Source organism: Dendropsophus ebraccatus, chromosome 5 (genome assembly GCF_027789765.1).
Source record: "Dendropsophus ebraccatus isolate aDenEbr1 chromosome 5, aDenEbr1.pat, whole genome shotgun sequence".
Lineage (NCBI taxonomy): Eukaryota > Metazoa > Chordata > Amphibia > Anura > Hylidae > Dendropsophus > Dendropsophus ebraccatus.
The window spans coordinates 15456922-15742010 of record NC_091458.1 but is presented as its reverse complement, the minus strand read 5'-3'; the positions used below and the strand labels follow the sequence as shown (position 1 = coordinate 15742010).

Here is a 285089-nt window from a genome sequence, read left to right as displayed (position 1 = left end):
TCTGCTGCAGAAAATCAGCTGCAGATCCTGTAGGTGTGAACGCACCATTAAGATGGTGGTGGGAATCCTTTTTTCTATTTTTTATTTTTTTTTGTTTCTTCCTCATTTATTCATGGAGTGTGATGGTCTTCACCTCACCACAGGATGGTCAGCACTCGCACTTTGCGTCCTTAACCAATTTGTGGTGTGGGTTATACCATGTGGCCTTTATTTATAGGGTGGAATGACTCTTTAAGGCTGTATTGACCTATTGCAGGGATGGGGAACAGTCGGACCTCCAGCTGTTGCAAATCTACAATTCCCATCATGCCTGGACAGCCAAAGCCATAACTTTGGCTGTCCAGGCACAATGGGAATTGACGTTTTGCAGCAGTTGGAGGACTGAAAGGTTCTCCATCCCTGACCTGTTGCATTGGGATTTTCAGAAATTTTTGGGAACTGCAAATGCAATGTGTGAACACAGCCTAAAACCAAGACTTGGGCGGTGTCCTGCCAGTAACTATACCACTGCTGTGATCGGCCCCTACCATTGCACCTAATAGGAAGGCCAATAAGAGGTACCTCCCAGCTTACAGTGCAGAGGCTCCTAGTAAGTCCTCGTAAAATTCTCCTATCATATGTGTTAGTACAGTATATTACTGTGTTCATAGGAATGTGTGATAAAAAATATCTGGTTTCTTCAGTGATCTGTATATTGTTAAGAAGTAATCCGTTGATGCCAGCTTCCCACGCGCAAGATAGTGGTAGGCCCGTTGCGGCGCAATAGGCCGATTTGCTGTCTCAGCGTTGAGAAGCAGGTTATATAAAGGGAATTAAGGGGCTGGTTCCTCTCATTACTTAACCCCCACCCCTCCCCCAGAAGACATTACAGAAAAAAAATTAAAAAAAAAAATTAAATATTCAAAAAGTAAAAAAAAATAAAAAAATTCTATATAGAGATCTATATAACATGCTGTAAAACAATAAGTAATCATCGGCAGCGTTACTAACTGTTGTACTAATATTTACGCAGCGGCTCATGTAGTCATTTTAGTCAGGATCTGCGCCAGTGGCGTTGAGCGTATCGCCTTTTCCTGTACTGTATAAACCGTATAAGGGACAGCTGAAGACATGGGCTCAGATACGGAATGATTGTGCTCCAGTTTCAGGGAACACAGAAATTTAAAATTATCCCCCCCCCCCCCCTCTCATGTTTTCAAAAATTTTTATAAAATTCATCTCCCACAATGCACTGCTATCTAGTAACAGTTGGGGTACTGCAGCTCAGTTCCATTGAAGTTAATTGAGCAGAGTTGTAATACTACACACAACCTTGAAAACAGGTGTGGCGCTGTAGCCTGGATTACTCCTTTAAGTTCATGGACAGTAGGTGTCCACTAGAGATGAGCGTAACTCGTTTCATCCATCTCTAAGACCTTTACACCTTTATCAGATACATATCAGAAAATCTGGTTTTATATCAATCCCTTGTAACATCCCATCCCTAAAGGGATCCACATATTGCCAGTTTACTTTCCCTTGACTCTTTTAGAACCTGGACTCTTCCCGATTTTACTGACTCGAGTGTCATGTGACCCTCTTGACACTGCGCTTACATTGTGTTCCTCAGATAGCACTTGAAGGGCCATTGGGTGAATACATTTTACCCAATTTCCATTTGGGGCTCACAAACTCCACCCCCCTGACTCCTTCAGGACCTGGACTCTTCCCGTTCTAGTGTTATGTGACCCCTCTCTACTCTGCAAGTTTATTTTGTGTTCCTAAGGAACGCTGTGAACCTTAATTAAAATTTGAAGAGCCATTGGGTGAATACATGTTGTACCCCCTTGTCCAGTTTTGGTAGGGCATGTATAGATGTAGCAAATATCCAGTAATCTGGATACGCCTCCATGATGTCACTGATTCTGTAGTGAGTTCGGTAGGCTCTTTTGTCTCGGTGCCACGGTATTACCAATAATGGTTCAGGTTTACTAGAATGGCTGCTCCTCGTGGGCGGAGCCATCCAGTTATTCGATCCTAGTTGCTGTAGTCCTGACTATATTCACACTTGGAAAATTATCCCTTGGTAGCTTTTATTTAGAGTAAATGGTTCCTGTCGTGAGAGATTTTAATTTAATTTAATCCTGATTTATAATCGCTTCGTAATAAATTAAAAAAAAGCAAATAATTCAGAAATGATCATTATCAAACTTCTTTAATAACGCAATAATTAATCTGAGAATGTGCTTATTTTTTTCCCGTACTCTCCACGTCTATTTGTCTCGTCTATTCTGCAATTTTATTTTATAAGTAGGAAAAAGAGAGGAAACTTCCCCCCCCCCAATAGGAATTTGCGCCATTGTGGTATTATTTACCAAGTTTGCCATCTGCCGTTTTCTATGTGCAGGTATCTTTGTTGAACGCTGTTCAGGTGCTTGTTACTTGTATCTTCTTTGAAGATCCGTTTTTTATCTGTCCCCTTCGCCCGCCATCCCCATTTAGCTTTGAGAGATACGCCCCGAATGTTTAGAAATATTATAAGCGAATATTATTTAGCTTTTTATAAAAGAGAATATATGGTAGCCGTTTATTTGCTTCTTTCAAGCCCGCAAAGGAATAAAGCTAGCAAGAAAACCACACAGGTGGAGGCCGCCATTTTGAACAGTATCAGATTTCAAGAACTGGTTATGTAAAAATTCGTTTAAAAAAAATTGTCACGCTTTACAATTTTTAATTTCGGTGGGCAGGGGAAGCTGGGGTTATGGTTTTGCCATTTTTTTTTTCTTTTCAGTTTTTCACACCTTTTAAGACAAGTGTTATTTCAAAAATTCTAAGAAAGATAATTCCGTATGAGCTGCTAATTTTATTTAACAGAAAAAAACAAAACAAGAAAGACTCCTCTTTGTAACTTCATATTGGACATAATTCCATACATCATGTGTACAGTGTCAATGCAGAGTGAGTGGGGGAGGGGCATCTTCCTTCTTTGTATTGGCTGTAAAAAGTTTGTATTTATTATGTATAAATTGTTGAATAATTAAAAAAGAAAAAGTGGATTATAGATGAAACTTGTCGCGTGTTATGTCTGAGCTTCGTTCATCTCTTGTGTTTCTTTATGCGGCTAGACTTGTGTGTTGGTGTCAAGTGGTATAAGGAAACCACCATAACCGAGTCCACGGAGGCTATTACAGGCAGATTGGGAAGCCTCCTGGTATGGTGAAATTTGATCTTTCCGATTCTTCTACCAATGGAGAGTCAGGACAGGCCGAAGCCCATTAAACAGTTGGGTTCTCCCAGTTTTCATTAAATGTGTATGACCACCCTCAGACAACCTTGGTTGGATAACCCCAAGAGAGGGGATGGGGGCAGGTCTCTGGTCTCTACAATAGGTTCTGAGAGCTTAGGCCACCACAATTTTAGAGCTTTAAGAGGCTTCAGTGAACTTTTCTGATCTAGAAGTTACGGGGTATCTGGTGTAGTAGAGCACCATTGGTTTAAGAGGATCTTTGTTCAGGTTGCCCCTTATGTGACTCCAGGAAGGAGAATGTATGCTTAATGGCTATGAAACCCAAGGAAGGTCTAAGATCACTGAGTGATATGTCCCAACTTTTGGAGTAACATAAATATAGACAATAGAAGATGAACAGTAGCAGTAATGGCATCAGTGCCAACTTGGCAGTTGTGTTACTGTACTCAGAACCCTACATACACCTTAAGTTTGTCATCATTTGTAAAAGTTGGGACAGGTCCTAAACGGAACAGTTCATTGACTTTGGAACAACCAAGTTTGGAACAAACTTCTTCCCAAAATGGTGAGAGTCCCAAGACAGAACTCCGTAGACAACTTTGTGTATGAACTATGGCCAAAAAGAACCAAGAGACCACACTGTATAATGTAAAGTATTGCTGGTACTAAAGATTAGTGAACTTCAAATACGTTTTGAGTTCGTCCAAACCCGAACTCTCAGCATTTGATTACCAGTGGCTGATGACGTTGTATGCAGCCCTAGGGAGTCCTGGAAAACATGGCTACAGCTTATGGCTAGAGATGAGAGAACCGGGTTCGGGTTCGAATCGATCCGAACACAAACGTTCGGCATTTGATTAGCTGGGGCTGCTGAACTTGGATAAAGCTCTAAGGTTGTCTGGAAAACATGGATACAGCCAATGACTATATCTATGTTTTCCACATAGCCTTAGGGCTTTAGCCAAGTTCAGCAGCCACCGCTAATCAAATGCCGAAAGTTCGGGTTCGGATCGACTCGAGCATGCTCCAGGTTCGCTCATCTCTACTTATGGCCTATGGTTGTATCCATGTTTTCCAGGGATCCAAATCCTCCAGCCACCGATAATAAAATGCTGCATGCTTGGGTTTGGATGAACCCAAACATACTCAAAGTTTGCTCATCTCTATTAAGTACTATAGGCCAGAATGAGATACTACTACTGTTTTGAGAAGAAATCGACCACAACCTCCTCTCTTTCACAATTACAAACAATCACCCCCCTCCTGACACTCCTACCCCACACATATATAGAAATTTGTGTGGCATCAACACTCAACAACTCATTGACTCCCTACAATCCTCACAGTCCCCAATCTCATCCCTCACCTGCCCAAACACGGCCGCACAACACTACCACAACACCCTGAAAACTACCCTAGACTCTGTAGCCCCCCCTACTCTCCGCACACCCCGCCACAGATGCCAGCAGCCCTGGCAGCCCCGGAAACTCGCTTTCTTCGGCGGTGCTCTAGAACTGCTGAACGTCTGTGGAGGAAATCGAGAACCTCCACAGATTTCATTCATTACAAATTCACCGTCAAATCTTATTACTCTGCCCTTCACCTCGCCAAACAACATTATTTCACCTCCCTCATCTCTTCACTGACAAAAAATCCAAAACGCCTTTTCGACACCTTTTAATTCTCTTCTCAAGCCCAAAGCTCAGTCACCCATCACTGACCTCTGCACTGAAGATTTGGCCTCCTACTTCAAATCCAAAATTGACACCATCCGTTCTGACATCACTTCCCAGCCCCATAGATCCCATCCCCTCTCCCACCTTCTCTTCACTCTGCTTTTGATCCAGTGACAGAGGAAGAAGTCTCCAAGCTCCTCTCCTCCTCTCCTCCTACTACCTGTCCTAGTGACCCTGTTCCCTCACACCTCCTCCAGTCCCTCTCTCCTGCTGTCACTACTCACCTCACCAAAATATTCAACCTCTCCCTCTCCTCTGGTATCTTTCCCTCCTCATTCAAACACTCTGTAATCACCCCGCTACTGAAAAAACAGAGACCCATCCTGTGCAGCCAACTATCGGCCTGTCTCTAATCTCCCCTTCATCTCTAAGCTCCTGGAACATCTTGTCTACTCTCACCTTACTCGCTATCTCTCTGATAACTCTCTTCTTGACCCTCTACAGTCTGGCTTCCGACCCCTTCACTCCACTGAAACTGCTCTCACCAAGGTGTCAAACGATCTCCTGAAGGCCAAGTCACAAGGAAACTTCTCCTTGCTGATTCTCCTGGATGTCTCAGCAGCGTTTAAAACTGTGGACCACCAGCTTCTCCCCTCCATGCTCAGCTTTCTTGGTCTTTAGGACTCTGTTCTCTCTTGGTTCTCTTCCTACCTCTCCGACCGCTCCTTCACTGTATCCTTCTCGGGCTCTACTTCTTCTCCTTTACCTCTCTCTGTTGGGGATCAGTCCTGGGTCCCCTCCTCTTCTCCCTCTATACAGCCCCCATCGGACAGACCATCAGCAGGTTTGGCCTGCAATACCATCTCTATGCTGATGACACATCTCCCCTGCCTTCCTGCAAAATACCAGTGACTGTATCCTCTCTCTATGAGACCTCTCTGACCTCTCTGTTCCTCAAACTTAATCTCTCTAAAACTGAACTTCTGGTATTTCCTCCCTCTAACAAACCTAAAGCCGACATCTCCCTCTCAGTCTGTGGTACTAGCATAACTCCTGTGCATCAGCTCTATGTCTGGGGGTCATGCTAGACTCTGACCTATTCTTCACTCCCTATATCCAAGCTCTTACACGCTCCTGTCATCTTCATCTCAAAAACATCTCCAAAATCCGCCCATTTCTCACCACTGACATCGCTCAGACTCTGACTGTCGCCCTGATCCATTCCCGTCTTGACTACTGTAACTCCCTACTAATCGGTCTTCCTCTCTCTAAGCTCACCCCTCTCCAGTCTATCCTGAACGCAGCAGCCAGGCTAATCTTCCTCTCCAGCCGCTATACTGACGTCTCCCTTCTGTGCCAGTCACTGCACTGGTTACCCATTAAATATAGAACACAGTTCAAACTCCTCACCCTCACCCATAAAGCTCTCCACAACTCTGCCCCTCCATATATCACCTCCCTCATCTCCACCTACCATCCTTCCCGTGCTCTGCGTTCTGCTAATGACCTCACACTAACATCCTCTTTAATCAGAACTTCTCATTCCCGCCTCCAAGACTTCTCTCGTGCTGCACCAGTTCTCTGGAACTCCCTACCTAAAGACCTCAGACTTATTCTCAACATCCCCAGTTTCAAGCGTGCCCTGAAGACCCATCTCTTCAGGCGTGCTTATAACATTTCGTAATCTCGTCTCCCTTTGCTATCCCCTCTCCATCCTCTCTATAACTTCTTCGGTGCTAGTTACACTGTTCTTGTTATCTGAGCTTAGAAAATGGCTTGTGACTGGCTTGCCCAGCCGCCTATAGGCACTTAGAGATTCCATGTACAATCACTGGAACATTGACAAATAAAGCACTTGTTTCCTCTCGTGTTACTCCCAGTCATCCTAGCCTGTAAGCTCTTGAGAGCAGGTCACTAATGCAGTATTTTAATTTATTCATTGTATAACTTATATTTAAATAAGCGCTGCAGAATCTGTTGGCGCTATACAAAAAATATTATTATTATTTAACCCCTTAACGACATCGGGCGTAAATTTACGCCCTCACGCCCTGGTACTTAACGCATCAGGGCGTAAATTTACGCCCGATGTTTCCCCGATCGCTGTGTGTTCGCACACAGCGATCGGGGAAGATGGCCTGCTATAAATCATAGCAGGTCATCTTAGCTTCTCGGCACGGGGGGGTGGTTAACACCCCCCGTGCTTACGATCGCCGCTATTGGCTGATCAATTCAGATCAGCCAATAGCGGCGATCGGAACCTTTCCGGGTCATCGGTGACCTGATGACCCGGAAAAAATGGCGGTCGGTGCTGTCCGAGGACGGCACCGACCGCCATTACTGTAAAAAGTAATGGTGGTCACGGTGCCACCGGCCCGATCGCCGTGATTCACAGCGATCGGGCCGGGCCGGTGGCACGTCGATCAGAGTCCACAAAAATAGTAAATACCTGCTCTGAACCCCTCAGCTAGGTAGCTGAGGGGTCCAGAGCAGGTATTTGTACATTACTCACCTGTTCTGGGGTCCTGATCGGCGTCTTCCGGGTTCGCGGTGTCCTCCGTCTTTCTGTCGTGTCTTCGGCTATTTCCGGCGGTCCCCCTCGGCTTTTTTCGGCTCCAGCCTCGTCTTTTTCCGGATTTTGCGCTCTGCTGCCCTCTAGCGGCAGATATGTGTAATACACTTATCAGCAGCTACAGGGATGTTAAGAATGTAGAAAAAGTTTTTGGGTTTTTTTTCCAAATTTTTTTTTTTCTATTTTCCGCACCCTATCGCCGCTGAGTGTTGATCAGCATCGCACGAAAGTGCGCTGCTAATCAGCAACTCCTCCTTTTTGGCGTAGGGTGTTTTTTTTCTATATTCTACTGCCACGGTCTGCTGATAAGTGCCGCGCATAAGTGCGGCATTTATCAGCAACTCCTTTGTTGGCGTAGTTTTTTTTTTTATACTTACTGTAAAAAAACACGTAAAAAACACTACATTACACCACACTACATTGAATAAAGTTTGACACTACACCACTACATACCCCATATACCAATCCCCGTATAAAGATGGCCCCCAGGGTGTTTTTGGCGTCAGAGGGATACGTTATTATTGCCTCCGACACCGAAACAGCCAGTGAGGATGAATGGGGGGGATCCTTCTTTCCTCCATTCATCCTCATCATCCAGTGATGTGTCTGGGGGGTAGCGTAGCGTACGCTGCCCCCCAGAAACGTCTTTTCCGCCAGTACCGTCCCAATAAGAGATGACGGTATGAAATTCTCCAAACTCTGTGAGAGTACCTCAGGGTACACTTACAGATTTAGGGTACCTGCACACTGCGGAATGGGGAAGGATAACCCTTTGTGCATTCCGCAGCTGGCACCCGCCGGCGGACTAATGCGGGCGCGTGTCTCCACCCGTGTCATAGACTCCAATCTATGCACGGGCGGATTCCATCGTCCATCCAAAGAATGAACACGTTGGACGGAGAGCGGAATCCGCCCGTGCATAGAATGGAGTCTATGACACCGATGGAGACGTGCGCCTGCATCACTCCGCCGGTGGGTGCCAGCTGTGGAATGCACAAAGGGTTATCCTTCTCCATTCCGCAGTGTGCACTTACCCTTAGAGTGTATGTAGGAAGGGACACCCGAATCCAGCCCCAGATGCCCCCTCCCCCCCATCCTCGGAACAAGTGGGAAGATCGTCCGGGAACTGATCTTCCCACTGCTGGATAAAGGTCACCACCTGTACGGGGATAACTTTTATACCAGCACCCCCTCTTCTGGTCCCTCGCTGCCCGAGCTACTGTAGCTTGGGGCACGATCCGAACATATGAGAAGTAGTAATAGCGCCCTAATATTTAGCAGCCATAGAGTGGACCCAGCACTTCTGGCTATAAAAGGACCCCGTATCGCACCAGGACAACATTTTCCAGGTGACGTCCCCCACACTGGAGAACAGGAGACCCCAGAAGAAGTGCAGAGTGTGGTGTAACAGGGGGATCAGGAAGGACACCATTTACCAGTGTGACACCTGTCCTGATCACCCCGGCCTCTGCATACTGGATCGCTCCAAGGCGCACCACACGTCATTGGGGTTCTACATTATCTAAATTCTGTCCCTTATTCCTATTTCAGGGGTCACGTTGATCCAGGGATTAGTCTGATCGCCATTATGGAGTCGGGAAGGAATTTTTCCCCTGTGATGAGGCTACTGTCGTCTGCCTCACGAGGGTTTTTTGCCTTCCTCTGGATCAACACAGATTGAGTTTGATGGACACCTGTCATTTCCAACCTTATAAACTAATAATTGGCCTAATACCCCCAAATAAATTAGAATGGTCCCTTTTCCCCAGCTAAATAGGTATGGCCGCCATTCCCATTAGAGGATACCATGATGCAATTACAAAGCCTCTGCTGCCAGGACAGTAGAAACCCCCCACAAATGACCCCATTCTGGAAACTACACCCGATAAGGAATCTAACAAGGGGGGCAGCTGGGATATGGCCCCCTGGTGACGGCCACATTTGGGACGTGAAATTGAAAAAAATTGTATTTTTTATTTTCTCGGCACATGTTCTACGTAAGTGCCCGTCACCAGTGGGGTCCATATGCTCACTGCACCCCTTGTTAGATTCCTTATGGGGTGTAGTTTCCAGAATGGGGTCACTTGTGGGGGGGTTTCTACTGTCCTGGCAGCACAGGAGCTTTGTAATTGCGACATAGCCTCCATCCTCCATTCCAGCCTCTAAATGGCGCTCTGTCCCTTTGGTGGCTTGCCCTGTGCCCATATGGCACATTATATCCACATGTGGGGTATTTTCGTACTCAGGGGAAACTGCGCTACACATTTTGTGTCTTTTTCTGCCTCTTATCCCTTTAAGAAAATGAAAAATTGAAGGCTAGAACGTTTTAGTGTAAAAAAAATTTTTTTCTTTTTTCACGCCATATTGTTCGGAAAATCTGTGAAGCACCTGTGGGGTCCAGATGCTCACCGCACCCCTTGTTACATTCCTTGAGGGGTGTAGTTTTCTAAATGGTGTCCCTTTAGGGGTGTTTTTTAGGTTTTGGCACCCCAGAGCCTTTGCCAACCTGAAGTGGTACAGTCAGAAATAACCAAATATAACGGAGGCATTGAAATTCACTAGGCGCTCCTTTTTATTTGAGGCTTGTGGTTGCGTCAAATAGCGCAATAGGGCCACATATGGGGTATTTCTATAAACTGCAGAAACGGGGCAATATATATTGGGGTGCATTTCTCTGGTAATAGGTTTATAATTATGAAAAATATTGGATTACAATAAACTTTCTGCACAGAAAATTAAAATTTTCAAATTTCTTACACACTTAGCTTTTATTTCTGTGACTCCCCTAAAGGGTTAAAACACTTTCTGGATATGCTTTTGCAGAGTGTGGGGGGTGCAGTTTCTGAAATTGGGTGCTTTGTGGGGCTTTCTAACATACAGGCCCCTCAAATACACTTTAAACCTGAACAGGTCCCTAAAAATATTTGATTTTGAAATTTTACTGAAAATTTGGAAATTTGCTGCTAATGTTTTAAGCTTCCTATTGTCTAAAAAAATGAAAGATCGTTTAAGAAATGCCGCCAACATAAAGTAGACATGTTGCTAATGCTATTTAATATATAATTTATGTGGTATAACCACTTTCTGTATAAGCAAAAAAGTTTCAAAGTTGGAAAAATGCATTTTTTCACATTTTTTCACGTTATTTGGGGTTTTTTCATAAAGATTCCTTATGAGTATCGACTCCAATTTACCAGAAATCTAAAGTACAATATGTCACGAGAAAACAATCTCAGAATCAGCCGGAAAGGTAAAAGCATCCCGTAGTTATTAATGAATAAAGTGACACTGGTCATATTCATAAAATTTGTCTCTGTCATTAAGGGGTTAAAGGAGTTATCCAGCGAAGGAAAAGTTTTTATACTGTTTAAAAAAGTGAATGAAGAAATGGAGGGCACTCACTGTTCAGTGCACCTTTTTTGTTTTGTTTTTTTATTCCAGGTGCCACATTAAAAACCAGCTAGACATGCAGAGGCAGGCAAGGGCACCACACACTTCAATGGAATCACATTAGCTGTTTCGCTTGCATTCTTGGGTCTGATAAAGTGCATGAAACAGCTGCCACGATTCAAATGTGTTGGGTCCTCGTCTACCTCTGCATGTCTAGCTGGTTTTTAATGTGCCACCTAGAATAAAAGAAGTTGCACCGAATGGTGAGTGTCCTTCATTTCTTCTCTCACTTTTTGATGTGCCACGAACTCCAGACTCCCTGGCTGGAAGAAGTGCTGCATGGTGCAAAACAGCTGTCCCAGGAGAAAGCACCTGCTGATCCACCTGAACTCCCTGCCCCATTCGATGAAGGTAATATTCTTTGTCTACCAAAACCCAGATTCCTCCATCTGGCTACCAAAGAGATGAAGGTTATGACTCCAGTGATAAGAAGCTTTACACCACCGCAGCTGCCACTTGGCATTGAGCATAGCAATCTGGGGCTTGTGTTGAGTTGCTCCTCCATGGAAACCCATTTTATGAAGCTCCGAAAGTACATTGAGAGCTTTTTCGAGTCTACCATTTCATGGCTGTATTTCTGCTGATCCTTGATGCTTCCACTTCATAATAACACGTCCAGTTAGATCAGAAATTTCACAAATGGTTGTGGTAAAGGTGACCACATAATAATAATATGGAGTACAGCCCATACTACCAATGTGTTTGATTTATGGACCTGCTTGCCGTGAGAGTGGCTGAAACACATGGACACGCATACTTTTGGCCAATTACGCTTTACTATCCGATATATAAAGGAGGACACCGGAAGCTCTCCATTACGATTATACAATTAGAACAAGTCCTCTCTTGCAGCCCTCGGCCCCACAATCATCAATACATGAAAAATTCAGCAATCTCACGGCTCTATGTTCTCCTCGAAACAAAAGAATTCTTTCCAAGTTCTAAGCCCTGTTCTTGCCCGGGGGAAGTTGAAGTGTCAGATGATGATACGGAGCATGAGTAATGACCCAGTTCATGGGGGCGTCTGGTATAGCTGCCAGTCATCCCCTGCAACCACCTAAATTATAGAAAAGGCGGACAGATGCGAAATAGAGGTAGAGGCACTAAAGTTATCAGACGTCCATCAACCTATCCGGAATGGGGGAAGGAGTGCTGATATATGGTTATACATTACTATGAGAGCAGTGATGAGGATCATCGCTTGACCAGAGTGGTTACAAAGAGCGTCTCTGGCTCTGGAGGACCCGTCCTGTCCTGCATTACATGTACAACCCATTGATATAAATAAGGGACCTTCGAACAAGTAATGCTACGTTTACACAGAGCGATAATTCGCCCGATCAGTATTTAGATGGAACGATATATCATACCGAAAATTCGTTTTGCGATCGTTTAAGCCTATCTCGCACATAGGTAAAATCGTTGAACGACTGTTTACACAGAACGATCTGCAAATTTTTTTACGAACGACGACTTAAGAACATGTTCAAAGATGTGAAGGCAGTCATGTGACTGATGGACACGTTGAGCCAGGACTCTTTGTACTTGCCAGGACTTCATGTGTTTAGGTTAATTTTTCAACCAGAATAAGACTAAAAAGCTTCAGGAGACATTGTTATTGTTATAAAGCATGGGAAGTGAAAAAAAAAAAAAAAAAATTATAATGTAAATTGCAAACTTGTTTCATCTCACAGCTACTGCTAATTTAGATTTTAAACGTTATAACGACAGCGACACTTTAAAAAGATATTCCAGGGAATTAAATAATTATTTTTTAATTATACATTTATAAAACTTTTCTAAAGAAATTAAATATATTTTTTTATTGACTGGCAGCAGTAAGGGGTTGCACAGCTTCTCTGCTGCCACCAATGGCTGTATTAGGAACTGCAGGGCTGCTTAAACCCTGGTCGCAACACAGTAACATATTGCTATCAGTTGTCTATATAATACATGTTACTATTGGAATAGACATTACACTGGGTGAGCTGTCTGTGTCACTAGTGCTGCAGCCTCCCCTGATATCTTTATAATACATGTTACCATTAGAATAGACATTACACTGGGGGAGCTGTCTGTGTCACTAGTGCTGCAGCCTCCCCTGATGTCTATATATCACATGTTACCATTAGAATAGACATTACACTGGGTGAGCTGTCTGTGTCACTAGTGCTGCAGACTCCCCTAAAGTCTATATAATACATGTTACCATTAGAATAGACATTACACTGGGTGAGCTGTCTGTGTCACTAGTGCTGCAGACTCCCCTAAAGTCTATATAATACATGTTACCATTAGAATAGACATTACACTGGGTGAGCTGTCTGTGTCACTAGTGCTGCAACCTTCCCTGATGTCTATATATTATGTTACCATTAGAATGGACATTACACTGGGGGAGCTGTCTGTGTCACTAGTGCTGTAGACTCCCCTGATGTCTATATAATACATGTTACCATTAGAATAGACAATACACTGGGGGAGCTGTCTGTGTCACTAGTGCTGCCGCCTCCCCTGATGTCTTTATAATACAGGTTACCATTAGAATAGACATTACACTGGGGGGAGCTGTCTGTGTCACTAGTGCTGCAACCTCCCCTGATGTCTATATATTACATGTTACCATTAGAATAGACAATACACTGGTGGAGCTGTCTGTGTCACTAGTGCTGCCGCCTTCCCTGAGGTCTATCTAATACATGTTACCATTAGAATAGATATTACACTGGGGGAGCTGTCTGTGCTAGTAGCGCTGCAGCTGCGGTACAGTGCGAGTGGGGATAATTGTCAATAACTGCTTGCTCTGCTACACTGTGGCATGCCTGCTGCACTAGTGACACAGACAGTTCCCCCAGTGTAATGTCTATTCCAATGGTAACATGTATTATATGGACATCAGGGGAGGCTGCAGCACTAGTGACACAGACAGCTCCTCTAGTGTTATGTCTATTCTAGAAATAACATGTAATATCTAGACATCAGGGGAGGCTCAGCTGTATGCAGATATGTAACTGTGCCAGGACCAGAGCTTCAGCAGCCCTGCAATCCCCAACACTGCCATTGGTGGCAGCAGAAAGCCTGTGTCACCCCTTATTGTAACAATGTGGAGGATGTACATTATCATTAACAAAGCATTATTACAAAGTTATACAACTTTATAAAATAAATTATATGTACTAAAATAAATTTATTGATCATGCTGGATGAAAATTCTGCAAATGTGAATGTAGCCATTTTGAAAAAAAAAAAAAAAAGATTTATTTTCTAATCCAGGATTAAAAAACGCACAGCTATTTTCTTGTAAAAACAGCAGCCCCACGTGTCCTCAGGTTGGGTGTGGTATTACAATTCACCTCCATTCACTTCAATAGAACTGAACTGGAGAGTCACATCTAAACAGAGGACAAGAATGGTTCTGTTTCTGGAAGAAAGTGGCCATTTTTTTTATTTTATTTTTTTTTATAACCCTGCCATAGGCTGTCAGGGCATAGTGGGAGTTGTAGTTTTTCCACAGGCTGGCGGTCACTGGTCACGGCGGGGTAATTCTTATTGACCCTTCAACTACTTTTTACTATTCCGACCTAAAGAGCATAAACTGAACATTCAAAAACTCCATTAAAAAATTATTTCCACCCAATTTCCTGGACGTATTGCAGGGGGCGCCGCAGGGCCGTTCCTATGCTACAAACAGGCCGCACATTGATGGCAAATGCAAAAAGACAGGCATTCAGTGTGCGGCTGGAGCGAGGGCGGCGGCGTGTATGTGGAGAGACCCCCCTCCCGGCTGAGCACAGATATAGCGGATGCCTCTATTGTCCCGGCCGTGAGATTCTCCGTCCATACAGTATTCCATTGTGCCGAGACAAAGGAATATCTGGTCGCATTAAATTCAGACCTTTCTACACATGACAATGGCTCCCAGTCCCCTCCAGCCATAAAGAGGGATTAGCAGGAATTTTCCTCCTTTCGGGGGGCGAGGAGCCACCTGCTGCCATATATCACCCACCGCCGCCGCCCGCCCGCCACCCGCGCTTTGTTTTTTGCTTAATTAAAAGGATGGAACAAAGAAAAAAAAAATTCTGTCTGCGGGAAGTCAAAGCCCATTGTGCTCTATATTCATCCTCCTCGTAAGGGTGACAACCAATATGGCCACGAGTGGGGTGCCCACTCAGCTTTCCCAGTGCCCTGAATAACACAAGATTTATCAAACATGGTGTAAAGTGAAACTGGCTCAGTTGCCCCTAGCAACCAATCAGATTCCACCTTTCATTTTCCAAAGAGTCTGTGAGGAATGAAAGGTGGAATCTGATTGGTTGCTAGGGGCAACTGAGACAATTCTAATTTACACCAGTTGGATAAATCTCCACAAATGTGTGGTAGGAGAGATGGTTGTCCAGGCCAGGCAGGAGTAGTTGATGACAGATCTATGACCAGGCCGGGCAATAGTAGCTGACCTGGACCATGAGCCTTTCGGTTGTCTTGGAAAGCTGCCTGGAATACTAGCATTATAATCTATCTTCCTCTAGACCACCAGGGATACTGACATTATATCTAACTTCTTCTAGACCACCAGGAATACTGGTTTCTTTTTTTCTTCTAGACCACCAGGGATGCTGACATTGACCTTCTATACAACCCATTCAGACCACCAGGGATTCTGACATATCTATCCTCCTCTAGTACACAAAAGGAACTCACATTATATCTATCCTCTCCAGACCACCAGGAATACTGACATTGTATCTATCCTCTCCAGACCACCAGGAATACTGACATTATATCGATCCTCTCCAGACCACCAGGGATACTGACATTATATCTATCCTCTTCCAGACCACCAGGAATACTGACATAATATCTATCTTCTTCTAGAGCACCAGGGATACTGAAATTATATTTATTCTCTTCTAGACAACCATGGATGCTGACATTATATCTATTCTCTTCTAGACCACCAGGGATACTAATATTATTTCTTTCCTTTTCTAGACCACCATGGGTGCTGACATTGACCTCTTCAGTAGACTAGACCATCGATGATGCTGGTATCATTCCCTTCAGTACCTAGCCCACCAGAAATGCTGACATTATATCCTTCCTCCCTCTAGACCACCAGGGATTATGACATATCTATCCTCCTCTAGTCCACCAGAGGGACTCACATTGTATCTATATTCCCCAGACCCCCACAGATGCTGACATATCCTTCTGCCCTAGACCACCAGGGATACTGACCAATTCTTCCCCTACCCTGGACCACCAGGTACCAGGGTATTTCATTACCCTAAAACCGGCCACACTATCTAGTCTAGAGCCAAATCTGGCAGCCCCTCAGCAGGTCACCGACTGGTTTGTGATTCTTATTCTGAACAGGAGAAGAGGATGACTACTATCAAGCTGGATGGAGACCACCATAGAAGCCAATGATCATGAATGAGAAGGCTGAGGACCAAACACAAGGACAGTGTCCATAGGGTCCCAGCCGGGAGCCAGGACTCTCTCAGTCCACGGTCCATTACTAGTCGCCCTCTTCCTCGCTCCCTTGTGTTCTGTATCTTGATGCAAATAAGGAAGGAAACGTCGGGCGAGAATAACAATCAGCCATTAAGAGCCTGGAGATAGGAAGAAGTGGGGACGTCTTGATGTGGCGGAGCGGAATGACGAGGAATTTCCTGTTGGGAGACGAGAAACAAAAATCTGTATATAAGACCCTGTGAATGTGTAAGATAAGGGGGCAGACCATTGAGGAGGGTCCCGGGGGTCCTGGACATAGAGATCTGGGCTCAGGACACCATGGAGTATGATGAAGCCGTGGACCGGGCCATATTGTGTGGGGACTACGAACACATCCCTACAGCAAGAGAGCGAGGAACGGTGAAGGTCTTCCTATGTGCGGACCCCCTGGGTAAGTCCATGGTAGGGACTAAACCACTGACGTATAGAGGCAGCGGGCGAATAAATCAGGGTGCCAGTCCCATCTGGCATTTCCTGCCCTTGCCATGATGTTGGGGCACAAAGGGTTAGTCTTCCCATTCCATCCTTCACTTGTAGGTTTTCTAGGTTATTTTGCTGGGATGATTCTGAATACTGCAGCGAATAATTATACCGCGTGGTACAGAGCGCCGAGCGGCAGCGAACGCCACCACAAACAAGGCAAAAAATAGCGCGAGGCTAAAACCTTCCCAGAGACATTTCCTCTAGAGAGAAATAGAACTGCACATTATTCCCTTTAAATAACCCTCTATTCTGGGACGTATATCGGCCGCACTGCGTCATGTGACCCGAGGACGCGGACGCCATTCCTGTAATATAAGGGAATGAATGGACACATCCCTCCATCCTCCACCACATCCTCAGCTTTTAAAGGGGAACTCCGTCGAAAATCTTTCTCTTTCGGACCGGTTTCAGAAAGTTATACAGATTTGTAATTTACTTCTATTTAAAAATAATGTGTTCTTTCCAGTACTTATCAGCTACTGTATGTCCTGCATGAAATGGTGTATTCTCTCCAGTCTGACACAGTGCTCTCTGCTGCCACCTCTGTCCATGTCAGGAACTATCCAGAGCAGGAAAGGTTTTCTATGGGGATTTGCTGCTGCCCTGGACAGTTCCTGCCATGGACAGAGGTGGCAGCAGAGAGCACTGTGTCAGACTGGAGAGAATACACCACTTCCGGCAGGACATACAGAAGCTGATAAGTACTGGATGGCTAGGGATTTTTAAATATTAAATTACAAATCTATAGAACTTTCTGGCACCAGTTTATATGAAGTGGGAAAAAAAAGATTTTCGACGGAGTACCCCTTTAAAGGATTGGTCCATATAAAGGGGAAGCTCCTGGTAATAAGCTGATAAGCTGCAGACAGTATCACACATAATAGGCTTAGATACACGGCTCTGGAGACTATGCTTGAATATCATAGACAATACAATAAATACAATACAATTAAATATAGACAGGCATCACAGTTCATCGGCTTAGATACACCAGGTTAGCAGAAAATGTGACACAAGGAAGGCTTAGATACACCAGCTCACCACAGAGTATCATACATAATAGGCTTGAACGTGGGGGAGGGGGGCATGTTGTCCTGTGTAAAGTACATTATCATCATACAACCACTTTTAACCTTTACATAGTTCTGTGGGCTTACAACATTGAAGGATCTTGCTACCTATAGACCATTAATCTCTCCATTGAGCTCTATGTCCACTCCATACCAGGCACAGCGCCAGACCTTTACTAGTGGCCGTACCTGGTATTACAGGTGACTCCCATTTGCTCAGCTGTACAGTGCTGTAATAGCAGGCAGAGGGGCTCAGTCCCCCCTTCAGTACCTAGTTATATGGCATCACTTTATAAGATGAGAATACCCTGTAAGGGGTCAAATACACATTTCTGCTTCTTTTGCTTCTACTTTTTATCGGACGTCAGCCGGACTAATGACAGATCGGCCAATCACAGTCCGACACACTGTCCGTCCTTATGTAGTCACATGACTTTTCATTAACGGAAATCACCAGCAATTATGCGGACACAATACAAAAACTTCGGAAGAAAGTAACAAAAAGAATTTTCATCTGCTTGTGCCCCATGATATTACCCAGCATGCATCTGGACGCATTGTGAAATCCATCATACCTACGAGCTATGAGGGATATGTAGTGTCCAATGTCACATTGCTTACAATATGGCGGCCTCTATCTATATGTATAGCTAATATGTAAAAATGTATAAGGCTGGGCTCACAATGCGTTTTTGCAATCCATTTTTTTCATCGGTTTTATGCAAAAAAAACAACAACAAAAAACAGATGAAAAAACGGGTGCATCTATGTGCATCCCTTTTTCTTTTAACTTCCATTAAAAAAAAAAAAAAAGATAAAAACTGTTCAAAACTGTTCAAAATTTTCTTTTGTGGTTAGTGCACACAAAAACGTGGTCAACCACGTTTTTTGTGTATGCTAAAATAAAATAATAATAATAATAATAATAATAATAATAATAATAATAAAATGGACACAAATGCACACGTTTTTTCATCAGTTTTTTTTTTTGGGGGGGGGGGTTTGCATTAAATGACTATAAATAAAAAAAGAATCGCAGAGTGAACCCAGCCTGACCCGACTATAAATTTTGTTCAGATTCCTTAAAGGCGAGAGCCTCTCTGCGCACCGAGGTCTACCCAAAGCTGAGGGACTACTGTCGCCACGTCCACGGGATGGAGTTCCAGGTAAAACCGATAACTGATCAATGGTGGAAACACAGTATTCAGCAAAATTCCTTTAATCCAACCCCTGATAATCCAGCAATATTTTTTAAAACCCATTGTCCCATTGATGTTGATTCATTGAAAATCCTTATAGTGTCAAAAAATGTCGTCTATATATCGTCCCATCAGGTTATAGACGGTTATCATGGAATTCATCCTGGTGACTTTTACAGCGCAAAAGTCAGAGAGATACGTCTGAAACTGCTGGAGGAATGTCTGAGGAGCTCGGCGGGGCCCTGCTTTATGGTAAGAAGGAGGCATCGCTCTGGATAGAGGGGATTTTTGGAAAGGGACAGTCTCATTTGTCCATGGATATCAAGTATATGAGTCTTCTGAGAAGCAGAACTCTTAGGTTTTCTCCATAAATTGGGGGGATTTTTTGTATGCAATGTTTCCCAGGCTCTCATTGGGGAGGAATATGGACGGCCATGTCTACCTGCAGAAATACAGTGTGAGGAGTTCGAGAAGATTCTTCATGTTGCTGAGCAACAAAAAGTCTGCACAAGGGTCCTACAGGCCTGGTACCACCGAGACGAAAATGCCATCCCACCGGCTTATACCCTGCAGGAGATGGGAAAATCAATACAATGGAAGCCGGGGCAGGTACTACTATTACAGCAGCAAATGTAGTTATTATAAACTTAGACTTAAACCGACTAGTGTCCAATTTTCTCATGAGAAGTCAGTACTATTATACTGCCACCTATGTACAAGAATATAACTACTATAATACTGCTCCTATATACAGGAATATAACTACTATTATACTGCCACCTATTTACAAGAATATAACTACTATAATACTGCTCCTATATACAGGAATATAACTACTATTATACTGCCACCTATGTACAAGAATATAACTACTATAATACTGCTCCTATATACAAGAATATAACTACTATAATACTGCTCCTATATACAGGGATATAGTAGTTATATTCTTGTATATAGGAGCAGTATTATAGTAGTTATATTCCTGTATATAGGAGCAGTATTATAGTAGTTATATTCCTGTATACAGGAGCAGTATTATGGTAGTTATATTCTTGTATATAGGAGCAGTATTATAGTAGTTATATTCTTGTATATAGGAGCAGTAATATAGTAGTTATATTCTTGTATATAGGAGCAGTATTATAGTAGTTATATTCTTGTATATAGAAGCAGTATTATAGTAGTTATATTCCTGTATATAGGAAGCAGTATTATAGTAGTTATATTCTTGTATATAAGAGGCTGTATTATAGTAGTTATATTCTTGTATATATGAGCAGTATTATAGTAGTCATATTCTTGTATATAGGAGCAGTATTATAGTAGTTATATCCCTGTATATAGGAGCAGTATTATAGTAGTTATATTCTTGTACATAGGAGCAGTATTATAGTAGTTATATTCTTGTATATAGGAGCAGTATTATAGTAGTTATATTCCTGTATATAGGAGCAGTATTATAGTAGTTATATTCCTGTATATAGGGGGCAGTATTATAGTAGTTATATTCCTGTATATAGGAGCAGTATTATAGTAGTTATATCCCTGTATATAGGAGCAGTATTATAGTAGTTATATTCCTGTATACAGGAGCAGTATTATGGTAGTTATATTCTTGTATATAGGAGCAGTATTATAGTAGTTATATTCTTGTATATAGGAGCAGTAATATAGTAGTTATATTCTTGTATATAGGAGCAGTATTATAGTAGTTATATTCTTGTATATAGAAGCAGTATTATAGTAGTTATATTCCTGTATATAGGAAGCAGTATTATAGTAGTTATATTCTTGTATATAAGAGGCTGTATTATAGTAGTTATATTCTTGTATATATGAGCAGTATTATAGTAGTCATATTCTTGTATATAGGAGCAGTATTATAGTAGTTATATCCCTGTATATAGGAGCAGTATTATAGTAGTTATATTCTTGTACATAGGAGCAGTATTATAGTAGTTATATTCTTGTATATAGGAGCAGTATTATAGTAGTTATATTCCTGTATATAGGAGCAGTATTATAGTAGTTATATTCCTGTATATAGGGGGCAGTATTATAGTAGTTATATTCCTGTATATAGGAGCAGTATTATAGTAGTTATAATACTGCCCCTATATACAGGAATATAACTACTATAATACTGCTCCTATATACAAGAATATAACTACTATAATACTGCTCCTATATACAAGGATATAACTACTATAATACTGCTCCTATATACAGGAATATAACTACTATAATACTGCTCCTATATACAAGAATATAACTACTATAATACTGCTCATATATACAGCAATATAACTACTATAATACTGCTCCTATATACAGGAATATAACTACTATAATACTGCTCCTATATACAAGAATATAACTACTATAATACTGCTCCTATATACAAGAATATAACTACTATAATACTGCCCCCTATGTACAAGAATATAACTACTATAATACTGCTCCTATATAGAGGGATATAACTACTATAATACTGCTCCTATATACAAGAATATAACTACTATAATACTGCTCCTATATACAGGAATATAACTACTATAATACTGCTCCTATATAAAGGAATATAACTACTATAATACTGCTCCTATATACAGGAATATAACTACTATAATACTGCCTCCTATATACAAGAATATAACTACTATAATACTGCTCCTATATACAGGAATATAACTACTATAATACTGCTCCTATCAGGGCAGGCTCCAGGTTTTTGTGGGCCCTTGGTCGAGAGAGCCTCAGCGGGCCCCGTTGTATAGCACACCTCGGACCACACCTACCAAATAAAGTTTGACAAAATACCGAAAAAAATGTAATCCAGTAACTCACAGGTGACGTCTTCTTTGATCTGAGGCGATCGCTCTCAGTTTCCTCTCCATCTTGCCCAGACCTCCATGATGATTTCTTCCAGCTACAATTCATCTCTTCAGAACCTGTCAGACAAACATCTTAGGCTCCGCACATTTCCAGCCACTTCCTTCCCTTTTTCCCACCCATAGGCTCCTATACAGTAGTAACTCCACTGTTTGGTGTCATGTGCAGTAAAGTAAGGAGGTTTGAAGGTCCCGTGCTGTGCCCCCATATAGTAATAATGTCGCCATGCTGTGCCCTCCATATAGTTCTAATGCCCTCTGCCCCATAGTAATGCCCCCTGCTCTGCCCCATAGTAATGTCCCATGCCCCCATAGTAATGTCCCTGCTCTCCCTCAGCACAAGAAAATAAAAAAATAAAATCATACTCACTAATCCGGGGGACGGGTCCTCTTCTCCCTTGTGTGCGCCTTGTGGATCCACCAGCAGGCGTGATGACGTCATCGCTCTGCGCCTGTTGGTGAGATCGCATCCATGCTAAAATGGACTAGAATGGAGGTGCTAGAAGGAGGTCGTCCCCCTGGACTCTGTATTCTGGCTTCTTCACCATAGAGCAGGCTAGAATGGAGTTACAATAAGAGACATTACATGAGGTATACCGGGGGGGACTACAACTCCCAGCGTGTCCAGCCTGTTATGGGAGATCAGAGGAGATTACAGGAGGAGATATAATAGGACTACAACTCCCAGCATGTCCAGCCTCTTATTATGGGAGATCAGAGGACATCACAGGAGGAGATTTAAGAGGAGTACTACAACTCCCAGCATGTCCAGCCTGTTATTATGGGAGATCAGCGGACATCACAGGAGGAGATTTAAGAGGAGTACTACAACTCCCAGCATGGACAACCTGTTATGGGAGATCAGAGGACATCACAGGAGGAGATTTAAGAGGAGGACTACAACTCCCAGCATGGACAGCCTGTTATGGGAGATCAGAGGACATTACAAAAGTAGATATAAGAGGAGGAATAAAACTCACAGCATACAGAGGGAAGGTATAAGTGAGCCCCGCCCCCTCATGTCACATGATAATGATCACAGGTCCTTCATCCACCTGCATCCTCTCCCGTTCTCAGCCCCGCCCCCTTATGACATCACCACAGGTCCTTCCCCAGTGCAGCAAACACGGAAGGTCCTTCCCCAGCTCCTCCAGCCCTCCCCCGGACCGCTCCCCCGGGTGTCCGGGCGTCGGTGATGCGGCGGGCGTCTGGCTCACTGCTCGGGCAAGTGTCGGGGGCCCCTTGGGCGGCCGTGGGCCCCGGCACTTGCCAGAGTATGCCAGGTGCTGACGCCGGCCCTGGCTCCTATATACAGGAATATAACTACTATAATACTGCTCCCTATATACAGGAATATAACTACTATAATACTGCTCCCTATATACAAGAATATAACTACTATAATACTGCTCCTATATACAGGAATATAACTACTATAATACTGCTCCCTATATACAAGAATATAACTACTATAATACTGCTCCTATATACAGGAATATAACTACTATAATACTGCCCCCCTATATACAGGAATATAACTACTATAATACTGCCCCTATATACAAGAATATAACTACTATAATACTGCTCCCTATATACAGGAATATAACTACTATAATACTGCCCCTATATACAAGAATATAACTACTATAATACTGCTCCTGTGTACAAGAATATAACTACTATAATACTGCCCCTATATACAAGAATATAACTACTATAATACTGCCCCTATATACAAGAATATAACTACTATAATACTGCTCCTGTGTACAAGAATATAACTACTATAATACTGCTCCTATATACAGGAATATAACTACTATAATACTGCTCCTATATACAGGAATATAACTACTATAATACTGCTCCTATATACAGGAATATAACTACTATAATACTGCTCCTATATACAGGAATATAACTACTATAATACTGCCCCCCTATATACAGGAATATAACTACTATAATACTGCCCCTATATACAAGAATATAACTACTATAATACTGCTCCTGTGTACAAGAATATAACTACTATAATACTGCTCCTATATACAGGAATATAACTACTATAATACTGCCCCTATATACAGGAATATAACTTCTATAATACTGCTCCTATATACAGGAATATAACTACTATAATACTGCCCCTATATACAAGAATATAACTACTATAATACTGCTCCTGTGTACAAGAATATAACTACTATAATACTGCTCCTATATACAGGAATATAACTACTATAATACTGCTCCTATATACAGGAATATAACTACTATAATACTGCTCCCTATATACAGGAATATAACTACTATAATACTGCTCCTATATACAAGAATATAACTACTATAATACTGCTCCTATATACAAGGATATAACTACTATAATACTGCCTCCTATATACAAGAATATAACTACTATAATACTGCTCCTATATACAAGAATATAGCTACTATAATACTGCTCCTATATACAAGAATATAACTACTATAATACTGCTCCTATATACAGGAATATAACTACTATAATACTGCTCCTATATACAGGAATATAACTACTATAATACTGCTCCTATATACAAGAATATAACTACTATAATACTGCCTCTATATACAAGAATATAACTACTATAATACTGCTCCTATATACAAGAATATAACTACTATAATACTGCCCCCTATGTGCATAGATTACATGTAGGTAATTATTATTGTCGGTATTGCCTATTATCGTCACTGTATATATGTTACATTGTATAATACCGCTATGTGGTCGTATGTTTTGGGTTTGTCCACAGATCACAGATACCAGTGACTCGGTGCATGTGGCTTCTCAGGAAATCAGACTGATCTTGTGTGCGATTGTTCCGCTCTGTGTGCAGAGAGGGATTCTGGGAGAGGACCAGGCACAGAAGTATTTTACATCAGGTAACATTCAGATTCATTCCCTGAATTCATGTAACATGTAGGAAACTACTTGCAGAAAGTGCTCTATCGCCACCATGTGGCTGATTTATAAAATTGCAGTTCTTCAGAAAAATACTCAGGAATTTCTCCACCCAAATGTATTTAATTTTCATGGAAAATCTGATGGAGAACGGTGTTGCTGTCTTCTTATTTTTATTGCTGGTCTTCAGGTCCTTACAGGGAACGGCCTAGAATTCTTTCTCGGTTACAGGCCCTCCCCCTATGTAGGATACATGCTATGTCAGTGCAGGGCTACCAGGTGCACGTATCACATTACAGCTGAATTTCTTTGCATTTTTAGCTCTTGAGGATGAACTTTTATTCGCCCTACAAAAAGCTCTGATACGTGATGCACAGAGAAGCATCTGCTACATACAAAAGGTGCCCTATAAAGCCATCCAGAAGCAAAGAGGACTATCTGAGGGCTACTCCAGGCTGTGCCACCTTCGAGATGTCTTCCTTCCAGCCCTGTCCTACTCCGAGGGTCTGCACGTCTACAGCACCACTACAACCTGTGACATCAAGGTGGGCTACACAGAAGAGAAGGAGCAGGTCTATGTGGAGGGACTGTGCAGACAGGTCTATGGAGACATGGTGAAGATCATTGACAGTCATGCCAGAAGGTGCCCCAGACCCCTAAAGAATGGCTCAGAGGAAGTTCTCCATCACCTCTCCCTATGTACCATGTATTCAGGCCTGCAGGAATATGAGTTCAGAGAAGAAGAGAGTATAAGAAAATATATACTGTATGATAAGTCCCGTAAATCGTTGGTCGTGTCTGGAGAACCAGGCTGCGGGAAGACCATCCTTCTGGCATCCTGTGGGAAGAAGGTAACGTAAGGACTCGAGAATCCTGGTTCAGTCTTATCAATGTCAGGGAAAGGGATTTCTACTTAAAGGAATTCTCCAGGAAACACTAAAGGGGCGACTTCTAAACTCCACCCCCTAGACCATGACCTAGGCATAAAATAGGGCAATAGTTTTACAGTAGTGTTGTTTGATGTACATGTATGTCTGGTCGAATAGAGAAGGTTTAGGAACTGAGCCTAACTACAACAGACACTTTCTTCCAGCAGCCGGGATCAGAGATAACTTTAAAGGCAGTCAACAGCAAGTGCAGCGACACAAGGCATTGTGCCACGTCATGTGATGTGTCATGTGATCAGCTCCACCTCAACACCATCATGGGGTGTCGAGCATGTTCATCATGTATATAAATAAATTTTAAAAAAAATCACTTCTCACGTCCCTAAAAAATATATTAAAAAGTGATCAAAAAGCATATGGGGGGAAACAGGGCAAAACTAAGCCAATTTTTCCAAAGAGTTAAAAAAAATTTTAGAAGTAGCAAAAAAACAAACATTTTTTGTCAATTTGGTAACTCTGTAATCATATTGACCTAAAGTAATAAGTTATCAAGTCCCTTTTTCCCACCATGAACTCTAAATATAACAAAAAACAATTGCGTAATTGTGTTTTGTCATCCCACTATTTTTTTTGTTGTTGTTGTTTGTTGCTTTCTCATTACATTATATGCTAAATTAAATGGAATAATTTAAAAACGGTATGTCCCATAAAAAACAAGCCATCATATATAGCCGTGTAGGTACATGTGCATGATTGATATCTAAAGCGTTTTTTTCCTCTTTTAGGTGTGGTCGTGGCTTGGAGACTTGGACCCTGTAGTTGTCATTCGCTTCGTCCCCTCATTTGGTGAACCTTTGACTCTGCGCAGAATGATAATGGGACTATGTCAACAATTGTCCAACATTTACCAGATCCCCATTCCGGCCTATGTAGATGATGTAACCATGTTGGTAGATTGCTTTCACAGTCTTCTTCTAGAACCTTCTAAGCAAAGACCTCTGGTCTTGATACTGGACGGAGTTGAGAACTTGATACATTACAGTGCAGAACCTTTTTGGTGGTTGCCATCTTCCCTTCCACAATTCACTAAGGTCATTTTATCTATAACCGAGGGCAAGTGTGAAAACCAAGACCAAGGCGGTCATGGAGACCAGGTCTTGCTCCTTCATGTGAGGCCAACCAGGAAGGAATGCAATGACAACTTGAAGATGAAACTCTTGAATAATGGGAGGAAAATCACTTCGGGTCAGCAGGTTTACGTCAACAGATCCTTGGGAAGCCATACCACCCCCTTGCAGATGCTCCTGCTCTTTAAGGAAGTCAAGGAATGGAAATCTCACCAAGATGTTAATAGTCAACTCCTGGGGGAAAATGCTGATCAGTCAATTAAAAGATTTTTCCAAAAACTTGAGACAATATATGGTTTTGAGTTTATATCCAGAATACTGAGTTATATCACTCTCTCTAGATCTGGGATCGGAGAAGTTGAGCTTGTCGATTTGCTATCAGCCGATGACATGGCCATCACCCAACTTTATCATGTCCATGACACTGTGGGCGTCTTGAGAGTACCAGACTGGCTCATTAAAAATATCTTACGTGACTTGAAGGACTGTGTTACCTACAGAGTCGTGACGGGATATAGGTTGCTATGGTGGACAAATAAAATTTACCAGCAGGTGGTGGCTCAACGATATCTGAAAAGTCAAGAAGTCATTTTAAAGTTACATGCAAGTATGTGCGACTACTTTGGAGGCCGTTGGGCAAATGGAAGAGCTAAGTCAATATCTACAAACCAAAGAAACACCATGCAACCAAAAGAACAGAACTTCAAATCCATTTCTGCCATGGTCAATGGACTTGCTAAAATTTATGTCGACCGTCAACTTCCATCTCAACCATGGTCTTTCAGTGGTCAACATATGGTCATCCACAATATGAGAAAGGCCTTTGACCTTCCATATCACCTGAAAGAATCTGGCAAACTGGTCAATCTCTACAATGATGTACTGATGGTGGTGTCGTATTATAAAACCCTCTTAAATACCGGTCACATAAATTTGTTGATCCATACTGTAAAAGATGCAGCCATGATACTGAAGAGACAAGAGGTCTACCTCATCTATGACATGCTCAAAGAAACAAGGTGTCTCCTGAATGAGAATCCCAATGGTTTTGAGATGATCATGCAGTTAAACATAGTTCCCCTTGTATTTCTTCATCCTTGCCTTTCGAGGTTTGCCAAACAAATATTTAGTGAGGCCATGAAGAAGTCCTTCCTGATCATCTTGAATTCAGCCCAATTTATATTGCCTCCTACTAAAGTTGAGTTCCAAGAGACATCAAGGGTTGTCACCATGTTGGAGATGGCAACAAAATCTCAACTACTTGTAGTACTTCATAGTGGTAGGGTTTATACCTGGACCAGAAGAAAGAAACCATCTTTGGTATATGAACTACTAAAGGACATGGAGGTCACTAGTGCTACTTTAGAAAGCACAGATCTACATCTGGCAATGTTCACCAGTCAACGGTCAATTGTGCTTCTTGACTGCTCATCTTGGACTTTTCTTAAGGAAATTACCCAAGATGCCCAGACCATTCCTCAAAGTTATCACCTATCTCACTCCATGTTATTTGTATGTTTCGAGAATTCTCCATTGATACGCATCTACGCTGCTCCTTCTGGCGATCTTCTTAGAGAAGTCACTTTTGCCCAAAACATCACTTATGTTGCTTGCGTCGGTGATGGAGACAACATTGTTATAGGCCTAGCCGAGGGGATTATTATTTATGATGATAATATTTTATCAGGAAAAATTCATTTGCAGATGGACACTTCAAAAATTGGTATAAAGGATGTGTATATCCATGAATCAGATGTGTATGTCGTCAATGTAGCGGGTCATCTCTGGATTTGGAACATAGCAGATCCTTCTAAGCCAGAACTTTCAGATGATCATGATTCTGATGATGTCGACAATAATGTGATATCTACAGACTTTTCCACTAAGTACCTACTAGTATGTACGTTGACAACGCTTGATGTATGGGAAACGTTAACATTGGAGAAAATTAGTTTCCGACCTCCCCAGAAAGGCAAATTTCTTTCTTGTATTCTGTCCCGGAGTGAAAAACAGGTCATTGCTGTCTTAGAGACTGTCCCGTCACTCTTTGTTTGGAGCATACAGAGTGGACAATGCATTTCAGTGATTGATGTCCAGTTGGGGGCAGTCACACAACTTACCAAGAGCCTTCAGCTAAATTTATTGGGGGCAGTAACTCAGAGTAATTCGGTATTATTGTGGGATTTGGAGGCTATTGCCAGTCCATTGGCCTACTTTAAGACAGGTAGACCAATAAGATCAATACTCCTTTGCTCTGAGGAAGGCAATGCTTACACGTCAGATGGTTCCGATGTGGTTTGTCAATGGAACATCCCTAGTTCTAAAATGAAGGCCCTTTTTAAGCATAAGGATCCGGTAGATATCATCAGCATAACCTCTAACGGAGAGTTTCTCATAACATCGGTCACATCTGAAATTTACGTCTGGGAAACGGATACAGGAATCAATAGACATTGTGTCCAATGTATGTCTGTGTCTCAGTTGCTCATAGTTCCGAATAGTAATTTTGTGGTTACTATGTGTACAGATGGAGTTTCTAGAGTATGGAAGCCCATAACCGGGGCTACGGTTTGCAAAATACGCACCCGGCTTAGCCAGGCTGTCGTTACAGACGAAGGAACATTTGTTGTAGGCCTCAATGATAATAGACTCTTCGCCATCAGTTTATGGTCTGGTTATGTAAGTAAAGAGTTTAGCTCTACTAAGGATAAGGACTCCATTGTGGCTTTTCGGTGTTTACGTAACAATCCAGATTTCATTGTCTTGATGACCTCAAGTGCAGAAATTTACACATGGAACATGGTAGAAGAAACATTCTGCCACTTCTCCAAGGTGTCCATTCCATTACCAGTCCTCACATGTCTCTTCCAAGTCTCATCTGATGGAAATGTCATGGTCATCACAATAGCTGAAGAAGTCAACGTTGTCCGTACTGTTGACCGCAAACATTGCATCTTGCGTAATGTCACCTCTATTTTATACCAACACTTGACCAATGATGGTCTGTACTTCATTTATATCCTTCACAACAACCCTGTGAGTCGCTGTGACTGCGACTTCCATACACACCCAACCCTCAATGTGATGGAGACCATCAATGGAAGGCGGGTCGCCCACTGTCACCTTGGTAAAATGCCCTGTGCCATGACCGTGTCAGATGAGGATGGGACGGTCTGCATTGGGTTTGCAGATGGCAGCCTTGGCCTGTACTCTATTACCGGGAAGTGGAAAGAAAATAATAAGATTGAAACTTTCCTTACTTTTTGCAATAAGGAAGAATCCAATGAGGAAGCATCTCTAGTCAATATCTATAAGGGGAAAACATCTGCGGAGATATCATGGAGAGAATCCAATAGTCCTGACTCCTGCCTTGACTGCTCGGGAGAGGAAGAAACTCTATCGGATAAAGAATAGTGTTTTATAGGAAGATGTTCTGTGAGAATATTCACAAACCTATTCCAATCGGACTATATTACGGGGGAAAAAAAAAAAATTTGTCAGCACAAAATTGAGGAAGATTCTGCTGCCCCCTGGTGGTAATTTAAGGGAACTGTAAAAAGTCACAGAAAGAAACAAATACTTGAAATGATGTGTTATGTTGTGCTGGAACATTCAAGCCTATCTCTGCTGAACTGTGTATCTAAGCCTTTATTGTGCAATACTTTCTTACACGTGCGATACAGTCTACTGAGCTGGTGTATCTAAGCCTATGATGTATCATACTATGTGCTGTGATGCTATACTGAATCCTGCCATATGTGCTTGTGTCTGCTGAGCTGTGTATCTAAGCCAACCATGTGTGATACTGTCTACTAAGCTGCTGTATCTAAGCCTGTCATGTGCAATACAGTCTTTTGAGCCACTGTATCTAGGTGTAATATAACTAACCCAGTGTCAGAGCTTCACAAGTCTACACCCCCCCCTCATCATGGTACAGTCCTCCAGGGATGGTGTGCCGCTAAGATGATGTGGGATTATTCACTATGAGGAAACGGGTGTGGGGAGAGTAATGAAACCATTTAAGTATAACAGTCTCTGTTGCCCATAGCAACCAATCACAGCGCAGCTTTCATTTCATATCCTCTGCTTGAAAATGTAAAGCTGCGCTGTGGTTGGTTGCTATGGGCAACAGAGACTGTTATAGGAAGCCTTTCCATCATGTCCTCCCTTTCCCTTCTTCCTCCTGTAACATATATAAAGGTTTCCATCATGTCCTCCCTTTCCCTTCTTCCTCCTGTAACATATATAAAGGTTTCCATCATGTCCTCCCTTTCCCTTCTTCCTCCTGTATTATATATAAAGGTTTCCATCATGTCCTCCCTTTCCCTTCTTCCTCCTGTAACATATATAAAGGTTTCCATCATGTCCTCCCTTTCCCTTCTTCCTCCTGTATTATATATATAAAGGTTTCCATCATGTCCTCCCTTTCCCTCCTTCCTCATGTAACATATATAAAGGTTTCCATCATGTCCCTCCTTTCCCTTCTTCCTCCTGTAACATATATAAAGGTTTCCATCATGTCCTCCCTTTCCCTTCTTCCTCCTGTAACATATATAAAGGTTTCCATCATGTCCCTCCTTTCCCTTCTTCCCTCCTGTAACATATATAAAGGTTTCCATCATGTCCTCCCTTTCCCTTCTTCCTCCTGTAATATATATATATATAAAGGTTTCCATCATGTCCCTCCTTTCCCTTCTTCCTCCTGTAACATATAAAAAGGTTTCCATCATGTCCCTCCTTTCCCTTCTTCCCTCCTGTAACATAAAGGTTTCCATCATGTCCCTCCTTTCCCTTCTTCCTCCTGTAACATATATAAAGGTTTCCATCATGTCCTCCTTTCCCTTCTTCCCTCCTGTAACATATATAAAGGTTTCCATCATGTCCCTCCTTTCTCTTCTTCCTCCTGTAACATATATAAAGGTTTCCATCATGTCCTCCCTTTCCCTTCTTCCTCCTGTATTATATATATAAAGGTTTCCATCATGTCCTCCCTTTCCCTTCTTTCTCCTGTAACATATATAAAGGTTTCCATCATGTCCCTCCTTTCTCTTCTTCCTCCTGTAACATATATAAAGGTTTCCATCATGTCCTCCCTTTCCCTTCTTCCTCCTGTATTACATATATAAAGGTTTCCATCATGTCCTCCCTTTCCCTTCTTCCTCCTGTAATATATATATAAAGGTTTCCATCATGTCCTCCTTTCCCTTGTTCCTTCTGTAACATATATAAAGGTTTCCATCATGTCCTCCTTTCCCTTCTTCCTCCTGTAAAATGTATAAAGGTTTCCATCATGTCCTCCCTTTCCCTTCTTCCCTCCTGTAACATATATAAAGGTTTCCATCATGTCCCTCCTTTCTCTTCTTCCTCCTGTAACATATATAAAGGTTTCCATCATGTCCTCCCTTTCCCTTCTTCCTCCTGTATTACATATATAAAGGTTTCCATCATGTCCTCCCTTTCCCTTCTTCCTCCTGTAATATATATATAAAGGTTTCCATCATGTCCTCCTTTCCCTTGTTCCTTCTGTAACATATATAAAGGTTTCCATCATGTCCTCCTTTCCCTTCTTCCTCCTGTAAAATGTATAAAGGTTTCCATCATGTCCTCCCTTTCCCTTCTTCCCTCCTGTAACATATATAAAGGTTTCCATCATGTCCCTCCTTCCTCATGTAACATATATAAAGGTTTCCATCATGTCCTCTTTTCCCTTCTTCCTCCTGTAACATATATAAAGGTTTCCATCATGCCCCCCTTTCCCTTCTTCCTCCTGTAACATATATAAAGGTTTCCATCATGTGCCTCTTTTCCCTTCTTCCTCCTGTAACATATATAAAGGTTTCCATCATGTCCTCCTTTCCCTTCTTCCCTCCTGTAACACATATGAAGGTTTCCATCATGTCCCTCCTTTCCCTTCTTCCTCCTGTAACATATATAAAGGTTTCCATCATGTCCTCCCTTTCCCTTCTTCCTCCTGTAACATATATAAAGGTTTCCATCATGTCCTCCCTTTCCCTTCTTCCTCCTGTAACATATATAAAGGTTTCCATCATGTCCTCCCTTTCCCTTCTTCCTCCTGTATTATATATAAAGGTTTCCATCATGTCCTCCCTTTCCCTTCTTCCTCCTGTAACATATATAAAGGTTTCCTTCATGTCCTCCCTTTCCCTTCTTCCTCCTGTATTATATATTGTGGACATGTCACTGGAGATGTGTTCGAGGGGGTGTACATCTCACCTAGGCTGATGCGTAGTGTGAGGTGGTAAGTCCAGGAGGGATCTGTTGCTCAGCAGTGCTATGCTGCTGAGTTATTATTTATTTTTACCGGGCCTGGATTTACTGGAGTGGTGGATAGGTTGGTAGTGGGATCTGCCATTCCCTCCCCCTCGATCCAGTATGGGTTTTGGGATCAGGTGAGCTCTGATCCCAATCAGCCTGAGAAGGCAAAAGGTGAGCTCAGTGTGCAAAGGAGTCTCTCAGCCAGGAGTGAACAGCCTGCATGCTGTTTGGTGAGAGCTGGGAAGACAGCCGCTGCTGGGGCCTGTTCACACCCCGCAAAACTGACCACTGAAGTGCCAGAGAGGTAACCTGCGTTGTTAGTTAGCGCCCAGACGGGCAAGTCCTTTTTTTTTTGTTCTTAAAGCACAGTGTTGCTATATTTCTGTTACGGACTGTTTATGCTGAAAATAAACGCCAAGCTGTTGTTTTACAAGTCCAAGTCTGCTGTGAACTGTGTCCAAACACACCATCCCCCGGGAAGATCCCTACAATTGGTGCTGCGGAGCGGGCAAAACGGTTGCTAGGGGCAACGGTGTGCATCAACTTGGCTACAGCTGCTTATGTCCTGGGTGAAGGCTGCGGCTTCACTCCAAAAACAGTCAAGCAACATGGAGGAGATGATGAAGCAGTTAATGCAACTGAGTCTGCAACAGCAGCAGGCTAATATGCAGCAACAACAGGCTCTGACAGACGCTAACCTACGCCATGAGCAAGCATTGGCCGCACAACAACAGGCTCAGGCAGCCGCTAAACAGGATCAGGCAGCCGCTAATCTGCGCCACGAACAAGCGATGGCTCAACAACAGAGACTTATTGAGCACCTGATAGCAAAGCAGGAGGCGTCTGCAGGTGCTAATCCCCAGCTGGTGGCAGCAGCCGCGCCAGAGACTTTGTCTGTGAGAAGAGCCGTGCAGCGTGCGCTGCAAAAGATGACTGCTGATGACGATGTTGAGGCCTATTTAACTGTCTTTGAGCGTGTGGCTGAGCGAGAAAAGCTACCCTCCACTGAGTGGGCAGAAGTGATTGCGCCTTATTTAACAGGCGAACCTCAAAAGGCCTATTATGACCTCAGTGAGCAAGAGGTCAAGGACTATCCTCGGCTAAAAGCAGAGATACTCGCCCGACTAGGAGTTACTGCTGCTGTCCGTGCCCGGAGGGTCCGCAACTGGAGCTACAGTCTGGACAAGTCAGCGAGGTCCCAGATGTACGACCTGATTCATTTGGCAAGAAAGTGGTTGGAGCCAGACACCTCTACTCCTGCACAGATCCTAGAGAGGGTCATGATGGATCGCTACCTCCGCGCACTTCCTGCTGATCTGCAACGCTTGGTGGGACAAGGCGACCCTAGGAGTGCCGACGAACTCGTCAGCCTTGTGGAGAGGTTCCAGGCGACCGAGGACTACCTCCGTGATGTTCCTGCAGCACCGTCACCTCCCCGGAGTGCCAGACCTGTGCCTTCAGCTGGTAAGAGACTTCCATCTATTGGGGGAGTGTGGAGGGGTGCTGATAGAGGGAAGAGCGCTCAGGAGGTGTCTCAGGGGCAAAAGACTGGTGGTGGTCCCCGGTGGCTAAGTGGCCCTAAAAAGGACTCCCTGCCAAGGAGACCAGGCCCTATCCAGTGCTGGAGATGCCATGAGACGGGACATATGTCTGCCCATTGCCCTCTTACCACTGAGCCCATGGAGTGTGACGCTAGCCGGCGTCAGTCGCTATTTGCGGAGCCGTCTTTTGTTGCAGTCACTGGACTAGAGACTGAACCACAAGTCTGCAACATTACTGTAAATGACTTTCCTGTTAAGGCGTTGCTGGACTCAGGAAGCCTTGTCACCCTGGTGCATGCCAGCCTGGTGACTGGGGACTTTGTGCCAAAAAGACATATGAGTGTGGTGTGCATACATGGCGATACAAAGGTTTACCCTATAGTGCTGGCTAATGTCGGGACTGAACTAGGCGCTGTACAATATGAAGTGGGTGTGGTTAAAAACCTTATGCATAATGTGATATTGGGGCGTGATTTTCCTTTGTTCTGGGCTCTATGGGGAAAACAACAATCCCCTGAAAGGAGTGAGGAGACCCCTAAGTCTATTGCATTACCCACGGTAAATGATAAAAATGTACAGGATGAAAATGATGCTTTTCCTTTGCAGGTCCTGGCTGGTGAGGAAGAGGCTCCTCCCACTGCGCAGAATGTTCCAGACTTAGAGGTGTCTAGGGATAATTTTGGTACTGCACAATTACAGGACCCCACTCTCAAAAATGCTAGAGAGCAGGTCACTGTTATGAATGGGGTACCTCAGGAGCCAGAAGCTGAGAAAAAATTTCCACATTTTTCTATGACTAATGATCTCTACTATAGAGTCACTAGGATTAATGATGAGGTGGTGGAACAGCTTCTGGTGCCTCAGTCGTACCGGCGTCAGGTACTCGACATGGCCCATAATCATGTCCTTGGGGGCCACTTGGGGACAGATAAAACACAGGAGAGAGTCCTCCAGAGGTTTTATTGGCCTGCGATTTATGCTGACATAAAAAAATACTGTGAGTCGTGCCCCACATGTCAGCTTAGCGCTCCAGTGTCGCATTTTCGCAGTCCTTTGGTCCCACTCCCCATCATAGAGGTACCTTTTGACCGGATCGCAATGGACTTGGTGGGCCCCATTGTAAAGTCGGCTAGGGGACACCAGTACATTCTAGTTGTGTTGGACTACGCGACCCGCTATCCTGAGGCTGTACCCCTAAGAAACACTGCCTCTAAAACAATTGCACGGGAATTGTTTTATATGTTTTCCAGGGTGGGGATCCCCAAGGAAATCTTGACCGACCAAGGTACCCCATTTGTGTCAAAGGTGATGAAAGAGCTATGCAAACTGTTTAAAATCTCACACCTACGTACCTCTGTATATCATCCCCAGACAGATGGATTAGTGGAGAGGTTTAATAAAACCCTAAAACATATGTTAAAGAAAGTAGTGGAAAAAGATGGTCGGGATTGGGATCACTTACTACCTTACCTGATGTTTTCTATTAGGGAAGTACCCCAAGCGTCCACAGGGTTCTCTCCCTTCGAATTAGTCTATGGTCGTCACCCTAGGGGTTTGTTGGATATAGCGAAAGAGACATGGGAAAGTGAGTCCACCCCATACAAGAGTGTTATAGAGCATGTAGCACAAATGCAGGACCGTATAGCCACTGTAATGCCCCTAGTAAGGGAACACCTCCAGAGGGCGCAAGAGGGCCAAAGCAGAATTTACAATCGTTCTGCAAGAATCAGGACATTTAGCCCAGGTGACCGGGTACTCATACTTGTTCCCACGGTAGAAAGCAAATTCTTAGCAAAGTGGCAGGGTCCCTATGAAATTGTAGAGAAGATCAGTGAGGTCAACTACAAGGTACACCAACCAGGTAGAAGGAAGCCTTTTCAAGTTTATCACATAAACTTGATCAAGCCCTGGAAAGACAGGGAATCCTTGGTGGCGACAAATCCTGTTGGTCATCTGTCACCACCAATCCCTCCGGTCAGGATTGGTGACACCCTATCAGTGTCCCAGAAGCAGGAAGCTAAGGAGTTCCTGCAGAAAAATAAAAACAAGTTTTCTGACCTACCAGGGCGTACGCATCTCATTAGTCATCATATTGAAACTGAGCCTAGAAGCAGAGTAAACCTTAAGCCCTATAGGATACCAGAAGCACGGAGGGAGGCGGTATCATCCGAGGTAAAACGTATGCTTGACCTAGGAGTCATTGAGGTGTCTCAGAGCGAGTGGTCCAGCCCGATTGTGTTAATCCCAAAGCCCAATGGAACTTGGAGGTTCTGTAATGATTTTAGAAAGTTAAATGAGATCTCCAAGTTCGATGCCTACCCCATGCCCAGGGTAGATGAGTTGATAGAAAGGATGGGTAATGCCAGGTACATAACTACCCTCGATCTCACTAAGGGCTACTGGCAGATCCCACTCACTCCTAAGGCTAGAGAGAAGACTGCATTCTCCACCCCTGATGGGCTCTTCCAATACGTAGTGATGCCATTCGGGTTACATGGAGCCCCTGCCACTTTTCAGAGGTTGATGGACTTGATTCTGCGACCACATCGTGATTACTCCGCTGCCTACCTCGATGATGTGGTCATTTTTAGCCCGGATTGGGAAAGTCACCTCTGTAAGGTCCAGGCGGTGTTAGATGCCATAAGTGATGCGGGGTTAACCATCAATGCAGAGAAGTGTGCACTAGCCTTAGAGGAGGCCAAATACTTGGGCTACATTATTGGGAGGGGGTTAGTGAAACCACAACTAAATAAAATTGAGGCAATACAGAATTGGCCTCAACCCCTCACAAAGAAACAGGTCAGAGCTTTCCTGGGTATTACGGGCTATTACCGAAGGTTTGTGCCGAATTTTGCTTCAGTTGCAGGCCCACTAACTGACCTGACAAAGGGTGCGAAGTCCGCAATGGTGACATGGACTCCAGAGGCCGAGAAGGCTTTTCAAAGCCTTAAGTCTGCCCTGTGCCAACAACCTGTGCTAGTTACCCCTGACTTTAGGCGAGAGTTTCTAGTACAGACAGATGCCTCTAACACAGGGTTAGGTGCCGTCCTCTCACAGGTCGTGAATGGCGAGGAGCACCCGGTGATGTACTTAAGTAGGAAGCTATCCCCGGCCGAAAAAAACTATGCCATAGTTGAGCGAGAGTGTCTGGCAGTGAAGTGGGCCCTCGAATCCCTGAAGTACTACTTGCTAGGCAGGAGATTCAAGTTAGTGACAGACCATGCCCCCCTAACATGGATGAAGCTTAACAAAGAAAAAAACGCAAGGGTGACTAGATGGTTTCTGTCCCTACAAAACTTCAATTTCACTGTAGAACACCGGCCAGGGAAATTACAGGCGAATGCTGACGCCCTATCAAGGGTACACTGCCTGTGGGGACAAAACGCTCAGCCCTCCAGTCTGAAGAAGAGGGGGGGGATATGTGGACATGTCACTGGAGATGTGTTCGAGGGGGTGTACATCTCACCTAGGCTGATGCGTAGTGTGAGGTGGTAAGTCCAGGAGGGATCTGTTGCTCAGCAGTGCTATGCTGCTGAGTTATTATTTATTTTTACCGGGCCTGGATTTACTGGAGTGGTGGATAGGTTGGTAGTGGGATCTGCCATTCCCTCCCCCTCGATCCAGTATGGGTTTTGGGATCAGGTGAGCTCTGATCCCAATCAGCCTGAGAAGGCAAAAGGTGAGCTCAGTGTGCAAAGGAGTCTCTCAGCCAGGAGTGAACAGCCTGCATGCTGTTTGGTGAGAGCTGGGAAGACAGCCGCTGCTGGGGCCTGTTCACACCCCGCAAAACTGACCACTGAAGTGCCAGAGAGGTAACCTGCGTTGTTAGTTAGCGCCCAGACGGGCAAGTCCTTTTTTTTTTGTTCTTAAAGCACAGTGTTGCTATATTTCTGTTACGGACTGTTTATGCTGAAAATAAACGCCAAGCTGTTGTTTTACAAGTCCAAGTCTGCTGTGAACTGTGTCCAAACACACCATCCCCCGGGAAGATCCCTACAATATATAAAGGTTTCCATCATGTCCTCCCTTTCCCTCCTTCCTCATGTAACATATATAAAGGTTTCCATCATGTCCCTCCTTTCCCTTCTTCCTCCTGTAACATATATAAAGGTTTCCATCATGTCCTCCCTTTCCCTTCTTCCTCCTGTAACATATATAAAGGTTTCCATCATGTCCCTCCTTTCCCTTCTTCCCTCCTGTAACATATATAAAGGTTTCCATCATGTCCTCCCTTTCCCTTCTTCCTCCTGTAATATATATATATATATATAAAGGTTTCCATCATGTCCTCCCTTTCCCTCCTTCCTCATGTAACATATATAAAGGTTTCCATCATGTCCCTCCTTTCCCTTCTTCCTCCTGTAACATATAAAAAGGTTTCCATCATGTCCCTCCTTTCCCTTCTTCCCTCCTGTAACATAAAGGTTTCCATCATGTCCCTCCTTTCCCTTCTTCCTCCTGTAACATATATAAAGGTTTCCATCATGTCCTCCTTTCCCTTCTTCCCTCCTGTAACATATATAAAGGTTTCCATCATGTCCCTCCTTTCTCTTCTTCCTCCTGTAACATATATAAAGGTTTCCATCATGTCCTCCCTTTCCCTTCTTCCTCCTGTATTATATATATAAAGGTTTCCATCATGTCCTCCCTTTCCCTTCTTTCTCCTGTAACATATATAAAGGTTTCCATCATGTCCCTCCTTTCTCTTCTTCCTCCTGTAACATATATAAAGGTTTCCATCATGTCCTCCCTTTCCCTTCTTCCTCCTGTATTACATATATAAAGGTTTCCATCATGTCCTCCCTTTCCCTTCTTCCTCCTGTAATATATATATAAAGGTTTCCATCATGTCCTCCTTTCCCTTGTTCCTTCTGTAACATATATAAAGGTTTCCATCATGTCCTCCTTTCCCTTCTTCCTCCTGTAAAATGTATAAAGGTTTCCATCATGTCCTCCCTTTCCCTTCTTCCCTCCTGTAACATATATAAAGGTTTCCATCATGTCCCTCCTTCCTCATGTAACATATATAAAGGTTTCCATCATGTCCTCTTTTCCCTTCTTCCTCCTGTAACATATATAAAGGTTTCCATCATGCCCCCCTTTCCCTTCTTCCTCCTGTAACATATATAAAGGTTTCCATCATGTGCCTCTTTTCCCTTCTTCCTCCTGTAACATATATAAAGGTTTCCATCATGTCCTCCTTTCCCTTCTTCCCTCCTGTAACACATATGAAGGTTTCCATCATGTCCCTCCTTTCCCTTCTTCCTCCTGTAACATATATAAAGGTTTCCATCATGTCCTCCCTTTCCCTTCTTCCTCCTGTAACATATATAAAGGTTTCCATCATGTCCCCCTTTCACTTCTTCCTCCTGTAACATATATAAAGGTTTCCATCATGTCCTCCCTTTCCCTTCTTCCTCCTGTATTATATATAAAGGTTTCCATCATGTCCTCCCTTTCCCTTCTTCCTCCTGTAACATATATAAAGGTTTCCTTCATGTCCTCCCTTTCCCTTCTTCCTCCTGTATTATATATATAAAGGTTTCCATCATGTCCTCCCTTTCCCTCCTTCCTCATGTAACATATATAAAGGTTTCCATCATGTCCCTCCTTTCCCTTCTTCCTCCTGTAACATATATAAAGGTTTCCATCATGTCCTCCCTTTCCCTTCTTCCTCCTGTAACATATATAAAGGTTTCCATCATGTCCTCCCTTTCCCTTCTTCCTCCTGTAACATATATAAAGGTTTCCATCATGTCCTTCCTTTCCCTTCTTCCTCCTGTAACATATATAAAGGTTTCCATCATGTCCCTCCTTTCCCTTCTTCCTTCTGTAAAATATATAAAGATTTTCATCACGCCACCCCTTTCCCTTCTTCCTCCTGTAACATATATAAAAGTTTCCATCATGTCCTCTTTTCCCTTCTTCCTCCTGTAACATATATAAAGGTTTCCATCATGCCCCCCTTTCCCTTCTTCCTCCTGTAACATATATAAAGGTTTCCATCATGTGCCTCTTTTCCCTTCTTCCTCCTGTAACATATATAAAGGTTTCCATCATGTCCTCCTTTCCCTTCTTCCCTCCTGTAACACATATGAAGGTTTCCATCATGTCCCTCCTTTCCCTTCTTCCTCCTGTAACATATATAAAGGTTTCCATCATGTCCTCCCTTTCCCTTCTTCCTCCTGTAACATATATAAAGGTTTCCATCATGTCCTCCCTTTCCCTTCTTCCTCCTGTAACATTTATAAAGGTTTCCATCATGTCCCTCTTTTCCCTTCTTCCTCCTGTAACATATATAAAGGTTTCCATCATGTCAACCTATAAGTAAGGTGCACTGTTTGCCCAGTGGTTAAACTTACCTGTCTCTGCTCTGGCGGTGTGGGTACCCTTGTAGATGGTGCCCGATCCACTTTCCTTGTTAGGCTCCTGGGATACTGTACTTAGCTTAGTATACAGTTCGGTGCCTTCCGGTTTTGTTATAAATATGAGGCATATCTGAAGGTGCACTGACATGAGGATAGCTTTCTTTGTGATATGATTGCATATTTGATGCTTTAATACTTGGTAATATCCTCCTTGTTATGGTATCATCAGTACGTTAGGTTTATGTGCCCCTTATGTGACTTCTCTGATTTCTCATTCTTGTGCTCTTATAATTTGGGGGAAAAAAATCATTATAATATATAATATTCCATAATAAATACTTATAATTCACCTTTACACAGAGTAAAACTACACTTCCCATGAGGCTTCGCGCTGCCGCTACGGGTGTCCCACTACAGGTGTTGCTACTATTCATACCCTTCTTAAAAGTCTGTATGTTTTTGTGGTCTCATTGCAGCCACAGTATTATTAGAGATGACCACTAGATGTCGCTGTATTGTTTAACTGAAGTATGGAAGCTGCACAGCTGAAGTGTTTTTAAAGGGTTATTGTTTGTGTGTATACCAGATTCTGTTAACCAGTAGGATCTTTCCTTTCTTCTGTCCTATCACCTCCTTACTTTTTACTCTTCTGTTGCACTCTTTAAACCCAACCACAGCGCACCTTACACGCTGGTTAGGAAGTAGTCCCATTGGGTGAGGTAGGAGTTTGAGTTGAGCTTTGGTGGAGGGAGGACGCAGCTCAAATAGCTCTCCAGACTGGTTCTACCTGGGCCCTGGCCCTACTATGGGGACAGAGGGCATTTTTACTATATGGGGGCACAGCATGAGGACATTATTACTATATGGGGGGCACAGTATGGGGACATTTTTACTATATGGGGGGGCACATGACACCAAGCAGCAGAATTACTACTGTATGGGAGCCTATGGGTGGGAAAAAGGGAAGGAAGTTGCTGTAAATGTGCGGAGCATGAGATGTTTGTAGCTTGAAGAAATCATCATGGTGGTCCAGGCAAGATGGAGAGGAAACACAGAGAGATCACCTCAGATCAAGGAAGAACTCACCTGTGAATCAAATTACGTTTTTTTTCGTTATTTTGTCAAAAAAATTTTCATAGGTGTGCCCCAAGGTGAAAAAGGTGGTCAGCAGTGTAATACTTATTATCCTCCTGTATGAGTGTGTATATATCTCTTCATTCTGTGTAGGTATACAGCAGTGTATTATATACTTATTATCCTCCTGTATGAGTGTATATATATCTCTCCATTCTCTGTAGGTATACAGCAGTGTATTAAATACTTATTATCCTCCTGTATGAGTGTATATATATCTCTCCATTCTGTGTGGGTGATCAGCACTGTATTATATACTTATTATCCTCCTCCTGTATGAGTGTATATATCTCTCCGTTCTGTGTAGGTATACAGCAGTGTATTATATACTTATTATCCTCCTGTATGAGTGTATATATATCTCTCCATTCTCTGTAGGTATACAGCAGTGTATTAAATACTTATTATCCTCCTGTATGAGTGTATATATATCTCTCCATTCTGTGTGGGTGATCAGCACTGTATTATATACTTATTATCCTCCTCCTGTATGAGTGTATATATCTCTCCGTTCTGTGTAGGTATACAGCAGTGTATTATATACTTATTATCCTCCTGTATGAGTGTGTATATATCTCTCCATTCTGTGTAGGTATACAGCAGTGTATTATATACTTATTATCCTCCTCCTGTATGAGTGTAAATATCTCTCCATTCTGTGTGGGTATACAGCAGTGTATTATATACTTATTATCCTCCTGTATGAGTGTGTATATATCTCTCAATTCTGTGTAGGTATACAGCAGTGTATTATAGACTTATTATCCTCCTTCTGTATGAGTGTGTGTATATACGTGCCTGAGAGATATATACACATTCATATAGGAGGGAGGATATTACGTATATAACACAGCTGATCCCCTACACAGAATCAAGAGCTAGAGATCCTCTAACAATGATGCCATATAATTTGCTATTCAAAGGGGCCCGCTGAGGCTCTCTCGACCAAGGGCCCACAAAAACCTGGAGCCGGCGCTGGGTAGGATGGAGAACAGTCCCTGCTTACAAACTTCTTTCCTGAACGCTGTGTGATGCAGTTCTAAGCCCTTCAGGAGAGGACTAGCCAATGGAGCACCTCAACCCACGCCAAGGACTAGGAATAACAACAGTGCAGGACAGTATCCACAAAAGAGCCAAAGAGCAAGGAACTGATCCGGGTGGAGCAAAGTTACTGAAAGTCGATGAACTCCATCTCGCAGCGCGAGCGTTAGCCAGGAAACCCTCAGCACTCTGCTCATGCCAGGTAACAAGGTCTGGGGCCTGTGTCACCCGTTAGTACGGTTCAGCCAAAGCTAGTGGGCATAAGGTGGTGTGAAGACTATAGAAAGGTCAATACACGGGCACAGGTTGTCGTCTTCTTCTTCTACAAGTATTCCTCTATACACTCCAACCTCCCGGCAGAGCACATTACTACTTGGGTTGAGACTCTCTCTACTACGCTACCTCAGTACAAGGTTATCAACTCCACTATATCCTACGCAGCACTTATCACACAGATCTGGTGGTTCTATGTTCGTGTATTTATTGGAACTGTATCAAGTGTATCTCAAGATCCGTTGTATTACCTGCTGCACATTTACAAGTAGTAACCAAGTCAATGTTATCACCTGAACATGTGATCATTCCCTACCACCTGCACAGCATATACACCGCAACCTTGGGACATTTCCCCTTTCTGTGGGTGGCGGGTCCTACCACTATTCGGAAGGGTCATTACACCGCTCCGGCCATCTGTGACGACATCATCCGTGACTACACTATCCCAAGGGACCCTGCAGCAACCCGACAGGACACCGACCACAGGGGAGAAGGGTACAACCGGCCTTATACTCTAAAAGCAGGCGTGCCATCACACCTGTGTGCCCACCAGGCACTGGCGTCACATGACAAAACCCTTAAGGTCCGGCTGTATCTCGGCCATCCACCACAGTAGTGGCGTCACACTTCCATCTAGCAAGTGAGCGGCCGTCCCACCGCTACAACATCCTTCGGGGGTCACTACATATAGTCACTTCCGCCTGAAGTAATTTCTCTTTCCTTGTTAGGCTCCTGGGATACTGTACTTAGCTTAGTATACAGTTCGGTGCCTTCCGGTTTTGTTATAAATATGAGGCATATCTGAAGGTGCACTGACATGAGGATAGCTTTGTGATATGATTGCATATTTAATGCTTTAATACTGCATAATATCCTCCTTGTTATGGTATCATCATTACGTTAGTTTTATGAGCCCCTTATGGGACTTCTCTGCTTTCCCATTCTTGTGCTCTTTTAATTTTATTATTTGGCAAAAAAAATATATATATATTATATTTTTGAAAATTCAATTAAAAAAAACATAAACATTTTATTTGTTGCATTGTCACATAGTGTGTGTCCGCAATTATAATATATAATATTCCATAATAAATGCTTATAATTTACCTTTACACAGAGTAAAACTACACTTCCCATGAGGCTTCGCGCTGCCGCGTCCCCACTTCCCGTTCCGGTTGACCGTATTTAGCCACTTCCGCCGGAAGTAATTTCCCTTTCCTTTCAGCAGCGCTGAGCAAGATGGCGGTGCAGATCTCTAAGAAGAGGAAGGTAGGCGCCGGGGGAGGCCCGCTATCCGTTACCGTGTGGTGTTTTCCCGCTAATATCGGCGCGGTGTGATCCCTGAGGGCTGCCCGGTGTGGTTGGAGCCGGGATGGGCGGCGGTGAGCGGACGCTGGCCGCGGATTGAGCTGGATTGGCTGAGGCCTGCGGTGCCGGCTGACATGGCCGCCCGGGAGATGTCATGTGTCGGCTGCGGAGTGCGCTGCCCCGGGCTTGTGTGTGGACCCCCCTGGTGGTCGTCACTGATACAAAGCACGTGTTCTCTGTATGTGAAGTACTACAACTCCCAGCATGGGGGTCCTCTAGTGTCCTGTATAGCAGTGTATGGGGGTCCCCTAGTGTCCTGTATAGCAGTGTATGGGGGTCCTCTAGTGTCCTGTATAGCAGTGTATGGGGGTCCCCTAGTGTCCTGTATAGCAGTGTATGGGGGTCCCCTAGTGTCCTGTATAGCAGGGTATGGGGGTCCCCTAGTGTCCTGTATAGCGGTGTATGGGGGTCCCCTAGTGTCCTGTATAGCGGTGTATGGGGGTCCCCTAGTGTCCTGTATAGCAGTGTATGGGGGTCCCCTAGTCTCCCACCCCCTGTATAGCAGTGTATGGGGGTCCTCTAGTCTCCTGCCCCCCCTGTATAGCAGTGTATGGGGGTGCCCTAGTGTCCTGTATAGCAGTGTATGGGGGTCCCCTAGTGTCCTGTATAGCAGTGTATGGGGTTCCCCTAGTGTCCTGTATAGCAGTGTATGGGGGTCCCCTAGTGTCCTGTATAGCAGTGTATGGGGGTCCCCTAGTCTCCCACCCCCTGTATAGCAGTGTATGGGGGTCCCCTAGTCTCCCACCCCCTGTATAGCAGTGTATGGGGGTCCTCTAGTCTCCTGCCCCCCCCCTGTATAGCAGTGTATGGGGGTCCCCCAGTCTCCCACCCCCTGTATAGCAGTGTATGGGGGTCCTCTAGTCTCCTGCCCCCCCGGTATAGCAGTGTATGGGGGTGCCCTAGTGTCCTGTATAGCAGGGTATAGGGTTCCATTAGTGTCCTGGCCCCTGTATAGCAGTGTATGGGGGATCTCTAGTGTCCTGCCCCTCTGTATAGCCTATAGCAAGCAGTGTATGGGGGTCTTCTAGTCTCCTGCCCCCCTGTATAGCAGTGTATGGGGGTCCTCTAGTCTCCTGCCCCCCTGTATAGCAGTGTATGGGGGTCCTCTAGTCTCCTGCCCCCCTGTATAGCAGTGTATGGGGGACCTCTAGTGTCCTGCCCCCCTGTATAGCAGTGTATGGGGGTCCTCTAGTGTCCTGCTCTCCCCACACTGTATATAGCAGTGTATGGGGGTCCTCTAGTCTCCTGCCCCCCTGTATAGCAGTGTATTTGGGTCCTCTAGTCTCCTGCCCCCCTGTATAGCAGTGTATGGGGGTCCTCTAGTGTCCTGCACTCCCCACACTGTATATAGCAGTGTATGGGGGTCCTCTAGTCTCCTGCCCCCATGTATAGCAGTGTATGGGAGTTCTCTAGTCTCCTGCCCCCATGTATAACAGTGTATGGGGGTTCTCTAGTCTCCTTCCCCCCTGTATAGCAATGTATGGGGGTCCTCTAGTCTCCTGCCCCCATGTATAGCAGTGTATGGGGGTTCTCTAGTCTCCTTCCCCCCTGTATAGCAATGTATGGGGGTCCTCTAGTCTCCTTCCCCCCTGTATAGCAATGTATGGGGGTCCTCTAGTGTCCTGCTCTCCCCACACTGTATATAGCAGTGTACTGGACCCTCTGTAATCTGTGCTGTTATCTGGACTATGCTGGTACCTGGGCAGGACCTGTGGTGGGGGGAGGGTCTCTTGCTGGTACCTGGGCAGGACTCTGGGGGGGGGGGGGGTTGGGGGTGTCTCTCTTGCTGGTACCTGGGCAGGGTTGGGGGTCTCTTGCTGGTACCTGGGCAGGTCTCGGGGGTTACTTGCTATGGTGGAAGGTGTTTGTAGTTATTGGGGACTCTGTTATAGTCTTGTCTCTGCTGCAGATAGTGGACTGTAAGTGTCCCGTGTGGAGTCCTGAGACCCCCGTATACCCACCGCCCACTTTGCTTCCCCCTTTCATGCTCCTCTTCCTTCTCTCTAGTTTGTCGCTGACGGCATCTTCAAGGCTGAGCTGAATGAGTTCCTGACCCGGGAGCTGGCTGAGGATGGCTACTCCGGAGTGGAGGTCCGTGTCACCCCAACCAGGACAGAAATCATCATCCTGGCCACCAGGTGAGGTCAGCAGGAACACAACCTCTATGCCGATCAGTCCCTCGTCCCAGTCCTGCACACACATGGGGGTTTGTTACTATGGGTCAGTGCATGTAGTCTTCTATAAACATAAAGGGGATCTCCAGAGCAAATCTTTCAAATCAACTGGCTTTAGAAAGTTATATAGATTTGTAATTTACTTCTATTTAAAAATCTCTAGTCTTCCAGTACTTATCAGCTGCTGTATGCCCTGCAGGAAGTGGTGTATTCTGTAGTCTGACACATTGATCTCTGCTGCCATCTCTGTCCATGTCAGGAACTGTCCAGAGCAGCAGCAAATCCCCATAGAAAACCTCTCCTGCTCTGGACAGTTCCTGACATGGACAGAGGTGGCAGCAGAGAGCACTGTGCCAGACTGGGAAGAATACACCACTTCCTGCAGGACATACAGCAGCTAAGTACTGGAAGACTTTATTTAAATAGAAGTTACAAATTCAACGGTTTGAAAATTTCTTGCCGGACTACCCCTTTAACTGAAATGGGGTGCGAAGTTTTATTTAAAGGAGATAGACGACCCTGTAATGCACAGGTTACACTCACAGCAGCTGCAAAATTAAGGGAGATAGACGACCTTTTAATGCACAGGTGTCACACTCACAGCAGCTGCAAAATTACACTTCCTATCATGCCTGGACAGCCACAGCTTTAGCTATGCAGGCATGATGGGAGTTGTAGTTTTGCGACAGCTGGAGGTCTGAGTGTGACACCCCTGCCTGCATAGTGTAGCCCTCCATGCTTCCCATACAGGTCACTATTGTTGGTGCCAGTTATGCCTTCTGCTATCCACTATACTAACAGTGTTGGGTTTGTGTATCTCTGCAGGACCCAGAATGTCCTCGGTGAGAAGGGGCGCCGTATCCGTGAGCTGACTGCTGTGGTCCAGAAGAGGTTCGGCTTTCCTGAGGGCAGCGTAGAGGTGAGATCACTCTGATGCCTTATGGTATGCCTCAGAGTAATAGGAAGGATTCTGCTATACTCTATCATCATTCCCCTATATGTCGCTGGGCCGCATTATACTGGATGACCTGTGTACAGTCTCCACTACCTAAGGTTGCTGCCCCTTAGAGGGTTTTCAGAATTGCTTGGTGCATCCTGGGGATTCATATCTCCCGCCTGCCCTAACATTGGGCCTGGGGTATAGGAGCGTCAACCAATTGTTGCCCTAGACCGGGGATGGGGACCTTTGGCCCTCCAGCTGTTGCAAAACTACAATTCCCAACCAGCGTCAGCTGCCCAGGCATGATGGGAATTGTAGTTTTAGAACACCTGGTTCCCATTCCTCAGCCATGATAGGGATTCATATTCTATGATCCAGGGTCCAGTCACACCATAACTCTGTCATCAAGTACTCGCATACGTCAGTATCTAGTTCTAAAAGGGTGCTAATGTATCTCTGCATTGGATGGTAGAATCATGGTGTGAACACTGTCTTAGGGTATGTTCACACTTACCGGATCCGCAGCGTATTTTCTGCTGCGGATCCACAGCAGATTTCATTTTAAATAACTGAACACCGCATCAAATCTGCACCATCAAATCTGCTGCGGATCCTGTAGGTGTGAGCGCACTCTTAGACAATAAATGCAGTGCATGATGGTCCTGTAAAGCTGGGAGGGAAGCAGCAGAAGAGCCATATACAGGGTGAGCTGCCCAGTGTATGTTCTGTAGGTCCCTCCTGTGTGTGTATAGTGATTGTAGTGCTGCTAAGGGAAGTATTGTTCAGTGGAGAGGAGTGCAGCTGGAGCGTGCTAGATTCCATCACAACCTGGAAGTCTCGGTGGCTGAAAAAAATTGCATCTAGCCCTAGGGAGTCTTACAATACGTGGATACAGCTATCTGCATATCCGCAAGGTGGGTTGCTATGCTGAAAAAGTATTAAATGTGCTGTGATAAAGCCAGAGATGATGCTGGAAAACTACCGCTAGATTATAAGAGTGCCTGGGAATATAGGACTAGACCATCGGGCCCTGGGGGGGGGGGGGGGGAGAAGAGACGTTACTGTCCAGTGGAGTAGATTATATTACATACTGTGGCTATATCTATGTAGCTGGCACAGCCCACTGCATAATGGGGTACGTACTGAGCGCAGGCAAGGTCTCTGAGCCTTCAGTGATGATCCGATGACGAGTCTGATAGGGTGGATCCTTCTCCATCGGGCTCTGTCTGCATCACGTTCTGTGCTGTAGACGTCTGCCCATTGGGTCAAGGGTCGCCCGTCACTTGATGTCTTTGAGGCATTTGTCTGAGAAGGTTCTGATGTCAAACAGCTGAAATAAGTTTTAACTTGTGATTCTCCAAATCTTTGGGGGGGGGGTCTCCTATGTCAAATTTGTACAATTCAGACACTCATGACCTTCATTGCAGCTAGGGGATGTGGTGTTGGTGCAAAAGTCCCTTAAAGGGGTGCATTCTTTTCATCCAATTTATCAGAGAATGTTTCCTTTTCTACTCGCAGGTCACCTGACTTTCCTGTTAACCTCTGCTGTCTTAGGGTCCATTTACACAGAAAGATTATCTGACAGATTATCTGCCAAAGATTTGAAGCCAAAGCCTGAAACGGACTATAAACAGACATTAGGTCATAAAGGAAAGCCTGAGATTTCTCCTTTTCAAATCCCTTCCTGGCTTTGGCTTTAAATCTTTGACAGATCTGTCAGATAATCTTTCTGTGTAAATGGACCCTAAGTTGCAGATTAGTAGTGAGGGTATCTGGAGGCGGCACCTAGGATGGGGGTCTCTTCTGTGGGAAGGGACTTCCCTTTTGTATGTTTTGTGGTCAGTGTTACCCCTGATGCTGCTTTGTTTCCTCCGATGCCATATGTGCAGTTATAAGAGTTCATTGCTTTTTGTCTTCTAGCTGTACGCCGAGAAGGTCGCCACAAGGGGTCTGTGCGCCATCGCCCAGGCTGAGTCCCTCCGCTACAAGCTCCTGGGAGGTCTGGCAGTGAGGAGGTGAGGGCTTTATCCCTTCTTGTCACACATTATGGGGCTTTTTGCACATCTTTGCTTCGGTGATGATTTCGATGACGAGTCTAACATCATTCCCATGTGTCTGGGTAGAGGCGGGAGCTGCGTTCTGCATGCTGCCCCATCTGCTCCATCACAGCCAGGATGTTGTATGAAGACGAGTTACGAGGCATTTGTCTGAGAAGTGACCTTATACATTCTCCTGTGGTGAGATAGGCTCCAACCATAGGGCTCATTCCCATATACGCGGCGAGTCAGTGCACTTTTACTGACACACTGGTAGAAGAATCAGAAGGAAAACAGATTCCAGAATCTCTTCCATTTTATCAGTGGGGTCAATGCTGGCATTTGTGTGCCAATGGTTACACCAGGCTGAGGCGTTTTTTTTTTGTTTTTGTTTTTGTTTTTGTTTTTTTTGTTTTGTTTTTCCTGTTTTGTTTCTGAACATTTATTACAGACCGGATGTATTGGTTGCAGGAAGTTTTGGAATTCACCTACTAACATACAACCATGATGACTTATTGCCCCACACGGCCATAGGCGTTTTTACAGTCTCTAAACACTGATTAGGGGGTTTCAGGGAACCATTGGTGTTTCCTAACTGGGAAAAAGGAGTGAAAAATACTCACTTGCTGAATCAGTGCTCCCCTTTTTTTATTTCCCTATCTTCTGGCTCCGCAAGAGTGATGGCCCTTGTGCGCCGCAGCATGTGGTGGGGGTTAGAGAGTGGCCTGTTGTGGCAGGGAGATATTAATGCTGCAGCCAGAAAAGCAATTGACAGGGCTAGGAGCCAAAGGCTCACAGTCCTGTCAAACACAATATCACCTTTTAAGTGTATGTGCTCCTTAGGAGTGAGTACAGTTAAAGGGATGCTGTCAGCTGGACGGGGCTACTATGCAGTCCATCAGAACTGCGGATGCACATCTGGAGCTCTTCCGAATTTTGGATGCCCCAATAGGTTTCTATGCGGCATCCATGCTGGTATCCGGATGACTAAGACAGGTCCTATAATTTCTGGAGCTATATTCCAGCACAGACAAAGAAAAATTTTCAAGGGTGTCTGTGCCCAAGATAACCCTGTGGGTCAGGAAATCTATCCAGACTTCCTCATAAGAAATTCAGATTTTTCTAATGTGAGAAGGAGGTCTTAGACCGCATCTTGGTATTGAACAGCTGGAAAAACACATTGCTGTCAAGTTTCTTGGACTTTTCCTTCCAACCCAGTTTAACCCTTTGAGGACCAGGCCCTAAATGACCCAGTGGACCGCGCAAATTTTGGCCATGTATTGGCTTGTTACAGGAATAGTTGTACTGTGTAATGGCGTCTTTCATTTTACCATAACATTTATGACGGAATCCCAAATATATTATTTATGAAGATATAAATTGGTGAAATCGTAAAAAAAGAATGCAATATGGTAACGTTTGGGGGGTTCCTGTGTCTACGTAATGCACTATATGGTAACAGCGACATGATACTATTATTCTATAGGTCAGCCCGAACACAACCACATGCAGGTTTACAGATTCTCTAATGTTATATACTTTTTTCTTAATGAAATCCTTTTTTTTGGCAATTAATAAAATGGGCCTATTGTGACGCTTATAGCGCTTTTATTTTTTTTACCTACGGAGCTGTATGGGGTGTCATTTTTTCCGCCGTGATCTCTAGTTTTTATTACCATATTTGTGAAGATCGGACGTTTTGATCACTTTTTATTGATTTTTAAAAAAAAAAAAATATATATATATATATAATGTAACATAAAATCGGTAATCGGCGCACATTTTTCCCTCTTTTCGTGTACGCCGTTTGCAATGACGCTTGTTATATTAGATCGGACAATTACGCACGCTACGGTGTATTATGTTTGTTTTTATGTTTTATTTATATAATGGGAAAGGGGGGTGATTTAAGCTTTTATTGGGGGAGGGGTAGTGTTAGTGATTTTAACTTTTTTCTTTTTTTACACACATTTTAAGTCCCTTTGGGGGACTTGTACGTACATAACTTTGATTTTTACAATGATCACTGCTATGCCATAGGCATAGCATTGATCAGTGTTATCGGAGCTCTGCTCATTGAGCCTGCCTGTGCAGGCTCAGTGACCAGACCGCATGGAGGCAGGTGAGAGACCTCCGGCGGTCCGTTTTAACGATTGGGACCCCCGCAGTCACACTGCGGGGGTCCCGATCGGTAAGTGACAGGAGAATTCCCCTGTCACTTACACTTAAACACTGCGGCCGCTTTGAGTTTAACCCCTAGACGTCCTTGGTCTTCTAGGGGTTAAATCTTCTTAGTACTGTGCTTCCAGCCGTGCGTCTGTCAGTACAGTCCCGCGAAGATTTACAGTTTGAGCTCCCAGTATCATGCCAGGAACTCTGAACGCCATTCTGTTGCACACAAACCATGTATACAGACCGTGTACAGGAGGCCGAAGTGTTTCCAGTGATAAAACAAGATTGTTGTTGGGTCACGTAGTTCTGTTCTGTCTTGCTGTGATCCGATGTTACACATCTCTTTTGCAGCCTCTAACTTCAGTGTTTTTTGTTAATCCTGACTGTTTTCCCCATCAGAGCCTGCTATGGTGTCCTGCGTTTTATCATGGAGAGTGGAGCCAAGGGTTGTGAGGTCGTTGTGTCCGGCAAGCTGCGAGGTCAGAGAGCCAAGTCCATGAAGTTTGTGGATGGGCTGATGATTCACAGCGGAGACCCCGTCAATTACTATGTGGATACAGCAGTGCGCCACGTCCTACTCAGACAGGGTGAGATGTTGGGGATGTTCGAGGTTCTGTGTGGTCGTTCCACCTACAGTGATGATACGATGACGAGTCAGACTGGGACCAGCTCTGTGGAGAGTCCTGCGCGGAGCCACGTTCTGTGTCTCTGCACTTTGGCGCTCTCCACTTGAGCCGTGTCCCATCTCCTGATTGATTTAGAGGCATTTGTCTGAGAAGAGTGGAAAGGGCTGATGTTGCAGTCTGGGGCACCACCGTACTCGTACTGACCATTGGTTTATGCCATAGGTGTTCTGGGAATCAAGGTGAAGATCATGCTTCCATGGGACCCAAGCGGAAAGATTGGCCCCAAGAAGCCCCTGCCTGATCATGTCAGCATTGTGGAGCCCAAAGAGGAGATCTTGCCAACCACCCCCATCTCTGAGCAGAAAGGAGCCAAGCCAGAACAGCAGGCACAGCCCCCCGCCATGCCTCAGCCTGTGCCCACCGCATAATGGGGTATGTACTGAGCGAGGGCGAGGTCTCTGAACCTTCAGTGATGATCCGATGACGAGTCTGATAGGGTTGATTCTTCTCCACTGGGCTCTGTCTGCATCACGTTCTGTGCTGTAGACGTCTGCCCTTTGGGTCAAGGGTCGCCCGTCACTTGATGTCTTTGAGGCATTTGTCTGAGAAGGTTCTTTTATATAATTGTATTTTTATTGAAGATTTTTCATTATAATAGAGAGCTTGCATCATCAGTTGACATATCGTAGAAAATAGATATATAATTTGTCTCTCTCCCTTACTGCACGATTATCGACCTGTGTAATAGGCTAATAGGCTCAGTGTGGTGGTCACCTAATAACAGATAATGGGCGGGGGAGGGGAGGATCAGGTGCTAGGAGTCCCTCCAATCCCTTTGTTCTCGGGACGATAAGTCTCCATCTTCTTTAGATTTACCTGCAGGTTTGGCTGAGCTAGTTTGTGACCGGACAGACGGCAGTCAGCTATCTGTAATGTGTGTTAGCTTAGGTCTGATATGAATGGCTGTAATGGATGACCACTCCTGACCGTTTCCTTTCTCTCCCCCACAGGATGCTGAACATCAGGATGTGACGTTTTTTGCATACCAGCTCAAATCTGTAAAATAAAAATAAAAACACCAAAAGTACTTGTTTGTGATCGGTTAGAGCCGAGGGGATCGGCGTTGTGTGGGGGTCATCCAGGTGAGTGACTCTGATCATGTGTATGGCCCCTCACATAACTCTGACTTTATTGGCCGCACAAAATACAACCAGCCAAAGAACCAGCGTTTTCTTATTCCTGATCATGGGCCCTTTAAGGCTGTTATGTGCAGTGTTAGTGGCTGTGGTTATTGCGTGAGCTGTGCATGATACTGCCACTTTAAGCGGTGGTAAGCCCTAGTGAGACCTTGTCATAAATTGCCATTGTGAGGTGCAGCCTAGTAATTGCACTTGGCCACTGCCTAAAGGAGAACTCCAGTTAACAAAAGTTTTCAATTTAACTGGTATCAGAAAGTTATACATATTTGTAAATGACTACTATTTAAAAATATCCAGTAATCAGTACTTATCAGCTGCTGCATGTCCTGCAGGAAGTGGTGTATTCTCTCCAGTCTGACAGTGCTCTCTGCCGCCACCTCTGTCCAGATCAGGAGAGGTTTTCTATGGGGATATACTGCTTCTCTGGACAGTTCCTGACATGGACAGAGGTGGCAGCAGAGAGTACTGTGTCAGACTGGAGAGAATACACCACTTCCTGCAGGGCATACAGAAGCTGATAAGGACTAGAAGACATGATTTTTTTTTTTTTTTTTGTAGAGGTACATTACAATTATTATTTTTTTTATACTGGAGTACCTCTTTAAAGGAGCAAGTCCGTGTCTAGCCTTCAGTATTAATGCTGTCCTAAGTGTAAGAGCAGCTTTACACAGGCTAATACAGGAAGTGCCGACACTTATTCTCTTGATATTCAGCCATGTAGGGGGACCTGTCACTCTGAAAATACCATCTAATCCATCACCATCCTGTTAGAGTAAGAAGAGCAGATGAGTGTGTATGTGTGGGATGGACTATTTAGCCTCCTATATCTCCAGTCTGGAGCACCACCCCTACATCAGACCATTCACATGTGACTGATCAATGGCTGCAGAGTTTTCCTATATTGATTCCCATGTATGATAACTGAGGAAGGTTCTACTCCCGGTCCATGACCTCATAGTATATACTGGTAAGTGTCCTCCAAAGAGGTTAGTAGCGGCTGCAGGCTGCACTTTCTCCAGCAGGGGGCAGTGAGTGGTCAGTACAGTCCATACAGGTCTGGATGTCATTACCAGGTGCTGTGATGTGCTGCTAGAGGCTGAAGTCTGATGGCGGAGCCTACGGCACTGTAAGAATGGCTACAGATCAGCTGTGCGAGCAACTCGCAGGCACATAGGTGTCATGGTTGTAAGATACAGCATCTTAGATCCACCGTACAGAGCGTTCCACAAAAAATACTGCAAATTGCTGAATCTGATCGCTTCTCGGCCTTTTGGCTAAGATCAAGTGTAGTATCTGTTCTTATCAGTTTAATATCTGATACGTCCCCTATCTGGGGACCATATATTAAATGGATTTTTAGAACAGGGAGATGGAAAAAGAGCTTGCTCTGTCCTCTCCAGGCATTGACCTGGTATTGCAGTGCCTCCAGGTTCAGTGCAAAAAAAACAGCAAATTGCTGAATCTGGTTTGCTTACATGCATATGGCCACTAGGTGGCAGCATATAATGTCCACATCAAGCTGATATGCTGAAGACCTGGCCAAGAGCACAGTTTACGAGCTGTTTTCCCTTCTAGCCGTCACTAGTTAGATAACTAAACTGCTTTTCACCATACGGGGCACTTTTTATACAAGGGTTTTTTTTGTTTTTTTTTAACACACGGTCTAAAACACAGATTTTTCTAACAGTTTTGTTAACACCGACAATGACTGATGTTTTTATTGGGCGGCCGTCTTTTAATGCCAGACAGGGTGTTCAGAGGGAAAAAAAATCACTGAAATTACTTCTATAAAACAAGCCTCCCAGTACTAATTACCATCTGTATATCCTGGAGGAAGACATATATTATACATAGGGGCGGTATTATAGTAGTTATATAGCAGTGTATAGAGAGAACAGCATGGTGTAATCACTGTCAAACCGGCCCAAAGGGACAGTATCAATGCGGATACTGCTTGGGGTGCGAACTGCAGAGCAGTAGGTAACAATACAAGTAGGGAAGAGTCTCCCCTCACCAATGCTTGTGTTAGGTTTATCCAAGTCCGAAACACCGGGAGGAGATAAAGGTGCCAGCGAGTCTCCTGGAATGGCCGTTTCAGGCTTACACCCTCCTGGCCAGAGAGAGGGCTAAACCTGAAACTGATGTCCCAGGAGACTCGCTGACACCTTTATCTCCTCTCTGTGTTTCGGACTTGAATAAACCTAACACAAGCATTGGTGAGGGGAGACTCTTCCCTACTTGTATTATAGTAGTTATATTCTTGTATATAGGAGCAGTATTATAGTAGTTATATTCCTGTATATAGGAGCAGTATTATAGTAGTTATATTCTTGTATATAGGGGCGGTATTATAGTAGTTATATTCTTGTATATAGGGGCAGTATTATAGTAGTTACATTCTTGTATATAGGAGCAGTATTATAGTAGTTATATGCCTGTATATAGGAGCAGTATTATAGTAGTTATATTCTTGTATATAGGGGCAGTATTATAGTAGTTATATTCCTGTATATAGGAGCAGTATTATAGTAGTTATATTCTTGTATATAGGAGCAGTATTATAGTAGTTATATTCCTGTATATAGGAAGCAGTATTATAGTTATATTCCCGTATATAGGAAGCAGTATTATAGTAGTTATATTCTTGTATATAGGGGCAGTATTATAGTAGTTATATTCTTGTATATAGGAGCAGTATTATAGTAGTTATATCCTTGTATATAGGAGCAGTATTATAGTAGTTATATGCACAAGCCAAAAAGACAGAAATGGCTGCACATCGCACCCATGGCTGACACGAAAGCTTATTCAGCTACATTTAAAACCAACATCAGAAGTTAGTATATAATTTGGCCAAACCATATTGCCTCATGTACCACGTGCAGGTCTTCTGATACACATGAGTCCCTAACCAAAAAACTTCACTGTGCCGGTTAGCGACCACAATCCCTGCAAAACGTGCGCAAGCAGAGAAGGGGGGCCACGGAATGGCCCTGCAACCCCATTGTCACAGGACCAGACCCTAAAGGGCCCCCCCAAACCCCGCAGGCGCCACCGGCGGAAAAAATGGACGCCAAGCAACACAAGTGTGAACAAGCTCTTACCTCTCTCCATTCCTCTGCAGGTAGAATGGGAGAATACTAGGAGATCCTCCCCTTATGTACACAGGTGCTTCCTGCTAATTTGGATCACATGGGTCTTACAAAGCACGAGTGCTAGCCACAATGAGAAAAGGGACAGAATACATAAAATATGCACAAGCCAAAAAGACAGAAATGGCTGCACATCGTACCCATGGCTGACATTGTGGCTAGCACTCGTGCTTTGTAAGACCCATGTGATCCAAATTAGCAGGAAGCACCTGTGTACATAAGGGGAGGATCTCCTAGTATTCTCCCATTCTACCTGCAGAGGAATGGAGAGAGGTAAGAGCTTGTTCACACTTGTGTTGCTTGGCGTCCACTTTTAGGGTCTGGTCCTGTGACATTGGGGTTGCAGGGCCATTCTGTGGCCCCCCTTCTCTGCTTGCGCACGTTTTGCGGGGATTGTGGTAGCTGACCGGCACAGTGATGTTTTTTGGTTAGGGACTCATGTGTATCAGAAGACCTGCATGTGGTACATGAGGCAATATGGTTTGATCAAATTATATACTAACTTCTGATGTTGGTTTTAAATGTAGCTGAATAAGCTTTCGGGTCAGCCATGGGTGCGATGTGCAGCCATTTCTGTCTTTTTGGCTTATAGTAGTTATTTTCTTTTATATAGGAGCAGTATTATAGTAGTTATATTCCTGTACACAGGAGCAGTATTATAGTAGTTATATTCCTGTACACAGGAGCAGTATTATAGTAATATCCCTGTATATAGGAGCAGTATTATAGTAGTTATATTCCTGTACACAGGAGCAGTATTATAGTAGTTATATTCCTGTACACAGGAGCAGTATTATAGTAATATCCCTGTATATAGGAGCAGTATTATAGTAGTTATATTCTTGTATATAGGAGCAGTATTATAGTAGTTATATTCCTGTATATAGGAGCAGTATTATAGTAGTTATATTCTTGTATATAGGAGCAGTATTATAGTAGTTATATTCCTGTATATAGGAGCAGTATTATAGTAGTTATATTCCTGTATATATGGGGCAGTATTATAGTAGTTATATTCTTGTATATAGGAGCAGTATTATAGTAGTTATATTCTTGTATATAGGAAGCAGTATCAGTAGTTATAACTGCCTCATATATGCAAGAATATAATATAAGGTAATGCAGTAGTTTGTCATGTACATAGGGGCGGTAGTATTTTACAAAACTCCTTTATGATAAACTGTCTTGAGTTGCCCCTAAATGCAATGTTCTCCTGATGCATTTGGCTGTAGGTGTGTCGGCAAGCATTTCTACCCAGTGTAGCCGGGAGTTTCCAGGGAAGGGGGGGGGGGGGGGGGGAGTTGCCTTGTTGACTGCTCTCAGATCCCAGGCAGGCAGATTCCCGCAGCAGGAGTAATAGTAAATGCTTTGTGCTCGGTGCCTCAGACCTCAGTCACCACGCTTATTGTAATTCAGAACAATGTGTCACTGTCTGCAGGTTTATTGATGGGACCAATCTGAGCTGTCAGTCACCTTCCTTGTTATTTCATCCCCTCTGGAGCCAATGTTGAGGTTGTATTAATGGCAGAAGGGATGATGGACAGTTTCACTATTTTTGATGCTGCTAGAATGACAAAACTGATGCAGCGAAGGTTACTTGGGGGGGCGTTTACCTGAAACCATATGTAAAGCAACTGGTATAGTCCTGTATGGCCCAACAGCACTACAACTCCCAGCATGTTTCTCAGGTCTAGGTTTTGTGGCAACTTTTAATTTAGTAGCTTATGGTGCGTTAACACAGGCAGATTTATCTGACAGATTTTGAAAGCCAAAACCAGGAATGGATTTGAAAAGAGGAGAAATCTCAATCCTTCCTTTATGACCCGTTCCCTGTTTATGGTCTGTTCCTGGCTTTGGCTTCAAAAATCTGTCAGATAAATCTGCCTGTGTAAACGCACCATTAGTTGTAGTAATGAGGAAATTGTTTGTAGTAAGATTCCAGCAAATCCTATAGGGCAGTGATTCTCCACCTGTGTCTTTCCAGCTGTTGCAGAACTACGACTCCCAGTTGTACCGACAACCACCAAGTACATGCCCCCTATCTATATGTATGACAAATAAAGAGCAGAGCACATCTGAAGAGTTTGTAATAAAAAAAATAAATTTTGTATATATCAAATATATATTCCATAGAGCAGCTTGTAAACTTCTGGAAGTGTTAAACTTTTTGCGCACCAGTTGCACCGTGAACCCTTTGTGCTCCAGTGTCTGACGTGTTCACACAGCTGGAAGGGGTGGAATCCAGCAGAGGCAGCAGCGCCCTAATATTATAATGAGAAGGATGGGCAGGGGCCTGGGGAGGGGAAGAGAGTCATCTGGTGTTAGAGCAGGACTTGCAGTTTGAGTCTACCAGCAGGTGTCAGCACTTCAGTAATGAGCATTTAGAGCAGGACCTGCAGTTCACAGGTCTACCAGCAGGTGTCAGCACTTACATTTTTGAGCAATTTGAGAAGTACCTGCAGTTCCTGAGTCTACCAGCAGGTGTCAGCACTATATTGGGCTGAATAGTAATGACTGTAGGGGTAGTCTTACCTCAGAGCCAGGGCCATAACCAGAAGGAATGGGAAATATAAAGGAAGGACCTATACTCTACCTTATCATCTACTGCTTATAATATAGTAGGAGTATAATAATAAAAGTACCAGCTGATATCTTCTGACTAAGATACGTGACTTAAAGGGGCAGACAGGGTTCCGCACTTCTCATCCTTCATCCCATACAGCTGGCCTAACATGGTCAATAGCACAGACCAATAAACTACCTATCCACCTTGAAATGGCTGATAACAGATAGCACTAGACGTACTGTCCTTTATATAGACATAAATAATGGCACAGTGCTAGTGTTTTGTGTCTTTATTAATGTAGGGTTGGCACTTGGTATTGGCGAGACGTCATACCTCAAATCCTGAAGGGTAACTGGCGGCAAAATTGAGAAGAGGCATAGAGTCTAGGGAAAAGGACAAGATGGTGTCTTAGTATTGGAGTAGTCACTGTAATACACAATGGCATTCGGGAAGGCAGTGCCTGGGACACTGGGGGAGATGTTATAATTGAGGTCTTGGCTCCATATCCACATCTGGATGGAGTGTTATATGATATTACCAAGGGACTGATGATTTGGGCATAATAGACTCTGTATGCTGCTAAGTGCATGGATACTACAACTGCACCTATATATTATAAACTGGGGTCATGTGACCTGTGAGCATTATAGCCCATGGGTGGTAGACTGCTTAAAACTAGAGAACCTTGTCCACAGTAACTATATATATATATATATATATATATATATATATATATATATATATATATATATATAGATGTGTATATAACAGAGACTGGGGCGCCTTTTATTCTAGAGTCGGGAGCTGGTGTTGTCTGTGTTTTGTCTACAGGTGTTTCCTGCACATCTCGGCTTTCTTTTTAGGTTTCCAGGATATTTAAAGGGAACCTGTCACTTTCATGCTGCCTGAGATGCCCCACACCTGCCCGCAGCTTCTCCCTGTTCTAGCAGCCTTGGTTGGTGGATCTCACTATACGGAAACAGGCAGAGACCTCTGAATCAGGTCGGAGAGAACCCAACAGGGGTGTCCAGCTTACTCAATCTTGGGGTAAAATGATGGCAGATTCCTTTTAAGAGGTTGAGCAGTGAGCTGTAGGGGGCACCATAGAGCATACTTTGCAGACAAGAGTCCTTCATCAGTCACATGGTGTATAACTAGATAACACTGCTGTGGGTGGAGTTTTCTACTTTGCTCTCTGTCGCCCTCTGCTGGGTCTCGCGTGAGCTGCCAAAAAGTCGGGAGAGAAGTGACAGCCATATCAACATAGTTTTATGTAATTCGGTCTATAGGTGATTTACCAATATTTGTCTATAGTTTTTCATCATGTTCTGTGTAATAACTGTATGTGACCACTAGGGGGAAGACTTTATATTTATCTCTTCCTGAATGTAGCTGTGCCTTCCATTTGTATAATGCTTCTCATTGTGGGGGTCACTAGGGGGCGTAGGAGGATGGATTCTTATGTATTGGATTAAAGTTGTCCAAATTTGTAAATTTTGGCAAACTTGCATGGGGCCCATCTAGTCTGCAGATGACTTGGGAGACGGGGGTTGGGTATGTTAGAGCGATAGCTGCCGACCTCACAAACCAACAGCCATCTAAAATGTATGTCCATCTTTATGGTCCAGGCAATGCTCCATGGGACTATAGATATGCAAATTAGCTCTCTAGTGCCACCTATTGGAAGAAGCTTCAATTGTCAGTTGTCATCAATACATAAGACTGGGGTTTGGGGGAAGTGAGCTAATAGGAAATGGGGAAAAAAAAATTAACAAACGACAACAGAATTTTTTTTTTTTTTTGTTTATTGCAAAACAAAAACCACACACGACGCGCATCAGTCAAACTGTTTGTAATTTTTACAAAGTTAAGATTTTGTGAATCCACATGGTGAAAGTAATTCAAAATCCCCTTTACATTTTTTTTTTAAAAGTTTTTTTTGTTAAATAAAATCCCTCCCACCCCCCCATTCTTACCCACAAACACACATCCTCAAAATAAAATAAAAAAAGTCCACCGGCACCACACACGGTACCCGGAGGAATTGCATAGTCGTCGGTCGTGCGTTGCCCTCGTACATGACACATGCGTTTCGGACAACGTCAACAGACTTAAATCCCTGAAATAGGGGAAAGAATAGCCGGCTTCCTGCATCTGAAAGGACAAACATAGAGGCCCTGCTGTCAGTCCAGTAGTGGTACTCAGAGGTCCATGGCTACTGCTATCTTGGCTGAGGCCTTAACTCTTACTGAAGGCCGGGAGGTAGTCAATGGCTCTCCAAGGCTATGTAAACTTAGCACCATATCAGAGCCCTTAACTGCCTATTCAACCCGTAGGGCTCGGCCTTGGATCCAACCAAAGATACTACATCTAGAACTAACTATTTTGGTGGAATGTTATGTTTGGTGTAAACAGCTCAAGATCTTCAATGCCAATAATTTACATCAAAATGTTTCTTCATCCTTTCAATTAATAAGAATTTTTTTAGAACTACCCACCCCCTCCTTCCCGAACCCCCAAAACGTTCAGGACTATAATTCATCACGCATCTTATCTCCCTTTGGCCTGACCAATCTACCGATGAATAGGATAGAGTCCGTCTTGTTGTCTTTGATAAGGAAGACGTAGGGGTGATCGGCGTAGAAGAGCTTGGGGCTCCTCAGTTCCTCTCTGGCATAGATGTCGGAATCGAATGGGTTTCCATCAGTGTCCCACTCGAGGGCAGCGGCGTGGTAGAGGTTGGCCAGGTAGAGGTCTTTCTTTCCTGAGATCTTGGACAGGTCAGCCTTGGATTTGTCAATGGCTTCAGTAAGGCCAAGTTCTCCCAAGTGTTTCTGGAAGAGAATGAAAGAAGACGGTCAAGTATATGAAACGACTAGAGATGTTCTACCCAAACTACCCCATGATCCCTCTACCCAGTTGATCTCCAGGACCTGTGACTAAAATTTTTTGTATAACATGAGGTGTACTCGATGACGGTAACTCAAGTTTGGCAAATTGAACATGTGATCATATGGTGGAACCTACCTGAAGATCATGGCTGACTTCGAGGCTGACTTTGGGCAGAGATACGGCAACTGCTCTCTTTTGCATCTTTCCAATCCAGGTCTTGACCTGCTCTCTGGTCAGGAGCTTCTCCACCCTTTCCAGGGGTTCCACATGGTAGGGCATAATAAAGATCATGCTGGACATCTTGTGAGCCAGAGGCATCTCCAGGATTTGAAGGTTGTTGGTCTCATCCTCAACATAGTTGTACAACCCTGAAGGAAAATATGGTTGAATATATAGGAAAAGGAAACCTCGGCTAAAAACTATTACACTTTGTCTTGAAGTGAACATACCTGTGCGGTGCATCATGGGAACAGAGACGGTAAAGGAACGGGTCACCATGAAGCCACGGTTGTCAACCATCTTGTGGTGGAATTTTTCATCCCAGTGGGCTGTAGAATGGAAAGGAATACATATTAGTTGGGTTGAAATATCATAGCTTCAAAGACTGTCAACCAAGTTCACAGGATCAGGCTACTTACGTTTGAAGAACATGGCGTTGACGATGAGGGCTCCGTCAGTCTTCTCCACATCGCTGGTCACCTCGGGAAGTTTGCCGTCAGTGGTCTGCGCTGCCCACTCATTGATGGATTTCAGGGCGCTTCTCTTGTCTCGGAAGTTGATCTTGGAGTGCTCGCAGTTGTAATGTTTCTTGCTGTTCTTCACAAAGTCATCGGAGAAGCTGATAGAGCTCGGACCGTAGAGACGGTTTCCGATCTTCCAGGTGACGTTGCGAGCTGTGGAGTTGCTGACTTCATTGAGAAGCTCGGACAGCCCAGTATGGATGTGGTCGTCACTCAGCTTGTCGGCACTCAGAACGGCCTTTGCTTGGGCGGCGGTGCTGGATTTACCGGCCAGGTTGACCAGGCCAAGAGATGAAGCCACCACCACTGGTGAGACTAGGATGTTCTCCACCGACTTATCCTTGGCCATAGTTTGGTAGAGACTGAAGGCAAGGCCTGCGCTCTTGTCGGCCAGGGTGTTGGCCTGTTCACTGATCTTCTTCTCTACTGGAGCCTCCTTAGCTGCTTTCTCCACGGCTTTCTTATCGACTGCTGCATCCACAGCAAAAAGGAAGCCAAGAGCAAGGAATCTGATCATCCACATGGTGGCGACAAACTTGGAAAGAGATAATATAATCCTACGAGAGAGAAGAAGAGAACGCTCAGTAAGATCCTGTCCTTAAACTACCAGAAGTAACAAGTAGTCAGATACAAAATGTTTTTCAATGTTTTTGCGAAGCATGGAGGGATTCATCTAGTCTAAAGCTTCTCCTCCCGGTCTATGCTTGCTACAGTAACGGAGCGGGCGGCTCTTATGTGGATAATAATACATCACTGGTGCCCCACCCTGGCGTGTCTCTCCCTCCTGCAGACAAGCCTATTCCTATCATGGCCTGCGGGGAGGAATTTATATCACCGTTAATAATAGACTTGTTTTCCACATTCAGGCCAAAAATGAGCGGCGAGGCAGAACGGTATTCTGGCAGCGGTTAATGATCCGCCAAAGGGATACGGAAAAGTACAAGAATAGTACAGAACAAAAATAGTATGATGATTTATGGTGTGTTCACACCTACAGGATCTGCAGCTGATTTCATTTAAATAACTGAACACGGCATCAAATCTGCTGCAGATCCTGTAGGTGTGAACGCACCCTTAAAAAGTCAAAAGAAAAGGTATAAATAGTCATAATAAAATAAAATCACGGATACAATATATAAAAGTTGATGAAAAAAATGTAAAATATAAAGTATATAAATGTAAAATGATTAAATAAATATATAAAATAAAAAAAATATTAAAAGAAAATCAAAAGCAAGTTGTTAATACAAAATCAAATTTTTAAAAATTGAAAAGAAAATAAAAAAACAGAAAAGGAGAACATAATGGAATGAATAAAAAATTGTTTTCAAAATTTGAATTTTTTTTTTTTAAAGTCTGCAGCATAAAAAAAAAAAACAACCACCATGGCTGAAATCCAAAGCTGTGATTGTCAGAGAAGAAAAATCCTCACTGGGTTATTGGATTACATCCAAGAGCTCCACCCTGCAGAACAAAACCTGTGGCCTGGAGCTAGCGTTCCTGCAGTCAGTGTTATGTGACTAGCGGATCACCGCCTGTTGCAACACTACAACTTCCAGCATGCCCTGACGGCTGAGAGTGGGAGATGGGGAGATGCTGGGAGTTGTAGTACTGTGACAGCTTCAGTTGGGACCTTTACTCTGTGTATCCATAGATGGTTATTGTCGGGCACTAGGACCCAGTCACACTGAATAGTAAGACATCAGAAAGGTGAGATACCTTTAAGTTTCATAGTGAGTTCAAGGTTTGCAATTTTCATTCTGAAAGAGACAGATACATGAAGCCAACATCCGAGGAAACACATGAAATCTGATTCAGCCTATAGAGATACATGATGAAGTATCTGCCGCCCCCTGATGCTGAAGCTGGATGGGGGGGGGATGCTGATGTGGCAGCAGGGGGAGGGGGGGCTATACTTGGCCCTTATCCATCCACAGCAGCTGGCTCTACTTTCGTCACAATGTATCAGGATGGACCAATAAAACAGGCGACCTATATATAATACATTGTGTGAGGAGGAGGAGGAGGATTACATTCTGCTTCCCCTCCAGCTATGGTAGAGCTACAATTTCCTTATACAGGCTGATGGGCATGCTGGGACTTGTAGTGTTTTATCCAAAAACAAGGTCTAGATTATATAATGTGGGATAGATAGTCTGCGGATTATTCTAAGCTTCTTACCCATCCAGACTGTAACATTGTGCTAGTCACTAAAGCCTTCTCCTAGGACCAGATCCATTGTTACAGGAGGATATATTATATACTATGGAGACCTGCTATATCATGTATTCTCCATAGAAGCATTACAGATACATTGTTACAGTGCTGGGGACATAGTATACATTATATCATTAGAGATACTACAGCTACATAGTTACAGTGCTGGGGACCTTACATAGATGATTTCTCCATAGACACTTTGTTGCTTTACATATATGATGGAAACATTATAGCTACATTGTTACAGTACAGGAGACAGTACTTAGATGACACTTTGTAGCTACATTGTTGCAATGCATTACATGTTACCCAGTAGAGGAAACTTTGTAGTTGCCCTATATTGATATATTGTTGCAGTGCAAAATACATAACATATATATATGTCATCTATTAGAAGCATTACAGCTACATTGTTGCAGTACAGACTTGACATATATGATATACCCCCATACTACACTGTTGATATGCATTATAGCTGCAGAGTACATCACATATATGATACATGCCCATGGATACATTGTAGCAATACACTCTCCATAGACACATTACAGCTACATAGTTGCTGTGCAGAATGATTGTAGATGTATAGTGACAGGACTGTATCATATATGCAGAATACACAGATTTCCCATCCTTATACCAGAGCTCAGTGGAATCCCCCCTGATAGCCCCCAGTCTGTCCTGTATAATCCTATAGATGTAGCAGAGCTGAGCCTACCTGGTGAGGGATAGCTGCAGGGCAGTGCTGCTGGTGGCCTCTGTCTCTTTCTGTCCTCTTCCTCTCTGCCTGGGAGTCTGCTGTCCTGGTCCCCCTCTGCCCTGCCTATATACCCCGAGGAAGAAAGTTCTGGAAGTTTGGAAAAGTTTATTTAAATGAGGGAAGTTCTATTCCTCCCCCCACCTCCTCCTCCTCCTCTTCCCTCCCAGCTGCTTGAGACATCCCCCAGCATTCCTCAGCTCCTGCCCCCCCTCCCCTGACAATGTGGCATCAGAGGATTGTTCTGTGCCCACCCCCCCCCCATGTGATGACGTGGGCAGCTGCCATCCAAGCCCTGGGATCATACAGACCGGTGCCAACTACTGGGCACCGATCGCACGATCAACGATTTTGAATGAACGATGTTTTTTTTTATAACGATCAGCGTTTAGACGGAACGATACATCGTACGGAAAATTCGCTATGCGATCGTTTAAGCCTACCTCACACATAGGGGAAATCGTTGAAAGACTGTTTATACTGAACGATCTGCAGATTTTTTTGCGAACGGTCAACGATGATTTGTGAACATGTTGAAAGATCAAAATGAACGATTTTTTGCTCATCGTTTGATCGTTCGCTGCGTTTACACGTAGGATTATCGTTCGATTTTCGCATTTTAAGGTCCTTAAAAGAAAGTTTATATCTACTGAAAGGAAAGTAAAAACTTTAGTGTTATTTATATTAAATAGCACGGAGTCTCTTGTTTACAAAGCACATCTGCACTATAGGACAAAGTAAAAAAGACTGAGAGACTAAGGGCCCTATTCCACCGGACGATTATCGTTCAGATTATCGTTAAATCGTTCGAATCTAAACGATTATCGTTCGGTTGAAATGCAGTTAACGATTAACGAATGATTGAGAAATCAGTGATCGCTTTATAAGACCTGGACCTATTTTTATCGTTGCTCGTTCGCAAAACGTTCGCATTGAATAAGACGTCGGTCGGTCATTTGCAATAGATACGAACGCAATAGTGAAGAAAAACGATCGCAATTACGATCATAAGTAACGATTATCGTTCCATGGAAATGCGTGAACGATTTAGGTCTTTCTCAATAGCGGTCGTTTGACATTGTTAATCGTTAACGATTATGCAAACTATAATCGTCCGGTGGAATAGGGCCCTTAAAAACTGTTGCAATATATATAATACTGTTTACATGATGCGATAACTGTACATAAAGGCTAAGACGGATGGTGGCCGATGTAGATTAGGAAGAGGTGGGGAGCCACGTGTGTCAAAGGTTTTTTATTTTATTAAAAGTGTAATAAAGATTATAGTTTTAAAGGTTTCTACAATTCAGTGATTTACACAGTAATAGTTATATATACAATGTGCACAGGTAATAGGTGGCATCCATAGTGGTCTCCTCATGGTGTAATGTTATACAAGGACCTGGCTATAGGGGGCAGGGGTAGGAGCTGTATATGGGATACCAGTGTATACAGGGGGCCACAAGATAGGGGATGGATGGATGGATGGTAGGGAGATAGATAGATAGATAAGAGATGGATAGATAGATAGATAGATAGATAGATAGATAGATAGATAGGAGATAGATAGATAGATATATAGATAGGAGATAGATAGATAGATGGGAGATAGGTAGGTAGATAGATAGATGGATGGGAGATAGATAGGAGATAGATAGGAGATAGATAGATAGGAGATAGATAGATAGATAGATCGATAGATAGGAGATAGATAGATAGATAGATAGATAGGAGATAGATAGGAGATAGATAGATAGATAGATAGATAGGAGATAGATAGATAGATGGATGGGAGATAGATAGGAGATAGATAGATAGATAGATAGATAGATAGATAGATAGATAGATAGATAGATAGATAGATAGATAGATAGATAGATAGATAGATAGATATAGATAGATAGATAGATAGATGGATAGATAGATAGGAGATAGATCATAGATAGATAGATAGATATAGATGGATAGGAGATAGATAGATAGATAGATAGATAGGAGATAGATAGATAGATAGATAGATAGATAGATAGATAGGAGATAGATAGATAGATAGGAGATAGATAGATAGATAGATAGATAGGAGATAGATAGATAGATAGATAGATAGGAGATAGATAGATAGATAGGAGATAGATAGATAGATAGATAGATAGGAGATAGATAGATAGATAGATAGATAGGAGATAGATAGATAGATAGGAGATAGATAGATAGATAGATAGATGATAGATAGATAGATAGATAGATAATAGATAGATAGATAGATAGATGATAGATAGATAGATAGATAGATAGGAGATAGATAGATAGGAGATAGATAGGAGATAGATAGATAGATGATAGATAGATGATAGATAGATAGATAGATAGATAGATAGATAGATAGGAGATAGATAGATAGATAGATAGATAGACCCTTCCACCTCAGACAGCCCTGTGATGTCATCATGCAGAGGAGTGACATCACCACACTTGATCCTGAAGAGCTCTCATGACTTCCATGTGTTTTACAGGAACCTTACTGTCTAATCCAGGGATCGGCCTATGGTCGGACAGGTGAGGTCGGGCATGAACATAACGTTTTATTTAGAAAACACCCCATTAAAGGGGTTATCCAGGCGGCTTATAAATACATGGCCGCTTTATTCCAGAAACAGCCCCACTTTAAATCATTTGGGGGTCTCCTTCATTCTGGAGGACCCAACATGTCTATTCAATTCTTTTTAATAGGTATCATGTAATACTCTATTTCCCCTGTGGGGGCGCTGCAGGGAACACTTGCTGCTAAATTCCATCACTGATCATATCTGTATTTCCATCCCCAGCTATGTATAGTAGAGATCAAACAGCTCCCCATATCTCAGCCACTTGGATGTCTCCTCTAAGAGGGTGAGCTGGGGACACTAGAAGGAGCTGGAGGACCACTTCACGTCTCAGGTTGTTGCATCATTCAGCAGGACGGCCCAAATATGAGCTGTATACTAGATATATACCAGTGCCAGTCCTGTATACTGTATAGGGGGTGCAGAGGTCATCCATGGTCCCTACTGCCCTGCAATGGCTGATAACAGAGAACAATAGCTCCGTCACCCTAGGACCCCCCAGATGGAGGCCGCGTCCTCGCTGTGACCTGCCACCATACTATACATCCTATACGGTCAGCGCTCAGAGTGTTTGAACACCTGATTCCTCAGCACTGAGAGAAAGTTCTAGACGTCTGAGCATTAACCCCTGGGGTACAGGAGGGGAGGAGGGCTGCTAAGACGGCCAGGACGTCCCCCTGATGCTGAACCCTCCCTCAGTCCTGGAACCGCAGTAACTGGAATAAAGATTATATATATACACACACACACAGTGCCTTTAGCTGGATGGGGATGATGGGAGTTGTAGTTCTGCAACAGCTGTTGAGAATGAAAGGTTGGGAGCCCTGGTATATACTATATACACATAGGGAAAATAAGCTATATACACATCACAGTATACAGCTGTATACACATATACACATCATAGACCCCCTACACACCATCCTGGCCCAACTACTATGAGACATTTATAATACTGGGGTCTTCTTATGTGGCAGAGAGGCCTCAGGCCCCGGTGTGTTACCTCTGCACCCACCACAGTTATACCCCTACACACTATATATATATATATCTATATCTATCTATCTATCTATCTATCTATATATATATATATATATATATATCTCTCTCTCTCTCTCTCTCTCTCTCTCTCTCTCTCTCTCTCTCTCTCTCTCTCTATATATATATATATATATATCATACACATCATATATGTCTATATACACCATATAGGTATATCATATATAGCATACACATCATATATATCTATATACACCATATATCCATCTCATATATAGCATACACATCATATATATCTGTATACCCCATATATCCATCCCATATATAGCATACACATCATGTATATCTATATACACCATATATCCATCTCATATATAGCATACACATCATATATATCTGTATACCCCATATATTCATCTCATATATAGCATACACATCATATATATCTATATACACCATATATCCATCTCATATATAGCATACACATCATATATGTCTAGGTACACCATACAGGCATATTACATACCATACCTTTAGGGGTACTATTCTCATGCCACATGGGTAGATACATATTGGTATAAGCATATATATATATTTGCTGGTATTGGTGTAAGGATATATATGGATATACTTGGTAGTAAAGGTATATTTGTGTATGTTGGTATAGGTAGATATAAGTATAGGCTGGTCTAATGGTATATGTATATATATGCGTATATGGGTATAGGCAGGTATATGGATATATATGGGTATTGGAATATGTAGGTGTATGGATATATATGCATGTGTTGGTATATGGGAATATATGGGTATTGGTATATGTAGGTGTATGGATATATATGCATGTGTAGATATATGGGTATAGGCTGATATATGGGTATATGGGTATTGGTATGTGTAGATATATATAGATCTACAGCTGGTATACAGGGATTGTTTGCTGTATACTCCACATTAGACTGGAAGGATCCTGGGGGGGGGGGGGGGTCTTTATTTACTGCAGTGGAGACAGCAGCTGCACAAACACAGCCAGACCATCACTGGACACCAAGAAAGCTAGGTGGTCTGCCAATCTGACCAACTCAGCTCTGCTACATCATGCGACAAATATCCAACAAAATTAAGAACTGCTGAAGGAGGCAACAAACTTTTATCTCCAATGTCCAACATACTCAGATATATTATAGCACAGCCAAGAAACACACTCGGCTCTGCTACATCTGAGTAACATATCATTGCTGTATATGACAAACTCATTGCTGTCAGCCCTGGCGCACACAATGGGCTCTGCATTTCTGTATCTAACACTGCAATATTTTGCAGACTCAGCCATCCTGTATATGAAATTTCATGCCAACCAATATACAACTAGCTCAGCTCTGCTACATCTGTATACATCTCTTGCCTTGGGTTTCATCATTCATTCCCCCCCCCCCCCCACCTCACAGCTGTATGACCGGGGATGTCTGTGGATTCTAGAAGTTTTCTGCTCCCCCCCCATTGCCACGTTGTCTCTGCTGTGCAGGGTGTGGGGTGCAGCAGAGAGCAGCTCCTCCAGCTTCTCCTCCTCCTCCAGCTTCTCCTCCTCCTCTTCTTCTTCCAGATGCTAAAACTTTTCCCAGACTGAGAAGAAGTGCAGACACTATCATTTTTGTCAGATGTAGCAGAGCTGAATTTGACAGTTTTTTTAGCATGTAGATACAACAAAACTGAAGCTAAATGTAGCAGAGCTGGGTGTGACACATGTGGCAGATCTGTTCAGATAGGATGCAGAATAATAATGTAGCAGAACCAGGCCTGTTACATTCAGATGATGCAGAGCTGAGATTGTCACCTAACAGAGATATTCAGATGGATCTGAGACTGTATGATGTAGTAGAGCTGAGTGTGACACATGTGCTATAGGATAGTCGTCTCCTGTGACTCTCCAGCTGGTGTAAAGCAGGCTGTCAGGGCATGCTGGGAGATGTAGTTCTGCAAGATGGTGGGAGACCATTGGTGTAGGATCTGGTAGAGATGACACAGTCCAATGCAGCAGAGCTTAGCCTGTCAGATGTAGCAGAGCTGAGTCTAGAGCGTGTAGCAGAGTTGGGACTGTAAGATGTACAATGGCTAAGGCTATACTGGAAGCAGGGGATACACTTGTCAGAGATTGAAAAGCAGAGCAGAGGTATCCAGATGCAGCAGAGCTGAGACAGTATATGTAGCAGAGCTGAGTCTGACAGATGGAGAAGAGCTTAGGCAGTATGATGCCGCAAACCTGTATCTGTCAAATGTAGCAGAGCCAAGCCTGCCAGATGATACAACACTCAGATGTAGCCTAGAGAAGGATATAAAAATAGCTGAGTTTGTTACATGTTACTATATGATGTAGCGGAGCTGAGTCTGTCAGGTGAAAAGCTGAGCTTGTAACAAGCAAAAAAAAAAAAAAAAAAGAGCAGAGCAGAGCAGATATTGTACGATGTAGCAGAGCAGATATTGTACGATGTAGCAGAGCAGATATTGGGTGATGTAGCAGAGCAGATATTGGGTGATGTAGCAGAGCAGATATTGGATGATGTAGCAGAGCAGATATTGGGTGATGTAGCAGAGCAGATATTGGGTGATGTAGCAGAGCAGATATTGTACGATGTAGCAGAGCTGACTTGATCATGTAGCAGAGCAGATATTGGGTGATGTAGCAGAGCAGATATTGTACGATGTAGCAGAGCAGATATTGGGTGATGTAGTAGAGCAGATATTGGGTGATGTAGCAGAGCAGATATTGTACGATGTAGCAGAGCAGATATTGGATGATGTAGCAGAGCAGATATTGTACGATGTAGCAGAGCAGATATTGTACGATGTAGCAGAGCAGATATTGTACGATGTAGCAGAGCAGATATTGGATGATGTAGCAGAGCAGATATTGTACGATGTAGCAGAGCAGATATTGTACGATGTAGCAGAGCAGATATTGGGTGATGTAGCAGAGCAGATATTGGGTGATGTAGCAGAGCAGATATTGGATGATGTAGCAGAGCAGATATTGGGTGATGTAGCAGAGCAGATTTTGTACGATGTAGCAGAGCTGATATTGGGTGATGTAGCAGAGCAGATTTTGTACGACGTAGCAGAGCTGACTTGACCATGTAGCAGAGCAGATATTGGGTGATGTAGCAGAGCAGATATTGTACGATGTAGCAGAGCAGATATTGGGTGATGTAGTAGAGCAGATATTGGATGATGTAGCAGAGCAGATATTGTACGATGTAGCAGAGCAGATATTGTACGATGTAGCAGAGAAGATATTGTACGATGTAGCAGAGCTGACTTGATCATGTAGCAGAGCAGATATTGGGTGATGTAGCAGAGCAGATATTGTACGATGTAGCAGAGCAGATATTGGGTGATGTAGCAGAGCAGATATTGGGTGATGTAGCAGAGCAGATATTGGGTGATGTAGCAGAGCAGATATTGTACGATGTAGCAGAGCAGATATTGTACGATGTAGCAGAGCAGATATTGGGTGATGTAGCAGAGCAGATATTGTACGATGTAGCAGAGCAGATATTGGGTGATGTAGCAGAGGAGATATTGTACAATGTAGTAGAGCAGATATTGGATGATGTAGCAGAGCTGACTTGACCATGTAGCAGAGCAGATATTGGGTGATGTAGCAGAGCAGATATTGGGTGATGTAGCAGAGCAGATATTGGGTGATGTAGCAGAGCAGATATTGTACGATGTAGCAGAGCAGATATTGTACGATGTAGCAGAGCAGATATTGGGTGATGTAGCAGAACAGATATTGGATGATGTAGCAGAGCTGATATTGGGTGATGTAGCAGAGCAGATTTTGTACGACGTAGCAGAGCTGACTTGACCATGTAGCAGAGCAGATATTGGGTGATGTAGCAGAGCAGATATTGTACGATGTAGCAGAGCAGATATTGGGTGATGTAGTAGAGCAGATATTGGATGATGTAGCAGAGCAGATATTGTACGATGTAGCAGAGCAGATATTGTACGATGTAGCAGAGAAGATATTGTACGATGTAGCAGAGCTGACTTGATCATGTAGCAGAGCAGATATTGGGTGATGTAGCAGAGCAGATATTGTACGATGTAGCAGAGCAGATATTGGGTGATGTAGCAGAGCAGATATTGGGTGATGTAGCAGAGCAGATATTGGGTGATGTAGCAGAGCAGATATTGTACGATGTAGCAGAGCAGATATTGTACGATGTAGCAGAGCAGATATTGGATGATGTAGCAGAGCAGATATTGGGTGATGTAGTAGAGCAGATTTTGTACGATGTAGCAGAGCTGATATTGGATGATGTAGCAGAGCAGATATTGGATGATGTAGCAGAGCAGATATTGTACGATGTAGCAGAGCAGATATTGGGTGATGTAGCAGAGCAGATATTGGGTGATGTAGCAGAGGAGATATTGTACGATGTAGCAGAGCAGATATTGGGTGATGTAGCAGAGGAGATATTGTACAATGTAGCAGAGCAGATATTGTACGATGTAGCAGAGCAGATATTGTACGATGTAGCAGAGCAGATATTGTACGATGTAGCAGAGCAGATATTGTACGATGTAGCAGAGCAGATATTGGGTGATGTAGCAGAGCAGATTTTGTACAATGTAGCAGAGCAGATATTGGATGATGTAGCAGAGCAGATATTGGATGATGTAGCAGAGCAAATTTTGTACGATGTAGCAGAGCTGACTTGACCATGTAGCAGAGCAGATATTGGATGATGTAGCAGAGCAGATATTGGATGATGTAGCAGAGCAGATATTGGATGATGTAGCAGAGCAGATATTGTACGATGTAGCAGAGCAGATATTGTATGATGTAGCAGAGCAGATATTGGGTGATGTAGCAGAGCAGATTTTGTACGATGTAGCAGAGCTGACTTGACCATGTAGCAGAGCAGATATTGGGTGATGTAGCAGAGAAGATATTGGGTGATGTAGTAGAGCAGATATTGGGTGATGTAGTAGAGCAGATATTGGGTGATGTAGTAGAGCAGATATTGGATGATGTAGCAGAGCAGATTTTGTACGATGTAGCAGAGCTGACTTGACCATGTAGCAGAGCAGATATTGGGTGATGTAGCAGAGCAGGTATTGGATGATGTAGCAGAGCAGATATTGGATGATGTAGCAGAGCAGATATTGGATGATGTAGCAGAGCAGATATTGTACGATGTAGCAGAGCAGGTATTGGATGATGTAGCAGAGCAGATATTGGATGATGTAGCAGAGCAGATATTGGATGATGTAGCAGAGCTGACTTGACCATGTAGCACAATTTATGACCTTCCCATTCTGTTATCTGTGGTTCCCCATAGGATATGGCCATTGACTCTCCTGGAATCATCTTTGAGCCGTCTTTGTGGTGGTTTCTGTCGCTTGTTTTACGCCATTTTGTTGTGACTAAGGGCCCTATTACACCAACAGATTATCTGACAGATTTTTTTGAGCCAAAACCAGGAACAGACTATAAACAGAGAACAGGTAATAAAGGAAAGACTGAGATTTCTCCTCTTTTCAAATCCATTCCTGGCTTTGGCTTAATAAAATCAGTAAAATAATCTATTGGTGTAATAGGGCCCTTAGTCCCGGCTCCTCTCCGTCTGGAAAGTTCTCTGAGAAGTCTAGAAAGTCAAAGACCAAGTCTAGAACAAGAAGCCATTGAGTGCAGAGAACCGCAGGGAAGGGGATGAATATGAGGCATTCATGATGCAGCAGGGGGGGCCGGGGGTCTGAGGTATCACCAGGACGGAGCTCCTGCCCCAATAATAATAATAATAACAATAATAATAATAATAATAATAATAATATACTGTGTAATCAGGAAGAATGGCACTGTTATATAAGGGATCTGTATCTGGCACTGTTATATAAGGGATCTGTATCTGGCACTGTTATATAAGGGATCTGTATCTGGCACTGTTATAGGGAGGTCTATGTATCTGGCACTGTTATAGGGAGGTCTATGTATCTGGCACTGTTATAGGGAGGCCTATGTATCTGGCACTGTTATAGAGAGGTCTATGTATCTGGCACTGTTATAGGGAGGTCTATGTATCTGGCACTGTTATAGGGAGGTCTATGTATCTGGCACTGTTATAGGGAGCTCTATAGCTGGCACTGTTATATGGAGGTCTGTATCTGGCACTGTTATAGGAAGCTCTATAGCTGGCACTGTTATAGGGAGGTCTATGTATCTGGCACTGTTATAGGGAGCTCTATAGCTGGCACTGTTATAGGGGGATCTGTATCCGGCACTGTTATAGGGAGCTCTGTATCTGGCACGGTTATAGGGAAGTCTATGTATATGGCACTGTTATAGGGGGATCTGTATCTGTCACTGTTATGGGGAGGTCTATGTATCTGTCACTGTTATGGGAAGGTCTATGTATCTGTCACTGTTATGGGGAGGTCTATGTATCTGTCACTGTTATGGGGAGGTCTATGTATCTGGCACTGTTATGGGGAGGTCTGTGTATCTGGCACTGTTATAGGGAGCTTTATGTATCTGGCCCTGTTATGGGGAGCTCTATGTATATGGCACTGTTATAGGGAGGTCTATGTATCTGGCACTGTTATAAGGAGGTCTATGTATCTGGCACTGTTATAGGGAGCTTTATGTATATGGCCCTGTTATAGGGAGCTTTATGTATATGGCCCTGTTATGGGGAGGTCTGTGTATATGGCTCTGTTATAGGGAGGTCTATGTATCTGGCACTGTTTTGGGGGATCCCTGGCTCCTATACCTTTGCTCTGAGCCTTCCAGGAGCCTGGAAAGGCTGGGTGGCGCCCCCTGTCCTGGCTGTATACCTCTCTGTGAGGTCAGGGATGTATACACCAGACTTAGGGGATTTATCCTTTAGAATTATTGGGGATTTCCTGACAGGCACAATTGTCTCTCTGGCCCCTCTGGACTCCCAGACTCCTGGCTCTGCTACATGTGTGAGGCCGCACTGCTCTGCTACATGTGAGGCCGCACTGCTCTGCTACATGTGAGGCCGCACTGCTCTGCTACATGTGAGGCCGCACGGCTCTGCTACATGTGAGGCCGCACGGCTCTGCTACATGTGAGGCCGCACGGCTCTGCTACATGTGAGGCCGCACGGCTCTGCTACATGTGAGGCCGCACGGCTCTGCTACATGTGAGGCCGCACGGCTCTGCTACATGTGTGAGGCCGCACGGCTCTGCTATATGTGTGAGGCCTGGTGTAGCGGAGCAGTCAGACATCCAATAGGATCCCTGTGTGTACATGTGTTTATACTTATACACGTGCTGCTACCTTATGGCCCCAGGGGACGTCCAGCACTCACACAGGCCTGGCCCTTTAAGAAACATTAACCATTTGTATATCAGAAAATATTTTCCCTCTACATAAAGCTCAACCATTATACATGAATCGCAAGATCTCTGCCGGCTGTCAATGACTGGAAACAATTGTATCCGCTCTCCTGAACTGTGGACTGATGCATTGTAACAAACCATCAGCACAAAAGAAAGATTTAAGCTTCTCACAGAGCATTGTCTACACTGGATACAGCTGAGAGCAGGACTGGCTATGTACAATGTATCAGTCTGGAGCTCACAGAGCATTGTCTACACTGGATACAGCTGAGAGCAGGACTAGCTATGTACAATGTATCAGTCTGGGGTCCAGGCTGTAGAGCTCACAGAGCATTGTCTACACTGGATACAGCTGAGAGCAGGACTAGCTATGTACAATGTATCAGTCTGGGGTCCAGGCTGTAGAGCTCACAGAGCATTGTCTACACTGGATACAGCTGAGAACAGGACTGGATATGTACAATGTATCAGTCTGGCGTCCAGGCTGTAGAGCTCACAGAGCATTGTCTACACTGGATACAGCTGAGAGCAGGACTAGCTATGTACAATGTATCAGTCTGGAGTCCAGGCTGTAGAGCTCACAGAGCATTGTCTACACTGGATACAGCTGAGAGCAGGACTAGCTATGTACAATGTATCAGTCTGGAGCTCACAGAGCATTGTCTACACTGGATACAGCTGAGAGCAGGACTAGCTATGTACAATGTATCAGTCTGGAGCTCACAGAGCATTGTCTACACTGGATACAGCTGAGAGCAGGACTAGCTATGTACAATGTATCAGTCTGGAGTCCAGGCTGTAGAGCTCACAGAGCATTGTCTACACTGGATACAGCTGAGAGCAGGACTAGCTATGTACAATGTATCAGTCTGGAGCTCACAGAGCATTGTCTACACTGGATACAGCTGAGAGCAGGACTAGCTATGTACAATGTATCAGTCTGGAGCTCACAGAGCATTGTCTAGACTGGATACAATGGTATTACTGGCAGTAATTATGTACAGTACATACAGAACATCCTGGATATGTATAATGTACAATACATACATTATATAATGGAGCGGTTGTTTGTCACATAGTGGGGGTGTTGGGTGTATAGTGCCCCCTGGGGTGAGGACAGGATGAGGAAACTCCTACACAGTGTGACAACATGTCAAGGACAATTTGAGTTTATTGTTCAGTTACTTTCTTTTTAACACAGCGCCCCCTGCCCTCAGGTCGTCTGCAGTATTACAAGTCACCTCCATTCACTTCAATAGAACTGATGTGCAAACCCCACACCTAACCTGGGGACAATAGGGGAGCTGCTTCTAGAAAATAGGGACTATGTTTTCCTGAGCCTGGATATGGGATGCGGTGAGGACTGGAGCAGCACAAATACGTCTGCAGTCCCCATACACCATGTAGTCAGTCCTGGATTCTATAGTGACAGGCAGGGTATTGCTCCCTGTTATCAGCCACACTATGGAGAGAGGCTGACTATAGTAGACAAAGCTTCCAGCCTCTGAGCTCCGGTTACATCCCATATAACTGCTGCCCCCTTATTACGCTCCAGCACTATTATAAGCCGAGTTAGTGGCCCTTTAAATCCTGGTATTCCACATATGTGACACTGGGGATGGAGACTGTGAACTTTCCACATTCTGCGGGTGGAGGGTTAGTAAAAATTCCTGGGAAATTGTGGGACCTCCGTCTGACAATGGCCCCGTCACCCAGCTCTCCATGGATCCTGACAGGTCTTCTCTACAGTCAAGCTATTGTTCTCTGTTATCAGCCAGGGAATGAGCATGCTCAGGCAGACTCCTTGCTTCTGTACTGAGAATCTCCAGGCTGTCAGGGCATGCTGGGAGTTGTAGTTTTGTTACAGTCAGTGAGCCATAGGTTGCAGTACCATGCCCTCTAGCAGGGGTCAGTGTCGGGCTGGGGTATCTGGCGCCCACCAGAGGAAAGTTCTGAAACTTTTTAATATTTTTCCAGTTCTGCCCGATTCCGAATATCCTAATATCCCAAACGTGCAGAGCGATTTGCTCAGGGGAGAAGATGGGACAAGACAGGACCTGCGGCCTCTACCTGCCCCATTATACAGAGGAGGAGACACAGCTGTAACCCCCCCCAGGCCGCAGCTTCTAGAAGAATCCATGGGAAAGATGATGTAAGACTCTGGAGGAGACCAGCTGTGAAATCTATTCTCCCAGCAAACGCCGGACCCAGGGGAACTGGGGAGAGGGGTAAATATAGCGCCGGAGCTTCCGTCACTTCAAGAGAATAAAAATGGGGGAAGAATAGAAACCGCCATAAAGACAGATAATCACCGAACCGACACTGCTATGTGATCCGCAAACTGCCAATATGTCTCCTATATCAGGAGAGACTTAAAGGGGTAGTTCACAAAAAAATGTTTTCTTTGAAATCAACTGGCGCCAGAAAGTTATATAGATTTGTAATTTACTTCTATTAAAAAAATCTCAAGTCTTCCCATACTTATCAGCTGCTGTATGTCCTGCAGGAAGTGTATTCTCTCCCGTGCCACACAGTGCTCTCTGCTGCCACCTCTGTCCATGTCAGGAACTGTCCAGAGCAGCATCAAATCCCCATAGAAAACCTCTCCTGCTCTGGACAGTTCCTGACATGGACAGAGGTGGCAACAGAGAGCACTGTGCCAGACTGGGAAGAATACTCCACTTCCTGCAGGACATACAGCAGCTGATAGGTACTGGAAGACTGGAGATTTTTTTTAATAGAAGTAAATTACAAATTTCTGGCGCTTGATGGGGCCAGTTGATTTAAAATACAGTTTTTTTGGTGAACTACCCCTTTAAGGATTTGAATCTGTGTAGTCTGGAGAAAAGAAGGGAAAGGGAGGACATGATGGAAACCTTTATATATGTTACAGGACTAAATAAGGGTCAGGAGGGAAGTGTTTTTAAAAGACTGAACTCAAGAACAAGAGGACACAGTGAGAGGTTACTGGGGGAAAGGTCAGAAGCAACGTGAGAAAATATTACTTTACTGAAAGAGTAGTAGATGCTTGGAACAAACTTCCAGCAGAGGTGGTTTGTAAATCCACAATAATTTAACATAAAGCTGCCTGGTATATACATATATCTATCTATCCTAAGATAATAAGTAGGGAAATACTTATAGGGCAAACTAGATGGACTGGGGGGCATTTTGCTGACAATCTTCTATGTTCCTATTCTATGACAGCAAGCAGGAAATTAATATATCTAGAAGTTATCATACTTAGGATATGTGCTGTTTTCCAGGTTTATCTGTCTCTGGGAAAGCTGGGTGACAGCTGGTATGACTGCCATTATAGCAGCTGGAAATCATATGTGGAGAGGCACAGGATGAATAACACTGACCTGCATGCAATCCCTGCACAGGGCAGTAACTGCAGTACACAGCTCCCTCTAGTGGCCAGTCTGGGGTATGGCTTCAAATCCTCAAGGATAGAACTCAGAAGAAGATATAAGGTCCATGGTAGATAGGGACTGGTTATAGAGTTGGCAGTGGAGCCCAAGAACTTCTGAACTTCATTTCTAGAGTCACCTTCAGAGCTGCAGTTATAATTCCTCAATTCCTACAGTGCGGTTACCTTTAGAGCTGTATTCACAGTTCTTATACGGCAATTACCTTCAGAGCTGCAGAGCTGTATTCCCAATATGCGGTGCCCGGGCCCCTAGGGGCCACTCCGCTGAAAGGTGTTGTTGCGGGCAGGAACCGGGGCAGCTGTAGGGTATAGGGTTGTCACGGTGAAGGCACGAGGGTGATACAGCTGGAAACCGGGCTCCTGACCATGCGGGAATACTGGGCATGCGATTCTTCGTTGTCCTTAGTCAGGGCACCAATGAACACACCAATGCCAAGGTTCAGAAACAACGGTAGTTGTATATTTATTGTAACGGTGGTAACTAGTAGCAACAGTCTCTCCGGATGCAACCGGGAAAAAGGCAATCTTGAATAAGGCAGAGTAATGGGTGATGCTGCAATAGGCTGTGAGAGTAATGTGCCGGATGATGGGAGTAGTAGTAATACTGAAGATGAGATGCTGGGTGGAATACATCTGAAATGGATACTTGCAATAGATGAATTGAGATGATGAGAACTGGAAGCGAAACCCAGATGAGGATCTCGAATACGTTACCCTACTGGAAAAAGAAGGTGAAGACCTGTGTACTGCCTTGGGTGTCTGTGTGAAGTGACTTGGACACCTGGAAGAGAAAAGAATAAAATAACAAACGCAAGCATACATCTGGAAGCTTCCGTACACACCAAACAGTCATACAACTCAATTACTCAAGAGGCCTTGCACACGAAAAGGTATCCAAGGTGCAATATGTATGGACAAGGGTAAGTGTTGAGTGGGACTATGTGTAGCAAGTACTGTGTGTTGGGACAAAACAGGGATAGACAAACAATGGAAACATCTAAATGACTTTTCTGCTTACTCAGAGGAAGAAAATATACATGACTGATATGAAAATAACCTTTTTGACTACTGTAGTGCAATAATGAACTTGTGACAATCACAATATCATGAAAAGTGCTTTAGGAAGAACTGGGTAAGTGTCCCTGTTATGGTAGAGTCTCTTTCAGGCAATGTAGACCATCGTCCATATGAAGGGCTCTGGGACAGGCACAGAATGGTTTAGCAACTTGAGTGTCCTTCAGCACATAGCTGGATGAGGAACAAAGAAGCTTGGTCAGGAGAACCAGGTACAAACCTTAAATGTTGCAGAGGAACTTTTCAAACTTGAAACAGAACAGTCACAAAGGAAATAAACATAACAATGGAACTGGGGATAAACTCAGGCTGTTAAGTCTCTGTAGCGGACTTATTGTGAGGAGGCAGGAAGATACTGAGTAGGCTTCTTCGTCTTTTGCCACGGGTAATAGAAGCGTGAAGAGCCTGTAGCAGAAGCATCGCTGGATGCAGTGGTGACCACAATGCTAGGCGTCACCGTGGTGATAGGGGAAATGATGGGAGCCATGTGGTATGTCACTGAGGTGGTCGAGCAGGCGGCTTTAGTCGCAGGGGGTAAGGCTGAGAGGGCCTGACGAATTTCCTCTGCCAGCTTCACAATCCTTGGCACACCCACTGAGGAAGGGGTGGCGAGTCACACTCCGGAGGCCGCTATAGGTCTGTAAACTTGGAGGCCTTAGCTGGTTTCCCCTCTTTAGAGCCAGGAACAAAGGTTAGGGGAGCCTGTTCACTCACATACCGATCTGGCGAAATGGATTCCCCAGTGGAGAAGGCCAGGTCGGACTCACTGGTGCAGTCGGGTCCCGGAGAGAGGCTGGCATTCGATGAGAGCTCTTCGGCCTGGTCGATGCAGATTGGAGTAGAGACCCGGCCGGTATCGGCATCCTCTGAGGTAACGAAGCCCCAGCTGGAATCGCTGTCTGGAGGGAGCGGAGTTAGAAGACAGCCTGGATCTAGTTCCGACAAGCTTTCGGGCCACTGAGGCACCACTGGAACAGCAGCAGCAAAGGCACTCTCCTCGTGGGCCTCCATCTCGTCACGCACTGGCGTAGTCTTGAGGACCTGGACCAGCAAGTAGGGTGATGCCATTTACACATCCTTAATTAAGACGTCTCACAGCAGGAGGCTGTTATGAAATCAAATCTAGGAAGGAAAATCTGTTAATATCATCTAACCTACTTGCTGACGGTTTCCCAAATTTCTGTACTGTTGGGTATAAAACAGAAGAAAAACAGGAAGTAATGTTGTATCTTCCCTTACAATACCTCCTCCATACTTGCAGACAGTGACGTCCCCGGCAGTGGAAGGGTTACCTTATTACGATTCTGCGGCCGTGAATTGGGGGGGTGTGTATTTTATGAATAGTCATGGAGAGGAGGGAGTGGATGGATCGGCTGTGTCTATATATAGCTGTATATTTATCAGTGTTACTGGGCCGTGTGTTACAGGATCATCCATCAACCTGTCCAGAGAGGAAGAGCCGTCCGTAACATCTGTATCAGACACATCACCGCAGGTTGCTGCTTAAAGGGACAGGACTGATAGTTTTTTGAATGAATTTTTTTTTTATTATTCAAGTTCTGACGTCTCTTTTTTATGTCCCTTATTGGTAGATCCTTAGTCTGGGACCGCTGTGTGACAACCGATATGGCCGCTATTAGTCAGGTTGTCACCCCTGATCAGTGGAGTTGGGCACCCCTTACCTCCTGCTTACAGACCCTGACTGGGAGGACTGGTGGGAGTTGTTTTTGTGTTTTTTATGTCTATATAGCAGTTTTCTGGAAGACGCCCACCCTGCCCATAGCAAGGTGTAGAGAGACCCCCAGAGCTGCAGAGGAGCATTAAGACATTGGGGGGTCTGGTCTGGGTTAAATGTTAGGGTCTGGATTACTTATAGGATCTGACATGGGGTCTAAATTTACAATTAGGCTATATTCACACAACATCAAAAATAGAGAGAAGGCGGCCGCTTTTGCTATTTAAAAAAAGTCCATTATTACCGCGATATAACTGACTGCAATGCACTGAATTCAACGGAAAGACGGACGTCACATGCGCACAATGTATTGAATAATGGACGTTATCGCCACAGACGTCAAAATAATGATCATGACAGTTATTTTCGGACGTCTTTTGCAAACAGCGGATGTTTTTTATTAGTTGTTCACACACAGTTTTCGTTTTGACACCATTCTTTCTCTGTTTTTACTATTAAATTCAATGGACTTTTCAATTAAGCCGCATCCAAAGGGACAATTAGTAACCAAACTAGAATAATGTACAAAGGGGAGGCCAGGCTGCTAAATGACGTCCGTTATTTTAGACTCAAAATAACGGACATCATTGAGTGAGGACAACAGTGAGCTGAAAAAACGTTGATGCATGTCCCGCAGGACGTGGTGTATTCTCTCCAGTCTGACACAGTGCTCTCTGCTACCACCTCTGTCCATGTCAGGAACTGTCCAGAGCAGCAGCAAATCCCCATAGAAAACCTCTCCTGCTGTACAGACTGGAAAGAATACACCACTTACTGCAGGACATACAACAGCTGATAAGTACTGGAAGACTTGATTTTTAATAGAAGTAAATTACAATTCTATGGCATTTTCTGGCACCTGTTGATTGAAAGAATTTTTGGGGGGCTGAACTACCCCTTTAAGGTCTTGTCTAGGGTCTGGATTTCTTTTTAAATCTGGTTTGGAGTCTGGAATAATGTTGATGTCTGAACTGGGATCTAGATAAAAAGTTGGGCCTAGTCTGGGATTTGGATTACACATAAAGTCTGGTTTACAGCCTGGATTATCTTTGCTCTTGGTTCTAGTTTAGTTTTAAGATCTGACCTGATCTGGGGTCTAAAGTAAATTGGAGACCCCAAACTAATTCTAGGATTTGGATTTCTTTTAACATCTGATTTGAGTTCTGGATTAACTTTATTGTTTAAACTGGGTCTGGATTACAGTTAAAGTCTGAAATATTTGGGGTGGGAGGTCTGGATTACTTTTAGGATCTAATTTGACATCTAAATAAATCTTGGGATCCTGCCTGGATAAATTGTGGGGTGATGTCAGTGGGTCTGGGTAAATTTTGAGATTTCACATGAATGGTCTGGATTTTTTTTTTAGGTCTGGTTTAGGATCCAGATTAAATTAGGTCTGGTGTCAGATCTGGACTAATTTTTATGGTCTGTTCTGGGGATTTAAAGGAAAACTCCACCAAAAATATTTTTCTTTCAAAACAGCTGGTTTCAGAAAGTTATATAGATTTGTAAGTTACTTGTACTAAAAAATCTCAAGTTTTCCCATACTTATCAGCTGTTGTATGTCCTGCAGGAAGTGGTGTATTCTTTCTAGTCTGACACAGTGCTCTCTGCTGCCACCTCTGTCCATGTCAGTAACTGTCCAGAGCAGGAGAGGTTTTCTATGGGGATTTGCTCCTGCTCTGGACAGTTGCAGTGGCAGCAGAGAGCACTGTGTCAGACTGGCACACAGCAGGGCACACAACAGCTGATAAGTACTGGAAGACTGGAGATTTTTTAATAGAAATAAATTACAAATCAATGTAACTTTCTGAAACCAGTTGATTTGAAAGAAAAAGGTTATTGTTGGAGTACCCCTTTAATGCCTTCTCTGTTCCCATACTCATATCTGTCACCCTAGTAGAATTCCATCTAAACGATATATAGAACCTATAATATGTGAGCAGGAGGGGGGGCGAGGCTGGTTCTGGTGAGTTGTGAGAACACTCTCTCAGCTCTGCTACATCTATAGTCCCTGCAGTGTAGTGACTGTAAAGTGGTCATAACTCTATTAGGAGCTTCCTCCCCCCACAGGGATTAGTAAGCAGTGTGGCGGATTAACACTAGTGGCGGTAATGGGATGAGAGATGCCGCGTGACAGCTGCACAGCAGTGTTGCGGTGCAGTGTGTCAGCGCAATCCCTGTCTGGGGGTCCGCACCCTCCTCAAACCCTCATCAGAATCTCCATTTACCGCTACTACTGTGTTCTGGAAGGCCTGTAAATTAAGGTTGCCTAGCAACCACTTGTCTTCCTGCCAGGTGACCACTATGTGGGAATAGGGAGCTATATAAGTTGTATCACTGTACAGTACACTGCCCCTCCACACTGCACAGACTTGTCTCCATGGCCAGGGAATGATGGGAATTGAGTGTGATGTCATCGCAAGCTATGACGTATGACATCATCAGGTAGTGACCACATGTTTCAAAAGATCGGAATAGGCCACAGATGGTCTGTTAATGTTCTGCCCATCATCAGGGACCAAGCACTCCCCCCTACCCCAACGCTTCAATCCTCTTATCATTCCTGCAATATTACAATCCACCACTAGGGGGAAGTACCTGCTCATCTAGTGACAGACCAGTTGGTGATGGTTCAGCTGGCATCTCCTAGGAATGATTGATTCTATATATTAGGGGGAGGTCATATATGTGCGTAAACACACGTCTATATTTACAATCCCACCTGCATCTTATACATCACATGATACAGCGGGCGGCCTGAAGACAACGCACAGTCAGCAAAGCAGAACGGGAGAAAGTTATAAGAGTGGCCAAGGCCTCCGAAAGCAGTGCCAGCCAGAGGATGCCCTCATACACAGTGCCAGCCAGAGGATGCCCTCATACACAGTGCCAGCCAGAGGATGTCCTCATACACAGTGCCAGCCAGAGGATGCCCTCATACACAGTGCCAGCCAGAGGATGCCCTCATACACAGTGCCAGCCAGAGGATGTCCTCATACACAGTGCCAGCCAGAGGATGCCCTCATACACAGTGCCAGCCAGAGGATGCCCTCATACACAGTGCCAGCCAGAGGATGCCCTCATACACAGTGCCAGCCAGAGGATGCCCTCATACACAGTGCCAGCCAGAGGATGCCCTCATACACAGTGCCAGCCAGAGGATGTCCTCATACACAGTGCCAGCCAGAGGATGCCCTCATACACAGTGCCAGCCAGAGGATGTCCTCGTACACAGTGCCAGCCAGAGGATGCCCTCATACACAGTGCCAACCAGAGGATGTCCTCATACACAGTGCCAGCCAGAGGATGTCCTCATACACAGTGCCAGCCAGAGGATGCCATCATACACAGTGCCAGCAATAGGATGCCCTCATACACATTGCCAGCCAGAGGATGCCCTCATACACAGTGCCAGCCAGAGGATGTCCTCATACACAGTGCCAGACAGAGGATGTCCTCGTACACAGTGCCAGCCAGAGGATGCCCTCATACACAGTGCCAGCCAGAGGATGCCCTCATACACAGTGCCAGACAGAGGATGTCCTCGTACACAGTGCCAGCCAGAGGATGCCCTCATACACAGTGCCAGCCAGAGGATGCCCTCATACACAGTGCCAGCCAGAGGATGCCCTCATACACAGTGCCAGCCAGAGGATGCCCTCACACACAGTGCCAGCCAGAGGATGCCCTCGTACACAGTGCCAGCCAGAGGATGCCCTCATACAGAGTGCCAGTTAAAGGATGCCCTCATACACAGTGCCAGCCAGAGGATGTCCTTATAAACAGTGCCAGCCAGAGGATGCCCTCATACACAGTGCCAGCAAAAGGATGCCCTCATGCACAGTGCCAGCCAGAGAATGTCCTTATAAACAGTGCCAGCCAGAGGATGCCCTCATACACAGTGCCAGCAAAAGGATGCCCTTATACACAGTGCCAGCCAGAGGATGTCTTTTTAAACAGTGCCAGCCAGAGGATGCCCTCATACACAGTGCCAGCCAGAGGATGCCCTCATACACAGTGCCAGCCAGAGAATGCCCTCATAAACAGTGCCAGCCAGAGAATATACTCATACACAGTGCCAGCCAGGGAACCACCTCATACACAGTGCCAGCCAGAGGATGCCCTCATACACAGTGCCAGCCAGAGGATGCCCTCATACACAGTGCCAGCCAGAGGATGCCCTCATAGAGAGTGCCAGTTAAAGGATGCCCTCATACACAGTGCCAGCCAGAGGATGCCCTCATACACAGTGCCAGCCAGAGGATGCCCTCATACACATTGCCAGCCAGAGGATACCCTCATACACAGTGCCAGCCAGAGGATGCTCTCATACACAGTGCCAGCCAGAGGATGCCCTCATACACAGTGCCAGCCAGAGGATGCCCTCATACACAGTGCCAGCCAGAGGATACCCTCATACACAGTGGCAGCCAGAGGATGTCCTCATACACAGTGCCAGCCAGAGGATGTCCTCATACACAGTGCCAGCCAGAGGATGCCCTCATACACAGTGCCAGCCAGAGGATGTCCTCATACACAGTGCCAGCCAGAGGATGCCCTCATACACAGTGCCAGCCAGAGGATGCCCTTATACACAGTGCCAGCCAGAGGATGCCCTCATACACAGTGCCAGCCTAGAAGTACCCGCACAGTAACATTCAGAGTATATCCCTACAAACCGTACCAACCAGACAGTATCCCAGTTACTTGTTATTTCCATAACCTGGTGGGGCTTTGGGGTCTCATGTACTCACACTTGCTCTGTGCACTGGATACTAGAGGTAAGTAACAGGGTGCGACACCTGACAACTGACTACTGGGGAGGGGGAAAAGTGTCACAGAGAGAATAACTACAAGCTGCTACCATATGACTACAGGGAGACGCTCTGTGTCTGGGCTGGAGTTTCCCTTTAAGCTGGTGGGGTGAGGTCTGGGGATACGGCCGCACTCAGTACATTACTCAGCACTCTATAGATTGGAGTTTTTCATGTTTTCGGACGGGCGGCCATTGATCTCTGTGGGGATGGTGGAGTCGGTGTATTTAGCCGCCTCTGTGAAATGGAAGTTCAAGGAAAAGGAGATTTACTTTCTAATGAGTCCACAGGAGGCCCTGGCTGCCGAGTAAAGGGATTCCATCACCACGGGGGTCCCCGTCCCTGAATGGGAGACATAAAGACCCACACGTTATTTGTTCTCAAGATTAACCACTTCATCTAGAAGTCACTGACAAGTCTAAACAATCAAGAGACGTAAAAGTAAAAAATAAAAAAAAAAAATAAAAAAAAAAAATATATATATATATATATATATATATATATAAAAACAATAAAAAGAATTACAGATTCATTGGTCACCTCCAAATATCATTTAACAAATAGGGGGAGATGTATCAAACATGGTGTAAAGTGGAACTGGCTCAGTTGCCCCTAGCAACCAATCAGATTCCACCTTTCATTTTCCAAAGAGTCTGTGAGGAATGAAAGGTGGAATCTGATTGGTTGCTAGGGGCAACTGGGCCAGTTTCACTTTACACCATGTTTGATAAATCTCCCCCATAGTGATTAAAAAGTCCCATCTAACCCAAAATGGTCCCAATAAAAACCACAGCGCACCCGGCAAAAAACGAGCCCTCACACAGATGGTAAATGTATAAAATCTATAGGGGTCACAACATGATGATGAAAAGCAATGGGTTTTGTTTGATACACGGCACACGTTATTCGGTAACATGAACGATGGAAATAGGAAGTTACGGTAACCGACACCTCCAAATCTTCCTGTTTGGTTGTGTCATTGGTTTCTGACCATTTTCGTGTGTTTTCGCCTTTGATCTGACTGACATCCTGGTGACAACTTCAGGCCTGTTTCTGACTTCCATTTCCACTATGTAGTTTAGGACTACTCAAAAGACCAGGAATGAGGGATTCCCTGCAACATAGTCCACATCTACATATAGAGGTTAAAGGGGTAGTTCACCCCCCCCCCCCCCCCACACACACACACACACAAACACAAAATTTTTTTTTAATTTTTTCAAATCAACTGATGCCAGAAAGTGCCAGAGATTTGTAATTTACTTCTATTAAAAAATCTCAAGTCTTCCAGTACTTATCAGCTGCTGTATGTCCTACAGGAAGTGGTGTATTTTCTCCAGTCTGACACAGTACTCTCTGCTGCCAGCTCTGTCCATGTCAGGAACTGTCCAGAGCAGGAGAGGTTTTCCTTAGAGATTTTCTAATGCTCTGGACAGTTCCTGACATGGACAGAGGTGGCAGCAGAGAGCACTGTGTCAGACTGGAAAGAATACACCACTTCCTGCAGTACATACAGCAGCTGATAAGTACTGGAAGACTTGAGATTTTTTAATAGAAGTAAATTACAAATCTCTGGCACTTTCTGGCATCAGTTGATTTGAAAGAAAAATATTTTTGGTGAACTACCCCTTTAAAAGGTATAAATCAGGGAATCCCTTCACCCGTGCAGCTTAGAGGGTTTCTCCTGCCTGGAATAGATGGGGAATTCATCATGAAATCTTGGCCAGACCTCTATAGACCTCAGATGGAGTTCATGAAATAAAAGCATCTTCTAATTGTTTTTATGGGTACAAACACACACAGCAGATACGCAGCAGATTTGATACCGTGTTCAGTTATTTAGATCTAATCTGCTGCGTATCGCAGCAGTAAATACGCAGCGTATAAGCCGTGTGTGTTTGTACCCTAAGTAAGTAACTTGACATTCTGCAGTTTCTTACCCCTCCTCCCCCCGCAGCACATCTCACACCCACCCCTGTGCATTGCTGTTTAGAACACTTGATGGAGTGCGATTGCTTACACCAGGTGCTCCCGTCTTCCCTCCGGAGACGCCCAGCAGACTTCATGCATGTAAGGACAGCTGCTCCCCATACCTCCTCCGCATCCGTAATGGATTTTGCAGGAGACAAAGTGCTAATTAAGAAGCTAAGACAAATTATACACAGAAATAGACGCCTTCGCCTTAAAGGAGTACTCCTTTAAATGAGAGGCCGCAATAGTGAAGGAGGAGAATCTGCCTGGAGGACCCCAGGGGCGGCCATTGTTGATGAGAAATCCTATAGACATCCATTAATACAGTCACAATGAGGCCGTCTTATACTGTAGGGGAGTCTTGAGAAACCAATATACTATGGATACATGCCCCTAGACCACCAGGGATATTATAAGATTACCATCCTGGACCAAGGACTATCACCTTATACACCCTAGACCAGGGATAGGGAACCTTCGTCCCTCCAGCTGTTGTAAAACTACAATTCCCATCATGCCTGGACAGCCAAAGCGAAGTCCAGGCATGATGGGAATTGTAGTTCTGCAACAGCTGGCAGGCAAAAGGTTAACCATCCCTGCCGTAGATCAACAAGGATATCTCCATTTCCTACTTAGATAGTAAAGACCATTAAATATATGATCACTAAGCCTCTTCTGAACCCTAGACCACCAGGGATCTTAAAGGGAATAAATACCTGGCATATAACCAATTTATTAAATTAGTTAAAGGGATTATCCAGCGCTACAAAAACATGGCCACTTTCCCCCTCTCTTGTCTTCAGTTTGGGTGGGGTTTTGAAACTCAGTTCCATTGAAGTAAATGGAGCTTAATTGCAAACTGCACCTGAACTGGAGACAAGAGTAGGGGGAAAAGTGGCCATGTTTTTGTAGCGCTGGATAACCCCTTTAAGGACAAAAAAGGAAGACTGAGCCTAGATAGATGAGAAACCACTGGGCACTAGATATGTTACCACTAGACCACCAGGGATTTTACCATCCTAGAAACTACTTCATCACCACCTTAGACCATTAACCCCTTCTGTGTAAATCATTAGGGACTAGTGACTATTAAACGCCTTTCCCAAGCCTAGACCACCAGGAATCTAACGGGTTTTTATGAAAAACATACTTTATTCATTAACCTATTCACTGCCCTAGACCACCAGGAATATACCCATTAACCTATTTACTGCCCTAGACCACCAGGAACATAACCATTAACCCATTCACTGCCCTAGACCACCAGACATGTAACCATTAACCTATTCACTGCCCTAGACCACCAGGAACATAATTATTAACCCATTCACTGTCCTAGACCACCAGGAACATAACCCATTCACTGCCCTAGACCACCAGGCATATAACCATTAACCCGTTCACTGTCCTTGATCACCAGGAATATAACCATTAACTCATTCACTTCCCTAGACTACCAGGAAAATACCATTAACCTATTCACTGCCCTAGACCACCAGGCATTTACCCATTAACCTATTCCCTGCACATATTGGCAGTAGTATGTGAACACTGTTTGGGGGTATTATTTGGCATTGTATGGCAGTAACCAAGGAGAACAATTACATGTGTGTATTTTCTATGTAGATATACAGGTGTCCCATATATGATGTAACTGATGACATAGCTTCCTCAGTTTAGCCCATCTCCGTGTATTTCCATAATTCACCACAGACTGATCTGGAACAAGTCTTAATGGTCCTTCCTCGTGTTTACTGTACATATCAATTTAAGCTCAGCTCGCAGCATGTTGGTGATATAATTTATACCGACATCTACATCCCAGTGCGTGATATGGCTGTAAAAATAAGCAAGCGCTCTGTGATTCAGCATCAGATCAGCCAAAGGCTTCAGTCCTGTAATTCATAGACACAAATCCATGCAAATAGTCTGTATAGTTACACAGTACACTGATGTATATGTCCTATTTATCTGGACACTGCACAGTACACTACAATAATGTGCACTATTTTTCCGGACACTGCACAGTACGCTAGAATAATGTGCACTATATATCTGAGTACTGCACAGTACGCTACAATAATATGCACTATTTATCTGAGTACTGCACAGTACGCTACAATAATGTACACTATGTATCTGAGCACTGCACAGTACGCTACAATAATGTGCACTATATATCTGAGCACTGCACAGTACGCTACAATAATGTGAACTATATATTTGAGCACTGCACAGTACGCTACAGTAATGTGCACTATATATCTGAGCACTGCACAGTACGCTACAGTAATGTGCACTATATATCTGGACACTGCACAGTACGCTACAATAATATGCACTATATATCTGGACACTGCACAGTACGCTACAATATTGTGTACTATTTATCTGGACACTGCACAGTACGCTACAGTAATGTGCACTATTTATCTGGACACTGCACAGTACGCTACAGTAATGTGCACTATATATCTGGACACTGCACAGTACGCTACAATATTGTGTACTATTTACATGGTACTATGTGGTGAGCCCCCGGATTATAGCGGTGGGACGGCCGTTTACTTGCTAGATGGAAGTGTGACACCACTACTTGTGGTGGATGGCCGAGATACAGCCGGACCTTAGGGTTTTGTCACGTGACTCCAGTGCCTTATAATGTAAGGCCAGTTGTACCCTTCTCCCCTGTGGTCGGCGTCCTGCCGGGTTGCTGCAGGGTCCCTTGTGATTACTTCACAGGTGGTAAGAGTGGTGTAGTAACCCTCCCAAATAGTGGTAGGACCCGCCACCCACAGAAAGGGGAAATGTCTGAAGGTTGCGGTGTATATGCTGTGCAGGTGGTAGAGAATAATCACAGGCTCAGCTGATAACGTTGACTTGGTTACTACTTGTAAATGTGCAGCAGGTAATACGACGGATCTTGATATACACTGGATACAGTTCCAATAAATACACGAACATAGAACCACCAGATCTGTGTGATAACTGCTGCGTAGGATGTAGTAGAGTTGATAACCTTGTACTGAGGTAGCGTAGAAGAGAGGAGGCTGCCGTGAGAGTCTCAACCCAATTAGTAATGTGCTCTGCCGGGAGGTTGGAGTGCTTGTACTTGTAGAAGAAGAAACAACAACCTGTGCCTGTGTTTTGACCTTTCCTATAGTCTTCACACCACCTGATGCCCACTAGCTTTGGCTGAACTGTACTGATGGGTGACACAGGCCCCAGACTCTGTTACCTGGGATGAGTGGAATGGTTAGAGTTCCAAAGTACACCCGCACTGCAAGATGGAGTTCATTGACTTTCTAGTAACTTTGCTCCACCTGGATCAGTTCCTAGCTCTTTGGCTTTTCTGCAGAGACTGTCCTGTACTGTACTGACTCCTAGTCCTCGGCGTGGGTTGAGGTTATCTGTAGGCTAGTCCTCTCCTGAAGGTCTTAGCAGCACATCATACAGCGTGTTTGATGCTTCAAGAAAAAGAGTTGTGTAATGTTGTGGTTCGATGGAAAGAGTGCAATAAGAGAACAGGATAGAGAAGAGAGAATAGGGCAGAAGAAAGAAGAAATCCTACTAGACAACAGACTCTGGTACATACATAAACCCAAAACATAACCCTTTTGTGTACTTCAGCCATGCAGTTTCTAGACCTAAGTTTCACACTATAGCGACATCAAGTGGTCATCTTCAGTAACACAACAGCTATAGCAAAATCACAGACAAGTACAGACTTTTATGAGGGGTATAAAGAATAGCAACACCCACAGTGGGACACCACACCTATACAATAATGTGCACTATATATCTGAGTACTGCACAGTATGCTACAATAATGTGCACTATATATCTGGACACTGCACAGTACGCTACAATAATGTGCAGTATATATCTGGATACTGCATGGTACTACACAATAATGTGCACTATATATCTGGATACTGCATGGTACTCTACAATAATATGTACTATTTATCTGGGTACTGTGTGTTACTATGCAATATTGTGCACTATTTATCTGGATACTGCATGGTACTATACAATAATGTGCACTATTTATCTGGATACTGTGTGATACTATACAATAATGAGCACTGTTTATCTGGATACTGCATGGTACTATACAATAATGTGCACTATTTATCTGGCTTTTGCATGGTACTCTACATTAATGATCGCTATTCATCTGGTCACTAGACTACAGACTATATTGAAGTATATTTTTCCCTGCACAATGTTCCTCTTCCAGGTTCCCAGGGGGGCCATGCGGTGCTGTTGGGGAGATGGAGGCCCCTCTGTTGCCGGGGTCAGTGTCATATACATAATGGTTAACCAGCAGATAAGGATTTGCTCTCATTTCGGGCCGTTCTCAGGCTCCACAACCTCCACATACAAAGGACTGTCCCTCCAAGCCGAGACACTTGGCACCTCTTATCCTATTGTGCATTCAGTAAAGATGATGCCAATCTCCGATCCTATAAAACGGCCGTGTCTGGCTTCCTGGTAGAAGCTCCGGAATTATGCACAGATAATTCCTGAATACAAAGGTCATTGTTACGCTGCTCGCCCGGGGTCACAGTGATCACATGTGAGGTTATTACTTGTCATATAATCTCTTCTTATTGTTCATCTGCACATTCACCCAGGACTGAAGAACGGCCACTTTCTGCTGTGATTAAAGATTTCAGCTCTTGGAGCTGCTTCTTCTATTGATTCTGTAAAGTGATGCAGGTAGAAAGGTCGTGTGAGGCCAAGGAAGGTTGTACGGAACTCACTGAGAGCACGTGACTAAAATGGTGCAATGTGACTGGCTCTGTTATGGGGGCACTATGGTTGTCACTACAGGGGGGACACTGTGGTTGTCACTCTAATGGGTGCACTTGTCCTTTTAAGGGAATACTGTGGTTGTCACTATTATGGGGCACTATAGCTGGCACTGTTATGAGGGGCTCTCACTGACTCTGGTATGGGGAGCTGTGGCTGGTACTGTTGTGTGTGTGCGTGGGGGGGGGCTGGTATTGCCAATGTTATGGGGATGTATAACTGCCATTGTTATGGGGAGCTGTGGCTGACACTTTTATGGAGGGCTGTAGCTGGCACTGTTATGGGGTCTGTAGCTGGCACTGTTATGGGGTGCTGTAGCTGGCACTGTTATGGAATCTGTAGCTGGCACTGTTATGGGGACTGTAGCTGGCACTGTTATGGGGTGCTGTAGCTGGCACTGTTAATGGGGGCTTATCTGGCACTGTTATGGGGGGGCTGTAGCTGGCACTGTTTTGGGGTCTGTAGCTGGCACTGTTATGGGGGGCTGTAGCTGGCACTGTTATGGGGGCCGTAGCTGGCACTGTTATGGAGGGCTGTGGCTGGCACTGTTATGGGGGGCTGTAGCTGACACTGTTATGGGGTGCTGTAGCTGGCACTGTTATAGGGTGCTGTAGCTGGCACTGTTATATGGGGCTGTAGATGGCACTGTTATGGGGGGCTGTAGCTTCCACTGTTATGGGGTCTGTAGCTGGCACTGTTATGGGGGGCTGTAGCTGATACTGTTATGGGGGGCTGCAGCTGGCACTGTTATGGGGGGCTGTAGCTGGCACTGTTATGGGGTGCTGTAGCTGGCACTGTTATGGGGGGCCTGTGGCTGGCACTGTTATGGGGGGCCTGTGGCTGGCACTGTTATGGGGGGCTGTAGCTGGCACTGTTATGGGGGGCTGTAGCTGGCACTGTTATGGGGTGCTATCCCTGGCACTGTTATGGGGGGCTACGTCTGGCTACAGATGACACTTATGGTGTCCTAAGGCTGTCGCAGTTATATGGGCACTGTGTGATACTCTTGTGGGGGCAATGAAGTTGTAATAGTGGTCAATCTGTCTCCATATGGAAGGATATAAGAGGAGGCCTTACGCTTTGTTTAAGGTGGATGAGTCAGGGTCTTCCCGGCTGCACAGTATAATTTCCTCTGCTCAACCGCCTATGGCGAGATGCTCTGCAGGACCCTCGCTGTGCTGAGTCTATTTCCAGTCCTGCGCTGCATTGTTTGTTGTCTTCCTTCCCGGTTCCTCCCCTGTACTTATCCGGATAACTGATAGCACCATACTTTATTACAAGCTCACGCTGTTGTTTGTGGATATAACGGGAGGAACGCAGCCAAAATCTGAATGATTAAAACAGGTCATCCATATTTAAGACCTGCACAGAGCAGCCTGAGGCAGATCATCACTCCAGCCGCGCCTGTGCCGGCCTATTTATAGAGCTCGCTCCAGCAGCAAGATCTCATTGTGTGAGGCAATCTGTACTTGGCTTATTGCTTCCGGCCATGCATTAACAACCCAGGGACAAGTAGGTGACATGCTGGATATTATGGACCATACAGACCAAGCAGGAATTGTTGCTTCATATATATCATTTTAACTGCTATAATACTGCCTCCTGTGTATACGAATATAACTACTATAATACTGCTCCTATATACAGGAATATAACTACTATTATACTGCTCCTATATACAGAAATATAACTACTATAATACTGCTCCTATATACAAGAATATAACTACTATAATACTGCTCCTATATACAGGAATATAACTACTATAATACTGCTCCTATATACAGGAATATAACTACTATAATACTGCCCCCTATATACAGGAATATAAGTACTATAATACTGCTCCTATATACAGGAATATAACTACTATAATACTGCTCCTATATACAGGAATATAACTACTATAATACTGCCCCCTATATACAAGAATATAACTACTATAATACTGCCCCCTATATACAGGAATATAACTACTATAATACTGCTCCTATATACAGGAATATAACTACTATAATACTGCTCCTATATACAGGAATATAGCTACTATAATACTGCTCCTATATACAGGAATATAACTACTATAATACTGCTCCTATATACAGGAATATAACTACTATAATACTGCTCCTATATACAGGAATATAACTACTATAATACTGCTCCTATATAAAGGAATATAACTACTATAATACTGCTCCTATATACAGGAATATAGCTACTATAATACTGCTCCTATATACAGGAATATAACTACTATTATACTGCTCCTATATACAAGAATATAACTACTATAATACTGCTCCTATATACAAGAATATAACTACTATACTACTGCTCCTATATACAGGAATATAACTACTATAATACTGCTCCTATATACAGGAATATAACTACTATAATACTGCTCCTCTATACAAGAATATAACTACTATAATACTGGCCCCTATATACAAGAATATAACTACTATAATACTGCTCCTATATACAGGAATATAACTACTTTAATACGGTTCAGGGAAGAAAAAGAGCGCTGCACCTCACACCTATGGCTGATACTAGTACCTCTCGGCTGCATAAAAAACATCAGAATTCTGTATGTGAATTGATCAAGCCACACTGCCCCATGTACCGCGTGCAGGTATCTGATACACATGGGTCCCTACACTAAGTCCACACTGTGCCAGTCAGCGACCACCACCCCCGCAGGCGTGCACAGTCAGGGAAGGGGGGCCATGGAACGGCCCTGCAACCCCCATGCCACAGGACCAGACCCAAAAATGCCACACCAAAACCTAGCCAGCACCACCGGCGGAGGAAGCTGCCCCCAAACAGCACAAGTCTGGATAAGGTATTGGACTTAGTGTAGGGACCCATGTGTATCAGATACCTGCACGTGGTACATGGGGCAGTGTGGCTTGATCAATTCACATACAGAATTCTGATGTTTTTTATGCAGCTGAGAGGTACAGTACTAGTATAAGCCGTAGGTGTGAGGTGCAGCACTCTTTTTCTTCCCTGAACCGTATTTTGTTTCTCTCTTTTCTCCGTGTATTGCACTCCTCCTGGTGAGACCCACATGACCGCAATTAGCAGGAGACACCTGAGTGCTCATGGTTTTAATCCCTCCTGTCTGTCCCATTCTATCTTTAATAGCTATGGTGAGTGCAATACCTTATCCAGACTTGTGCTGTTTGGGGGCAGCTTCCTCCGCCGGTGGTGCTGGCTGGGCTTTGGTGTGGCATTTTTGGGTCTGGTCCTGTGGCATGGGGGTTGCAGGGCCGTTCCATGGCCTCCCTTCCCTGACTGTGCACGCCTGCGGGGGTGGTGGTCGCTGACCGACACAGTGTGGACTTAGTGTAGGGACCCATGTGTATCAGATACCTGCACGCGGTACATGGGGCAGTGTGGCTTGATCAATTCACATACAGAATTCTGATGTTTTTTTTGCAGCCGAGAGGTACTAGTATCAGCCATAGGTGTGAGGTGCAGCACTCTTTTTCTTCCCTGAACCATAACTACTAAAATACTTCCCCCTATATACAAGAATATAACTACTATAATACTGCTCCTATATACAGGGATATAACTACTATAATACTGCTCCCTATATACAGGAATATAACTACTATAATACTGCTCCTATATACAGGAATATAACTACTATAATACTGCTCCCTATATATAAGAATATAAGTACTATAATACTGCTCCTATATACCAGAATATAACTACTATAACACTTCTCCTATATACAAGAATATAACTACTATTATACTGCTCCTATATACAAGAATATAACTACTATAATACTGCCCCCTATATACAAGAATATAACTACTATAATACTGCCCCTATATACAAGAATATAACTACTATAACACTGCTCCTATATACAAGAATAACTAGTAGAATACTGCTCCTATATACAGGAATATAACTACTATAATACTGCTCCTATATACAAGAATATAACTACTATAATACTGCTCCTATATACAGAAATAAAACTTATATAATGTGGCTCAGGGAAGAAACAGAGTGCTGCACATCACACCTATGGCTGATACTAGTGCCGCTTGGCTAAATAAAAAACACATCAGAATTTTGTGTATGAATTGATCAAGCCATACTGCCCCATGTACCTCGTGCCGGTATCTGATACACATGGGTCCCTACACTAAGTCCACACCGTGCCAGTCAGTGGCCACCAACCCCGCAGGCGTGCACAGCCAGGGAACGGGGGCCATGGGACGGCCCTGCGACCCCCATGCCACAGGACCAGACCCAAAAACACCACACCAGAACCCGGCCAGCACCGCCGGCGGAGAAGGTCGCCCCCAAGCAGCACAAGTCTGGATAAGGTATTGCGCTCACCATAGCTGCAGCAAACAGAATGGGAAAAAAACAGGAGGGATTAGGAGAACAGGAGAGGCTCCCTCTCTGAACAGCTAGCACTCCTTTATAAGACCCACATGACCAAAATTAGCAGGATATGTCTGTGCTCACATGTCTGGACCCTATGTCTTCCCCATTCTGTGAGAGCAGCAATGGTAAGTGTAATACCATATCCATACTTGTGTCGTTTGGGGGCAGCCCTCCCCGCCGGTGGTGCTGGCTGGGTTTTGGTGGGGCTTTTTGGGTCTGGTCCTGTGACATTGGGGTTGCAGGGCCGTTCCATGGCCTCCCTTCCCTGCACGTGCACGCTTTGCGGGGTTGGCGGTCGCTGACCGACACGGTGTGGAGTTAGCGTAGGGACCCGTGTGGACCAGAGGACCTGCGCGGTGGTACACGGGGCAATATGGTTTGATCAATTCATATACAGACACTCTGGTGTTGATTTTTAATATAGGCCTGGCGGCATTAGTATCAGCCATAGATGGGATGTGCAGCCGTTCCATTCTCTCCAGTTCGTGTAAAACTTATATAATACTGCCCCCTATCTGCAGTACTTTGCACAGTCCTGATCTTCTTTTTCTCTGCTGTCTCCCTGTGCGGTAGATGTGGTGAGTGCCGCTATATAGGTCAGGGTGATCTGTTTCTCCCACCTCTTCCTATCACTATATTGCGTTATTCTGAGACTCTGGCAGTGCTCGGGGCTATACTCCAGGCTTCCTCTCCTCCTTGGGGCATTGGTGTATAGGATGAGATGTGTGTGGGAGGTGAGGTATACAGAGACTGGAGAGGACATTGTACAGTATAAAGAGCAGGAATTGAGACTACGGCGAAAATATAAATAAATAATGTGAGCTGCGGCTTATTCTGTGTTATTCTATGGCGGTATTATAGATGGTTTCCTATGTATAATACCATGGTCAGCAATATTTCCTACTGTATTGGGGCTATCCCAATTTTACACCTTATCACCTATCCACAGGATCGAATTCGACCCCTAGTGTGAATGGAGCGGTGGTCGAGCATGCTCAGTGCGGCCAGTGGGTTGGGCCTGTTAGAATCTTGAAGCTCCCTGCTGCCCCCTGTGGGTGATATAAGGACTGCCTGTCTGTGAGCATGCCCAGATGTTTACCAGCTTGATGGAGATGGAACAATGTGCTGTATAATATGCGGCTTTGCAGGGGTCAGGGATGATGTGCGCGGCGTCTGTACGGAGAGACAGAAGCCAGAACAATGGAGCGCGCTGCGGTAATGGGATTAGCGTGCGGCCAGATGTCCTGCTTAATGAAATGAGAGAGCACTTCATCTCAGTAATTCTGTCTGTGGCGGCGGGAGGAGATGCCGCCATTCCTGTGCAGTAAATAGCTCGCTGTGTATCAGGTGCAACGATTGCGTAAAAGCCTCACGGATGGCGGTGGTGGCAGCGATGGCGGCAGAGAAAGCTGTCAGCGCACTAATCACAGGGGCCTCTATAGATTGTCTATCCTCAGGATATAGTGTGTGATCGGTGGCAATCTGACTCCTGTGACCCCCTCATCAGCATCCACCATTACCTGTATATAGGGGATGGGACACATATAGGACGGTATAGAACAGTGATGCATTCACACAATGTAGGTATACACAGGATAGGTTATAAACAACCGTCCAGCAATACGCTATTATAGCTGCGTTTAGGTGTAACTGGACATGGCGTGTACTCTAATGTATTTCAGGGTGCACAACATAGTGCCGTATCATATCCAGAGAGCGATGTGTGTGGCAGTATTATATTCAGGGGAGCAGTGTGTGGCAGTATTATATTCAGGGGAGCAGTGTGTGGCAGTACTATATTCAGGGGAGCAGTGTGTGGCAGTATTATATTCAGGGGAGCAGTGTGTGGCAGTATTATATTCAGGGTTGCAGTGTGCAGCAGTATTACATCCATGGGTGCAGTGTGTGGCAGTATTATATTCATGGGTGCAGTGTGTGGCAGTATTATATTCATGGGTGCAGTGTGTGGCAGTATTATATTCATGGGTGCAGTGTGTGGCAGCATTATATTCATGGGTGCAGTGTGTGGCAGCATTATATTCAGGGTGTACAGTGTGTGGCAGTAGTATATTCAGGAGTGCAGTGTGTGGCAGTAGTATATTCAGGGGTCACAGTGTGTGGCAGTATTATATTCAGGGGAGCAGTGTGTGGCAGTATTATATTCAGGGGAGCAGTGTGTGGCAGTATTATATTCAGGGTGCAGTGTGTGGCAGTATTATATCCAGGGTTGCAGTGTGTGGCAGTATTATATCCATGGGTGCAGTGTGTGGCAGTATTATATTCAGGGTGTACAGTGTGTGGCAGTAGTATATTCAGGAGTGCAGTGTGTGGCAGTATTATATTAAGGGTTACAGTGTGTGGCAGTATTATAATCAGGGTGTACAGTGTGTGGCAGTATTTTATATTCAGGGGTGCAATGTATGGCAGTATTATATTCAGAGTTTACAGTGTGTGGCAGTATTATAATCAGGGTGTACATTGTGTGGCAGTATTATATTCCGGGGAGCAGTGTGTGGCAGTGTTAGAATCAGAGGGTGCAGTGTGTGGCAGTATTATATTCAGGGGTCACAGTGTGTGGCAGTATTATATTTAGGGGTGCAGCGTGTTGCATTATTATATTCAGGGGTCACAGTGTGACAGTATTATATACAGGGTTGCAGTGTGTGGCAGTATTATATTCAGGGGTCACAGTGTGTGGCAGTATTATATTCAGGGGTGCAGTGTTAGAATCAGAGGGTGCAGTGTGTGGCAGTATTAGAATCAGGGCGTACAGTGTGTGGCAGTATTATATTCAGGGGTGCATTGTGTTGGAAGTATATTCAGAGTTTACAGTGTGTGGCGGTATTATAATCAGGGTGTACAGTGTGTGGCAGAAGTATATTCAGGGATGCAGTATGTGGCAGTATTATATTCAGAGGTCACAGTGTGTGGCAGTATTATATTCAGAGGTCACAGTGTGTGGCAGTATTATATTCAGAGGTCACAGTGTGTGGCAATATTATATTCAGAGGTCACAGTGTGTGGCATTATTATATTTAGTGGTACAGTGTGGCAGTGTTATATTCAGCGGTACAGTGTGTGGCAGTAGTATATTCAGAGGTCACAGTATGTGGCAGTGCTATTGTCAGAGGATACAGTTTATGTCAGTATTATATTCAGGGGTCACAGTGTGTGGCAGTATTATATATAGGGTTGGAGTGTGTGGCAGTATTATATACAAAGGTCACGTATGTGGATAAAGGATAAAGTGTATGTCAATATTATATTTAAAGGGTAAAGTGTGTGGAAGTATTATATTCAGAGGTCACAGTGTGTGGCAATATTATATTCAGAGAGTACAGTGATGAAAGGTGAAACAACCACTCCCATCATACCCTTCCCCCTCGCTCTGTAGTCTCACACGGTAATAACTTCTATAATGCATTATTAACCTGACCTGGCAATTGGTAGATTCGATTATTACAGTAGAAATAATTTTCCGCAATGCATTAGACCGCGGGCGTCCATCACGCCAAGCGGGGATCCTGATATTAAAAAGCTGAATGGCACTCCTGATGATGTGAACGGTGACAATCTCTGTACAGCGCTGCAGAATGTGATAGCGATATATGAAGAAAATTCATTGTTTTTGTCTTTTTTTTCTTTTCAGGGTCTCTCATGTTTCTATGATAGGATACTGTACAGATGCTTCTCCTATTGGCAGATTACAGGACCTCGGGGGGAGGGGAGCACTCGCACCATCTCAGGCTTTCCCTTGCTCGCGGTTTACGTCACAGATGGACAGTTTTTATTCATCCGATTTTTGTAGCCAGGATGTGACTGGCGGTGGAGACGGAGCTGCCCCGGGGAAGCACAATGTCGCAGGCTGCCGCAGTAATGGTTTATAGTCTGATGATTGAAATGGGACAGACAGATTAGGAAACTGAGACTGGAATATGACCCAGAAAGATCCTGGAAAGTCTTCGCTTTGGCTGTCCAGGCATGATGGGAATTGTAGTTTTGCCAGAGCTGGAGGGTCGAAGGTTCCCCATCCCTACTGTAAACCCTCTTTTATTTTCACTGGAGACCCATGAACTATAAGTAACACTTTAAGTACTTTCAGTCCCCAACCCCCACCATCCAATCTCTGATCTGCTAATACCATTGGAGATGCCAGTCATGCCAATCTAGGGCTATAGACTGGATGCTTTGAAATTGTTTTGAAGGTGGCACATCTCCAAGACTAAATTCACAACCCCATGATGCACTTCCATCACATCAGGACCATAGACAGCTACAAGTTTAGGATGAACGTCACTTGATGTGACCGGCGGAAAAAGAATTAATGACCTCTTCTTTTATCAGTTCATAAGGAAAGGATTACATCGCCAAACTGGCTGCATCAACAACCTGTTTTCTGGGGGGCAGGATTAAAGATAGAGGAGGAGGATCTGCTGCAAAAGTGAATGATGGCCTAGATCAGAGGGAAGGAAAAAGAAAGAACTACAGAAAGAAACTGACTATATCAACAACACATCGCTAAACTGGATGTATCAACAACACATTGCTAAACTGGATGTATCAACAACACATTGCTAAACTGGGTGTATCGATAACACATTAATAAACTGGCTGTATCAATAATCCATGGCTAAACTTACTGTATTAAATCAAATAAAGGATGAATGTGTTAAACTGGCTGTATCAACAACACGTTGCTAAACTGGTTGCATTAATAAAATGTGCTAAACTGACTGTATTAATACCACAATAGTAAACTGGATGTATCAATACCACATTGCTAAGCTGGCTATATAGACAACACATTGCTAAACTGGTGGTATCAGTAACACAATGCTGAACTGTCTGTATCAATAACACAATGCTAAACTGGTTGTATCAGTAACACAGTGGTAAATTGTCTGTATCAATAAGATAAGATACGCTTTTAAAAGTCCCACCATGGGGAAATTCAGTGCGTTACAGCAGCATAGGTATTACAAATACAAAAATCTCCAAAGTAAAGGCATTACGGTTACAGTAGTCACAGAGAAATAACAAAAGGTAAAAAGTTACAAAGGAAGGAAGGATATCACAAGCCTAAAATATTTCCCCTCTCTGTATGGAATTATCTCTGCTTAGGTCAGTGTTGGTTGTATAGCCTTACCGCAGCAGGGAGGGAAGACTTCTCAATGCTAAACTTCTGTATCAATAACACAATGCTAAACTGGGTGTATCAAAAACACATTGCTGAACTGGTTGTATCTATAACACATTGCCAAACTGGCTGTATTAGTAACACAATGCTAAACTGGCTGTATCAGTAACACAATGCTAAAATGGCCATATCTACAACACAATGCTAAACTTCTGTATCAATAACACAATGCTAAACTGGCTGTATCAATACCACAATGCTAAACTGGTTGTATCAATAACACATTGCTACACTGGGTATATCAAAAACACATTGCTGAACTGGTTGTATCTATAACACATTGCCAAACTGGCTGTATTAGTAACACAATGCTAAACTGGCTGTATCAGTAACACAATGCTAAACTGGCTGTATCAGTAACATAATGCTAAACTGGCCATATCTACAACACAATGCTAAACTTTTGTATCAATAACACAATGCTAAACTGGCCGTATCTATAACACAATGCTAAACTGGCTGTATCAGTAACATAATGTGAAACTGGCTGTATAAATAATGTTAAATAATGTTAAATGTTGTATCAATAACACAATGTTAAACTGACTGTATCAATAACAATGCTAAACTGGCTGTATCAATAACAAAATACTGAACTGGCTGTATCAATATCAAATTGCTAAACTGGCTGTATTAACAACATGTTGCTAAACTGGTTGTATCAACCACAATGCTAAACCAGTTGTGTTAACAACACCAACTATATTTTAGGTACCACAGACAGGACAACAACTTTGGCAATATGAGAGACTAAATATTATCTAAAGACAAATTAGACCTCTCACAAAGCAAAGGATGGCAGCGCTAAACTGGCTGCATCAACAACATGTTGATAAACTGGCTGTATTAATAACATACACTTTATTTTAGAAACCAAAAACAGCAACTATGGCAATAATCAGAGACTAGACAGGGTTTATAGACAAGACTTGTCTTTAAAGCTTCTGCTATAACTCTATTGTAATTAGTATAACTCTGTCTTCCTGCCCTCACCACTAGGGGAGCCCTCTGCACATAGGTTATTACAGTACAGCTAGTGTGGAGCACAGTATATGGGTTGCCTCTGTGGTCGGGGGGGCGGTGGGTTGTATGACTGATCCATCCTCAGGTGGCCCCTGTATTGAGGACACTGGCTGAGTCACCCCTGGAGTGCTGAATGTGGGGTCCTCGCTCCTCAGGGACCTGCAGTCCTTCAGCCTCTTCCTCTCTATTGATTATATACCTCTGTAGTGATGCGCTCAGCAGCCGTATTACCTCTCCACTCGATGAATAGAGACAATTTGGATCCATTAGCGGAGCTGAGTCAGTCTATAACAATGGATGTCAGCGGTGAGATCAGCGTTACCAGTGCGGCGCTGCGAGGTGTCACCGGATGATTAACAGTGCGGGGACAGTGACACCCATAATCACTAGTGACTGGGTATGGGGGTTAAATGTGAAGCGTTCAATACACAGACCCACTCATGCCTCGCTTTATGTGCCCTACACATCGCTTAAAGGGGAAATCCAGCAGGAAAAAAAAATTCTTTTAAATTAACTGGTTTCAGAAAGTTATAGAGATTTGTATATTAAGTCTTTTAAAAAATCTTGAATCTTCCAGTACTTATCAGCTGCTGTATGTCCTGCAGGAAGTGGTGTATTCTTTCCAGTCTGACCCAGTGCCACCTCTGTCCATGTCAGGAACTGTCCAGATCAGCAGCAAATCCCCATAGAAAACCTCTCCTGCTCTGAATAGTTCTTGACATGGACAGAGGTGGCAGCAGAGAGCACTGTGTCAGACTGGAGCGAATACACTACTTCCTGCAGGACATACAGCAGCTGATAAGTATTGGAATACTTGAGAATTTAAAATGAAAGTAAATTACAAATCTCTAAAACTTTCTGAAACCAGTTGATTTAAAAGAGAAAAAAAAAATCGCTGGAGTACCCCTTTAATGTGCCGTACAGGGTATTTCTTATCCTATGAGATGCACCACAGAGTATTTCAGGAGAGGGGAGGAGCTCATATAATGTAAGTCAAGTACGAAATCACAGACTGAGAGCTGCGGCATGAAAGGAACCAGGTCCCAGCAGCACAGAGTATTTCAGGAGAGGGGCATGCTGATCTTGGAAGTGTGAGGGCAGTGACCTGCCATACATGTCCTTATGAGGTCTGTAGGGTCATGGTGTGAGATCCATGAGAGGGTACTCAGCAGCATTTTAGAGGGGGAGTGTGCAGTGTCCCGGTACCAAAATTCTCTATCAAAGTGTCTAAATCTGTGTTTGGGTATTTGTGGGTTAACTTGTATACACTGTCATTTTGCTTGGCACACTGCATACATTGAGATATTATTGTGTGCAAGGGTTAACAATGATCTGTTATGCCATTCTGTGTGGGTCACATGTCAAGGATGTATGGAACTAGGTCACATGACCTTCTCTCTCTGAAGGCGGACTCTACTATGGTCTCCAAGGATTGGATCTTTCTAGTTAGTCCTGGCTTGTCTTCTATGTTACCAGGAGCGAAGCTAGGATTCATGTGGCCCCATAGCAAAAAAAAATGTACGGGGAGCCCTTCCTCCCCTAAGTACAACACATAGCACTGCATATATATATATATATATATATATATATATATATATATATATATACTCGGTGATGTGGTCAAAAAATGAAATCTCTTGTGACCAGAGGCAGAATCCTGCCTGCAGCTACAAGAGTAACTGGCAGAGCAGAGAGCCAATGGCTACTGTCAGTCTACTGTATATAACTATAAGGGCCCAGATTACCTTCTACTTAACCCATTTACTGCAGTGTGTAAGTGACACAATGTACTCTTACATGCTGCTGCACAAAAAAAAAAAACTAGTTAAAAAGAAAGACAAGGAGATCTCTGCTTCATTGCTCGTGCACTGATAACCCCTGACCTCTGCACGGAGCTCACACATTTTCCTACTTGATTGCAGCAGCAAGAGAACAGAGGTCAGGGGTTATCAGAGCAGTGAAGTAGAGATCTCCTTGTCCTCTGCTTATTAACCTTTTTTAAAGTTGCAGCATGTAAGTAAACTTTGGGTCAATGACACAATGCAGTACATAAGGGGTAAAGCAGAAGGACACAGGACGGCTCTTATCTTCCTTGTGCATCCTTGGGCCCCCCTCCTGCACGGGCCCCATAGCCGCTGCATGCCCTGCCTCTATAGTAACTCACCATTGTATGTTTCCAAGGCTCAAATCCTGTTCCAGTTGCTGTCCTATTGTCTGCACAGATCCGAGTTGAGATTGCAGTTATTATGGCACCATGCGGACATCTGGGAGGTGTCATTGTCTCCAGAGAATAGATAAACTCTGTAGAGCCTCTTCCTTGTCCAAAGGGGAAAATTGGCAAGACAGGAGAGGAAATATAGCTGTGCAAGGACTCCTCTGCAACAGTTTGTGAGCTTCTTAGTGCCCAGAGGCTTTTACGCAGTGTTGCACTAGAGTACCTTGGCCCACCATACTTGACCATTTTCCATGTATGATAACACTGTATACTTAAATAGAATAGTCATACATTTATATGCCCCATATAGTATTAGGCCCCTCAATGCAGCCCTCATTTAGTATAAGGCCCCTCTGTGCAGCCCTCATATAGTATTGGGCCCCTCTCTGTAGCCCACTATAGCATTAGTCACCTCTGTGCAGCCCTTATATAGTATTAGGGCCCTCTGTGAAACCCTCATATTGTATTAGGCCCCTCTCTGCAGCTCCTATATAGCATTAGCCCCTTCTGTACAGCCCTCATATAGTATTAGGCCCCTCTGTGCAGCCCTCATATAGTATTGGGCCCCTCTCTGTAGCCCACTATAGCATTAGTCACCTCTGTGCAGCCCTTATATAGTATTAGGGCCCTCTGTGAAACCCTCATATTGTATTAGGCCCCTCTCTGCAGCTCCTATATAGCATTAGCCTCCTCTGTACAGCCCTCATATAGTATTAGGGCCCTATATGCAGCCCTCATATAGCATTAGGCCCCTCTGTGCAGCCCTCATATAATATTAGGCCCCTATGTGCAGCCCTCGTATAGTATTAGGGCCCTATATGCAGCCCTCATATAGCATTAGGCCCCTCTTTGCAGCCCTCATGTAACATTAGTCCCCTCTGTGCAGCTCCCATATTATATTATGCCTCCTGGTACATCTGCCTTATAATATTAAGACACTCGGTGCACCCTGCAACACGGCTTCTACTGTGCTTTGCAGGAGGTTACGTGTGTCTTGACTGTTCAATTGCAAGATAGTACTACTACTCCACCTATCCTCTGCCTGGGTACCACAAGTATACTGGTCCTGTGGGTGGGGGCTCATGTGATGATGCCAGTGAGGTAAAGGCTTCAGCATCATAGTGTGGGAAGAGGAATGGAGGAATGTGGGGCTGGTGAGGATGTTAGCGAGGACAAGGCTCCATGTGATGCACAGTGGAGGGGGGTTATAGGTGTCTGTATGGTGGGGCCCTTGGGTTGCGGGGCCCCTAGTGGTCACCTCCCTGTTGTGCTCTAACACTTAACCCCCCATTATTAGCTTCTTTGCCCTTCACATTGTGAGCGGTGCATTGTGGGACCCCTATAGTGCCTGGCCCTGCTCTCCGGAGACGCTATGTGTGTAATGAGTTTACCATACAATGCTCCGCTGCAGATTGTGCCGCCCCGAGCTATATACTCTACTAAATGGGCTCAGATATATTGAGCTCATCAATCAGCCTGCCGCCCCTCACACCGCTCTGTATGAGGAGACAATGGCTACAGCCGCAAGGGGGGGGGAGGACTACAAGCGTCAGCATATCCACATAACAAAACCGGCCTGTTATGTAATGTAGAAATAATACATACACATACTGACCATAGGGGGCGCCAGTATCACCTAGAGTCAATGTAAATGTGCACACAGTTAGTGGGGCACTATATGGGGGTACACCGTGCCACTGCACACGTCATCTCCATCACTGAGGGGGGCGCCACACAACAATGAACCTTCACTATATAGTGAGCACTATATGCTGGTATTATGTGAGCACTGTATGGTGGTATTATGTGAGCACTGTATTTTGCTATTGTTTCAGCACTATATGTTGGTATTATGTGGGCACTGGTATGATCTGAGATGACTCTGCACTGTATGTTCACTTATATCCCATTGTATTCTTCCTTAGTCATTCATCGCACTGCTGCAGTTTAGTTATTGCAGTTACTCGGCCCTGCATTGAGCCAAGCCATACAGCCCAGCCACACAGCCCCGCCATACAGCCCCGCCATACAGCCCAGCCATAGGCCCCTGCCATACTAGGCCCCTGCCATACAGCCCAGCCATACAGCCCAGCCATAGGCCCCTGCCATACAGCCCAGCCATAGGCCCCTGCCATACAGCCCAGCCACACAGCCCCGCCATACAGCCCAGCCATAGGCCCCTGCCATACAGCCCAGCCATAGGCCCCTGCCATACAGCCCAGCCACACAGCCCCGCCATACAGCCCAGCCATAGGCCCCTGCCACACAGCCCAGCCATAGGCCCAGCCACACAGCCCTGCCAAACAGCCCTGCCACACAGCCCTGCCACACAGCCCAGCCACACAGCCCAGCCACACAGCCCTGCCATACAGCCCAGCCATAGGCCCCTGCCACACAGCCCAGCCACACAGCCCTGCCAAACAGCCCTGCCACACAGCCCTGCCACACAGCCCAGCCACACAGCCCTGCCATACAGCCCAGCCATAGGCCCCTGCCACACAGCCCAGCCACACAGCCCTGCCATACAGCCCAGCCATAGGCCCCTGCCACACAGCCCAGCCATAGGCCCAGCCACACAGCCCTGCCAAACAGCCCTGCCACACAGCCCTGCCACACAGCCCAGCCACACAGCCCAGCCACACAGCCCTGCCATACAGCCCAGCCATAGGCCCCTGCCATACAGCCCAGCCACACAGTCCCGCCATACAGCCCAGCCATAGGCCCCTGCCACACAGCCCAGCCATAGGCCCAGCCACACAGCCCTGCCACACAGCCCAGCCATAGGCCCCTGCCATACAGCCCTGCCATACAGCCCAGCCATAGGCCCCTGCCATACAGCCCTGCCATACAGCCCAGCCATAGGCCCCTGCCATACAGCCCTGCCACACAGCCCAGCCATAGGCCCAGCCACACAGCCCAGCCACATAGCCCTGCCACACAGCCCAGCCATAGGCCCCTGCCATACAGCCCTGCCATACAGCCCTGCCATACAGCCCAGCCATAGGCCCCTGCCATACAGCCCTGCCATACAGCCCAGCCATAGGCCCCTGCCATACAGCCCAGCCACACAGCCCCGCCACACAGCCCAGCCATAGGCCCCTGCCATACAGCCCAGCCACACAGCCCTGCCACACAGCCCTGCCACACAGCCCAGCCACAGAGCCCAGCCATACAGCCCTGCCATACAGCCTAGCCACAAAGCCCTGCCACACAGCCCTGCCACACAGCCCAGCCATAGAACTCTGCCATACAGCCCAGCCACACAGTCCCGCCATACAGCCCAGCCATAGGCCCCTGCCACACAGCCCAGCCATAGGCCCAGCCACACAGCCCTGCCACACAGCCCAGCCATAGGCCCCTGCCATACAGCCCTGCCATACAGCCCAGCCATAGGCCCCTGCCATACAGCCCTGCCATACAGCCCAGCCATAGGCCCCTGCCATACAGCCCTGCCACACAGCCCAGCCATAGGCCCAGCCACACAGCCCAGCCACATAGCCCTGCCACACAGCCCAGCCATAGGCCCCTGCCATACAGCCCTGCCATACAGCCCTGCCATACAGCCCAGCCATAGGCCCCTGCCATACAGCCCTGCCATACAGCCCAGCCATAGGCCCCTGCCATACAGCCCAGCCACACAGCCCCGCCACACAGCCCAGCCATAGGCCCCTGCCATACAGCCCAGCCACACAGCCCTGCCACACAGCCCTGCCACACAGCCCAGCCACAGAGCCCAGCCATACAGCCTAGCCACAAAGCCCTGCCACACAGCCCTGCCACACAGCCCAGCCATAGAACTCTGCCATACAGCCCAGCCACACAGCTCTGCCATACAGCCCAGCCACACAGCCCTGCCATACAGCCCAGCCACACAGCCCAGCCATACAGCCCTGCCACATAGCCCAGCCATACAACCCCACCATACAGCCCAGCCACACAGCCCTGCCATACAGCCCAGCCACACAGCCCAGCCATACAGCCCAGCCACACAGCCCAGCCATACAGCCCAGCCACACAGCCCCGTCATAAAGCCCTGCCACACAGCCCAGCCACACAGCCCTGCCATATAGCCCTGCCACACAGCCCAGCCATACAACTCTGCCATACAGCCCAGCCATACAGTCCTGCCACAGAGCCCAGCCACACAGCCCTGACACAAAGCCCCGCCATACAGCCCAGCCACACAGCCCTGCCATACAGCCCAGCCACACAGCCCTGCCACACAGCCCCGCCATAAAGCCCTGCCACACAGCCCAGCCACACAGCCCTGCCATATAGCCCTGCCACACAGCCCAGCCATACAACTCTGCCATACAGCCCAGCCAAACAACCCAGCCAAACAGCCCAGCCATACAGTCTAGCCACACAGCCCAGCCACATAGCCCAGCCACACAGCCCAGCCATAGAACTTTGCCATACAGCCCAGCCATAGAACTCTGTCACACAGCCCTGCCACATAGCCCTGCCACATAGCCCAGCCATAGACCCCAGCCATACAGCCCAGCCACACAGCCCTGCCACATAGCCCAGCCATAGACCCCAGCCATACAGCCCAGTCATACAGCCCTGCCACACAGCCCTGCCATACAGCCCAGTCATACAGCCCTGCCACACAGCCCTGCCACACAGCCCTGCCACACAGCCCAGCCACACAGCCCTGCCACACAGCCCAGCCACACAGCCCAGCCACACAGCCCAGCCATAGACCCCAGCCATACAGCCCAGCCACACAGCCCTGCCACACAGCCCAGCCACACAGCCCAGCCACACAGCCCTGCCACACAGCCCAGCCACACAGCCCTGCCACACAGCCCAGCCATAGACCCCAGCCACACAGCCCTGCCACACAGCCCTGCCACACAGCCCAGCCATAGACCCCAGCCATACAGCCCAGCCATAGACCCCAGCCATACAGCCCAGCCACACAGCCCTGCCACACAGCCCTGCCATAGAACTCTGCCATAGAGTGCAGCCATACAGTCCTACAGCCAAACTCCACATAGTAATATGCGAGCAGCAGGTTTATACTCCTCTGCTGATAACTGTGCACTATATGGGCCACTTTCTAGTTGGTCCATGTAGAGCCATGGTTATTCAACAGTATTCGTCCAAAAGACCTCATCTTCAAATATATGGTGGTATTATTTGAGCACTATATTATAGGGTTATGTTAAAACTATATGGTGGTATTATGTTAGTACTATATGGTGGTATTATATTACCACTATATTATAGGGTTATGTTAGCATTATAGGGTGGTATTATTTGAGCACTATATGGCAGTATATATTAGCACTATATGGTGGTGTTATTTGAGCACTATATTATAGGGTGGTATACATATGGTGGTATTATTTTAGCACTATATGGCAGTATTATGTTAGCATATGGCCGTATTATTTTAGCACTATATGGCATTATTGTGTTAGCATATGGTGGTATTATTTTAGCACTATTTGGCAGTATTATGTTAGCATATGGTGGTATTATTTTAGCACTATATGTCAGTATAATGTTAGCATATGGTGGTATTATTTTAGCACTATATGGCAGTATTATGTTAGCATATGGCCGTATTATTTTAGCACTATATGGCAGTATTATGTTAGCATATGGTGGTATTATTTTAGCACTATTTGGCAGTATTATGTTAGCATATGGTGGTATTATTTTAGCACAATTTGGCAGTATTATGTTAGCATATGGCCGTATTATTTTAGCACTATATGACAGTATTATGTTAGCATATGGCCGTATTATTTTAGCACTATATGGCAGTATTATGTTAGCATATGGCCGTATTATTTTAGCACTATATGGCAGTATTATGTTAGCATATGGCCGTATTATTTTAGCACTATATGGCAGTATTATGTTAGCATATGGTGGTATTATTTTAGCACTATTTGGCAGTATTATGTTAGCATATGGTGGTATTATTTTAGCACAATTTGGCAGTATTATGTTAGCATATGGCCGTATTATTTTAGCACTATATGACAGTATTATGTTAGCATATGGCCGTATTATTTTAGCACTATATGGCAGTATTATGTTAGCATATGGCCGTATTATTTTAGCACTATATGGCAGTATAATGTTAGCATATGGCCGTATTATTTTAGCACTATATGGCAGTATTATGTTAGCATATGGCCGTATTATTTTAGCACTATATGGCAGTATTATGTTAGCATATGGTGGTATTATTTGAGCCCAGTATGAGATATAAGGCACAGCACAGGTATTATTTCAGCACTATGTATAATTTCAGCGACTCTCTGACTATATCTATTAGGTTACTTTTTTCATCTTTTTACAGTTTGGCCATTCAGGGGTAAAGGAAAGCTGGGTGTACTGTGATGCTTGCGGTATGGTTGACATAAGGATTGTGGGATCTGGGGCTGTGACTTATCTATTGGGTTATACCCCTCCCAGTATAATCTATGGCTGGCAGCGGCCGATACACGCAGAATGTCCGCCTCACCGTTCTTTCATAGGAAGGAAGAGTCTGATTTCCCAGAAGACAATGGAGATTATAGAGAACATTTTGGCAGCTTGTAGTGAAAACACATCCATTGTATCATCACTGCGCTGCAAGGTCACCGTACCCCACCGCAGGCTTAGATACGCCATGGGAAGCTAGATACAGACAAACATCTTTATATTAACCCCTGAGGGCCCATAGGGGCAATCAGGGGTCGGGACCCCCTACTGGCAGTGAATAATCCCCTGGGGGCCACACTGCAGACACAGTACAGGACACAGAGATCAGGGAGGTGATCCCCAGATCCCCAGATCCCAATCCCATCCATCATCTGTGCTGCACCAAGTAACAGAACCAAACTTATCAGGACATATATACTGTATACTGCTATATATACTGTATAGTGCTGAGCAAGGAAAAGAGCGGCCCTGCAACCATCCAGCCCCATATCATGGAGATATAAGAAAGGGATCAGATTATATATACTGTATACTGCTGTATATACTGTATACTGCTGTATACTGCTGAGCAAGGAGGAGACCGGCCCTGCAGCCATACAGCCTGATATATATATATATATATATATATACTGTATAGTATACTGCTGTATATACTATATACTCATGAAGATATAAGAACGCTATCAGTATCTGTAGATGAGGAGGATAGAAATGAAACCGTGATGGGAAGGGATTATCGGTGGTATCCATGATAGTGATGATGAAGATGATGGAGAAGACAATAATTAGGGAGATGATAGTGATGGTGAGGATGATGATAATAATAATAATGGTGATGATTACAATGAGGAGTACAGTGATGATGATAGTACAGGGGATGATATCAGTGATGGGGATGATGATAGTGATGGGGATGATGATAGTGATGGGGATGATATCAGTGATGGGGATGATGATAGTGATGGGGATGATGATAGTGATGGCGATGATGATAGTGATGAGGATGATGATAGTGATGCGGATGATGATAGTGATGGGGATGATATCTGTGATGGGGATGATGATAGTGATGGGGATGATATCAGTGATGGGGATGATGATAGTGATGGGGATGATGATAGTGATGGGGATGATATCAGTGATGGGGATGATGATAGTGATGGGGATGATATCAGTGATGGCGATGATAATAGTGATGGCGATGATGATAGTGATGGGGATGCTGATAGTGATGGGGATGATATCAGTGATGGGAATGATATCAGTGATGGGGATGATGATAGTGATGGCCATGATGATAGTGATGGGGATGCTGATAGTGATGGGGATAGTGATAGTGATGGGGAAGATATCAGTGATGGGGATGATAATAGTGATGGGGATGATGATAGTGATGGGGAAGATATCAGTGATGGGGATGATGATAGTGATGGGGAAGATATCAGTGATGGGGATGATGATAGTGATGGGGATGATGATAGTGATGGGAAAGATATCAGTGATGGGGATGATGATAGCGATGGGGATGATGATAGTGATGGGGAAGATATCAGTGATGGGGATGCTGATAGTGATGTGGATGATGATAGTGATGGGGATGATATCAGTGATGGGGATGATGATAGTGATGGGGATGATAATAGTGATGGGGATGATGATAGTGATGGCGATGATGATGATGATAGTGATGGGGATGATATCAGTGATGGGGATGATGATAGTGATGGCGATGATGATGATAGTGATGGGGATGATATCAGTGATGGGGATGATGATAGTGATGGGGATGATAATAGTGATGGGGATGATGATAGTGATGGCGATGATGATGATGATGATAGTGATGGGGATGCTGATAGTGATGGGGATGATATCAGTAATGGGGATGCTGATAGTGATGTGGATGATGATAGTGATGGGGATGATATCAGTGATGGGGATGATATCAGTGATGGGGATGATGATAGTGATGATGATGATAGTGATGTGGATGATGATAGTGATGGGGATGATATCAGTGATGGGGATGATATCAGTGATGGGGATGCTGATAGTGATGGGGATGATATCAGTGATGGGGATGATATCAGTGATGGGGATGATGATAGTGATGGGGAAGATATCAGTGATGGGGATGATGATAGTGATGGGGATGATGATAGTGATGGGAAAGATATCAGTGATGGGGATGATGATAGCGATGGGGATGATGATAGTGATGGGGAAGATATCAGTGATGGGGATGCTGATAGTGATGTGGATGATGATAGTGATGGGGATGATATCAGTGATGGGGATGATGATAGTGATGGGGATGATAATAGTGATGGGGATGATGATAGTGATGGCGATGATGATGATGATAGTGATGGGGATGATATCAGTGATGGGGATGATGATAGTGATGGCGATGATGATGATGATAGTGATGGGGATGATATCAGTGATGGGGATGATGATAGTGATGGGGATGATAATAGTGATGGGGATGATGATAGTGATGGCGATGATGATGATGATGATAGTGATGGGGATGCTGATAGTGATGGGGATGATATCAGTAATGGGGATGCTGATAGTGATGTGGATGATGATAGTGATGGGGATGATATCAGTGATGGGGATGATATCAGTGATGGGGATGATGATAGTGATGATGATGATAGTGATGTGGATGATGATAGTGATGGGGATGATATCAGTGATGGGGATGATATCAGTGATGGGGATGCTGATAGTGATGGGGATGATATCAGTGATGGGGATGATATCAGTGATGGGGATGATGATAGTGATGGGGATGATTATGATAAGGATTACAGAGATGGGGATGGCAGTGATGATGGTGAGTATGATAGTGATGGGGATTACAGTGATAATGCTTATAAAAATGATGAGTGATGGTGATGATGAGGATTTCAGTGATGATACTGATGGGGGGGTGGATGATAAAGTGATAAGGAGGATGATGATGATAACCATGAGGATCACAGTGATAAAGATAATAAGAATTATAGTTATTATACTGATTGTGATGAAGAGGGTAATGACAGTGATGATGAGGGTGATGACAGCGATGAGGATGATGGTGACAGTGATAATGAGGTTGATGGTGACAGTGATGATGATGATACTTATTGTAATTATGAGGGTGATGATAGTGATGATGAGGATAATGATAGTAATGATGAGGATGATGGTGATAGTGATAATGATAATAGTGATAGTGATGATGAGGATGATGATAGTGATGGTGATGATACTTATTGTAATGATGAGGGTGATGATAGTGATGGTGATGATAGTGATGGTGATGAGGGTGATGGCGATGATAGTGATGGTGATGATAGTGATGGTGATGAGGGTGATGGTGATGATAGTGATGGTGATGATAGTGATGGTGATGAGGGTGATGATAGTGATGATAGTGATGAGGGTGATGATAGTGATGGTGATGATAGTGATGGTGATGAGGGTGATGATAGTGATGGTGATGAGGGTGATGGTGATGATAGTGATGGTGATGAGGGTGATGGTGATGATAGTGATGGTGATGAGGGTGATGAGTGTTCCCCAATCTGTGGCTCTAGTTCATCTGTTTTCAAACTACAGCTCCCATCACACCCTTCATCCATCAGGTCACTATGACACTTGTCCCAGCAGCTGACAATCCTCGGCTGTAGCTGTATCAGGGGCAGCCACAGGTCGGGGAGCACTGAGGGTGCGTGTCCCTTTAAGGGCCGGGTGTGTCGCGGCCAGTCGCGTGTTCCTTTAAGGCCCGGGGCGGGGCGTGGCCTGCGCTGAGTGACGGGGGCGGGGCCTGAGCGCGGAGTAGAGCGGGTGTCGGTGCAGGGAGCGGATCACACGGGGCTGGAGCTCGGCTCTCCTCCGCACACGGCCGGGCAGCGGGCACCGCGGGCTGCCGGACACCTGCACACGGTAAGTGGCCGCCTGCTGGGGGACTACAAGTCCCAGCCCTGTCCCCGGATGCCCCCTCTCCACAATGACAGGCAGCGGACGGGAACTACAACTCCCAGCAGGAGTCTGCTACTTCCAGGCTTCCTGATACTTCTTATAGGAGACCCCGGAGTGTGACAACTACAACTCCCAGCACCCCCCTCAGTGTGACCCCCAGAGGGAACTACAACTCCCAGCATCCCCCTCAGTGTGACCCCGGAGTGTGACAACTACAGCTCCCAGCATCCCCCTCAGTGTGACCCCGGAGTGTGACAACTACAACTCCCAGCATCCCCTCAGTGTGACCCCCAGAGGGAACTACAGCTCCCAGCATGCCCCCTGTTACTTCCCTATGGGCAGAGGCACTACAGCTCCCAGCATGCCCCCTGTTACTTCCCTATGGGCAGAGGTACTACAGCTCCCAGCATGCCCCCTGTTACTTCTCTGGGCAGAGGTACTACAGCTCCCAGCATGCCCCCTGTTACTTCTCTATGGGCAGAGGTACTACAGCTCCCAGCATGCCCCCTGTTACTTCTCTATGGGCAGAGGTACTACAGCTCCCAGCATGCCCCCTGTTACTTCCCTATGGGCAGAGGCACTACAGCTCCCAGCTTGCCCTGTTACTTCCCTATGGGCAGAGGTACTACAGCTCCCAGCATGCCCCCTGTTACTTCCCTATGGGCAGAGGTACTACAGCTCCCAGCATGCCCCCTGTTACTTCCCTATGGGCAGAGGCACTACAGCTCCCAGCATGCCCCGTTACTTCTCTATGGGCAGAGGTACTACAGCTCCCAGCATGTCACTGTCAGCTGCTAGGCTTTCTGCTACTGGTGGTTCGCTGCAGTGCAGACTATTGAGGGGGATGTGAGTGGAAATTGTGCGGCAACTACATCTCCCAGCATTGCAGAAGAGCGGAATCACTATTATCAGTAATGATATGCTGATACCTGTAGTTCTCCCTCAGCTGGATCCTCCAACCAATCATCGTGTACTGTGGTAGGGACAGAACCATAAATGACAGCATGTCCTTGCTGGTACTTGTAGTTCCCTTGCAGGCAGATTCTGTTGTATACTTTTATGCACCTATAGACTTGCTAGTACTTGTAGTTCCCTTATAGATGGAATCTATTGTAGACCTATGTGCACTTATACTTATGGCCTCGCTGGTACTTGTAGTTCCCTTACAGATGGAATCTATTGTAGACCTATATGCACTTGCTGATACTTATAGTTCCACCACAACTTGAATCTATTACCTATATGCCTTAAAGCTTTATATACTTCCTGGTACTTGTAGTTCCTCAATGAGGCGGCAGACCCCTGACACACAGACCTGTGCATGTTTACATGTTTCTGGCTTCCTGGTACTTGTGGTTCTCCTGGTAATACTGCACAATAGCAGCTGCTCCCAGTCCTGATCCCTGTGTGTATGTGGTCAGGATCTCTGCTTGCTGTCAGTGACTAATAACCCTATGGTCTGGCCAGATACAGTTCTTAGGCGCAGAGTGTGCACAGGTCCTCTGGATGTAAACAAGCCTGGTTCTATTCATTGACAGCAAGCCTCAGGTATACAGGTGGCTGGGTGTTGGGAGTGTGTGCCGGGGCGGTTACCTGGCAGTGCCCTGGTGGCTCCGGGGACCTACGCCGGCGGCTGTGCCCTGTATTCTCATCCCCCCGGGGACCATTGTTTTGGGGATTGGCCGTCCACGTGCACGGCCGGGATTATCTGCTGCTAAAAATGGAAACTGGCAGAGAGAATTTAAGGTGACGCTGCAGAGCTGTGTGCCCGGCCGGCTGCAGGGAGAAGCCGGCCGCTGCTGCTGTGTGTGTGTGGATGTGCAGGGCATGACTGGCTGTGCAGGATCTCGGGAAAGCTGTGTGACTCCCTTATATCACTGCCTTCCCACAACCTCATTGTCTCCTCTGCAGAATGTTTGTGCCATACAATAGGTCATAGTGCATCCTGCAGTGCATGATGGGAGCTGTAGTCCTAATCTGTGGCTTGATAACTCTTGCAGAACTACACCTCCCATCATGCCCTGACAGCTGAAGCCACATAGATATGTAATGTAGGAGTTTGTATTTAGATTACCTTGCATGCTTTACATATGTAGACGGTTGGGGGGGGAGTTCTTGGATTTGTGCTGATATTTAAAGGGCTGGTCCATTTAAAGGGACTTATTATGATTTATATCTATAATGATTCATTGAGCTGACTAGTGTCAGACTTTGGCTGTCCAGGCAGGGGCCGGAGGGCCGGGAGTGTGACACTTGTGCACTGGTGTGTTCCTCCAGCCTGTGGCTAGCATTCTTCCCTCTTCCTCATCCTCCTCCGCTGTGCTGGAACATTGGAAGCAGGAGGAGGTGTGAATGGCAAAATGAGAACAGAATTTCACAGGGATTTGGAATGCGTTAACCCTGTGATTCCTGCTGTGAAAAAGAGGATGATCACACAGTAGGGGCTGTCCCTTTAAGGGCCCCTTCCTGGTGTAATGCAGGGGCCATGTTCCTCTCTTGGCACTAGACTGATGGTTACTGGTATTAGTTGAAGCTTGCTATGCCCAGTTCAAAGGGGTTATTAATCAAAAATTTCAACTGGAGAATTGTAATTTACGTCTATTAAAAAAAAAAAAAATCTCTTCTTCCAGTACTTATCAGCTGCTGTATGTCCTGCAGGAAGTGGTGTGTTCTTTCCAACCTGACATAGTGCTCTCTGCTGCCACCTCTGTCTATGTCAGTAGAGAGAGGTTTTCTATGGGGATTTGCTTTTGCTCTGGACAGAGGTGGCAGCCGAGAGCACTCTGTCACACTGGAAAGAATAAGCCACTTCCTGCAGGACATACAGCAGCTGATAAGTACTGGATGACTGGAGATTATTAAATAGAAGTTAATTACAAACCTGTATGACTTTCTGACACCGGATGAACTGAATTTTTTTCCCCACCAGAGTACCCCTTTAAATTGTGACTCCCCGGTGGTTGTGAAACTACAACCCCCAGCATGCCCTGACAGCCAAAGCGCTGTGGTTTCACAGCAGCTCGAGAGTCACAATTTGGAAATCTAATTCCTAGAGTCCTACCATGTGGAACCTGACATGGACAGAGGTGGCAGCAGAGAGCACTGTTGCAGACTGGAAAGAATACAACACTTCATGCAGGACATACAGCAGCTGATAAGTACTGGAAGAGTGGGGATTTTTTAATAAAAGTAAATTACTATTTAATGTCACTTCCTGGTATTAGTAGATTTGAAAAATTTTTGGGGGATGAACAACCCCTTTAAGGTCTATCTCTGGTCACCCAGCTTTTCCAGGCTCCTGTCTGTGTGTGGAGCACTGGAAGCATCTTAATGCCTACTGAGAATAAAGCACAAGGGTCATGTTAATTCCGGACTGTCCCTTTAAGAACTGCAAAGCTTTAGCTTTGGCTGTCCAGGCATGATGGGAGTTGTAGTTTTGTAACAGCTGGAGGGCCTGAGTTTGCCTCCTGTGAACTAGGAGAGAAGCCGTGTGATGGCGCGTGTTCAGGCGGCCATGTTAGCGGTGTCCCACCTTTCCCAGAAGCAGATAAACAACTTTTTTGTAATGGGGATGTTTTTTTTTTCTTTCTCTTTGAGTTCTTAAAGGCGAACGCCACCTAAAATGATACGTGCTGTGGTGGACACCCTTCCCTGTCCAGGGTTTATTTTAGGTGGTGCTCCCCTTTAAGCCTATATAAAATGAGCAATGAATAAAGCTGTGGCCCCCCAGGTGTCATGAAGGGACTAATTTCCCAGTCCTTGTGACTGCTGGGAGTGTTGGATTGCTGCTGGTGTATGACCCAGGAGCAGGGGAAGGAAAGTGTGATTCATGGGACTTCCTCTGAGGAAATGATGAGTGTGCTGCCGCCGCGGGGCGTGGGGTCATGGTGTAGGGCAAAACTACAACTCCCATCATGTCCTGTCAGTGTTTCAGTTGCTTTGGGGCATGAGATAGCAGTGTAGGCTGCGTGGGCATGATGGGAGTTGTAGTTTTGCACCAGCTGGTGAGACACAGACTGCAGTCCCATGTAAAAATTTGCTCTAAGTAAGTATTCCCCATCCTGCAGTGTAAAGAATAAGGTATAGACCCGTGTTGTAGTCATGGCAACTAGAATGAAACCCTCCTTTCTTTATACTGCAGGCTGTGTCCTCCATACTATGTCATGTGACCACTACAGTGTCACGTGACTGAACACCTGGGATGTAGGATCACATGATGGCTGCAGGTGGATGTCATGTGAGACCTGGTCCGCACTGTAGCTTAGTCACGTACCACACACATGCACAGGATTACAGCTGTCCTCATGCCCGCGGTCCGCCACCATGGCCTTGTTGACTATTAGGGGCACAAGCTAAAATTCCTCTATAATATGAGGGGCACCAGCCGCAGCCCCCAAACGAAAACTCTTAACATTTTCTGTTTCCATCGTGGTCATTTGTCACTGGATGTCTGCTGTAAATAAAGCTAGCTGTATTGAAAGTTTCTGCTTAAAAAAAAAAAAAAAAGCTTTGTTGCCAATAGCAACCAATGGTCGGGTAAAATCAAAGCTGAGCTGTGATTGGTTGTTATGGGCAACGCAGAGACTCTCAGTCTACATCAGATAACTGCAACCAATCGTGGCGCAGCTTTCATTTTGGTGTTCTGCTCTTGTAAAGGGAAAGCTGTGCTCTGGTTGCTATGGGCAACAGTCTAACGTTTGGTTTTAATAGATCAAGACCTCTGCTTGCTGTCAGTGAATGGCGAACATTTAACGTGTATCAACTTGCCAGCTTTTTCCTCATACAGTGATCAGAGGTGGGCTGCAGGCGAGGGTCTGGTGGCCATGTTTGCGTCTCCTCTGTGTCATCCTCATCAATTTGATTATCCCCAGCCTACGTGTCGCGTGCGCCCGCTGCTCGTGTGACACGTGTAGGATGCAGAACGCACACACTTATCATTACAGTGTGTGTAACAACTTAACCCCTTCCGTCTTCTTTCACGTACGGCACGGAAGGATTAGATGACCCCCAACTGGGGCCCTCCATTGCATGGAGCAAGTGACAGCCACGAAGTAGGAGGAAGCTAGCTGAAGGATATCCAGAGCCCCTTTAAAAGGAGCCATGACACTGTACGCCAGTCCCACCCTGACAGCCAGCTGAGATCTTGAAAACCCTGAGGAACTGAAAGAGAAAGTGTGACACGGCCGACGATGGAGCCGGTCACTTTCCTTCAGGGCGGATTCACACGTGGAGACACGTTACTCCACAGACTAATCCTCCGCACATCTGTCTTACGCGGCACCTTGCAGACCAAGCAATGCAAAGGAGGACGTATGCGAGAAATTTGCTTCGATTTGATCTGCGTTTTTCACGGTCATCTGTGACGTCCGTGAAATCACTGATCCCATAGACTTCTATTGGTTAATCTGTGGCGTGATCACATCAAAGTTCATGATCGCTCCAAGTCCGGATCGTTTGAGTAGACTTATAGCATTTAATGGTGCCTAAATTTGTCCGTTTATGTGGATCCGCGATCACGGACAATTTCACGGAACGCGTGAATGCAGCCTTACTTCCCAGATGGGAATACTCCTTTAGAGCCGGTTCACACTGAGCAAACACAGCGCAATCCCGCCACGCTCAGTGTGCTGCTTTGAGCGAATGGGAGAGCACGCACCTGTCCGCTCCCTCTCCTGTCCGCTCAAAGAATGAACATGTTCATTCTTCGAGCGGAGAGTGGCGGCAGCGGACAGGCACAAGCTCTCCCATTCGCTCAAAGCAGCACACTGAACGCGGCGGAGAGCTCCGCCATGGAATTGCGTCGCGTTTGCTCAGTGTGAACACGTACAGGAACTGCAGCAGATTTGATGGCGCAGATTTGAAGTTGCAGATTTAATGCAAAGTAACTCTGGGCCATTATATCTGCTGCGGATCCTGTATGTGTGAACGCACCCTTAGCGTAGCTTCACACGTACCGTATCGCAGCAGATTTGACTAAATTAATGAACACAGCATTAAATTCGTACTGTAAAATCCGCTGCAGATCTGCAGATGCTGTGTTTATTCATTTAGTCCGCTGCAGATCAGTTACAGAAAATCGACCGCAGATCTGACACATGTGAACATACCCCAAAAGCAGCAGAAATCTAACGTCCCCTCAGATCTCTGTTGTGATTTTAGACGCTAGTCGTGTATGTACGTCCAGGTTGATTCAAAAGTAGTGGCTCCAAACCCTGTTTCTGCCTTGGCGGAATAAATCAGCGGGCAGCGCCATGCTGCCCATCCAGACACCAGAATAGAACCTGATGATTCCTATTAGGGCAGCGGATCCGTCTGGCGCCATTTCTATAGGCATCACGGCTTCCATTTTTTCAGTGTTTCTCGATCTTTGCCTACCTGTGACTTCCTGCAGCTCTTATATACAGTATCGGTGTCTGTACCGCATTGCGTGCTGCCGGCGAGGAGTGTTTGCGCAGCGTCTCCTGTACACGATCCCTCGGAGGGGCGTTTAATGAAGCGGCGTCGGGTGTAATCTGCAGCTTAAGCTTTTCTAAAGAGCGCGTCAATAAAAACGTTTAGCAGGGATTGATCTGCATATCCCGAGGAGAGCCAAGATTACGCCACCGCCGTCCTGTGCTCGAGGCTGGAAAGTTCAGGGAAGCTGCAAACCCCCCCAACCACAACCCCCTCCCCCCAACTTAGTTAAAGGGCATTTCCACCCGCTATAGCTCTGTATGTAAATCTATTCTCCATATGTTCATACAGCAGAATTGGCTGGGACCTAAATGCAAACAATAGGGTCTTGAAATTGAGGACCATGATGCTTTGCACTGCTTTTTTCAGAGTTCACTAATAAGGTATAGCACAGGGGTAGGGAACCTTGGTTTTCCAGCTGTTGCAAAACTACAACTCCCAGCATGCCTGGACAGCCAAAGCTAAAGCTTTGGCTGTTTAGGCATGCTGGGAGTTGTAGTTTTGCAACAGCTGGAGAGCCAGGGTTGCCTACCCTGATCTAGGATATAAATGGGTTTCAAAATCGTGTAGCGTTGTGTAGACTGGATACAATTGTAACAAACCCTCAGCTGTGTCTGTGCGGGTCTCAGCCCCCTTCCCATACAATACAGGATAATTATGTGCAATCTCCATAAACTGCGCTCCTTCATATCCTGTTCACGGATCCGACCACTCGTGATCCCCAGGTTACCCGGAAACTGCCTCTTGTAAAAGGCGAGCCCTTTGGCGCCGTGCCCGATCCCAGCTGTTTCCTTGGGATATGGAGGAGACGAGGTGAACGCTGTGACAGCTCAGCAAATCCTGATAGTTTTAGCATTTTTGCTGGCGGCGGGGCACGGACGGAGGGGGAGGGGACGTTATATTGTACTAGCAAACATTTGAGTGCCGTGCAGGGTCTGCAGAAAGCTGGGTCACCACCTCTGTATAAAATTGTGGAGAATGGACCTTATACATATAGGGTGCATTTGTATTTTTTTTCTAGTACACGAAGCATTAGCCGAATCCACGATGAGCGTGAGATGGATACGGGAGGAGGCGATTTGCAAGGGAAATACAGAGGTATAGAGGACAGGGTAGCTAGCGTCTGCCTCTGGTTTTGCATATAGGATTTCCTATAGCTTATCAGCCCAGACGCACCGGCATCGTTACCGCCATAGGGATGAGATTTAAAGGGCGCACTTTAAATTTACCTGAATTGTGCAGTCAACCTCCCAGTGTTACATGATATAGATTGTTTACCTGTCTCTGTTGTTTTTTTTTTTTTTTTGTAGTACAGGCAATTTTAAGAAACTCTGTAATTGGGTTTATTAGGCAAATAGGCCATTATCTGCATTCAAAAAGCCTTTCCCCAGGTCCCCCCTCCCTCCCTCCTCTCTCTCATTCACTGCTCATTATCAGGAAATCTCGACTCTTTTACATGTCGGGCCCTGTGTAATCTATGGAGAGGGGAGGGGGGAGGAGGGAGATTAGTCAGCAGAAGAGAACAAAGGATTACACAGCAGGAGCTGTGTGAAAGCAGGTATTCAGAGGTCAGAAAGGTCAGTGCTGACTTCAGAGGAGATAGCCCAGTGATGTAGCTGTAAATTAAATCTTTGTTGTCCTGTTTTGGTTCCTCATCTCCCTCCACCCCTCCCTTCTCCATAGAAAACCATGAAGACGGGGGAGAGCTTCAAACTGCTTTCTCATGATAAAAAAGCATTTTTCGGCTAATAAACCCAATTACAAAGTTTCTTAAAATCGCCTGGACTATTGATTTCTGCAAAAAAAGAAAAGAAAAAGTAAACAACAGTGACACTTTAATCCTCGCGTCATGTCTCTGCTGTGGGAGGAGCTTTGGCTCTTGAGCTCTATGTCGACCCCTGCTGGTTTCTATTCATGGGACATGTCGGAATCGTTTTTTGGCAGGAAACCTGATAGCAAGGGCTCTATAGCAGCCGGGGTGCATGTCGTGGCAATCACTTAAAGGGAATTTCCACTTTTAAAGTTGACTTCTCTGTTCACCTGTAAAACTAATTTGATAATTCTGCTGGATAATTCTTCCTGTTTTCATTGTGATGTCAGGTGGTCACATGTCTGAAAGAGGGGTGGGGATAAATGGATGCCTTTCAACATTTTGAAAACAGCTTTGAGTGTGATTGGAGAAGACGACCTGGGATAAGTCAGTGAGTTAATGGTCACATGCCTGGCAGCGGGGTGGAGCTGATCTGTTTCCAAGGGCAACATGGGTCATTCCACGTCTGACAGGGGCGGAGCTAATGTCTGTTACTATGAGCAACCTGTAGAATTTTGAATGTGATTGGAGAAGGTGTTGTGAGATAATTAACTGACACAGTTTGTAGGGTCACATGTCTGACTGAGGAGCGGAGCTAATCTGTCATCTGCTTATTTTTTTTTATTTATTTTTTTACTTTCAATGCATATTTTTACAATTTTTATTTTTTTTGTAAACTTTGAAATTTAAATTTCATCGGCAATCCTATAAAACGTGATGTGTGATAAGGCTGGCAGTACAGCGGCTCTGTGAGTCACCTGACCCCCCCCCCCCCCCCCCCCCATGTAATTAGAGGCTTCAAACGCTTCCGGCCGGAACATTTCATCTCTAGGCGGCGGGTGGTTGCTCGGTCTCGCATTGTCCCGGGTTACGTTCGCGAACAAAGACTCGCCATAATTGACTTCAGCGGAAGATAGCGAGGTTCCTTTTCCATCGCTTCTTAAGAAAAAGCCGCTTGTCTACGTTAATTACATTTCCTATAGAGACAATGGGGGAGATTTATCAAACATGGTGTAAAGTGAAACTGGCTCAGTTGCCCCTAGCAACCAATCAGATTCCACCTTTCATTCCTCACAGACTCTTTGGAAAATGAAAGGTGGAATCTGATTGGTTGCTAGGGGCAACTGAGCCAGTTTCACTTTACACCATGTTGGATAAATCTCCCCCAATGGCCTCATCTATCAGTACCAGAGCAACCAATAACAGCGCAGTGTTAACTTCTCCAGACCTCTGGAGATTGGGAAAGCTGGGTGACAAGCGGTGAGTCAACTCCTACATGGCTAGTCACCCAGCTTTCCAAGGACGCTGGCTATCAAACCTGCCCAGGTATGCAGCCTTATCCCCCCAGCTACATAATTGCTGATCAGGAACCTAGAAAAGCTGGGTGATAGGAGTTGATGCAACTGTTGAGAAAGTGAGGGCACAGCCAACATGACTTTACAGCATATCACCTCGGTTAGTATGCGTCTTCCTTAAAAGGGTACTCTGGTGAAAATCTTTTTCTTTTAAGTCAACTGGTGTCAGAAAGTTATATAGATTTGTAATTTACTCCTATTTAAAAATATCAAGTCTTCCTGTACTTATCAGCTGCCGTATATCCTGCAGGAAGTGGTGTATTCTCTCCAGTCTGACCCAGTGCTCTCTGCTGCCACCTCTGTCCATGTCAGGAACTGTCCAGAGCAGTAGCAAATCCTCATAGAAAACCTTTCCTGCTCTGGACAGTTCCTGACATGGACAGAGGTGGTAGCAGAGAGCACTGTGTCAGACTGGAGAGAATACACCACTTCCTTCAAGACATACAGCAGCTGATAAGTACTGGAAGTAATTTACAACTTTATGACTCCAGTTGATTTAAAAAGATTTTTTTCTTCCTCCTTTAAGGGCCATTCCTCCAGATGTATTTAGGGCTATGAATGGGTTAATGATGAGCGGGCGCAGTGTTGTAATGGGCGGCGGTAATGCTACGGCATTATAAAGCCATTATTAGTGTTATTATGTGCAGGCCTGGTGATAAGCGCTCACCGGGGAACGGAAAATCCGATATAGTGCTGATAATTGTCTGATGGCGGTGTATAATATAATCTACCAGAGCGATATATAATGGGGGGTTAACCACTTCACTCCCTCACAGACTGGCTTTGTGCATTGTCTGTCGGAGTCTAGAATGTAGAATTCCCCCCCCCCTTATTTCTCTGCTGATGCAAAGACTACAACTCCCATCATGCCCCGAGATGAGTAGTGGTGCGAGCGGTGATGGCGTCAGATCCCGGCCTCATCCTGTGTACTCTCAGTTGGTTGCCGGCCGCAGGCAGGGCTGGTGTCTGTGGTGGTGCCGCTCTCCCTGGGTGGTCTGTTATGTTTTAGCACATTCTGCGGCTGACGTCTGCCATCACGAGGGCAGCAAATCCCTGATCACTGTCAGAGCACCCAGCTTTCCCAGACACCTGAGAGGATTATCTGCCCTTCAGGTATTCCACAACCCATGGATGTGGCCCAAGTGAGCTCGGCGAGGAGGACATATGGGTTGTCACCCAGCTTTCCCACTCTCCTGTATGTAATTCTGTCAAACAGGAATAGATGGTAGGAGAGCTCAATAGATTTACCATTCAGGAGGCTGGGAAAGTAGGGTTTTATCCCACCTCCTCAGTCCAGTGACCAACTATACAGATTTACCATATTCCAGTAGTCACCTCTATCGATCTATTGATGAACCCTCCTCCAGTAACCACACTTATTTACCCCCCCAGTCCAGTAGTCACCACTATTGATGCCCCCCTACTCCATGAGCCACTACTATTGATGCCCCCCTACTCCATGAGCCCCCATTATTGATGCCCCTCTACTCCAGTAGCCACTACTATTAATGTTCCCTCCTCCAGTAGCCACCACTATTAATGCCCCCCTCTCAATGAGACGGCATTATTGATGCCCCCCCTCCTCCAGTAGCCACCACTATTGATGCCCCCCCTCCTCCAGTAGCCACCACTATTGATGCCCCCCTCCTCCAGTAGCCACCACTATTGATGCCCCCCTCCTCCAGTAGCCACCACTATTGATGCCCCCCTCCTCCAGTAGCCACCACTATTGATGCCCCCCTCCTCCAGTAGGCACCACTATTGATGCTCTCTCCTCCAGTAGGCACCACTATTGATGCCCCCCCTCCTCCAGTAGCCACCACTATTGACGCCCCCCTCCTCCAGTAGGCACCACTATTGATGCCTCTGCTCCTCCAGTAGCCACCACTATTGATGCCTCTGCTCCTCCAGTAGCCACCACTATTGATGCCCCTGCTCCTCCAGTAGCCACCACTATTGATGCCCCTGCTTCTCTAGTAGCCACCACTATTGATGCCCCCCCTCCTCCAGTAGCCACCACTATTGATGCCCCCCTCCTCCAGTAGCCACCACTATTGATGCCCCCCCTCCTCCAGTAGCCACCACTATTGATGCCCCCCCTCCTCCAGTAGCCACCACTATTGATGCCCCCCTCCTCCAGTAGCCACCACTATTGATGCCCCCTCCACCAGTAGCCACCACTATTGATGCCCCCCTCCACCAGTAGCCACCACTATTGATGCCCCCCTCCTCCAGTAGCCACCACTATTGATGCCCCCCTCCTCCAGTAGCCACCACTATTGATGCCCCCCTCCTCCAGTAGCCACCACTATTGATGCCCCCCTCCTCCAGTAGCCACCACTATTGATGCCCCCCTCCTCCAGTTGCCACCACTATTGATGCCCCACACTCCATGAGCCGCCATTATTGATGCCCCACTTCACCAGAAGCCTCTGATGCCCCTCCAACATTTTCTCATTGTGTCCCCCTTTATTTCTGATGTCTGCTGGACCCTCCCCAATCTTTTTTCCGCTGTTGAACCCCCCTGTAGCCATTGCTGGACCCCCTCTCCTAATTCCATTTCCTCCTGACCTCTCCTTTTGGGACCTCTCCTTTTTGGTTATTCCTCATTATCAGCCGTGACTCTGGTGGTCTCGCTGGTGGGGGGATAGCGATATTATACATAGTCTGGGGTATTTATAAGAATCCTGGGGTCTGGCTGTGTGGCACATAATGTGATTACAGGTGAGGGGGGAGATAACAGGTCGGCCGCACCCCCCTCCTCCTCACACCTATCCCATCCATACATGTACTGTCTGGATATACAAAGCGTCAGCCGCAGGGTCCCGGGCGGGGGAGGGGCGATGGGGATTCAAGGTTAATTAGATCTGAAATTGGATTTGGAAATTGAATCTCCACATAGCGGATATAGCGAGACCTCCGACCGCAGCGCCAGATGGGGACGTCCAACAGACAGAGACAGTCATTTTTTGTAATTTTTGGCCTAGTTGGAGGAGCATTGTCATGTAAATGCGGGCGATGGGGCGGGGGTCGTCATCACAACGAGAGCGGCGAATACCGCAGCATAGGAACATTCAGAGAAATCCGCAGGGACACGTACACCGGGTGTTATCGCTGCCCACATACCCCTCACTTCTCACTTACTTCTCACACCGTGCTCTGTGAGGGAAAAAATATCCTGTTGCTAGGTGGAAACCATCAGCAAGTGGTTATATATACTGTGTGTCTGTATTCCATACCGGTGAGGGTATTCTCCTGGCAGGGGCTCTGTACAGTATATATAACTATATAGCTGTATAAATACAATGGTACATAGCTAGGCCTGACAATGCTCTGTGAGGTAAATGGCCTGGATTCCAGACTGATACATTGTAACAAACAAGAAGTGTATTAGTCATCCCTGCATTGGTTGGCTCCTCTATGTACTACTGCACCCTAGCAGCATGGGCCAGGAGGCAGCCATTGTAGTATGGGCCGGATGGCACCCCTAGCAGAATGGGCTGGGCGGCAGCCATAGTGGTATGGGCCGGATGGCACCCCTAGCAGCAAGGGCTGGGCGGCAGCCATAGTGGTATGGGCCGGATGGCACCCCTAGCAGCAAGGGCTGGGCGGCAGCCAGGGGCAGGGGCCGGATGGCCCCCCTAGCAGCAAGGGCTGGGCGGCAGCCATAGTGGTATGGGCCGGATGGCACCCCTAGCAGCAAGGGCTGGGCGGCAGCCAGGGGCAGGGGCCGGATGGCACCCCTAGCAGCAAGGGCCGGGCGGCAGCCATAGTAGTATGGCCGGATGGCACCCCTAGCAGCAAGGGCCGGGCGGCAGCCATAGTAGTATGGCCGGATGGCACCCCTAGCAGCACGGGCCGGGCGGCAGCCATAGTAGTATGGCCGGATGGTACTCCTAGCAGCACGGGCCGGGCGGCAGCCATAGTAGTATGGACGGATGGTACTCCTAACAGCAAGGGCTGGGCGGCAGCCATAGTGGTATGGGCCGGATGGCACCCCTAGCAGCAAGGGCTGGGCGGCAGCCAGGGGCAGGGGCCGGATGGCACCCCTAGCAGCATGGGCCGGGTGGCAGCCATAGTAGCATGGGCCGGATAGCCTCCCTACCAGCATGGGCCGGGTGGCACCATTTCTCGGCCTTGCGGAGCAAAAACAAACTGTGCAAATATGAATATTGTGAAGCTCTCGGCCGTCCTCCTATCTCTCTCTCCATGTGGCTTCTGGATAGAAGAGAAACCATGGAATCATTTTCCCAGTATAAAAGCTTCATATATAAAATCCATAAGGTCAGAGCGACCTCCGGAGCTTAATCCCCTTCTGATCCTGATCACATAGAGGAGCCCCCCGCCGCCTGATCACATAGAGGAGCCCCCCCCCCCGCCGCCTGATCACACAGAGGAGCAGTGATACAATTGTATCCAGTGTAGACAATGCTCTGTGAGCTCCAGACTGATACATTGTACATAGCTAGTCCTGCTCTCAGCTGTATCCAGTGTAGACAATGCTCTGTGAGCTCCTGACTGATACATTGTACATAGCTAGTCCTGCTCTCAGCTGTATCCAGTGTAGACAATGCTCTGTGAGCTCTACAGCCTGGACTCCAGACTGATACATTGTACATAGGTAGTCCTGCTCTCAGCTGTATCCAGTGTAGACAATGCTCTGTGAGCTCTACAGCCTGGACCCCAGACTGATACATTGTACATAGCTAGTCCTGCTCTCAGCTGTATCCAGTGTAGACAATGCTCTGTGAGCTCTACAGCCCGCTCCAGACTGATACATTGTACATAGCTAGTCCTGCTCTCAGCTGTATCCAGTGTAGACAATGCTCTGTGAGCTCTACAGCCTGGACTCCAGACTGATACATTGTACATAGGTAGTCCTGCTCTCAGCTGTATCAAGTGTAGACAATGCTCTGTGAGCTCTACAGCCTGGACCCCAGACTGATACATTGTACATAGCTAGTCCTGTTCTCAGCTGTATCCAGTGTAGACAATGCTCTGTGAGCTGGACACATTATACATAGCCAGTCATGTTGTGTAGACCCGGCAGGCAGGAGAGGGGCAGCGCCAGGTCTGTATTACATGCGGCTGTACATGAGGTAACGTCTCCTGGGACGCTCCTTGTAGATAGGATGACATACCGCCATTAGGTTGCGGATTGGTGACACATCCGTCCACCAGGGACAGGAGCTCAGGTGGAGCGTGTAAACGTGTTTTCCAGTTCACCTGTGTTGTGTGAGCGCAGTGTATGATCACCGGGAAGCTGGGGCAGGTCCGGCTGCTCTCATCCCTGGCTGTAATACACTGACAGGAGCTATAGATGGCGGTATAGTGTGTGGGGGCCCTTTAAGTGTCCCCTATGACCGGCCACTTACGGTAAATGTGAGATACACAACACACAGGGCAGGAAATATTTGTCTGGTTAGATATTCTGCAGAGCGAGCGGCACGCCTAGTGAGCAAGCGGGAATGTTGACAGGAGAGACCACGTGTGTGACTGCAGCTATAGTGCACTGGGGAGTATATAGGGCTGCGTCTCTGTGTATATACAACATGGCAACCCTGTATCCACAGGAAGTCCGTACACACCGCCAGGAGCGAGACTGAGTATACAGCCAATCTATGTATAGACACTACAGATCCCAGCACTCGTGTGTGGTGGGAGGGGACATGGCCTGCCTTTGGATTAGTGGGATTATCAGTAACATGGCTGCTTTCTTCCAGAAACAGTGACACCCCTATCCTTAGGTTGGTGTGGTATTAAAGGGGTACACCAGCAAAAATACTATTCTTTCAAATCAACTGGTTTCAGAAAGTTATGTAGATTTTTAACTCCCTTCTGTTTAAAAATCTCCAGTCTTCCAGTACTTATCAGCTGCTGTATGTCCTGCAGGATGTGTTATATTCTTTCCAGTCTGACACAGTGCTCTCTGCTGCCACCTCTGTCCATGTCAGGAACTGTCCAGAGCAGGAGAGGTTTTTTTATGGGGATTTGCTGCTGCTCTGGACAGTTCCTGACATGGACAGAGGTGGCAGCAGAGAGCACTGTGTCAGACTGGAGAGAATACACCACTTCCTGCAGGACATACAGCAGCTGATAAGTACTGGAAGACTGGAGATTTTAAAACAGAAGTTAAAAACCTGTATAACTTTCTATAACCAGTTGATTTGAAAGAAAAATATTTTTGCCGGATTACCCCTTTAATTCCATTCATTTTAATGACACTGAGCCAAATGGTGCTGTTTCTAGAAGAAAGTGGCCATGTTTTTCTTATCCTGGATTACCCCTTTAAGCTAACCTGACATGATTAGAACTTTCCCTGGTTCACAGGTATTGCTATGGCCGTATATTTAAGATGTCCGTTGGCCGATCCCTCCTTTAGTTGTGTACCATCTCGCCCTATCCCCACAATACGTGTGTGTGTGTGTGTGTGTGTATATATATATATATATATATATATCACCCAGCTTTCCCACAAGGGTGGATTCTTTGACCTCTCCATCCGTCTCTTGGTTCTCTGCCCCTGATGAACCCCTTTGCATCTGTCATTTCCCTCTGTGTTATAGAGCACGGTCATGTGCGTCTCAAGGACGTCTCGCAGAGCGCAGTATTGATTGAATGGTTCCTGCAGACGCCGAGTGCACATTCCCAGCTGCGGAGGCCGGAGGAGAGGAGACAGCGGCGGGGGGGCCCGGTGATCTCACTGCTCAGGTTTCTATGTGTATATTCATACGTGACATTTATTACACCTTATACCCTCCTTATAGAACTCCACCCAACACGGTATAGGAGAATATACTACTGTATATAAGGGAAGCGGTCCTATACAGTTGCAGTGGGGTGTATGTTACCATTCTTTATCCTGCCTGTGCTCATATCCTGTAGTTAAAGGGGTATTCCACTCAAACATACAGTAACTTTTGATATGTTGCTGCCCATGGGGAGACTAACAATTCCTTCTCTACTTGTTATCTATTCAGTCTCCTTCCCCCAGTTCTGAGCTAATGCTTTCTGACGAAGATACAGAAATCTGTGTGTGAGCTTTTCTCTCTGTCTCCCCCCTCCCTTCTGAGATGGCTGATGTAAACAAGTCCCTGGCAGGCTGTATCTGCAACATTATAGCTTTTTTGTAATGCTGGGAGGGTTAATCACAGTAAGTTCATTAGTAACTTGACCTCAGAATAACCCTCCCAGCATTACAAAGACACTACAAAGTTGCAGATAAAGCCTGCCAGGGACTTGTTTACATCAGCTGTTTTCGAAGGGAGGGGTAAGGCTCACACACAGATTTTTGTGTCTTCAGCAGAAAGCAGCAGCAGATGAGAGCTGTGGGAAGGAGACTGAATAGATAATAACAATTATGGAAGGAAGTGTAAAGGTCCATTTACACAGAAAGATTATCTGACAGATTATCTGCCAAAGATTTGAAGTCAAAGCTAGAAACAGACTATAAACAGAGAACAGGTCATAAAGGAAAGCCTGAGATTTCTCCTCTTTTCAAATCCATTCCTGGCTTTGGCTTCAAATCTTTGGCATATAATCTCTGTGTAAATGGACCCTTAGGGTACTATTACATGGGCCAATGGGGCCCTGATAATAACTGCAAAGGAGCGCCGAGCTAGATTGATAGGAGATAGGAGCTAGATTGGCGCTCGTTCATTGGGCCTATTACACAGCCCGATAATCGTTTAACAAGGGCTGCAGGGACATCGTTACCGATGTCCTTGCAGCCCTTGTTTAAACTATATACATTACCTATCCATGCTAGGATTTCTGTGGGCGGTCCTACTTAAGATACTCTACAAGAATGTTTGTCAATCACTTAGTAAGACCGCCCTCTGGACTCCTAAGCTTCAAGCAAGCTGGAATTTAAATGAACGTAGTTACACTAAATTTCTATAAGAATCATATCTTATTCTACTCGGCTCCTCCTACTCTGACCTGACGCCTTCAGACAAAACTGTGTGTTTATTGCGACGTCCCCTTTAAGACACCTAAATCCCTGAGAGTTAAATAGTCCCTACCCTTTCAGGCGTTGCTAATGCAATGTTTGTATCCTGGGGCGGCTGAGATCGGTATGGTAATACCGCTTATATATCACACATACAGGACATTGCCTGTGTCAGTCTTCACTGTAGTTCTGGTATTCTGCTCATCCTGTTCTTCCTGGTTCATGAATGCTGCATTGTGGGAGAACATAAAGCTAATAAGAGAAGCAGAAAAGCAAGCATGGAGCCACTGAGTTTATTATTCCTATTGTATGGATCTATATAAGACAGTTTTATCCAAAACTACAACTCCCATCATGCCTGACAGCCAAACCAACAGGTTGTGAATCACTGATATTAAGGGCTTCATCCAGATTACCCTACAGGCCCCTGTACAAAAATAGAAGTCCCTTGTCCATTGCTTTTAATTGTCGCCCCATATGGGAATTTTGCTGACATCTAATCGATACCTGAAACGCGTCGGGTTTATTTCCTGATTAGGTAATAGATACGTGTCTGTGTGATCTGGAGCTGCTGACATTTACTTAACGCTGCATGAAGGAGCCTTCCATATTGTCGCCTCAGGGCACATCCTGAACTTCTCATCTCCGTCTTATTCAATATTTATTAATCTTTCCTGTATGTAAACTGAACTCTGAGCCGCCCAATCTGAGGTTTATATAGAGGTGACAGGTCAGAAAGCGAAAATGTTATCCGATACCAGTGTCATAGTCTAAAGGGCAACTCCAATCTGTGCCGCAAAGATCTCTGAGGATGTAACCAGGTGTATGAGAGGAAGATTATTATACCCATAGTACGGGATGTCCCTCCCATCATGCCTCAGGGGGGAGAAGAGACTTTATTTCTCTTTAGGGTCTTATTACATGTAGCGATTTTTAACGATTAACGACAAACGATTGCAAACAAGATTGTTTATCGTTAACCTGAAATCCTTCACCATATTACACAGAACGATGGTCGTTAGTTACGGTCATTATTGCGATCGTTACTCTGATCGTTTATTCCTTCTGATCCCGGCAAAACTATGAACAATGTGCAAGTACACTGAGCGATTAGTGAACAAATGCGGAACTTGAGTGAACGGATGTGGAATTACAGCAAACGATTAACGATAATTTTAGGTTCAGATTTAAATCAACAACATACGAATGATTATTCGATTGTTGCCTGCAATTACACAGAATGATTATCGTTTAAATTCGAACGATATAACGATTTTTTGCACGATAATTGTCCCATGTAATAGGGCCCTTACTCAGGACTAAAAACAGTAATACTGCTCCTATGTACAAAAATATTACTACTATAATACTGCTCCTATATACAGGAATATAACTACTATAATACTGTCCCCTGTATACAGGAATATAACTACTATAATACTGCTCCTATATACAGGAATATAACTACTATAATACTCCTCCTTTATACAAGAATATAACTACTATAATACTGCCTCCTTTATACAGGAATATAACTACTATAATACTGCTCCTATATACAAGACTATAACTACTATAATACTGCTCCTATATACAAGAATATAACTACTATAATACTGCTCCTATATACAGGAATATAACTACTATAATACTGCTCCTATATACAGGAATATAACTACTATAATACTGCCCCTATATTCAAGAATATACCTACTATAATACTGCTCCTATATACAGGAATATAACTACTATAATACTGATCCTATATACAGGGATATAACTACTATAATACTACTCCTATATACAAGGATATAACTACTATAATACACGAACTGGAGAGAATGGAACGGCTGCACATCCCATCCATGGCTGATACTAATGCCGCTAGGCCTATATTAAAAATCAACACCAGAGTGTCTGTATATGAATTGATCAAGCCATATTGCCCCGTGTACCACCGCGCAGGTCCTCTGGTCCACACGGGTCCCTACGCTAACATGTCTGCCTGTGCTCACATGTCTGGACCCTATGTCTTCCCCATTCTGTGAGAGCAGCAATGGTAAGTGTAATACCATATCCATACTTGTGTCGTTTGGGGGCAGCCTTCCCCGCCGGTGGTGCTGGCTGGGTTTTGGTGGGGCTTTTTGGGTCTGGTCCTGTGACATTGGGGTTGCAGGGCCATTCCATGGCCTCCCTTCCCTGCATGTGCACGCTTTGCGGGGTTGGCGGTCGCTGACCGACACGGTGTGGAGTTAGCGTAGGGACCCATGTGGACCAGAGGACCTGCGCGGTGGTACACGGGGCAATATGGCTTGATCAATTCATATACAGACACTCTGGTGTTAATTTTTAATATAGGCCTAGCGGCATTAGTATCAGCCATAGATGGGATGTGCAGCCGTTCCATTCTCTCCAGTTCGTATAACTACTATAATACTGCTCCTATATACAAGAATATAACTACTATAATACTGCCCCCTATATACAGGAATATAACTACTATAATACTGCTCCCTATGTACAGGAATATAACTACTATAATACTGCTCTTATATACAGGAATATAACTGCTATAATACTGCCCCTATATACAGGAATATAACTACTATAATACTGCCCCCTATATACAGGAATATAACTACTATAATACTGCTCCTATATACAAGAATATAACTACTATAATACTGCCCCTATATACAGGAATATAACTACTATAATACTGCCCCTATATACAGGAATATAACTACTATAATACTGCCCCCTATATACAGGAATATAACTACTATAATACTGCTCCCTATGTGTACAGTGACACCTGTCTGTGTAACGCCGCAGTCTTTAGTCTTGTGCGGTTTGTGTAGACTTCCAGCCTCCTCAGTCTCAGAAGAATTGACCTTAGAATACCATGAGGAGATCGTGTTCTCTTCCTGCTTCATTGGATATTGTAAATAATTAAAGTAATTTTAGGCTCCTGTGTATTGGGCTCCTGTGTGCTGGTCGGGGTCCTTCCTAATGACTGTGCATCGATGTGGTGACCTTTCCTCCTTATATGCACTTATACCTTCTCCCAGATTTAATTGGCTTGATGGCCATGACTGTGACTACAGGGATAATCTTATTTTGTCTGGGAGGCTGGGGGTCAGCTCACATCAATGGGCCGCACTGTGACAGGAAGAGAAATGTCCTTTCACCTGTGATTTTCTCTCCGGTGATTCTCATACCTACACAAGGAGTGCAATAGTTATATAGGGGGCCGTATTATAGTAGTTATATTCTTGTATATAGGAGCAGTATTATAGTAGTTATATTCTTGTATATAGGAGCAGTATTATAGTAGTTATATTCCTGTATATAGGAGGAGTATTATAGTAGTTATATTCTTGTATATAGGAGGCAGTATTATAGTAGTTATATTCCTGTATATAGGAGCAGTATTATAGTAGTTATATTCTTGTATATAGGGGCAGTATTATAGTAGTTATATTCTTGTATATAGGAGCAGTATTATAGTAGTTATATTCTTGTATATAGGAGCAGTATTATGGTAGTTATATTCTAGTATATAGAGGCAGTATTATAGTAGTTATATTCCTGTATATAGTGGGCAGTATTATAGTAGTTATATTCTTGTATATAGGAGCAGTATTATAGTAGTTATATTCTTGTATATAGGAGCAGTATTATAGTAGTTATATTCCTGTATATAGGGGCAGTATTATAGTAGTTATATCCACAAGCCAAAAAGACAGAAATGGCTGCACATCGCACCCATGGCTGACCCGAAAGCTTATTCAGCTACATTTAAAACCAACATCAGAAGTTAGTATATAATTTGGCCAAACCATATTGCCTCATGTACCACGTGCAGGTCTTCTGATAAACACGAGTCCCTAACCAAAAAACATCACTGTGCCGGTCAGCGACCACAATCCCCGCAAAACGTGCGCAAGCAGAGAAGGGGGGCCACGGAATGGCCCTGAAACCCCATTGTCACAGGACCAGACCCTAAAGGGCCCCCCAAACCCCGCAGGCGCCATCGGAGGAAAAAGTGGACGCCAAGCAACACAAGTGTGAACAAGCTCTTACCTCTCTCCATTCCTCTGCAGGTAGAATGGGAGAATACTAGGAGATCCTCCCCTTATGTACACAGGTGCTTCCTGCTAATTTGGATCACATGGGTCTTACAAAGCACGAGTGCTAGCCACAATGAAAAAAGGGACAGAATACATAAAATATGCACAAGCCAAAGGCACAGTGATGTTTTTGGTTAGGGACTCGTGTTTATCAGAAGACCTGCACGTGGTACATGAGGCAATATGGTTTGGCCAAATTATATACTAACTTCTGATGTTGGTTTTAAATGTAGCTGAATAAGCTTTCGGGTCAGCCATGGGTGCGATGTGCAGCCATTTCTGTCTTTTTGGCTTGTGCATATTATAGTAGTTATATTCTTGTATATAGGGGGCAGTATTATAGTAGTTATATTCTTGTATATAGGAGCAGTATTATAGTAGTTATATTCTTGTATATAGGAGGCAGTATTATAGTAGTTATATTCTTGTATATAGGGGGCAGTATTATAGTAGTTATATTCTTGTATATAGGAGCAGTATTATAGTAGTTATATTCCTGTATATAGTGGGCAGTATTATAGTAGTTATATTTTTGTACATAGAGAGTAGTGTGGAGAATTTATATTTTATTCTTCATCACTACATTAGTTATGATCTCCTTTTATACACATTGAATTGGACCTGTTCCTCTTTCCTGTGCTGCTGATGTCACAGCATTGCGGTATAACCTTGGTGCTATAATATATAGATAATGGAGAGTAGCCTAGAAGAGTGTGTGCGGTATAGTGCTGGAGCAGGTTGTGGGGTGGTATATCTCTGCAGTGTATATGACGGGAATAACATGATGTTTTCTCTGTGAGCGGTTGGACAGATGAACAGATTGAACTTCATGATATAAAAAATGATTCAGCCAATTTGTTCGCAGATTAATTGGCTGGTAAATATGCGGCGTTCACAACTGTTGACAATCCTTTCTGGCTGAGCAGATTTTCCACAGCTTTGGTGCCCAAGTTTTTTTTCCTGTGCTTAAGGGCTTGTCCAATCTTAGAAAAATATGGCCGCTTTGTTCCAGAACCTGCGCCTCTCCTGTCCTCAGTTTGGGTGCAGTTTTTCTGCTCTATCACATTAAAGTTGAAGAAGCTGAATTGCCATAGAACACACAACCTGAGCACAGGGGTGGCGCTGTTTTTGACAGATAGTAGCTGGTTTTTTTTTTAAATCTTGAAGAATGCGCACCCACCCTGAAACATTCCCAGTACGGCGGTGTTCACACACTTCCATCAGTCTTTTTTTTTTTTTTTTTTAACCAAAACCAGGAGTGGAACTGAGAAAAAATTGGGCAAATCTTTCCATTATAATTTTGCTCTGCGTTTTCAACCCATTGCTGGTTTTGGTTGAAAATCTTCATCTTAAAGTCTTCTTCCTTTAAATGGAGGGAGTGCTGGGGTTGTCTCTCCCCCTTTAGGGTGCGTTCACACCTACAGGATCTGCAGCAGATTTGATGCTGTGTTCAGTTATTTAAATGAAATCAGCTGCAGATCCTGTAGGTGTGAACGCACCATTAAAGTGTCACTGTCGTTTTTTTTTGTTTTGTTTTTTTGCAGAAGTCAATAGTTCAGGCGATTTTAAGAAACTTTGTAATTTGGGTTTATTAGGTAAATCTGCCATTATCTGCATTCAAAAAGTCTTTCCCCAGGTCCCCCCCCCTCCTCCTCTCTCTCATTCACTGCTCATTATCAGGAAATCTTGACTCTTTTACATCAGTCAAGCCCTGTGTAATCTATGGAGAGGGGAGGGGGGAGGAGGGAGATTAGTCACCAGCAGAGAACAAAGGATTACACAGTGGGAGCTGTGTGAAAGCTGGTATTCAGAAGTCAGAGAGGTCAATGCTGACTTCAGAGCAGATAGCCCGGTGACGTAGCTGTAAATAAACTCTTTGTTGTCCTGTTTTGGTGCCTCATCTAGACAGCGGGGAGAGCTTCAAACTGCTTTTCCTTGATAAAAATTCATTTTTTGGCAAATAAACCCAATGACAAAGTTTCTTAAAACCGCCCGTACTATTGATTTCTGCAAAAAAACTGTAAACGACAGCGACACTTTAACAAAATAGGGGCCCATCATGGTTCATAGAATGCTTCACTTGTCAGCATTGGCCAAGGGCTTCTCAGTGGCCTTCATCATGTGACAGGTAACATCTATATTGCACACTTGCACAGTTTTGTTACTATAGAAATAGCTAAAGTTGTAAGCAGGTTGCAAGTTATATTAAACATACATTGAAGTTAAAGGGGTTGTTTACTAAAAATAATTTCTTTCAAATCAACTGGTTCCAGAAAGTGCCAGAGATTTGTAATTTACTTCTATTAAAAAATCTCTAGTTTTCCAGTACTTATCAGCTGCTGTATGTCCTACAGGAAGTTGTGTATTCCTTCCAGTCTGACACAGTGCTCTCTGCTGCCACTTCTGTCCATGTCAGGAACTGTCCAGAGCAGCAGCAAATCCTCATAGAAAAAGTTTCCTGCTCTGGACAGTCCCTGACATGGACAGAGGTGGCAGCAGAGAGCAGTGTGACAGGCAGGAGAGAATACATCACTTCCTGCAGGACATACAGCAGCTGATAAGTACTTGAAGACTGGAGATTTTTTTTTATAGAAATACAGTATATTACAAATCTGTATAATTTGAAAACATTATTTTTTCTCTGGAGTACCCCTTTAAGACGACTGCCTGGCATCCAGTTCACCTTCCCGCTTCTTCTCCTACCTGGCCGGATACAATGTTACATTGTTTCCCTGTGTATATTTGCTGGACGCTCCGTCTCATATATTGTGAAATAAGGTATCAGATTTCCCATGGTGGGGGGCATCACGTGGAGGCGATAAAGCTGCCAGGAATGTAATACTTATCTCTGCTACCAGGAATTCAGAAGAGGAGGATGATGAGATAGTAGTACCTCTGAGTCAGGCTTATATGTTATGTAATATCCCAGCAATGCAAAATGGCTGTAAATCCCACGCCCGTCTCCCCCCCTGTGCCCATACATCTGCCAAGATCCGCAGCGTACAGATGATATAGTTTAATGGATTATAAGAGCGGCGGCTTTTCTCCTCCTGCAGGGTTTTATCTCTTTGTTTAATGCCAGCGGTGTTTATCAGTAAAGGCCCCGGAGAATAGAGAGTGTGCGCCGGCCGCCATCCCAGGGTTCAGCGCATAGAGATCAGCCGGTGTTTGTTGTGCCAGCCCGGTGGTCAGCGTGGCATCATTATTATACCGTCATTACTGCAAGCCTTGTACGCCAAATCTGCACTGCATCCCGTAGGTCCTGAGATCACACGATATAAAGAGCAACTCCAGGCACCATTCACAGCATTAATGCCGCTATAATGATTGTTATGTGCTAAAGAGCTCTGAAATGTAGAGTCTAATAGTTTTTTTTTTTATTTCTTTCATTTTTTGTTCTGAATGTCTTTCATCATTTTTCAGGACTGAGAACATGTCTCGTTTTTAACTACAATAATGGTTTTTTATATATTTAAGAATATAACTAGTATAATACTGCCTTCTATATACAAGAATATAACTACTATAATACTGCTCCTATATACAGGAATATAACTACTATAATACTGCTCCCTATATACAAGAATATAACTACTATAATACTGCTCCCTATATACAAGAATATAACTACTATAATACTGCTCCTATATACAAGAATATAACTACTGTAATACTGCTCCTATATACAGAAATATAACTACTATAATACTGCTCCTATATACAAGAATATAACTACTATAATACTGCTCCTATATACAAGAATATAACTACTATAATACTGCTCCTATATACAGGAATATAACTACTATAATACTGCTCCTATATACAGGAATATAACTACTATAATACTGCCCTCTATATACAGGAATATAACTACTATAATACTGCTCCTATATACAGGAATATAACTACTATAATACGAACTGGAGAGAGTGGAACCGCTGCACATCCCATCTATGGCTGATACTAATGCCGCTAGGCCTATATTAAAAATCAACACCAGAGTGTCTGTATATGAATTGATCAAGCCATATTGCCCCGCGTACCACCGCGCAGGTCCTCTGGTCCACACGGGTCCCTACGCTAACTCCACACCGTGTCGGTCAGCGACCGCCAACCCCGCAAAGCGTGCACGTGCAGGGAAGGGAGGGGAGGCCATGGAACGGCCCTGCAACCCCAATGTCACAGGACCAGACCCAAAAAGCCCCACCAAAACCCAGCCAGCACCGCCGGCGGGGAAGGCTGCCCCCAAACGACACAAGTATGGATATGGTATTAAACTTACCATTGCTGCTCTCACAGAATGGGGAAGACATAGGGTCCAGCAGGCGTGCACAGTCAGGGAAGGGAGGCCATGGAACGGCCCTGCAACCCCCTAGCGGCATTAGTATCAGCCATAGATGGGATGTGCAGCCGTTCCATTCTCTCCAGTTTGTGTTTCACAGTTCTCCCTCTCTGAACAGCTAGCACTCCTTTATAAGACCCACATGACCAAAATTAGCCGGATATGTCTGTGCTCACATGTCTGGACCTTATGTCTTCCCCATTCTGTGAGAGCAGCAATGGTAAGTGTAATACCATATCCATGCTTGTGTCGTTTGGGGGCAGCTCATGCCGTACCTGACGTAGCGCGTAACTGCGTGAAAACGTTTGTTGGTTTGCACCCGCTCCACCATCTTCCCCCTTCCCTGCTGCGTGTCCACCCGGATTAATAAAGCTTTCTACAGTGATACAGTGGTGAGTGCCCGCTTCTATCTTTCTCACTGTTGCCTATAACTACTATAATACTGCTCCTTATATACAGGAATATAACTATTATAATACTGCTCCTATATACAGGGATATAACTACTATAATACTGCCCCTATATACAAGAATATAACTACTATAATACTGCTCCTATATACAGGAATATAACTACTATAATACTGCTCCTATATACAAGAATATAACTACTATAATACTGCTCCTATATACAAGAATATAACTACTATAATACTGCTCCCTATATACAAGAATATAACTACTATAATACTGGTCCCTTTATACAAGAATATAACTACTATAATACTGCCCCCTATATACAGGAATATAACTACTATAATACTGCTCCCTATATACAGGAATATAACTACTATAATACTGCTCCCTATATACAAGAATATAACTACTATAATACTGCTCCTATATACAGGAATATAACTACTATAATACTGCTCCCTATATACAAGAATATGACTCCTGTAATGCTGACTCTCTTATTGAGTCCTATAATTTGCTGGTATGTGATGGTTTTGTGCCGATCACTTCACACCAGACTCGGCTTTTTACATTGTTTACCATAAACCTGAAACAACAGCGCATCTGTAATTGGTAGTTGATGAAGTTGTCAATAAACCAATGACGCCCCCCCCTCCCCCACCCCTGGAGACCATTATACTGGGAGCGTCAGGCTTTTCCTGGTCATTAGGACTAATGTATTTGAGTAACCCTGATGAGATGGATTACCAATGACTTAGTCTTTCCAGTTAATTATATGATTGAACCAGTGGAGGGAAACCAGAGCTATGCCAATCTGCTGATGGCTATGGATATCTCTAGTGTTACCTTTACGATTGGTGGCCGTTCTGATCTTGTGTAAGGTCTTGGCTCTTAGTGGAGAGGTAACTCTTAAGGCCTTATTCCACGGAACAATTATCGGCCGTATTCGGGCCTTATGGCCAATAATCGTCCCATGGAATAGAAGGTAGTGAAGGGGCTTTATATGGTTCGGTGCTTCTAAAATGTTTTGGAAATGAAGAGTAACGACAAGTATGTTTCGATCCCTCCAATCAGAGTAGAAAATGGTCACCCTTTGTTTAGATCCCCAAATTCATATCAAACTCACAATAATTCTTCAATTGGGGACTTGTTGGGTGGACGCTTCTTCCTAATTGGGGTGGGAATTATCTACTAAATTAGAGCATCTGCCTATTGGGTGGGAATTTCCTATGTACCTGAGGAATAACCTACCTACTGAAGCATCTACCTAATGGGGGGGGGGGGCAAATTTCCTACCTACTGGGGCATTTTCCTAACGCTGGGTTTACATGGAGTGATAATTCGCCCGATCGTACGATTAAAGATTTCAAAGTAACAATTTTTTTTTTATAACTATCAGGGTTTAAACCAAACGATATATCGTATGGAAGAATCGTTTTGCGATAATTTTGCAATCGCTTAAGCCTATCTCGCACATAGGTTAAATCGGTGAACGACTGTTTACACGGAACGACCAACGACGATTTGGGAACATGTTCAAAGATCAAAATGAACGATTTCTCGCTTGTCTCTTGATTGCTTGCTGCGTTTACACGTACGATTATCGTTCGAATTTGATCGTTATCGTGCAAATTCGCGCGATAATCGTTCTGTGTAAACGCAGCATAATAGAGGGAGATTATCTACCTACTGAGGGCATGGACTATAGAATCATCGTCTGTAGTAGTAAATTTCCAGCCAATCAGTACAGTAGATGCATTAATATAGATCATTCCAAGTAGGTAGATGCCCTCAGTAGGTAGATAATCCCCCCCCCCCCCCATTAGATAGATGCCTCAGTAGGAAGGTAATTCCCATATTGGGTAGATGCCCCAGCTTGTACGTAATCCCCCCCCCCCCCTTTTCCCCCCCATAAGCTAGATGCCCCAGTTGGTAGGTAATCCCCCAATTAGGTAATGTAGATGCCCCAGTTGGTAGGTAATCCCCCAATTAGGTAATGTAGATGCCCCAGTTGGTTGGTTATTTTCCAAGTACATAGAGCATCTACCTATTAGTTGGAAATTTACTATGTACTTGGAGAATAAGCAACCAACTGGGGCATCTACATTACCTAATTGGGGGATTACCTACCAACTGGGACATCTACCTAATGGGGAGATTACCTACCAACTGGGGCATCTACATTACCTAATTGGGGGATTACCTACCAATTGGGACATCTACCTAATGGGGAGATTACCTACCAACTGGGGCATCTACATTACCTAATTGGGGGATTACCTACCAACTGGGGCATCTACATTACCTAATTGGGGGATTACCTACCAATTGGGACATCTACCTAATGGGGAGATTACCAACCTATTGGGGCATTTACATAGTTAGGGGATTACCGATCTACTGGGGGCATCTACCTAATGGGGGAAAATTACCTTACCCCATATATATGACCTACCTCACATGGATTTGGCCCCTTACCAAATTACATTGTATTGCCTGCTTGGGGTTGTAATCCATCACTTACAGGTTGCCTCATAAGTTAAAGCTTCCCATGAGTGATATTACAAATATCCAAATGGCACTTTTGGAAAAAAAAAGCTTCCCCACCCCTGTATTAGAGCCGTGATCTTGTTACTGGTGGAAGTGTAAACTATTGTTGCCCATTTTGGAATGGAATGGGAAGTATCTTCTTCTCCTACTCCATAGAAATGAATATAATTGGAAGCTTGGACATGGAGGATGTATGGCAGGGTTGGAGAACCTGCGACAATACTACAATTTCCATCATGGCTGGATAGCAAAGCTTTGGTTTCGGATGTCCAGCCATGATGGGAATTGTAGTTTTGTTGCAGGTTCCTCATCCCTGATGTAGCAGCTTGGCTGTCCACCATGGAACTTTTCAGGGTTTTTGCTGAAATCTCATAAGACAATATAATTCCTATAGAGATGAAAGCTTGTTAATGCTAAGGACAATGTATGGTTCCAGCAATAAAAATGTCACGGCTCATCCGTCTTTCAAGCTTTCAATGTTACCGATAGTTGATGTTTAGTAGCGAGTCATTGTGTCCCTTGCACTCTCCCTTTCCTGTGTAAGGGCCCTATTCCACCAGACGATTATCGTTCGGATTATCGTTAAATCGTTCGAATCTAAACGATAATCGTTTAGTTGAAATGCAGTTAACGATTAACGACCGAACGAGAAATTGTTGATCGCTTTATAAGACCTGGACCTATTTTTATCGTTGCTCGTTCGCAAAACGTTCGCATTGAATAAGACGTCGTTCGGTCGTTCGCAGTAGATACGAACGCAATAGCGAAGAAAAAACAATCGCAAATACTATCATAAGTAACGATTATCGTTCCATGGAAATGAGTGAACGTTTTAAGGTCTTTCGCAATAGCGGTCGTTTGAGATTGTAAATTGTTAACTATTATGCAAACGATAATCGTCCGGTGGAATAGGGCCCTTACTTTGCTACTTTGTAAATCTTTTATATTATATAGCCTGGAGTAAATGCTCAGGAATAGTTGTCATATGGTCCAGAAGTTGTCACCCTGATTGGCCTTAAAGGGAGATTCACCTTCATTTTTATCCAGTGCACAATGATGTGCAATAGGGTTGATGTTCCTGGAGTTGTCCAAAGACGGACTACAAACATGGTGGAGGATGTGAGGCATAAAACCTATCAGCCTGGAGGAAGAAAGGAAAGGGGGACATGATGGAAACCTTTATATATGTTACAGGAGGAAGAAGGGAAAAGAAGGACATGATGGAAACTGTTATAAATGTTACAGGAGGAAGAAGGGAAAGGGAGGGGGGCATGATGGAAACCTTTATATATGTTACAGGAGGGAAGAAGGGAAAGGAGGGACATGATGGAAACCTTTATATATGTTACAGGAGGAAGAAGGGAAAGGGAGGGGGGCATGATGGAAACCTTTATATATGTTACAGGAGGGAAGAAGGGAAAGGAGGACATGATGGAAACCTTTATATATGTTACAGGAGGAAGAAGGGAAAGAAGGACATGATGGAAACCTTTATATATGTTACAGGAGGAAGAAGGGAAAGGAGGACATGATGGAAACCTTTATATATGTTACAGGAGGAAGAAGGGAAAGGAGGACATGATGGAAACCTTTATATATGTTACAGGAGGGAACAAGGGAAAGGGTGGATATGATGGAAACCTTTATATATATATATATATATATATATATATATATATATATATATATATATATATATGTTACAGGAGGAAGAAGGGAAAGGAGGACATGATGGAAACCTTTATATATGTTACAGGAGGAAGAAGGGAAAGGAGGGACATGATGGAAACCTTTATATATGTTACAGGAGGAAGAAGGGAAAGGGGGGACATGATGGAAACCTTTATATATGTTACAGGGGGAAGAAGGGAAAGGGAGGACATGATGGAAACCTTTTATATATCTTACAGAAGGAAGAAGGGAAAGGGGGAACATGACAGAAACATCTATAGATGTTATTAGAACTACAGTTTTCTTTTTTTTCTTGCCCTCTTGTTATGTGTTAGTAGTCATGTGACTTTTTTCTTCTTCCCCCTTGTCAGGATCAGCGGGCCCCGATGGACATTTAATAGTCGTCGGCTGAACCGCTGGAGAGAGTATGGTAAAGCACCAGCCGCTCCAGTACTACGAGCCGCAGTTATGTTTGTCATGCCTGACGGGAATTTACGGCTGCCGATGGAAGCGGTATCAGCGGTCACATGACGACACCACCAAGGTAAGGCCCTGGTATACACACAACGTCCTGTATACACCCGGGAGCCGAGCACTCACCCCCTGACTTTTAACCAATGATAAAATTTACTACAACTTGACAGAAGACGACGACTAAAACTTCTATATTCTGGAGGTTTTATAGATTTTTTTGTTATTCTGGGGGTGGGGGGTGGGGGGGTCTGTAGCGACATATATCAGCGCAGCATATGGAAGCAGCCTGGTATTTGCTGCTCGTGCTGAGCCCGGCTGTTCTCTCCAGCTGCTCGCTCCAAGAATCTTGATTTTCGTTTTATTTCATTTTTTTTTTTTTTTTTTTATACTCTTCTGTTTCTTTGGATGAATTTATTGATTTTTCTTTGCTTGTGTCTTGAGCGTTGTGTTCTATGGGGAGCGCTCTGGCTTTTCTGTATTCTGCGCCATTGTCCGGCTATAAAGGCAGTGACCGTGAGGGAGCGTGTCAGGGGGGAAAGCTGGCCGTCCTTCTATAGGATCACCACAGCTGCCGTTTTTTGGTGACTCCATACCAGAGCTTAAGGAGTTGTTCACCCAAAAAAATGTTTTCTTTCAAATCAACTGGTTCCAGAGATTTGTAATTTACTTCTATTAAAAAATCTCCAGTCTTACAGTACTTATGAGCTGCTGTATGTCCTGCAGGAAGTGGTGTATTCTCTCCAGTCTGACACAGTGCTCTCTGCTGCCACCTCTGTCCATGTCAGGAACTGTCCAGAGCCGTAACAAATCCTCTCCTGTTCTGGACAGTTCCTGACATGGACAGAGGTGGCAGCAGAGAGCACTGTGTCAGACTGGAGAGAATACACCACCTCTTGCAGGACATGCAGCAGCTCATAAGTACTGGAGGATTGGAGATTTTTTTTAATAGAAGTAAATTACAAATTTCTGGCACTTTCTGGAACCAGTTGATTTGAAAGAAAAAATGGTGCTTTAATGCAGTGAGCTCTAAACTAAAACTCCCAGCATGCTATTAGGGGGTCCTGCTGCCATTGGGGGGGGGGAGACTTGGTGAGTGCAATGGTCAGGTAGGTAGTCAATATTACAGTAACATCCACATGATGCCAGCACACAAGGGGGAGATAAATCAAACATGGTGTAAAGTGACACTGGCTCAGTTGTCCCTAGCAACCAATCAGATTCCACCTTTTCATTTTCCAAAGAGTCTGTGAGGAATGAAAGGTGGAATCTGATTGGTTGTTAGGGGCAACTGAGCCAGTTTCACTTTACACCATGTTTGATAAATCTCCCACATGGTCTCCAGCAAAACATTACCCATCACACTGTCCCGACCATCTTGTCCCCTTCCCATAGTACATCCTGGTGCCATCTCTTGCCCATTTAAGTGACGCACAAGCACCCGGCCGTCTTCAGTGGACAGGGGGTCACATGACCTGTCTGCAGGGGCCATATACACATCCTGTATGATCTGACCCCTTGCTGTCATAGTCGGCAGGGAATTTTTCAGCAGTTTGCTTTACTGCAGCTCTTCTGTGGTCATTACCCCTGACGGCTGTTCCAGATGACTTATTCCTGTCAGTGAATGGCTCGGCCTCAGCTTCCATTTCTAATTAGACTCTTTCCTCCGGAGCGGGATGAGGTGACCTGTCAGCTGGTACCGTGTAACAGGGCAATGACTACAGAAGACGACAGATTGTGTCACCCTACAGATCAGCTCCTAAACGCCTCACAGTCACCTGAATCGGAGAAAAGATGTCACCGCGCTCTGATTCCTGTGTCCTTTATTAATGGCTCCACATATCATGGCCGCGCCGATTCAAGTGCTTCAGTGTGTAATTTATTATGTTAGGATATTATATACACATAGTATACACTCACCTTGGTGACTCTAACCTTATATTGTCTTATACTCCAGAGCTGCACTCACTATTCTGTTGGTGAAGTCACTGTGTACATACATTACATTACTTATCCTGTACTGATCTTAAGTTACATCCTGTATTATACTCCAGAGCTGCACTCACTATTCTGCTGGTGGGGTCACTGTGTACATACATTACATTACTTATCCTGTACTGATCTTGACTTACATCCTGTATTATACTCTAGAGCTGCACTCACTATTCTGCTGGTGGGGTCACTATGTACATTTATTACATTACTGATTCTGCGTTACATTGTTTGTTATACTCCAGAGCTGCACTCACTATTCTGCTGCTTCCATGCTGTATGTATTGTGTGCTGGGGATACAGTCTCCTTGGTGTAATGTTAGACCCTATACTGTAACTCTTGGTAACCTGAGCGCCTCCTGTGTGCTGGACTGGTTATGGCGAATGATTTCCCTCCGGGTAATGAATATTTGGCAGTCCTGCTGGTTCATCAGCTTTATGATACCTGATAGTGTTATACAGATGTGCCGTATTCGAGCTTCCTGGGAAACCCAGCAGCTATATATAGGCTCCGCATCCTCCGCAGTCACTGGGCGCCCTCGGCACGATGCACTGTACAATGCAATAAAGTGGTGATGAAGTATTGGAGATCTGGCTGTGGCTCCATTATACTCCCACTCCTTCACTGGCAGCGGAGTGCCCATTATCCTGGGCAGTCCCTGTATATAAACCAAGAGATAATCATTTGTGCCTAATAACAAACTCCGCTCTGCTACATCTTTAATGTTTATACAGTCTAGAATGCTCGCGTTAAGTCCAGGTAAAAAGTAGGATTACGCTACTGGCTGTAGGGCATGAGCACAGCTGCACATCACAGAGCATGCCCACTACACTCTCAGCATTTCTGCCAGTGCAGACACAACGCCCTCTGACCCCTGTTCCTTCTTTTTCCTGCAGTACAGTATTAGGCCTCACTCTCTCGTCTCATCATGTTAGGTTTTATATTAGCTGACAGCTTAAGGGCTTCTTGTCTGGGAAGCTGAGCAGTAAGCACTCCCACACTTGTTCTTCGTGGCAAGCACAAAACCTCCTTGAGTTTGGCTCTTGCGGCACACATAATCCCCCTCTATGTGCCGGCTCTGTGCTCACAATCCCTTTGGATGACAGTGAATGGAGGCACTCGCAGGCAATCTGCTTTCCTGATTCAGCATCTTAACCTTCCTGAGGAGCCTAATACCCGGCGTGTAGCGGCAGCCGCAGCTGTGATCCCGTACACGGCCACGCTCTTCATCAGGATTCTCTGCGGCTACAGGGAGAGTCCTGCAGAAAATGGGGATTAGTTTCTTCCCAATCGCTGCCATATTAGTGAAGTGTGGGGCATATTAAAAAAAAAACTATGGTGACCCCATAGCAGTACCGCGGTGACCTCATAGCAGTACCGCGGTGACCCCATAGCAGTACCATGATGACCCCATAGCAGTACTGCATGGACCCCAGTGACATCACTGTGATTATGTACAATCCCTTTCCAGTGACGACAGTGTGTTCATTACATGATGTCACAGAACAGGTATTATATGTACGATAACATTACAGAACAGGATATAGAAATAGTGATGTCACAGTACAGGGATAATACACACAGTGATGTCACAGTACAGGGATAATACACACAGTGATGTCACAGTCCAGGGATAATACACAGTGATGTCACAGTACAGGGATAATACACACAGTGATGTCACAGTACAGGGATAATACACACAGTGATGTCACAGTACAGGGATAATACACACAGTGATGTCACAGTACAGGGATAATACACAGTGATGTCACAGTACAGGGATAATACACAGTGATGTCACAGTACAGGGATAATACACACAGTGATGTCACAGTACAGGGATACTACACACAGTGATGTCACAGTACGTTGGGGATAATACACAGTGATGTCACAGTACAGGGGTAATACACACAGTGATGTCACAGTACAGGGATACTACACACAGTGATGTCACAGTACGTTGGGGATAATACACACAGTGATGTCACAGTACAGGGATAATACACAGTGATGTCACAGTACAGGGGTAATACACACAGTGATGTCACAGTACGGGGGTAATACACACAGTGATGTCACAGTACGGGGGGATAATACACACAGTGATGTCACAGTACAGGGGTAATACACACTATGGGGGGGGATTTACGAAGGGTACGCCACAGGCGTACACCAGGGAGAAGGTGTAGATTCGTCCCTTCTCCCTGGCGTATGCCTCCCGTACGCCCTGCTATCCTGATGGGCTGGCCTCCTCCCGCGCCTCATTTATCATGATTTACGCCTGCTCGCAGGCCCAAATCATGATGCAAATCTACACCTGCTGGAAGCAGGTGTCGATTTGGTACGCCGGGTGCAGATTCGGGCACCCGGCCGGCCGGATTCACTAAGAGGCGTAGGCAGGGTGGTGGCGGGGGTCTTGGATTAGGGGAATGCCTTATTTTCGGGGAAATAGAGTATTAGGTTGATCTAAAATGCACAAAACTTTGCCTCCTCTGTAGTCTGGGTCTCCTATAATACTTGGTGTGACTCTGCAGAGCGGGGTCTCCTATGATACTTGGTGTGACTCTGCACTCTGGGGTCTCCTATAATACTTGGTGTGACTCTGCACACCGGTGGTCTCCTATGATACTTGGTGTGACTCTGCACTCTGGGGTCTCCTATAATACTTGGTGTGACTCTGCAGAGAGGGGTCTCCTATGATACTTGGTATGACTCTGCACACAGGGGTCTCCTATGATACTTGGTATGACTCTGCACACAGGGGTCTCCTATGATACTTGGTGTGACTCTGCACACCGGTGGTCTCCTATGATACTTGGTATGACTCTGCACACAGGGGTCTCCTATGATACTTGGTGTGACTCTGCACACCGGTGGTCTCCTATAATACTTGGTGTGACTCTGCACACAGGGGTCTCCTATGATACTTGGTGTGACTCTGCACATCGGTGGTCTCCTATGATACTTGGTGTGACTCTGCACACAGGGGTCTCCTATGATACTTGGTATGACTCTGCACGCTGGTGGTCTCCTATGATACTTGGTATGACTCTGCACACCGGTGGTCTCCTATGATACTTGGTATGACTCTGCACACAGGGGTCTCCTATGATACTTGGTGTGACTCTGCACATCGGTGGTCTCCTATGATACTTGGTGTGACTCTGCACTCTGGGGTCTCCTATAATACTTGGTGTGACTCTGCACGCTGGTGGTCTCCTATAATACTTGGTAGGACTCTGCAGAGCGGGGTCTCCGATAATACTTGGTGTGACTCTGCACGCTGGTGGTCTCCTATAATACTTGGTGTGACTGCACGCTGGTGGTCTTCTATGATACTTGGTGTGACTCTGCACATCGGTGGTCTCCTATGATACTTGGTGTGACTCTGCACTCTGGGGTCTCCTATAATACTTGGTGTGACTCTGCACGCTGGTGGTCTCCTATGATACTTTGTATGACTCTGCACATCGGTGGTCTCCTATGATACTTGGTGTGACTCTGCACGCTGGTGGTCTCCTATGATACTTGGTGTGACTCTGCACGCTGGTGGTCTCCTATGATACTTGGTGTGACTCTGCAGAGTGGAGCTTGGTCTAAGTGTTTAGAGAGTCCACAGGGTGATGCGGCATCAGGTGATAAATCACAATGATTGGTGTCGGGGGTTAATTGACAGTCTATGAGGCATGTCACTGCACACAGGTTATTATATGGTTATTAGACGGCCTCGGAGGAGATATCCAGCGTTCTGCCCCGGTTACTATGGAGCACGTTCTGCAGTCTTATAAATCATACAGAAGTGAATAATAAGGATATGGTGCCAACCCACACATTGTGCCTGTGAGAGCTCCGCCGTGTGAGGAGAGCAGGTGCAGGGGGTCTCATAGTCACACTCTGTGTAATGTTTTAATAAAGGGGTTGTACGAGGTCTCCCAAGGCTTACATGCTCCCTGGTAGTCACAGTAGAGCTTTCTGAGTAGGTAACACTGTGCCACCTTTCCCCTACAGCATCCAGAGAATGGTGTCCCTTCTGTCCTCTGGAGCCCGGTCTTACATCTCCCTAATGGTTTTGACCCCCAGTAGTAACAGCAGAGCTTAGTTAAAACTGTGCCCCTTGTTCACTCTTGTATTGAAAAAATGAAGCCCCTCCCTTTAGTGGTAAGTCTCCCCAGTAGTCACATCATAGGACCCTTAGTAGTTAATACTGTGCCCACTTCCCCTATGGAACCAAAAAACGAAAAATTGTCTATTGGGCTGTCCTATGGAGCTAGGTCTAATGTGTGACTTTTTTTGCCGCCTAGTAGTTAGTTCTGCGCCCCCAAGTATTTAGTACTGTGCCCTCCTAGTGGTGTATACTGCATCCCCCTAGTAGTGTATATTGTCCCCCCCTAGTTGGTAATACTAAGTTAGTACTGTGCCCATCCTGGTAGTTAGTACTGTGCCCCCCCCTTCTAGTTAGTACTGTGCCCATCCTGGTAGTTAGTACTGTGCCCCCCCTTCTAGTTAGTACTGTGCCGCCCATCCTGGTAGTTAGTACTGTGCCCCCCCCTTCTAGTTAGTACTGTGCCCACCCTCCCTAGTAGTTAGTACTGTGCCCCACCCCCCTGGTAGTTAGTACTGTGCCCATCCTGGTAGTTAGTACTGTGCCCATCCTGGTAGTTAGTACTGTGCCCATCCTGGTAGTTAGTGCTGAGCCCCCCGGTGTTAGTTAGTACTGTGCCTCCCCGGTAGTTAGTACTGTAGTAGTCCGAGGATCCCCCCCCCCCACCTTCGAGTCATCAGTAGGTCCAATGTCCACCACCTTCTGACAATTGTATCCAGAAGTCACAGCAAGGCCTATCTGCCCCCTCGTACATGCCTATCTGCCCCCACATACCCGCCTATCTGCCCCCATGTACATGCCTGTGTTCTGCTCTGGTGATCCACCCTTGGCTTCCTTCTGATTGGTTGTACCCATACTGTGTAAGGGTCGGGGGAAGGGAATAATATGGTCAATGCCTAAGTTCAAGTTGATTTTCAGTGCCTAACTACATATAGGAGGCAGGACTTTATGTGCCCGAGTGATAGAACATGTAACGTGGCGTCATCTGTCAGAGGTTAAAGGGGTGTATGAGATTAGAGAAGCACAGCCGCTTCCCTCCATAACAGTGCCCCCCCTGTCTGTGGGCTACGGCTGGCATTACGGTTGCAGTACCTAACACGTCTTATGAGTGGTGCTGTTTCTGAAAGAAAGCAACCCTGTTTTTTTTTTGTTTCCTAATCTCCTAAACCTCTTTAAAGTGAATGGTAACATTCCTTGTCGTTTTGATAATGTTACTTTAGAAGCGCAAGTGTTCACCTTTATAGACCCGCCGTCCTTTAAATGTCAAGCCGCAGCGCTGATTACCCACTGATTGTGTGCGCCTGTTATTTACAGCGCCAGAGCTCATCACTTCACTGCAGATTAGATGGCTCAGCACAATTGGTTTCTCATATACTTGCCAAGTGATCCTTCACAGACCGTGTGCTACTTGCATCTGCAAAAGGCGGCCATGTACCAGTAATAAACATTGATTGGAGCAAAGGTCGGATCTGACGGCAAGTGTTTTTGTGGGACATGTGCCAGAGCCAGACAAGAAGCCGTCCGCAGAAAATCACACCGGATACTGTCTGCCTCACCTTTTAAAGATTCAGCCTGGAAAACATTGATTTCAGTGGCAAAGTAGTCACCCTGCTGGCATCTATAATGGAGGCACTATGGTTACTACAGTAGGGACTACTGTATATATTGATGTATGGCAACTGAGTGTTTATGCCCTACAGCGTTTACTCTGTACAAGAATATAACTACTATAATACTGCCCCTATATACAGGAATATAACTACTATAATACTGCCCCCTATATACAGGCATATAACTACTATAATACTGCTCCTATATACAGGAATATAACTACTATAATACTGCTCCTATATACAAGAATATAACTACTATAATACTGCTCCTATATACAGGAATATAACTACTATAATACTGCTCCTATATACAAGAATATAACTACTATAATACTGCCCTTATATACAAGAATATAACTACTATAATACTGCTCCTATATACAAGAATATAACTACTATAATTCTGCTCCTATATACAGGAATATAACTACTATAATAATGCTACTATATACAAGAATATAACTACTATAATTCTGCTCCTATATACAAGAATATAACTACTATAATACTGCCCCCTATATACAAGAATATAACTACTATAATACTGCCCCCTATATACAAGAATATAACTACTATAATACTGCCCCCTATATACAGGAATATAACTACTACAATACTGCCCCCTATATACAGGAATATAACTACTATAATACTGCTCCTATATACAGGAATATAACTACTATAATACTGTTCCTATATACAAGAATATAACTACTATAATACTGCTCCTATATACAGGAATATAACTACTGTAATACTGCTCCCTATATACAAGAATATAACTACTATAATATTGCCCCCTATATACAAGAATATAACTACTATAATACTGCTCCTATATACAGGAATATAACTGCTAATGGTAATCTCTTTATATGAGCCTCTGTTATCAGTATATAATTGTATCCTGGCAGTTGTGGTTCCTTGTTGGATTGCTTTGGTCTCAGACTTGGCGGTATTATAGATGAGTGTGTGGCGGCTTCCTGAGGTTTATACATCAGGGCTGAGATTTCATCAGGTTGTGGAGTCATTTATCAGAAGATAACGTCAAATCCTCTTAAGATTCCTTTCTGCGGTGAGGGGAAGTAATGGAGCTTCTATTGCCTCTGCCGCTCTCAAGGTAAATAGGGATTTCAAATCCGCCCGGCGCCATCTGTCAATATCCGTCTCATCCGGGCAGCGATAAATCTACAAATAATTGTGCGCTGTGAGCCGCTGGTCTGCAGATATGTGTGAGATATACAGAGATGTCCAGGAAACTGGACCTGGTGCTACTTTATAACTGATAAAGGGTTAAGCGTCGTCCATTTGAAGGGTTTTGATTGCAGGGTCTGACTACGCAAGGTTTGTTTGTAGTCTGTAACCATGGAGATGAAAATTATTTAAATTGGACATAAGTTATGAGCTCTACAATTCACTGAGCACAAGTAGAGACTGAGGAATGGTGAGGGTAGGTGATATCCCCCCATTGTGTGGTCATGGGCACCGTAGTGGACGCCTTTCTGGTGACAAATCCAAATTCGTGCTGAAGACTAATGATGAGATTTGTTATGGGCATATAATACAGTATTGGTCGTCCAGCCTGGTGTTATGGAGGTCAGCACGTTGTACCGCCACAGCCGCTGAACACGTGTAGTGGAAGTACATGGCGGGTGGTCGCATCTTCCTGGCGTTCCTTTGCTGCGTTGGCCTTTCTCAAACACTTTGATCACAGTGAGAAATATGAGGCCCCGAGCACAATAATAATCAGAGGATTTCCTGAGTCCAGTCCAAAGAACGAGGCAGAGGACACAGGAAGGAGGAGACGTCTGGGGTGTGTATACTAATGTGTATACCGAGGGTCCTCAGAGGGCATTATTTCATCATTACTTCATTTAGTGTGTTTAGGGCAGTATTATAGTAGTTATATTCCTGTATATAGGAGCAGTATTATAGTAGTTATATCCCTGTATATAGGGGGCAGTATTATAGTAGTTATATTCTTGTATATAGGAGCAGTATTATAGTAGTTATATTCCTGTATATAGGAGCAGTATTATAGTAGTTATATCCCTGTATATAGGGGCAGTGTTATAGTAGTTATATTCTTGTATATAGGAGCAGTATTATAGTAGTTATATCCCTGTATATAGGAGCAGTATTATAGTAGTTATATCCCTGTATATAGGAGCGGTATTATAGTAGTTATATTCTTGTATATAGGAGCAGTATTATAGTAGTTATATCCCTGTATATAGGAGCAGTATTATAGTAGTTATATCCCTGTATATAGGAGCAGTATTATAGTAGTTATATTCCTGTATATAGGGAGCAGTAATATAGTAGTTATATTCCTGTATATAGGAGCAGTATTATAATAGTTATATTCTTGTATATAGGAACAGTGTTATAGTAGTTATATTCCTGTATATAGGGGGCAGTATTATAGTAGTTCCTGTATATAGAAGCAGTATTATAGTAGTTATATTCCTGTATATAGGAGCAGTATTATAGTAGTTATGGTTCAGGGAAGAAAAAGAGTGCTGCACCTCACACCTGTGGCTGATACTTGTACCTCTCGGCTGCATAAAAAACATCAGAATTCTGTATGTGAATTGATCAAGCCATACTGCCCCATGTACCTCGTGCAGGTATCTGATACACATGGGTCCCTACACTAAGTCCACACTGTGCCGGTCAGTGACCACCACCCCCGCAGGCGTGCACAGTCAGGGAAGGGAGGCCATGGAACGGCCCTATAGGGGCAGTATTATAGTAGCTATATTCTTGTATATAGGAGCAGTATTATAGTAGTTATATTCTTGTGTATAGGAGCATTATTATAGTAGTTATCACATGCAGGGGGAAGGTACAGCTGACCCGCACCGCCAGTCAATAATCCAGTGTCTATGGACCCACGGGTATGAGAATGCAGGATACACCGCGGTATAATCAGCTGAACACCGGGGGTGCAAGACGATGTCGACCAGGTGGTCAACAAAGGGGGCATGTCCCCAAAACGGCCGTCCCAGTGCGCGTCCTTACCTCTCCCTCCCTGCTATCCGCGGCAAATGGAATAAAGTAAGCTGATAGAAGATACCGGGTGAGTGCTGTCTTTGTCTACCCATTACACATTATAGCAGTTATATTCTTGTATATAGGAGGCAGTATTATAGTAGTTATATTCCTGTATATAGGAGCAGTATTATAGTAGTTATATCCTTGTATATAGGAGCAGTATTATAGTAGTTATATTCTTGTATATAGGAGCAGTATTATAGTAGTTATATTCCTGTATATAGGAGCAGTATTATAGGAGTTATATTCTTGTATATAGGAGCAGTATTATAGTAGTTATATTCCTGTATATAGGAGCAGTATTATAGTAGTTATATTCTTGTATATAGGAGCAGTATTATAGTAGTTATATTCTTGTATATAGGAGCAGTATTATAGTAGTTATATTCTTGTATATAGGAGCAGTATTATAGTAGTTATATTCTTGTATATAGGAGCAGTATTATAGTAGTTATGGCAAGAATGGAGAAAAAAAGATACTGGGGCACTCGCCGATCTTCCAAGCTAAAAGTCCTTTAATGCATAAGACTCCAATCCATTAGGTGAGGGAGGGTAGTTGGACTTGCGGACACATACACCGCCGGAACGACGTTTCACGCCCACTCAGCGCTTCTTCCTGCCGGGAAGTCAGCCGGGAAGAACAGTGAGTGCCCCAGTATCTTTTTTTCCTCCATTTTTGCCATACATGTTTTTTTTCTGTTCTGGGATCACCCCTAGTACAAGATTCCTGGCAGGGGAACAGTGGCTACACACGTGTCAGAGGCAGCTTACTTACATTGTACTCTTTACACTCTCACTTTCCACGTCTGTTGAAAACAAACTGAAGTTTACTTACATTCGTACGATCGGTGGTGGTCCGAGCAGTTGCACCTATCATTATCTGCTTTTTACCCCCTATCTTGGGGATAGGTAAACTATTTTTATTCTTTGGTTAATTTTTATTAAAGTATTGTATTGCCCCTCAAAAGTTATACAAATTACCAATATACACTTATTACAGGGGAATGCACATAAACTGCTTTTTTCCCTGCACTTACTACTGCATCAAGGCTTCACTTCCTGGATAACATGGTGATGTCACTTCCTGGATAACATGGTGATGTCACTTACTAGATAATGTCACGACCCGAGCTGTGCAGCTGTGGCTGCTGGAGAGGATGATGGCAGGGGGATGCTCTGTGTCCCTCCAGTGCCCTGTGTCTCTTTGTCCCCCTGCCATCATCCTCTCCAGCAGCCACTGCCCGCAAAGCTCTGGGAGTCGGGTGTGACATCACCATGTAATGCAGGAAGTGACATCACCATGTAATGCAGGAATTGACATCACCATGTAATGCAGGAAGTGACATCACCATGTAATGCAGGAAGTGACATCACCATGTAATGCAGGAAGTGACATCACCATGTAATCCAGGAAGCGACATCACAATGTAATGCAGGAAGTGACATCACCATGTAATGCAGGAAGTGACATCACCATGTAATGCAGGAAGTGACATCACCATGTAATGCAGGAAGTGACATCACCATGTAATGCAGGAAGTGACATCACCATGTAATCCAGGAAGTGACATCACCATGTAATCCAGGAAGTGAAGCCTTGATGCAGTAGTAAGTGCAGGGAAAAAAGCTCTTTATAAGCATTTCCCATAATAAGTGTATATTGGTGGTTTGCATAACTTTTGGGGGGCAATACAATAATTTAATAAAAATTTTTGCTGGATTTCTCCTTTTAATAGAAGCTCATGTGTCCTATTATCTGTATCTGTCGTAGTTTACATTGAATGGTAAGTTCTGCTTCCATAGAACCCAACCTATTACAGACTGCTGTGATCTTGGCTGTATGTTCACACTGATGTAATCCTGTATTATACATGTACTGTGCGGTATTCTTTCTGCTCGCCACTTTATGACATGCCGCGGTCTGCTGCACTATTCCATTCTGTCAGCCTCAATGTCTTCCCCTGAACAATGGCTTCATTTCCATCCAGTGCCGTAGAGTGCTTCACAATATTAAATAAATTCTATTTTCACCCGTCCTGACAATAGAGTCAGCGTGACAGCGCGGGGAGCGGAGTAAATACCGCCGTGTGCAGGATATATATAGGCTCATGAATATGGATGGCTCCGCTCCTCCTGTCCCTCCGCACTGATTCTGTTTCCTCGGCCAACAAGAGATTTTCCATTAGGGAAATTCTGAGTCACGTAATTGGTCGGGATACAACAGATTAACACATAATGACACGGGGGGACATGACAGCTCTGAGCACCGGGGGAAGGGGCCATGTGCTGCTGTGGATTAGGAGAAGTACAGTCGCCCCACATGTCACCGGTTATAAGACTTCTCCACTCCTTCTCTTTCCTTCATACGTTTCCTCCTTTCTCCTCTTCTCTCCTTCCACCTCCCTCCTTTTTTTCTTCTCTCCTTCTCTATCTTCCCTTCTTTCTTCATTGTTTCTTCACTCACTTTTAACTTTCTTTTTTCCTCTTCCTTCATTTCTTCCAGCCATCAATCCATCTTTTTTACTATTCTCCTTTCCTGTTTTCCTCTCTTCTTACCTTCTTCTCCTTGCACCTTTCATTCCTTTCTTATTCAATCATATTCTTCTATTTCTTTGTTTCTTTTTTCTCTTTGCCTCCTTCCTTCCTTCCTTCCTTCCTTCCTTCCTTCCTTCCTTCCTTCTTTCTTTTCTTCCTCCGTCCTTCCTTCCTCCGTCCTTCCTTCCTTACATCCTTCCTTCCTTACATCCTTCCTTCCTTACGTCCTTCCTTCCTTACGTCCTTCCTTCCTTACGTCCTTCCTTCCTTCCTTCCTTCCTTCCTTCCTTCCTTCCTTCCTTCCTCCTTCCTTCCTTCCTTACGTCCTTCCTTCCTTACGTCCTTACGTCCTTCCTTCCTTCCTTCCATCCTTCCTCCTTCCTTCCGTCCTTCCTTCCTTCCCTCCCTCCCTCCCTTCCCCCCAGAAGCTTACAATCCTATCTGTACCAGGAGCCATGGATCACCTATTGTGCATTGTGTCCTGACTCTCCCCCACTGACAGCTATCAGAAGGATCAGGTGTATTAGATTTTATTATGCCCGATCCTTGGCTCTGTTTTATAGGTAGGGGCTTATTCCGCGGTGTGCATTGGTATCAGGGGGTCTGAAGGAATAGATGACTACCATTGTCTAATGCAGGGATGGGGACCCTTCGGCCCTCCAGCTGTTGCAAAACTACAATTCCCATCATGCCTGGACAGCCGATCTTTGATCTATAGGTGTATATCCCCTTCATTCCTTCAGTTGAAGGTTTAGTCACAGGGAAGGGAGCTGATAAAATATTGAGGATTTTGGAGCAGTTATGGGTGTCCGGTGAGTCTGCGTCCATCAGGTTTTGTATGGGGTCCTCCCCCTCCCCCCCCCTCCCTGTACTTGCTCTGTGTAAACACCAGCGGCACAGTCTGATCTCAGCCCAGTAATAATTTATTGGTTTTCCATGTAACTTTCGTCACCAGATACTCGCACAGCTAAAGATAAAGAGAAGCGATTAGCATTTCATTAGGGCGGCCATTTCTGTTGTGTTATCTTGTTGAGGAATTACATTTTGGATCCTTTAGGGACTTGAATAGTTTCATAGGAAGTAAGGCTATACAAAGCAGTTCTCTTACCACCTTAAAGTGTACCTGTCATGGCGGCCTGCTGCCGGATTGGTGGAGATTTCGGGTCTCCATGAAAATGAACCTGCAATGAGACCCCTGTAGATCAGAATGGGGGTCATGCGCTTTATGGTCTCATTCCTTGTTCATATCCATGGAGACACGGACTTCTGGAGTAAGAGGATAGTTCTCCACTAATCCGTCAACGGCGCATCATGATAGGTACACTTTAAAAGAGAAGTTCGGCGAAAACTTGTATTAAAGTATTGTATTGCCCCCCCAAAAGTTATACAACTCACCAATATACACTTATTATGGGAAATGCACATCCCGGATCACTTCCTGGATAACATGGTGATGTCACTTCCTGGATAACATGGTGATGTCACAAACCGACTCCCAGTGCTGTGCGGGCTGTGGCTGCTGGAGAGGATGATGGCCGGGGGATGCTTAGTGTCCCTCCAGTGCTCTTGTGTCCCTCAGTGTCCCCCTGCCATCATTCTCTCCAGCAGCCACAGCCCGCACAGCTCTGGGAGTCGGGTCGTGACATCACCACTTTATCCAGGAAGTGACATCACTATGTTTATCCAGGAAGTGACATCACTATGTTTATCCAGGAAGTGACATCACTATGTTTATCCAGGAAGTGACATCACCATGTTTATCCAGGAAGTGACATCACCATGTTTATCCAGGAAGTGACATCACCATGTTTATCCGGGAAGTGACATCACCATGTTTATCCGGGAAGTGACATCACCATGTTTATCCGGGAAGTGACATCACCATGTTATCCGGGAAGTGACATCACCATGTTATCCGGGAAGTGACATCACCATGTTATCCGGGAAGTGACATCACCATGTTATCCGGGAAGTGACATCACCATGTTATCCGGGAAGTGACATCACCATGTTATCCGGGAAGTGACATCACCATGTTATCCGGGAAGTGACATCACCATGTTATCCGGGAAGTGAAGCCTTGGTACAGTAGTAAGTGCAGGGAAAAAAAGCACTTTATAAGTGTATATTGGAGATTTGTATAACTTTTGGGGGCAATATAATACTTTAATAACAATTTTCGCTGGATTTCTTTAACAGAATGTGGAAATAGCCAGCTTCTCATCTACCTTTTTGAATTCCAAAAGAATGTGGAAGTAGTTAACTTCTCCTCTTGCTACAGTTCCAATATAATTTAGACACAAAGTAATAGTTAGCTAGTTCCACGTTCTGTTGATACTGGAGTTAAAGATGTTACTTACCTTACTAAAACTTGAGTTAGAAAAGAAGTTAGCTACTTTCTGATCTGTGGAAACTGGAGTTAAAGAAGTTTGCTTCTTCCACATTTCTTTGACACTGGGGTTAGAGAAGAAGTTAGCTACTTCCTATTCTATTAAAATTATAGTTAGAGGAGAATTTAGCTACTGCTAAAGTTAGAGAACAAGTTAGCTACTGTAACTTTATTAAATCCCAGAGTTAAAGATATTTTATAAAGATATAATAGGCTGAAGTCATTTGATCATTGACACCAAGCAGCTTTCTCTGTATGGATGTGGCTCCAGGATGAGCTGAGAAAAGCAACTGCTGGGAGGGCCCAAAAAGAAAAGCCTTATAGGAATTAAAGGGGTTATCCAGTACTACAAAAACATGGCCACTTTCTTCCAGAGACAGCCTCGCTCTTGTCTCCAGCTTGAGTGGGTTTTGCTGCTCAGTTCCATTGAAGTGAATGGAGCTTAATTGCAAACAGCACCTGAACTGGAGACAAGAGTTGTGTTGTCTCTGAAGGAAAAAGGCCATGTTTTTGTAGCACTGGATAACCCCTTTAATATGGTTGACTATGGTGGCAGCTACCTCCTGGAGTAATCTGGAGCGCCATCTGCTGGCCTGCACAGTGATGTATTAGATTATGGAGTACAGCTTCTTATGGAAGTATACCGTGGGTTAAGACTAGAGATGAGCGGACCTCGAGCATGCTGGAGTCCATCCGAACCCAATCGTTTGGCATTTGATTAACGGTGGCTGCTAAAGTTGGATAAAGCCCTAAGGCTATGTAGAAAACATGGGTATAGTCATTGGCTGTATACATGTTTTCCAGACAACCTTAGAGCTTTATCCAAGTTCAGCAGCCACCACTAATCAAATGCCGAACGATCGGGTTCGGATGGACTCAAGCATGCTCGAGGTTCGCTCATCTCTAGTTAAGACATAACAGGAGTTTATGGGATTGCCCCTGGTGCTGACAACAACCCAGAATGTTCATGGTTTCCAAAATGGAGGCTTTCTGATCTTACTCTTTTAATCCAGAACATCTCAGTATTGATCTTGGATCTGGATTATGGACAGTGGTTCCTCACCACTGATAAGGGTGTCTGTGTGTCTCCATCACTAGGCAGTCTCCTTTCTGATCAGGTGATGTCCCGGCAGTATGGGGGTCACTCAGACCAATACTTTTGGTTATGGAACTTATTTTTGAGTAATAAAGATCCATTTCCTGATTTCCTCAGTAATGCGCCGGAGTGAACTCTTTCTGACACTGTTGTGTTTGGCAGAAGTTGTGAGATCTTGTCAGTCGTCCAGGACTGGATGGTGACATCTCCTATGGGAGTGTATGGAGATATGACTGCCGCTTCATGACAGCTGGCAGCACTTTATCTGAGTTAAAAGTAATCAGGGAACATTGCAGACTCCATATTGTTGCATAACGTACACTCGTCATTTCTATTGATTGTAGATTGTTGTTTAATTTGAGTCGTATGACCAGCAGTATATCTGAGATCACTCTGCTCTAGTCATTGTGTAATAATGGCCTTGAAATGTGACTGTATGTTACATGGTCTTTCTCATTTCATTATTGTTCTTTTGTCGTCCTCTTCCTTTCTGTCGCCGTCCTCCTCTTCAGTCCTCTTTCATTGTTAAGTTTCTTCTCCTTCTCCTTCTTCTCCATCAGTCATCATTGTTTTCTCCCCGTCACTGTCTGTGTTTCCTTCCCTTCTAGTGGCATCTTCACTTCCGTCATTGTTTTCCCTTCCGTTTCGGCTTCTGCTTCTCCTTGGTCATTGGCCTCTTCTTTTTCCCATCCCACATTTTTTTCATTTTTCCCCTCTTTTTCTCTTCCATTTTAATCGTAATAATTTTTTTTATCTCCATTTCTTTTTCTCTGTCGTTGTCATCTTTTCTCGTCAGTGTAGTTTTCTCTGTTCTTCTCTTCAGTCATTGTTCTGCTTCATTATCAAGTTTCTTGTCTTCCATCGTCATTGTCATCTTTCTCTCCGTCATTCCGTCACTGGGATCATCTTCCTTTCGGGTGGCCTCTTCCTCCCCTCCCTTTCGGCTCCCTTCCTCCCTTCCTTCCTCTCTTCCCTCCTCTCTTTCCTTTCGCCCTCCTTCCTTCCTCTCTTCCCTTTCGCCCTCCTTCCTTCCTCTCTTCCCTTTCGCCCTCCTTCCTCTCTTCCCTTTCGCCCTCCTTCCTTCCTCTCTTCCCTTTCGCCCTCCTTCCTCTCTTCCCTTTCGCCCTCCTTCCTTCCTTCCTCTCTTCCCTTTCGCCCTCCTTCCTTCCTTCCTCTCTTCCCTTTCGCCCTCCTTCCTTCCTTCCTCTCTTCCCTTTCGCCCTCCTTCCTTCCTTCCTCTCTTCCCTTTCGCCCTCCTTCCTTCCCTCCTCTCTTCCCTTCTCTCTTCCCTTTCGCCCTCCTTCCTTCCCTCTTCTCTTCCCTTTCCCCCTCCTTCCTTCCTCTCTTCTGTCGTCTTCATCTTTTTTCCCTCTGGCTTTTTTTTAACATTTTTCTTTCTTCTCTTTCTTCCATCTTTATCTTATTTTCTCCTTCTCTTCTCTGTCGTTTTCTTCTGTTTTTCTCCTTGTCCATTTCTCTTCCGTTGTTCACCTCTTCTCTTCTTTCATCATTGTCTTATTTCTGATCCTCTTTCTTCTCCGTTGTCTTCCTTTCCTCACCATTTCCCAGTTCTTCCTCCCCTCCTTGCTTCTCATCTCCTCGTATCCTGTGTAATTGTTCTCTTTCTTCTTCTCTCTTCGTCTTTGTGGTCTGATCCATCTACAGCTGTAATTACGCGTGAGACATTTCAGCAGCTAATTGTGGAAAAAGTTCATCTCGTTTTGATTTTTCAATGTGTAAAAGTTTTTGCATGGAAGTGAGTAGAATTTGTGAAAAGCCTTGTGACTAATGTGTATATTTAGTCCCGATCTATTGAGGACATCTGTTCACCATTCTGTGGATGCATAACATTTGAACATTAGAGGGAAATACACATTTGTAATGACAATTAAGTATGATTTGCATTACATGTGAAACGCTTGGAGCAGCAGAACGCCATTATATCCCGTAGATGAATCTTTCTTCCAGGCTCCGTTCACTTCTTTATTTAAAGGAAGCTATTTGCATTTGCAATTTCCCGTATCTTGTCGGCTAAATGACAGTGTTCATCCCCTAGAGGTAATAGCGGCATGATATGCATACAGTCAACCCTCTGATGGGTTTTTATGTCTGTGTTAGTTACATTTCTCAATGACCATTCTTGGCTTGTGGAATAATTACTGCTAATGCCGTCAATGGGACACTGGTATACCAAGAAAAATATAGCAACTGCTAAGAGGTATGAGTACAGTATCTTCCTACCCAATGGGACCTACTATGGTTGATGTATAAGCAATATACAGAATGTATATGAACTATGGTGAGGTCGCTATGCTTATTATGAGAACTGCATCTGTAAGTCCATAGCCCTAAAGGGTATAGCCAGCAGCAAATACCCTGAGCCACTAGTGTTTGCAGGGATGAATGCCAAGGAGCCATTGATATGGGCTGACCTATGTCCTATCTATCTATCTATTTATAAAGATAGATTAGAAAGAGAGACAAATGAAACAACTGTGTCTCCTTTTCCCTATACTGCTCAGGACTCTCTCACTGTCCTGTTTCCCCGCCCCCCTTGGTGAGGTGCTCACTGATTGGTGTGATGTCAGTGATTGCCTTGAAACAGAATAAAAAGAGATCTTGTAACTTTTGTGTCAAAAGTGAGATGGAGGACAGAGGAGTGGAGACATAGTGAATCAGGCAGTGAGGATTTTCAGCAGCTTCAGGGTGTGGGTCAGGATGCACTGCAAACAAATGGCCCAATTCATGTAATAGAAAGCCTATTGGTTTGGTGGGAATTGAACAGGGTTAAATCTTCAGTGGTACCCCTTTAACTCCCTGTGTCTGGAGAAGGTGGAGGCAGCCTGGGAAATGCCTGGAAAACATGGATACAGCCTATGTCCTATGGCTGTATTCAAGTTTTCCAGAACTTTCTACGGCAGCATCCAACTTTTCCAGACGCATGGAGCGTTTGTGTTTGAAGAATTTCCAACACTCGAGTTGAGTGCAGAGACCGAATGGTTTGGGTTCAGCAATGTTCTCCGAACCCCAAAGCCCAAAATTTGACTTCCTGTGGCTGTAGAAGTTGGATGCAGCCCTAGGGACCTCTGCAACCGCAGGGAGTCAAATGACGAGCATTCAGAGTCCGAGAACGTATCCGAACCTGAACAGTTTGGCCTATCCACCCAACGCTATAAATGACCCTTTATGGTTCAGTAGGAAAAAACTTGGTATTTGTCTGTTCAGAGGAATGGGTGGGGGGACCCTGGTGGTCCAATGGGAAGAGGGTGAGTGCATCTTGGTGACTGGGTGATGGATCAGTGGAGACGAGAGATTGTTAGCCATGGTGGTTCACTTGGGGATGGTAGGAAGACTTCTTATGGAGCGGGTTGAGTTGGGTTAAGCCTGATGTTTCAGGGAAGCGAGACATCCCTATAACATTGTTGCCCCCTTTATTTTAGGAACGGTTCCATTGTACGCTGGAGACCACTGTAGTGATGAGATGCCCATGACTATATTATCGTACTGAGACTTTGTATCTAAATGCTTGTATCCGGCCTCAGTACAGGAACCCATTAAATCTTCTCTCAGTTACAGTATTCTGTTCATTTCCTTTATAAGGTGCCATTGATTGAGTCACTATATCTAGTCAGAGAAGACGACGGGTGTTGTGAGTGTCCGTCACTATACAGTTCCATCGTATCTCAGTATGGTGGATTTAGGATGATGGGTATATAAAGTTTCTTCATATTGTGTACTGTGTGTATATGCCGTGTAACATTACAATGCTGAGCCCTCGTGTTCCTCCGTCCACCACTACAAGGTCTTTGTAACCGTCCTTAACATCTTACGTCTCTTATTTCAGAGGCTTTGTCCTAGATTTCTCCTTTGGACAACATATCGCTTTCACTTGTTCTTTCATCATTTACCCCTTCCCAGAATGTTATATATAATGAGCGAGCTGAGAAAAACCATGAAGAAAGATAAATCTGATTATAACAAAAGCAGCTTCATCCTATACATAGTGTCCACGCTCCCACTACACCCATGTACAAGAATATAACTACTATAATACTGCCCCTATATACAGGAATATACTACTATAATACTGCTCCTATATACAGGAATATAACTACTATAATACTGCTCCTATATACAAGAATATAACTACTATAATACTGCCTCCTATATACAAGAATATAACTACTATAATACTGCTCCTATATACAGGAATATACTACTATAATACTGCTCCCTATATACAAGAATATAACTACTATAATACTGCTCCCATATACAAGAATATTACTACTATAATACTGCCACCTATATACAGGGATATAACTACTATAATACTGCTCTATACAAGAATATAACTATCATACTGCCCCCTATATACAAGAATATAACTACTATAAAACTACTCCTATATTCAAGAATATAACTACTATAATACTGCTCCTATATACAAGAATATAACTACTATAATACTGCTCCTATATACTGGGATATAACTACTATAATACTGCTCCTATATACATGAATATAACTACTATAATACTGCTCCTATATACAGGAATATAACTACTATAATGCGGTTCAGGGAAGAAAAAGAGTGCTGCACCTCACACCTATGGCTGATACTAGTGCCGCTTGGCTAAATAAAAAACACATCAGAATTTTGTGTATGAATTGATCAAGCCATACTGCCCCATGTACCCCGTGCCGGTATCTGATACACATGGGTCCCTACACTAAGTCCACACCGTGCCAGTCAGTGGCCACCAACCCCGCAGGCGCGCACAGCCAGGGAACGGGGGCCATGGGACGGCCCTGCGACCCCCATGCCACAGGACCAGACCCAAAAACACCACACCAGAACCCGGCCAGCACCGCCGGCGGAGAAGGTCGCCCCCAAACAGCATAAGTCTGATGAGGTATTGCACTCACCATAGCTGCTACAGACAGGTACACGGGGCAATATGGCTTGATCAATTCATATACAGACACTCTGGTGTTGATTTTTAATATAGGCCTAGCGGCATTAGTATCAGCCATAGATGGGATGTGCAGCGGTTCCATTCTCTCCAGTTCGTGTTTTACAGTTCTCCCTCTCTGAACAGCTAGCACTCCTTTATAAGACCCACGTGACCAAAATTAGCAGGATATGCCTGTGCTCACATGTCTGGACCCTAGGTCTTCCCCATTCTGTGAGAGCAGCAATGGTAAGTGTAATACCATATCCATACTTGTGTCGTTTGGGGGCAGCCTTCCCCGCCGGTGGTGCTGGCTGGGTTTTGTGGGGCTTTTTGGGTCTGGTCCTGTGACATTGGGGTTGCAGGGCCGTTCCATGGCCTCCCTCCCCTGCACGTGCACGCTTTGCGGGGTTGGCGGTCGCTGACCGACACGGTGTGGAATTAGCGTAGGGACCCATGTGGACCAGAGGACCTGCGCGGTGGTACACGGGGCAATATGGCTTGATCAATTTATATACAGACACACTGGTGTTGATTTTTAATATAGGCCTAGCGGCATTAGTATCAGCCATAGATGGGATGTGCAGCGGTTCCATTCTCTCCAGTTCGTGTTCATAACTACTATAATACTGCTCCTATATACAGGAATATAACTACTATAATACTGCTCCTATATACAGGAATATAACTACTATCATACTGCCCCCTATATGCAAGAATATAACTACTATAATGCTGCCCCTATATACAAGAATATAACTACTATAATACTGCCCCTATATACAGGAATATAACTACTATAATACTACTCCTATATACAAGAATATAACTACTATAATACTGCTCCTATATACAAGAATATAACTACTATAATACTGCTCCTATATATACAGGAATATAACTACTATAATACTGCCCCCTATATACAAGAATATAACTACTATAATACTGCTCCTATATACAAGAATATAACTACTATAATACTGCTCCTATATACAGGAATATAACTACTATAATACTGCTGCTATATACAGGAATATAACTACTACAATACTGCTCCTATATACAGGAATATAACTACTATAATACTGCCCCCTATATACAAGAATATAACTACTATAATACTGCTCCTATATATACAGGAATATAACTACTATAATACTGCCCCCTATATACAAGAATATAACTACTATAATACTGCTCCTATATACAAGAATATAACCACTATAATACTGCTCCTATATACAAGAATATAACTACTATAATACTGTAAACTAAAGTGTGTATATGAATGGTTATGTTCTGTCAGTGGTGATTTTTCCTCAGAGATTTGTCATTTTGGAATAATTCCTCCCTGAAGGATCCTGTTGGGGGCGCTCATGCCCTGACAATATCCTGTAGGTTAGTTCTCCCCCTCAGTGGTCTCTTCTGGCGGCCAGGACGCTCGGCACTATAATTAATGATCCGTTATTGGCTTTTCTTTATAAATAACCATTCTCTGCAGTAAGACAAGAATAGCAGCTCCGGAGTTGTATCAGGTTAAAGAGGCAGCACACAGGGTACGGCCGTGTTTATTACCACTGCAGGATAACCATTACATCCTTAGGACTGAATCCTCATTAGTCCAGAGGTCACTGAGAATTTCATATATATATATATATATATATATATATATATATATATATATATATATATATATATATATATATATATGTTTTTGTTTTTTTTACGTGTGATCCATATGTGGGCCTAGTGTGGCGGTATTATTTACTAACAATATGGTTGTTAAAGGTTCACTCACTCTGCAGTGGTGATATGCAGTCCTAGTGTGAAGTGTTAGTCACTAGGCGGTGGTAATATGTGGTCCTATATACAGGCGGTGGTAAGATGTGGTCCCATACACAGGCGATGGTAATATGTGGTCCTATACACAGGCGGTGGTAAGATGTGGTCCTATATACTGGCGGTGGTAATATGTGGTCCCATATACAGGCGGGGGTAAAATGTGGTCCCATATACTGTACAGGCGGTGGTAATATGTGGTCCTATATACTGTACAGGCGATGGTAATATGTGGTCCTATATACTGTACAGGCGGTGGTAATATGTGGTCCTATATACAGGCGGTGGTAATATGTGGTCCTATATACAGGCGGTGGTAATATGTGGTCCCATATACAGGCGGTGGTAATATGTGGTCCCATATACAGGCGGTGGTAATATGTGGTCCCATACACAGGCGGTGGTAATATGTGGTCCCATATACAGGCAGTGGTAATATGTGGTCCTATATACAGGCGGTGGTAAGATGTGGTCCTATATACAGGCGATGGTAAGATGTGGTCCCATACACAGGCGGTGGTAATATGTGATCCCATATACAGGCGGTGGTAATATGTGGTCCTATATACAGGCGGTGGTAATATGTGGTCCTATATATAGGCGATGGTAAGATGTGGTCCCATATACAGGCGGTGGTAATATGTGGTCCTATATACTGTACAGGCGATGGTAAGATGTGGTCCTATATACTATACAGGCGGTGGTAATATGTGGTCCCATATACAGGCGGTGGTAATATGTGGTCCCATATACAAGTGGTGGTAATATGTGGTCCTATATACAAGCGGTGGTAATATGTGGTCCTATATACAGGCGGTGGTAATATGTGGTCCCATATACAGGCGGTGGTAATATGTGGTCCCATATACAGGCGATGGTAATATGTGGTCCTATATACTGTACAGGCGGTGGTAATATGTGGTCCTATATACTATACAGGCGGTGGTAATATGTGGTCCCATATACAGGCGGTGGTAATATGTGGTCCCATATATACAGGCGGTAGTAATATGTGGTCCCATATACAAGCGGTGGTAATATGTGGTCCTATATACAGGCGGTGGTAATATGTGGTCCTATATACAAGCGGTGGTAATATGTGGTCCTATATACAGGCGGTGGTAATATGTGGTCCCATATACAGGCGGTGGTAATATGTGGTCCTATATGCAGGCAGGGGTAATATGTGGTCCTATATACTGTACTACAGGCGGTGGTAATATGTGGTCCTATATACTATACAGGCGGTGGTAATATGTGGTCCCATATACAGGCGGTGGTAATATGTGGTCCCATATACAGGCGGTGGTAATATGTGGTCCTATATACAGGCGGTGGTAATATGTGGTCCTATATACAGGCGGTGGTAATATGTGGTCCCATATACAGGCGGTGGTAATATGTGGTCCTATATACAGGCGGTGGTAATATGTGGTCCCATATACAGGCGGTGGTAATATGTGGTCCCATATACAGGCGATGGTAAGATGTGGTCCAATATACAGGCGGTGGTAATATTGGTTATGGAATAAGTAAAACAAAAAGAAAAAAACCAACACTATACATAGGACCATCTATTAGACCATTATCACCACTACACAGTGACTGAATGATAATACTGCTATACTGTTACTACATCATGAATCGTAAACGCTCTACAGTCACTATGTGGAGGTATTACTTAGTAACAGTATGGTGGTAATAATCATATACTAAGTTATGGTGATATGTGGTTGTGGTAGTACCTTATTATTAGGAAATAGTGTGGTGTTATTATTCAGTCACTATGCGGTGGTGATATGTGGTTCCCATATGGTGGTATTATTTGGTAACAATATGGTTGTATTATTCGCTCACTATGCTGTGGTGATATATGGTCCTAGTATGGCAGTACTATTTGGTAACGGTATGGTTGTATTATTCGCTCACTATGCTGTGGTGATATGTGGTCCTAGTATGGCGGTACTATTTGGTAACAGTATGGTTGTATTATTCGCTCACTATGCTGTGGTGATATGTGGTCCTAGTATGGCAGTACTACTTGGTAACAGTATGGTTGTATTATTCGCTCACTATGCTGTGGTGATATGTGGTCCTGGCTTGGCGGTACTATTTGGTAACAGTATGGTTGTATTATGCGCTCACTATGCTATAGTGATATGGGGTCCTGGTATGGCGGTACTATTTGGTAACAGTATGGTTGTATTATTTGCTCACTATGCTATAGTGATATGGGGTCCTGGTATGGCGGTACTATTTGGTAATAGTATGGTTGTATTATACACTCACTATGCTGTGGTGATATATAGTCCTAGTATGGCGGTACTACTTGGTAACAGTATGGTTGTATCGTCCAGTCACTATGCTGTGGTGGGATAATTCAGCCCTTGTATAATGGCATTACATGGTAACTCTCTAACTTATGACAGGCAGATTCTTATGGAAGACATTATACGGTAATATCCAGGAGCAGTGTACCGCACAGCCCGTGTATCTCAGCACTTCACTTTCCATAACATTTTTTTCCCCTGCAGTCTATAAATGCTGCTCTATGGTACCACAGTCCCTATAACCCCTACCCATCTAAGCGCCTTGCACTGCAGGGTTCTCCCATAGCCTTGGATCTGGAGCTGTCCAGTGTCCTGATATAGTTATATTATTTACTAATAATTATAGTCACATATTATATACACCCCCCTTATGCAGAATGTAGACCCCTTCCTTCCCCTCTCTTTCTTCTGAAGCCAATAACTGAATCTGGGATTGAGCACAAGTGACGGCCACATCTGTAAGCTCTCAATGGAGAGCGCTCAGCGCCCGGCCATATAATTACACGCCATTTTCGGCGCTGTCAGGAGGATGACTGTAATTCGCAGGGTTTTCGGCAGAGCGGCTGCTCTCCGGCTACATGCGCTGTGATTAGAAATTCATTGGACTGCGGGGACTCTGCATCTGTTACTGGATGGCGGTGACATTTATTCATCTGAGCGCGCTCGCTTGTCACGAGTCTTCAGGAGAACGCCGGAATGTTCCAAATATTTGACTGTAAATCCGTGGAGATTATCCTTCTAACCGGTGGGAGATCCCGCTGTGCCGGAACAGTCTGACATTTCGTCATCTTGGAAGCTGGGATACAGAAGGTCGAGGGACCCCGCTTTTTCATTCTTTTAATAAATGAGTCATCAGCTGATATTAGGAGCTAGAAACACACTAAATGTTAAAGGGGAACTCTGGTTATTATTATTAATTTTTTTTAAATCAACTACTGTCAGAAAGTTATACAGATTTGTAATTTACTTCTATTTAAAAATCTCCATCTTCCAGTACTTATCAGCAGCTGTATGTCCTGCAGGAAGTGGTGTTTTCCTAGTCTAACACAGTGCTCTCTGCTGCCACCTCTGTCCATGTCAGGAACTGTCCAGAGCAGGAGAGGTTTTCTATGGGGATTTGCTACTGCTCTGGACAGTTCCTGACATGGACAGAGGTGGCAGCAGAGAGCACTGTGTCAAAACTGGAAAGAATACACCACTTCCTGCAGGACATACAGCAGCTGATAAGTACTGGAAGACTGTAGATTTTTTTAAGTGGAACACCACTTTTTCTCCTGAGCACCCCTTTAATAAAACACATGAACAGTATAGACTTGGATGTACACAATCTAATAACAAGCAAATAGTTTGTGTCCATTCTTGTCTTTTTATTGAGCCTTTTGAGTAAACATCCACAGTGGAGGGGAAAAATGTAAGCAAGATTACACAGATTTTGGCATTCAAAGTAAAACCGGACCGGATTGTTACCTAGTTCACCAGTATAGAAAAACACTCTGGGGGAGATTTATCAAACATGGTGTAAAGTGAAACAGGCTCAGTTGCCCCTAGCAACCAATCAGATTTCATCTTTCATTTTCCAAAGAGTCTGTGAGGAATGAAAAGTGGAATCTGATTGGTTGCTAGGGGCAAGTGAGCCATCACTGTACACCATGTTTGATAAATCTCCCCCAATGTAACTTACTAGTAACACACGGACAGTTGTAGTATTTACGTCCTCCTGTGAGTGCAGTGAGTACACATCCACAGTGCAGGGAGAAAACTAACATTTGTTGGCATTGTAAATTGTGCCAAGGGCAAGGTAAAAGTTGCTGCCCATAATTTATAGGAACAGTAAATGTAGAGAATATATACAATTATTATTTTTAAACTCATATGTGTCAAGCTGTATATTAAAGGGAAAGAAAATAACAATAGTAGACAATCTAAAGGCATGCTGGGAATTGTAGTTCAGCCATAGCTGGAGGGCCTGGAGTTTGACACCTGTGCTGTAGATTGTCTTTCCCTGTAATATACTGTATACCTGTGGAGTCTCGGCCAGTGGGTTACCAGAGAAGTAAGACGCCTTGGAAGCCGTGCAGCACATACACGTGTAATCCAAGTGAGCAGTCTCAAAGCAGCTTTAGGCCCCGCAGCGTCTCTGCCAACCTCATTGAATCGGGCGGCCGCAGCCGGCAGGGAGCTGTGCGTTCTGGGCTTTATCCCAACTCAGGATCAGTGCTCAGTCTCTCCAAGGAAAGAAGCGGCTGATCATGTGACTATGCCGGGTAGGGCTTGTTCACACCTATACCTGATGTAGTAGTGAAGGATATTATAGATGCAACCTGCATCTCACCAGCTGCTGCAAAACTACAACTCCCAGCATGCACAGACACTAGTGCCCTACCTGTGACTGTCCAGCTGTTGCAACACTACAACTCCCAGCATATCCTAAGGCTCTCACTGAATGCTATGCCACACCTCCTGCCCAGCCAGACTATATTCCTATGGGATCCTCACTATTTTGGTCTGCACTAGGACTTTAACATTGCCCCATCCTTCTGTTCTTTGGGAGGTAAACCACCACCAGAGGAATTACATCAGCAGCTTTCTCCCCTATTAAGAAGACATGTATGCTTAGCTGAGCGTGAATGTATATGGGATCATCTGCAACATTGTAGCTTCTTTGTAATGCTGGGAGGGTAATTCTGAACTCAAGTTGCAGATGAACTCACTGTGAGTATCCCTCCCAGCATTACAAAGAAATTACAATGTTGCAGATAAAGCCTGCCAGGGACTTGTTTATATCAGCTGTCTCAGAAGGGAGGAGGGGGAGACAGAGAGAACGGTTCAAACACAGGTTTTTGTGTGTGCAGCAGAAAGCAGAAGCTCAGAACTGGGAAGGGGAAGGAGACTGAATAGGTAATAACAAGTATGGAAAGAAGTGTTATGGTGCATTTACACAGAGAGATTTATTTGACAGATTTTTTTTAAACCAAAGCCAGGAATTGATTTGAAAAGAGGAGAGATTTCAGTCTTTCCTTAATGACCTGCAGAAAGCAGCAGCTGAGAACTGGGGGAAGGAGACTGAATAGATAATAACAAGTGTGGAAGGATTTTTTTGTCTCACCATGGGCAGCAACATATCAAAAGTTATATTTGACTGATTGAAATCCCCCTTTAAGCTTAATACTATCAAACCCCTGAGCAGTCTTGAAAGACGTCAAGCTTGGAATGTTATGCATTGGAAATAAAGCGGTAGATGAAGACGCTCGGTGTGTCACGCAAGCTTGTGGGATTTCTCTAGGGATCTGGAATCACATTTCCTTCATCATCCATTAGCATGAGAGATCCTACAAGATGCCAGCACAGGGATGAGATAAAGCTGACACCCCGGCCCCTAACAAGAACTTAATGAGCCCCTCAAGAATTTCTGTCTGACTCCTAATTAGAGACTGAAGCAGGAGCAGCGCTGATCTCACCGACACCTCATCTGCTGCTGCTGTGCACACACTGGCGGAAGTATTCATTATACACTATGTAAACAGGGCAAGTGAGGGGAAAAGACGTCTACCACCATCCGGGGGGCATGATATAATGACTCAATCGTTTAACACCTAGAAGTTAGTCATTCTTCATAAATAGCATGTATCAGTTCGTTAATGTTATTAATACAGCGTGTTCTGTAGGTTTTATGAATACAAGATATTACTAGAATACTGCCCCTATCTGCAAAAATAACTACTGTAAGGCCTATATTTATTGTGCAACCATAATACTGCCCCATATGTGCATGAATATAACTACTATAATACTGCTCCTATACACAAGAATATAACTACTATAATACTGCTATATACTGGAATATAACTACTATAATACTGCTCCTATATACAGGAATATAACTACTATAATACGGTTCAGGGAAGAAAAAGAGTGCTGCACCTCACACCTATGGCTGATACTAGTACCTCTCGGCTGCATAAAAAACATCAGAATTCTGTACTTGAATTGATCAAGCCACACTGCCCCATGTACCGCGTGCAGGTATCTGATACACATGGGTCCCTACACTGTGCCAGTGTGCCTGTGGCACGGGGGTCGCAGGGCCGTCCCATGGCCCCCGTTCCCTGACTGTGCACGCCTGCGGGGTTGGTGGCCACTGACTGGCACGGTGTGGACTTAGTGTAGGGACCCATGTGTATCAGATACCGGCACGAGGTACATGGGGCAGTATGGCTTGATCAATTCATACACAAAATTCTGATGTCTTTTTTATTTAGCCTAGGGGCACTAGTATCAGCCATAGGTGTGATGTGCAGCACTCTGTTTCTTCCCTGAACCGCATAACTACTATAATACTGCTCCTATATACAGGAATATAACTACTATAATACTGCTCCTATATACAGGAATATAACTACTATAATACTGCTCCTATATACAGGAATATAACTACTATAATACTGCTCCTATATACAGGAATATAACTACTATAATACTGCTCCTATATACTGGAATATAACTACTATAATACTGCTCCTATATACAAGAATATAACTACTATAATACTGCCCCTATATACAGGAATATAACTACTATAATACTGCTCCTATATACAGGAATATAACTACTATAATACTGCTCCTATATACAGGAATATAACTACTATAATACTGCTCCTATATACTGGAATATAACTACTATAATACTGCTCCTATATACAAGAATATAACTACTATAATACTGCCCCTATATACAGGAATATAACTACTATAATACTGCTCCTATATACAGGAATATAACTACTATAATACTGCTCCTATATACAGGAATATAACTACTATAATACTGCCTCCTATATACAGGAATATAACTACTTATACTGCTCCCTATATACAAGAATATAACTACTATAATACTGCCCCTATATACAGGAATATAACTACTATAATACTGCTCCTATATACAAGAATATAACTACTATAATACTGCTCCTATATACAGGAATATAACTACTTATACTGCTCCCTATATACAAGAATATAACTACTATAATACTGCTCCCTATATACAAGAATATAACTACTATAATACACGAACTGGAGAGAATGGAACGGCTGCACATCCCATCTATGGCTGATACTAATGCCGCTAGGCCTATATTAAAAATCAACACCAGAGTGTCTGTATATGAATTGATCAAGCCATATTGCCCCGTGTACCACCACTATAAAGGTTCCTAGATAGGGGTTACCCGCCCAGCATAGTACATGAAGCAAGATGTCGCGCTGAGTCCAAATCCAGAGTTTCCCTATTAAAACCATCTCAGAAAAATAAAAATAGTGACAGAAGATTTAATTTCATTTTTCAAAACTCTCCGATGAACACCATCTTGAAAAATTCTATATTGCGCCATTGGCACCTTTTAGAAAGTGACCCTGACCTCTATGAAATAGCCTCCCGCAGACCTTGCATATCATACAGGAAGAACAAAAACTTGGGCGACTGTCTAAGTAACAATACACACACTGAAGCCACAACCACTAGCCAGAAACAATGGCTCACTTCCACCCTACCGCAGGGAAACAAAAAGTGCGGACAGTGTAGATATTGTGTGCATATGCTCAATGTAGCTTACATCCGCCTAGGCGGCATTGATTGCTTCATACATAATTTCATAACCTGCAAATCTTGTTTTGTGGTTTATGCCATAATATGTAGCTGCCAGATGTATTACATAGGCAAAACAAAAAGAGCACTATGGATCCGCTTTAAGGAACATGTTTATTCTGTTAAGACAGGAAAGGGGGTCCCCCGTTTGATTGAACATATCAGAACTGTCCATAACGGCAACACCTCCTCATTAAGATTTCTGGGCCTCGAACGGGTTGACCCCCCTAAGGACGGCTCGGACAGACACCAAACCCTATTGAGGAGGGAATCTACATGGATCTCACGCTTAAACGCAATTGGTCCGCTCGGTCTTAACGAGCGAAACGATTTAAGTGTATTTATCTGATACCTGAGAGTTGTTTTTATTGGTTGTTATACATCACGTGCACAATGTATTTTGTATATCACACCCTTCCTGGCATCCTGACGTCATCACCTGGTCGACAAAGGGGGCGTATCCCCGAAACGGCCGTCCCAGGACGCGAACACACCTGAGCCCTTTCCCTCCCCGCTACTTGTGAACTGTAATAAAGCCGCTAAGCTGAAAGAAAAAGGGTGAGTGCGACTACATATTTCTCTTCTTCAACTACAGTATCTCTTACCTCGGTAGTGTGCACCCCCTTCCAGCAGCCACGTTCACATCCATTGTCCGGTTTAAGAACCTATCCTTGGCCCCCATCTACACAGTGCGCATTCTGGAGCGGTGCAGGCTTCTGTATCTCACTACCCATAACTACTATAATACTGCTCCTATATACAGGGATATAACTACTATAATACTGCTCCTATATACAGGAATATAACTACTATAATACTGCTCCTATATACAAGAATATAACTACTATAATACTGCCCCTATATACAGGAATATAACTACTATAATACTGCCCCCTATATACAAGAACATAACTACTATAATACTGCTACTATATACAGGAATATAACTACTATAATCCAAACAAGGAGAAAAAGAAGCTTGCACTCACCACAAAAAACGCTGCGGTAATGATCCGTTTATTCAGTCTCGATAGACATAAGTGGGGAGGGGAAGTGAAGGCAGGGGCGTCTGAATCCTCACTACGCATATCCTAGCTCATGGGTATATAACACATATTGCTGGACTTTGGTGCAAACTCAGATTCACTCTACTAGTTGCATAACTACTATAATACTGCTCCCTATATACAAGAATATAACTACTATAATACTGCCCCTATATACAGGAATATAACTACTATAATACTGCTGGATACTGATTTGCATGCCTCGGCTGTATTATAGTTATGTATGCGCATGATATATAAATATTTTAGCAGAGTCCTCATTTTTGAAGTGTTCCAGTCCAGCAGTTTATTAAACACTCCGGCCTCCTGATATATTGTGTATACAGATAGCGCTATGCCGACAGCTGCGAGTCCTTCTAGAGGCATCAGTCTGGCAGGCAGACATCCGTGTGTCACATACTGTTCATCATAGTCTCTATATCCATCGGGCTAGCAGAGCTGGTGCTGTGATGTATGGGGGATATTTTCGGCCTGCAGCAGGATTACCTGGTGTCCATCACGTAACTTGATGCCGTTGTCATTGAATGCGTAACTTGTGGCGTTTGCTGCATTTGGGGCCGAAACTTTGGGAAATTTTAAACTTATGTGTTTGGATAGAAAGATACAGAGTTGCAGAAACCTCTCTTACCAATTTACAAATGGGGTTGATTTCAGGGGACGATCCCTTTTGATCATAAATTTCTCTGTCCCTAACTTAATGCCTATATACAGTGCACAAAATAATGCCTTCATATAGTATCTGAATATCAACGCCTTCTGGGAACTGAACAATTCCACTATTTTGTTTCGTAACAATATTGCCAAGCATTGAGTGAATAATACCGTCAGACAGTGATTATTACTGCACAGGGACTCATTTTTACTGAAAAGTAATACCGTTATATAGTGGCTCAATATTTTTGCTTTTCTGGCGGGTATAAATATCACTATATTGCTTGCCGTTAATATCACCGAGCAGTGATGAAATAACACTGTGTTGCTGTAGAATAGTGCCACACAACACTGAGTGTAATACCGCCAAACAGTAAGGGATTACTACTGCACAGGGAATATATAAACTTTACATAATGGTGAAATTATTTGGCGTTTCTGAGGCTAAGAAATGCCTCTATAGTGTTGTTATGAGTAATACTGCCTAACAATGACAGACTAATACCGTAATACTTTTATATTGTTGCTGAGTAATGCTCCGAAACATTGAGTAAAGAAATATTATTCATAATTACCACACATGGGGAAATTTTGACTGAAAAAAATGAAACCTTATATACATTTTGCTTTTCTGGGACTAAATAATACCGTAATGTTGCTGAATAGTACTGCCAAACAGCGGTGGAATAATAACACCATGTTGTTGCTGAGTAATGCCTCCAAATATTGAGTGATTAATGCTGCCAAGTAGTTGTTGATTATTACTGCATAGGGAAATTCTGACTGAAAAATTATACCTACATATAGTGACTCAATACTTTTGCTTTCCTGGTGCTGAGAAATACCGCTATATAGTTGCTGAGTTATTACTGCAACCGGGAAAACTTTAGGCTGGAAAATAATACCTCCAATATAGTGTGTTAATATTTTTGTAATGGATTAATACGGAAATACCTCTATATTGTTGCTGAATAATGCTTCCAAACATATAATACCGCCAAACAGTAATTGATTATTACTGCCCTAGGAATTTCTGGGTGAAAAACAATAACCTTTTATGTAGGATTGAGATATACCATTATATTGTTACTGTGATGGTTTAATACCATAATACGATTAGATTGGTGCTAATTAATACCGCCAGTAATTGACTATTACTGCACTGAGAACTTCTGACTGAAAAATAAGGTATGTAATGCTTCAATACTTTTTTGCTTTGATGAGACTGAGAAATAGACAGCGACTGAATAAATACCAAACTTTGAGTGAATAATACCGCCAAACAGTGATTAGTACTGTACAGAGAAGGGTACTGGGGGTGGAGTCGCACAGCATAACTTTTATATAGCGACTGGGGAGACTAAGAAATGCCACCATGATGATGTTGTTGAATAATACTGCCAACCAGTGATTTAAACAATACCACCATGTTGTGCTGAGGAAATAATACCGCCAAACTGATTTTAATACCGCACATTTTTCCTGGACTCTGATAGCGCTATGAAAAGGCTGAGTATTTATTGCTAGAGGCGACTCCATTGTCCTGGAAATATGTTGAGTATTTCTGCAGAAGCGTCCGCGTTGCGGTATTTTGCGTGCTCGCTTCCTTCCTCTCACCCCTGGTGGGGACATGATGGATTCTCTTGGCAGAACCTCTGTGTTTGTCTCCTTGGACAGCTCTGGATGAGGCGGGAGGAGGGCTGCTGTCTGCCGTGCTCCACTGCTTTGCTTGACAGTCTACCGCGCGCGGTGTCAAGGTGAATGACTTCCCTGCAGACCTTGAAGTGTTGTCAGTTTCCAAAGAATAAAGACTCTTCCCAGTACAGACAGTACAGTCACATTCGCTGAATTCAGAGCAGCTACCCAGAAGTTTTCACCCAATAAATCGTGTTATGAGACGTCTTTCTCTGACCGCAGCGTATACCGCCATTCTGTACACATCAATGAATAATTGAGCAGAAATGCGTTGGAGAAATTCTGTCGCGCTGCAAGTAGACTTCAGCGAGTGTTCACATTATCCTGAATTGGGACAAGGCGTGTGGGGTTAAATCGCAGCACCCTCCTATTTCTGGAAGGAACAGTTTTCTCAGAGATATCGCCTCATAGCGCTATACAATAGCAACGTCAGGACCGTACCGCTATATAGTGCTGAAAACCATGCTATACAGTGTCAGTACTCAAATACTCCATAATACTATCATGGAGTAACCACATAATACCACTATACCGTAACCAGATGATGATATTGTAAGTGACTAAATAATACCGCAGTAGACTGACTGTATGATACCGTTGTGTAGTTACTGAAGGGTAATAAACCATGGGGAGATTTATCAAACATGGTGTAAAGTGAGACTGGCTCAGTTGCCCCTAGCAACCAATCAGATTCCACCTTTCATTTTCCAAAGAGTCTGTGAGGAATGAAAGGTAGAATCTGATTGGTTGCTAGGGGCGACTGAGCCAGTTTCACTTTACACCATGTTTGATAAATCTGCCCCCATGTCTTTGATTTTATAATGGACTACCTTATGTCTGTAATAGCACTATATGGTGACTCGATAATAACACCATATAGTGATTAAAGAGATATTTCACTCAAACATTCCTTTTAATATGTTGCTGCCCATGGTGAGACTAACAATTCCTTCCATACTTGTTATTATGTACTCAGTCTCCTTCCCCCAGTTCTCAGCTGCTGCTTTCTGATGAAGCTTTTCTCCCTGTCTCCCCCTCCTCCCCCCTCCATTCTGAGACGACTGATGTAAACAAGTCCCTGGCAGGCTTTATCTGCAACCTTTTAGCTTCTTTGTAAAGCTGGGAGGGTTATTCTGAGGTCAAGTTGCTTATGAACTTGCTGTGATTATGCCTCCAGCATTACAAAGAAGCTACAGTGTTGCAGATAAAGCCTGCCAGGGACTTACATCAGCCGTCTCAGAAGGGAGGGGGGGGGAGACAGAGAAAAGCTCACGCACAGATTTTTGTGTCTTTAGCAGAAAGCAATAGCTCGGAACTGGGGGAAGGAGACTAAATAGATAATAACAAGAATTGAGAAAATTGTTTGTCTCACTATGGGCAACAACTTATCAAAAGTTATGTTTGAGCGAAATCCCTCCTTTAAATGGTACCGCCATATGGTGACTCAAAGATACTCGTAAAAAATGACTTTTGTAATTATTATTTAGTGACTGAATATCTCAGTACAGTGATTACATACTACCGTACAATGACTGACTGCCACTATATAGCCACTGAATAATGCTGCCATGTAGTGGGTTAATGTCCATATAATAACATAGAGTGGCTGAATATTACCGCTATGCTGTCAGTGCATATTATCTCTATTACTTAAACAAATAATACCATTATATAGGCAATAAGTAACACCACTATACAGAGAGAGAATAGTACTGCTGTACTGTGGTTGAGTGACATAATACCGCTATAGTCTCAATGAATAATACCACCATACTCAGAATGTATACCACTACCATACAGTAGCTGAACAATACTGTCATACTAATACCGCTATATTTTCAGTGAATGCCGCCATATGTTAAATGGTTAATACCGCCATATAGAGATTAAATAGTACAACCGTAAAGTCATCCTCTGTGATACTACTGTATATAGTTTGCCCCATAGTAGGGGACTAAGACATAACTCTGCTTACCCAGAAATGACTATCATTAATAATCTGATGGTCGGGGGGACCCTGGGGCTCCTCTACCAGTCATGTGACAGATGAGTGCCCACCGCTCCAGCCTCTGCCGCACACCGCTCCAGCCTCCGCCGCACACCGGGGACCTCAGCTCCGTGGGTAAGATGTCCTGTCCTCTTATTTCTGGATTCCATCATAAATCACCCTCATCGGAGACCACCTTCCCTTCCCGCTAAATTTAGATAGATGGGCTTTAGAGAGCAGAGGGCGGCCGGCGGGCGATCCACCTCATTATACCGCCATTACTCATTATTCTGCACCGCCCTGCTACTTTAACAGTAACAACCCCAGGAAGAATAACAAAAAGCTTAGTCTCGCTCCAATCTGTAGGGAGAGGTGGCTGTAAGTGTTCAGCTTTCCTGCAGCGCCACCACAGGTGATAAAAAGCATTACACCTTAATGGACTATATACAGGACAGGTTCTCCAGAGAGACTGTGCTTAAGAGATGACGCTCTTCCTCCATGTTACCCAAAAATCGGTTTTCTAAACTGGACAACCCCTTAAAGGGCCAGTGCACCCTAATTGTCCTCTATGGTTTGGTTTCCACCTCCTCTCCTTCTCTGACCTTCTCTCCACCTCCTCTGACTCCATCGTCAGGAGTCAGTGGTCCCGTAAATTGGGTACTCAAGTCCGTGTCAACGTTGCGAATGAACACTACACACATACTCTTACACTCAACTCAGCTGAGCGTGCGTGTGTTTACATAAGAGAGTGGCTGCCAGACACCTCAAGACAACCCTTCCGACCCTTCTCTCCGCCATCATAGACCCCCTCCTCCCCATTACACACAGTCCCCTCCCTGCTACTCCATCATAAAGAGAATTATTCTAGTAATAGATGTTGCTTACCACTAAGCTCCCTAATTTACTAGGTGGGGTTCCCCTTTAAAGAGACTGTCAGTAGGTTTCTGGCGTCCTATCTCAGGGTAGCATAAACTAGTGACAGAGAAGCTGAACAGAATGATGTATCACTTACATTGTTCTGTGCAGCTGATCCAGAGATATCCTCCTGAATAACATGGACAATAAGTAGTCCTCTCCATTATGTGCATGAGCTCAGTAGTCCTGGATATTCATGAGAAGCAGAAAACTCCGCCCACCAGCTGCTGATTGGCAGTTATCTGTCTATGCTGTGTATAGGCAGTCACCTGTCAGTCAGCAGCGGGGGGAGGGGGACGGCAAAAATCCTATTCTCCTGCATATTAGGAGAACGGCAGAACAGAATGATGTACGTAATACACCGATCTGTTCAGCATTTATATCACTAGTTTATGCTGCCCTAATTTAAGGCGACATAAACCTAGTGACAGATTCCCTTTAAGAATCGTGTCATGTGGCGCTGAAGGTCGGGGATAAGTGGGGCTATTTTCGGAGGGCAGCCTTGGTTCCTTATCTTAATGGAGTCCTGGTGAAATCAAAGATGACTATCACCGATCACAGGACGGGGACGGAATGTGAGAGCCGGATCCTGAGAATATTTGGCATTCCTCTGGTCACATGACCCTGACAGATGACTGACCCCCTTGGAGGTATCGGTTATTACTGGACAATGTTGTCTGTTCTCATTTTAAGTATTTAAATCTAAAAACATTATAAAATGATGTGACCGGATGTCCTGACCGACTGACTGCTGTGACCATAACAAGGATCGTCCCTTTACTATCTGTACTGATGGTTATTACTATATATCACACTGATCCCGACTCCTCCTCTTTTCTCCACAGTGGGAACTTCTATGGTTCGTGATCCTCACATTCACCTTCTTCCTCACACTCACCTGGTTCTACTTCTGGTGGGAGGTTCACAACGACTACAATGAGTTCAATTGGTGAGTACATCCCAGTACTAGTTATATCCTTGTATATAGGAGCAGCATTATAGTAGTTATATTCTTGTATATAGGGAGCAGTATTATAGTAGTTATATTCTTGTATATAGGAGCAGTATTATAGTAGTTATATTCCTGTATATAGGAGCAGTATTATAGTAGTTATATTCCTGTATATAGGAGCAGTATTATAGTAGTTATATTCCTGTATATAGGGGGCAGTATTATAGTAGTTATATTCTTGTATATAGGGGGCAGTATTATAGTAGTTATATTCCTGTATATAGGAGCAGTATTATAGTAGTTATATTCCCGTATATAGGAGTAGTATTATAGTAGTTATATTCTTGTATATAGGAGCAGTATTATAGTAGTTATATTCCTGTATATAGGGGGCAGTATTATAGTAGTTATATTCCTGTATATAGGAGCAGTATTATAGTAGTTATATTCTTGTATATAGGGAGCAGTATTATAGTAGTTATATTCTTGTATATAGGAGCAGCATTATAGTAGTTATATTCCTGTATATAGGAGCAGTATTATGGTAGTTATATCCTTGTATATAGGAGCAGTATTATAGTAGTTATATTCTTGTATATAGGGAGCAGTATTATAGTAGTTATATCCTTGTATATAGGAGCAGAATTATAGTAGTTATATTCTTGTATATAGGGAGCAGTATTATAGTAGTTATATTCCTGTATATAGGAGCAGTATTATAGTAGTTATATTCTTGTATATAGGAAGCAGTATTATAGTAGTTATATTCCTGTATATAGGGAGCAGTATTATAGTAGTTATATTCTTGTATATAGGGAGCAGTATTATAGTAGTTATATTCCTGTATATAGGGAGCAGTATTATAGTAGTTATATTCCTGTATATAGGAGCAGTATTATAGTAGTTATATTCCTGTATATAGGAGCAGTATTATAGTAGTTATATTCCTGTATACAGGAGCAGTATTATAGTAGTTATATTCCTGTATATAGGGAGCAGTATTATAGAAGTTATATTCTTGTATATAGGGAGCAGTATTATAGTAGTTATATTCCTGTATATAGGAGCAGTATTATAGTAGTTATATTCTTGTATATAGGAGCAGTATTATAGTAGTTATATTCTTGTATATAGCGGCAGTATTATAGTAGTTATATCCCTGTATATAGGAGCAGTATTATAGTAGTTATATTCCTGTATATAGGAGCAGTATTATAGTAGTTATATTCCTGTATATAGGAGCAGTATTACCTTTGTTAGTATAGTTGCAGTAAGTACATTTAGTTTTCACCACACACAGCCGCTGACTCATTGGAATGAGCGGTGATTTAGCGGTTTTGTCACATTAGTGTGTATTTGGCCTCTGGAGAAGGGCTGTGCTGTAATGTAATGTCAGGGTTGTGCCGCTGTCTAGTAGAACTGATCAGGATGGATGGGCTCCTTAATATTCCTTCTCAGCCGCCCTGTATCTGCAGTGTTCCCAGCACGTGTAGGGGAAGTATAAGGTCTCCTGTAGACATGTCCGCACACCGCTCCAGGTCAGAACAGGCCACAGTGTGGGATGTATGGGACGTCTAATGTCTTCATTTCCTGCCTAAGTTATATATTTTCTAGCTATCTAAAAAGGATACTTGTTTATAGAGGGAAGATGATCGTCGTCCTAGAGACATGTTCACACAGCTAAAAACCCTAACCTGAAAAATCCACATTATAATCAGTGCTGATTCCTCTGTGAAGGATTTGATTTTTCAGTAAGCTCCCATTGATTTCAGAGGGAGCCCATAGCTGACACTAAGGGGGCGGTCCTTTGTAGTGATTGACAGCTCATTTATCTGGTGACTCCACTCCCTGGACTTATAAGCCAGACTTGTCAGGGATTTCCATCCAAATGTTTTCCTACAAATAAATTATATATATATATATATATATATATATATATATATATATATATATATATATATATATATATATATAATATAGCTGTATAACATGCTTGCAGCAGACGAGGACAAATTCGCTTAAAGGGTTAAAAACAAATAGAGGGAATGACCTGGAATAGACCTGGATCCCAGTGGATTAAACACTTTCCAGGTCCTTTATGGGCAGCTTTCTTTTCCGCCTTCTCTTTGAGCTTTGGGTAACTAGAATGGTCAGATTAAGCCAATGGGACTTAAGCCAGAGCGGCTATGGTGACCTTCACGGGAACTTAAAGGGACATTACCCTCCGTTCCCTGAATAAGAATAGAATAAAGAACTCTTTGTGGTGGTCAGATAAAGGGGTTAAGAATTTTCTCATAGTTTTCCATATTGAAATCTCAGGTAGATCTCAATGTCCTTAAGAGATGGGGGCGCTGTTGCATTGGTGTCTATGATACACAATAGCTTTCACTAATGGTGAGATGTGGTACTGCATGTGGCCAAAGTCATGGCAGGTAGGAATATAGGAATATTATGGGCCTGGTGCTTTGTCCTACACCGACAGTTCTTCTTTCTTTGGAGATTTGGGCTGGTTTTCACTGATCGTTTATCATCATAGGATGGTGTCCTCTGCTTATATACCGCAGGTGACTACTTCTACACCTCATGACCTGATCATGTATTTCTATATTCCAGGTTTTTATATAACAGAACGGGACAATGGAGTGACTGGTCCATTCCTATCCTGGTATCTACTGCTGCTGGCTTCACATATATTACAGCACTCTTGGTAAGACGTCCATATATGTTTATTGATTTTCTACTGATACGTCCTATCCTGTAAAACCTTCAGAGCTGCATTCACAATTCTGCCCCAAGATACCTGAGAAATAACACTACATCTCTCACAATGTAACGCATCCTGTTCTAAAATTGTAACTGTTCATTAAAGGAGGAGTTATCCAGAATTGGAAAAAGGGCGGCTACTTTGTTGCAAAAACAGCGCCACCCGTGTCCTCAGGTTGTGTGCTGCATTACAATTCTGCCTCACTCAACTGACCTGCAAAACCCACAACCAAACTGACGACAGGAGGGGTGAAAGAGAACTTGCTCTCTGCTGCCACCTATTGGAAGTTACAACTGGAAGATCATCTTTTAAAAGGGGTACTCTGGCTCCCCCCCCCCCCCCAGAAACTTATACAGATATGTAATTTTTGAATACAAGTCTTCCACTACTTATCAGCTGCTGTATGTCCTGCAGGTAGTGGTGTCTTCTCTCCAGTGTGACACAGTGCTCTCTGCTGCCACCTCTGTCCATGTCAGGAACTGTCCAGAGCAGTAGCAAATTCCCATAGAAAACCTCTCCTGCTCTGGACAGTTCATGACATGGACAGAGGTGGCAGCAGAGAGAAATGTGTCAGACTGGAGAGAATACACTACTTCCTGCAGGACATACAGCTGCTGATAAGTGCTGGAAGACTGGAAATTTTAAAGTAGAAGTAATTTACAAATTTATGTAACTTTATGACACCAGTTCATTTAAAAGATTTCAAAAAATTTCACAGAAATTCCGCTTTAAAAAAAGAAAGAGAAAAGTTTTGACATGTCCTGGGTGTTCATCTGTTCCAGTCCTACAACTCCCAGCTTCAGTAAAGAGCTGTGAAACAACATGGCTGCCCAGACAGTATGTGGTGCCGTCCCTTTAAGACCGGCACTTGCCCTCCTCCGATCCGGCAGGCTTACTCTATAATTACTCTGCATTACGTCGTCCCTGCCGCCGCGGGATTAAACCTTGTCCCGATGAATTTTTATCCGAGCAATCCATCAGCCGCAATTATAAATATTCATAGGATAAATGGTTCTTCAGATGCATCCGTTTAAAGCCGCGGCGGAGCGTGCTCCGAGAACGCGAGGGTTACACGAAGGTCGAGATTTACAGAATATCATTAGTGCCTCACGTGGAGGAGGAATAAAGCCGGGGAGATATTCTGCAGAGGGAAGCAATTATAACGTCTTGTCCCAGAATACCGCCAGGATCGTTTACGGAAAGGTTACCAAATGGCGCAAATTAGCAAATATTCCGTAATGCAGCGGACACTTGAGAGAGTGAGAACAGCACTCCTGGAGGTAAGATCAGGTACTACACTGTAAACTAGCACAGTGCTCCAGCAGGTGATAAAGTGCTACTGCAGGCCTAATTTTAAAAGGTCATTGGTTACGGAATGTTCTTTAAAGGGAACCGGTCACCATGACAATGCTATCTAATCTATCGGCATCATATTATAGAGCAGGAAGAGCTGAGCAGATTGATATATAACTTTGTGGGAATAGATTCAGTATAACTTGTGACAAGTTGATGGAAATCCCTGCTCATTCTGTGATAAGGAGTCCAGTGGGCGGGGTCACTTAATGGACTGGACTCTTGAGTATGGGAACATCACAGATTTCTAGTAATAAGTTACAGGTTATATCAAATCTCTTCCCATAAAGTTGTATATCAATCCGCTCAGCTCCTTCTGATCTATAACATGATGCCAATAGGTTACATAGTATTTTTATGGTGATGGGTTCCCTCAACTTACGGTTCCAAAACTATAGATCCCATCGTGCCCTGACCCTATGTAGAATTATGCCTGCAGTTCTGCCTTATTGCCTGTTGAAGTGCTGTGATAGATTATGGAGCGTTTAGAGTGTAGTACCCTTATACTACCCATAGGAGTGCTGTTTGCTAATATCATATCACAGTAAAGTCGCTAATTTCTGTAGTTCTCAGTTAGGTCATTGCTCCAAGATATTGCGTGGTGGGAATATTGCAATGTTCCCCGGACTGTGGCTCTCCAGGGGTTGCAAAACTACAATGACCATCATCAGGGCATGTTGGGAATTGTAAATCAGAAGAGTAACAGGTTGGGGATCCCTAGGGTAGCAGGTCTACTCCAGAATATTTACACCACCAGCAGAGAGTTTGCTAACCTATAGGGTCTACAGCAGTGCTTCTCAATTCCAGTCCTCAGGCCTCACCAACAGGTCATGTATTGAGAATATCCCACACAAAGAACAGCTGTGCTAATACCTGATGCACTGAGTATAATTATATCACCTGTGAAATACTATGGAAATCCTCAAAACATGACCTGATGGTGAGGCCTGAGGACTGGAATTGAGAAGCACTGGTCTAGAGGAGACCTGATTTTTATATCAACACCACAGCACTCCTAGAGGTAGGCTGAAGGTACTGCAGCCATGGCCTCCAGTAGGAGTTACAGGGCCCCATACAGTAAATGCGTCTATTCCCAGCCACCACTACCAGGGGTCGCTAATAGCAGGGATAGAAATTGGCCTTTACTCCATAGAGGGGAGACGGAGAGGTAGGGGATTCAGTGGGGGTGTGGGCACACAATGGCGGAGATCTGTGATTGGGGGATGACTTGGTAGTGCTGGGACCAAATAATGAAATTAGTATGAAAATGATCCATATCCTTTCATATATGATAGGTTTAACATAGAAAATAGAAAACTACACATAAAGGGGTTATCCAGCATTACAAAAACATGGCCACTTTCTTCCAGAGACAGCGCTGCTCTTGTGCTGTCTCTGGAAGAAAGTGGCCATGTTTTTCTAACACTGGATAGTCATAGGCTTGGAGAAGCTTCTAAAGCTATAACTGTGTGTGTGTCTTGCATTGCAGATATTGGCACTATGTCACATAGCTGTGGGACAGCAGCTGAACTTACACTGGCTTCACAAGGTGAGTTTTATACAGAATACAGAAGTCCGTTCACATCCTCTTGAAAGGGTTTTGGTATGTTTAGAGCAGCCAATGATTTTTGGACTGGTAAGGGCAAGCTGACTGTCTGGGTATTGCTTACCTGGCACAGCGCCATACAGTAGGTAGTGGCCTTACTTGGTATTGCAGCTCAGTCCTGGGACTTTTTTCGTGTGTGTTCCAGGCTTGCCTCATCATCGTACTCATCGCCACGGTGGTAGCCATGACGTCTATAGAACAAATGTGGGATGAAGAATGGGAAGTCCTATTAATTTCCTTCCAGGTAAGTTGGAACCTTCTGCTTTCTCCCCAAGTAAATGTGTTAAGATTTAAAGTGTCACTGTTTGTTTGTTTGTTTGTTTGTTTTTTTGCAGAAAGCAATAGTCCAGGCGATTTTAATAAACTTTGTAATAGGGTTTATTAGCCAAATATGCCATTATCTGCATTCAAAAAGACTTTCCCCAGGTCTCCCCCCCCCCCCTTCCCTCCTCTCTCTCATTCAATGCTCATTATCAGTAAATCACGTCTTGTGTACATCAGTCGAGCCCTGTTTAACCTAGGGGAGGAGGGAGATTAGTTGCCAGCAGAGAGCAGAGAACAAAGGATTACACATCAGGACCTGTGTGAAAGCCGGTATTCAGAGGTCAGTGCTGACTTCAGAGGAGATATGCCGGTGATGTAGCTGTAAATTAACTTTGTTGTCCTGTTTTGGTGCCTTAATCTCCCTTCACCCCTCCCCTCTGCATAGACAACCATGAAGACAGGGGGGAGAGCTTCAAACTGCTTTTCAATGAAAAAAATTTATTTTTCGGCTAATAAACCCAATTACAAAGTTTCTTTAAATTGCCTGTACTATTGATTTATGCAAAAAAAAAAAAAATTTAAACGACAGTGACACTTCTCATATCATGTTCTCAATCAGGATGTTCTCTCTGCAGATTGGCAAAGGGGTGGAGCTTACATTTTTCCATTATGAATGAGATGTGGAAAGCACAAAAAAAAACCTGCTGCTCCATCCTTTATATTGCATTTAGTAACTGTCCTGGCTGATGCCCCTTTAAAAGGGCACTTAAGCTAAATGTTTTTTCTTTCAACTGGTGTCAGAAAGTTAGATAGATTTGTAAATTTCTTCTATTTAAAAATCTGAAGTCTTACAGTACTTATCAGCTGCTGTGTGTCCTGCAGGAAGTGGTATATTCTTTCCAGTCTGACACAGTGCTCTCTGCTGCCACCTCTGTCCATGTCAGGAACTGTCCAGAGCAGGAGATGTTTTCTATGGGGATTTGTTGCTACTCTGGACAGTTCCTGACATGGACAGAGGTGGCAGCAGAGAGCACTGTGTCAGACTGGAAAGAATACACCACTTCCTGCAGGACATACAGCAGCTGGAAGGAATTTAGATGTTTAAATGGAAGTAAATTACATATCTATTTAACTTTCTGACACCAGTTCATTTAAAAGAAAAATATTTTGCTGGATAACCCCTTTTAGAACTGTAATGTAGACGTATTGGGACAGGCCAGACCCATTTTGTATCCTTTTGTGTATATTAAGCTTTCTTGGTAGTTAGTGCACTTGTCGTCTTTTAACCCTTACTTTAACCCCTGTCTTCCAGGCGACAGCTCCGTTCTTGCACATAGGGGCACTGGCCGCCATCACTCTGCTTTCCTGGATCATTGCCGGCCAGTTTGCAAGATCAGAGAAAGCCAGTGAGTCCTGTGCACTTTGCCTTTTTATTATGTTGTGTGGCGTATACTCCAGTCACATCCAATCCTAACAACATTGTGTGCTGCGAACACTACATCTCCCGAAATGCAGCACAACATAGCATCCTGTGTGTAAATGTTGGGAGATGTGAGATCCTATAGAACTGCCAATCTGAGCGCAGCTCTGGAGGTGACTGGAGTGTGCTAGTGATAGGCTGGCTAGTGACGGGACCATTGACTTCCTCTCTCCCCAGTTTTTCAGGTGTGTTTAATCCTGGCGTACTTGGCCGTAGTCCTTGCACTGTATCTCGTCCCCATGACCATTTCCTCACCTTGTATTATGGAGAAGGATTCGCTGGGACCCAAACCTTCCATCATCGGCCATCGAGGCGCTCCGATGGTGAGTCATCTGATGGTGGGATATCCCATACCCCCCCCCCCCTTGTGTTCCCCTGTACCACATTTTACAGCATACACAATAGGGGAGATTTATCAAACATGGTGTATAATGAAACTGGCTCAGTTGCCCCTAGCAACCAATCAGATTCCACCTTTCATTCCTCACAGACTCTTTAGAAAATGAAAGCTGGGATCTGATTGGTTGCTAGGGGCAACTGAGCCAGTTTCACTTTACACCATGTCTGATAAATCTCCCCCTATGTATTCCGGTATATAATGTCCTCTGCACGTCCACCAGACTCTGCTTCATCAGTCATTCGTATAGTGATTAAAGGGGTATTCCACTCCAACATAACTTTTGATATGTTGCTGCCCATGGTGAGACTAACAATTCCTTCCATACTTGTTATTATCTATTCAGTCTCTTTTCCCCAGTTCTGAGCTGCTGCTTTCTGCTTAAGATACAAAAATCTCTGTGTGTGAGCTTTTCTCTCTGTCTTCCCCTCCTCCCCCTCCCTTCTGAGACAGCTGATGTGAACAAGTCCCTGGCTGGCTTTATGTGCAACACTGTAGCTTCTTTGTATTCTGAGGTCAAGTTGCTAATGAACTCAATGTCACTAACCCTCCCAGCATTACAGAGAAGCTACAATGTTGCAGATAAAGCCTGCCAGGGACTTGTTTACATCAGCTGTCTTAGAACGGAGGGGGGAGGAGGAGGGAGACAGCAAAAAAGCTCACTCACAGATATGTGTTTTCAGCAGAAAGCAGCAGCTCAGAACTGGAGGAAGGAGACTGAATAGATAATACGTATGGAGGGAATTGTTAGTCTTACAATGGCCAGCAACATATTAGAAGTTATGTTTGAGTAGTCATTTCAGAGAACACCTTTCCACTGTCGCCATGATGTACTTTCCATTGCTCCAGCTGCCTGCTCGCTCGTCTCTGCTGTGTACAGTATAGCCGCCTGGTGTATGTGGGCGCCCCTGCCGCTGACTGATGCGGAGCTCTTGTCTCAGCGTGGACTCATTTTGTCAGTCACTTCTTGACGTGTTATTCTAAGTGCTGATAGTGCAGGGATCAGCCGTACGGCCCCCTCCGTCTCACCGGCATAGCAGAGCTGAGCGCCGTGCAGCAGGTATTAGTGACCCGTGCAGCAGCAGTATCAGTGCCAGCTCCGGCCTTGGCAGCGCCCGGTGTGTAGTGGATTCCCATTAATGAGTCTGCAGGTTATTGCTTGTATCCGCTTATAACTGTATCCTACAAAGTGACAAATCCTCAGCTCCGCTGCCACCGCCGCCAGCGGTAATGAATATTAAATGATGGAAGCAATTAGCAGTGCCGGGTATTAATGTGGCGCGTGGAGTGGCGGGAAATCCCCCCCCCGGGGACGCCCTCCCAAATGTCTGTCTGGTTTAAGGAGAATCTTCCTGTCCTTGGCCCGTTATGGAGGGAATGTAAACCGGAGGAGGAGAGGACACGAAGGGTTAACCAGAGTCGGGCACAGCTCTGCCACCCATGATCCGGCATTAGCACCTTAGGGTCTATAAACCCTGACAGTGCTCCCGATACCTGCTGGGCCAGAGATGTAGACGTGATCCAGGCCTGACCATTACGGTTCAGATCCCTGGGGGTCTGGTGGTGAGAGAGGTCCAGTTGTGAAGCCTCCGATCTGTGCTTGTTGCATGCTTGTCTAGTAGTGTGGTACAGGGCCTGGTCTATGGTACATGTAATAACACTAGCCCACCAGGGATTAGACTAAGGCCTGATCTTTGCAGGTCCATTGCCACTGAACTCTGGTGGTCCAGTGATGGTGTGGTGTGAGGCCTGATGCATTGCTTTCTAACCATGGCTTTATCCCTGGTGGTCCAGCAGTAATATACATCTATGGTTGTTGCAAAGCACCTGATTTATAGTGACAGAGTGCTAGATGCATCATGGTCTCGCAGTGTGGTAGGGGTCCTTTTCTTTGGTGATACATCCCTGATCCTCTGATCCCTGGTGGTCCAGTGTTATTATAGGTCCTGGTATCTCCAGGGCTCCAGTCTTGTCACATGACCTGATCCCTGGTGGTCAGGTGATGGTACAGGGCCTTAATCCATTGTTGTCCAATTGTATTATTCTTGATCCATGATTGGTTAGTTGTGTGGGACCTGATCCTTGGTATTTGGGTCATGGTCTTATCCCAGGTGGTCCAGTGGTAACACAGATCCATGGTTATCCAGCAGTTGTACAGCACCTGCTCCATAGTAACATAGTGCAGTACAGGGCCAGTTCTATGATGCTTAGGGTGGGATATTTGCCCCTTGGCACCAGTTATACCCCCACTAATGCCCCTTCCTCTTGTTCTGCCTTCCAGCTTGCCCCAGAAAACACTTTAATGTCTTTTAAAAAGGCTCTGGAGCAGCGGACGCGCGGGGTGCAGGCAGATGTCACGGTAAGGTAAGGACCGACGCCACCTCTTCTGTCTCTGCTCACTCAGATTAAGATTGTAGAGGAGTTCTGCTGCCCCCTCCTGGAGTGTAGTGCGCTCTAGTCACCCCCAAAGCTGCATCCGCAGTGCAGAGCTCTCCCACATTGCACTACAGCAGAGCACACTACATCTCCCACAATGCCCTACATCAGAGCACACTACATCTCCCACCATGCACTATAGCAGAGCGCACTACAGCAGAGTACACTACACCCCCGAAAATGCCCTACAGCAGAGCGCACTACATCTCCCACAATGCCCTACATCAGAGCACACTACATCTCCCACCATGCACTATAGCAGAGCGCACTACAGCAGAGTACACTACACCCCCGACAATGCCCTACAGCAGAGCGCACTACATCTCCCACAATGCCCTACAGCAGAGCATACTACACCTCCCACAATGCCCTACAGCAGAGCGCACTACATCTCCCACTATGCACTACAGCAGAGCACACTACATCTCCCACAATGCCCTACAGCAGAGCACACTACATCTCCCACAATGCCCTACATCAGAGCACACTACATCTCCCACCATGCACTATAGCAGAGCGCACTACAGCAGAGTACACTACACCCCCGACAATGCCCTACAGCAGAGCGCACTACATCTCCCACAATGCCCTACAGCAGAGCATACTACACCTCCCACAATGCCCTACAGCAGAGCGCACTACATCTCCCACTATGCACTACAGCAGAGCACACTACATCTCCCACCATGCACTATAGCAGAGCGCACTACTCCCCCGACAATGCCCTACAGCAGAGCGCACTACATCTCACACCATGCACTATAGCAAAGCACACTACCTATCCCACAATGTACTACAAAACTCAGCAGAATTCCCAGTGCATCTTTGGTTGTAAGCTGGAGAGTGTTTTTCTAACTCTTAAAGGGGTTATCCAGCGCTACAAAAACATGGCCACTTTTCCCCCTACTGTTGTCTCCAGTTCAGGTGTGGTTTGCAATTAAGCTCCATTTACTTCAATGGAACTGAGTTTCAAAACCCCACCCAAACTGGAGACAAGAGTAGGGGGAAAGTGGCCATGTTTTTGTAGCGCTGGATAACCCCTTTAAGCAAAAAGTTCCGATACGTATATAAAGAAGGCGACCAATTAAGATACAAGGCAATTTTATTATACAAATGATTAAAAAGATTCAATGAAATCTATAAAAGCGTTATATACAGATGTTACGGCCGACACACAGTAACCAGGTGTTCTCAGGATGAGGCTCAGACACTTCTGCATAGATATGAATACAAAGGTGAAGTGCTTACAATATAATAGTCACATCATCTGTCCTCCAAGCATTGGCAACAAGGGAAACCGCAAGTGGCCGAAACCAAACATGGGCCGCAAGTGGCCGAAACCAAACATGGGCCGCAAGTGGCCGAAACCAAACATGGGCCGCAAGTGGCCGAAACCAAACATGGGCCGCAAGTGGCCGAAACCAAACATGGGCCGCAAGTGGCCGAAACCAAACATGGGCCGCAAGTGGCCGAAACCAAACATGGGCCGCAAGTGGCCGAAACCAAACATGGGCCGCAAGTGGCCGAAACCAAACATGGGCCGCAAGTGGCCGAAACCAAACATGGGGGCGCCCCGGGCCCGCACCATGGAGGCGCCCCGGGCCCGCACCATGGAGGCGCCCCGGGCCCGCACCATGGAGGCGCCCCGGGCCCGCACCATGGAGGCGCCCCGGGCCCGCACCATGGAGGCGCCCCGGGCCCGCACCATGGAGGCGCCCCGGGCCCGCACCATGGAGGCGCCCCGGGCCCGCACCATGGAGGCGCCCCGGGCCCGCACCATGGAGGCGCCCCGGGCCCGCACCATGGAGGCGCCCCGGGCCCGCACCATGGAGGCGCCCCGGGCCCGCACCATGGAGGCGCCCTGGGCCTACCCTACACAGGTTCAAACCTCTCTACCAGATGCTGCTGCAGCTCTCGGGTTTTATACACAGTTAGAATCAATAACTTAATACATCCTTGTGCTGCACTAAGTTTAGAATACTCTGATCTTGTTGGGTTTGCTTGGATTACCTCATGTTAAAGAATAGAATGGCCACTTCTAATCCTTAAGAGGGCAATACTCACACAATGGGACAATGCACATTCTGTTGGTTCTGCACACTATCTCCATTGAATCAGTAAAAGCCTTCTTCAGACTTGTTGGATGACCTAGAAGTCTGGTGTATACGGTCACCTGGGTCGTCCATCAGTGAAGGACTACCAAAGATGTGAAATGGAGACGATCCTATAATCCTACACACAAAATGGCGTCCAATATACTTTAACTAGCCACAATTTAGTCCCAGCATTACAGAGAGCGAGACCGGAACTTCTGTGCACAATAAGGCGGCATGTGTCTGTGCACAGAGTGTGATCTGCAGAGCGTCCCTCCTGGTATAACCAGTCATTATGGTGCCGGGGCGCTCTGAAGGACCATAATGACTGGATATACTGGGAGTCCCACTCTGCAGCACAGACAGGACTTACGGAACGGGTGAATACCGCCTCAGCGTGATCACACCTACTATAGAGAAGGTGCATGTGGCCTTCATTGGGCTCCATGTCGGCCTGTACATCCCTGCAGACTATATATGTTTGTAGAAAACAGGGACCAGGACTCTTGCCAGTTGTAACCTATGGATGTGAGGAGAGCGCGGGCTGTTATGTGGGCGGCCGTCCCACGCTCAGCCTGTTCTGCAGCCATGTTGCTCGCACACGTGAGCTGTGAAAAGTGGTTTCTCGCCTAGAACCTATTACAGATTGCTGAAGAATATATACAGGTATGATGGTCTGTACCGCCATAGTGTCCCCATATAGTGCCGTGCTGTGTTATCACAATGCCTACACCTGATGAGGCAGTGACAGGTGTAGTGATGCTTCAGTCTGTAACACAGCGTCCGCAGCATTATACTGAGCCATTAGTCTCCTTTGTCTTTGCAGTCATGATGGAATCCCGTTCATAATGCACGATGAGACGCTGCGGAGGACCACAAACATCCAGCAGGTCTTCCCCGATGTCACCTCTAAGCTGTCATCCATGTTCAACTGGACCGACCTCGAGAGGCTGAATGCTGGAGAGTGGTTTATAAAGGTAAATCTATCTATCTATCTATCTCCTATCTATCTATCTATCTATCTATCTATCTATCTATCTATCTATCTATCTATCTCCTATCTATCTATCTATCGCCTATCTATCTATCTATCTATCTCCTATCTATCTATCTATCTATCTATCTATCTCCTATCTATCTATCTATCTATCTATCTATCTATCTATCTCCTATCTATCTATCTCCTATCTATCTATCTCCTATCTATCTATCTCCTATCTATCTATCTATCTATCTCCTATCTATCTATCTATCTATCTCCTATCTATCTATCTATCTATCTATCTATCTATCTATCTATCTCCTATCTATCTATCTATCTCCTATCTATCTATCTATCGCCTATCTATCTATCTATCTATCTATCTATCTATCTATCTCCTATCTATCTATCTATCTCCTATCTATCTATCTATCTCCTATCTATCTATCTATCTCCTATCTATCTATCTCCTATCTATCTATCTATCTCCTATCTATCTATCTATCGCCTATCTATCTATCTATCTATCTATCTATCTATCTATCTATCTATCTATCTATCTCCTATCTATCTATCTATCTCCTATCTATCTATCTATCTATCTCCTATCTATCTATCTCCTATCTATCTATCTATCTCCTATCTATCTATCTGTCTATCTATCTATCTATCTATCTATCTCCTATCTATCTATCTACTATCTATCTATCTGTCTTTCTATCTATCTATCTCCTATCTATCTATCTATCTATCTATCTATCTCCTATCTATCTATCTGTCTATCTATCTATCTATCTCCTATCTATCTATCTATCTATCTATCTATCTATCTATCTATCTATCTATCTATCTATCTATCCTGTAACCAATAGATAAATAAGGAAGGGTATATACTGCCATCTTGTGGCCAGTGTCAGTATCCACTATCTTCCTGTTAGAGTATGTCTTCCTAATCTGACTATAGGACGGTTTGTATCATGTCACACACTGGCGGTAGTTCACACCCTCTCCTATTCCTAAAGTAACATCATCTTTTGCAGCTTGTTGGAGATTTCCATCACAATGCAGTGAGTAGATTTTGCCTCTGATCCTGCTCTGGAATAAAATACCATATTTTGTAATACTTTACATCTAGACCGATCCTTTCTGGACCGTCAGCTCATTATCCTCAGCGGATGCGACGGAAGCTGCGAACCAGTCCATATGTAAGCTGATCGAGCTGCTGGACCTGGTCAAAGAAAACAACGCCTCTGTTCTACTGAGGATCCATTACCTTCCAGCCAACCATCCGCAGTATGACAACTACATCAACATCACAGTGAACACCATCCTACAGTCTGGGGTACCCCAGGAGCGGGTGAGTCCACTGCCACCTTCTGTAATCACAGTCACTTCATAGACAAATATACTGCATATTGCAGATAGTCACTAATGCAGTCTATGAATAAGCAGTAGTATATAGTATGTTCTCTAATTTACTCCAGAGCTGCACTCGCTATTCTGCTGGGGAGCAGTATTATAGTAGTTATATTCTTGTATATAGGGAGCAGTATGATAGTAGTTATATTCTTGTATATAGGAGCAGTATTATAGTAGTTATATTCTTGTATATAGAGGCAGTATTATAGTAGTTATATTCTTGTATATAGGAGCAGTATTATAGTAGTTATATTCATGTATATAGGGAGCAGTATTATAGTAGTTATATTCTTGTATATAGAAGCAGTATTATAGTAGTTATATTCTTGTATATAGGAGCAGTATTATAGTAGTTATATTCTTGTATATAGGGGGCTGTATTATAGTAGTTATATTCTTGTATATAGGAGCAGTATTATAGTAGTTATATTCCTGTATATAGGAGAAGTATTATAGTAGTTATATTCTTGTATATAGGAGCAGTATTATAGTAGCTATATTCTTGTATATAGGGGGCAGTATTATAGTAGTTATATTCCTGTATATAGGAGCAGTATTATAGTAGTTATATTCTTGTATATAGGAGGCAGTATTATAGTAGTTATATTCCTGTTTATAGGAACAGTATTATAGTAGTTATATCAGCACAAGCCATTGAGGAAGTAAAGACCAGCGGCACTCACCGGGTTAATGCAGTTGTGATGATTTATTGGTAAGATGTCATCTTGCAGATAAGCTCAGGGCAGGGGGAGACAGGTCCAGAGGTGCTGTGCACCGTGGCGACGGCCGTTTCGCGGGTTAACTTTCCCGCTTCGTCTAGCCTCCGGGGGTTTGAATCGGTTGTCAGTTTAAAGCCTCTTCTTCTGACGTCACCGATGAGGGGGTGTGTGTGATACACGTATTCCAAAACATGACACCAAGTGAACAAGTGTTACAATAAAAACAATTACAACAAGATGTGGGGATCTGAGGAACAAATGGGATAGTTATTGCACTTATAAATCAGTGCTACTGACAATAATGAATGGTTTGCGTACTAATAGGGTTCGCAGAGCCGATACAATAACACATTGCGTAAGGCTCATTGAGGGAAGGTAGTGATATACATATGCTAGCCTGTGAGGCTGCTATCTCAGATTGAGCTGTCACGCTCCGTGGATTTACGGGTGAGAACAGAGTATTAGAGATCTACGGCTCCCTGGGGCTGCCGGATCGCTGTGTAGTCTATCACTCTGTGGGGGGCGTGTCTTCCGTGACGAGCGCTGTCTGGCTGAAAGAAACATGCATCACTACTATGTTTACAGGAAGGCTACGAGTTCATTTCTTTCATTTAGTCCAAGTCCTCCCAGGGCATCAGTGCGTGCAATCCATTTAGCTTCTTTCCTTAGAAGGAGTTTGTGTCTGTCCGTGCCCGGGATCCAGGAATTAACCCTTTCAATGCCGGCAAAGGATAAGGTATTGGGGTCGCTGTTGTGAGCAGTCCTGATGTGCTCTATCAAGCGATGACAGCCTTGTCCCGTTCTTATGGACCTTAGGTGCTCCTGAAACCTTTTGAAGAAGCTCCTGATGGTGGATCCTATGTAAAATCTTCTGCAGGGGCAGAAGATGACGTAAATAAGGTAATCACTTCTGCAGCATATTGGTTGGCGTATTTCTACGTCATACGCTCCTATTTTTGTGTGGTTACCTTGCTCCATGGAATCACAGTAATTGCAGCGCCCACATTTTTTGTTTCCTGGGGGATTTAATTGTTGCAACCAGTTGTTCTTTTTTTGGGGGGTATCTTTAAAATTGCTGGATACTAGCATATTTTTAAGGGTTCTGCTTCTTCTGAAGGAGATTAGTGGCTTTCTTGCTGCGATGTCTCCAATTGTGTTGTCATTCTCCAGGATGTGCCAGTTATCTTTTATTGCTTGCCGGATGGCATTTGCTGCTGGATTGTACCTAAAGGTAAAAATGAACCTTTGTTCTAAATCCTTTTTCTTCTTTTTTTTGAAGAGTTCGTGTCTTGGGATTTTTCTTACTCTGCTGAGAGCCTCATTTATTGTTTGTAGGGGGTAACCTCTCTGCAGAAGGTTTGACTTCAGTCCTGCTGCTTGGACTTCGAAATCCGCTTCTGTAGTATTAACCTTTTTGAGCCTGATAAATTGCCCATACGGTATAGCAGTTTTTACATGGGTCGGATGGAAGCTGTTATAATGCAGGTAACTGTTTGTTGCTGTAGGTTTTCTGTACCCTTTGGTGGTGACCCCTGTGTCTGTCTTCAGCACAGTGACATCTAGGAATTCAACAGACTGTTCACTGAAGTTACTTGTGAAGAGCATGTTGAATTCATTAGTGTTGTTGAGATAAGCAACAAATGCTTCGAACTCTTCTTTTGTGCCTTCCCATGCTATAAAAATGTCATCCACAAATCTGGTGTATTTCTTGATTTTCAAGATAAAAGGGTTGCTTGCATTATAGACGTATTTTTCTTCAAATGCAGCTAGATACAGATTAGCAAATGTACAAGCTACTGGTGTCCCCATCGCGGTACCTGACCTTTGTGTATACCATTGCTCATTGAAGCTGAAGCAGTTATTCATGAGAATGAGCTCTAGGGCCTCGGCTATAAAATTCACGTAGTCTTCATTTTTTTCTGCTGCTCTTGTAAACGAGCTAATGACTTCAATGCCCTTTTTCTGGGGAATTTTGGTGTACAGGCTTTCCACATCTATTGTTGCCAGATTCCATGTTTCCTGCCAAACGTCATCTTCAAGGATTTTGAGAAACTCTGTTGTGTCCTTACAGTAGGAGGGTATGGAGCTTAAGATTGGTCTTAGTAGCCAGTCTATATATTTAGATAAAGCTTCGGTTGGGCTACCGATCCCTGACACTATTGGTCTGCCGGGTGGTGCTACCAGAGACTTATGTGTCTTTGGCAGAAAGTACCACCTCGGTCTCTTGGGATTGTCACTCAGTAGTCTTTCAGCCGTTTTTTTGCTTATTATATTTTTCTCCATATTCCTCCTCAGGAAGGATTGCACTTTACCTTGTATTTTGGTTGTGGGGTCAGATGGTAGTTTTTCATAAATTTCTTTGTTGTGGAGTTGTCTTTCAGCCTCTTTTTTATAATATTCTTTTGTCATAATGACTACGTTGCCGCCCTTGTCCGCTTTTTTTATGACTATGTCACTGCGGGATTTTAGCCATTTTAGTGCTCTTTGTTCCTTTTGCGTTAGATTGTGGTCAGGGCGGGGGTGGACCAGTGCTTTCATATCCCTCTGTACTGCGTTGTAAAAAATGTCTAGGTTACTCCCTTTTTGAATTTGAGGGTTAAATGTGGATTTTCTACCTCCTTGGAAGTCCATGATCTGTGGGGTAGTATTGGTTGTGGGATTTTCATCACTCAGTTCTGCCAGCATGATTATGCTCTCTCTTTCTTCTTCAGTTAAGTCTGTTGCCGTGCTGAAACCTAGGGGTCCCACCTGGGTAGGTATTTCTCCTTCTTTTTTGGGTTTCTTGGATAGGTTTTTAATGTGTTTGTTTTGTTTGAAAAATTTGCTTAAATTTATTTTTCTGATGCCTTTATACAGGTCAATTTCGAAATCTGCTGTATCAAATTTGTCTGGTATGCAGTAGTTTAGTCCTTTTTCTAGGAGGTCCAAGCAGTCTTTATTCAAAGTGATGTCTGTTAAGTTAATCACGGAATGTTTGTTTGTGTTCGGTTCTGTTATTTGTCCTTCCAGGAAACGGTTTTCCTCTTTTCCCCTGTTCTGGTTGTTCTTTTTGGTTTTGCCCCTTCCTCTTCGAATTTTTCTCCCTCTAAAGGGGCTGGTGCGTTTTTTGGTGCGTGTTTGGTTAGTCCTGCGGTTTCTGTGGCGTCTTTTCTGGTGTTTTCTCTAGGTTTGTTGAGGTCCTCTGAGGAGCTTGAGTCAGTGTCCGTGGTCCAATAATCCTTATTTTTCTTCGGTTTCTGTGGGTTTCTTCCTTTGTAGTTTCTAGTGAATTTTTTCTTTTCTTGCCAGGTAAATATTTTCTCTTCTTCGTAGTCTTTCCTGTCCCGTATGAATTTGTCCTTCTTTCTTTCTTTGATTTCAGTTTGTAATGGAACTAATTTCCTTTCAAGCTTCTTACAGAACAGTTGGTTTTGTTGCTCAGTCTGTCTTGTTCTTAATTCAATTCTTGCCTTACACAATTCTGTTGTAACTTTTTCGTACTCTGCCTCGTTTCTTTTTAGTGTCAGTAGCATGAATTTAAATGAGCTCTCTTCTTGTACCTTTGCCCACTCTGCCAGAAAACATTTGTCTGCCTGGAATTGTGAAGCTTCTTTGTATACCCTCAGTCCTCTGGGGACTCTTTTTGAGTTTTTGTATGAGTTTAATGATTTTACAGTCCAGAACAGTCTAATTTCTTTTTCTGCCAGCTGGGTTATTTTGTACTCAAGGCTCTTAGTGCTAATTAATTGTATATCTTCTTTGAGATCACACTGTTCAAAGAAATCCTCCACATCTTAATTAGCACTAATTAGCATTAATTAGCACTAAGAGCCTTGAGTACAAAATAACCCAGCTGGCAGAAAAAGAAATTAGACTGTTCTGGACTGTAAAATCATTAAACTCATACAAAAACTCAAAAAGAGTCCCCAGAGGACTGAGGGTATACAAAGAAGCTTCACAATTCCAGGCAGACAAATGTTTTCTGGCAGAGTGGGCAAAGGTACAAGAAGAGAGCTCATTTAAATTCATGCTACTGACACTAAAAAGAAACGAGGCAGAGTACGAAAAAGTTACAACAGAATTGTGTAAGGCAAGAATTGAATTAAGAACAAGACAGACTGAGCAACAAAACCAACTGTTCTGTAAGAAGCTTGAAAGGAAATTAGTTCCATTACAAACTGAAATCAAAGAAAGAAAGAAGGACAAATTCATACGGGACAGGAAAGACTACGAAGAAGAGAAAATATTTACCTGGCAAGAAAAGAAAAAATTCACTAGAAACTACAAAGGAAGAAACCCACAGAAACCGAAGAAAAATAAGGATTATTGGACCACGGACACTGACTCAAGCTCCTCAGAGGACCTCAACAAACCTAGAGAAAACACCAGAAAAGACGCCACAGAAACCGCAGGACTAACCAAACACGCACCAAAAAACGCACCAGCCCCTTTAGAGGGAGAAAAATTCGAAGAGGAAGGGGCAAAACCAAAAAGAACAACCAGAACAGGGGAAAAGAGGAAAACCGTTTCCTGGAAGGACAAATAACAGAACCGAACACAAACAAACATTCCGTGATTAACTTAACAGACATCACTTTGAATAAAGACTGCTTGGACCTCCTAGAAAAAGGACTAAACTACTGCATACCAGACAAATTTGATACAGCAGATTTCGAAATTGACCTGTATAAAGGCATCAGAAAAATAAATTTAAGCAAATTTTTCAAACAAAACAAACACATTAAAAACCTATCCAAGAAACCCAAAAAAGAAGGAGAAATACCTACCCAGGTGGGACCCCTAGGTTTCAGCACGGCAACAGACTTAACTGAAGAAGAAAGAGAGAGCATAATCATGCTGGCAGAACTGAGTGATGAAAATCCCACAACCAATACTACCCCACAGATCATGGACTTCCAAGGAGGTAGAAAATCCACATTTAACCCTCAAATTCAAAAAGGGAGTAACCTAGACATTTTTTACAACGCAGTACAGAGGGATATGAAAGCACTGGTCCACCCCCGCCCTGACCACAATCTAACGCAAAAGGAACAAAGAGCACTAAAATGGCTAAAATCCCGCAGTGACATAGTCATAAAAAAAGCGGACAAGGGCGGCAACGTAGTCATTATGACAAAAGAATATTATAAAAAAGAGGCTGAAAGACAACTCCACAACAAAGAAATTTATGAAAAACTACCATCTGACCCCACAACCAAAATACAAGGTAAAGTGCAATCCTTCCTGAGGAGGAATATGGAGAAAAATATAATAAGCAAAAAAACGGCTGAAAGACTACTGAGTGACAATCCCAAGAGACCGAGGTGGTACTTTCTGCCAAAGACACATAAGTCTCTGGTAGCACCACCCGGCAGACCAATAGTGTCAGGGATCGGTAGCCCAACCGAAGCTTTATCTAAATATATAGACTGGCTACTAAGACCAATCTTAAGCTCCATACCCTCCTACTGTAAGGACACAACAGAGTTTCTCAAAATCCTTGAAGATGACGTTTGGCAGGAAACATGGAATCTGGCAACAATAGATGTGGAAAGCCTGTACACCAAAATTCCCCAGAAAAAGGGCATTGAAGTCATTAGCTCGTTTACAAGAGCAGCAGAAAAAAATGAAGACTACGTGAATTTTATAGCCGAGGCCCTAGAGCTCATTCTCATGAATAACTGCTTCAGCTTCAATGAGCAATGGTATACACAAAGGTCAGGTACCGCGATGGGGACACCAGTAGCTTGTACATTTGCTAATCTGTATCTAGCTGCATTTGAAGAAAAATACGTCTATAATGCAAGCAACCCTTTTATCTTGAAAATCAAGAAATACACCAGATTTGTGGATGACATTTTTATAGCATGGGAAGGCACAAAAGAAGAGTTCGAAGCATTTGTTGCTTATCTCAACAACACTAATGAATTCAACATGCTCTTCACAAGTAACTTCAGTGAACAGTCTGTTGAATTCCTAGATGTCACTGTGCTGAAGACAGACACAGGGGTCACCACCAAAGGGTACAGAAAACCTACAGCAACAAACAGTTACCTGCATTATAACAGCTTCCATCCGACCCATGTAAAAACTGCTATACCGTATGGGCAATTTATCAGGCTCAAAAAGGTTAATACTACAGAAGCGGATTTCGAAGTCCAAGCAGCAGGACTGAAGTCAAACCTTCTGCAGAGAGGTTACCCCCTACAAACAATAAATGAGGCTCTCAGCAGAGTAAGAAAAATCCCAAGACACGAACTCTTCAAAAAAAAGAAGAAAAAGGATTTAGAACAAAGGTTCATTTTTACCTTTAGGTACAATCCAGCAGCAAATGCCATCCGGCAAGCAATAAAAGATAACTGGCACATCCTGGAGAATGACAACACAATTGGAGACATCGCAGCAAGAAAGCCACTAATCTCCTTCAGAAGAAGCAGAACCCTTAAAAATATGCTAGTATCCAGCAATTTTAAAGATACCCCCCAAAAAAAGAACAACTGGTTGCAACAATTAAATCCCCCAGGAAACAAAAAATGTGGGCGCTGCAATTACTGTGATTCCATGGAGCAAGGTAACCACACAAAAATAGGAGCGTATGACGTAGAAATACGCCAACCAATATGCTGCAGAAGTGATTACCTTATTTACGTCATCTTCTGCCCCTGCAGAAGATTTTACATAGGATCCACCATCAGGAGCTTCTTCAAAAGGTTTCAGGAGCACCTAAGGTCCATAAGAACGGGACAAGGCTGTCATCGCTTGATAGAGCACATCAGGACTGCTCACAACAGCGACCCCAATACCTTATCCTTTGCCGGCATTGAAAGGGTTAATTCCTGGATCCCGGGCACGGACAGACACAAACTCCTTCTAAGGAAAGAAGCTAAATGGATTGCACGCACTGATGCCCTGGGAGGACTTGGACTAAATGAAAGAAATGAACTCGTAGCCTTCCTGTAAACATAGTAGTGATGCATGTTTCTTTCAGCCAGACAGCGCTCGTCACGGAAGACACGCCCCCCACAGAGTGATAGACTACACAGCGATCCGGCAGCCCCAGGGAGCCGTAGATCTCTAATACTCTGTTCTCACCCGTAAATCCACGGAGCGTGACAGCTCAATCTGAGATAGCAGCCTCACAGGCTAGCATATGTATATCACTACCTTCCCTCAATGAGCCTTACGCAATGTGTTATTGTATCGGCTCTGCGAACCCTATTAGTACGCAAACCATTCATTATTGTCAGTAGCACTGATTTATAAGTGCAATAACTATCCCATTTGTTCCTCAGATCCCCACATCTTGTTGTAATTGTTTTTATTGTAACACTTGTTCACTTGGTGTCATGTTTTGGAATACGTGTATCACACACACCCCCTCATCGGTGACGTCAGAAGAAGAGGCTTTAAACTGACAACCGATTCAAACCCCCGGAGGCTAGACGAAGCGGGAAAGTTAACCCGCGAAACGGCCGTCGCCACGGTGCACAGCACCTCTGGACCTGTCTCCCCCTGCCCTGAGCTTATCTGCAAGATGACATCTTACCAATAAATCATCACAACTGCATTAACCCGGTGAGTGCCGCTGGTCTTTACTTCCTCAATGGCTTGTGCTGATTAAATGAACTGCTTTCTCATTTACGCTGAGCACCACTGTAATGCATGGATGTCACTGAGATTACTCAGCCAACAAAGACTACAACGCTCCTCATCTCACAAAGACACTTAATCTGAAAACATAAACAGCTCCACACAAATCACGGGTCACTGATAGTGCCAACACATCTATTTGCTTGTGCTTATAGTAGTTATATTCCTGTATATAGGAACAGTATTATAGTAGTTATATTCCTGTATATAGGAGCAGTATTATAGTAGTTATATTCCTGTATATAGGAGCAGTAATATAGTAGTTATATTCCTGGATATAGGGAGCAGTATTATAGTAGTTATATTCCTGTATATAGGGGGCAGTATTATAGTAGTTATATTCTTGTATATAGGAGCAGTATTATAGTAGTTATATTCTTGTATATAGGGAGCAGTATGATAGTAGTTATATTCTTGTACATAGGGTGCAGTATTATAGTAGTTATATTCCTGTATATAGGGAGCAGTATTATAATAGTTATATTCCTGTATATAGGAGCAGTATTATAATAGTTATATTCCTGTATATAGGGGCAGTATTACAGTAGTTATATTCTTGTATATAGGAGCAGTGTTATAGTAGTTATATCCCTGTATATAGGAGCAGTATTATAGTAGTTACGTTCTTATACTTAGGGGCAGTATTATAGTAATTGAATTCCTGTCTATAGGTTATTTGGCTCTCGGACCATGAGAGACCCTTCGTACAACAGCTGGCTCCAGATTTTCAACAAGCCTCTAACATCAAAAGAGACCCTAAGTTCATGAAGGACAGGGACATCACCTTCATCAACCTGAGGTATACGGAGGTTAACCAAGAAGACATCAGGTATATCCCTCAACTTGATGGAAATAACAAGGAGAGTCCAGTATGTCAGAGATATTAGCGGTCAGGATGGTGTCTGGTATTAATTATAGGGATATAGACGTCTCTCTTCTCTGTGTTATCCATTAGTGAGTACAGGGAGATCTCTGCAGCTATTGGAGAACGCTTCATTCGCTTTCTCCTTGTTCTTTGCAGGGAGTACAGATCTCACAACTTGACCCTCAACACCTACACGGTGAACCAGCCCTGGTTGTTCTCGGTGCTGTGGTGCGCCGGCATTGAGTCCGTCACCTCTGACGCCTCTCCCATCCTCAGTAAGGTGCCTTTCCCCGTCTGGTTACTGGTAAGTGTATGACTCCAGGTATTTTCCAGTCACTACTCTATATAAGCCATATAGACAAGTCTGCTCGTACGGGCGCCATGTTGGTTTTTCCAATATATAGAAACTACTACATTGCCAATTGGTTCCTGAACCTGGAATGAAAGGAAATCTGTCTCATCCTGGGGTTGTATAACTTATTGGAGTGTAAATATTCTCGCCGTTTGCCGCAATGATCCGGAATGTGCTGAATATCTGCGGGTTTAGCTGTGACAGTCAGGTGTTCCGGTTATCACCCATATCGTCCATGTAATGGCGGCCTCCCCGCTGTAGTGGTCTTTTCTATGTATTTTATATTACAGCATACCTCCATCTCTCCTCCCTTACTTTGTAGACATGTTATAAATTGGGGGTCTCGTTTCTTAGACCCCCACAATTTCTGGATATAGATGGTGTTGCAGGTCACTTACCGCATCCTCCAACCTATGTCAGGAGAAAAATTGGGAGTAAACCATTAGCGATCGTGGAGGTTTCGACTTCTGACATGTCAAACTTCTAAAACTCTAAAGGGGTTATCCAACCTTTGAAAAATATGGCTGCTTTTTTTTCCAGAAACAGCACCACCCCTGTCCTCAGTTAGGGTGTGGTATGGCAGCTCAGTTCCTATGAAGTGAATGGTGCTGAATTGTAATATCACATACCACCTGACGACGGGGGTGGCGCTGTTTTGCTGGAAAGTAGCTGTACTTTAAGTAGAGTATGGATAATAAAAAGTGTTGAGCCCCAATGTAACAAGTAGTGGAGATCAGACCGCCATAGAGTCCAGTAGTCACTGATCCTCACTATGTGTAATGGAGCAGAGCAGCAGTGTACAGCATGGTGTAGCCTGCGGATACAGCCGACTGACCAGAGGTAAAATGAGGATGACTATAGAGAGCTGACGTCATGAGGCGGGGGCTCCACGTCCACACACGGCTAAACCCCCCTATTTCTCTGTATGTTTCAGCCTCCAGATGAATACTCGCTCATATGGATCACGTCGGATATCATATCATTCACTGTAATTATAGGAGTGTTTATCCTGCAGAAGTAAGTGACCCCCCTGCTCTTCCTGTTCTCTACACACACCAGATTACCTTCTACACTTTAAGAGTTAACATAACACAGTGAGATGAATGAGCCAAAGCCTTAAAGGGGCCACGCAGCGTAAAGCTGGCGCCGTGTTATTCCCGGTTATTGATCTGATCACTGTGATGGTGGATGTGACCCGCACCATGTGGTGGTGGTGGTGGTCCCACAGCTAAGGTCTGAGGGTCACAGGTGCCGTTGTTACGTTGGGGGTGTATACTGGCACGCATAGAAGTCACCTGACTCAGGATTGTAGGTTAGAGTCACATGATCCCTTTGGCTCATCTTATTGGTTGAGTATGCCCACAGTGGCATTCCAGCTCCTGGCACGTATCACTAACCAAGTGCAATGGCGGTTGCTGTATTGATGGATTCCCTTTTAAGCGGCCATAACGTCTAGTGCTAATCTCCATATACCCCCCAATAAGTCCCTCACCCCAGAGGTATGTCATTGTTACACATACCTGATATCAGTCAGAAACAGTGCCACCCCTCTCCACAGGTTGTGTGTGGTATTGCAGCGCATTCCCATTAACCTTAATAGAAGCTGTAATACCAGACACAACCTGTAGAGTGGCACTAATACTGGAAGAAAGCAGCCATGTATTTATTTCTTTAATGGACGTTTTTTACATTTCCATCTTATCCGCTGCGGGATGACCTCCCATCTATCCTCTCTAGGGGGTTGGTGTCTCCTGGATTGGACACATCATTTAGTCAGTGACCTTTCTTTCAGTTTTGTTGATCTTTAATCTTTTACAATTTCAGGGGAAAACCAGTAATTCTGATCTCTCCGTCCTGTATCATCACTTTATACATGTTATGTGCTGTAATAACCAGGAGACTGTCTTCAGGTGTAAATGGGATTCAGTAACGTCTTCTCTTGCAGTACCACTTGTCACCACCGTGGCAGTATAGTTTTTCATCTACACCTCTGAATTCACAGGTGGACTCTCCTCCTTCTCTGTTAGCTCTCAGGCTGCGCAGTACTGCTGACCCCTGGTGGTCATGTGTCTGTACTGCAGCTGGCATGTGAATAGAAATGGGGAAGATTTATTAAAGGGGTGTAAAGTAGAACTGGCTCAGATGCCCCTAGCAACCAACCAGACTCCACCTTTCATTTTCCAAGGAATCTGTGAAGACTAATAAGTGGAATCTGGTTGCATGGGGCGACTAAGCCAATTCTTCTTCTTTACACTCCTTTGATACATCTCCCCCTTTAAGGTCTTTCCGTAAGTCACTTGGCCCATCGTGACACTGTCAGCAGAGTACCCATCCGCTAAGTGTAGACTTGATCTCCTGGGTCACTATAGGATTGGTCTGGAAGGGATCAGTGGGTTCACTTCTCTGGTCGCCATAGTGGATCTGAACCCAGGTCCTATGTTTCCCAGGGTGCTTACGCCACCTTTAAGTGTTACTTGCTGTTCACAGCCTAGGAGACCCCGTAGGTCTTATACCAGCTATACACATCGGCTATAGTTTTAGGTTTATCATTGATACTCACCCTTCTATATCCAGTGCTAAACAATATTCCAAAAACAGCGCCATTCCTGACCACGGACGTGTCTGGTATTGTAGTTTATCTATATTCTAGTGGGCTGTAATACCAAACGCGGCCAGAGGGGGTGCTGTTACTGGAAAGAAAATAACTCTTTTTCATATATATACATGCAGAGAAAAGCTGAGTGACTATCAGCTATCACAGGGATATGCTCACCTCCTTATTCCCCTCTAGACTGATTCTTTAACTTTTATCTTATACCATCCCTGTCATATGACGTCTTATGCTCCAGTCACATCCAGAGCTGCTTCCTTTCTTTTACCTGTCCCCGTATTCCCTGCTTGTTCAGTGTCTGCACTCCCCTCATGACAAATCGGGTATTGTGCAGTCTCCAGTATAAGAGCTCCTGTTAGGGGGACGTGCGGCTACAGAGCGCAGCTCTGGATGTGACTAGAGGACTCTGCATAAGCGCTATTTAGAAGGGGTTTCCAGGGGTTGTGTATGATATTCCTTTGATATTGCAGCTCATCGGGACATTTGCTATATATGAGTATCCCCGTGGCTTAATGTTTTGCCTCCCTGGTCTTTAAGGGTTAACACCACACAAGTGCGGCCACGTTCCGGCCTACTGTATATGGCTCAATGCTAGTATTATGGCCGCCCCCCTCCATACTCACAATGTGCCTGTGTCTAGAGCAGAATAGAAGGTGTCTGTACGTCTGACAATGGCCGCCCGGCCCCCACTGTATGACTAACGTTTTGCTTTCTTGCCGTGATTTTTACTTTCATAACACTCTGACTTCTTTGCATGTTCCTCTCTCTGCTGCATCCCGGCATCTCACAGCTATCACATAATCAGGTAATTCTGCCGTCCTGCTCCTCAGTCCACCTCTCTGTCTGTCCCAATCTTATCCATCATGGCCGGAGCCCCACAAATCTAGCTTCCTTTTCCTATTTTTTTGTTCCTTTTTGCATCAGCTGTGTATGACGCTCATAGCTGCAGATAGCCAACAGAGAGACAAAATTATAACATGTTTTCCTTCTAAACTCCAGAGTCATAGAGGTTGGGCTGAGCTTCAGTATGCATGCCTTCCCCCTCTTTCCAGCCCTCCGTTTTCCATGATTTATGTATGGTTTGGCTTGTAGTAATGAGCCCCTTCGTTCAATCATTAAGGGTGGGGGAGAGGGAAAATGTGCATGCTGCAGCTCAGCCTGGCCTCTATGACTATGGAGCTGGGAAGGTAAGCAAGATTTTATAACTTTACAAACAGCCATGATCTAAGAGACCAGTCTCATATGTTTCATGTCCTTTTTGGTTATCTGCCTGTGTCTGCCGCTCTGATCATGATGTACGGCTAACAACCTCCCCCTAAAATTATATATATATATATATGCAAATAAGTTTTGTTTTACACAATGGTGCTTCAGTAAAGCTTGAGCGCTATAGAAGATGCCAGACGGATACAGAGACAGCCATTTTGGGAATGATCTGTTATTCCTGTCATGAATCATTTCCCCAAGTAGGTAATCCCATAATAGTGCCCCATATAGTAGTCAGCCCCCCTTCTGTAGAGCCCCATATAGTAGTCAGCCCCCCTCCGTAGAGCCCCATATAGTAGTCAGCCCCCCTCCGTAGAGCCCCATATAGTAGTCAGCTCCCCTCCGTAGAGCCCCATATAGTAGTCAGCCTCCCTCCGTAGAGCCCCATATAGTAGTCAGCCTCTCTCCGTAGAGCCCCATATAGTAGTCAGCCTCCCTCCGTAGAGCCCCATATAGTAGTCAGCCTCCCTCCGTAGAGCCCCATATAGTAGTCAGCCTCCCTCCGTAGAGCCCCATATAGTAGTCAGCCTCCCTCCGTAGAGCCCCATATAGTAGTCAGCCTCCCTCCGTAGAGCCGCATATAGTAGTCAGCTCCCCTCCGTAGAGCATATAGTAGATGGCCCCCTTTATAGTGCCCCATATAGTAGTCGGTCACCGTTTATAGTGCCCCATACAGTAGTCGTCACCTTTAATAGTTCCCCATATACGGTAGTAGTTGGGCCCTCCTCGAATAGTGCCCCATATAGTAGTCAGCTCCCCTCCGTAGAGCCCCATATAGTAGTCAGCCTCCCTCCGTAGAGCCCCATATAGTAGTCAGCCTCCCTCCGTAGAGCCCCATATAGTAGTCAGCCTCCCTCCGTAGAGCCCCATATTAGTAGTCAGCCTCCCTCCGTAGAGCCCCATATTAGTAGTCAGCCCCCCTCCGTAGAGCCCCATATAGTAGTCAGCCCCCCTTCCCAGAGCCCCATATAGTAGTCAGCTCCCCTCCGTAGAGCATATAGTAGATGGCCCCCTTTATAGTGCCCCATACAGTAGTCGTCACCTTTAATAGTTCCCCATATACGGTAGTAGTTGGGCCCTCCTCGAATAGTGCCCCATATAGTAGTCAGACTCTCAGTAGTGCCCCCATGTAAGATCTACATTAGCGTGGTTGGATTCTTGGTGCTGGATAAATTACTACTTGCCAGCAAAAACAATAAATGCTTTCAAATTAACTGGTGTCAAAAAGTAATATAGATTTGTAAGTTCCTTCTATTAATCTCCAGTCTTCCAGTACTTAGCTGCTGTATGTCCTGCAGGAAGTGGTGTATTCTTTCCAGTCTGACACAGTGCTCTCTGCTGCCACCTCTGTCCATGTCAGGAACTGTCCAGAGCAGCAGCAAATCTCCATAGAAAACCTCTCCTGCACATTAGAGGAACGTTTTTCTGATCGGGTATTGGCCCTAAATCCTAAACCTTGTTACAGACTTGGGATCATTGATCAACTCCCCAAAATGGCTGCTTCCCGAAATGACCCATACCCACGAGCAAGAGGAACAATCTTGTCGGCAGAAGCGCTGACCAGGTTTCCTAAGTTTTTTTAAAAATTTCAGGTGAATGGCGGTTGGTCTTTGCGACATGGTATATGTATGGTCGGCCAGCCATACATTAGCCACACATGACGCAAGCCCTGCAGGAAGCTTTTAGGGAACAGAAGAAAAATTTACGTTTTTAACAATTCTAACGTTTTTAAGGACAAGTTTTATCCTCCCTTTTTTTCGAACTTTCCACTGTATTTAGAAATTCAAGATGGTTCTAGAACATACTAATGTACGTAAAAAAAAAAAAATCGCGTACAATGGTTTTCACCAAAATTTCACATTTCACCCGGAAACCTTACAATTGTGTTCTTTCTTTTATTCCTCCTTTTTCTCTGTTTTCACATCTCAGAAATGCATCATCTATGACATCACTATCTCTAAGGCAGCCTGTCCTGAGGGGTGGTTATGTTTCTTGAGGCTAGGTTCACACACAGTATTTTGCAACCAAAACCAGGAGTGGATTGAAACCACAGAAAGGCTCTGTTCACACACTGCTGGAATTTAGTGGATGGATGTTATTTAAAGAGGACCTGTCACCTGGGATTCCAGCGCAGAGCCTGCCCGACCCCTCGTGCAGCCCCGGATACCTCCCCTTTGCTGCAAGTCCCGCTCCTAGACCCGGTCCCCGGATGAAGATATCGGCGCTGGAGCGTGCGCGCACGGCTGCTGGCGGCGAGATCTCCGTCCTTGGACCGGGTCTAGAAGTGGGACTTGCAGCAAAGGGGAGGTATCCGGGGCTGCACCAGGGGTCGGGCAGGCTCTGCGCCGGAATCCCAGGTGACAGGTTCCCTTTAATGGCAAATAACGGCCGTTGTTTTAAAATAACAGTAATTATTTGCCGATAAATGGCAGCCATCTACTTAATTTCAGCAGTGTGTGAACATAGCCTTATTCTGCATACGTTATCTGTTCATCTCATGGCACCCATTTGGTGTCCACCTCTGACTTGATTCTTCTACATTACAATGTGTTATTAGACTCCTCCTTTATTTTGGTGTGTGTGTATATATATATATATATATATATATATATATATATATATATATATATATATAATATAATGCGTTATTAGATTCCTCCTCCTTTATTATAATGTATATATGGACAATGCGTTAATAGACTCCTCATCCTCCTTTATTATAATGTATATGCATACAGTGCCAGTGCCCCCAGGATTCTTTGCTACTTAAAGGAGAAGTCCGGCAAAAATTTTTATTAAAGTATTGTATTGCCCCTCAAAAGTTATACAAATCCCCAATATACACTTATAACGGGAAATGCACATAAAGTGCTTTTTTCCCTGCACTTACTACTGCATCAAGGCTTCACTTCCTGGATAACATGGTGATGTCACTTCCTGGATAACATGGTGATGTCACGACCCGACTCCCAGAGCTGTGATGGCTGTGGCTGCTGGAGAGGATGATTGCAGGGGGATGCTCAGTGTCCCCCCAGTGTCCTGTGTCCCTCTGCCATCATCCTCTCCAGCAGCCACAGCCCGCACAGCTCTAGGAGTCGGGTCGTGACATCACCATGTTATCCAGGAAGTGACATCACCATGTTATCCAGGAAGTGACATCACCATGTTATCCAGGAAGTGAAGCCTTGATGCAGTAGTAAGTGCAGGGGAAAAAAGCACTTTATATGCATTTCCTGTAATAAGTGTATATTGGTAATTTGTATAACTTTTAAGGGGCAATACAATACTTTAATAAAAATTTTTGCTGGACTTCTCCTTTAATGTGGATGTGCAGCAGCTGTAGACTTGCACAGTGAAGGGAGACAACTAGAGGCCATGGGGGAGATTTACCAAAATGGTGTAAAGTGAAACAGGCCCAGTTGCCCCTAGCAACCAATCAGATTCCACCTTTCATTCCTCACAGACTCTTTGGAAAATGAAAGGTGGAATCTGATTGGTTGCCGGGGGCAACTGGGCCTGTTTCACTTTACACCATGTTTGATAAATCTCCTCTATATGTATTACATTGATTTAAAGGGGTTCACACACAAAAAAATCTTTTAAATCAACTGGTGACAGAAAGTGCCAGAGATTTGTAATTTACTTCTATTTAAAAATCTCGAGTCTTCCACTACTTATCAGCTGCTGTATGTCCTACAGGAAGTGGTGTATTCTTCTCAGTCTGACACAGTGCTCTCTACTGCCACCTCTGTCCATGTCAGGAACTGTCCAGAGCAGTGGAAAATCCCCATAGAAAACCTCTCCTGCTCTGGACAGTTCCTGACATGGACAGAGGTGGCAGCAGAGGGCACTGTGTCAGACTGGAGAGAATCTACCTCTTTCTGTAGGGCATACAGCAGCTGATAAGTACTGGAAGACTGGAGATTCTTTAATGGAAATAAATTACAAATCTGTATAACTTTCTGACACCAGGTGATTTTGAAAAAAACTTTCTATATGGAGCCCTCATCAGATCGGCCTAGACAGACTGGATGTGTGTGACCGGCGTTTGGAATATGATTTCTAGTGATTGATCTATAACTTTCCGAAGACACAACGTAGTAATAAATCAATACAAGGAGAGGGGAGAGCGGGGTCTGTTCATGTCTATGAAGCCTCGGTGACTCTGTCATGCCACTGTACCTTCTAGTAATGCTGGGATGGGGAACCTTCCGCCCTCCAGCCGTTGCAAAGCTAAAGCTCTGGCTGTCCAGGCATGATGGGAATTGTAGTTTTGCAACAGCTGGAGGGCGGAAGGTTCCCCTTTTCTATAGTAATGGCTGCTGTGTGTCCCCTAAGTGAAGAAGGAATGGGAGTTGTGTCAGAGGCTTACACTGCTGTGGGGTGTAGAGAATCCACTAATACTATAGAGCGCTCTAGTCTTGGGTAGAAGTGAAAAATTTGCCAATTTTGTGCTGTGCTGATGTCTTGTGACAAGAGACTGTCCGAACCCGAGCGTGCGGCATTCAATTTAGAAATTCAGCCTTTTATTCTATTTCTTTACCTCTCTGCCCCTTCTGTGGGCGGTTCCCGGTGTGATCATGTGACCAGGAAGCAGTAGAGTGCACTGCAGTCCCACCCTTAGTAACGCCTTAGTTACCAGCTCACCTCTCCTGTCTCCCCCCACTGACCTGTATAGAAAGTAGTCCCTCACACAGTTAATACATAGAGCTGTGGGATCTATACTCCCTGGATTACCTTCCCTATTGCCCTCCCCTTTTGTATCCTTACTATTTGAGCCTCATATATTTCCTGTATGCTTTTCTATATGCCGTGTGGGTAAGGCTAGGTTCACACTGCGTTTTCAGCATCCGTTTAACGCATCCGTTTTTTGCAAAAAACGCATGAAAAACGGATTGCAAAAAACGGATTCATTTGTGTGCATCCGTTTTTCCATTGACTTCCATTCTAAAAAAAAAACGGATCCGTTTTTTTTGACGGACCAAAACGGACAAAAAAACGTTGCTGACCCTATTTTTCTGGACGTTAAAAAAAAAACGGATCCGTTAAACGGATGCTGAAAACGCAGTGTGAACCTAGCCTTAAAGAGAGAGCAAATAGTGCCACATATATCCATTCTCTCTGTATACAGTATATGATATCAACACTCCTGGTGAGAAGGCCAGAGCCGGGACTTGTTGGTCTACCTAGAAACCAGCAGAACAAGGAACAGCAGGGGGCGCCACCACTGACCTCATGACAGATGAAGTATTTACACACACACACATATATATATATATATATATATATATATATATATATATATATATATATATATATATATATATATATCTATATCCTATATACAGGGTATCTAGCTGATGGGGGGTCTGACCACTAGGTTCTCCAGTCACGAGGGCAGAGTCAGTGGAGCAGCAGTGCCCATTCATTCTCTATAGGACGTTGGCTATGTGTGGGGGTCCCGTAGATAGTGACAGCCGGGTATGTGCTGTAACCAGTCATGTACCATAGCACTGGTGACTTATGGGATGTATTGTACTCTCTGCATAGATACTAGTCTTACAATGGACATGATGCCACCATGACGCCCCCTGTGCAGCGTTCTTGTGACCATATCCGTGCCAGGCGTGACTGATGTGATGGCTCCTGTCCCCATTCTCTCCTGGAGGTGGTTGCCACCTCAGCTGCCATCTCATGGACATATCACATAGCATTATCCATGGCACTTACCGATACCACGTCGGGATATCCTCACCTCTGTTCCCTCACCACGTCCTGTTCCTCTCCCGGTGTAATCTGGTAACTCCGGCATGTTCGGTGGTAATGTTCTTCTATCCTATATGCAGACGCTCCAGTTGTGTGCTCTTCCCTGACGCCCCTGTGTCCTGTGCACCAGTTTTAACCCTTTGCTGAAGGTCACGTGTCGCTCTGACCTGTGCATCCTCATGTTTGTTCACTTCCCTTTGACCTAGGACGGCTTTGCAGCTTGTCATGCAGTCCTCTCCCCTTTATAGACAGTGCGGTCCGTTTACTGACCATGTATCCTCTGTTTCAGGTGGCGACTGGGCAGCATCAGGACCTATAACCCGGAACAGATCATGCTGAGCGCCGCCGTGCGGAGGACCAGCCGGGACGTCAGGATCATGAAAGAAAAACTCATCTTTTCAGGTGATTTGTGGTGTTTTTATGGTTTTAGTACGTTTTTGTTTAGCTCACGGAGTATTGTCTACACTGGATACAATTGTATGACTTCTCAGGAGTCACCGGTAGAGATGAGCGAACCGGGTTCGTGTTCGAGTCAACTCGAACGTTCGGCATTTGATTAGCTGGGGCTGCTGAACTTGGATAAAGCTCTAAGGTTGTCTGGAAAACATGGATACAACCAATGACTATATCCATGATTTCTACATAGCCTTAGGGCTTTATCCAAGTTCAGCAGCCACCGCTAATCACATGCCGAAAGTTCTGGTTCGGATGGACTAGAGCATGCTCCAGGTTCGCTCATCTCTAGTCACAGGCTTTCTCTATGAGTGGTGGGGGGAGTAGGAGTCACAGGCTTTCTCTATGAGTGGTGGGGGATACAGTAGTCACAGGCTTCTCTATGAGTGGTGGGGGAGCAGGACTCACAGGCTTTCTCTATGAGTGGTGGGGGAGCAGGACTCACAGGCTTTCTCTATGAGTGGTGAGGGAGCAGGACTCACAGGATTTCTCTGAGTGGTGGGGGGAGCAGGACTCAGACTTTCTCTATGAGTGGTGGGGGATACAGGACTCACAGGCTTTCTCTGAGTGGTGGTGGATACAGGACTCACAGGCTTTCTCTATGAGTGGTGGGGGAGCAGGACTTACAGGCAGCAGGTTTTACTTCGACCATAACACCTGGAGAAGGGACGTTGAGAGGACATGTTACTATCTTCATCTTCTTCTCCCTCAGAGATTAATAACAGCATGGACACCCCCGACGAGCTATCGCTGTGCTCTGAAAACCGCTACGAGGGATTCTCCAATGACGCTGTCACTCCAAACACAGACTCCAAAACCAGCAGCAGCAGCCAGAGATTCCAGGAGACCTGACAGAGCGAGCCCTCCTCCATTTTTACAGTGATCTCCACACGAGACTCCTCCCCTTCCTCCTCCTCCTCGGCGTCCACCTCTCTCCCACACAGGGACCTTTTACGGGACTACTTTATGCCAGGATATTGTTTATTTTTGCAGATTTTTGTTCTTTTTCTTAGTTTTGTTGTAAACTCCGGACTGTGAGGTTGTAAATATGTAGAAAATAACTTGATTCCCTTTTTTTTTTTTTTTTTGCCCTTTGTGTATTTTTGTGACTAGGACACAAGCGAGCTCTTGTGGAAATTTTGATGTTTTTTTTGGTTATTTTTTATTTTCCAATTTAAGCCGAGAGAATGTTGAACACAGCCTGATGGAGTCCGTCCCGTCCTTACCGTAATATTGTGAAGTCGTGTATACAGGGAAAAGCACCTTAACTTCTCCGACCGGAGGCGGCCACTTGACAGCACATTTAGCTACAGTATATACACTAAAGGGTTTACAGGATCTGCTATACAGTACACTGCCTCTCCTGGCTGCACAGACTTGTCATTGGCCACGCCCACTCAGGCAGTACGAATAGATTGTAGATATCATTCAACTTAAAGAGACAAACACCAGAGGAAAAGGTGCTAGAATAACATTGTCATGTTCTGTGTACTATGGAGGCGTCTCTGGGAAGGAGAGGAACAGACGTGTTGCCTCCTTCTCCGACATGATGGCCTCCGCTGTGAATACGTAACCAGACTTAGACTGTAGGTTTCCTTCTTATAACTATTCACCGAATTTTAACGTAACTTTGTTTTACCTCTATTCATCTCGAGTTTTATATGATTTATATTTCAGTCACCTTCAGAGCTGCATTCAAAATTCTGCTCCAGTGTGCTAACCAGAGGCCGGCGGAATTCTTTACGCAGCTTTGGAAGCATCTCGAGTATTTGTCATGTAATCGCTCATGATGGATGCAGGACTGGGGGGGAGGGGTAGTATGTACCAAGTTAGATTTTCTATGCAAATTTGTGAAACATTCCTTTAAGTTATAGGCAACGGTGTTAATGGGTGTAGAGACCTTCCTTATAAACAGAGCTTTAAAGCAGTTTGATAGTACAGGTAGCAACATGGTGAGTCACATCCTGTACACCAGGGGGAAAAATACAGCTACTTTCTTAAAAAAAAAAAAAAACAGCGCCACCCATGTCCTCAGGTTGTGTGTGGTATTACAGTTCAGATCCATTCACTTCAATGGAACTGGGCTGCAAAATGCTGTCCATATGAGGACAGGAAGGGTGCTGTGTTCTCTTTTTTTAAAGCCTGGATATTCCCTTTAAGTTGGCTATAGCCTGCATACTGTGCCATGGTTTCTTATTATTAGACATCTATGGAGTAAACCAGGAATATGCATGACCTAAATCCATATGTATTGGGACCCCCATTCAATATGTCCCCTAATCTGTACTGCAGTGATCTCCAACCTCTCTCTCTACTGGAGATGCTGGGAGTTGTGGTGGTGCAACACCTGCCAAAAAGTATCATAAGAGCTTAAGGTTCTTAAAGGGGTATTCCCATCTGACATGTTTTCCTATCCACAGGAGAGGGGATAACTAGCTGATCACAGGGAACTCACTACCTGGGTCCTCCATCATCTTAAGACTGGAAAGCCTAGTGTCCCATTATAATGGAGTGGTGGGTCCCGCATGCCTGCTATCCCCCACTAGGTGGCAGCATAGAGCCGACTCTTTTTTTCTTACTTTCCCCAGTAGACTATAGCATTGTCTATATGTCATCTTACACCTTTATACCCTTAGTCTATATAAGCAGCCAGAAACCCAGTAGTCTGTTTTGTTGATGACATCATGTGACCCCCACCCGAAAACATATTGGAAACCAAGATACGGAGCCATGGATTGGACTTCTATATGGAGATCATTGATTGCTTGGTCTCTCCATAAAGGGCAACACTGGTGTTCACCAGGACTGTACAAATAAAGTTTATTGGTAAAAAAAATGGAATGAATGCTCCTGTGATATAGGAAATGTTATAGATTGATTAGTCAAAGCTTTATTACTCAGTGAGGTGTGTAACAGACAATGCAACCCCAGGAAGTGGGAGCCCCTTTCTTATGTCAGTTTGGCCATCTTGCTCATCTATGTCACATGACTATGTTAAAGGGACAGTCCAGGGTCAATGTATACACTGTGTTATGCCTGGTGCATGACACATGCGAGAATCTATATATATATATATATATATATATATATATATATATATATATATATATATATATATAAACAGATCAAGTTGGTATTGCATCTTATATAATGTCTTCATCTATGAGTGGTCTCCAATCTGTGGGTCCAGCTATAGCAAAACTACATCTCCCAGCATGCCTGGACACCTAACGGTTCTCCAGGCATGCTGGGAGATGTCGTTTTGAAACCGCTGTAGAGATCTCTGCCCAATGGGAAAGCACTGAAGAGAGTAGATTACTTTACAGCAGTGCTGTATCAGACACCTACCACTAGGTGGCACTATGGCTGTTGGTGGTAATGGAATAAACCAATACTTGTACATGAGACTGGTTTACTGTATATTACATCCCTGCTGATAAGATGTGTAAAACTAGATTCCCATGAAGAAGCCGCCCTCATATGCTGGGCCAACACCCCAGGTGACCACCGCACCTTCCTACAACCGTCCCTGGAAAACAGTATTTATTCCGGCGTCTTCTATGATCAGGCTGTGAGGACCTGGGTGCGCTATTGTATTTTGTTTAAGAATAAATGAATTTCATATGGTTTCCTATCATTAATTTGTCTTCTTTATTGTTCCTCCCAATATATGGTATAACCTGGGCATCTCCTGTATATCATGATATATGTACAGCTGGTATAACCTGGGCATCTCCTGTATATCATGATATATATACAGCTGGTATAACCTGGGGATCTCCCGTATATAATTATATATGTACAGCTGGTATAACCTGGGTATCTCCCGTATATAATGATATATGTACAGCTGGTATAACCTGGGCATCTCCCGTATATAATTATATATGTACAGCTGGTATAACCTGGGCATCTCCTGTGTATAATGATATATGTACAGCTGGTATAACCTGGGCATCTCCCGTGTATAATGATATATGTACAGCTGGTATAACCTGGGGATCTCCCGTATATAATGATATATGTACAGCTGGTATAACCTGGGGATCTCCCGTATATAATGATATATGTACAGCTGGTATAACCTGGGGATCTCCCGTATATAATGATATATGTACAGCTGGTATAACCTGGGGATCTCCCGTATATAATGATATATGTACAGCTGGTATAACCCGGGTATCTCCTGTATATAATTATATATGTACAGCTGGTATAACCTGGGGATCTCCCGTATATAATGATATATGTACAGCTGGTATAACCTGGGGATCTCCCGTATATAATGATATATGTACAGCTGGTATAACCTGGGGATCTCTTGTATATAATTATATATGTACAGCTGGTATAACCTGGGTATATCCTGTATATAATTATATATGTACACAGGGCCAGATTAAGGTTGGTGGAGGCCCTGGGCAACAATTTTGTTGCCCCCCCCCCCCCCCCCCCCCATTTTCTTCCCCCACAAATAAACCATGCAGTGATCTATACAGGTGGCTGATTACTGTAGGGGACTTAGCACCTACCCCTCCTCACTCCTGGCTGTATGGCTCAGCATCCTCCTCTGTTCTGCATATGATGGTCCCTAGAGGCTGCAGTCCAGAGGAGGATGCCAGGCCCTAGAGACAGGATGGGGGAGGGGTGAGCATCGCACTGTGTTCCCACTTCAATGCGAGAACACAGCACTTTAGCACTTTCTGTGCTCTCCTGCCCACTGTGTTAGCCACCACAGCTAGCATGTGCAGTTGTGATTCGCAGGCAGAACCTGGACTTTCAAGTCTAGGTCCCATCTTCAGTTCCCAACCATATAAACTACCTGAAGCAGTAAGGAGCACCCAGAAAGTACTTAAAGGCTGTGTATAATCTATAGCGGATATCCTACATGTGAATATACCCTAAGGATCATGGCATATATAGCTGCACATAGGCTATATATACATCATACACTGTACACAGGCAGTATATCATACACTGGAAACAGGCTGTATGTCATATGCCGCGCACAGGCTGTATATCATAGGCTGCACACAGGCTATATACCATACACTGCACACAGGCTGTATATCATACACTGCACACAGGCTGTATATCATACACTGCACACAGGCTATATATCATACACTGTACACAGGCTGTATAGCATACACTGCACACAGGCTATATACCATACACTGCACACAGGCTATATATTATAGGCTGCACACAGGCTATATACCATACACTGCACACAGGCTATATATCATAGGCTGCACACAGGCTACATGTCATATGCTGCATACAGGAGATATATATATATATATATATATATGCCCCTATAGTATGTACCCCTGCTCTGATATGTGCCCCCATAGTATATGCCCTCGGCTTTGATATATGCCCCCATAGTATATGCCCCCTGCTCTGATATATACCCCTATAGTATATACCCCTGCTCTGATATGTGCCCCCATAGTATATGCCCTCGGCTCTGATATATGCCCCCATAGTATATGCCCCCTGCTCTGATATATACCCCTATAGTATATACCCCTGCTCTGATATATGCCCCTATAGTATATATCCCTGCTCTCATATATGCCTCTATAGTATATACCCCTGCTCTGATGTGCCAATACAAAACAAAACCTCATACTCACCTGATCTGGGCAGATGACAGGTCTTCTCTCTTCTGGCTCTTCTCTGTTCCTTCAGCCTGTCAGCCACTGTGACAGATGCTCCAGCATGCTCCATGATGTCACATCCCTGCTGGAGAGATCAGGTTTCCTTGCTGAGGTCCCACGCTGTCTTCCCTCAGTGAGGGGGAGGGGCAAGGGGGAGTGAGGACCTCGGCAGGAGACAGGCACCCGGAAGCTTGACAGGAAGAATCCATTCAAAGACCCACCAGGGGGAGTCTGAGCCTGCCGGGAGGGAGATGCTTACACAGGATTAACCCTACACCTCCCTCCCTCCATGGACAGCATGCAGTGTGGCCAGTGCTGTGTCCAGGTAGGGTTTCCACATGCTTTTTGCACGTGGAACTGGCTCCCAGACACCACTTCTGGGTTTGGGCTGGTGGAGGCCCCCTAGTGGTGGAGGCCACTCGACATGTGCCCCTTGTGCCCTCCCTTTAATCCGGCTCTGTATGTACAGCTGGTATAACCTGGGTATCCCCTGTATACAATTATATATGTACAGCTGGTATAACCTGGGTATATCCTGTATATAATTATATATGTACAGCTGGTATATCCTGTATATAGTTATATATGTACAGCTGGTATAACCTGGGTACCTCCTGTATATAATTAAATATGCACAGCTGGTATAACCTGGGTACCTCCTGTATATAATAATAAAAAAAAAAAGTACAGAGACGCAAAGTACAAATTGAAGCCCCATGCAATCTCTGTCCCAGGGACCCTCACCTGTAGTCCTTCATTTATAGTACTGGTCTCCTCATATGGAGAAGTGAGACTTTATGGACCCTCTAAAGCTTCTGGGCCCTGGTTATTACTGCTCCCTCTCCATCCATGCCCCTAGTTAGATCACCTCTGTGCCTCCATATAGTAGTTAGGCCTCTCTGTGCATGTGGTGTCCCCTGTGTAGCTATATCCCCTATGCAGAGATGCCTCCCCAGTAAATCACATTCCCCATATATGTAATCTACAGGAGCCTTCCAGCTCTCCCTGATGCCAGATGTCACACACCTACACCATCTTTGTTTTCTGAATCCCTTCTATAGTACCCCCCCTCCATCCTCTGAATATTCCCTTACAATATCTTCCAAGCCCTTTAGTAGGTCACCCCCATAGATGGGGCCATTGGTCCTTTATATGTTAAAGGGGTTATCCAGCGCTACAAAACATGGCCACTTTCCCCCTACTGTTGTCTCCAGTTTGGGTGGGGTTTTGAAACTCTGTTCCATTGAAGTAAATGGAACTGAGTTTCAAACACCACCCAATCTGGAGACAAGAGAGGGGAAAAAGTGGCCATGTTTTTGTAGTGCTGGATAACCCCTTTAACCCAACTAGTGCTTCCTCCCCAGGTCTTCCTTGCATAGAGATGGTTCCAGTCCACTGTACTCGGATATCTTTGAGAGTCCCATAGACAGTAAACGAAGAGGCAGCGCATGTATGACCGTCATCCCACCATGTCACTATGGGCGAACCATCACCGCAGTCTTCAATTGGACAATGTAGAGTGATGTTGGGTCCATAGTGAAGGGACCCCAATGTATAGGAGGAGGACTTTACTATTTTATCCCTATAATACTAATTCTAGTATTTATAATGGCAACTTGTTAGAATACTCCCATCTGTATATGCGGTATTGGCCTGTGTAGGGTCTTTTAGGGTGTGTAAATCGGGTATGGGCGTGCTTAATCCTTTATAGATTAAAAATGTAGGCAGATAAGAATTAAAAGTGGAAGTGAATGAGAAACTATGGAGAGATTTATCAAACATGGTGTAAAATGAAACTGGCTCAGTTGCCCCTAGCAACCAATCAGATTCCACCTTTCATTCCTCACAGACTCTTTGGAAAATGAAAGGTGGAATCTGATTGGTTGCTAGGGGCAACTGGGCCAGTTTCACTTTACACCATGTTTGATAAATCTCCCCCCTATATTCTTTTGCCAACTCTTTTTAATGTGAACAGTGTAACTGTCAGCAGCAACTTCCTTTACTCATCAAAATTCTCTCTTCTATGTATCCTGCCAGTAACAACAATGGCGGCGGTTAAACATGGAAGTTAGTGACGTCATTTCCTGTAAGGGACCCAGTTCTAGTATAAACTGCAGTGCGGGGAACTGAAACCACGCCCCTTTGTGTTGATTGGTTGTTTCAACAGTAGAACTGGCAAATAAGAAATGACCCATGTCATTATTAGGGGCTAATTTTTTATTTCTCTCTGCGGGCGCCGGTGTCCTCGGTGCCGGGCGGAGGCGGACATGTTGACGTGGTCCCACAAAACGAACGCCGGTTCGGCTCCCTATCAGTTGCACTGTGAATTTAGAACGAATTTAGCGACATCTCAAACGAACGTCACTCCGGTGTGTCTGTACCGGCAAACTTTATTTATTGAGACAGTAAATTAGAAGAGGGGCGCCATTTTCTTGTAGCCTAGAGATAATCAGAGCGGAGATGACAGAGCGGTGGTCATGTGATCTGAACTCCCAGAATACTCTGCAGCCAATGCGTTTCACCTGATGTGAGATGCTTCTAGGAGCGGCTGATAACCGGAGCTTCTCATGATCCAGGTGACACATTTACCGTTATCGTTCCCACCGATCCCAGCGGCCGCTCCGACTCCTGGATGAACACTAGAGGTGTCGCCCATAGCAACCAACCACATCGCTGCTTTCATTATCTGACAGTTGAGAGGTGGTTGCTATGGGCAACGGCATTTTGTACTTCTCACTGGTTGTCATGGCCGGAGTACCAGCCCATGGCAACCAATAAGATTGCTGCTTTCACTTTCTAGCGGGCCTTGGTTGGATATGATTGGCTGCTTTGACTAACAGCACTTTTTGTTGTTTTTCCCTAAATCCGTGGGTGAGGTAATGGATGGGCAAGAGAAATGAGGCCCTCACTGAGACGCGGCCAGATGCAGTGATTGGAGTGATGTGTAATACCTCACACAACCTGATCACATGGGTGGCGCTGTTTTTAGGCGAAAGCAGCCATGTTTTTCTTATCCTGGATAACCCCTGTGAATAAAATATCCGTCATATACGCTAATATGTTTTTTATACCATCTTATATATCGCAGATGCCAATATCTCGCCGTCTGTGACTACTCTAGTGATGGATTGGTTTTAGGTGGCGTCACTGGTTGATTTCATTGGGGTCATTAAAGTCTATGGGAGCACTTCCTGACTGTGCTCATATACATCAGCATCCCCTTCTGACTGGAGTCCAGCATACAGGTGCCTGCCCTCATAGTGGGGACATCCCCTCAGATACTTTCCTTACCACTCATTCCACCTAAAATAAATAAATTGCCATTCATTCCATTGGGAGTCGTAGGACCATGTGGAGTAAGATGTGACGCGTCACTTTACTATGAGGTTCCATAGAAATCAGTGGGCGTTCCAGTACCTGCTATTTCTTCATACTAGTCATCTTTACTGTCTTCTCCATCTAATTCCTCCTCTTTTACCTGTCTGTCATCATATATCTGTTCCTTTCATTGTTTTTTTTTCTCTTCTTTTGTTCGTATTCTACATGTGCCATGTCATCATCTTCTTGTTTATTGTCGTCTTCTTCTTCTTCTTCTTCTTCTTCTTCTTCTTCTTCTTCATACTTCCTTCATTGTTTTCTTCATCATCTTCTTGTTTATTATCTTCTTTTTCAACTTCATCTTCTTTTTGTTTACTGCCTTCTTCCGCCTCCTCCTCTTCATTTTCCTCTTGTTTGATGTCTTCTTTCTCTTGTTCATTGTCCTTGTCCTTTTTCTTCATATTCATGTTCAGTGTTCCCCTTCTCCTCCTCCTTCTTTTTTTTGTTTATTGTCTGTTCTCCTCCTTATTTTCTTGTTGTCTTCTTCCTTCCCCTCTTCATCTTCTTGTTAAATGTCTTCCTCCTCCTCTTCATCTTGTTCTAGTTCAGTGTCCTCCATCCTCTCCTCTTCTTCTTCATCTTCTTGTTAATTGTCTTCCTCATCTTCTTGTTAATTGTCTTCCTCCTCCTCTTCATCTTGTTCTAGTTCAGTGTCCTCCATCCTCTCCTCTTCTTCCTTATCTTCTTGTTCATTGTCTTCTTCCTTCTCTTTTTCTTCTTATCCTTGTTCAGTGTCCTCCTTCTCCTCTTCATCTTTTTTGTATATTGTCCGTTCTCCTCTTTATCTTCTTGTTGTCTTCTTCCTTCCCCTCTTCATCTTCTTGTTCATTGTCTTCCTCGTCCTCTTCATCTTGTTCTTGTTCATTGTCTTCCTCCTCTTCTTCATCTTCCTCTTGTTCAGTGTCCTCCTTTCCCTCTTCTTCTTCATCTTCTTGTTTGTCGTCTTCTTCGTCTTCTTCATCTTCTTCTTCGTCTTCATCATCATCATCATCTTCCCCTTGTTAATTGTGTTCTCTCTCTTCATTATCTTTTTACTGATTGTCTGTTCTCCTCTTTATCTTCTTGTTGTCTTCTTCCTTCCCTTCTTCATCTTCTTGTTTATGGTCTTCTTCCTTCTCTTTTTCTTCTTATCCTTGTTCAGTGTCCTTCATCATCTTCATCTTTTTTGTATATTGTCTGTTCTCCTCTTTATCTTCTTGTTCGTTGTCGTCTTTCCTTTTTTCTTCTCCTTTCCTTCTCTCTTCCTCCCTCTCTTTGTCTTCCTCCCTCTCTTTGTCTTCCTCCTTTTCCTTTCTCCTGTGTATTTATATCTGCACATTCATTGTCTTTCTGCTGTTCTCTTTGCTTGTTGTCGTTTTGTTGCTCCGCTTCCTATTCATTGGCCCAGATTCCTCTAATTCTTAGACAGTCCATCTCCGCCGGTAGTCAAATGCCAAGCGTTCGGGTTTGACGGGGTCGCTCCTCACTAGTCATGATATGTGAGATAGTTGTTTGGATTAGCCCAGGATCATTTGTAATAGTAAATATTCCCTACTGTCGTCCTCTATATCTTCCTTTTCATTGTCTTCCTCTCCTTCTGCTTGTTTCCATTCTCTGCTCCTCTTGTTCGTAGTTTTTTTCTTCTTGTACGCTTTATTGTTGCGGTACACATCACAGGTGGCCTCATTGTTGTTCCATACTCCTCTCTGATCCCTGTGTTTTTTTTATTACAGTCCCGGCATTCTCTCTCCATGATCGGCGTTCACCGCAGGAGCCTGAACCCTATGTACGAGCGATCAGCTGAGGATGAAGGCGGGCAATGATGAGATGACTAAGAGGATACTGAACGTCACCCTGGAGATCATCTACCTGCTGACCGGAGAGGTGAGGGATTCTGGGAAGCTCTCAGTACATCTCTCAGTACATTTGTCTTATTGTCTCCTTATTTCTTTCTCATCCATTAGGATTATGGACCTGTGAAGACGTCCATTCGTTCTGTGACCCCCTGTGTATCTAGAGGGCAAAGAAAGACGCGGAACCCCACAGCTGTACCTCCACCTCCTCACCCATCAACGCAAGAGGGACACCAGGAGAAGAAGATCCTCGGCCTCACCAACAAGATCATCGAGCTGCTGACCGGAGAGGTGAGGGATAGGAGAATGAAATGGCACATGACATATCTCTTGTGGCTCAAAAGTTATTAGAAAGTTTATAACCACTCCCACAGCTCTGTGCTCAGCACCATGGACAGCTCTACTAAATACAGATCTGTAGGGGCTGGATCCAGTCCTTATGATTAGTGTTAGAGGATCTCTCAAAATGTTCAGGTTCAGCATTTGATTCCCCCCAGCTGGAGAAGTTTGATGTCGCCCTAGGGCTGCCAGTAAACAGTGTTTTTCAGGACTCCCTAGGGCTGCATCCAACTTCTTCAGCTGGAGGGAATCAAATGCCGAACCCCAACATTTTGACAGATGTGCTCAACACTAGTTGTTAACTTTAGTAGCAAATCCCCATAGAAAACCTCTCCTGCTCTGGACAGTTCCTGACATGAACAGAGGTGGCAGCACTGAGAGAATACACCACTTCCTGCAGGACATACAGCAGCTGATAACTATGGGAAGACTAGAGATTTTTAATTAGAAATAAATAATAAATCTCTATAACTTTCTGACACCAGTTGATTTGAAAGAAAAAGAGTTTCGCCGGAGTTCCCCTTTAAAATCAGAATTGGGACCTAAAATGTTTACCCAATAAGGCCACACCCCTTTTTTAATTATGCCACACCCCTTCCCGGTGGAAAAGTGTCTAAATCTCTCAATAAATGTGGCGCAGGCTATATGGGATTCTGGTGCATTTGCATCTCTAAATCTGCCCCATGTGACAGGACGATAAGCGCCTCACTGTATATCTCAGGTTTCTCTCCGGTGTCAGGACGTCGCCGTCTATCTCTCTGTGGAGGAGTGGGAATATTTAGAAGAGCAAAAGGATCTGTATGAAAACATCTTGATGGAGACTCAGCAGCCGCTGCCATCCCCAGGTAAGTGATATCACCGGACACACATGATAAATCCTCTATATACTGTGTACTCCATCTCTGTGTCTCCTACAGATGACTCCAGTAATAAGAACCCACCAGAGCCATGTCCCAGTCCAGACGATCTGCAGGAGTCCTCAGAGGAGAGTGACGGTACCCAGCAGGATGATCAGGTAGATGGGGATGAGGATGATTAGACAGCCATAGTGTCCTAGTCCTTGTCTATTTGTTCTATAAGGGCCTCTACAGAGGATTGAGGGCTGATGCCCGAAGTCATTGTCTGTAGCAGTGGGCCGGGGGTGGCATCACTTCTATTGTCAGTGCAGGAGAAGCGATCAGTCATGTAGCCGGTCACTTGGGGTCCCAACCTGACGACAGCCCACTGGGTACTGCTCCGTGTGCGGCAAGGGGTCATCTCTAACCCTGACAGGTTACCCCCTTAGATCTCACTGTCAGAAGCAATGCAGTCACAGAAACCAATGGTTAACGTGGCAGTCAGTGGCCTAACAGAGGCTTCCAGGTCTGCCATTAATATTGGCTTATTAGGTCACATCCTGTCTGACAGGCCATAATGCTGTGGAATATTATACGCTGCAAAGCATCATACTAGTGATCTAATGATTGCATGAAATCACATACAGTATAATAATGTTTTACAAGGAAAAAAATCTTTCCTCCCCCTCCAAAAAATAATTTGTTTTCCACTTTAAAAAAGTCAAATATGATTAAAAAAAATAGCAGCCGACAGCTACAGATGGACAATACGCATCATGGAGCATCACAGAGGCCTGGTTATTAAAGGGTTAACGTCTCAACTATGTGATTTCGAGGCTCTTGTAGAAAAGACTCAGTGTGTTGATCAGGGGTGGGGAATCTTGGCTCTCCGGCTGTTGCAAAACTACAATTCCCATCATGCCTAGACGGTTCGAAGGTTCCCCATCCCCGGTATAGATTGTGACATGTACTTTGCGTCGTTTAGGATGGAAGCTTAAAAATTATCAAGGTTGAAGTCATGGAGACAGATGATTTAGAAGAGGAGGAGTGTAAGGAGGAGACGTCTGCAGGTATCAGTCCTGGTGAGCGATGACCTCTAACCGTGTACACTCCATAAAGACCAGTGTGCTATTATGGTAACCATTGGGTGCAGGTGGGCATACTGTCACCCACTGACTATTACTGAGAAGATAGCAGCAGTATGTGAAATAGCCTGACCACCTCTGACAGACCTCTACAGCAGGATGTAAAGGGTCACTGCACTCACACAGACTTTGCATAAATCAATAGAACAAGCAAAGATAAGAAACTTTGTAATATATCTTAATAGAGAAAAATGCCTCCTTCTTCACTTCCTTCAGGTTTCTTCCTTTAAACTCATCGTTCACAGCTAAAAATCTCAAGACAAGATGGAGTATCAACTTTCAGTGCAAAGGGGTTACAGGTGCCCAGTTTTCTGCTTCAGAGGGTGTCCTATAGAGATAAAGGGGAGCACAATTTTCTCCCGTGTGTGTATGGAGACATCATAGCAGCTAGTCTCCTGCTTCTGAGGGCGTCCTATAGAGATATAGCGGAGCAGGATCTTCTCCTATGTGTGTATGGAGACATCATAGCAGCTAGTCTCCTGCTTCTGAGAGTGTAATATACAGATATAGGGGAACAGGATCTTCTCCTATGTGTGTATGGAGACATCATAGCAGCTAGTCTCCTGCTTCTGAGAGTGTAATATACAGATATAGGGGAGCAGGATCTTCTCCTATGTGTGTATGGAGACATCATAGCAGCAAGTCACCTGCTTCTTAGAGTGTAATATACAGATATAGGGAAGCAGGATCTTCTATCATAGCAGCTAGTCACCTGCTTCTGAAGGCGTCCTATAGAGATATAGGGGAGCAGAATCTTCTCCTATGTGTGTATGGAGACATCATAGCAGCTAGTCTCCTGCTTCTGAGTGTAATATACAGATATAGGGGAGCAGGATCTTCTCCTATGTGTGTATGGAGACATCATAGCAGCAAGTCACCTGCTTCTTAGAGTGTAATATAAAGATATAGGGAAGCAGGATCTTCTATCATAGCAGCTAGTCACCTGCTTCTGAAGGCGTCCTATAGAGATATAGGGGAGCAGGATCTTCTCCTATGTGTGTATGGAGACATCATAGCAGCAAGTCACCTGCTTCTTAGAGTGTAATATACAGATATAGGGAAGCAGGATCTTCTATCATAGCAGCTAGTCACCTGCTTCGGAGGGCGTCCTATAGAGATATAGGGGAACACACTTTCCTATATGTGTATGGAGACATCATAGCGGCTAGTCTCCTCCTTCTGAGAGTGTAACATACAGCTATAGGAAGCAGGATACCATTTTCTGTGTATACAGTGTATGGGAGACATCATAGCAGCTAGTCTCCTGCTTCTCTTGGTGTAATATACAGATATAGGGGAGCAGGATCTTCTCCTATCTGTATATAGAGACATCATAGCAGCTAGTCTCCTGCTTCTCAGGGTGTCCTCTAGAGATATAGGGGAGCAGGATCCCATCTTCTGTGTATGCGGTGTATGGAAGACGTCATAGCAGCTAGTCTACAACCAGTAGCACAGGGAGAACTGAAAATTAGGGTGAATTTGATGATCCCATATACAAGATATAGAATGGACAGAAATGGCATGCTGCTCGTCCTAGTGATCATACAAATACATGACCCACAGATCCTTAGGGGGTCTATATTCACTCTACAGAGGTCACACTACACTCACACATAGCTGAGAGGGCGTTAAATGTGACACACGTGTAAGAAAAGACAAAAATTCTAAAATCCACAACCATTCTGTAATAATGACCTGAAAGCCTGTGTGTGACATGAGCATGTGTGTCTGCCTCACGCAGAGGGATCCAGGAAAAGAAATGCTTCAGATAGATGTCCCAGACCGGACCATGTGCAGGAGTCGGAGGAAAGTGACAGCTCCCCGCCGGATCACCAGGTAGATGGCGGGCAGGGTCATCCATCTTTTGCCACTGCACTTTTAAGGCCACGACACGATATTGAGGAGGAAGCAAGTGCCCACCTGTTAGCTCAGTGCCCGCTTCACGCTCGGGGTCTGTGCTATTACACACAAAAAATTTGGGGGTAATAAAGACCCAATGGTGTGGTTATATAGATTTGTAATTTACTTCTATTAAAAAAAAATTCAAGTCTTCCCATACTTATTAGCTGCTGTATGTCATGCAAAAAAAATGTTTTATTTTCAGTCTGACACAGTGCTTTCTGCTGACATCTCTGGCCAAGACAGGAACTCTGTCTCGGTTTTCTATGAATCCCCATAGAAAACCTCTCCTGCTCTGGACATTTCCTGACATGGACAGAGGTGGCGGCAGAGAGCGCTGTGTCAGACTGAAAATAAAACAACATTTCCTGCAGGACACACAGCAGTTGATAAGTATGGGAAGACTTGAGATTTTTTAATAGAAGTAAATAACAAATCTATATAACTTTCTCATATCAGTTGATTGGAAAGAAAAAGATTTTTGCTGGATAATCCCTTTAAAACTAACTTATTCCCCATCCACAGTATAGAGCAGTGATTTTCAACCAGTGTGCCGTGGCACACTAGTGTGCCGCGACACATGGTCGGGTGTGCCGCGGGGAAAGTTCCCCAAACTATGGTGCCCCTGTGAAACAGGAGAAAACAATGGGGGAGAGAAACCTGGGGATGGGGGAGAAACAAGGGAGAGAAGCAGGGGGGAGAGAAACATGGGGATGGGGGAGAGAAACAGTGGAGAGAAGTTTGGTGGAGAGAAGCACAGGAAGGAAGCATGGAGGAGAGAAGTACAGGAGAGAAGCAGGGGGGAGAAGTTTGGTGGAGAGAAGCACAGGAAAGAAGCACGGTGGAAAGAAGCACAGGAAAGAAGCATGGGGGAGAGAAGTACAGGAGAGAAGCAGGGGGAGAAGTATGGTGGAGAGAAGCACAGGAGAGGAGTGGGGGGAGAAGTATGGTGGAGAGAAGCAGGGGGGAGAAGTATGGTGGAGAGAAGCACAGGAGAGAAGCAGGGGGGAGAAGTATGGTGGAGAGAAGCACAGGAGAGAAGCAGGGGGGAGAAGTATGGTGGAGAGAAGCACAGGAGAGAAGCAGGGGAGAGAAGTATGGTGGAGAGAAGCACAGGAGAGAAGCAGGGGGGAGAAGTATGGTGGAGAGAAGCACAAGAGAGAAGCAGGGGGGAGAAGTATGGTGGAGAGAAGTATGGTGGAGAGAAGCATGGTGGAGAGAAGCATGGTGGAGAGAAGCATGGTGGAGAGAAGCATGGTGGAGAGAAGCATGGTGGAGAGAAGCATGGTGGAGAGAAGCATGGTGGAGAGAAGCATGGTGGAGAGAAGCATGGTGGAGAGAAGCACAGGAGAGAAGCACAGGGGGGAGAAGAAAACAGGCCCAGGTTTCACACTGAGTGAGTATAAATACATTTAGAATCTATATTATTAACTATATGTATAATATGTACTGTTTTAGTGTCATTTTTTGCCATTTTGGTTGGTGGTGTGCCCCGGGATTTTTTAAGTATAAAAAGTGTGCCGCGGCTCAAAAAAGGTTGAAAATCACTGGTATAGAGGACAAGAGATTGCAGGGGGTCCGACCTCTGTCCCCCCGCCCCCGACAATCTCCATATCCCTGTCCCGTTTTGAATAAAACCACAGGTATGGCACATTACCCGTGGCTCTATTCATTCTATATGGCACATGACCCACGGCTCTATTCATTCTCTATGGCTTGTAACCTGCGGCTCTATTCATTCTCTATGGCATGTGACCCGTGGCTCTATTCATTCTCTATGGCACGTGACCCGCGACTCTATTCATTCTCTATGGCTCGTGACCCGTGGCTCTATTCATTCTCTATGGCACGTGACCCGCGGCTTTATTCATTCTCTATGGCACGTGACCCGTGGCTCTATTCATTATCTATGGCACATGACCCGCAGCTCTATTCATTCTCTATGGCATGTGACCTCCGGCTCTATTCATTCTCTATGGCTTGTGACCCGTGGCTCTATTCATCCTCTATTCCACGTGACCCGTGGCTCTATTCATCCTCTATTCCACGTGACCCGTGGCTCTATTCATTCTCTATGGCACGTGACCCGCGGCTCTATTCATTCTCTATGGCTCGTGACCCGTGGCTCTATTCATTCTCTATGGCTCGTGACCCGTGGCTCTATTCATTCTCTATGGCACGTGACCCGTGGCTCTATTCATTCTCTATGGCACGTGACCCGCGGCTCTATTCATTCTTTATGGCACGTGACCCGCGGCTCTATTCATTCTCTATGGCACGTGACCAGCGGCTCTATTCATTCTCTATGGCACGTGACCCGCAGCTCTATTCATTCTCTATGGAACTGTCGGAAAGAGCAGAGTACTGTACTCAGTTTTCTCTGGCGGCTCCAAAGAGAATGAATAGAGTCGGGGGTCACATGCCTTACCCGCAGCTGTATTAAAAACAAAGAAGCCGAGGGTCGATTTGGAGATCGCCGGGGCTGTACAGAGGCACAAGTTAGTTTAAAGTTGGAATACCCCTTTAATCTCTTTGCTGTATTTAGGATGGAAGCTTAAAAGTTATCAAAGTTGAAGTAGAGGAAGCGGAGCTGTGGGGGGACGAGCCGTATCATCACGAGAACCGGACACAGATCAGCCCAGGTAAGTGATGTCCTCCAAATACAGACCAATACAGCTAGTGTAGGCAGATACAGGGGCCGCCTTTGCCTCCTCTGATTGGACTTTAGCTTATTGTATTACCTCTTTTAATTGTTCCTTTCTACCTGAAAATTCCTGGAATCCTTTCTTTTGGTTTGGTCATGTGATCTCATGGCGACCCCACCTATAAATTACACGTGTTTTTGTGCGCTGAATGGGGGGTCACCATCTCAGGCAGCAGAACCTCCTGTGTGATGAAAGCTGCATGGCCTGTTCCACACAAGCTCTCCGCAGGGGGGGGGGGGGGGAGACAAAAACTCCTTTCACAGTTACCGATGATGATAACTATAGACATATAGGGGGAGATTTATCAAAGGGTGTAAAATTTAGACTTGTGCAAACTGCCCACAGCAACCAATCACAGCTCAGCTTCCAGGTTTTCTGGTGAATGGAAAGAGGAGCTGTGATTGGTTGCTGTGGCCAGCTTGCACCAGTCTAAATTTTACACCCTTTAAATCTCCCCCATAGAGTTCATCCTGTTTCTAGCAGCCCATGTGATGCTGTGCTGATGCATCATGGGATTGACAGCAGATTTGAAAGCACACATGACCCAGTAATGAAATGTATGGATGAAACAGGAGTACCTTTATACGGACTTACTTCCCTTTGTCTCTCTTGCAGGTCCGGCCTCATCCAATATGGATAACTTATTCTCATGCACTGAATGTGGTAAATGTTTTACCCATAAATCAAAGCTCAGCCGGCACAAGAGAACTCACACGGGGGAAACTCCCTTCTCATGTACTGACTGCGGGAAGAGCTTCAAACATAAAACCTCTCTCGTCGACCACCAGAGAATCCACACCGGAGAGAAGCCATTTGCTTGTTCCTATTGCGGACAGAAATTTGCCCACCGGTCCATTGTTATTGACCACGAGAGGACTCACACGGGCTTCAAGCCCTTCTCCTGCTCCTTTTGTGGCCAGAGCTTCACCATGAGGTCCACCTACGTCAACCACCTGAGGATCCACACAGGGGAGAAGCCATTTTCCTGCTCGGATTGCGGTAAATGTTTTACTCAGAAATCTGCACTTGACAAACATCGGTTCCTCCACACCGGAGAGCGGCCGTTCTCCTGTACCAAGTGCGGGAAGAGTTTTTCGAGGAGGTCGCTTCTTGTAGAACACGAGAGGACTCACACCGGGGAGCGGCCATTTTCCTGTACCGAATGCGGTAAATGCTTTGCCCACAAGTCCACCCTTTCTGCGCATAAGATAAGTCACTCAGGGCTGAAGAGGTTCTCCTGTTCTCAGTGCCACAAGTCCTTCACCACCAAGAAAGGGCTGGTAAGACACTGGCAGATCCACGCCGGGGAGAAGTAACACCAGGGCCCTGAATACGGCAAGGACTGGAATCAGGATTGGAAGCCAAGGAACCGGATCTTTTCCAGCTTTTCTAAAACTGAGCAGGTTGTTTCCTCTACAGGCAGCAATGTCCTTACTTTGGAACCTTCTGGTCCAAAAGTCCAGGCCACCAGCCAAATGGATTCTTGGTTCTGGTCTAGGTCATTGCAGAAATTACAACTCCTGTCAGTTAGATTGTGGAGATTAGTAACACCTTTCTTTTCGGTGGCTTAAAGGGGTTATCCAGGGTTAGAAAAAGCACAGCTACTTTCTTGCAAAAACAGCACCACCCTTGTCCTCAGGGTGTGTGTGGAATTACAGTTCAGCGTCATTTACTTCAATGGAACTGAGCAGCAGACCCCACACCCGATTAGAGGACAGGAGCGGTGCTGTTACTGAAAGAATGTGGCCATGTTTTTTTAAGCCAAGACAACCCCTTTAAAGGGGTTATCCAGTGCCACTTTCCTCCAGAGACAGCACCATCTCCTTTTAGGGTCCATTTACACAGAAAGATTATCTGCCAAAGATTCAAAGCCAAAGTCAGGAATGGATTTGAAAAGAGGAAAAATCTCAGTCTTTCCTTTATGAACTGATCTCTGTTTATAGTCTTTTTCTGGCTTTGGCTTCAAATCTTTGGCAGATAATCTTCCTGTGTAATTGGACCCTTATGGGGCATTTACACAGACCGATTTATCTGACAGATTTTTAAAGCCAAAGCCAGGAATGGATTTGAAAAAGGAAAAATTTGTCTTTCCTTTATGACATGTTCTCTGTTTATAGACTGTTTCGGGCTTTGGCTTAAAAAATCTGTCAGATAAATCTGTCTGTGTAAACGCACCAACAAGCAATAATTTAAATACCTGCAAAAAACCTGATCTGTTAAACTAGCAATTGCTCGTTCATCGCTAGTCTTTTAACATGAGCCAGTGCTAGGCCCTTATCTGTACGTTCCTATACAGTAGAAGACTGGACCTATGCATCTCCAAGGGAGGATTTCTGGGATATTTTAAAACCCAAACAAAACACAGCATCCATAGGCCCCTGCTTTCTGGACAGCCTCCTGGCATTGAGAGCCCCCCTCACAACGATGACTGGAGTTTGTTAATTTGGCACAGTGCTGTACGAGGACTACGTAGTGGGTAACGATGAGCAGAGAAGTCTGATATGATGCTTTGGAGGTCCCTTAGGCTGACATACCGGCCAAATCAATGGCCAATTCATCTGGCTGCTTATCGTCTCCTACAGATTTCCCTTAAAGGGGTTATCCAGCATTAGAAAAACATGGCCGCTTACTTCCAGGGACAACACGACTCCAGTTCAGGTGTGGTTTGCAATTAAAGGGGTAGTGTGTCACTCACTTTTTTATGTATTTATTTTTTTAAATCTAGCACAACATGAGAAAGTTATATAACTTTATGTGGTGCTAGATTTAAACAAAAGTCAGCGCCGCACTGCCCCTTTAAGCTCCATTTACACCATTGGAACGGAGTTGCAAATCCTGCACCCAAACTGTAGACAACAGTGGTTCTGTCTCTGGAAGAAAGTGGCCATGTTTTCCTAACACTGGACAACCCCTTTAATATATCCTTGCGGTGCTCAGTCATCGCTGATATCCACTATGCAACACCTGATACTCAGGACATGGATTGTATCCTGCTGTTCCTATAGGTAACATTGTGACTCTCGGTGAGACGCCTTGGAAGCCATTTTTGCCTTCTCAGTTTGGGGATGTATTATGTATATGATTGTATTAAATGTATATCTATAGAAGAGAAATGGTGTTCATTCATTTTGGGTTTTTTTCTTTCTATGAGGTCGGCCATATTTGAAGGACATACATTCTTCCTGTGTTATCCGCCCTCAATCAGTATAATACAACAGTATCTGGCAATGACGCCAATTTATTAGAGCTCCCGGAATGCAGTATAAGATCCAGAGATCCATTTTATATGCGTTACTTTACACAGCCTGGTTAGTTAGATCCAGATCTCAAAAGAGAAACATGGCTGGTCAGATGGATCCAGATCTTTATAAAGAAACATGGCCGGTCAGATGGATCCAGATCTCTGTAGAGAAACATGGCCGGTCAGATGGATCCAGATCTCTATAGAGAAACATGGCCGGTCAGATGGATCCAGATCTCTGTAGAGAAACATGGCCGGTCAGATGGATCCAGATCTCTGTGGAGAAACATGGCCGGTCAGATGGATCCAGATCTCTATAGAGAAACATGGCCGGTCAGATGGATCCAGATCTCTGTGGAGAAACATGGCCGGTCAGATGGATCCAGATCTCTGTGGAGAAACATGGCCGGTCAGATGGATCCAGATCTCTGTGGAGAAACATGGCCGGTCAGATGGATCCAGATCTCTGTGGAGAAACATGGCCGGTCAGATGGATCCAATCTCTCCAGAGAAACATGGCCGGTCAGATGGATCCAGATCTCTATAGAGGAACATGGCCGGTCAGATGGATCCAGATCTCTATAGAGGAACATGGCCGGTCAGATGGATCCAGATCTCTATAGAGAAACATGGTCGGTCAGAGGGATCCAGATCTCTATAGAGAAACATGGCCGGTCAGATGGATCCAGATCTCTATAGAGGAACATGGCCGGTCAGATGGATCCAGATCTCTATAGAGGAACATGGCCGGTCAGATGGATCCAGATCTCTATAGAGGAACATGGCCGGTCAGATGGATCCAGATCTCTATAGAGGAACATGGCCGGTCAGATGGATCCAGATCTTTATAGAGAAACATGGCCGGTCAAATGGATCCAGATCTCTATAGAGGAACATGGCCGGTCAGATGTGGACCATGCTCCTTGGCTCCCCTGTAGACAGACGGTTGTTCAGTAGGACCTACCTAATATTGTGGCTGCCTGAGTTCCTCCTGTCATTGTAGCTTATTCCCAATGAGGTCTGTTTCCCCTTAGGAGACGTCACTGGGACCACACAGCACCTATAGTCACAGATTGGCTCTGGGGATGTGATTGTGGGTTTTCCTTGCTTCTCTGGCCTTCTTGTTCCTGCATTAATCCTATAGACATCTCTGGGAAGGGGTGAGGCCCTCTACACTGCAAAGGAGAACTGAGAAATCTAAAACTTGGAGGGTGATGGGATCCTTAAAGGGGTTATCCAGCGCTACAAAAACATGGCCACTTCCCCCTACGGTTGTCTCCAGTTTGGGTGCAGGTTTTGAAACTCAGTTCCATTAAAGTAAATGGAGCTTAATTGCAAACCGCACCTGAACTGGAGACAACAGTAGGGGAAAAGCGGCCATGTTTTTGTAGCGCTGGATAACCCCTGTAAAAAGAAGTTATCCTTACCCGCTGCACCCTCTGCTCGCTGACAGCCCCATCTCCAGTTTTTTCCTGTTTCGTCACAACCTAGCAGAAGCCTAGCCGCTTAGTCTGTGACTACACAGGGGTCCTGCTTCAGTTACTGACCGGGACAGACAGGGGACCAGGAACACTGCGCTTCTTTATTATGTACCCATATTTTACACTTTCTTGGAGTTCCCCTTTAATCCCCGGAGTGTAGTCGGCCATTGAGTACAATTGGGTCATTTTATGCTATATACATGTTTGGGCTCAGACCCTAAAGTGCAGCTAACCAGGCTTTAGGGTCCGCCTCAAAACAACCTGCAATACTCACCTGCCCCGATCCCTCTGCTGCCATTCTCCTGTCTCCAATCCCCTGGGCGATCTGTAATACAATGGGCAGATGTATGTAGAGTTCCCCCACAGCAGTGCCACTAACACACACCACCTCCACATTATAGCAGTGGCGTTTACATTTTAGCTCGCCAGCTGTTTGAAAACTACAACTCCCAGCATGCCACGGCAGCCTAGGTTTGCCACAGGTTGGAAACCGCAGCATTACAGCAGGCAAAGATTAACTTCCTGTGGATTGGCTGAGAAGAGTCATGTGACATCGGTCGGCATCTTCATTGCCGATCAGTAGAGCCCGCTCTGCACTGACTCCATGTAAGCGGCTGTCATTCGGCCATGTTGGTGTAGTCCGGTAAAATAAACCCGAGCTTTCCTCCATGTTTCTTTACTATAGTAATACTGTCCTCCACACAGCGATACCCCAGCGATATTACTCTGTTCAGCTCACCGATATATTCGCTTAGTTGTAGTAAAAGCCGAATATGAGGAGACGGCCGCCATTTTCCTGTAGTCTGACAGACGGTAGTGCAGTGCTGAGCGTAGAGCGACCGTCACGTGACTACAATTCCCAGCTCCCCTTGCGTGTATCGTTTGATAGTTCTAGGAGCTGCCCCCACTGAGTGCTTCCTGGGGTAATTACCTACTACAACCACCATTATCCTCATAGGACACAATTACATGGGAAATTATCATGTAAAATGTATGTGCAGCTAGTGCACCATAGAGATGCAGCATTTATCTGTGGATGAATCTGTCACAGGATTGTAGTCACCATTCATTTTAACTGAGCGATCGACCGACTGCCACCTGGCACAAAAACTGGAAAGTGACCGCATTGTATGTATATTAATTTGGCGTTTATTGTTATGTTTCAGTTTCGCCATCGTCCCCGCGGAGGTCTGATCATGGACCTCTCCATGACTGATCAGCAGAGGATGAAGATGGACAGCGATGAGGTGACCCAGAAGATACTGAGCGTAACCCTGGAGATCATCTACCTGCTGACCGGAGAGGTGAGAGGACATCATGTGATCATCAGGAAGTCATGTGACATCACTTAGCACATGGGGGATGACAAGGAATTGGGTCACATGACATCACTTATCACATGATGGATGACAACGATTTGGGTCACATGACATCACTTATCACATGGGGGATGACAAGGAATTGGGTCACATGACATCACTTATCACATGATGGATGACAAGGAATTAGGTCACATTACATCACTTATCATTAATAAAGCAGGCAGGGTGATTGGTGAGATGGTTGATTCGAGGATTCTATAGATAAAACAGGGATGTGGCTGGAGAGGTGGCGGGTTATGGGAGTTTTGTCTCATAACATCAGTAAGAAGACTTGTTCAGCGCCGAATCTTTATCTTAACTTATGTCTTCTTAGGATTATGGCCCCTTGAAGAAGTCCAACTCGAGACCCACAGTAACGCCCCCATCTCACTCAGAGAGAAACCATAAGAAGAAGATCCTAGACCTGACCACCAAGATCATCCAGCTGCTGTCCGGAGAGGTGAGGACGGGGTCACTATACACAGACAGGGACAAGATATGATCACCAGCAGAATAGTGAGCGCAGCTCTGGAGTATAATACAGGATGTAACTCAGGATCAGTAATGTAATGTATGTACACAGTGACCCGCCAGCAGAAAAGTGAGCGCAGCTCTGGAGTATAATACAGGATGTAACTCAGGATCAGTAATGTAATGTATGTACACAGTGACCCCACCAGCTGAATAGTGAGTGCAGCTCTGGGGTATAATACAGGATGTAACTCAGGATCAGTACAGGATCAGTAATGTATTGTATGTACACAGTGATCCCACCAGCAGAATAGTGAGTGCAGCTCTGCAGTATAATACAGGATGTAACTCAGGATCAGTACAGGATCAGTAATGCATGAACACAGTGACCCCACCAGCAGAATAGTAAGTGCAGCTCTGGAGTATAATCCAGGATGTAACTCAGGATCAGTAATGTAATGTATGCACACAGTGACCCCACCAGCAGAATAGTGAGTGCAGCTCTGGAGTATAATACAGGATGTAACTCAGGATCAGTAATGTAATGTATGTACACAGTGACCCCTCCAGCAGAATAGTGAGTGCAGCTCTGGAGTATAATACAGGATGTAACTCAGGATCAGTACAGGATCAGTAATGTATGTACACAGTGACCCCACCAGCAGAATAGTGAGTGCAGCTCTGGAGTATAATACAGGATGTAACTCAGGATCAGTAATGTAATGTATGTACACAGTGACCCCACCAGCAGAACAGTGAGTGCAGCTCTGGAGTATAATACATAATGTAACTCAGGATCAGTACAGGATCAGTAATGTAATGTATGTACACAGTGACCCCACCAGCAGAATAGTGAGTGCAGCTCTGGAGTATAAGAAAGGATGTAACTCAGGATCAGTAATGTATGTACACAGTGACCCCACCAGCAGAATAGTGAGTGCAGCTCTGGAGTATAATACAGGATGTAACTAAGGTTTAGTACAGGATCAGTAATATAATGTATGTACACAGTGACTCCACCAGCAGAATAGTGAATGCAGCTCTGGAGTATAACAGGATGTAACTCAGGATCAGTACATGAGTAAACTGATGTATCGGCCTCTCAATGTCTGGTCGGATATTAGAATCTCAGTGTATATCTTAGGTTTCTCTCCGGTGTCAAGACATCGCTGTTTATCTCTCTGTGGGGGAGTGGGAATATTTAGAAGGACACAAGGATCTGTATAGGGACGTAAGGATAGAGACTCAGCAGCCGCTGCCATCACCAGGTAAATGAGCTCACCGGATACACATATGCCCTGATGATCCTCTATATACAGTGTACTCCATCTCGGCCTGTGTCTCCTACAGATGACTCCAGTAATAAAAACCCACCAGAGCCATATCCCAGCCCAGACGATCTGCAGGATTCTCCTGAGGAAAGTCACAGCGCCCTACAGGATGATCAGGTAGATTGGGATTGTGATGTATTGCTCAGTGGTCTGATCATTCAGCTATAACCCCATGTAAAACGAAAATTATAGATGAAGGTGAAGAGACTAAGGTGTTAAAGTGTCACTGTTGTTATGCAAAACTTTTGACATGTCATAGAGACATAAAACAGAAAGTGCAACAGCAACCTGCAGGTGCAAGGGAGGAGTATGTACGGTAAGCACTTGCACCTGCAGGTTGCTGTTGCACTTTTTGTTTTATGTCTCTGACATGTCCAAAGTTTTGCAAAACGGCAGTGACACTTTACCGCTTCTCTATGATATATATACAATCCGTCTTACATTGCTATATATAGGCTGAAAGCTTAAAAGTCATCAAAAAAGAAGTTGTAGAGACAAAGATGTGGGGGGATGAGCCGTGTGAGGAGAAGACCACTTCATATATGTATCCAGGTGAGTGGTGACCTCTGTATACAGATAGTAGGGATGGGATCTGGTGGGGCCAAAGATTTATGGACACCTGCCTGTGCGTCCCCTGCAGATAGCTCCAGTAAGAGAGACACATCAGAGAGATGTCCCAGTCCAGATGACGTGCAGGAGTGTACAGAGGAAAGTCCCAGCATCCTACAGGATTATCTGGTAAACTGGGATCAGGATGATTTCATCAAATTATTGATCTGGGGAAAAATTCTTACCTTGAGAAAGTTGATAACCCATACAATGCTTAGTGCGGGATCCACAGGGGCGGGGCCTGACATGCACCACCCCCTCGGACCAAGCAGCAGGCATTTTATTTTTCACAATATTCCAAGATATAGCTGAAGGCTTGTCATTTGGGGGGAAAGTTATGTTTTTCAGGGATACACATCCATTGAGAATAAGAACAGAAATTTTACATGTTTTCTATGAGTTATTTTTACATTATTTTCCAAACTATATACTGAGTGGTGTAGCACTAGTATATGCCTTGTTATGAATAAAGAGGTAACGCCTTGTTAAACTCCTTTGATGCCACAGTCACTATTGACCATGCCATCCAAGGGGTCAGTAGTATCACCAATCCTGTGCAGTGCAGCAGGGGTTCAGCTGTGTGTTACAGCTGACACACTTAATTTTGGATTCATATGTCACGTGACCTACCTATACATCAAGGTACAAAGCTTTGACATTCAGTTACGCTATTTTGCAGTAGAGTAAAGTAGAGACTATAGAAGGAGATGAAAAGACAGTAAGCGCCTCCTGTATGAGATGTAATCTGTAGTCTGTGCGACTCTTCTCTATTTAGGATGGAAGTTTAAGGGTCATCAAAGAAGAAGATGTAGAACTGGATGTGTGGAGGGATGAGCCGTGCGAGGAGGAGACCACTGCATATGTATATCCAGGCGAGTGGTGACCTCTATATACAGACAGTAGGGATGGGACCTGGTGGGACCAAAGATTTATGGACACTTGCCTCCTATATACAATGTATTTAGCTGCTGTGTGTGTCCCCTGCAGAAGGCTCCAGTAAGAGAGACATGTCAGAGAGATGTCCCAGTCCAGATGATGTGCAGGAGTGTACAGAGGAAAGTCCCAGCATCCTTCAGGATTATCAGGTAGATGGGCATCAGGATGATTTCAACGAATTATTGATCTGTGGAAAAATTCTTACCTTAAAAAACTGATAACCTATATAATGCTCATTGCAGGGTCCGCAGGGGTGGGGCATCACATGCTCCACCCCCTCGGACCAAGCGGCAGGCATTTTTTTAACAATATTCCTAAAGCCTTAACATCGACAGGTGCCAAATACAAAGTAGTTATATCTATTTCTACAGATTTGCAAATTACTAATTTTGAAATCATACGACAAGTGTTCTACCTATACATCAATCTACAAAATGTTGATGTTCAGTTACACTATTTTGCAGGAAGAGGTTTAAGTAGTGACTGAGGAGTAAGCGCCTCCTGTATGGGATGTAATATGTAGTCTGTACGACTCTTCTCTATTTAGGATGGAAGTTTAAGGGTCATCAAAGAAGAAGCAATAGAGCCGGATGTGTGGAGGGATGAGCCATGCGAGGAGGAGACCACTGCATGTATGTATTCAGGTGAGTGATGGCCTCTATATACACGTTTGGGGGGATAGGGCCCTGTGGGGGCTTGGATTTCAGATCTATCTATCTATCTATCTATCTATCTATCTATATACACACAGTGTACTTTGTGCCTTCTACAGATTGGTCCAGTAAGAGTGATATATTAGAGAGATGTCCCAGTCCGGATAATGCACAGGAGTCTCCAGAGGAAAGTCACAGCGTCCTGCAGGATGATCAGGTGGGTGAGGATGAGTTCACCAAAGGCTTCTAATAGTGTGATGTTCCCCTTAAATAGGTATTCTGGAAGAAATAAATTTATATATAATATATTTATTTACAAGCCAAAAATACAGAAATGGCTGCACATCGCACCCATGGCTGACACGAAAGCTTATTTAGCTACATTTAAAACCAACATCAGAAGTTAGTATATAATTTGGCCAAACCATATTGCCTCATGTACCACGTGCAGGTCTTCTGATACACATGAGTCCCTAACCAAAAAAACATCACTGTGCCGGTCAGTGACCACAATCCCCGCAAGACGTGCACTAGCAGAGAAGGGGGGCCACGGAATGGCCCTGCAACCACATTGTCACAGGACCAGACCCTAAAGGGCCCCCCCCGAACCCCCCAGGCGCCACCCGCGGAAAAAGTGGACGCCAAGCAACACAAGTGTGAACAAGCTCTTACCTCTCTCCATTCCTCTGCAGGTAGAATGGGAGAATACTAGGAGATCCTCCGTGTTTTGCACTCCTCCTGGTGAGACCCACATGACCGCAATTAGCAGGAGACACCTGGGTGCACATGGTTTTAATCCCTCCTGTCTTTTCCCATTCTGTCTGCAGCAGCTATGGTGAGCGCAATACCTCATCCAGACTTGTGCTGTTTGGGGGTGACCTTCTCTGCCGGCGGTGCTGGCCGGGTTCTGGTGTGGTGTTTTTGGGTCTGGTCCTGTGGCATGGGGGTCGCAGGGCCATCCCATGGCCCCCGTTCCCTGGCTGTGCACGCCTGCGGGGTTGGTGGCCACTGACTGGCACGGTGTGGACTTAGTGTAGGGACCCATGTGTATCAGATACCGGCACGAGGTACATGGGGCAGTATGGCTTGATCAATTCATACACAAAATTCTGATGTGTTTTTTATTTAGCCTAGGGGCACTAGTATCAGCCATAGGTGTGAGGTGCAGCGCTCTTTCTTCCCTGAACCGTAATATATTTATTTATTATTTAACAAAATTGTATAACTTTGTAATATAACTTTATTCCAGAAAATGTATAGCTTATACAGCTCCTTTGCTGCCAACCGGTGGCTGTGTCGAACTGCAGGGCTCCCTGGTCTCAGTACAGTTTGCATGCAGTGATACTGAGCCTCCCCTGATGTCTATATAATACATGTTACCATTAGACTAGGCATTACACTGGGGGGAGCTGTCTGTGTCACTAGTACTGCAGCCTCCCCTAATGTCTATATATTACATGTTACCATTAGAATAGACATTACACTGGGGGGAGCTGTCTGTGTCACTAGTGCTGCAGCCTTCCCTGATGTCTATATATGTTGGTCCAGCTGTGGAGCTGAGATTGATGGCTTCGGCTTCTGATGTGTTCATCTCTATTCAGGATCTAAGAATTATTAAAGTAGAAGAGGTGAACATGTGGGGAGACGAGCAGTTCAAGAGGAAGAGAAAGCCTGCAGGTAAGTGCTGGGCTCCGAGTACATACACTCAGCCATGGGGGGGATGGGACCTGGTGGGAGAGGAAAGAAAGGTCACTCATACATCACCCATAGTGTTCATTTAGACATCTCAGATGATGATCAAGATATATAGCAGTTCAGCCCTGACATCGTATACAGAGTGCTCCGAAACCTGATGCTGCACTACTGACATATTCCCATGACATTGTCTCCTCTTCTGGCATATACAGTGCCTACAAGTAGTATTCAACCCCCTGCAGATTTAGCAGGTTTACACATTCAGAATTAACTTGGCATTGTGACATTTGGACTGTAGAATGTTATTTCTTTGTTTATTGTTTTTTAAAATTGTGAAAAGTTTATTCAGAGGGTCAATTATTATTCAACCCCTCAAACCACCAGAATTCTGTTTGGTTCCCCTAAAGTATTAAGAAGTAGTTCAGGCACAAAGAACAATGAGCTTCACATGTTTGGATTAATTATCTGTTTTTCCCGCCTTTTCTGACTATTTAAGACCCTCCCCAAACTTGTGAACAGCACTCATACATGGTCAACATGGGAAAGACCAAGGAGCATTCCAAGGCCATCAGAGACAAGATCGTGGAGGGTCACAAGGCTGGCAAGGGGTACAAAACCCTTTCCAAGGAGTTGGGCCTACCTGTCTCCACTGTTGGGAGCATCATCCGGAAGTGGAAGGCTTATGGAACTACTGTTAGCCTTCCACGGCCTGGACAGCCTTTGAAAGTTTCCTCCTTTTCCGAGGCCAGGCTTGTCCGAAGAGTCAAGGCTGACCCAAGGACAACAAGGAAGGAGCTCCGGGAAGATCTCATGGCAGTAGGGACATTGGTTTCAGTCAATACCATAAGTAACGTACTCCACCGCAATGGTCTCCGTTCCAGACGAGCCCGTAAGGTACCTTAACTTTCAAAGCGTCATGTCAAGGCTCGTCTACAGTTTGCTCATGATCACTTGGAGGACTCTGAGACCGACTGGTTCAAGGTTCTCTGTCTGATGAGACCAAGATCTTTGGTGCCGACCACACCCGTGACGTTTGGCGACTGGATGGCACTGCATACGACCCCAAGAATACCATCCCTACAGTCAAGCATGGTGGTGGCAGCATCATGCTGTGGGGCTGCTTCTTAGCCAAGGGGCCTGGCCATCTGGTCCGCTTCCATGGGAAGATGGATAGCACGGCCTACCTGGAGATTTTGGCCAAGAACCTCCGCTCTTCCATCAAGGATCTTAAAATGGGTCGTCATCTCATCTTCCAACAAGACAACGACCCAAAGCACACAGCCAAGAAAACCAAGGCCGGGTTCAAGAGGGAAAAAAATCAAGGTGTTGCAGTGGCCTAGTCAGTCTCCTGACCTTAACCCAATTGAAAACTTGTGGAAGGAGCTCAAGATTAAAGTCCACATGAGACACCCAAAGAACCTAGATAAGTTGGAGAAGATCTGCATGGAGGAGTGGGCCAAGATAACTCCAGAGGCCTGTGCCGGCCTGATCAGGTCTTATAAAAGACGATTATTAGCTGTAATTGCAAACAAGGGTTTTTCCACAAAATATTAAACCTAGGGGTTGAATAATAATTGACCCGCACTTTTATGTTTAAAATTTATTATAATTTAACTGAGCAACGTAACTTTTTGGTTTGTAATATTTATGCATCTTTTAGTAAATCCTGCTCTAGTTTGAAGGCTCTAACTTATTTGCAACTTATCAAACCCGCTAAATCTGCAGGGGGGTTGAATACTACTTGTAGGCACTTGTAAGTCCAGTGCAGCAGCATCATGGAGATTCACCATCTTCATCAATGGTCACTTATGTAGGATGAAGATCTTGGCGATTGGAATAAATAGAAGAGAACACTGCAGAGGAGGGTGTGATGTCATCAGAATCTCAACCTCTGTCCCTCTGATAACACTTCCTGTACTGAGCCATGGCCTGTGTTCCTTGGTTTCATGTATTAATATACATATCTGGATCTGAAGAAAAAGTGTTGTCATAGGATCACTGGAATAGACATAATATTGATATTATATGACATCATTGCCATAATCCTTCAATAAGTGCTCTGGGCAAATGTAAAAATTCATGTAGGGCAGGAGGCGGTGGAAACATAAAATCCAGGTATACTTACCCGTCCCTGCAGCACCACTGCTCACTGTCAGCCTCTGGTCTCCTGTTTCTCTTGGCTTCCTGTGTCCTCGCGATCCGGCAGGAAACATCCAGTCAGTGATTTCAGAGGTCTCCTGACTCTACCGGAGTTGGGTCGTGACCTCACGGGCTGGGGAGCTCCAGGAGACCGACAGGAAACCATGAGTAGAGGCGTGGACAAGGGGATGGGTAAGTATTCCTTGGTTGTTACCTAATTGTTATTAACCACCACCTGGTTGCCCATTTGCCTGGAGTTTGCCTTTAAGGTAATGAGATCATAGACTAAACATTTCAGGGGTTGGCTGCTTCACCCAGCAGCTATCCCACTCCTTCATACATGGGCATGCTCGTTTTAGTATTCCACTAAAACATAGCTTTTGATATGTTTCTGCTCATGGTGAGACTGACGATTCCTTCCATACTTGTTATTATCTATTCAGTCTCCTTCTCCCAGTTCTAAGCTGCTGCTTTCTGCTGAAGACACAAAAATCTGTGTGTGAGCTTTTCTCTTTGTCCCCCTCCCCTTCTGAGATGGCTGATGTAAACAAGTCCCTGGCAGGCTTTATCTGTAACATTGTAGCTTCTTTGTTATGCTGGGAGGGTTAATCACAGCGAGTATATTAGCAATTTGACCTCAGAATAACCCTCCCAGCATTACAAAGAAGCTACAATGTTGCAGATAAAGCCTGCCAGGGATTTTTTTTACATCAGCCATCTCAGAAGGAAGGGGGAGGAGGGGTAGACAGAGAAAAATGCTCACACACAGATTTTTGTGTCTTCAGCAGAGAGCAGCAGCTCAGAACTGGGGAAAGGCGACTGAATAGATAATAACAAGTATGGAAGGAATTGTTAGTCTCATCATGGGCAGCAACATATCAAAAATTATGTTTTAGTGGAATACCCCTTTAACTGAGTGTGCGTATAGTCTGAATGTCCCTGATCGTCTCTGCATCCATATTTGCTGTTGGGAGGCACCATACGCATTAGACAATTGGCTGACATAAATCCATTGATATTGCTGTCTTAAAGGGGGTGGGTCAACAGCAGGAGGGACCGCCAACAATTACAAGAATACTGGGTCCCCTGAGTTAAGTCCAGTCTAGCTGAGTATAACCATTCCTCCTTCCCGCAGGGTCACCGCCCACGGTTTATCTGAATATATTTACTTGTATCGACTGCGGCAAAGGTTTCCCCTTCATGTCGAAGCTGATCAGACACCGGAGGACTCACACGGGGGAGGCGCCCTACCCGTGTACCATCTGTGGGAAGAGCTTCAAACATAAAACCTCGCTGATCGACCACCAGAGGATCCACACCGGTGAGAAGCCGTTCGCCTGTTCTTACTGCGGTCAACGATTCGCCCACCGCTCCACCGTGCTGGACCACGAGAGGACTCACACGGGCAGCAAACCCTTCGCCTGCTCCGAGTGCAGCCAGAGCTTCACCATGAGGTCCACCTACGTCAACCACATGAGGCTGCACACGGGGGAGAAGCCCTTCGCCTGCCCTGACTGCGGCAAATGCTTTGCGCAGAAATCGGCGCACGACAAACACCGCTACCTTCACACCGGAGAGAAGCCCTTCCCCTGCACCGAGTGCGGCAAGACTTTTTCGGGGAGGTCGCTCCTGGCAGAACACGAGAGGACTCACACAGGGGAGCGTCCGTTTTCTTGTTCGGAATGCGGCAAGTCTTTCTCCCACCGGTCTACGCTCACCACGCACAAGATGACGCACACCGGGCTGAAGCTGTTCTCCTGCTCTCAGTGCGACAAATCCTTCACCACCAAAAAGGCGCTGGCGAGACACTGGCCCACCCACGGGGGGCAGAAGTAACTTTATGGGAATATGAGAAGAACTGGAAACGGGGGTCGGGCAATCTGTGGGGTATTCTCCATCCAAGAGGGAGCCTACAGCTTGGCGCCACCTGCTGGGAAGAGCTCCCGCAGCACACAGGGGAGAGGTCTGCGGAAAACCGGGCCTGGCCGCCCAATCATCCTCCTGGGACATGAAAGGCGGACCCAATCACCTAGACAATCAAGGAACCCACCTACCTCCCTCCCTTAGCTCTTCCTGGCAGTCATTCACAATCATAGAGCACTTGAATGAATCTGTACTGTAGAGGTGACCAAATATCAGGGACGTTCTAGAAGGACCAGCACCGCTATCCTAGGGCAGTGCTTCCCAGAACTACAACTCCCAGCATGCCTTGCCAGCTTTTGACCACCTATTGCTTTCCAATTGTTGCAAAACAACAACTCCTGACAAGTCCTGAGAGCCTTGGGGCCACCTGTGACCCCACAGATACTGCTGTGACTTCCTTTGGTTGGCTTGCTGGGACTTTTTTAGCAGCTAGAGAGCCACAGATTGGATATCACTGCCAGAAGTTATTAAGGGAAGGGTAACTTTGGCCCTCCGGCTGTTGCAAAACTACGATGGACAGCCAAAGTCCATGAGTCAAAGGGAATGTGTCATCTAAATTTTCCTTTTATTCTAATCTGTTTCTAATTTCTGCCTTTTTATTTATTTCACTTTTTTTTACATCGTTATGGAGGTGTCCATATTGCCTGGGCTGCTGTTAACAGCATTTAGTGACATGCTTTACAGCAAGACTCATGAACATAGACAACAGTAGACAGACTGTTTCCTTGAGATGAAAATGAAACATTACTGAGCGCGCTCTGTGGCCATTGAAAAGGTAATTCCACAGGGAGCTGCTATTGTCTCCTCTATCTACTGGTGTCACATGATGCTGCAATGCTGTACAGATCACTTTACAGCAGCCTCCTCTTATCACCACAGACACAACAGGAAGTCTCAGCCTGTTTTAGCCCCAGTGGTGAGAATGAAAACTGCAAGATATCAGGATTATTTTATAATCTAGAATAAAAATGGAAAATTAAAAAAAAATACACCAAACATTTTTTTAAAATATGTTTAACATGAAAACATTATTTATGCAAGAAGTCATTTTCTGATGACACATTCCCTTTAAATGATAAGTAGTGGCCCTCACTAGAGATGAGCGAATTTACAGTAATAAGGAAGGGAAGCACTTCGGTATCTCTGCAATCCGCTTCATTTCCCAGGACTGGATCCAGCTTTTCCCAGCACCCGGGAGGAGCGGCAGTCAGTTAAGAGGCAGCAGCTGATGAGTGTCTTGAAGAGATAACAAAGTGCTTCCCTTTGTTATTTATGTAAATTTGCTAATCTCTAGCCATCAATAAAGCAATATCACAAACAGTTTAAAAAATCTGCAAAGTATCCTCATCCATAAAACAGTTGGAGATCTATCTATCTCCATGGTTACAGACTACAAACAAATCATGTGTAGTCAGATCCAGCACTCCTGTGTTTTTCTTTTCCATCTGCCCCATCTTCTACTATCTGTAACTTATTAAGGAGTGAAGTAAGACGACTTAAGGAGGAGACTACAGTCCCAGCAGTTTGCACATGAGTCTGCGTGGTCGCTGTATACACAGAACGGAAACATATGGTCAAATACGACTGTTTGCAGAGTCGCTTTTTTCTATTGTAATGAATTGGGTTGTTGCAATCTACATATCCTTCGAAGACCACTGGGTCAGAGGGGGGCAAGGCTGGGCCTAAATAAGAGGTCCAAACCCAGCCAGATCTGTGATCTCCCAGACAGGATCTCTGCTGCCCCCCCCCCCCCCCTAATTCAGACAATCGTAAGGAGGATCATGTGACCAAAAAGATACATGTCACATCTAAAATACAAGTGCAATAAAAGTAAAATACTTTTTAAATTTTTTTATTTGTTCTTCTTCACCTTTATACCACTGTATAAAAGTATGTGAACCCCCGACCATCATCCATGTGAGAACTGGACCCCATCCAGTTATCCCAAATATCCAGAGGGTCCGTGCCTACATTAGCTCCTCCTGGCGATCAGGATTTATAGTAGTGGTTCCTCGTAGGTCTCCATATTCTATGTGTCTCTAGATTGAGCTGGTCCATCCCTCTGTTAGCTCCTCCTGGCGATCAGGATTTATAGTAGTGGTCTCCCATAGAGCTCCATATTCTTTCTCCTAGATATCCAGAAGGTCTGTGCCTCCTTTAGCTCCTCCTGGTGATAAGGATTTATATTGGTGGTCTCCCATAGGTCTCTGTGTTGTCTCCCAGATATCCAGAGGGTCCGTGCCTCTGTTAGCTCCTCCTGGCGATCAGGATTTACAGTAGTGGTCTCCCACAGATCTCCATATTCTGTGTTTCTCTAGATATTGACCTAGTCCTTTAGCTTCTCCTGGTGATCAGGATTTATAGTAGTGGTCTCTGTATTCTGTGTGTCTCTAAATATTGAGCGGGTCCATCTCTCTGTTAGCTCCTCCTGGCGATCAGGATTTATAATAGTGGTCTCCCATAGATCTTTGTATTCAGTCTCCCAGATATCCAAAGGGTCCGTGCCTCTGTTAGCTTCTCCTGGCGATCAGGATTTATAGTACTGGTCTCCCATAGGTCTCCATATTCTGTGTGTCTCTAGATATTGAGCGGGTCTATCCCTCTGTTAGCTCCTCCTGTCAATCAGGGTTTACAGTAGTAGTCTCCAATAGATCTCCATATTCTTTCTCTCAGATATCCAGAGGGCCCATGCCTCCATTAGCTCCTCCTGGCGATCAGGATTTATATTGGTGGTCTCCCATAGGTCTCCATATTCTGTGTGTCTCTAGATATTGATCTGGTCCATCCCTGCTTTAGCTCCTCCTGGTGATCGGGATTTATAGTAGTGGTCTCTCATAGGTCTCTGTATTCTGTCTGCCAGATATCCAGAGGGTCCGTGCCTCCATTAGCTCCTCCTGGTGATCAGGATTTATAGTACTCTCAGCCTCCTGCAGGTTACACTGGATCAGAAGCTGCCAAAGCAGTATGGCCACCGCCGCCGCCAGCGATTTTCTTGGAAGTATCTGTGATGTTTATAGTCTATGAGGAGAGAAGGAAGAGAAAGTCAGTGGTGCCTCTATGGGGTCACTTATCTTCCATGTCATGCTGTGTAGTCCTGTACTAGTTATATGGAGGTACACTGCTTATATAGGGAGGTTATATGGAGGTAAACTGGTTATATAGAGAGATGTGAGGCTATATGGAGGTATACTGGTTATATAGAGAGATGTGAGGCTATATGGAGGTATACTGGTTATATAGGGAGGTTATATGGAGGTATACTGGTTATATAGAGAAATGTGAGGTTATATGGAGGTATACTGGTTATATAGGGAGGTTATATGGAGGTATACTGGTTATATAGAGAAATGTGAGGTTATATGGAGGTATACTGGTTATAGAGGGAGATGTGAGGTTATATGGAGGTATACTGGTTATATAGAGAGATGTGAGGCTATATGGAGGTATACTGGTTATATAGGGAGGTTATATGGAGGTATACTGGTTATATAGAGAAATGTGAGGTTATATGGAGGTATACTGGTTATAGAGGGAGATGTGAGGTTATATGGAGGTATACTGGTTATATAGAGAGATGTGAGGCTATATGGAGGTATACTGGTTATATAGGGAGGTTATATGGAGGTATACTGGTTATATAGAGAAATGTGAGGTTATATGGAGGTATACTGGTTATAGAAGGAGATGTGAGGTTATATGGAGGTATACTGGTTATATAGAGAGATGTGGGGTTATATGGAGGTATACTGGTTATATAGAGAGGTTACAAGGAGGTATACTGGTTATATAGAGAGATGTGAGGTTATATGGAGGTATACTGGTTATATAGGGAGGTTATATGGAGGTATCCTGGTTATATAGAGACGTAAAGTTATATGGAGGTATCCTGGTTATATAGAGACGTGAAGTTATATGGAGGTATACTGGTTATATAGGAAGAAAAAAAGGAAAAATTGGCAGCACATCTATGACTCTGTTCACACTGCAGGTTGCACGCTGCTTGTGGCTAAAGTACAGACAAAGAAACAGAAGGTGCAACAGCAACCCACAGGTGCAGGGGCTTACCGTATATACTCCTTCCAACGTACACATGGTAAACACCTGCTCTGTAGATATTAAAAAGTTTATATAGGAAGGTTATATGAATGTATGCTGGTTACATGTGTGAGGTAGAGGCAGGTTAAATGTACCCTGTCCACCCAACCTGTGCCCTCCCCCTTCCCCCAGTCCAAAGGCGTGGGACCCTAGAGTGACGAGCTCTCTAGTGAATGGCCCCCTGTGCTGCTGCTGCTTCCCCCTCTGTAGATGGAGGGTTCTTAGTGTACTGCACACTTTATGGTAGTTGGTGCCCAGTGATTCGGGGTTCCTCCTATCCTACAGGATACAATTATTCACACCACTTGGGACAATATAAATGCAAATAAAGGGATTTTATTCCAAAAGGTAATTATATATATATATATATATATATATATATATATATATATATATATATATATATCTCCAACCAGACATGGAGAGTGATATACAAGCAATGACTATGGTGAGCACTGTGACTGGTGGGATTGTGGTGTATCCACAATGGAGCCTCCTGTATACACAGGTATGGCTGGTATGTTATCTCTGCACTTATACTGACAGCTGCTACTAGAGCCCACAAGTCAAGGGCCACTATACTTATCATTACATCAATATAACTTATAGGTTATATGGAGGTCTCCTGGTTCTATAGAAGTGTGTGAGGTTATACAGAGGTTATCTGCTTATATAGAGAGATGGGAGGTTATATGGAGGTATACTGGTTATATAGAGAGATGTAAGGTTATACGGAGGTATACTGGTTATAGAGGGAGATGTGAGGTTATATGGAGGTATACTGGTTATATAGGGAGGTTATATGGAGGTATACTGGTTATATAGAGAGATGTAAGGTTATACGGAGGTATACTGGTTATAGAGGGAGATGTGAGGTTATATGGAGGTATACTGGTTATATAGGGAGGTTATATGGAGGTATACTGGCTATAGAGGGAGATGTGAGGTTATATGGAGGTATACTGGTTATAGAGGGAGATGTGAGGTTATATGGAGGTATACGGGTCATATAGGGAGGTTATATGGAGGTATACTGGTTATATAGAGAGATGTGAGGTTATACGGAGGTATACTGGTTATAGAGGGAGATGTGAGGTTATATGGAGGTATACTGGTTATAGAGGGAGATGTGAGGTTATATGGAGGTATACTGGTTATAGAGGGAGATGTGAGGTTATATGGAGGTATACTGGTTATAGAGGGAGATGTGAGGTTATATGGAGGTATACGGGTCATATAGGGAGGTTATATGGAGGTATACTGGTTATATAGAGAGATGTGAGGTTATACGGAGGTATACTGGTTATAGAGGGAGATGTGAGGTTATATGGAGGTATACGGGTTATATAGGGAGGTTATATGGAGGTATACTGGTTATAGAGGGAGGTTATATGGAGGTATACTGGTTATAGAGGGAGGTTATATGGAGGTATACTGGTTATATAGAGAGATGTGTAGGCTACTGATCCCACCCTGAAGCCCATGTAACTTATGACTAGATGATGGGCAGATGCTAAAGAGTTAATCAAGGTGGTGCAGTAATGGGGGGGCGGCTCACTCACTCACTAATATATAACATCATCCTCAGCCCTATAGGGAGGACACATATGGCGGTGCACTCAGCCCTCCAGATGGTGTGTGTCACCAGAGACCTCTTACCCCAGGGATGATCAATAAAGGAGCGGTTCTGGAGGAGGAGACGGGTCCACGGAGGGCGGCAATATTAACCCATTGAGGAATGAATCCCCCTGTTCTATTATATGAAGGTCTACTGGTTCTTTGGAAGTGTGTGAGGTTATACTGAGGTAACCTGGTTATATAGACAGGTGTGAGGTTATACGGAGGTATACTGGTTATATAGACGGGTGTGAAGTTATACGGAGGTATACTGGTTATATAGACGGGTGTGAGGTTATATGGAGGTAACCTGGTTATATAGACAGGTGTGAGGTTATACGGAGGTATACTGGTTATATAGACGGGTGTGAGGTTATACGGAGGTTACCTGGTTATATAGACAGGTGTGAAGTTATACGGAGGTATACTGGTTATATAGACGGGTGTGAGGGTATACGGAGGTTACCTGGTTACACTTCTATAGAACCAGTAGACCTTCATATAACCTATAATATAAGTGCACTCATCTCCTTCTTCTAGTCCAGGGTTGGATAATATTCTGCTCAAGGGCCCCCCGGCATCTACCATTCTCTTAGTAGGTCTTTGTCCGGCATTCTCCTGGCAGTATAAATATTACCTGTGACGCTCCTCAGACAAGGTTAGTGTGATTGGACCGAGTGTCAATCTCTAAGTCATAGTAACAGAGCTATATACATCTCTACCAAAGTGCCTTAGAGACTGAGAGTCCAGCTAACCTGCTATTTGCAGTATCCTTAAAGGGGTTATCCAGGGCTACAAAAACATGGCCACTTTCCCCCTACTGTTGTCTCCAGTTTGGGTGCAGGTTTTGAAACTAAGTTCCATTGAAGTAAATGGAGCTTAATTGCAAACTGAACTGGAGACAACAGTAGGGGAAAAGTGGCCATGTTTTTGTAGCGCTGGATAACCCCTTTAAAGGGACAGTCAACAAATATTCTTACTCCCAAAGGTATAAGCTGTATGTAGACTGTATAACTGTTCAGTACAGTCCTAGTGTCAGAAGTCGTTCCCTGGACTTTGTATCACTGACACAGTGTGTGATACACTAGGGACACTACGCCAGCATCATGTGACTTTTAAAATGCACTATTGTACCCAGCAAGCCCTGCACAACATAGCACCTCATTTACTGTACAGAAATACCTCAACCCTATGGGGCACTATTAATGTGAAGGGGGGCGGCTTCTATGTGAGGTTAGAGGCGCTCAACAGGGTCCTAAAGCCTCCAATCTATTGTACAGTTCTCCAATAAATGCTCTAATATTGTAATAGCTTATATATAGCATCATTATATGACACATACATCACACATATATCATCGCTACATCACACATGTGTAACCATTACATCACACATAATTCCTCAATATATTACACATGTATTATCACTACATAACACATATAGCATCACACATACAGCATTATCACTACATCACGCATACAGCATCATCATTACATCACACATACAGTATATGATGACATCACACATATATCATCACTATATTACACATTTATCATCACTACATTACACATATATCACTACATCACACATATATAATCACCATTACATCACACATATATCATCACTACATCACACATATATCATCACTATATTACACATTTATCATCACTACATTACACATATATCATCACTATATTACACATTTATCACTACATCAAACATATATCATCACCATTACATCACACATATATCATCACTACATTACACATATATGACTACATCACACATATATCATCACTATATTACACATTTATCATCACTACATTACACATATATCATCACTACATCACACATATATCATCACTACATCACACATATATCATCACTACATCACACATATATCATCACTACATTACACATATATCATCACTACATTACACATATATCACTACATCACACATATATCATCACTATATTACACATATATCATCACTACATTACACATATATCACTACATCACACATATATCATCACTATATTACACATATATCATCACTACATTACACATATATCACTACATCACACATTAATCACCATTACATCACACATATATCATCACTACATCACACATATATCATCACTACACCACACATATATTATCACTATATTACACATTTATCACCATTACATCACACATATATCATCACTACATTACACACATATATGACTACACCACACATATATCATCACTACATCACACATATATCATCACTACACCACACATATATTATCACTATATTACACATTTATCACCATTACATCACACATATATCATTACACCACACATATATCATCACTACACCACACATATATCATCACTACATCACACATATATCATTACTATATTACACATATATCATCACTACACATATATATCACTACATATATTCGATGCAGACAACTCCTATATTCCATGTATTTCCGGCCCCTTCCATGCGCCCCTGTGCTGGGACCCTGCAGATCCTGAGCTGGCATGTCTTCCTGGCATTGCTGTAATCTCTTCCCTATGTGTAGTGCTCCCAGCACTGATTTTATAGGGACTGCTTTCCTGTACAGGGCACTTTCATGCGTCCCGGGGGGGGGGGGGGGGCTGCCTTGTCCCCTCTCCTTATTATGTGCACAGCTGGGGTGAGAGGAGGAAGCAGGAAAGATGTATTTCTGTGTAAAAGTGATCCCCTCCCCCGCCCCCTATATACAACCTAAATAGAGGAGAGGCGCATTTCACCCCTGACAGCTGACGGATCCTCATAGACAATGGAGCTGCTGCCAGCACCCTGCAGGTAACGTGCACCCAGCCTGGATGATGAGTTATAGGCGCCATATGCAGATGTAGCAGAGCTGAGTTTGCTCTTTGTTTATGACGGATTTGGGTATAGCTCTGCTGCATCTGCATTTATAATGCAGTGTATATCACTACTGCACAGCAGCACAGAGGTTGTCACACAGCTATACAGAAGGGTGGCATATTATCCCAGGTTTAGACGCATTGTCGGACAGGTCCGTCATCTTTATGGGATGGTACCGGTTGGATTTTTAGCTGTGAAATCTTTTGTTTCCGCCACCATATTTAGCCTAAGTGAACGGGTATGTTAGATTAGAAATACATGACTGCTTACCTCCAGAAACGGCGCCATCCCTGTGCACAGGTTATGTCTGGTATTGCAGTTAAAGTGTAACTGTCACTTTAAAAAAAAAAGTTTTGACATGCTGTAAAGCAGTGGTCTGCAACTGTTGCAAAACTACAACTCTGGCTGTCCGGGCATGCTGGGTATTGTAGTTTTGCAACAGCTGCAGGTTTGTGATTACTGTTTTTGTGGAGGCATGACATTTTATTTTAGCCGGGTTTTAAAGTACTGAGTTTTAAAGTAATTTTGACCTGTCAGAAGTTTTTTTTCTCTTAAAGTGACAGTGCTTATTTATGCTTTATTAAAACAAATGATGCAATACTGTATGCAACCTATGGACAGGGGTGGCGATGTTGGGGAAGACCCATACATTCTATAGCAGTGATTTTCAACCTTTTTGAGCCGCGGCACACTTTTTATACTTAAAAAATCCTGGGGCACGCCTCCAACCAAAATGGCACAAAATGACACTAAAACAGGACATATTATACATATAGTTAATAATATAGATTCTAAATGTATTTATACTCCCTCAGTGTGAAACCTGGGCCTGTTTTCGTTCCCCCCCCTGTTCTTTTTCTCCACCATACTTCTCTTCTGTGCTTCTCTCCACCATACTTCTCCCCCCTGCTTCTCTCCTGAGCTTCTCTCCACCATACTTCTTTCCCCCCTGCTTCTCTCCTGTGCTTCTCTCCCCCATGCTTCTCTCCTGTGCTTCTCTCCACCATACTTCTCCCCCCTACTTCTCTCCCCCCTGCTTCTCTCCACCAAACTTCTCTCCCCCTGCTTCTCTCCACCATACTTCTCCCCCCTGTGCTTCTCTCCTGTGCTTCTCTCCACCATACTTCTCTCCCCCCTGCTTCTCTCCTGTGCTTCTCTCCACCATACTTCTCTCCCCCCTGCTTCTCTCCACCATACTTCTCCCCCCTGCTTCTCTCCACCATACTTCTCTCCCCCCCTGCTTCTCTCCACCATACTTCTCTCCCCCCTGCTTCTCTCCACCAAACTTCTCTCCCCCCTGCTTCTCTCAGCTGTTTCTCTCCCCCATCCCCAGGTTTCTCTCCCCCATTGTTTTCTCCTGTTTCTCTCCCACTCTTCCTCCTCACCTCCTCCGAGATGGTCGCCGCTGCTGTCCGCCTCACCTACTGGCCGCCCGTAGGGCCTAGACGTGCTCCTCCAATCAGATGAGACCAGGAGCGTGGTGCACTGCGGCGGGTCGTAGCGCACACGTTGTTTGGATGCGTTCATCACGGCCCGCTGCATCGCACCACGCTCCCGGTCTCCGCTGATTGGATAGGAGGAGCACGTCCGGGCGCAACAGGTGGCCAGTAGGTGAGGCGGACAGCAGCCCACATTATAATCTGCCACTGATCGCTGCGCATTTCCGGGGAACAAAACACAGGGGCACCATAGTTTGGGGAACTTTCCCCCGCGGCACACCCGACCATGTAGTGTGCCACGGCACGCTGGTTGAAAATCACTGTTCTATAGGATACTTTATATCTTTACCGTATGGCTTCATCTTATAGAACATGGGGTCATGGAAGTAAATACCTTCAGAGCTCCGACACTGCAGATAGAGAGCGAGATCTACAGAGGAGATCATGTGACGGGATGTGTCATGCCAACGACATCCTCCAGAGCTTAAACAGAGACAGACACAGCGGCCTCTTTACTGATGTGGTCCTTCAAGTCGATGGTTGCAAGTTCTTCTGCCACAAAGTCATCCTGTCTTCCAAAAGTTCCTACTTTCGAGCCATGTTTACCAATGGCCTGAAGGAGAGCCGTGACCATGTGGTGGGCCTCCAAGAGATCTCCGCTCCAGTCATGGGTCTTCTCCTGGACTTCATGTATGAGGGCAGGATCTCCATACAAGAAGACAACGTGGAGGAGATCTTACAGGCTTCAGATCTGCTCCACATCTGCAGTCTCCGAGATGAGTGCGTCAAGTTTCTTGACAGCCAACTGGACCCGTCCAACTGTGTGGCCATCATGAAGTTTGCCGACATGTTCTCCATCACTTCCTTGTCCGAGAAAAGTAAGAAGCTGATGCTGGAAGGCTTCGAGGAAGTCTCCAACCATGAGGAGTTCTTGGAGTTGACTAAGGAGGAACTGATTGAGTATTTGTCCAGTGATGACCTAGTGGTGAGCAAAGAAGAAACTGTCTATGAAGCCGTCATGAAGTGGGTGAAGAAGAATAAGAGCCAAGGAGGAGAAGCTCTAAGGGATCTTCTGGAACATGTCCGATTACCCTTGATGGATCCTGCTTATTTTCTGGAGAAGGTGGAACTGGACAAGACCATCCAAGAGTGTCCTGAGTGTTTGCCTCTACTTCACGAGGCTCGTATCTATCACATTCTTGGAGACCCCATGAGTTTTCGAAGGGCGAGGCCAAGAAGGTAAGAAGTGACCACATGAGTAAGATCACCTATCCATGGTCATATGATGTCTCCTATGGATTCCCTATAGATTGTAGCCAGGATCTGTCTTTAATAGAGGCGAGCAAATCTCCAGCACGCTCGGGTTAGGGCCCTATTCCACGGGACGATTATCGTTAGGATAATCGTTAACGATAAACGATCTCAAACGACCGCTATTGCAAACGACCTGAAATCGTTCACCCAATTACACGGAACGATAATAGTTACTTATGATCGTTCTTGCGGTCGTTATGTCCTCGTTACTGCGAACAACTGAACAACGTCTTTTTCCATGCGAACGAGCAACGATAAAAATAGGTCCAGGTCTTATTAAGCGATCGACGATTTCTCGTTCATTAATTGTTAACTGCTATTCAACCGAACGATTATCCAAACGATAATCGTCCCGTGGTATAGGGTCCTTAGTCTGAACTCAAACGTGCAGCATTTGAGTGTAAAATCTCTGTTATGCTGCGTTTACACGGAGCGATAATTCGGCCGATCGTACGATTAACGATTTAGAAGTAACGATTTTTTTTATATAACGCGTTTAGACTGAACGATATATCGTACGGAAAAATCATTTTGCGATTGCTTAAGCCTATCTCGCACATAGGTTAAATCGGTGAACGACTGTTTACACGGAACGACCAACGACTATTTGGGAACATGTTCAAAGATCAAAATGAACGATTTCTCGCTCTTTGCTTGATCGTTCGCTGTGTTTACACGTACGATTGTTATCGTGCAAATTCGCACGATAATCGTTCCGTGTAAACGCAGCATTAGAGGGGCTTGTGGCTGTTAAGGGGACACTCTTGCTTACACTAGTAAATCATCTGGGGGAACTGGTACTGTTATGGGGACCCACCATCTATCTTTCTAATACTTAAAGGGTTTTAGCCATTAATATTTGCCACCAGTATCAAATCTGACTTCTTGCTGGCTAATATAAGTGCCATATTCCCTTGATTGTTTACCAGACTCAGTGCCATACATTTAGTAGTGGCTGTGTCTGGTATTACCGCTCAGTCCTAGTCACTTGACTACATGTTCCCTGTATTGGGAGTAGGGACTCTAGCAACTAAATACTGATAGACTATACAAAGCTTAGGCCTTCAATCTCAAAGTTATGGATCCCCCTTTAAAGGATGGTAGTCAATGATTTTGAATGTTGCCCGGTCCTGACATAACATACCCAATAATAGACTGTAATTCCTTAGGCTTCAGAGCTAAAAATTCCCAGTGCCCCCTGCTTGTTCAGTGTCTACACAAGGCTTTCTTATGGAATTTGCATTGGGAAATGTTACCGTTACACCATAGGCTATATAGTCATCTAAACATTTATATTACCATTAACTTGAGAACTTGAGAAAAAAAGTTTGTGCCCCCTTATAAGCATCACCCATGTATACGTCCTGTGATGTCCTTTCAGGTTCATGGAGGTGTCGGAGCTCATTGTTGTTATTGGTGGCAGTGACAGGAGAGGAACCCTAAAGTTACCCTACATAGACAGCTACGACCCCCGGACGGGGCAGTGGACGGCGCTCTCCACCTTCCCTGGATATACGAAGTCTGAGATGGCCGTCTGCACGCTGAAGAATAACATCTATGTCTCTGGTGAGAAGAAGGACATTTGGCAGATGACATCAGGAGGGAATGTCTCCTTGGTCATATACATTAGACATGTGTGCTGGGTGAACCCACTGATTTCAGCAGGACCAGACCTCCATCTACATGTATGCAGCCTCCTGACTCTTTCCAGATGAGGTTGGCACAGTCAGAGACAATAGTCAGGCATCTTATATTTCATCCTGCCCGATCATTTTGTTCTCAGGGAACTCCCCTTTCCCAATATAGAAAACATGCATGCTCAACCAAGCTGAGTGTCCGTGTATGTGAGGGATGAGGAGATGTAGCTATCCATGTGTCCACTGCTTCCATCCAGATACCCTGACCCTGCGCCTTATTTTATTTATCGATTCCCCATTTGGTTTCCTTCCCGGCAGGGTGTAGCTTAAGGCTCATAAGCCCTGGTGCCAACAATCACCCCCGACCCCTACCAACACAAGTCCCACACAAGTTAATGGTGCCCCCTGGAGGTATTAGTGCCCCCTCTATGTCCCCCACAAGTTAATGATGCCTCCCCACAGTAGACACTAATGCCCTCTGTGTCCCTACACAACTTAATATTGCCTCATCTGTGTAATCCACAAGTTAATAGTGGCCCCTCTGTATCGCCCATACGTTAATAGTCTCCTCCCTGTGCCCCACAGTAAGTACTAATGCCCCTCTGTGCCCCCCAGGAAGTGCAAATGCCCCTTCGTCCCCCCATCAAGGTAATAGTTTATGACCTCCCTCCACAGGTTAGTAGTGCCTTATTAGTACCCCTAGTAGGTGCTAATGTCCCACTGTCCCCCCTCCAAGTTAATTGTGCCTCCTTTGTGCCCCCCATAGGTTTATAGCGTCCCCCACAAGTTCATAGTGCCCCCTCTGTGTCCCGCACAAGTTCATAGTGCCCCCTCTGTGTCCCCCACAAGTTCATAGTGCCCCCTCTGTGTCCCCCACAAGTTCATAGTGCCCCCTCTGTGTCCCCCACAAGTTCATAGTGCCCCCTCTGTGTCCCCCACAAGTTCATAGTGCCCCCTCTGTGTCCCCCACAAGTTCATAGTGCCCCCTCTGTGTCCTCCACAAGTTCATAGTGCCCCCTCTGTGTCCTCCACAAGTTCATAGTGCCCCCTCTGTGTCCCCCACAAGTTCATAGTACCCCCTCTAGTTCATAGTACCCCCTCTGTGTCCCCCACAAGTTCATAGTGCCCCCTCTGTGTCCTCCACAAGTTCATAGTGCCCCCTATGTGTCCTCCACAAGTTCATAGTGCCCCCTCTGTGTCCCCCACAAGTTCATAGTGCCCCCTTTGTGTCCTCCCATATGGAATATACACAGGATATGCTATTCATCTCTGGTAGATATGGATTCTACCTCTAGGTTTCCTTCGCATCTCCAGAACTGGGGTCCTCCTATCTTTTGTCTCAGTTGGTAAGGATGCATTGAGTCAGGCTGTGCATGTGCCTACCGCCATAGTAGCTGGCTGTGGGGGTCTCACTGGTTGCAATTTCCTCTCCTAGGGGGTCACACATACAGCCGCCATGTCTGGATGCTTAACACACAGATAAACAACTGGGTAAAGATGGCATCGCTGAGCACAAACCGCTGGAGGCACGGCATGGTCACCTTAAAGGGACAGGTACGCATAGAGAAAAGGGGCATTGCCTTGTGTTGGGGTTTCCAGTTGTATCCTCTCTTGTACTCTAGTCACATCCAGAGCTGCTCAAAATGTTACTTGTTTCCTGGTAGGTGCATGGCCCAACAACACCCCCTTCTGATTCGCATTCTGCTGCAGTGCTTCATTGCACATATAGTTATTATTGTTGCTTCCCATAGATCTACGCTATTGGCGGATTTGATGGCCTGAAGAGATTATCTACAGTGGAGCGGTACAACTCCTTCACTAACACCTGGTCCCCGGTGACCCCCATGCTGGAGGCTGTGAGCTCTGCAGCCGTCGTCTCCTGTATGAACAGGCTGTATGTCATTGGCGGAGCTGTGGAGCATCATGGGAACACGGATAAGGTATAGTAGCGGTTATTTATACGGTTATATGGTTTTTATACGGTAAAAACTCTTTGAAAAGACCTGCTAAAATTAAAAAGTGGTGTTTTGGAGAGGTTTCACTGTAGTTTGATGTTCAGATGAAGCAGAGTTCACTTGGTCACTGAGTGATCATGTATTTTAGTAATTAGCACTGGAAAGGCTATAGCTGTTACTATTGGGCCAGCTGGTACTTGTAGTTCTCTGGGTAAGGATTCCTCATGAACACAAGGATGGGGGGGGGGGGTTGAATCAGTCTATAACCCCCGGTGTAACCAAACACAAATTGGGGGAGATTTATCAAACATGGTGTAAAGTGAAACTGGCTCAGTTGCCCCTAGCAACCAATCAGATTCCACCTTTCATTTTCCAAAGAGTCTGTGAGGGATGAAAGGTGGAATCTGATTGGTTGCTAGGGGCAACTGAGACCGATTCACTTTACACCATGTTTGATAAATCTCCCCCATTGAGTTCACTCCTCTAGCTATTAAAGAGTTAAATATTAACACCTCTTGGTAAGAGGTTCCCCGTGGTGAGACAGCCTAGGAAGACTTGAGTTAGGGCCCTATTCCACCGGACGATTATCGTTCAGATTATCGTTAAATCGTTCGAATCTAAACGATAATTGTTCGGTTGAAATGCAGTTAACGATTAACGACCTGAACCTATTTTTATCGTTGCTCGTTCGCAAAACGTTTGCAAATTGTTCGCATTGAATAAGACGTCGTTCGCAGAAGATATGAACGCAATAGCAAAGAAAAACGATCGCAAATACGATCATAAGTAACGATTATCGTTCCATGGAAATGAGTGAACTTTTCCAGGTCTTTTGCAATAGCGGTCGTTTGAGATCGTTAACGATTATGCGAACGATAATCGTCCGGTGGAATAGGGCCCTTACTCATCAGAGTGTTTTTGACTTTTTAATTACATTTTTTTTAATTTTCCCTTTACTTTGAGTACACCCCCCCCCCCTTGCTTGCTTGTACAGTACAATACTGCTATACTCACATACTGTACTGCAATGTATGAACCACAGACCTATGGGCACCCAAAATTATTGTGTGTTTTTTCTTGTCTGTGTTTTTTTTTCCTTAGGATTTCTTAGGAAGAGGTTATTTTTATTTCCCTATACAGCGGTACGTAATCTGAGAGAGCGGTCTGTCCAGTGTCGGACGTGTTATGGCCGTGTTGTGACTAGTTAGCGATCTGATCTGAGATGTGAATAGTAGCTGCATTCTCTATCTGGTGGGGGAAAAAGGTCCCTCTACTTCCCCGACGCTCAGTCTATTTCTGGGAACTTGTCTGTATAGATTGTATAGAGATACAGATCTGAAGGAGATGACATCTGAAGGGCTATTTCTATGGCACCAACGAGAATAGAAATTCCTTCTAAAATAGCTATTTTACTGTAAAGTTCACATTGGACACAAGTTAACCCCCTTTCAGGCCCAATTTTGCTGAAATGGGGAATTAAAGGGGTACTCCAAAGGAAAAGAAAATGCTTTTACAGCAGTTATATAGATAAAGACCAATGACTCTTGGATGTTTTCCCTCTGCACAAGGTTCAGTGTTACAGCCCTGAAGAAGATAAATGGACGTACAGGGCTCCCGCACCTTTCTGTAAGGACGGCATCAGCGGAGTTGAAATTGATGGGACTATTTATGTAGTTGGAGGACTCGTGAGCGCCATCTTCAGCTACCGACCAAATACAGACACCTGGAGGGAGGAGGCGTTATTACCAGGACCCCTGGTCAGAATCATATTCTCCAAAATTTTGTACAGTGTTTATGCAAAGCTTTTATGCAGATCTTTGTGTCTCCATGGTTACAGACTACAAACAAACTCTGTGTAGTCTGATCCTGCAGTCATATAATAAAAATGTCCTTCAGCTGATTTTTAATATACTGTATATGTCCCTGTCTTCCTCCAGGAAAGTTGCGGCGTGGCGGTGTACAGAGGAAAGGTCTACATTATGGGAGGCAGAGATGAAAATGGAGAAGCCACGGACAGATGTTTAGTGTTTGATCCTGAAACTAAGATGGTTTCTGAGGATGGGCCATTACTCCGATCCACCAGTCATCATGGCTGCGTCTCCATCCTGCAGAAAACGAGGATATGATCGGACATGGAACATTTCTTCTGATTATCAGCCACCAAAGGGTGAGCCGGTGAGGGGATGATGAGGGGTGAAGCTGAGAGGAAGAAGCACCATGATCAGTCTAGTTTACCCCTCTCTTTGTATACTATTTAACTCTCTTATTATTGAACCTTGTGAGGTTCTGGAGTAGGTTTTCGGTGTATATTTGGGCGGAACGGATGGTAAATCGCGCGGACTCTGAGTCCGCGCCCTCCGTTCTGCCCACTACACGCCCCCTTTCCGCCCCCCTGGCGTACTCGGCGGAAAGTGGCGATTTGCGAATATTTTATTCGCAAATCGGCCATTTGCGTATAAAAAAATACGCAAATCGGCACTTTCCGCCAAAAATCATCCGTACGCCGGATGATACATGTGACCCTTAGTCTAGTATTCACACCAACAAAGTTCCCGCCTATCTGATCATTCAGTAAAAAGTAGATAGTCAACCAAGTAGTAAAACTTGGGGTATAGCAAGAAAGTAAAAACATGTCTGGAATCAGGGCACCTGAGGCTACAAGGTGATATAAAAAGCTGATTTGTTTTAGGACTGACCACAGGTCCTCCTTATTAGGCCTTTAATATAAGAAGGGGTTCTCCTCTTCTTCCAGGGGTTGACTCAGGAAACCCACTTCACTCAGTTACCAGATTCCTCTCAATTAACCCTGTTACATATACTGCAGTAGTTTTTATGTTTTTGTGCTTTCCACCTTTGTGTTTTTTTTAGGTGTGTATATTTCTTTTAGTGTTTTCTGTGTTTGGTGGGTATCTTTCTTTTTGTACTATTAGTTATCTGTTTTATTATTACTCCTTTTATATGTTTGCATGTTTTTTTTCTTTGGTTGTTTTTAAAGTGTGAGGAGAGAATAAGAGAGAACAAGCTCAGGCAAGATGACGGCCTTCAAAATCTATACAGAAAATAGAATGAAAAAAAAAAAAAAAAAACTAAAGGAAATATAGGGGATACAAGCCTGGGCTCAAATAAATACATGTATGTATATGTATGTGTGTGTGTGTACTGTACACTTTAACCATTACAGGGCACCAGACAATTAAGCAAACCAAAGATATTAACCCTTAAAGCACACTAGAGCAGAGATACGGCAGCAGCGCCCCCTGCTGCGAGTTCCCAGCGTGCATTGCTGTGTGTGTTACCCATTATCACAGACTTCCTGAGCTCGGAGAGGTTTTGCAGAAGTGGAATGTCTGTGTCTTTCACCGCATTAATCTTGTCTTGGACGGACATATTATTTTCCACAGATGTGATCCGCATCTTATACACTTCAGCTATCCATACTAATACAAGAAACATCTGCGTCCGGGCCAGACGTCCCCAGGAGAGGGGGCTCCGCAGCAAAACCAGGCTTAAAGTGGATCTATCATATTGTGTACACGGCTACTATGCGGACCTATGTGTTTCTGTGGCAATCATACAGCACACCAACAGGACTTTATCCATGAAAATTTATATATCACAGTCATACCTCCTGGAATGAAATCTGCCAACATCTGCTTGTTTAGAGATTGCAGATCCCAAGTCTTATTTATACATAAAACAACCCAAACTGATCGGTTGGGGCTCACTGTTAATACCCCCTTGGGACACTAGAGCCTGAGTGGGCCCCTGGAGGCAATGTGCCCTCTAGGTAATCCCCCCCGTCCCCCATGTAAGCGTTTCCATCTTAAAAATACATTAAAAAAAAATATGTATATACACCTATACTCACTGGCACATCAAGGGAGGCTTATTACTGTATGGGGAAGCACAGGGGGACATTATTACTGTATGGGGAAGCACAGGGGGACATTATTACTGTATGGGGGTGTCAAAAGAGACATTATTACTGGGCACAGTGGGCATTGTTACTCTGTGTAGACTCAGGGGGCATAAATACTATATGGGGGCACAGGTGGACATAAATACTATTTTGAGGCACAAGGGACATCATTACGATGTGGAAGCACAGGAAGTATATTACTATTTGGCGGCACAAGGGGCATTATTACTATATGGGGGCACAGAAAATATTAATTCCAGTCCTCACAGACCTGTTCGTTTTCCTTTAGGAAGCATACCCTACTTAGCACCAATTGCCTGTATTAATTGCACCTGTTTGATCTCTTTACCTGGATAACAAAACACATGTCCACAAACTCAGAGCACTGTCTAAGAAGACCTGCACAAGGCTGGGATGGGCAACAAAATAATAGGTAAGCATTTTGGTGAGAAGGTGGAGAATGTTCTCTCTAAGGATGATTCTGAAAAAGGTTAGGAATCAGTCCATAAGAGAAACAGTGATTTTATTAATAGTCTCTGATAATACAAGATAACTTGGCAATGGGTAACTTCTGTGATACAGACTTGAGCTCACTGAATCTGTGCTGGGAGATGCTGGAAGTGCTGAGGTAGAGTAGCAGTGTTGGTGTAGCTTAGCGTTAAGGAGAGTAGAGGAGTTTGTCGGGAGAGCCCCAACCCAAGGTAGTTGTAGAACTTGAGAGAAGAGTACTGAAGAGAAGAAGACTTAAGAAGAGAATACTTGTGCCCGTGTTTAATAAACCACCTTCTGCCCTGCAGTGTCGGTGTACCCATCCATGAAGGTGACACAAGCACCAGACTGTGTTACCTGGGCAAAGCTAAGTATGTGAGTGTCCCAATTTCACCTACGCTGCGAGAGAGTACGTAGACCTTTGTACGGTTGCTTTGCTCTATCCGGGTCAGTTCCTTTGTCCTAGGATACCGCTCTGCACTATTAAGAGAGGGTCTCGGCGTGGGCTGGGGTGATCTCTGACTTGTCGTCCTTTAGTGTCTTAACACTCCATAGTGTCCGTAGGTATAGCTTGTAGAAAGAAATTCTCTGGGTTCTCCACTACCACAGCTCAACTAGACTAGACTGTCCCCTAGGGGCTGTGTGTGTGTGTATGCATATATAGAATAGGGACAGGTAGAGAAGTGAAAGCATCTGCCATTGGTTAGCACAGACCATGAGGTACAAAAACAGTAAACCTTTAGCAACTACAGCTGTGCAATACATAACAGAGGTTAAACATAACACTGACACCTTGTGGTGAAACTAGAGAATGCACCTTCATCCCCACTGAAGGGATAACTTTCTGACTGGTTCCTAAAGCACTTAACTGTGGGACACCACAACGTCACTTCTGATTTTTCCCCCAAATAACCTTTCACTGTGTCCTCTTCTACTACTAATATTAGTTCCTTGTATATTGGTATTACTTGGTATCTGTGTGGGTATTATATAGAGGTATACAATACAGTATAGAGGTATACAGTACACTATGCTGATACCGTTAAATGCAGCTGATTTTCAGCATGAAAACTTTAATCACTTGCGTCTTATAACAATGTATAACTTTCAGTGGGTTCTGGAGAGATGAGTTTTCACCTTAGGCAGCAAAAAGTTAGAGGTAGCATTGTACACGGCTTTGGCTAAAAAAAACATACTAACAACTACGTATCCGAGTTCATGGCCTCTTGAAATAACATGTTATTGTAAGGCTAGTGTGTCACATCTAAGGAAGTTTGCACTATTTTTGCCTCTATCTGATTTTTTATGATGGTGCAGCAAAGTGAAAACGAAACCAAACCTGAGACCAGAGTTATACAAACAAAGCAGATAAAACATCATAGAGGCATTAAAGCCGTATATATCATTAGATACAGGATGATGGAAGATCGCCCAGACGGGACCGTGTTACTAAATAAATAAATGTTGTTGTAATTCTCAGAACAAGGATCTGTATGTGAGTTTCCCATGTTCAGGCCCAGAATCCTTGGATACCTTACATACCGTGAGACATAGTTGACACCACTCCATACTATCCGTGTCGGCATGGTTAAAAGAGTGACAAAAAAAGACAATTAGTGACTTTTGGGCCAAGGGTGAGCGGACAAATGGCAACAAGTGAATAAGAGACATGGAAACTGCGGAGCACCCCATGCCATTGATGTGAGAGGTGAAGGTACATGAGGGTGGATGGACCTGCTACAGTGGAGCAGCTCGCCACCATAATGGCCTGGGGGCTACCAGACATGTCTTACACAACAGATCAATGATCCCTAGTGTGGACGAGACTCTGGAGCAGATGGGTGGTCACTCCTCCTCTGAGAACCAAGTTGCATCTTCAGAAAAAACTTCAGTATGTCCGGCAGTATTAGGATTGGACTGCGCTGGTAAAGTGTTGTCTTCTCCAATGATTGGTGAAGGGTTGTCTTTTCCGCTGATTGGTATAGGCTTGTCTTCTCCTCTAGTTGGTAAAGAGTTGTCTTCTCCACTTATCGGTATAGGGTTGTCTTCTCATCTGGTTGGTAAAGAGTTGTCTTCTCTGATGATTGGTAAGGGGTTGTCTTCTCCACTGATCGATAAAGAGTTGTCTTTTCTGATGTTTGGTAAAGGGTTGTCTTCTCCATTGATTGGTAAAGGGTTGTCTTCTCTGGTGATTGGTAAAGGGTTGTCTTCTCCATTGATTGGTAAAGGGTTGTCTTCTCTGGTGATTGGTAAAGCCTTGTCTTTTCTGGTGATTGGTAAAGAGTTGTCTTCTCTGGTGATTGGTAAAGGGTTGTCTTCTCCATTGATTGGTAAAGGGTTGTCTTCTCCATTGATTGGTAAAGGGTTGTCTTCTCTGGTGACTGGTAAAGGGTTGTCTTCTCTGGTGACTGGTAAAGGGTTGTCTTCTCCATTGATTGGTAAAGGGTTGTCTTCTCTGGTGATTGGTAAAGAGTTGTCTTCTCCATTGATTGGTAAAGAGTTGTCTTCTCCATTGATTGGTAAAGAGTTGTCTTCTCTGGTGATTGGTAAATGGTTGTCTTCTCTGGTGGTTGGTAAAGAGTTGTCTTCTCTGGTGACTGGTAAAGGGTTGTCTTCTCCATTGATTGGTAAAGGGTTGTCTTTAATGGTGACTGGTAAAGGGTTGTCTTCTCCATTGATTGGTAAAGGGTTGTCTTCTCTGGTGATCGGTAAAGAGTTGTCTTCTCTGGTGATTGGTAAAGGGTTGTCTTCTCCATTGATTGGTAAAGGGTTGTCTTCTCTGGTGATTGGTAAAGGGTTGTCTTCTCCATTGATTGGTAAAGGGTTGTCTTCTCTGGTGATCGGTAAAGAGTTGTCTTCTCTGGTGATTGGTAAAGGGTTGTCTTCTCCATTGATTGGTAAAGGGTTGTCTTCTCTGGTGATTGGTAAAGGGTTGTCTTCTCCATTGATTGGTAAAGGGTTGTCTTCTCTGGTGATTGGTAAAGAGTTGTCTTCTCTGTTGATTGGTAAAGGGCTGTCTTCTCTGGTGATTGGTAAAGTGTTGTCTTCTCCGCTCTGACATTGATTGGAAGAGCATGGCCAAGACTACCCACTACTACTCTAGCCCCTAATTCGTCAGGCTTTAACCCAATTGAGCATCAGTGGTGTTGGTGTTGGCTCTATGGGCCCACCAGCAGCTGTAGGATGCAGTCAACATGGCTTCGGATACCTGTTACACCTACTAGAACCTTATAGAGTAACTCTGCACCCATCTAACTGCTGTCTGTGCTGCAAGTGGCGGTAACTCTGGTCACCTCGGGCGTTGAATTTCAGCGTCTGGGTCAATACTAGGGATGAGCGAACTGGCCGAGGTTCGGGTTCGTATGAACCTGAACTATCGGCTTCTGATTCCCGCTGTCTGCCCGCTCTGTGGAGAGGGTGGATACAGCCTGAGGACCGCCTAGAAAACTGGGATACAGCCTGTGGCTATGGCTGTATCCCAGTTTTCCAGGCGGTCCTGACGCAGTGCTCTCTGCTGCCTCCTCTGTCCATGTCAGGAACAGTCCAGAGCAGGAGAGGTTTTCTATGGGGATTTGCTACTGCTCTGGACAGTTCCTGACATGGACAGAGGTGGCAGCAGAGAGCACTGTGTCAGACTGGAGAGAATACACCATTTCCTGCAGGATGTACAGCAGCTGATAAGTACTGGAAGACTTGAGATTTTTAAAAATAAGTAATTTACTAATCTATATAACTTTCCATTCTATTCCCACCCCACAAATAATCAGTTGCTTTGAAAGATTTTTTTTTTGCCAGAGTACCCTTTTAAATGCTGCTAATTTTTTTTTTGGATGCAAACGCATATAACTTAAAATTTCTAATGGGTTCTGGAGAGACGGGGGGGATGGGGCATTTCAGTTTCCACCTCAGTTGAGTTCATGATGGGAATACCATAATATTGATCCTATATATAATGCTAAAGTGTCTCCTATGAGGAAGTAAAGAGGAGTGAAATAAAATCTAAAATAAGAGATGTTTTGTCACCATTTGCACTATTTTTCGCCATTGTCTGAGTTTTTATTATGGTGCAGCAAAGTGAAAACAAAACTAAGCCTGAGATCACAATTATGCAAACAAAACCAATATAACATCATAGATACTTGAAAGCCCTATAAATAATTAGATATGGGATGATGGAAGATTGCCCAGATGGGACCGTTCTGTTACACAGATGCCATAGACAGGGTGGAAGTGCAGACAGTGGAAGTGAAGGTTTTGCAACAGCTGGAGGGCCATAGTTTTGCCATCATGACCCTAGGTTAAAAAAATAAAAAAAAGCTCTGTTATAAAGAGTTTTGCCATCATGACCATAAAAGTAAACAAATAAAAAAGCTCTATTATAAAGATTCAAAAACTCCCCTTTAAATAATAAGAAAAAAATCTAGTCTGCAAAAGACGTTCAAAATGAGTATTGTCCTATTAAAATATATATATATATATATATATATATATATATATATATATATATATATATATATATATATATATATATATATATATAATAGATCTGGGATGAATAAAAATAGGGGATAAAAAAAATAATAAAAAGTCCCATCTACCCCTGCATAGGTTTGTTTGTTTTTTTTTATTCCCACCCCCACAAATTATTAGTTTGGTTTCTCAGAACGTTATACGGTAAAATGTAGGGTGCTGGTAAAAAGTGCAACCTGTCCCACAAAAAACAAGCCGTCCTATGGCTCAGTGGATGGATCTTAGGGTACTATTACACAAAGCGATTTTTTGACGAGTAACGATAAATGAACTCAAACGAACATTATGGCGAACGACTTGAAATCATTCACTCAATTACACGGAACGATGATCGTTACTTATGATCGTTATCGTCGCCACTGCATTCGCCGCTACTGTGAACGACCGAACGTCGTCTTATCGCATGTGAACGATTTGCGAACGATCAACGATAAAAATAGGTCCAAATTCTAGAGAAATCGTTGGTCGTTTAATCGCTGTCTGCTGTTACACTAAACGATTATAGTTCAAATCCGAACGATTTAACGATTTTTCAAATGATAATCGGTCTGTGTAATACCGCCCTTAGAAGGCAAAAGAATAAAAGTAAAAAACAAACAAATTGCTTAGGGCTCAGTAGTAAAAACCATCCCATTGGACGGGCTGTATGTGTTTTATAAGAACAATCGGTGACGCTTTGTCTCCACCGTGATGATCTGGTTTTCCTTCATCCTTATACGGGAAGCCATTGCAGGATTATACTGCAGGAAGTACACAAGGAAGGTGACCTGTTTCCATGTGCTGCGACATAACAGCTTCTATTAGCGGTGACAGGAGTGATGTCATCTATGAGATTATAAGGTTTGATGTATATCAGCCGCACGTCCCGCAGGCTTCACGTATCTCTTATAATCACAGGAACTCAGATTCTTCATCAGGTGGCGCACACGTCAGTGTTTTCTCCCCCCGTTAGGTTTATATATGCTATAAACGTTATATTTATTCATCAACAGGGCGGTATGGGGGCAACTTTATTTTTGTGGGACTAGTTTTTAACCCCTTGTCGCCCAAACCATCCTCTTTACATTTGTTGTTCATCGTTGCATTCTCAGAGGTTTTTTTTTTTTTAAATTCTTTTAAATTTTTGGTGGAAAAAGTTTTTTTTAGGAGTTCATATAACTAATGCATTATATTCTGTAAAAATAATGAAATTTTTGTCTTATTTAAGGCATATAGGCAGGGCCGTATTTACCACTAGGCACCCGTGGTCCAGCGCCTAGGGCAGCACCTTGCAGGGGGGCAGCACCAGGGAGGAGGGGGAAGGAAAAAACTTTTTTGGTTGTTTTTATTTTTAGTCTCCCACTTCCCATTCAGACTTGCCAGTAAATCTGGTGTCTTTCCAAAAGGTGGGGGGGGGGGGGGGGGGGGGGGGGGGGTTAGGTTGGTGTTGGTCAGGTCTGGTATGGGGGGTGTTAATCCAGGTGTTACCAGGATTATTGGCAGACAGTGGCACACTACACGAAGGGGCAGACAGTGGGACACTACATGAAGGGGCAGATAGGAGCAAAGTACATAAGGGGCAGACAGGGGCACAGTACATGAAGGGGCAGACAGTGGCACACTACATGAAGAAGCAGACAGTGGCACACTACATGTAGGGGCAGACAGTGGCACACTACATGAAGGAGCAGACAGTGGCACACTACATGAAGGGGCAGACAGGGACACACTACATGAAGGAGCAGACAGTGGCACACTACATGAAGGAGCAGACAGTGGCACACTACATGAAGAAGCAGACAGTGGCACACTACATGTAGGGGCAGACAGTGGCACACTACATGAAGGAGCAGACAGTGGCACACTACATGAAGGGGCAGACAGTGGCACACTACATGAAGGGGGAGACAGGGACACACTACATGAAGGGGCAGACAGTGGCACACTACATGAAGGGGGAGACAGGGACACACTACATGAAGGAGCAGACAGTGGCACACTACATGAAGGAGGAGACTGGCACAGTACATGAAGGGGCAGACAGTGGCACACTACATGAAGGGGGAGACAGTGGCACACTACATGAAGGGGCAGACAGTGGCACACTACATGAAGGAGCAGACAGTGGCACACTACATGAAGGAGGAGACTGGCACAATACATGAAGGAGCAGACAGTGGCACACTACACGAAGGGGCAGACAGTGGCACACTACATGAAGGGGCAGACAGTGGCACACTACATGAAGGGGCAGACAGTGGCACACTACATGAAGGGGCAGACAGGGACACACTACATGAAGGAGCAGACAGTGGCACACTACATGAAGGGGCAGACAGTGGCACACTACATGAAGGAGCAGAAAGTGGCACAGTACATGAAGGGGGAGACAGTGGCACACTACATGAAGGGGGAGACAGTGGCACACTACATGAAGGGGGAGACAGTGGCACACTACATGAAGGGGCAGACAGTGGCACACTACATGAAGGGGCAGACAGTGGCACACTACATGAAGGGGCAGACAGTGGCACACTACATGAAGGGGCAGACAGGGACACACTACATGAAGGAGCAGACAAAGGCACACTACATGAAGGGGATACAGTGGCACAGTACATGAAGGAGCAGACAGTGGCACACTACATGAAGGAGGAGACTGGCACAATACATGAGGGGGATACAGTGGCACACTACATGAGGGAGCAGACAGTGGCACACTTCATAAAGGGGCAGACAGTGGCACAGTACATGAAGGGGCCGATAGTGGCACACTACATGAAGGGGCAGACAGTGGCACACTACATGAAGGGGCAGACAGTGGCACGCTACATGAAGGGGATACAGTGGCACGCTACATGAAGGGGCAGACAGTGGCACACTACATGAAGGGGATACAGTGGCACACTACATGAAGGGGCAGACAGTGGCACACTACATGAAGGGGCAGACAAAGGCACACTACATGAAGGGGATACAGTGGCACACTACATGAAGGGGGAGACAGTGGCACACTACATGAAGGGGCAGACAGTGGCACACTACATGAAGGAGCAGACAGTGGCACACTACATGAAGGAGCAGACAGTGGCACAGTACATGAAGGGGCAGACAGTGGCACACTACATGAAGGAGCAGACAGTGGCACACTACATGTAGGGGCAGACTGTGGCACACTACATGAAGGGGCAGACAGTGGCACACTACATGAAGGGGCAGACAGTGGCACACTACATGAAGGGGCAGACAGTGGCACACTACATGAAGGGGGAGACAGTGGCACGCTACATGAGGGGGCAGACAGTGGCACACTACATGAAGGAGCAGACAGTGGCACACTACATGAAGAAGCAGACAGTGGCACGCTACATGAAGGAGGAGACTGGCACAATACATGAGGGGGATTCAGTGGCACAGTACATGGCACAGCACATCAGCTTGAATAGCCTGTACCAGGCGGCTTCTAATAGATGATAATACCGCATGCAGGAGAGAGTCAGATACAGCAGGAACTTCTCTGCTTTCTGTAGATGTGAATTCACACTGTCACCGTGCAGTTATCCAATGTCATTAACTATCAGCAGATCAGCAAGTTATACCTCTTATCTTATCCCACAAACACTTATGTGGCAGCACTGACACCCTCGTGCCCCTCCACCCATTGTGGTTTACACTAGTATACACGTATACACCATCTGACCCTTGTCTGCACGAAGGGGCAGGCAGTGGCACACTACATGAAGGAGGAGACTGGCACAATACATGAGGGGGCAGACAGTGGCACACTACATGAAGGGGCAGACAGTGGCACACTACATGAAGGAGGAGACTGGCACAATACATGAAGGGGCAGATAGTGGCACAGTACATGAAGGAGCAGACAGTGGCACAGTACATGAAGGAGCAGACAGTGGCACACTACATGAAGGGGCAGACAGTGGCACACTACATGAAGGAGGAGACTGGCACAATACATGAAGGGGCAGATAGTGGCACAGTACATGAAGGAGCAGACAGTGGCACAGTACATGAAGGAGCAGACAGTGGCACACTACATGAAGGAGCAGACAGTGGCACACTACATGAGGGGGCCGATAGTGGCACACTACATGAAGGAGCAGACAGTGGCACACTACATGAAGGGGCAGACAGTGGCACACTACATGAAGGGGCAGACAGTGGCACACTACATGAAGGGGCAGACAGTGGCACACTACATGAAGGGGCCGATAGTGGCACACTACATGAAGGGGCAGACAGTGGCACACTACATGAAGGAGCAGACAGTGGCACACTACATGAAGGAGCAGACAGTGGCACACTACATGAAGGGGCAGACAGTGGCACAGTACATGAAGGAGCAGACAGTGGCACACTACATGAAGGAGCAGACAGTGGCACACTACATGAAGGGGCAGACAGTGGCACACTACATGAAGGGGCAGACAGTGGCACACTACATGAAGGAGCAGACAGTGGCACACTACAT

At 44.5% G+C, this 285089-nt stretch overlaps 7 protein-coding genes and 4 non-coding genes across 17 annotated transcripts; 10 read left to right on the top strand and 1 right to left on the bottom strand.

Moving 5' to 3' along the window:
- The first annotated feature begins 16510 nt into the window (after positions 1-16510).
- LOC138794124 (NACHT and WD repeat domain-containing protein 2-like) lies at positions 16511-19826 on the top strand. Its single transcript, XM_069972893.1, has 4 exons — positions 16511-16829; positions 19069-19157; positions 19326-19442; positions 19596-19826. Exons 1-4 carry the CDS (start codon positions 16718-16720, stop codon positions 19824-19826), a joined length of 549 nt encoding a protein of 182 aa, XP_069828994.1. The 5' UTR covers positions 16511-16717.
- Positions 19827-25648: 5822 nt separating this feature from the next.
- LOC138794123 (NACHT and WD repeat domain-containing protein 2-like) lies at positions 25649-30465 on the top strand. The gene is made up of 2 exons (XM_069972892.1): positions 25649-25888; positions 26710-30465. Exons 1-2 carry the CDS (start codon positions 25649-25651, stop codon positions 30463-30465), a joined length of 3996 nt encoding a protein of 1331 aa, XP_069828993.1.
- Positions 30466-44849: 14384 nt separating this feature from the next.
- RPS3 (ribosomal protein S3) lies at positions 44850-54087 on the top strand. The gene is made up of 7 exons (XM_069969559.1): positions 44850-44956; positions 47063-47193; positions 48055-48148; positions 50090-50184; positions 52777-52964; positions 53226-53435; positions 54014-54087. Exons 1-6 carry the CDS (start codon positions 44927-44929, stop codon positions 53429-53431), a joined length of 744 nt encoding a protein of 247 aa, XP_069825660.1. The 5' UTR covers positions 44850-44926; the 3' UTR covers positions 53432-53435; positions 54014-54087.
- Positions 49337-49483, top strand: LOC138794235 (small nucleolar RNA SNORD15). The gene has a single exon (XR_011363391.1). It is a non-coding gene; the product is annotated as a small nucleolar RNA SNORD15 (small nucleolar RNA).
- LOC138794236 (small nucleolar RNA SNORD15) lies at positions 53008-53157 on the top strand. Its single transcript, XR_011363392.1, has one exon. It is a non-coding gene; the product is annotated as a small nucleolar RNA SNORD15 (small nucleolar RNA).
- Positions 53468-53614, top strand: LOC138794234 (small nucleolar RNA SNORD15). Its single transcript, XR_011363390.1, has one exon. It is a non-coding gene; the product is annotated as a small nucleolar RNA SNORD15 (small nucleolar RNA).
- Positions 54088-55456: 1369 nt separating the features above from the next.
- Positions 55457-55647, top strand: LOC138794290 (U2 spliceosomal RNA). The gene has a single exon (XR_011363440.1). It is a non-coding gene; the product is annotated as a U2 spliceosomal RNA (small nuclear RNA).
- A 6243-nt stretch (positions 55648-61890) lies between these two features.
- SERPINH1 (serpin family H member 1) lies at positions 61891-66604 on the bottom strand. Of its 3 annotated transcripts, none has more exons than XM_069971957.1 (6): positions 66491-66604; positions 65272-65312; positions 63451-64109; positions 63262-63360; positions 62948-63180; positions 61891-62754 (listed from the first exon to the last, which is right to left on the bottom strand). In XM_069971957.1, exons 3-6 carry the CDS (start codon positions 64073-64075, stop codon positions 62452-62454), a joined length of 1260 nt encoding a protein of 419 aa, XP_069828058.1. In that variant the 5' UTR covers positions 64076-64109; positions 65272-65312; positions 66491-66604; the 3' UTR covers positions 61891-62451. The 3 variants fall into 3 exon arrangements, with proteins under 3 accessions (XP_069828058.1, XP_069828059.1, XP_069828060.1); XM_069971958.1 differs by having other exon boundaries at positions 63451-64111; positions 65275-65312; XM_069971959.1 differs by lacking the exon at positions 65272-65312.
- A 51897-nt stretch (positions 66605-118501) lies between these two features.
- Positions 118502-226717, top strand: GDPD5 (glycerophosphodiester phosphodiesterase domain containing 5). The gene is made up of 16 exons (XM_069969567.1): positions 118502-118600; positions 149692-149864; positions 188519-188622; positions 191239-191332; positions 194232-194291; positions 194494-194592; positions 195925-196018; positions 196270-196415; positions 198771-198853; positions 201845-201995; positions 203136-203357; positions 212439-212596; positions 212789-212936; positions 213919-214001; positions 222917-223029; positions 223793-226717. Exons 2-16 carry the CDS (start codon positions 149748-149750, stop codon positions 223930-223932), a joined length of 1812 nt encoding a protein of 603 aa, XP_069825668.1. The 5' UTR covers positions 118502-118600; positions 149692-149747; the 3' UTR covers positions 223933-226717.
- A 4212-nt stretch (positions 226718-230929) lies between these two features.
- Positions 230930-258570, top strand: LOC138792295 (oocyte zinc finger protein XlCOF22-like). 5 transcript variants are annotated; one of them, XM_069969555.1, is made up of 13 exons: positions 246450-246525; positions 246769-246906; positions 247298-247423; positions 248579-248702; positions 248785-248882; positions 249221-249317; positions 249406-249503; positions 250150-250246; positions 250362-250459; positions 250858-250954; positions 251083-251180; positions 252565-252640; positions 255933-258570. In XM_069969555.1, exons 2-13 carry the CDS (start codon positions 246799-246801, stop codon positions 256631-256633), a joined length of 1818 nt encoding a protein of 605 aa, XP_069825656.1. In that variant the 5' UTR covers positions 246450-246525; positions 246769-246798; the 3' UTR covers positions 256634-258570. The 5 variants fall into 5 exon arrangements, with proteins under 5 accessions (XP_069825659.1, XP_069825656.1, XP_069825655.1 ...); XM_069969554.1 differs by lacking the exon at positions 246450-246525 and adding an exon at positions 246534-246586; XM_069969557.1 differs by lacking the exons at positions 246450-246525; positions 255933-258570 and adding exons at positions 246534-246586; positions 253155-253622.
- Positions 258571-266969: 8399 nt separating this feature from the next.
- LOC138793395 (kelch-like protein 35) lies at positions 266970-274760 on the top strand. Its single transcript, XM_069971956.1, has 7 exons — positions 266970-268016; positions 269473-269657; positions 271164-271282; positions 271480-271668; positions 273252-273440; positions 273621-273850; positions 274679-274760. The coding sequence occupies exons 1-6, from the start codon at positions 267130-267132 to the stop codon at positions 273807-273809; spliced, it is 1758 nt and encodes a 585-aa protein (XP_069828057.1). The 5' UTR covers positions 266970-267129; the 3' UTR covers positions 273810-273850; positions 274679-274760.
- The last annotated feature ends 10329 nt before the right edge of the window (positions 274761-285089 follow it).

Excerpts from the sequence above, each read along its gene's own strand:
- LOC138792295 (XM_069969558.1), top strand. The coding sequence starts at position 233,910 with ATGAAGGCGGGCAATGATGAGATGACTAAGAGGATACTGAACGTCACC. Across the intron at positions 233,988-234,067 it reads TCTACCTGCTGACCGGAGAG|GATTATGGACCTGTGAAGAC; the intron begins GTGAGGGATTCT and ends CTCATCCATTAG. Across the intron at positions 235,311-236,116 it reads GTACCCAGCAGGATGATCAG|GATGGAAGCTTAAAAATTAT; the intron begins GTAGATGGGGAT and ends TGCGTCGTTTAG.
- GDPD5 (XM_069969567.1), top strand. The coding sequence starts at position 149,748 with ATGGTAAAGCACCAGCCGCTCCAGTACTACGAGCCGCAGTTATGTTTG. Across the intron at positions 149,865-188,518 it reads CACATGACGACACCACCAAG|TGGGAACTTCTATGGTTCGT; the intron begins GTAAGGCCCTGG and ends TTTTCTCCACAG. Across the intron at positions 194,292-194,493 it reads ACTTACACTGGCTTCACAAG|GCTTGCCTCATCATCGTACT; the intron begins GTGAGTTTTATA and ends TGTGTGTTCCAG.
- RPS3 (XM_069969559.1), top strand. The coding sequence starts at position 44,927 with ATGGCGGTGCAGATCTCTAAGAAGAGGAAG. Across the intron at positions 48,149-50,089 it reads TTCCTGAGGGCAGCGTAGAG|CTGTACGCCGAGAAGGTCGC; the intron begins GTGAGATCACTC and ends TTTGTCTTCTAG. Across the intron at positions 50,185-52,776 it reads GGAGGTCTGGCAGTGAGGAG|AGCCTGCTATGGTGTCCTGC; the intron begins GTGAGGGCTTTA and ends TTTCCCCATCAG.
- LOC138793395 (XM_069971956.1), top strand. The coding sequence starts at position 267,130 with ATGGCTTCATCTTATAGAACATGGGGTCATGGAAGTAAATACCTTCAG. Across the intron at positions 271,283-271,479 it reads TGGTCACCTTAAAGGGACAG|ATCTACGCTATTGGCGGATT; the intron begins GTACGCATAGAG and ends TGCTTCCCATAG. Across the intron at positions 271,669-273,251 it reads ATCATGGGAACACGGATAAG|GTTCAGTGTTACAGCCCTGA; the intron begins GTATAGTAGCGG and ends CCTCTGCACAAG.
- LOC138794124 (XM_069972893.1), top strand. The coding sequence starts at position 16,718 with ATGGAGTATGATGAAGCCGTGGACCGGGCCATATTGTGTGGGGACTAC. Across the intron at positions 16,830-19,068 it reads CCTATGTGCGGACCCCCTGG|ATTCCTTAAAGGCGAGAGCC; the intron begins GTAAGTCCATGG and ends AATTTTGTTCAG. Across the intron at positions 19,158-19,325 it reads TCCACGGGATGGAGTTCCAG|GTTATAGACGGTTATCATGG; the intron begins GTAAAACCGATA and ends TCGTCCCATCAG.
- LOC138794123 (XM_069972892.1), top strand. The coding sequence starts at position 25,649 with ATGGTGAAGATCATTGACAGTCATGCCAGAAGGTGCCCCAGACCCCTA. Across the intron at positions 25,889-26,709 it reads TGGCATCCTGTGGGAAGAAG|GTGTGGTCGTGGCTTGGAGA; the intron begins GTAACGTAAGGA and ends TTCCTCTTTTAG.
- SERPINH1 (XM_069971957.1), bottom strand. The coding sequence starts at position 64,075 with ATGTGGATGATCAGATTCCTTGCTCTTGGCTTCCTTTTTGCTGTGGAT. Across the intron at positions 63,361-63,450 it reads CAACGCCATGTTCTTCAAAC|CCCACTGGGATGAAAAATTC; the intron begins GTAAGTAGCCTG and ends TCCATTCTACAG. Across the intron at positions 62,755-62,947 it reads AAGTCAGCCATGATCTTCAG|AAACACTTGGGAGAACTTGG; the intron begins GTAGGTTCCACC and ends ATTCTCTTCCAG.